Raw genomic sequence first — 247,118 nt, forward strand, 5'->3', positions numbered from 1 at the left:
TTGTCTCAGCCCTCTGTTTAAAAGAATCATCAGTGGCTCACCATTTACCATAAACCAGTAGTTTGGATGTCTTTCCTTAGGATTCAAGAGGCCCTCCAAAATCTACTACCACCACACCCTTTCTCATATTTCTCCCCTCCATACACTCTGTGCATCAGCCTATTAATCTCCATTCTTTCAATGATTCTTTACATTCTCCTATCCTTGTATTCCTTATATCTCTTCTTATTATTCCTTATATCAATTCTCTTCTCCTTTTTTCCAATTGTTGAAGTCCTACCGTTCCTTTAAAGCCCAACTTAAATGTCACTCCTTTAATCAATCATTCTCTCAAAACCCCATTGCCTTGAACCTGCTTTAGCACTTCTTTTTATACCCCTCTAATACACTTTCTGAAATAAAGTATGTACTTTCCTTGAATATATACTTGATTTGTATCTGTAGAAAACAAGGCATGTCTCTTATTCATTGACTAAACTATAACATTCATGAAAGCAAGGATTGTGAGGTATCCAAACCTTATATGTCCCCCAGCACCCCACAGAGATTACTGAACCTATGAGGTGCTTAAATGTTTGTTAAATGATGTATAAATAAATGAATGGTGACCAAATCAGATTGCAAAGATTTGTCCTTAGTGTGATTTACCTAGTGAATGTTGCTGTTGTTCAGTTGTTTTCCATCCTGTCTGACTCTTTGTGACCTCAAACCTTACTTCTTCTAAGATCAATTGGCAAGAGTGTTGAAAATACAATGTTCAGCTTTTTATTGTTTTTCAAAATCCACATTATTACGATGCTCTTCTCCAATCTTGTAGTTTCTTCTCTTTTTCCATAATCTTTCAAATATCTCTGCCCATGTGCCTCTATATCTTCAGTTTCTTGTCTAAGATGCCACAATCCCAATTTTTTAGCACTCTCCTTGCCAAGGGACAGGTATATTCAATCAATTTATACCTGTTTCATAGATTAATTGGTCCAAGCACCTATCTCTTATCTTTATTGTGTTTAAGGGAGGAAGAAAGATATGTGTCAATGTCTGGGATATTTGGGATGTGTGAGAATGACAAGTTGAGGACAACAATTTGAGAGCCTAGATGACTGGTACAAGTTGCATCACAACAAGTACCCTTTGCTAGTGAGCAGTTTATAGTTCTATATTTCTGATTGTCTGTCTTCTGTTCATGGAGATATTCTCCAGATACACACTTTATTGCTAGTTGGGTCTTCTGTAGATCTAATACATTATCCATAGGAAAAGAATCATCAAGCACATGAAGAATAAAGTAGAGGAAGCTCCTTCCAAAAGATGAAACCTGATGATAGATAACCACAGATCTGACCGGGCTTCATTTTTATTGAGCATTATTTCACCCCTAGTTATCATTCACATAAGCCACAGTCCCCAGCTTGAACATCATTGAGTAATATTGTTGGCATCCCCTCTGCTTCCCAGATCCATGTGCTCAGCATCAGAGGTTGAGACATTATTCACTAGGGTAGCATCACACAGGGAATATAAATGAAGGTGTTGAGAGGAAAATAATTATTTGTGGAGTTTTGGTCTGAAAGGGGGAAGGCAGTCCCCCATTTTGCTACGTGTCTCTAATGCATATGTTCAAGGAACTGCCAAGAAGATGGGCTCATTTCCCAGTTTGAGAAAGTCTATCTGTTGGCAAAAGCCTCCAATCATGAAACACGGAGGCCATGCTCTCTGTTTCTTTGCAGTAGCCTGTTGCCAGGAGAACCAATTTACTCTGATGAAAGATCTGGTATGACACTCCTTGATCTTAAGAAAACTCGATTAAATAGTTCCCAAAGAACACACAAATGGGGAGGACATGCCAGACATTTAGCAGGATGAACTAGAGCATATTTCAGAGGAAAATTTATATAAACTGGATAATTTGGGAGGCCATCTATTTTAGATATGGGTAGCCTTTAACAATACAGCACGCAGTCAAGCATTTGTAAAGTACATACTCTGTGCCAAGCTCTGGAGAGAAAAAGAAAGGAGGAAACACTTTCTTTCCTCAAGGGGCTCATGCTCTTATGGAAGAGACAATATGTAAAAAAGTTATCTAAACATAAGATATATGCACATGAGTGATAAATGGAATGTGATCTCAAGGGAGAAGATACTAGCAATAGAGAGGACTGGCAAAGACCTCCTGTAGAAGGTGGGATTCGAGCTGAGTTTTGAAGAAAGTCAGGAGGTGGTAGTGAGGTGGGGGAGCATTTCAGGCAAGGGGAACACCCAGTACAAATAGCTATGAGATGAGGTGCCAAGTGTGAGGACCAACAAGCAGACCAGTGTAACTGGATTTTGCAATGCATGAAAGGATGTCAAGTGCAAGAAGTGGAATATTCTGAATTGTCCTGATTGTGAAGGTCTTTAAATGACAACCGGGGGGGGTTTATATTTTATATTTGATCCTGGAGCAACTAGAGAGCTAATAGGGTTTATTGAATAGTGGGTGACATTATTATACTTGGTTTTAGGAAAATAACTTTGGTAGCTGAGTACAGGATAGAGTAGAAGTAGAAAATACTTAAGGGAGGGAGACCAATTAAAAAGCTATTTTAACAATCCAGGTGATGAGATGAAGGCCTATATTAGAATTGTGATTATGTGAGTAGAAAGAATGGGATATATAACAAAAGTACTGTGAAAGCATAAACAATATCTAGCAATAGATTAGCTATGTAGGTGAAGGAAAGTGAGAAGTTGAGAATGATACCAGCTTTGTGAATCTAGTATAGCTGGGAAGAAGGGAGGGTTTGGAGAGAAAGATGATGAGTCTTTTTAGACATGCATAATTTGAGATTCCTATGGGACATCTAGGTTAAGATTTCCAGAAAGGAGTTGCTGCTATGGGATTGGAGCTCTGGAGATTAAAGATACATAAACATGCATGTACACACATTTGCACATATGTATGTGTGCAAACATTTACACACATGTATATTGTACAGGTGTATATATGTTTATATATGTCTATATGGAAATCAACTAAATAAACATGATAGTTAAGCTCATGGGTGCTGATGAAATTACCAATCACTAATGGTATAAAAGGTAAAAAAGAGGGCCCATGGCAGAGCTTTGGTGGACTTGCATAATTAATTGACATGACCAAGTTGATAATTCAACAAAGGAGACTGAGAAGGAATGGTCATACAGGTAGAAAGAAAACCAGGAGAGTAGTGGTATGAAAACCTAAAGAAGGTAGAGAATTGACAAGAAAAGGGTTTTTCATGGTGCCAAAGATTACACAGAGGTTACAAAAGATAGGGATTGAGGAAAGGCTGTTAGATATAGTAATGAAAAGATCACCAGTAATTTTTAGAGAACAATTTCAGTTGAATGATGAGTTTGGATGCCATTTTGCAGGACATTTAGAATCAAGTGAGAGGAAAGGAAGTGGAGGCATAAAGTAAAGACTGGTTTCTTAAGAAAATGGGCAGAGAAGGGCAGAAGAGATAAAGGATGATGGCTGTCAAGAATGATGGACCGGGGGCAGCTAGGTGGAGCAGTGGATAAAGCACCGGCCCTGGATTCAGGAGGACCTGAGTTCAAATCTGGCCTCAAATACTTGACACTTACTAGCTGTGTGACCCTAGGCAAGTCATTTAACCCTCATTGCCCCTCAAAAAAAAGAATGATGGACTGAGTGAGGGTTTTATTTTTCTTTTAGCATGACAGAGATGTGAGCATGTTTGTAGGAGTCCAGGAAGGAGTCAATAGATAGGAAGAAATTGAAGGCAAGAGAGAGAATAGGGATGATAATGGCAGCATTTTGCTGGAGAATTCAGGAGGGGAGAGGATGAAGGAAGCATGTAGACAGGCTTGACTTGGCAAGAAGAAGAGCTACCGCCTCTGCATCTGTCTGGAGTCAAACAAGAGAGAGTGGAGGAAGATGTCTAAGTGATATTAGATGAGGAGGAAGGAAGAAGGAGGAAGTTTTGGCAAGCAGCCTTCACTTTAATGAAGGATAAATCTAAGTCCTCATATGAAAAATTGGGTGAGAAAGTGCCATGGAAGGATTGAGGAGAGATGGAAAAGTTTGGAGTAACTTGGTGAATCAGATAATCAGATAGCAAATCAGATAATAAACTGATCATAGTAAGGTGTAAAAAGGACTGCTTTGATGATGCAGTGAGAGCCCAGTTGAAATTATACAACATATATTTGTAATGTACTCAATCATCATGATTATGTCACATAAATTTGTAGTGGGCTCAATCTATAATGGTTTCTGAATTCCTTCAGTTCCATTCAGCAGCATGTAAATAAGAGCAAATTAGGTTGATGGCAGGAGTAGTCCAAGATTAGGGTTTGCCAAGGCATGATTGGCAAAAAGACAAGAGAGCAAAGTATTTGAGTGAAGAGTACAATGTAGAGTTGAAATGGATTACCAATGGGTAGAGACAAGTAAGGGGAGAAAATGTAGCCATTGCAGGAGTGATAGCCTGATAAAGAATGAAGGGATGGAGGAATAGATGTCATAGTGAGGTCAAAGTAGGTGTCATTAGGCATGGGGAAGGATAAATGATAAAAGGTTATGATAAGATAAAGGAATTAGGAGTGTGTGAACATGGACATAGAACACTGTTGGCAAATGACAAGACCAAGAGTATGATTATTCCTGTGTGTAGCTGAGGTAGAATGGAAGCATGAGTCTTTGAAACTGAGATTAAGGAAGTTAGTTAGGGAGCATCATTATGTGTGTTGAAGTTCTCTAATACTCAGGCAGCAATTTTAGTAGAAAGACTATAAACCAAGCACTAAATTAATTCATTGAGGAAGGAAAGAGGATGACTTGAAGTTGATAGATAAAGGACACCAGGGATCTGAAGTGTACATTAAATTTGAATAGCTTGAACCTCAAAGAGGGAGTTGTTGAGTGATTGTGGCAGAGTGGCAATGTGGACCAAAGAGTATTCCAACTCCCAGGGATTATTTCAGGATATAGCCAGTTAGGGAGAGGGGTGGAAAGTATGAGTTTGCAACCAGTACTGGAAAACTTGGCCTGGAAGATACATGCTATCAGGAGGAATTAATGTCTTAGTTAGTATCAGAAGTGGGAAGGAGTCAAAAAAGAAAAGGTTTAAGGTCAAAGAAAATGTGTTAATATAGAATAATAGTTCCAGAGAGCACAATGGAAGTTGTGGATAGATTTCACATGAAACAATGGGAAAGAAGGGATGGGATGGGGTTGAGAGACCAGCCAGTTGGGGATGGGGAAGAGTTTTTACAGAGGAAGCAAAGGATTTCAGAATCACTGGGATAGTCAGGAAGATTATGAAGGGGTTGGAATATGCTAAATAATGAGGAATACGTCTAGGCAGGATATCAGTGGTCAAAGTGTGGTCAGGTAAGGGAGGCAGGTGATTAGACTATTCAAGGTCCTTTCAAAATCCTTTGTGCCAGAAGCAGCCAGCATGGGTTAGCTTCAGTGCACTGTTTAGCCCACTGGCCACACTTTACCCTGGTGGTTATGATGTTTATAGTGGAAAGGAAATCTGGAAAATGCAGTCAAGTTAAGTTATGTGGACATAGGATCCGAGTACAGTATGAGACAAAATAATGGTGGAGGCAGAGTTGGAAAGTATCAGTGGTGATTTGGAAGATTTGGCCTACTCTGAAAATATCAGCATTCTATTAACTTGTACTTAATGTGAATAGGAAAGACCTCCTACCTCACTGGGTTGGCTTCAGAAGACCAGAAAATTTCACTTATTAACGTCAAGGGAAAATAGCTCCTCTACCATGGTATAGAAATAAAATTAGGGTCACTACATATTTTTGTTCTGTTCTATTACAACGTTTTTGCTTTTTTTGAACAACTGCAAACTCTTTCTGGATAGATCAATTATCTTACTTTTGAATGTGGCCATAAAACTTCTATATCCTCCAAATGTGAAAATGCTAATAGCTTCCTACATTTATTGCTACAGAGTAGCTTTTATTATTTAGGAGAGAGGAGATGAGACAAAAAATAAAACAAAATAGGAATGGATCTGATCATCTTGGTCTTCTTGAGACTGAATCAATAGAAGCCTAGTGAGGATTGTCATATAATGATGACTTTGAAAGTGATTATTTCAGGGAACACAGGCCATTTCCCATCACTCAGCATCTATTTCTGTATTTTTAAAAGAGGGACTCACCACACTAGTCCACAGCAGGGTTCTGGTAAACAGGCAAATATTCCTGGAGTAAGTGAATAAAATTTCACATTTGAACTATTTTTTTCCTTTTACTTTTACATCATTGGATTATCATAGAAATGAAATGGGCTAAAGATTCCATCCACTTGAATTGGGTCTTGTGGCATTAGGGAAGTCTCATTTTCCATATCAAAACGGGGGGGGGGAATGAGTAGAAGAGAGGAAAAAGTAATGGCTTTGATTCAGAGGAGTTAGGTTTGAGACTCTGGTTTGACCAGTCTGAACAGATCACAACCCTTCTGTGCCTATTTACTCATCTGTAAGATAAGGGGATTTGGACTAGCTGACCTAGAAAATCTCCTTTTGCTTCAAATCTATGACCCCATGACCCAAATCCCATTTCAGGTCAGTAAAGCTAGCCTTTTTATGCATCACTGGCCACAATAGAGGCAAAGCAAGAAAGGGTTAGGATTGGGGCAGGGAGGGGGAGGAGAGAGGGGAGGAACTTATCTTTTTTTTTGTTTGTTTGTGTGTGTGTGTGTGTGTGTGAGGCAATTGGGGTTAAGTGACTTGCCCAAGGTCACGCAGCTAGTAAGTGTCAAATGTCTGAGGCTGGATTTGAACTCAGGTCCTCCTGAATCAAGGGCCGGTGCTTTATCCACTGCGCCATCTAGCTGCCCCCTAGGGAGGAACTTATCTTAAGGGACAGAGAAACTTCAAGTGCCTGACTGTTCTCCTGGTCAAGTCATTTAACATTTGATTGCCTCAAATTCTTCCATTGTAAAAATGAGGTTAATAGCACCTACTTTTCAGGATTATTATGAAGATCAAATGAGATATTTGGAAAAGCATTTTGCAAACCTTAAAAGGATTATTTAAATGGTATCCTTTGTTATTATTCTTGATGAATCTGACTTTGAGGAAGTAACTTTCAAAATACTGGAGAAAACTGGACATGGCCCAAGAAAACATTGGAGAAGCAAGACCAAAAACTCAAGACAAAATAACAATAAAAACTGAAGAACTTCATCCTCTGACTGTAAGTATAGGATTCTTCCCATGACATTATGCTACCTCAAGATATATGGAACTTAACTCCAAAGCCTGGCTCTGCCACTTCTTTTTGTGTCACCTTGGGTGACACCCTTAACTTCTCTGAGTCCCATTTTCCTCCACTGTAAAATAAGGAGGAAATGGCTTAATGACTTCCAAAGTCCAACCTAGCTCTTTATGATCCCATTTTCTCTAATAAGTCAAAGTGGCAGAATGGATAAAGAGGTGGACTTGGAATTAGGAAAAAACTAGGTTCAAAGCCCTTCCCTGCTACATATAGACTAGTATCAATTCACCATGGGTAAGTCATTTAACAAGGAGGCATCTCTCTAAGTTTATAAGTTACAATTGATTTGCCAAGTGGCATCATTGGTGAAAGAACTTTCCATGCTGGGGGTTCCACATATTGATAAAATCACAGGTCCAGAATGCCAATCTCCTTTCCTGCTTCCCTACACCCCTCAAAAAAGATGAAAATAATTTAAAATTAAGTTTTTGGAAAAAAGAGAAGAGAATAATCATATTATCTAAGTAGAAAATGTGCTGACCAACCTATAGATTCAGGCATTGCAATTCATAGTTGTGGGCTAAAATTATTTAAGAACAAAATCTCATGAATAATAAATGCTTCCAGGAATTTTAAAATTAGAATGCTCTGTGGTCAGCCTGAGAAAACAATATCAATGGACCATGTTGATGGAGAATAAATAATTTTAGAAATAATTGACACTTTCTTTTAACCATGACAGTTATCATATTTCAGTTTATTTCCATGTAAATTGGGTGTTACACATTGCATTAGTACAAAGAATTACATAAAAATTAAATGTATTGTAAAAACATCCCCAAAAAGTGAAGAGTATTGGACTATATGATTTTAATTAAGAATCCTTTGGATTGTGAAAGCACCACTTAACTCCCTATTTGATATCTGGTACCACATTTGCTGCCCAGAAAGCATATTCTGTACACAATGAGATCATCACTCCACCTGAACACAGAATGCGCGTTTCCCAATAATATGCATGTTCACCAATTTGTTAATTTATTTTGGTAACCATTAAATGTCAAACATTATACATATAGGCTATTGACACATTAATGTTTTCATTAAACAAGGAAGATCCCTTTCCTCATTACATTACATATTTTTTAGATAGGAGATCTGTCAAATAAATTACTTCAAAGTAGCTCAAGCCAGACCTCACCACACTTGTATCATATAATCAAGGGGCAAATAACCTTTAAAACAGAAGACAAATGATGAAAATTAAAGACATTTAATTTGCATAAGTGTAATGTTAACAGTCTTCCCCTTATTACATATTTTATGCTTAATTTGTAAGTGTCACCACATTACATCCTTAATATTCTAATAGGTCAGTTTTAATTTTTATTTCTGATTTTGCTTCAATGTTTGATAAGAATGTAGTTTGTCATTAGGGGAAGGAAAGAGGAAGAAAAAGAACAGTAAGGTCATGTTAAAAGAAAAAAAAACGTGGATATACACCTGTTACAGAAGTAGGACAAAATTAGTTCAAATGATGTCGATGCAAGATGTATAGTCAACATTTAATAGGTCAGATCTGTGCCAAAAATGAAAGCAGAGCTGTAAGCCTGTCAGGACTCAATTCTGCTGAGGTGTTATTGCCCCCTTAAGGTCCTGTTCACTTCATGGAGACCCAGTGGTGTAGAGAAGAAGCAACATATCAGGAAGATGATTTATTTCTCTATTCCTAAAACTTGTTAAAAGGGCTCACTCATTTAGGCCTGATTTTACTTCAAATATAATTATTATGAGATTGTGGACATAGGTTAAATTTATTTTTAATACCTTCTACTTTCTTCCTCAAAGATGGAAGATACTTAAACATACTGTTGCTCTAGCAACACTTAATCATGTTTAATAAACAAAACAGAACAAACCCATCCAAATGCCAACTCTGATGATTTTAGTGGGCTCCATGATGTATAATATCTATTTCACCAAATCTTACTTTCCATATTATGCATTCATCAGAGGACATAATCAACTAAATTGCAAAACGTTAGCTTACAATTTAAAAAGACTCTCCTGTGACCTTTCTGAATTTTTCATTGATGAATCCCTTCCAGTACACACCTTCATCCTTCATTTCCATCACATTCCCTCAATTGGAATATTCAACTAATCAATAAACATATATCGAACAATTCAACAGGAAATGTGACAGTTAAGCTTTTCCCCTTAAGACACACTATATTTCCAAAGACTTCAGCTTTCAACGGAGCTTCATAGGATGGAGGATCTTGGTTGGCTTTACCCTTTTTGTCCCAAACTAAAGATTCAAGAGTTTAGGTCATTTGGCCTAAACTAAGTGATTTTTCATTTCTGGAAATATGTACAAATCTATGTTTCCATCTCATCCTTACATTATCCACAGGACTCCTTCCTGGATAATATAGCAAAATGCTCATGTATATTCTTCTCTTCATCTGGAATACATGGTTTGGTAAGAATAAAATATAGCACTCTCTGAATGGGCATCACACCATTCTGCAGATAAGTTCTGATGAATCAGATGGTGGGAGCTTGAATTTACTTTTGGAGAAACTCACAAAGCTTACTCTATGAAGTTGTTGTCTAAACATGCACTCTTTTATTCTTTTCCCCATGCTGCTCCTTAATTATCTTATTTAAAATTATTTGGAATTATACTAAACCACTAAGCTCCTTCTAAAATGGTTGGATCCCCAAAAGCTTTCAATTTTGACTGTTTCTATACCTGCTACCTTTCTAAATGAATATGCTTCTTACATAAACCAATATGCTAGATAGAAATGTGAGGCTCTATATACATACATATGTGTGAATATATATTCAAAATATGAATAATTTATGTTGCTCAGTTTAGCTTTGGTTAGCTATTTGCCCATTATCCATGTTTTTAGGTCTGTGGATTTGCAAGGCATCATAATACCAAGTTTTCTTTGAACAAAATAAAACAAAATACTGTGATGTTGATTGCCCTTGGGAAATAGAAAAATTCCCTAAAGGATCATTTGTCACAAACTCTCATATTTGTAGGACTTACAGATGTCCTTGAAATAAAAGAAGAAATAACTAATATGCAACTAACTAGTTATATGATCTCTGAAAAGTCACTTCAGTTCTGTGGGTTTCAATTTCTTTATCGATCAAACTCCACATAGATGATGTTTAAGGTCCTTCCAATGCACAAATATAATGTGAAGGTGGTATTCTTTCTTCCAGAGGTCTCATCAGTGCTAAAAGATTAGGTGTGGAATGTCCACATTCTTTGGTACTGACCAAGCTAAATCTAGGCAACAAAGCATAGTAGAAAGAAAGCTGGATTTTTAATCAGGAAGACCTGGGTTTGAATCCTACCCCTGACACATACAAGACATGCGATCATGGTCAAGCCACTTCACTCTTCTGAGCCTCAGTTTCCTCACCTGTAAAATGATGCTAATAATACCTATACCTCAGGATAAATGTGAGGCTCAAATGAGGTCATGTATACACAACACTGCAAACTTGAAAGCATTCTATAAAGTCAGAAATTATTACATTATACAATAATATGGCCCCAACCATAACTTTCAAGTTTGAAGATCCTGGGTATCACTTTAATGCCCACAATAAAATAAATGAAGTCACCTAGGCCATAAACTTGATTCCATAACTTTATATACCTTCACATGGTTACACAAACTTCCCAAGAGCTCAACATAGCCAAATTGTACTAAGTATGAGGTGAGGGTGGAGAGGTTGAAGGGGTGTTGGTCATTCATTCTTTGCTCTCATGAACTTTCAGTGGCTTTCACAGTTGGCGGGAGCACTCATGCTTCATACAAATCACAGGATCATAGATACAGAGCAAGAAGGAACCTCAGAGACCTTCCAGTCCAACCCCTTCATTTTACAGATGAGGAAACTGAGGCTCAAAGAGGTTACACGAGTTGTGCAAGGCCATACAGGGTTAGTAAACAGCAGAGGTGAGAATTGAACTCAAGTCCTCTGGTTCCTTCCAACACTTAGAATCTATGTTCTACATCAATAGGTACAAGCTTCAGCTAACCGTTGTTGTTGTTGAGTCATTTCAGTCATGCCAGACTTGTTGTGACCCTGTTTGGCTGTTTTTTTGGCAAAGATACTAGAGTGGTTTGCCATTTCTTTCTCCACTTCATTTTACAGATGAGGAAACTGAAGCAAGCAGGGTGAAGTGACTTGCACAGGGTCACACAGCTAACGTGTCTGAGGCCTGATTTGAACTCATAAAGATGAGTCTTCCTGATTCTAAGGCCAGTGCTTTATCTACTGCGCCACTTAGCTGTCCCCCTGGTTAACCATACGATAACTAAAGTTGTTTTTACATCTTTACTGCTGTAAGAAGGTTTGCTATTTGTTTGGAGAGGGAAAAGGCACTTATTTGAAACTGTTATATATGGCCTAAAGAGACAGTTTTACAGAAGATGAGGAAGGGTTCCTAATGCATTATTCCAAGAAATATGTACCTATACTTTGCAAATTAACTTTTAATGAAACAGAATTAAAACAATATACAAAATGATAGCGATAGTCCAGGATTTTAGGTTAGTCTTTCAAAATGTTGTATTTAAACATATATCAATTCTCTATGAAAATATAGCTATAGGCTAACCAACCCTATGGGTCTGCTTGACATTAGGAGAACAGAGATAAAAAAGAAACAACTTTTTGGTAAATACAGACCAGTAGCCACTCAGTTACTGAATCTATTTATTATATTTGGTATGTATAAAATGTGTTGCCTGTAGAAGTTCAACAACAGCAACGACAAAAGATCATGTAGAAACATCGTGACTCGGTTGATCTTGGGGAGTTGCTCAGAGAGAAGAGCTGAGCTGTAACACATTATACTCAGACTTCACTGTGGTCACTGAATTTGCTCAAATTCTGAAACAAATAGAATATCAGTGAACAATGATAGGTAACATTAAAAGGGAGAAAGTCACCAAAAAAGAAGTCCTGCCAGGAAAATGAATAAGAAATCCTTGCTCTCTAGGTAGGTCCACCCTCTTATGGGGTATGGAGACCATAGGGATGGGTTCCCAGGGCACCCAATGATATTGAAGCAATAGGGAAAGGGAGCCAAAGGTGAAATAGAGTGTCTCTGATGAGTCAGATTCCTAGCACATGTACAAACACAGCTAGAGAGCACGTTACAGGCCTTATCATCTGAATCCTTGGTTTTTCAGATGAGGAAACCAAGAACCAGATAAATTAAGTAGTATGCCCAAGATTACACAAGGAGTACATGACATGGGAGGGATCCAAACCAAGGCCCCAAACCAGGGTTCTTTCCTACTGCACCAAGATGAAATCAGGAAGTAGTAAGTTACCTAGGGTCTCAACCATCCCTCAAGGTGAGGCGGACGGGGTTTGGCAGTACATTTAAAGGTACAGTCCTGAGAGGTAGCCATGTTCTGTACATAGCAGTTGCCAAAGATAGAGATATTAGTTTGGAAGTAGAAGTGTAATTATAGGAAAATGGAAAGTCATATTTAGAGTTTAGCATTCATATATTGGCCAACCCAGAAAGAGGCATTTGATTTAAACAGCAGGTGTGGAGCTTTGCATCTTATAAGTACATAACAAATATTATGATTAGGTCTTATGGATCGGGGGAACTAATATTAAACACCAGTATCTAAACAGTCAGGAAAGGAATTGCGGGTCTTATAGAAAGGATACTGAAACATAGATCTTCAATATGTTTTTGAGATACAAATAATGCCTGTGGGAAAATCTCAAAATGTGACTAGCATATTGTACAAATATTCCTAAATTTCTTCCGCTTTGAACTCACCTTATTTAAATGGATGGCACCAATTGCAGCAGATACTGATTCAAAGAAAATGTGTTTATCTGACTCTAGGTGTCCGCAATATTGCACTGCCTTTTTCAAGGAAGCTGAAACAGAGGATGGATATTAAATGCCACATGATGAATGCTTCAGTATCACAGTAAATGCATTTACCAAGGATTACTTACTTACCTGTGCAATTTGCTAATAAGAAGTCGATATTTTGGCTTTTGCAATCTGTGTAAGCCTAGAGGGATTAAAGTAAGATATGTCAATCAACTCTGAGGAGGGAGATAGGTTGGAAAAGTTACTATTAGTGTGACTAAGGGAAAATCACTTAACTTCTCAATGTCCAGGTTTCCTCATTTACAAAAGAAGTATGAGTTGGACTAGATGTATCTAATCATATATATGTATTAATGAAATAACACCACCAGAGGGAGCCATTGTATATGCCATTACCACACACTGATTCATTTCACTGAAGAGACTTAAGCAGAAAAAATAGCTTTATTCAAACAAGACATTTATCATTTCTTTAACTATATTTTTCTTTAATATTTTCCCTTGGTTCAGTGTTAATAACATTAAAAGGTTGCCTATTGCCCAATCCAAGTTAAATATTTCCATCCCTATCTAATTCCTCTGGAAGTACCAAAGATACACAAAGAAAACTAAATTATATATATTGCAGATTTAAAATTTTACTAATCCTGAAAGATTTATTTGAGCACCAAGAGGGATACATAAAAAACTAAATAATTTAAATTATAGAGATCTAAAATTCAACTAATCCTGCCTGATTTATTTGACCATCTGAGGCTTTCAAGAAAATCCTGGATGACCACTAGTCAGTTATGTGGAATTCTTTTAATGGTATAGGTTGGATTAATAGCTGTGGGGTCCTTTTCAACTCTTTCACGCATTTGAACTCAGTAGGAAAGCCTCATTTCTATTTTTAAGTTTCACCACACATGGTTACAGGAGAACAAATGGTAAAAAGGAAATCTATAGACAGGTTTAAAAAGTGCTCAAAATTCCACTGGATTTGAAAATTCAAACTCCCAAAGGAAGTGTCTGCCTCACTTTCACATTTCTGTCCTGAGTGCAAGTATTTGTATTTATGCTTAGCACATACAAGACATTTAATAGATGCTTATTGCTTAATAGAGTTCCATCCAACTCAAAAGCAGAATAGGTTTGAATACTTTTCTTTTTTTTTTTTTTTTCAGGGCAATGGGGGTTAAGTGACTTGCCCAGGGTCACACAGCTAGTAAGTGTCAAGTGTCTGAGCCGGATTTGAACTCAGGTACTCCTGAATCCAGGGCCGGTGCTTTATCCACTGCGCCACCTAGCCGCCCCCGGTTTGAATACTTTTGAGTGAGGCAATGTGGCAGAAAGAACTCTAGACTTGAAGTGGGAGAGACTTAGGTTTTAATCCTGCTTCAGACACTAATTGTGGAACCATTGGCAAGTCTCTAAACCTCACTTACTTCCTCTGTAATACAAGCATATCAACTATAGTACCCAAGGAAAGCTGCAAGTATTAAATGAGAGGAAGTGTAGAAAAACCCCTGAATATCTTAAAGACCTGTATGGGAGGTGGTTTAATACAGTGAAAAGAAAATATTGGAAGTAGATTTAAATCCTGATTTTTTGTTTTCCTTCCTTCCTTCCTTCCTTCCTTCCTTCCTTCCTTCCTTCCTTCTTTCCTTCTGCCCTTCCTTCCGTCCTTCCTCCCTCCCTTCCTCTCTTCCTTCCTACCTTCCTTCTTCATTTCCTCCTTCCCTCCTTTCCTACCTCCCTCCTATTTTCCTCTCTTCCTTTTTTCCCTTCTCTCTCATGTACTTAACAGACACCATGCTGCCAAAGATGAGAAAAAAATTTAATTAAGATGATCACTGAAACAAAAAGATTTTTAAACCATCTTTACTAATTTAGAGAAACATTGCTTAGAAAGGAATAAAATAAATTCAATCTTGAGACCTGTTAATAAATATCTACTAGATTTTTAAGGTAAGAAGGATGAATTCAAGGTGACACTTGGATGTTTGGCTTTTCATAAAGCCCAATGAAGCATAAAAACAGTCATGGCTGGTTTACTGGTGTTGATAAACATAATCTCTACCTCAGTGACCTCCCTGATATCCCATATACTTGACTAAGTAGAGGTCACCTCACTTTCCCCAGCCAACAACTCCCAGATATAATGTTTCTGAACCTGTAAACTACTTAGGAAACAGTTGAGTGAATTAAAAAGTGGAGACTTAAGTGTGCCCCAAGAGAAACTTAACCCTTTCATTCTGAACACCATTATTTGACAGCCTGAGACTATGGGACATAAGGACTTATGTTTTCTTTAGAAGTCATTACTCAATACCTTCCTTCCTTAGGGTTATATTATCCCCATGCTCACAAACGAATCCAGCAGATAAATCATTATGTTTATAATGCCACAGAAAAAATCGATGTTAGCATTGGTGTGCAGTCACTGCCTCTTCTTTATTTTGGACTGAGACGGGGAAAAATGAGAGCAGAACAGACCACACTTTACCAAAGTGGTTTCTGGCCTCTTGACAAATGAATTTGATGATGAGAATGACTGGCTCAGTCAACTATACAGAGGTTCTCCATTAAGACAAAAGGTTGTTTTTTTTTTTTTTAAGATTTCATTGAAAATCACTGAAGCAGTAATCACACATAGAAGTACCTCTTCAACAGTTATATTCAGCAAACATATATTTATTAATAATATTCATATATCACAATATGCCCACATTTATTATTACATATTTATTCCACAATGCTTGAAGACCCCATCTTAGGTGCTTTGGGATATACAGTAGAGACAAGAGTTCTTGCTCTCATGAGGTTTACAAGCCAGAAGACAGATAAACCATTTTGAAAAGTGCGCATTACTCAAAATTGTTTATGGAAGTCTTGTAGGTTTTTTTAATCACAGACTATGTTCCGTGAGAGCAGGGTAACTTTTCTGCTTCTTAACAATTCCAATGGCTACTTTCCAATTCCTAGTACAGGTAGTGTAAGTCATGTTAGGGAGCAGTTTTCTAATTTTAATTTCCCATAATATTGAATACAGAAGGGACGTCAATGACCATCTAGTATCATTTTTTCATGACCAGTAATTATCTCTTTGGTAAACTTGACCAACTATAATACAGCTTCTGCTTAATGACTTTCTTGAGGTCTCCCTCAGAAGAAGAATCATTGCAATTTTGGATAGCTCAATGGCTGGGAGGTTTTCTTTCCTGACATTGAGCCTAACATTGATTTTCTGCAGTTTCTACTCATTGGTCCTAGTTATGCCTACAAAAGCTCAACAGAAAACAATCACATGAAAGGCCTCCAAACAGTTGGAGACAGCTATCATATTCAATTAAAGTCTTCTAATCAGGGCAGCTAGGTGGCGCAGCGGATAGAGCACCGGCCTTGGAGTCAGGAGTACCTGAGTTCAAATCTGGCCTAGACACTTAACACTTACTAGCTGTGTGACCCTGGGCAAGTCACTTAACCCCAATTGCCTCACTAAAAAAAAAAAAAAGTCTTCTAATAAAAATGGACAGTGCCTGGAAGCCAGGAATATCACATTTCAAATCCCACCTTTGACACATACCCTGTGACCCAGGATAAGTGACTCAACTTCTCAGTTTCCAACAATTCTCTTGGCCACAAGATACAGACTAGTTGCTAATCTGCATTAGTAGAGGGAACTTTCTTACTAAAAAAAAAAATCATAGCAATGAAAAACTTGTTGCTGTTGAGTTGTTTCAGTCATGTCTGATTCTTTGTGATCCCATTTGGGGTTTTCTTGACAAAGATGCTGGATTAGTTTGTCATTTCCTCCTCCAGCTCATTTTACAGATAAGGAAACTGAGGTGAATAGGGCTAAGTAACTTGCCCCTGGTCACACAGCTAAAAAGTGTCTGAGGACAGACTTGAACTCATTAAAATGAATCTTCCTGACTCCAGGCTTGGTGCCCTATCCACTGCACCACCTCACTGCCCCAGTGAAAGACTAAATAGTTGTTGTTGTTTTTAATCATATCTCAAGAGTCTACTGCTTGACAAAGCATAGTGCTAAATATAGGTGATACAAAGACAAAAGTGAAAAGTTCCCTAACCTCAAGGAGTTTATGTGCTCTTTGGTAGAAGAAGAAAACAATCTCTATACAGTTAGGTAAATGCAAAGTATAAACAAAGTGCATTGGGGGAATCAGAAAAGTCTTTGTATCCAAGCTATTCTTTTAAATAAGCTTGGGATTCTGGGTCTGAACATGTTATTCTCCTGCTTGGGGGTAAAAACCCTTTAGTAGTTCCCTCCTAATTTTTAAATAAAATACAAAAGATTCTGTTTGACATTTAAAGCCCTTCACAATCCAGGCCCAGAGACCATCTTTCCAAACTCATAACACATCACTAGCTCTCACACATTCTTTTCCCTAGCCAAGATGGCCTAGTTGCTGCTCCTATCCATGACCATCTAATTTCTGCCACTGTATCTCTGGATAGGCTGTCTCGCATTCCTGAAGTATTTTCCCTCCTCTTGAATCCCTGAGCTCCATCCAAAAGGCCATTCCCACTTATCTAAGTTTTTCATATTTCCCCACTTCCACCCCCATCACTTTGTATCAAGTTTGTGAATATTTCTTTTACAGCATTTCCTTGTATTTACTAATCTGTGAAAATGTTGCTTTCCCCTCAAAATGTAAATTCCTGGAGGGTGGAGTCTTTCCCATGTTTGTATTTATATCATCAGATGGCAATACAAGGTCTGAATAGGCACTTGCTAAATTTTTTTTTATTTATTCATTCTTTAAGGGGGAGATAAGGAAAGAATATCCTCCAGATTTGGAGGAACACCTCAGCAAAGGTAAAGAGGTGGGAAATAAAAAATTCAAGTCAAGAAAATGGATAGTAGGCCAGTTTGACTAGACTGGAGAGTAATATGAAAAAAGATCATCCAGGGGGCTTTAAATGAGGAATTTATATTTTATTCTTGAGATAATAGGTAGCCACTGAAGCTTTTTAAGCAGGGAAATGACATGGTAAGAATGGAATAATGAGGGATTTTAAACCATATTATATGATTGATTTGATTAAGATCACACAACTAATAAGGTCAGAATGGGAAACCAGATCTTGAGACTTCATCCAAGCCTAGTGATTTTTCTATTACATTGTCACCATGTTGTTGCTGTTCTTCAGTCATTTCAGTAGTATATGACTTCTCATACCCCTACACGTGGATGTTCTGTCCAAAGGAATATCAATTTTGATAACTTATACTTCTCCAGATATCTTGGGGTTTAGAGGCTAGATTTTTTTCTTCCCTATTTATTTATTCTATCATTGGTTTGGATTTTTTTTTACAATTAACTGTTTTGTTTCATGTAGTTTCAATTTATGATTTCTTAAAATATAGTTCTAAAAAACCAGGCTTTGATAAAATCCATTGGGATTCAAATGAAGATACTTGACTCTGCCTTTAAACCCAAATCACTGTGGCTCTCACTGATTGGCCAATAATAGGCCTGCCCAAGTCTCATTTTCCCACCATTTGGTTTTTTGATGGCACAGAGTAAGTGTAAATAGAAATTGTTTCAGTTCTGGCCAGAAACTCTGAGAGTCTTCTCCTGATCTTTTACCTCAATTCTTACCTAGCCTTTAATTACTAAATGGGAATTGCCTGAGACAAATTGAGACCTAGGACAGACCTTAGCTTAAAGAGGCCATGTTCTTCCACTGCATCCTGAGCCATTGTCAGTCTTCTTGACCTATGTCTTACCACTGGACTCTGGTGACTCTATAGGAGAGAGTAACTTAAATCCAATTCACTTGCAAGTCAAAACAGCACCCTCCCGATGTCATTGGTCCTCTTCAAAAACAAAGGATGAACAACAACAACAATAACAATTCATGACCTCATTTAGGATATTCTTGGCAAAGTTACTGGAGAGGTTTGCCATTTTCTTCACCATCTCATTTTACAAATGAGGAAACTGGTGCAAACAGGGTTAAGTGACTTGCCCAGGGTCACACAGCTAATAAGTATCTGAGGTCAGATTTGAACTCAGGTCTTCCTAACTCCAGGCCTGGTCCTCTCTGCACTGTGCTACCTAGCTGCCCACACTGTCACCATATATCACCACCATAGATGGTCCCTAAGGTCCATTGAGCTTAAGATTTTATTAAATTAGTAGCACAAACAGGGAGAATATTTAGCCTACATAGAAATTAAAGTCAACTGACTTTAAGCACTTATGACACCAAACTGAGCTCAATGAATGTATTCATTACAAACAGTAATCCTCCATGCCTACAATTGTAGTTTTTGCTACTCAGTAATAATAGTGGTGAGGTCTTCTTACCTGAACACTCACAAACAACCTGTGGCATGGCTAGTTCCAGTACTGTTACCCTCATTTTACAGTTATGGAAATGGAGGCTCAGAGACATTAACTGACTTGACTATGGTCACACAGCTAGGTCAGAGTTCTCATTTAGACAGGGCTTTAGAGTTTTTAAGGTACTTTAAATATATTATAAAATTCTATCTAAACAATAGGCTGTTAAGTAGGTAGCATAAACAATGTTATTTTCACTTTGCAGATAAGAACACTGGAGGACTTAGCTTTCTTACTTCCAGACAGTCAACCATGAGGTTCCCAAGGTCCTGATTGGTGAGTGTCTCATTCGTGACTCTCTGAAGCAGGTCAGATGCCCCAGAAATACTTTGCTTTTCTATTTTGCCATCTATACCCAAGAGAGGAAGCATGACATAGTGGAAAGCCTTGGGTTCAAGTCTCCTCTGATACATGCTGAGTACATGAACATGTACAAGTCATTTAAACTCTCATTACCCCGAGGTAATACTCTAAGACTGGATATAATAGGGGTGTTGCTGATCTGTACCAGTGGAGGAAATTCCTTTTCCAAGAGTTCTTGGTGTTTATGAAATCACAGAAACAGATACTGTTCCAAAAGAAACGTGTGTATATTTGCATATATGTAGGTATGTAGCACCATTATCTTGCTATCCCTATCAGGAAGGAAGATATGCATGAACACAAACTGGATAAAATACATAATGTTACAATGACTTCTAACTACTCTTGTTTTCATGGGAAGAGTATGTTACATAGGCACATTGGAAACAACCAATCCAACCCACCATTTTTCTACTCTTGAAGCAAAGGGTCCAGAGGTACAAACTCACTTTGCCTGTCAAGGGCAGACTTTAACTTCAGTTTAAGAGAAAGAGAATTACATCTAGGAGAATATTCAAGCTTAAGATAAATTATTTAAATACCTGAACAAGTATAGACACTCCAGTATAGTCAAAGAAAGTCAATCCAGTACAATCCAGAATCACAGAACATTTTTCATTAGGATATGGCTGTGGTGTTTCCCCTGGAAAAAGAACAGAGATACAATTTGATGAAAATTTCCAAAGGAAAAAGTTCCCAGCTTTCAAGAAACATAAGGAAATGATTAGAGACTAATGCATAATAATAATTTGCATTATTAAATTTCCAAGGTGCTTTCACGTGCTTTATATAATATGAATACCAAATAAATTAAAATACTATGAAAGATAAAGAGGTTCAAGGTTTCAGACATAACCTAATTTTTCTGTTCAATTATATAAATGGGATTATTCATTTTAGTTGATGTTTGTTGGGTTTATTAAGATAGAAACATCTACGTGGCCCAGTGAACAGAACACTGGAATCAGGGAGACCTGAGCTCAAATCCTGCCTCAGATATTTACTTACTCATTGTGTGACCCTGGACAAGTGGCTTAAGTTTTGCTTGCCTCATTTTCCTCATCTGTAAAACAAGGATCATGATCATACCTGATATTTGTTAAACCTTTTTGCGAGCCTTAAAGCTAGTAAGTGCCTGAGACCAGATTTGAGCTTGGCTTCCTAACCCCAGGATCTATTGTGCCACCTAAGTGAAATAATTATCAAAATATAATAATTATAGGATATTATAAATGTAGTGCAAGTTCTTACTAAGTCAAAAAGAAGACCTTCCCCAGTGACTAACATTTCTGTTGCCAACATTTGGTATCAACAATAGCTAGCATTCATATAACATCTACTGTGTATCTGGCACTGTGCTACATTCTTTACAAATATTATTTTATTTCATCCTCATAACAGCCACAGGAGACAGATGCTATTATCAGCCTCATTTTACAGATGAGGAAATGGAGGCAAAATTGCCCAATGTCCCACAAATAAGGAAATGTTTGAAGTGAAATTTAAACTCAGATCTTTCTGACTCTAGGCCTAGTGTTCCATCCATTACACCACCTACCTGCCTCATGTAATTACTGCCTACTGAGGCTAGAGGATCACATTTTGCTTCAGTATCCAGCAATGAACGAATCACAGAACTTTTGAAATACTTAAGAATCTGTAAATCACATAAGTATTGCAAAAATGCATACAGTTCTTTACCCCATAACTATAGGGTGTTTTTTAAAGGAAAAAAAATATATTAAATGCTATGCATGGATTATGGACCCACAGCTTCTCTTTTCAGATGTAAAAGCTCAAACATTTTGGTGTCTATAGGCAAAATCAGTTCAGGTGCTAAGACTCAAACCTCCCCAGCTCCATGGGAAGGGAGGCAAGGTAAACCAGTCAGGTAGTCCAAACAACTAAATGATGTTTGGGAAATTCTTAACTAGATTCCCCCTGGGAAACACTTCCCCTATGTGTTACCCCTCTTCACTCTCTAATTCTCTGAACTGATGGGGTCTGTGAGTCCTCTGTTCTCCCCTCAGCACCAGTGAATGGAAGAGAAGGAATAAGAAGCTGTGTGGTCTAAAGACTAAAGCCCAAGAAGACCTCAGTTTAAATCCCCCTTCAGACACCTACTGGGTATGTAACAGTGTGCAAGTTGATTTAAGTTCTGTGCCTGTTTCCCTTTTGTAAAATAAGGGGGTAGAGGAAGGGAACTAATAATCTCTAAGGTTCTTTCCAGATCTAAGTTAATTATGTTATGAGGTCTAAGAGGCAAGATCTGCCCAGGTCTTTCAGTTCCCTGGAAGTAGTCAGAAGGGAGAAAGACGCCCCTAACAGAAGTACCAATAACCTAATTTCCTCTACTCTGTCCTTTTTCCTTCTTGGGGGAAAAATTTACCAGTGACATCATATGTCACTTCTCACTTACCAGACCCTGCTGTTCACTGTTTTTGCAGCTGAAACTTTCCATTTAGGGTCTACAGCTCCTACCCTGGCTATAGCCTCCTTCTCCCCCCCCCACCTATTACTATCCCCCAACATTTTATAGGTCTGTTCCTACAAACACCTATTTCCACTCTGCCTTGGCTCCTCACTTCTTAACTTGTTGCTGTCCAACTGCTGATCTCATCACTCAGCTGAAACTGGTCTGTCTCTCCAAAGTTATCAGTGATCTCTTAATTGACAAATCAAATAGGCTTTCTTTGGTTTCTATCCTTCTTAATATCTCTTTAGTTTTAGACACTGGTGATCATCCTCTTTGTATACTCTTTCTTCACCTCATTTGGGGCTTGGCAACATAGATCTCTCTAGTTCTTTTCCCACCTGTATGATTGTTCCTTCTCCGTCTTTCCTTTGCTGGATCTTTTTTTGTTTTTTCTTTCGTTTTTTGCAGGGCAATGGGGGTTAAGTGACTTGCTCAGGGTCACACAGCTAGTAAGTGTCAAGTGTCTGAGACCAGATTTGAATTCAGGTACTCCTGAATCCAGGGCCAGTGCTTTATCCACTGCTTTATCACTATTTTTCATTTTTTATTGTGAACTTAACAACTATGAACAAAAAATTGTTATGAAACTGTTTTAAAGTGTATATTAAATCTAAAATGATAGTACAAAAATGCCCTGTTATTTGTCTCCTTTGGACCTACCTTCAACTCTCTTCTATGTATTTCAAATGCTTCATTGATTCTCTTCTATGTTCCTTTTTTAAAATCACCCTAATTACCCATTGCCCTTTCTTCACCACATCAATAGAAGCCCACCATTGTAACCAATACCTATAGTCAAGTAAATCAAATTAATGTACTGACTATGTCTGTACATGTCTCTGTCTGCACTTCTGATCTGTCACCCCTCTGCCAGGAGGTGGTAAACATGCTTCATCATCAGTTTTCAGAAATCATGATTGGTCACTGCATTGATCAGAACTTTTGGTCTTTCAAAGTTGTTTTCCTTTATATTCATTCATCCAAGATATTCTTCCATCCATCCATCTAGCTGTTAGTGTTCCCTCTGTGCTGACTCCTCATTTCTCTCTACATTCTCTCATTCAGTAACCTCATCAGCTCCTGTGGGTTCAATTATCAATATCCCTATGATTACTCTCTAGGCAGATGACTCTTATATCTGTATATTCAGTTCTAGTCACCCAATCTTCAGTCACATGTAACTACCCATATGGTCATTGCCAACTGGCTATCTTATAGGCATATCAAAATCAATATTTTGAAGATAGAACTCATTATCTTTCCCAAAAATCTTACCCCTCCCATGAACTTCACTATTTCTGTTGGGAAACACTATGCTCAGAGTCACCCAGGTTCTCAGTGTCATTCAAGACTCCTCACTTTCCCTCATTTCACATGTCCAATAATTTGCCAAATATTGTCATTTGTTTGCTTATATTCTAGAAGGAAGATACAATCTGTAAACAGACTAAGTCTGTACATGAAAATTTGAAGAGGAGGGAGGGAGTACTCTCACTTAAGGGAATCAGGAAGTGCAAGAACTAATATTTGAAAGAAGGTCTAGTTACAGGCTTGGGATAGGTTACTTCCTTTTATACATTCCAATGTCCAACTAAACTTGCCCCCCCCCCGATGTTCCACATAATGCAACCTTACAATTCTCATCTCTGCTATTATACTGGCTGTCCTCTCACCCTCACCCTATGACTACATTATGTTCTCTCCTCCCTTCAACCTCATGGAATCCATGCATTCCTTCAAAGCTCAGTCCAAGCATAGCATCCTATTATGATGCCATTCCTGCTTCCCTACCCTATAGTGCTTCCACAGCCCCAAATAACAACATATTTACTGTTTTTCTCTTTTATGTCTATTCTCATATGACTATATGTTGTTTTTCCTCATAGAATTCAAACTCTTTGGTGACAGGAATTCTTTTTTAAAAATTCACTGCCTCGTACACAGCAGCTGCTTAATAAATGCTTTATTGATAATGGTCACATGCATTGATTAAATGACTTCTCCTCTCTGGGGTTCAGATTCTTCATCTGTAAAATGAATGAAGTTGACTAAACTGTTTCTAAATTCCCTTCCAGATCTAAATATATGATGCTGAAGTGAAGTGGATGAGTAAATGGTGACAAAATAAAACTAAGAACCCCTGTTTTCCAGAGCTAAGGCCTAGCAAGCAAGTTGTGCCTTGACCTTGGCAAAACAACAATCCTCTGTAATCATCCTCTGGATGTTATCATTCTCTGGCAAAATCACATAATTCACCCCATGTTATCTGAACTAGACAAACACAGGACAAACTCAGAAAGTCTCCTGCAATGAATCAAACTTTTCACATGCTTGGTAACTGGACAGTTACTAGTACAAGTATGGAGATTTCCCCACACTGCTTTGGGTCTTCCCATGTGGGATGGGGGGTGCAGTACATGTGTCTATAGGTCCTCATTGGTTGAAGCCTTTTTCCTCACTCTGAAAATAAAACTCCTATTTGATTCCTGACTCATCTGTCTCTGCCCTGCTCTGTTTGGCTCTGGCTATTCACAGGTTAGAAGCCGGTTTTGCCCAGTTGACATGTCAGTGTCAGAAGTGGGAATGGATGTGGAATTGGGCCAAGTGGGGGCAGCTAGGTGGCGCAGTGGATAGAGCACTGGCCCTGGATTCAGGAGGTCCTGAGTTCAAATCCAGCCTCAGACACTTGACACTTACTAGTTGTGTGACCCTGGGCAAGTCACTTAACTCCAATTGCCCCACCAAAAAAAAAGGAATTGGGCCAAGTAGACTTTCCAGAACCAGCAGGAATGGACTAGATGTCACCAGAGAGTTCTCTGAGGACCACCTCCTCCTTATCTGGAGAGGCCATGAGGCCTCTTCCTGCTCTAATCCATTCTAAGCTCTCACCTTTGATCAAGTCTGGCTTTCTTTGTGAGGAAAAATCCCTGGGTCCCTCCTGTGATTCATCTCTGATAAGAAGGATATCCTTTCATAACCTGCATACCTCTATTTTTTCCCTCTTTTTGTGCACATCTCTGGGTAAAATTTGCAAATTGTGTGCCTCTGTTGTTGTTGTTGTTGTTGTTGTTGTTTTCCTGAACACTTCTGGTTAAAATTTGCAAACTCTATGCTCTGGTTTTTTTCTTCTTCTCTGCACACCTCTGGTAAAATTTTCAAACTGCATGCCTGCACATCTTTGGTAAAATTTGCAAACTGTGTGCCTCTGTTGAATCAGTTAAAGTTAAATTAAGATTGTAATTGAGCACTTTGTGAATTTTGGGTCTAATTTGTCTTTATGGAATACTGCTTTTGTTTGTTGTTTAAGTGTTATTTGTGTGAAACTTCTAGCTTTGTATCTGTTTGTATCTGGCCTGTCATTTTGTTTCTATGTCTTTGTAAAAATGTTTGTGTCCTGTTTGTGCTATTTGTAGATTCTGTTACCTTGAAAGATTTAAAATACAGCTAGCCAGAAAAAACAGGTAAGGGCTGTAGCTAAAGAATTTAGGACACTGGGAAAGATTAAGGAACTTTCATACTTGAAGCAATTGTCTCAGTAAGCAGGACTAACTCCCACTTTAGGCTTTCTGCAGTATATTAGGTTATAAGAAAAGAGGGAAAATCTGCAAAAAACTTTTTCTGTCATTTCAACATTGGCCAAGCTGGAATTACAGAAATAAACTCAGATAATCAAAGTTTATAGAGCTGCTAAAAACATCTCAGGATTTTGGAAATTTAGAGATTAATCAATAAGGAATTTGAAGATTAATTATTTTAAGATAGCAGGGGAGAACTCCTGGAGCTTGTGGTCATTTTAAGAACTCACCCCATTCTGAAATATCTGAGTAAGGTTGGGGTACGACTATAGAATTTAAGGAAAGATAAGGATTAAATTTTATAGAAGATAAAGGGAGATGACACTTCCCCCTGAAAATTGATAGCTTCATTGTTCTAGGGAAAACAGCTGGTTGGGAAGTAAGCCCACAGTGAAGAAAGAAAAGAAATAGGTAAAGGTTTGCACTTTACAGTAACAGTTTATTAACCCTTCCTTGACACTTCTGACCATGAAAAGAGAAACAATTATTTAAACCAAAAATCACTTTTATCAGAGACCCCCTCCCTCTCATTCTGTTAATCCCTCTCATCTCAGATCAGATTCCAAAATGCAGGTGCTGAAAAAAATGCTGGAAAAATGTAGGGGAACTTGAATTATGTTCTGGTTGCAGAAATCTATTAGCTATGTAATTATAGGCAAATTATCTTACTCTACCCCAGTTGCCTGATATGTAAAAAGGAAAATAATAATGGTACCCACCTCCCAAAGTTGTTGTGAGGTCAAAATGATATGATTGTAAAGTGTTTAACATGGTGACCAGAAGATGCTAAACATATTATTTCTTTAATATAATGTAATTGATCCATGTCTGATAACTTTAAAAGTAGGTTTTTTAAATGCCCAAAGTATTAAGATTAATGATTTTTAATTGGATAATTTGAAAATGCAATTGGTGTCACCTGAAGTTTTGTTTCATGTTTTAAATACATGATTTTTTTTGTATTATTGTGTTTCTAAAATCAATTATATTGTAACATTTGAGAGACCATTGTAATATAATTGCTGTTTGATCAAACAACTTTTTAATCTGGATACTCTTAGACATAAATTAGGCTTTTAAAAAGAGGTAATAAAATATAGATATTTGAAAACTTAAATATTTAATATATAATAGTAAATTTTCATTTGAAAATCTTCGCTATTATGAACATATATAAGATGGTTAGGGTACTTCCTCATACCTATTGGATTGGATAATAGGACAGCAGAGAAAAATGACAAATGTTGTGGGGGATATGGGGAAAATGAGATATTAATGTACTCTTGGTGAAGTTGTAAACTGATTCAAACATTCTGTAGAGCAATTTGGAACTATGGCCATAGGCTATAAGGCCATGCATACTCTTTGATCTAGTAATACCACTACTAGATTGGTATCCTAAAAGAGATAATAAACAAAAAGTTGAATTTAAAATGGAGGAGATGCCCATCAATTGTGAAATGGCTGAACAAATTGTGGGATGAGATTATGATGAAACACTATGGTGTTATAAGAAATGATGAACAGGATGCTATCAGAAAAACCTGGAAGAACTTACATGAGCCGATACAAAGTGAAATGTACTGTATACAAAGTAACAGAAATATTGTAAGATGATCAGCTATGAATGACTTAGCTATTTTCAGCAATAAAATGATCCAAGACAAGTCTGAAGGACTTAAGAAAAATGCAATCCCTCTCCAGAGAAAGAACTGATGGTGTCTGAATACAGATTGAAACATAATTTTTTTAGTTCCTTTTTCTTAAGTTTTTTGTCTGTTTTCTTTCACAACCTGACTAATGTGGAAATGTTTTGCATGACTACACATGTATAGCATATCTAATTGCTTGCATTCTTTTTTTTTTAGGGCAATGAGGATTAAGTGACTTGTCCAGGGTCACACAACTAGTAAGTGTCAAGTGTCTGAGGTCAGATTTGAACTCAGGTCCTCCTGATTCCAGGGCTGGTACTTTTTTCACTGTGCCACCAAGAATCCACTTGCATTCTTAAGGGGGAGGGGGGAGCGTAGGGAAGGAGGGAGGAAGGGAATTTGGAAGACAAAGTTTTAAAAATTGACATTCAAATTGTTTTTACATGTAATTTGGGAAAAATAAAATTCTAAAGAAATGGGGGAAAACGATGTAGCTTCAACATATTAATGATAAGTCAACTATCCACTATTTGCTGTATGTCGGGTAGTTTTAATTTATAAGTAAAGGATAAATTAAATGTTAACTGTTAGGGAAACATGAGGAAAAATATTCAAGTCTAAGTTGTGATTAGTGAAATTTTGCTATTTAAGGTAAAAATTCCTGGGACTGTAACTTACTATTATTTTGAGCTTTGATTACAGGGAGAGTTGTATTGTCATGCAGTTAATAGTAGAAAATGGCAAGTGCTTCAGTCTGAGAACTGCTAATAGTGAATATCTGTGCCTGGGAAAAGTTTTGGGGATGACTTTGGCCTGGTTCAAGGTAGGATCCTCATGACTCTATTTCCCCACTGTGGTATTTACTTTCTGTAAAGGAAAATTCCCATGTGATTAATCCTGAGCCATGTTTTTAACACCTTATGAATATATGACTGGTTGTGAGATATGACTCATGACTGGCATCAAACAGAGCTAAGGGAATATTCCCCCATTGTGATATATTACATTGTTCTAACTATGTCCCTCCTTTTCCTCTTATAGTAAATTTCTATAATCAAGAAGTTTTGTAAGTACAATGCTAAATTTATTAAATAATAGGTTGATAGTGAAATATCTCTGAGTTACTATTATAAGATCCAAGTATGAACATTTTACAATTTTAATCTGTATTTGTGGTCAAAGTACAATATATGTGTGATATACTCCTAAGGAGGAAATGATTAGACAAAGTAATAAGACAAAGATGTCATGTAAAAGTTTTCTAAATAAATGGAAGAGTAAATTTTAAGAAAGGCAACAGGATTACATTTTTTTTTTTGTCTAGGAACTATATACAGATGGATATGATTGGCTTCCAAATGTATGTATCTATCATGGAAACTCAGGCTTTGAGTATCTTGGAAATAAGTTCTCAAAACTGGATTAAGAATGTATTAATTGGGGGCAGCCAGGTGGCACAGTGGATAAGGCACCGGCCCTGGATTCAGGAGGACCTGAGTTCAAATCCAGCCTCAGATACTTGACACTTACTAGCTATGTGGCCCTGGGCAAGTCACTTCACCCTCATCACCCCACAAAAACAAACAAAAGGAAAAAAAGAAAATTAAAGATTAATTGAATTTTACACATAAATTGTATTGATAATATTAAAGAAAGAGACATTATTTTCCCATTTTTAAAGTTTCTGTCTGATAATATTAAAAGGCAGGGGCAGCTAGGTGGCGCAGTGGATAGAGCACTGGCCCTAGAGTCAGGAGTACCTGAGTTCAAATACGGCCTCAGACACTTAACACTTACTAGCTGTGTGACCCTGGGCAAGTCACTTAACCCCAATTGCCTCACTAAAATATATATATATATATATGTATATATATATATGTATGTATGTATGTATATATATATGTATGTATATATATATATATATATTAAAAGGCAGGAGGATTCATTTTACAGTTGGACCTTCATAAATTTTTAAAATATTTTTATATCAGGTACAGGATTTAGGTAAGGATAGAAATAACAAATGGAATACATAAACTGAAATTCTCTGAAATTTCAAAACTGGAGAACCAAATTTAATTGATTGTACCAAATTGTATTTCTTGTTACTTGCAGAATTTTCTAGGAACTTCTAGGTTTGGAACCAGAAAAGCAGAACCCCCTTCATAGCTGTTCTGAGAATAAAGCCTATTGTCCCAGAAACGATATCTAAGGAGCAGATAACTATATGAGACATCTAGGACTCACAATATGCTGGTTAAATGGATATTAAGAATGGGTTATTAGGATACAAGGAGACGTTAGTTAATATTGGTAACAATTATTGTATTGCTTTGGTCTTTTGTTTCAGAATGTTTTATGTCTGAGTTTTCTTGGTTACCTTGTTGATACATAAATCTTCCCTCTCAAAATTAGTCCATTGTGATTGATCTTTAATCTGACATTAATGTAACTATGATTATGAATTTATGAAAAACCTTATTGCATTGTTTGAACCTAGCCCCATGAGGCTAGGAAACTGGGCCATCTCTATGTGCAATCTGCCATTGTTTCTAAGGGCTCTTATCAGGTCTTTCTGACTATCCAACAGCTGCCAAACTTGTGGGTGTGTACTTCTGGATCATCTGAAGAAAGCCCCGGCTTCTGAGTGGATGGCAGAACCTTTCAAGGACCTAAAGTTTCGTCTAATACGGACCCAGAAGCAGCCAACACTCAGATGACAAAGCTGTCCCAAGATTCCAGATGAGAGCTAAATATGCTCTTCTAGTCCCCCCCCCTTCCCTTTTGTTATGTACCCGGCCACCAAGGTCCCTATTCGAGTGTGTGTTGGCATTTATGCCCTCTACATTCTCCCCTCCCCCCTTTTCAGCTTGCAAGCAAACAATGACTAGCAATAATACCTGGGACACACTTCCCCAATAGGTCCCCTGAAGGAACTAACCCCATGGGCAACATCTCATCCTGACTCAAGTGGCCTTTTGTGATTATTGGTCAGAAGGATAGGGGCTCTTTCAGACCCTCTCCCTTTGGCCAAAAGGGGGAAATCACAAAATAAGACCTTGGCAAAACAACAATCCTCTATGATGATCTTCTTCATGTTCTCACCCCCTGGCAAAATTACATAATTCACCACGTGTTCTCTGAGCTGGACAAGCACAGGACAAACTCAAAGAGGTCTGCAGTGAATCAAACTTGTCATATGCTTGCTACTCTCTCATTGTCAGGGCTTCAACTAACTGGATAGCCACTAGTGTAAGTATGGAGATCTCCCCACACTGCCTTGAGTCCCTCCACTAGGAGAGGGGCCCTAGCACATGTGTCTATAGCCCCTCCTTGGTTGCAAAACTTTTTTCTCACTCTTAAAATAAAACTTCTCTGATTCCTAACTCACCTGTCTCTGGACTGCTCTGTTTGGCTCTGGCCATTCACAGATTAGCGGTCAGTTCCAGCCAGTTGGTCCATGGGATATTGCCAACAATGATTCGTGCTTGGGAGGTGGCAGCATGTAGAGATTGTAATTCAAGACAGGTATGACCCAAAAAGGAGGTGAGTCAGTCATAAAGGACACTCCAAAGCTGCCTTGGTTTTCATAAAATATTAAAAGAACTGAAAGAAGTCATCCAAAACTCTGAGCCAGTTCTAACTGGTTTGTTCAAGGAAAGAAATGGGTAAGAATCATACAAGATGAAGTTACCCAAGAGTTGCAATTTCCAACAGTGGAGGAAACATAGAAAACAATGAAAACAGAGCAAATGACATGTCATTGTTGCATTTAGTTACTAGGCAAATATTAAGGGGCTGCTTGCTTAAAGTAGCAGTTGTCAACATGTGCTCTGAGAATCCTTGGCAGGTCCCTGAGACCCTTTCAGGGGATTCTTCACCTTAAAACTATTTTCATAATAATACTGACATGTCAATTTTTAATGAAGTAAATATAAATATAATTCACTTAAACACTCTTGAGGGGCAAGTAATTTTCAATATATTTTAGTAGTATGAGGGGGTTCTAAAACCAAAAAGTTTGAGAACTGTTGGCCTAAGGGAATGTGTTTATATAGGACTTTTTTCTATATTTGGGAAATTTATTTTGTCCCCTCCAACCCCCCAAATTAATAAAAATGTCACATGACTATTTCTCAATTTTACAAACTCTAAAGCCTTGATACTGGATTATTCTTCAGTCTATTTGCCTAAATTCTTATTCCAAAGAAAGATTTAATTGTGTTTTAGATAACCAATCGTTCAATATGAGGCAAAAGAATAAAGGATACCAGTTATTAATTAACTTAGACAAAGTCACAAGAAATGGTGCTTATTCCTCTTAAAACCCATTATGTGACTATTCTAGGCAAATCCTGCCTCTAAGCCCTAGTATGTATGTGACCCAAGGCAAATCATTTAACCCTCTAGCAAGTCTCAGTTTCTTCCTCTGCAAAAAAATAGTGATCATAAAAGCACTGATTTCAGAGTTATTGTGAGCATCAAAGGAGATAATGAATATAAAGTTCTTTGAAAACCTTAAAATCATATAAATTATAACATTATTGTCACTACAATGACAAGTATCCAAAATTCGTTATTGACCTTGGAATTTTATTAGACAACAATGAAATCAAGAAACTGTCAAATTCTTAAAAAAACCAGATTTTTTTTCCCTAGTTTTTTCTCCCTATAACTTATTTTAACTTACAAATTTTATCTTTTATAAGGGGGAGGTAACCAATGTTGGGATAATATCATGTTATTTTTGGTACTACAAATCCTCAATAACTTCATACAAGTGTTCAACAGGGATCATCAATACCCACGATGTTGCACAGGAAGCTAGTATTTGAGATGTGAATATTTTGGAAGAGTTCAGTGGGCACAATTGAAAGTAAAAGGGAAGAGAAGGAAAAGTGGCCATGGAGCCAAAGGCAGGCCTTTAAGATTTTGCCTCTTCTGGGCTGGAAAGTAGCAGCTGCAGAATCCTGAAGATTTCTTGATTCAATGAAAAAATAAATAAATAAGTGTCTCAGCAAATAAAGTCAGGGCCTTTATTGTGCATCTTACAGGAAAGTCACTAATATGCCTTTTATTGCCCAGTTTGAATGTCAACCTAACTTAATGACTTAGAACTGGGTTGAATAAGACTCAACATTTCATTTCTGCAGATAGAGACAAAGGTATCCTTTTTTTTAATTTTTGGTTGGGTAAAAGGCACACACAAAGATAATGGACATTTATGGCACAGGGTGGTATTAGGGGGGAAGACATTCAAAGGGAATCAAGACTATTGTTGCAGCCTTAAACAACGTCATTCAAAAGAAGCATTTATAATGAACTTTCCTGAATGCTTTCCAGAAATGAGGAAAGTTTCCATTCTGTACCCTTGTCCTCTCAATTCTCTTATTGTATTTGTCTATCTTTATGGCCATACTTTACTCTAAGTTTCTAAGTAACCAAAACAATTAGATATATAAACGCAGGATAAAAGTAAGATAAATACTGAGATAATAACACAGATCTGCTCTAACCAGAATGGCAGCAAGCTTGGACAATATTCAAATGAGTTAGCTAGACCCCATCACTGAAACCTCTCTCAGTGCAGGATAAATGCTGCTGATTCCAGATGACACACCAATAAACCTACATTTTGACAAAGCGTTTACCAGCAACTATAACCAGGGACATTAATTTCATGATGAGGGATCCATTTCTCCAGCAAAATAGTTGATTAAAGTCTTTCATTCAGGGCATTTTCCTTGTATTGAAAGCCTTCGTATGGTCCCTCAATGAGTCTGACAATAAGTCATTTTGGACCAACATTATATGGACAAAACCTTGCCTGGTTGTTGTCAATGGGCCACTCCTCATTAACTTTATGTAAAAAACAATTTAGGGGCTGGGAGTTTAGGTAAAAGCCACAATCATGGAAATCCTAACTGGTTCTAATAGCCATTTCAATGAAGGTCAAAATAAAAGGCATTATTATTGAGCCTCCCCACAAAAGAAAACTCTTGTCTTTATTTCATCATACACTATTATCATGAGCATTTTTGTCATCCCAGCTTATGCTCCCAGTGGCCTAGGCTCTAGGATTCTATACTGAAGAATAGTTGTGATGTACAGAGAAACATTGGGAGACTTTCCTCACCAGGCCCTACATCTGTGAAATCACAGGTAGGACAAAATATTTATCAAGCTCACTTCACTTACCTCTCCTTTCTTTTCTCCTTTTAAACTTAAAATAATACAGTTAAATGCTTTAATTTGCCACAGAATTTTTGAATATAACCACAGCTTCTGTCTTAAAGATGGCTGAGCACATGAAAAAATCCTATTTTGAAACAATGTAGAGAAATTCACATTTCTGTTATTATGTTTGATGAGAAAAAAATCACTGGGTACATTTCATAGATAAAACAATCAGAAAATGAAAAAGAAATGACATGGCCAACCTCCTCTTTCTTGACTCATTTTCATTGAAGTTAGACTGTTTTTAATTCATTCTATCAGTGGCTAACTTACCATTGCAGGTACCATTGGAAATGGAATTGAGCAACGTGTTTTGTTCATACTGAAAAGAAAATCATGTGTAAGAGAAACAGTATATTTCAAGTATTAATTCTTATCCCTCACGCAATACCATTCTCCTTTTTCCACAATCCCCCCCAAAAAGAATTGCTAACAGCATAATATATGCAAGATCCTGGACTATCACTAGCTATACAAAGACAAAAACCAAACAAACAAAACTATCCCTGTCCCCAAGAATATTACATTTGTTAATATGAATATATGGATCACCTGGATTTGATGGAGGTGATTTCTTATCCAAAAATATTTTTATGAAACCCTGGATTAATAGGAACAAAATGTCCTACAACTGAACTCCAAACTGAACCTAGATAGCTAGCAAATAAAAGACCCTACCTAGTGACTTCTTTTCTCTCAGGATAGTAAGTCCCTATCTCATGGTGACATCTGGACATCCTTATCCTTGCCAAACCCTTTTTTGCAATCCTGTAATCTTATCATGATGTCTCTGTTACATCCATTCTTGTTATATTATTTGCTTTGGGGTTGATCTATAACTGACAATGCCTTATAACCTATTGACAAAAAACAAGGAAATATGTGGTAAGAGGTATGTGACTTTTATTATTATCATGTCACAGACATGTTACCTCCCTTATCAAGTCACAAATAATGTAACTGATATATGAAGTATCAATAAAGCTGAATTTTCATTTTAGTTTGAATGAATCATCTTTCTTTACACCCAAAATGATTGAACCCTTAAGACCTAGCTTATATTCCATTTTAGCAGTGAAACCTTCCCTGAACAAACTGGACCACAGTGATTTCCCCTTCTCCTGCGTAGTTAGAGCACCACTTGTGTGGCACTGAGCATCTAATGCTTTTTATTGCTCATTGATTTTACTATGTATGTAATTTATCTCCCAGGTAGATTACAAACTCCAAGAGGACATGCCTTGACATTACCCATCACTGTTCTCCTTCATATCCATGAACTCCAAAATCCCTTGATCTTTTATATTTGTTTTATAGCATAAAACTTGATAAGGGGTAAAATATGTCTGTAGCATCATAATAATAAAAGTCACATACCTCTCTTACAACATTTTTCCTTGTTTTCCCTTATAGATTTTGGAGGGAAGGGATATCTGTACATGTCTTATGGTGCCTACTTGTTGGAAACTGCTTCAACACAGGGATGATTTATTTTTCACAGAACCACGAACTCACAAAGTCACTAGATTAGATGGGACTTCTAGTACAATACTCAGAGAAATCCCTACTATGACACACTTTGTTTTTTTTTTTCGAATGATAGGCTTAGACTAGATGACCTCTAAACTCCCTTAGAGATCTGATCTATAATACACTCTCTCTCTCTCTCTCTCTCTCTCTCTCTCTCTCTCTCTCTCTCTCTCTCTGTCTCTCTCTCTCTCTCTCTCTGTCTCTGTCTCTGTCTCTGTCTCTGTCTCTTTCTCTCTATCTAAATCTCTGAATCTCTGAATCTCTCTCTCTGAATCTGTCTCTGTGTCTGCTGTCAAACAGAAACCTGTCCCCCACAAAAGCAGAGTAAATCACAGTTATAAAGACAAGCACCCATTTTTTTCAAAATTTTCTCAGCAACCCAATTACATGCAATTTTAGGGGAAAATCTCTCAACAGAGATTTCCACCCAGTCTTGTGGAAGGAGAGTATCCAGACAGTTGAAAAAGTTGGGGTTGTACTGTCTCTGGATTAGTCAGATCCAGATTAATTAACTCTCTGCTTCCTAGTTTGCAACAGGATGACCTTAATTCTACATTCACAATTCAAATCAGCCTGATTTGCTCACTCCTTGAAAGCAAATAATGTGATTGGAATTCTCTGGGAATCATTTCAGATAAGGAAGGTCCATGTAATCCCAATTGGCTAAGGAATGTTGGGAAACTGAGACAGAAGGTCTCTAGAAGGACCTTTCCACATATCTCAGGAGAAACCTGCTTGGTTTGTGGTTTTATTGTTCTCAGGAATGACTAACTATTTGCATATCAGCCAGGTCCAGTCCCTGTTACCATAAGGGATCATTGATTTGTTAGGCTAGGTTTTCATACAGTTCCTCTGAAAAATAAGGGAATTTTAACAAATAATCATCAACATACACCCAGGATGTGGTCTTCACTTTTCAATGAAGCCTATTCCACTTTTGGATGACTCTAATTGTAAGATTTTTTCCCCCTTGCATCAAAACTAATTTTGCCTCCCTTGAAACTTTTATTTCTAGGTCTGCCCTCTGAACAGACAGGTGTATAATCTTTCAATCCTTTAAATATTGAAAGATAGTTGTCATGTCCCCTGAGTAAGTTCCTTTCATCAATCAATCAAAAAGCATTTATTAAGCACCTACTATATTCTAGGCACTGTACTAGGAACTGGGGCTATAAATACAAAGGCAGAAACAATCACTACTCTTGAAGAACTCAGATTCTATTCCCTCAAAGTATTTTGTAGAGGTTCTTGAATATGATAGTTGCTCAATAAATAATTAGTTGAATGAATGAACAAATTAATAAAAGTTAAAAAGCAAGGGATAATAGCATTTTAATTTTTATTGGAGATTTCTCTGAATATCTACTTTTTCATTTTGTTATAGTCACAATGCTCTAACAAGTAGTCTTTGATTTGAATTTTTATTGATGGAACAGCATGTCCTACCTTGTTGATGTCATCAAGTGGTTGGATGTTGGCATTATCCTTCTGGATTGCATTCATTAAATCAGCATGAAACTTCTTCGCATTCAGGAAAACAAGTGGATTATTTATTGAGATAATTTTCACCTGTTGTAAATTTTCCTTTTGGGGAAGAAAAGGCAAAGTTTCAGAGTTCTACATTCAATTACCTGAGGTAATAAATTATTTCTTCCTTTAATAAGACTAAATGGTATTGGTAATTAATCTTTAATATTAAGGAAAATACAAAGTTATGACAGAAGGCTTTGAGGTTATTTGTTTTTGTTCATAGTTCCCTATTTAAGAGATAACGTACCATAAAACATGTTGAGCAGAATATTTTAATTAATCTCCACTGGAGGTCTTCAATATCTAAGGTGTATGTTAACATTCTTTTGGAAATGGGATATCATGTTGTATAATCCTTTCCTTAAGGTATAGGCCTGGAGTGAGGGCCAAGAAATAGCAAGGGATACCAACAATTTCCCTCTACTCAAAAATATGTTCCCTTCTATTTCACTTATTTGGGTTTCCTCCTTTTAAAAGAAATCCTGAATATTAAACCTCTCAGTCATTCATACCTTTGAGTTAATTACCTTCATCTGATAATCAGTGTTCATTCCTTCTACCTGAGAGCTTTCACGCTAAGGGAATGAGAAATCATGATTGGTGGAGGATAGCACAGGGGAGAGCAGGTCAGTGTCTTACTTAGCTTGAACAGTCAGGAAGCAGCATGAGGGTATAGGGTACCTGGGAATCAGAAAACGGGGCTGCTAGGGGATAAGAGAGTGACATGTAGATAAGGAAGAGGGAGGGCCGCACAATTTTGCACAGGATTCTAGGGGCAGCAACTTGGAGCATGCCATTGAAAAGGAACTCCTGAACTACTTTTTAAATGAAAAGTTGACATCTTATTTAGGACACGTCGTTCAGTAGTTTTCCGGTTGTTAATTCACCATGACCACATTTAGGGTTTTCTTGGCAAAGATACTGGTTTGCCATTTCCTTCTCCAGCTCATTTTACAGATGAGGAAACAGGCAAACAGGGTGAGGTGACTTTCCTAGAGTCACCCAACTAGTAAGTGTCTGAGGGCAGATTTGAACTCAGGAAGATGAGTCTTCCTGACTCTAGCCTGGCACTCTATCCTCTGTACCACTTAGCTGCTCCATCTAGGGCATGAGGAGAAGGCAATGTGGGTAAAATGGAAAATCTTCATTGCTTTAAAAAATCAAAACCAAAACATGGTTTCCTACCTCAAAACAGGCTATGCAATGGATACATAAAGGAGACACAGATAAGTAAACAGAATAATGGAAAAAATGATTTATGCATGCTCTGTGGAAGCTAGTAAAGTCACTGCTTATGTGCCATTGGCCAAGTAACTTAAATTCTCCAGGACTCATTTTTCTCATTTGTAAAGCAAAGGAACATCATTAGAAAAATGTTTAGAGTCTCTTCCAACTCTTTCTCTCTGGTTCAGATTTTAAAAGTCTCCCTAAACTTCAGTAAATCATTAGATTGTCTAGGTATAGCAGGTCAAGATCAAGCTTTAAGCTACAAAAATAACTTCAACTGAAGTTGTCACAAGCAGACAACATAAGAATAACCCCTGGACATGCCACATTCAATCATAATAAAGTCCTGAACTAGCCAAGATTACTCTAAATTACCCATTATTAAGACCGTGTGAGCATGTTAACCTACTTTTTTAGGCTGAGCCTATGGGAAGAATGACACTAGCTTCCTTGTCAGTCAATAAATATTTATTTATTAAGTACCTACTATGTGCCAGGCACTGTGAACCACAACTACCCACATGTCTATCCTGCTTAAAGTTATGGGACCATAAGCTGATGGGAGCCTAGATTTGTTGCTATTGTTCATCTTTCATTTTTGTTTGTTTGTTTTAGTATTTATTTTTCCTCAGTTACATAGAAAAATAATTTTTAACATTTGTTTTTAAAACTTTGAGTTCTAAATTCTCTCCTTTCCTCTCTCCCTATCTCCCCTCACTGAGAAGGTAAGCAATAGTAACTCAATATGGGTCATACATGTGTAGTCATGCAAAAGATTTCTATATTAGTCATGTTGACACTAGCTTTCATTAGAACAGATCTTAAAAACAGTCTGGAAAAGTGTGGTTTCAGCTGGTGGAAACATAATTCCTAAGTTTGAAAAGGCTTTTTTAAGGAGCGTTTGCCTCTACTGGGCCTACTCCAATTCAGCTCAAAATCATTTATTGAGTTCCAGGCCCTGGGTAGACAGAGCCAAAAATTAAAATAGTAATCTACTGAGAGAAAATTACATTTATGAAGATACATTAATAGCAAATATAATATATACAAAGTATACACAAAGTAATAGGTCTTGTAGTGGGAGAAATGTTAACCATTTTGGAGGATCAGGAAAGATCTCATGTTGTGAGATAAGACTTCAGTTGAGTTTTGAGTGGAGGTACCAATTCCAAAAGGCAGAAGGGAGAGAAAGAATACATACCAATATAAGGACCCCAAAAGTGTGTGGGTGACCTGTTTCCATACCTTCATACTCAGACTAGACTATCTCCTTCTGACTCAGAAAAGTCCTTTTTCCCAAATGTCACTGAGCAATTAGCAGTTAGCAACATGCCCCCTGTCCTGTAGGAATCAATTAGGAGTTGTATGTCACCCCAACAAAGGACAGGACCCTCTGCAAAGGTCAAGTACAAGACTGCAGCTCATTGGCTGGTAATCCAGGCTAACAAAACAGGGATTCCTATGATTGTCCCTGCTATATTGGCATGAGGAAAAATCTCTACAAAAATTATGCCAAGGTGGGAGATGGTATTTTTTACATGGGAAAAAGCAAATAGTACATTTTAATAGAAAGAGTTTAGATATCTTAAAAATCCTATCCAGACTTATATCCATTTTCCTCACAAACTTTTTCTCTGATGGCCCCCTGTTCCTATGGGCTCTTCCCCATATTAATGCAAAGCTTAGTTCAAATAACTGATCTGCTTAACCCACTGCAGCTGGAGCTCAAACTCTGCTAGCCTCAGTTTCCCTGACTGCAGGTATTACCAGCATGTGCCACTATGGGCAGCTAGATGTTCATTTTCTGAGGAGCAAACTAGCTCAATTTGGATGTACTTGCTAGCAGGTGTTTCTGTCCCTCCAGATGAAGAATCTTTTCAGCCTCAGTAACATATAGGGATTATCAACCAAGACAACAGTTCTCAAAGTGTGGTCTGGGTATCCCTGGAGTTCCTGAGAACCTTTTAGGGGATCCCATGAGGCCAAAACTATTTTTATGATAAGGGAAGGAAATAAATATTTATATAGTACTTACTATGTGTCAGACATTATGCTAAGAGCTTTACAAATATGTATTTTTTTTCATTTTATCTCCGTAACAACCCTGAGAGGTAAGTGACATTATTATGCCCATTTTGAAGTCAAGGAAACTGAGACAGAGATGCAATGACTTGCCCAGGGTCACATATCTCCTAAGTCTATGAATCCAGATTTGAATTCAAGTTGACTTTAGGACCAAAACTTTGTCCACTGTGTCACTAGCTGCCTCATATACCTAATATACTAAGACATTCAAATTTTGAATATGATCAATGTAAATAGATATAGACAAAAGGCCTTTGGGGGAGGGTCCTTTCTCAATTTTTGAGAGTATAAAGAGGTCCTTAGACCAAAATGTTTGAGAACCACAGTTCTAAGGCATGGAAGGCTTGTGATCTGTGTCAATGGAAGCGATTCCTACATCACATGCATTCTGGTAGAGTGGATCCAAGCTAGACTTGGAGTCATGAAGACTTGGGTTCAAATCCTACCTCAAGTACTTAACTAGCTTTGTGACCCTGGGAAAGTTATTTAACCTCCCTAAGCCCTAGTTTCCTCAATTTTAGGGGTAAGATTTGATGATCTCCAAGATCTTTTCCAGCGTTGATGCTATGACAACATAGATCATTAAAAGTTTTGGGTAATTTTTTTTATTTTCCAGAAAACCAGTTGTGACTATTATCTTTTCCCATTCATAATAGACATAAAATTAGCTCCACATCACAGATTCATTAGGTAGCTAAGGAAAGAAGAGTGAAGAAATAGGAACTGAAAATGATAGAAGAAGAAAATTATTTTAATAGTTGAACCAATGATTCACATCTGAATTTTGGTTTGTTTCGTTTTCTTCTCACTACCAGCCCTGCGCTGGCCCTTCATCATTCCAGTTTCTGATGATAAATATTAACTTCCTCAAGGTCAGGAATATAAAAGCAATTGTATCAAGTGGCTTACTAAAACTCCTACTCTGAAGTTGTGAAACAGGGATAGTATGCCTGCCTCTCAGGGTTGGTATGAGCCTTGAATGTGGAAGACCTAGGAAACTCTCCAGGGCTACGTGAATGTGAATTGCTGGTATTGTTGGTGTTACTGCTATTGTTATATGGGTCTGAACTGGCTTATTTGGGAATAACCAATGTCTTTATAGGACACATGTTAGAAGTCATTATTTTGTTGACAGAGGAAGTCTAGCAGATTGGGAGGAAAAAGACGTTTGTCCTTCATATTCTGACAGATTTTCTTGATTCTTTACTGGTCCAGTGCTTAGTACAGTGCCTGGCACATAACATGTGTTTAATAAATGCTCATTTACTGAATGATTGTCTGACCTGCCTCTGACACATAAATCATCCTGTGGATAGTGATTGCTGAGCTGAGAATGGCACCTGTACCCAGTGTCTCATTTCACAGTAAGGGTAAAAATGCCAGCGGGGCTCTCAGGATTGTCCATGTAGTGAGGAAAACTTCAGGATCAAGAAAGTCAATCTGGGACATTTCATATGGTACTAAATTCACATTGGAAAAAGTAGAGAAAGAAAAGAATGCTATAGAAAAGCAAAGAAAGGCAGCCTTGGTGGCAAATTAGAGATTGGCCAACCATCAAAGGCTCAGAGCTCAAAGAGGGGTACTAATGAGCGGACAGATATTTTGATGTTATTCTTCTGCTCAATAAAATCCAACTACTCCATATTGCCTCTAGACTCAAAAATAAATTGCTCGGTGTGACATTTTAAACCCTTCATAACTCTGCTTTAACTTATCTTTCCTGTTTTGTTTTTTTTCCACATTACTCACCTGTGTTCCAAGCCAACTGGCTTTCTTTCTATCTGTCCTACACATCTCCTACCTCCATGCATTTGCACTGGCTGTCCCCTATGCCTAGAATGCACTTCCTATTCACCTCTGCTTTTCAGAATCCCTAGTTTCGTTCAAAGATCAGATCAAATACCATCTCCTTCATGAAATCTCTCCTGTTCCCTCTCCGACCCCACCCGCAGTTCTAGTGGCTCCCTCCCCTGGAATTACTTTGCATTTATTTTCTGCACATTTTGTGTATTCTTATACATGGACAGGTATTTCCCTAGATGCAATTTAACGTCCTTGAGCTTAGGAACAGCTTCATTTCTGTATCTCCAGAGTCTAGAAGAATGTCTAGCACCTACTAGAAGCTTAATAAATGCGTGTTGATTGATTGATTGAGGATTATTCAGAAATTATTGGGACCCCTTGAGTTTAATCATCCTTTCTCAAAAGTACAATATTTCTCAGGAGGATTCCTAAGACTTACTACTTCCAGTTTTTCAGGCAAGCTGGGGGTTCTTTCAGTTCCGACAGGAACTAGAAATGCAGAGACAAATGAATTTGAAAACTCACAAGGACAAGAGTTAAATAAATATTTGCAGGAGAGGTTAAAAATGAGGTCAGTTCGAAAAATTGGCAAATATCCAAATTAACCTTCCTACCCTTACCCTACCCCGTTAGTTTACTTATGCCTATGAACAAGAAGGTGAGCATTAAGAAGATGAATTTGAAACATATCTACAGGTGGGCAAGATTGAAGAATTATGGACTATTCTCTTATAAGAGATGCTAAACCTGTCAAAAGTCAATCACATGAGAAAGGTCCAAATAATGCCATGGCATTGTGATGAAAATACTTCATGATTAAAAAGTCTTAGGTTCAATTCTCACCTCAAAGATTTACTAGCTGTATGAGTCACTTAACTCCTCTGATTCTCAGTTTACTTATCTACACAATGAGGATAATGATAGCTTCAACCTCCTAGGTTTGTTGTGGGGGTTACATGAGATAATACATGTAAAACACTTTGCAGATCTTAAAATGCTATGTTAATGTTAGGGAGCATCATCATTGCCACCCATATCTCATTCACTGAGTAAAAACTGTAGGTAAACAACAGAGCCCTCTGAGGTTTCTACCTGCCTATTCCCAATCTTTTCCTTTCTCTCCCCAACCCATCTTTCTTCGTCTCCATTTCAGATCAGGGTTAGAGATTTGGTTGGAGAATTTGAGGCCATTTGGCAATGGAAAGAAATACACATATTGGTTCTGATCATGAACAGTAGCTCTTCTTTTCTCCAATATGGTCTTGTTTAATGAAACTTGGGATTGATCACAACATGAAAAGAAGGCTTTCTTTGTTCTATTGATTGGTTATGTTAAAACTATATACAAACTGCACATATGGTGATCATATGTACAATGCAGCTAGTACACAAACAAATAAAAATGGCAAAAACTTTCTTAAAAATCCTTTAACAGCTTCTTACAATCCTCCTTTAGTCCTAATAAAACTATTAAGACCTGACACAAAATACAAGGAAAATTGGGAACAAAAATTAGAAAGGCAAACTTACACCCTCAACTTCTGTCTTTGCTTTATATTCCAGTTCTTTCATATTTTCCAGGCTCAGTGTCTTGGCTCTGAAAGTAGAAAAAAATTTAAAGGTCAAAGTAAAAAAGCATTGGCTTTTTATGAATGTTTATATGTCTATGAATCTTTATATTAGATTAAAATGTTCAGCTCTTGGTTTTTAAGATTTTTTAAAAATGGAAACTATTTAAGATTAGCTGATTGTGTTTGATTTCATTCAAAGCTCCTCTTAATGAGGAAGATGAAAAATTTCCAGGTAGCTGACATTATCCTAGTCTTTCATCATTAAGGATAAAATACATTAATATTAAATCATAAATTAGTGCAACTGAGCTTATCTTCCTTTTGGTACAATTGTGATTTTAAGATTAAAAATAGGGGCAGCTATGTGGTTCAGTGGATAGAGCACCAGCCCTGGATTCAGGAGGACCTGAGTTCAAATCCGAACTCAGACACTTAACAATTACCAGCTGTGTGACCCTAGGCAAGTCACTTAACCCCAATTGCCTCACCAAAAAAAAAAAAAGAAAAGAAGATTAAAAATATTTAGGGGCATCTAGGTGGTGCAGTAGATAGAGCACCAGCCCTGGAATAAGGAGGACCTCAGTTCAAATTTAGCCTCAGACACTTGACACTTACTAGCTGTGTAACCCTGGGCAAGTCACTTAACCCCAATTGCCTCACACACAAAAAAATTTAAAGAATAAAAATATTCACACATTGCACATTAAACCCTGCAATTTTGAGGAAGCAAAGTCTACTTTGAGTCTAAGCAGGGTTTCATTTCAGTTCTTTGCTTAAAACATTGGCTCATAAGTAGTGAAACTTGTTTTTCAGTTGTGTCCAATTCTACATGGCCCCATTTAGGGTTTTACTGGAAAAGAGACTGGAGTGGTTTGTTATTTTTTTTTCTCCAGCTCATTTTACAGATAAGGAAACAAAGGCAAAGAAGGTTAAGTGACTTGCTTAGGGTCGCACAGCTAATAAGTGTCTGAGGCCAAATTTGAACTCGGGAAGAAGCTTTCTGCCTGACTACCGTGACACCTACTTGACTTAACATGATACTTAGTCAATAATTATTGAGTATTTTGTTAGATTCTACCAGCCCCAAAACAATAAGGCTAAATGAGATTAAAGAATAATAGTTTAATATCACTGAGGTAATGGCTAGTTTGTGATAACAATAACTTGTTCTTTATAAAATCATAAAATATTTTACCCTATTAGCTAGGCATGTCAGGCATTATGAGTATCTACTTAATAGATGAAGGAACTAATTTTCATAGATATCAAGTGATTTGACCAAGGTCATATAGCTAGTTAGAAGTAGAAATGGGAAATCAACCCATGTCTTCTGACTAGCCTTGCACAGTACTGAAATGGGAATAGAGACCCATAATTGAGGACCAATGACTATTACTACTTGCTTTTACTAATCACCAAATTTCCACAACACCACAGGAACCAGAATAAGAAATATTTACAACAGATATGGGTCTAAGAAATGATCGATTTAGGAAAGATAAGATCACTGAGAAAAATTGATAAGATATTAATGATAATAATAAGGGACAGCTAGTGGCACAGTGGATAAAGTACTGGCCCTGGAGTCAGGAGGACCTGAGTTCAAATCCAGCCTCAAACACTTGACACTTACTAGCTGTGTGACCCTGGGCAAGTCACTTAACCCCAATTGCCTCACCAAAAAAAAAAAGATAATAATAAATAGTAAGGAGAATATCACCTTAAATTTGTATTATATTTATTTGTATTTTTTACTTTTCCAATCCTTTCATTTGTTACCACATCATCCCGGAGAGGAACCTGAAGGGTCCAAGGGAAAGCAAGAGGAAAGTGGATCAGAATGCTAAAGGGGGGCAGGGAAGGCTAAGGAGGAAGGTCACAGCATCAGGGTTATAGAAGTGGAAGCAACCATATAGGTCACTGAGTCCAACCCACTCCCCTCATTTAACAGATAAGTAAACTGTCCCAGAGAGATGAATGATTCGATCAGGGTCACACAGCTAGTGTCTAAGGTCGAATTTGAACTTCTCTGACCTGAAGTCCAACACTGCATCCATTATAACCCATTGCCTAATGATGAGGGATAGGAGGAAGGATGGCCCCTGGGAGATTGGGTCGATCACAGAGGGAAGTGAAATGAGAGAACATTAAGAGAGAGAATGAGTCAGAGAGGAAGGTAAAAAGAGAGACTGTTGGTAGGGAAAATGGGTCATAAAAGCACAGATGCTTCAGTTGAAAAAAGGCTTCTGGTATAGTCTTTGGCAAATTGTATGATGCATTAACTAAAGCACTGCGTTGGTACATTAAGAGGCCTGGGTTCTAGCTGGGCCACCTTGGGTAAGTCACTGATTTCTCTCAACATTTCTGTTTTTTCTTCTATAAAATGAGGAAATTAGAGCAGATGATCTTTATCTAAGGTTTCTACTTTCCCTAATGAGCTGTAATTCTACAAAATTGTCTGATGCATTTAGATTTCATCTGGTTTCTAAGCATTCATAGTTTGGATGATAAGCAAACTTTGCCAGGAAATTACACAATTTACCATTAAATGTTGACCTGTGATCTATGTGTCATTGACATTTGATGACACTACCCCAAAATTGCACATTCTGAAATGACTTTAGAATCCAAAAATGCAGATGCTTTCTTGTTTTCCTGACCTTCACATCCTTTCATATATTCCATTTGATACAAGTAATAAGACATTCCTCAGAACCAGGGTTTTATTTCATATGTAGGCAGGGACATTTTCTATCTTCATGTACTTTCTTGGGTGGTATGTGTGTAAACAGACACACACATATACATATACATTATATAAATACATAATATACAGATGTAGACATATACATGTCTACATATACATAAATAAGTGTGTAGATATGTAGACATGCATATGAAGGTAGAAAGTATCCTTGCCTATATATGAAATAGAACTTTGGTTCCCAATTATAGGATAAGCTGAACTATCTATCTATGTAAAAAGAGAGAAAAACACAAAAAAAGACACACACACAAATAATTGTCTACATACACATACACACACTCAAAGCTTGAAGCCAGGCTACAGAGATTTCAGGAAGAAAAGAGAAGATAGAAACATATACTAGGCTTCTAACAAGATTTTGTAAAGATCATAAATAAACAAATAGAATTCCTTACCTTGGAAAACGCACAATCACAACAGCTATGGTGCAGACAACACCAAAGAGCAGCCCCACATTAGCCGCAAAACATATTGTAAATATGTAGGTGCTGACCCATATGCTCTGGAAAAGAGACAGAATTCAGGCATCCTTTTCTTTCCCCCTCAGGATTGCTGAGCATTATCTTTATAATACCCTTGTGACCAATTTTGGCCTCCCCTCTTCCCTCCCCCCACCCCGACTCCAGGAGGTATAATTTCATTTAACGGATGGAAAAACTGAAGCCCAGTGAGCAAATGATGTCATCTGACTCCACGGAAAAGTGGGTGGCAAAGCTATGAATAGAATTCCATCCTTTATGACCAGGCAATACAACCCCTTGCTTTAAGTCTCATTAAAGGCTATATATGGCCATTAAAAAATGTAATGTGTACTCCCTGAAGCATGCAGTAAGTTCCCAGAGTTTTCCCACTTAAAAAGAAGGATTAGCACAAGAGAGAGTCCCAGGTTCATGTTCTGCCTATGACATATATTCTTCATGTGATCAAGGGCAAGTCACCTAAGTGCCCCAGATCACTGGTCAATGATACAAGCTATAGATGAAACTGTAAATTTCAGATGAGTTTCAAATATATATTGGGGGAATTTACACATTGATGGTTCCCACAAAGATGAAATCACAGGTCTGGGTCTCCTGATACGCACATGCACACACAAATAAATGTACACATGTGCCTATCCTTATGTATCTATTATTCATGCATCAATATTATTATCCTGAGACATTATGTGAATATTCATGGAGTTGAAAGTTCTACAGAACAACGTTGTTAGTACCACTTTGTTGGAATGCTATGTAATTCATGAATGTCTCTTATGATGTACTCTATTACTTGTTAAAACTAAGTTTTAAATGGGTGACCTCATCAACACTGCAGTACCCTATTTTATCTTCAGAACAATGAACTTGATTATACATTCAATTTGCAGGAAACCATTTATTGTGAAAACGAGGGTCAGCATATTCCTTCAAAAGGAAGAATGCAAGAAACCTTATTTCTTTTTTACTTGGAATGTAAATTCCTACCCTAGAAACAACAGTATGTATCAATGTGTTTTATTACCATTTGCATTTCTGAGCTTAAAATACTGGGGAGAAGGGAGAAATAGGAAAGGGTGTGTGGGGAGGAAGGAGAGGAAAACCTTCTAGCTCCCTGGAAGGTTAATTATTTTGTTAAATCCAGGAATATCTAAGCACAAAATGAAGGCTTTAGAGCATTTGGTATTTACACAATGAAACTGATACATACCTAAATACTTTCCTGTCTTCTTAAGTGGCATGATTTTTGCTTAAAATATCTAAATAATGCCTTCCTCAAATCTTCGTTTAATTTACCCATGCAAACGGTTAAAAGCCTGTCCATTTCTTCTTGACTAAATAATCATAAAACATCTTCTATTCATAAAATTATCTTCAATGTTAGACTAGAAAATTCAATTGTTGACTAAGAAGTGTTTGAGGGTAGGGACTGATTCATTTCTGTATCCCCACAGCTAAGCACACTGTCAATAAGAAATGTTTGTTGATTGATGGGATGGGAAAATGATAACTGCAAGCCATCCATCACTCTCAACCTCTCCCAGCATAGATTAAAACACACACACACACACACACACACACAACATGCACACCCTTTTCTTTTGATAACTCTTCTTAGTACAGGATTGTGTCCTCTTAATGGGAGACTTCATTCTAACTTCTGCTGACTAACCGGGATATTTCTTAAATCTTCACCTCTGCAAGCTATGTCATAACTAGGTAATGGATATTTACCCAACAATCACCAAATAGCTCTGGAGTCCCCAGTTTTTTAAACACTGAGTCTTTTCTTTTGTTCTATGTATATGAAAGGCAGTTAGGTGGTGCAGTAGATAGAGTACTGGGCCTGCAATCAGGAAGACTCATCTTCCTGAATTCAAATCTGGCCTCAACTGCTTATTAGCTGTGTGAGTCTGGGCAAGTCACTTAACCCTGTTTCCTCATCTATAAAACAAGCTGTAGAAGGAAATGGCAAACCACTCTCCTATTGTGGTCAAGAAAACTCCAAATGGGGCCACAAAGCCTGTGACAGAACTGAAAATCACTGAAATGCAAATGATTGGGTGGGGAAAAGGTAGCTAGGCATTTGATTCCTTAGGGACAAATTTATTCTCTCTGCTTGCTGCTCAGCTGCCTTCTTGGTTTATGATATGCAAATGAGCCACTCAGAGTCTTATATCCTTTATAAGAGCAAACAAATCTACTCAAAATTGTATATCCTTTACAAAGTTCAAAATGATGCACTAATATCTAAAAGGGGTTTCCCCTTTACAAAGTGGAAATGCATTCTGGATAAGAAGAACACTTATACTTCCTCTAAAACTTGTCCCTTAGAGGCCTAAAATTTTCAGAAATCTTAAGTGTATGTATCATTCATTTAGTTATATATGAGCATATTATATCCCCCTAGAAGAATCTAAACTTCTTGAGAGTAAGAACTCTCTTTTTTTGTGTTATATTCCTAATACAAAGACTGAGACATGGGAGCAACTTAATAAATGCTTGTTAATGGCATGATTGATCTTTTATTTTTCCTAAGATAAATAGTAGGACTGATATTGTTTATCAGATAAAGTTCTCTTCCCTACCCTGGTACTTATCGATAACATTCAAGTCTAGGACTCCACAGAGAAAATGATGAAAACCTTCCCAAAATGGAATGGATTTCCTTGGAAAGGGGCTGGTTCCCCTCACTAGAAAACCCTATGTGAAATGAGCATTTGTTGGTCATGTAGCAGAGGGAATTCTTGTTCAGGTACAGGTTGGACTAGTTGACCTTTGGAGTGCCTTCCATTTCTTAAATTTCTTTGATTCTGTAATTTCCTGGAGTTAAAACTATGTGCATTTTAAGTGATATTAAAAAGCATTCTTTGTTGTGCCCCACTTCATGTTCTGCCCTATATGGCTTCCTATCTCCACATACCCTGACTTGACGCTACCCAAATGAACTGTATTTTCCATTTCTGAATGTTTTCTATTTTTCTGCATTTTTCATGGATGTCAAACTAGAGAAAGGCTTAATGACAGGGCAGCTTGGGAAGCAGATCCCTTGATACCAACTCAGGGGGGTTTGTAAAAATCCCCTTTAATTTGGAGGAAACAAACATTTTGAGACACAAAGTTGGAAATGGTTAAGACGTTGTTACCCACAGTTCTTAGTAGTAGATTATACCCTATTGGAAGAGTACTTATTACTGAATCACCAACTTCAGCCTTTATCCACTAGGAAGATTCAGCTGTTTTGTGCCAACCATGTATTTTAGCAGGTCCTCACAACTGTGTAATTTTGAAATTCAGCTGCACATGCTTAAGTAATGATCATGATTCACATTTATATAACCATTTATGATGACAAAGTAGTTCATTTTCATTTATTCTTTAGGCCAGTATTGAAATATAAGTAGTAGAAGTATTATTATCTTCCAAAAGGTATGACCCATCAATATCATTCTGCTAGTCTTTGAGCATTTGGGGCATGGGAGAAGTAGAAGAAATGGACTGTTGATTTCAATAGTTTAGGGAAGTCCTGATGAAGAAACTTTCTCTACCAGTGTATATCTGTATCAGTTCTGTTACTCTATCTAGGAATAGGGGTATTTGGAGCAAAGAGAGATTAAGTGGCTTGACCAGGGTCACATGACTAGCATCTGTCAGAGGTAGATCTTGAACCAAGGTCTTTCTGACCCTCCTCAGCTTTTTGTCTATTACTTTTTTGTTATTGTTGAGTCACTTCAGTTGTGTCCAACTCTTCATGACCCCATTTGGGGTTTTCTTAGAAAAGATATTGGAGTGGTTTGCCATTTCCTTCTCCAGCTCATTTTACATATGAGGAAACTGAGGCAAACAGGATTAAGTGACTTGCCCAGGGTCACACAGCTAGAAAATGTCTGAGGCCAGGTTTGAACTTAGTTCTCCTTGATTCCAGGCCCAGCACTCTATCAACTCTGCACATTGTTCTAAGACTCCTCAACCTTTTTTATGTGTGTGATGTCTGACATAGCATATGGATCCTTTCCCAGAATAATGTTTCTACAAGTTCAAAATAAAATACAGGATTATGAAAGAAACCAATTATATAGGAATACAGTTATAAAAATATTAAGGAAAACCAGTTCAAAGATCTCGAGTCAAGAACCTTTGCATTATACCATGCCAACCATTACTCTAAAATAGTTAAATGATCTTAGTCATTGTGACTTCTACCCATGTCCTATGCAGCAGTCCAAATCTATCTGAGTGTTGCAGGAAAATAAAAAGGACTGAGTGCACTGAACTACCCCATCCATTCTCTTGTGATTTAGCTGATGATAGGGAATTGAGTCTTTCTCCTAGTCACTAATGGAGTTACACAGACAGGGGGTAGTATCTAGGATCAATCAAGTGTTTCAGTCCAATCTAGTTATATTTTTAATGCTATTTTCAGACCTGCTTAGAAATTCATTCTTCCCCCTCAAAGCCTAACATAACCCCTACAGGCAAATTAATATCTTTGGAAGTGATATCAACTTTCAAATCTCTGGGAAATCACCACATATGATGGTAGACTATTTCAGAAAAGCATTCCAACTTTAATTTTAAGTAAAACTAAGCAATGCTATAGAGGGTAAAATATTGGTTTCAGTGTCAGAAGGTACAGGGTTGAATGATAGCTCTGCTACATAAGCACCAACTGATTTACTAATTCTCCTATTTTCTTTTCCAAGATAGAACTTTGAAATGCAGAGGATAGAATAAAAATGGCTGATAGGTAGTTGAAACCCAAGATAAATAGGGAGATATTAATATTTAGGATTTATATAGCTCCTACTATGTGGTAGGTCCTGTGTTAAGCACTACACAAATATCATTTCATCTGATCCTCCCAACCACCATGGGAAGTGGATACAGATCCCCATTTTATAGTTGAGGAAATTGAGGCACACAGAGGTTAAGCGAATTGCCCAAAGTCACACAACTAATAAGTATCTGAGGCCATACTTGAACTCAGGTCCTCCTGACTCCAGGTTCAGCACTGTATCCACTGCGCCACCTAGCTGCTATTAAAATAGCATTCAGGGGCAGCTAGATGGCACAGTGGATAGAGCACCGGCCCTGGATTCAGGAGGACCTGAGTTCAAATCTGACCTCAGACCCTTGACACGTTCTAGCTGTGTGACCCTGGGCAAGCCACTTAACCCTCATTGCCCCACCAAAAAAAAAAAAAAAGATAGCATTCAGCTCTCCTGGATGTGTTCAAGTTACATAAAGCAGAAGAATAACATACCGGGTTACTCTGAAAGAACTGGTAGATGTCATTGCTGGGCCACAATTAGTGATACCCAAAAGATGAAGAATGAGAGAAGTGCTAGAAGATTTGCATTAGGGAAATATTATCATATTTTTTTAAAAAGGGAAGAAAGTTGGGACTGTAAACTATAAATGGATGAACTTGATTCCAATTCTTGTCAAAACTCTTGAAATTATTACTAAACCAATGGTTAATAATAATCTAAAAGATGAAGCAGTAACCATATAAAATAAACACAATTTTATCAATACCAGATCAGGTGTTGTTTATGTGAATGGCAAGATGGTAGAAAAGATGTTTCAAATATGACTGTTTTCCAGCAATAAAAAGAGAGCCAAACACCCTAAAGTTCCTGGTCATCCCAAATCTCCCAGCTCTCATGTATTAGGGACAGCTGGCAACATATGCAACCCTGAATATATATAGGTATGTAAAATAGGTATACAAATCAAACATTTAGTGCCAAATTTTTCACGACCCCCACATTCAGTTACATGACCCACATCTGGGATCATGACCCACAGTTTAAGAAGCTTTGGTGTAGATGATAAGGGGCTTCCATGTCCTAGAAAAAGGGGCCTAGAAATATAGTGTTAATACTTCCCTGGTAAAATTTACACAGGTTAGTGATCTAGCTGAGACTCTACAACTCCCAATTAGACAAGGTTGGTAATAACCAACCTCTGGATTCTATGCTAAAGAAAATGTAAGTATCATAGCAATGGAAGGGGGAGAGTCAGACAGTGAAGAGAGAAGTCTGAGATCAACTATTGTTATGGGATTATTGTGGGCCCTGGTTAGCCCAGAAGTTGTCTGGGGAGGTTAAGGAACGTTTTCCTTGAAACCCCAGGAGTTTTCCCTAGAGATCAAGGAACCTTCTTCTTGAAACTAAGCCAAAGGACAGACAAGCCCAGAGAGATAAGCAGCACCAGATCAGACTGAGCTAGCTCCAGGACCACCACCCTTCATTCAAGTCTCCCTCACCCCCTCGATGAGGTAATCCTGTTAGGCATGGCTGTACCAGGAGGGGAACAGAGCAACTGGCCAACACCAGTCTACCTCCAACCCACCACCCAATAAGGGACATTTCACCCTTACTTGGGTGGCCACGCCATCTTGGCCCTATAAAAGGGTGTTCCCCAGTCTAGTTGGGGAGGAAAGAGTTTTAAACCTTCCTCCCAGCCCATTTCTCTTGTATCCAGTAAACCTGTTCTTTTATTCCTAACTAGGATGTGCAGGAGAGTATAATTCTTTACAGAGGAATCCTAAGGACCCACATGCTTTCCCAATAACACTATGAGCAACAGAAAAAATATAAGTACGAAAAAGTCAAAAGGAAAAGGACAAGTATAAGTATATCTCCTAAGCAGATACACCAACGTAAAATTCATGAAAACAGAAGGAAAATATAGCAAAAATTTTTAAGGTAGGCAAACACAGAATGAATAAGTAATGCTTTAAAGAAAACAAACCAAAAGAGAAAACAAGATAACACATTCTTTAGAATACCCAGTGCTAATATTACAATAATAAGAATTTCCAGAACAATTCAAAAGAAAACTAAAATTTTTAAAAGATGACATTAAGATGAAGATTAGGGGGCAGCTAGGTGGCACAGTGGATAAAGCATTGGCCCTGGATTCAGAAGGACCTGAGTTCAAATCCAGCCTCAGACACTTGACACTTACTAGCTGTGTGACCCTAAGTCACTTAATCCCCATTGCCCTGCCCCCCCAAAAAGACGAAGATTAGGTCAGAAATCAGAGTTTTCAAAGGTAAAATAAAGAAGATAAAGAATAGATGACTTAGAATGTATAATGGAGTATATGTCCAAGTAGAGGCATTGAGAAAGGGAATGAAAGATGTGGAATTCAAAAATATAGAAAGAGGAAAAAAATTAGCAGAAAAGAAGCAAAAAGCAACTTGAGGGGCAGCTAGGTGGTGCAGTGGATAGAGCACCAGCCCTGGAGTCAGGAGGACCTGAGTTCAAATCCGGCCTCAGATACTTAACACTTACTAGCTGTGTGACCCTGGGCAAGTCACTTAACCCCAATTGCCTCACTAAAAAAAAAAAAAAAGCAACTTAAAAAAACTGCAAATTCCATATGAGTCAAAATACAAGAAAACTGCCCAGAAATTTTGAAAACAAATGACAATGTAACATGATTGTTATGTAATATTGTAATGTATGTGATATTGGAAAGAGGAATAAATTTGGAATCACAGGACCGAAAATCAAATCCTCGCTCTACCACTTGGGAAAGTCACATATACTCTTTAGGTATACTTTATTAACTGTAATTTGAGAGGTGAGAGTGTGAACTAGATCACCTTTAATTATTTTTCATCTCTAGATCTACAACACTATGATTTATAGAATCTACAGATAACTGTAGACAAAGAAAACCTTAAACTTGAAGGTCCAAAGCACATAGAGACTCAATTTCACAATTTTGATATCAAATATATATATGTAAATATAAAATATGTATATCCCAAGTACCTTTGCTTTTTGCAAAATATTTCGGTATCTTCTCTGATATAGATATACACACATATGTGTGTATATATACACAAATATACATATATGTATATGTATGTTTATATGTATAATTGTTTTTTGTAATATATTCTAATATCTTCTCTGGTTGATGGGTATGTAAGCATATATAATATAAACATATACATGCATAACCTGAAAAACTAAAAGTAACAATTATTTTTTAAACAAACTAAACACAAGGAGCTTCAACAGAAAGGAAGCATCTGAATCATTCCAGTTTAAAAAAAAAAAACCTGAAGTGCATAGAGCATCCACATTGTGAACATTCCAAACATGAGAAACCCAAGAAAGAAAAATGAGTACAATTATTGAGAAAATAATAAGCAACAAAACTATTTTTCCTTTGTGTCAGTAGGCAAGACAAGGCTATTGTTTCTCTGACGAAAGAAAGAAAGAAAGAAAGAAAGAAAGAAAGAAAGAAAGAAAGAAAGAAAGAAAGAAAGAAAGAAAGAAAGAAAGAAAGAAAGAAAGGAAGGAAGGAAGGAAGGAAGAAAGAAAGAAAGAATCTGATCAAGGGTTAATAGAAAGAACAAAGTGGGAACTTCAAGGGACAAAAGGATCTAAGAAGTTTAAAGCTCAAGGGAACTTAAAAAGAGAGCCATATGTTTGGGGAGAATGAATTGTTAAACTGACAGTAAAAGTGGAAAGAACAGAATGGCATTTAAACCCATTCCAACAGCATGAATTTTATAATGGCTTTTGTTTGGAAAGAATGAACATCTTTGTTGACCATTTTCTCTGAGTAAGAATTTTGTTTTGGGGACTGGATTCCACAAGAGGTGAGGCATGTATGGGCTCCCTGGACTGTAAGCATCCAGGTGGTAGGTGTCACAAGTCCAGAGGTAGGATATGATGGGCTTAGGAGGGTTAAGTATTTATATTGATGTTAATAAGTGATTGCCTCATTCATGAATTGATATTTCTAGGAGGGAAGCACAGCAGACACAAGTCCCTCCAAAAAGAAATGATATAAAACAAAGAAAAGCAAAGATGAACTTGAATGTAGTAGTAGCTAACATAGGAATGTGTACTAACAAGGAATAAATAGGCTAGAGAAGTGAGCTCAACTTTTGTACTAGGGAATCCCTTTCATGGGGGAATCAAAAAGACAATGAACACACACACACACATATACACACATATATACATACACACCTACATACATGTGTGGGTATGTATTATATGTGTATATGCATAAGTATATATGTATATATATACACACACATATACATATTCTACTAATGGGAAAATAGATTTCAAAATAACACAGATAAGAATAGAATTAAGAACAAAGAATAACATAAATAAGCATAGAAACAAGAACAGAGTAAGGTGAATACGTCTTGTACAAGAATGCCACCAAATAATATTTCTTAAAAAGTGGGAGAGAGGATTCTAAACTACATGCTTATTTGGATGGGGAGGGCATTTAGGGTTAAAAGGATGAAAAATACATAAAGGAGAGAAAAACAGCAGTTTAAATAACTTCAAGAAACTTGAGATAGAACAGGTAAATGGGTATGTGAGACACAACCTGAGGGAATTGACAAAATTACCATTAGTGCAAGCAAAACTAATCACAAAAGCACTGACTTAAAAAGGGGCAAAGGATATATTAATAAAGGAAATATTAATAAAAACAAATAAATGGAGGAAAACAAAAACCATTTAGCTTTAAGTACAAGTTGATTGAATAACCCAGTAAAATGAAATAAAGTGATGTAAATGATTTTTTAAAAATCCAGCAGTTAGCTATATATGAGAAACATCTAAAAGATAAAGACATATTCAAATGGAAGGTGGGGTGGGTAACCAGGTTATTCCCAACGAACTAACCTTATTACCTTTTTTGTTTGACAGGGTTACTAGAATGGAAAATCAGAGGAATGAAATAAATAATAGTTCATTTAAATTTTGGCAAATCATTTGACAAAGTATTTCTTCCTGTGGTTAAGGGAACAAAGGAAAAATGTTTACTAAGTGATGGTACTTTAAGTGGAGTAAGAATTTGTGGAATAGCTAGACCCAATAGGCAGTTATCAATGGCTCAATGTCAACTTTGAAGGAGATCTCCAGTGGTATGCTTGGGGGATCATGGGTTGATTCTAACATTTTTATTACTGATTTGGAAAAAGACAGATGGCACACAGATAAATTTTGCAGATGACACAATGATGAGAGAGATAAATAAGATGCTAGATGACAGAGTTGGGATTCAGAACACTGACAAAAGAGGAAAAGAACCAATATGTACTAAAATGTTTACAGCAGCTTTTTGAGGTGGCAAAGAATTGGAAATTGAGGAAATATTAATCAACAAATGAAGAGATGAATAAATTATGATTCATAATCTATATATATATATATATGAATGTGAAAGAAGAAATTATGTGCTATAAGAAATTATGAAGGGGATGATTTCAGAAAAACCTGGGAAGATTTGTTGAACTGATGCAAAGTGAAGTGAGCAGAACCAGGAGAACAATTTATACAATAACAACACTATTGTAAAGATAGTCAACTTTGGGGGCAGCTAGGTTGCACAGTGGATAAAGCACTGACCCTGGATTCAAGAGGACCTGAGTTCAAATCCAGCCTCAGACACTTGACACTTACTAGCTGTGTGATCCTGGGCAAGTCACTTAAACCTCATTGCCCCACAAAAAACAAAAACAAAAACAAAAACAAATAACCCAACAACAACAACAAAAAGATAATCAAATTTGAAAGACTTAAGTACTCTTTCAACACAGTGACCAACCAGAATTCCGAAGATGAATGATGAAACAATTTATTTATCTCCAGATAGAGAACTAACTGATAAACTCTGAATACAGAGGGAAACATAATCTTTTCTTTCTCTTTCTTTTTTCAGGGAGTGGTAGGTGGGGACAGGACAAGGCTAATGAGGCAATTTCTTTAACATGACTATACATATGTATAATGCATCTTTTTGGTTTGGGGTTTTGTTTTTTTGGGGGGTTGCTTTATCAATTTTTTTGGACTGGGGAGAGGTAGAAAGAAGACAAATTTTAAACTGAAAATAAAATACAATTGAATTTTTAAAAATTGATAATTTCTTGGCCGAAATCTAATAAGCTATAAAATCTAACTGAATTAAATATAAAGTCATGCACTTAGGTTCAAAAATAAATTCCACAGGTTGAAGATGAGGGAGTTGTGCATAGGCAATGTCAGTCTGAAAAGGATGTAGGAATTTGAGGTAACTGTTAGCTGAATATGGGTCGGAATATAATATTGAACGCAAGAAAGCTAATGAAATCTTGGCTTAGGATGCATTTAGAGGCATGGCATCCACAAAAAGGGAAGTGGCAGTACCATGGTTCTCCAAATTTGTCAGTGTATGTGCGGAATGGGTGCTGCATTTTCAGAAAGGCATCATAATTGATAATCTGGAGAGCATTCAGCATAGGGCAAGCTGAATGATTAAAGACTTAGAGACAACAGAGTCATGGCATCAAACCATATAGACTGAACACTGGAAAAAGGCATCAGAGGTCATTTAATACCCCCCCATGTTTACAGATGAGGAAACTGAGGGCAAGAGGGGTCAAATCATTGCCCCAGATCACAATGGTTATAAATAGAAGCACCAAATTAAAGCTCAGATTCTCTGACTCCAGGTTCAATGTTATTCCCATGACAAGATGGTTGCCCTCAAGAACTGGGAGTGATTTACCTGAGGAAGGGATGGTTTAGGAGGAGAAATGGGAGGTTTCTTCGTGTATTCATTATGTCATCATAAGAAAGAGAGGTTAGACCTATCCCACTGAGCCCCACGGGGCAGAGCTTGGAGTAATGGGTGTCATCTGTAGAATGAGTGCAAGGAAGATAGGGGGTATCATGGAAGGTGGTGGGAGTGCATTCCAGACTTGGGCAACAGCCAGTACAAAGGTATAGACACACAAAATGGAAAATCATGTTTGTGGAACAATGTGTCTCAACCATAGAGGGTGGGGAGGGGAGTTATGTATAATAAGGCTAGAATGATAGTTTTGGGACACATTGTGAAGCGCTTCAAAGGCCAAACAGAAGATTTTTCTATTTGATCCTAGGGGCAGTAAGAAACCTAAATCTTCAAGGAAATTGGTTTACTGTCAACATCACTTTCATGTTACCCAATCTCTGTATACCTGAATTCTGAATTTACTTTACTAATTGCTCTGACACTACTGCCCTGGTCCTCCTTGTTAATGTTTCTTGATTTCACTAATATATACAATCTGCAGTAGATAAAAGGCAAAATCTTTGCCCCATGTCAGAAAATCCTAAGCAATCAAGTACACTGCCCCCTACAGAGCACAGCCAGTCCCATGGGCCAGACTGATATTTCATCAATTGATTCCTCCTCTAACAGTAATGTCTGGGCCCTCTGTGGCTGGCAGAACATGCTGTATTCATTGCAACCAAAGTGTCAGACTTATTAGCTGATGGGCAGCCAAGAAAATAACAACGTGCACGAATCCTGCCTGCCATTGACCATCTGACAAAAGTTGCTGATCTATCTCCAGCAAGAACATGACAGGGTGAGAAATAAAGAGAAACCTGGACATCGTTTGGTTTTTAGGAAAGCTGACAAGAGTATTGAGTTTTCTAACAGACTCAGACATTCTTGACCTCATTCATAATAACAAAAACAGAAGTGTGAGGGGTGTCGAGCCAAAGTACTCACTCTCTCACCTACCAGTCACCCTTCTGGATGCTTATCATGGCTTTCCCCCAGTACATTATTATTCAGCACCCAGATACAAAAGAAAGCAGATTTGTTGATTCTGAGTATTTGTTGATTCACAGACAATTGCAGAACTCAGATTGCCTTGGCAAGCAACTATGAGAAACTCAGATTATCCAACTGGAATGTTCTCCAAACATACATGGCATGTATGTCCAAGATTTATTTGAAAAGTGGGCTTCTTATCCATTTTTTTAATGGAGAGTTGCAGTAGTTACACAGATAACCCATAGTTATACAAACAGACTAGCCTATAAATATAACTTTTTCAAATAGCAGCATTCTAATTTAGTCATTACCTAAGATTTCCCAAATTTTCTAATAACTGTCTACATCAACAAGTTGCCTGAGTTGCAACACTGAGCTGATAACAACAGTTCCACTAGTATCAGCTCCTATTTAAATTGTTCTTTATGGATCATGAAGCATTTTCCTTGGAATGAATAATTGAAGTTCTAAAAGTAATAGGTCACATTTAAATAGAACTCAGTTTACAAAGGATTTTCCTTGGACCCATCCCTTGAGGAAGACTGTATAAATATTATCCCCATTTTACAAAGAAGGTATGAGAGGGGCAGCTAAGTGGCGCAGTGGATAAAGCACCAGCCCTAGATTCAGGAGGACCTGAGTTCAAATGTGGCCTCAGACACTTGACACTTACTAGCTGTGTGACCTTGGGCAAGTCACTTAACCCTCATTCCCTTGAGAGAGAGAGAGAGAGGGGGGGGAGGGAGGGAGGGAGGGAGAAGAAAAGCACTGTTTTTAAAAAAAGGGTATGAAAATCTAATGAAGGTTAACTGACTTGCCCAAAATTCTAGCTCCTGGTCAGGCTGAAATGTGAACCTTGAACTTCAAATCCCGAAATCTGTTGCTCTTTCTCCTCCTAATCATACTACATAGTTTCATTTTGTCTTCATATCCAAAGAACCTGGCATGGTGCTGGGCACAGTCGATGCTAAATAAATTCTTGTTGATTTCTAGATTCATTCTGGATTTACTCCCATTATACCTTCTATCAGTAAGATGTTTGCTTACCAACCCAGTCAGTCATATTGGTTTATTAAACATGTTCTCATATCCTTTTAAAATGTGGAGTTATTCAACATAAGTTTATTTATCTTTCTCTGATCAAACTTGTTAACAAATGTCAAAATAATCTCAATTGCATTTGCTGATTTTCCTTACAAGTAAACATTTGGTTACACTAATTAAAATGAACTCATTTTCTTTCTATTTCTATAACACTTTCATAATCCACAAATACATCAACTTTTTGCCAAGGGTAAGATTCAGCACACTGGTACATTTATTGTTTCAGTTCTCTGGTTATTTCAAAAGACAATGATTTGGTGACTGAAATGTCTCAATCATAAAACCACAGATTTAGTGCTAGAAGAGACCTTAGAGGTTATGGAATCCAACCTCCTTATTTCAGATGGAGACCCAGGGAAATTAAGTGATTTGCCCATTGTTTCACAGCTAGTAAATGTCTGAGGCAGGATTTGAACCTAGATCTTCCTGACTTCAAATTCAGCAGTCCATCCCCTACACAATACTGCCTCTCAAAATTCATAGTTCCTCAGGGAAATACAGTCCTTGAAGATCAAGGAGCATTTCCTCGACATAATTTTGTTCTAATGAGTGACAATGAGTTTCTTCGGGTCTTCTTTTATGCCATTAATATTGTCCTTTACACATCTTTTCCTATGTGATAGAGATTTTCTTCCACCTGGATCCCCACCACATCTCCTTCCTTGCTAAAAAGTCCCTTCCTCCATCTTAACCTAAACACTTAAAATTCAAAGGCTCAAATACTCCATGTTATTTTTCTCATGAAATGAGAAAGCTTCCAAGAATAGAGCTTGGCTTCCCCAACCTGTTCCTTTGCCTGGGGAGATGCCTAACATGCTACACAATTTCTTTGCTAAAATATACTGCAAGAAATTGTGAAGGTGGGGCATGTTGTTGTTGTTGTTTGTCCTTCGTTCTCAAAGAGGACCATGACATCGGGGTGATGTCATGACTTGCAATGAATTGGATTTAAGTGAGGGAGGGCCGTGCAAAGTCACCAACCTCACTCTCTCTCCTCCAGAGCCATCTGGGTACCGTGGCAAGATATACATCAGGACGACTGAAGATGGCTCCAGATGCAATGGGAGACCTCGGTCTTTAAGCTAAGACCTGTCACAGTTCAGGATTTAAGAGAAGGAAGGATCCTTTACAGCTGGATGTAGGAAGCCTATGTGACCCGCAAAGGACAAGTGGAGAGAAAACCAGGTGGGTGTTCCTGATGACATGGCATGCTTTCCTGAGACAAGAGCTATGAGGACTGTTACACATGGGAGAAGCCTAGACAGGGGTCCTTAGTTTGACATGCCATCGGCATCAAATAATACAGGGATAATGAAATATAAAGAAGTTCTGAGAGTATTTCTTGCCTCTGGGAGAAAACTTTGCTTCAAGAGAAAACTGATGGTGACACTGTCAGCTAAAAGCTGTGTAGAAGGACAACCTGCAATTTGGTTGAGAAAATGAGCATTGGCAACATCATAATGGATTAGAGAATCAGAAGCAGAGTATCAAGCTACACTCAATAGGCAGCCCAAGGATCCATCCATCAATCAATTAACAAGTATTTATTAACCATGGCGAAGTGCATTTGAGATTTGGCCGAAAGGTCCTCACCACATTTGCTGAGCCTCAGTCACATACTAAGAAGAACACTACACTAGACATGATCACTGGGAGCTCTGCCGAGTATCTATCTGTAAGTACCCAACTGTATACAGGCATCTGGCAAAAGGTTGTTCAGTGATGGGTGCCTGTGTGTGTGTGTGTGTGTGTTGGGGGGGGGGGGTTCTAGTATCAACTTTTACTTTATAGGTCATTTTCATTGACCTATAAATAAGTAACTTTATTCTTTGAGTCTTGGAATACATGGATTTGCAAGAGGAGTTTATGATTATTAAATGAGATATTTATAAAAGCACTTAGCACAGTACTTAGCAAATAGTAGGTCCTTAATAAATGCATTTTTATAAAGGGTTAGGGATAACAAACTATGCAGTCATATAGGAGAAAACTTCCAGATCATCTGGGAGCAGGAAATAAAACTGAGACATGCCATAGTATAACCCAGACCTTTGTGACAAGTGAGAACCACTGACCCAAAAGTCATACTTTTGTGGACATTTTGGTCCCTCTCCCTCTACAACCTGGTTAGTAATAATACCTCCTGCCTTTTCACACAGAGAATGTGAATAAAGGAAAGGGGTGAAACTGGACCTGTGATGTCATCATTAGAGAGAATTCCCCTTACTTATACAGGTGGGTACCTTCTCTGAGCTTAAGTGAGTTGTCTAGAAGAGAGGTGTCAAACACCAGACACATGAGTCCCACAATGCTCCTGAGGGTGGCCTGAACCAGATTAAAATGTAATTAGGAAATATATAATGAAATAAATAAAAATACAATACAAGATGGATAATGTCACTTTGTGATTTTCGAAGTCAATATGTGGCCTAGAAGGAACTTCATGTGTGGTTTGTTGTTGTCCACGGCTTTGTGACCCCATTTGTTTTTGTTTTGTTTTTTGACAAAGATTTGCCATTTCCTGCTCCAGTGAATTAAGGTAAATTGAGGTTTAAGTGAGTTGTCTAGCATCACATAGCTAGTGAGTATCTGAGGCTAGATTTGAATTCAGGTCTTTCTTACTCCATGCCCAGCTCTCTATCCACTAAGTCACCTAGCTGCCTCCTATTTATGTGGTTTAGTGACCCTCATTTCCACTGGAGTTTGTCATCACCACAGCATTGAGAGGTTATACAGGTTCACACAACAAGTATATGTCAGAGGAAAAACAAACCCAGGGCTTCTTAGATTTGAGGCAGATTTCTATCCATTAGGCATCATTCACTGCCTTGTATGTGAATAAGAGGTAGATAAAGTTAGTATTGTTTTGTTTTGTTTTCGAGTGGTACACACATTCTGTTGTTACCTGAATTCCTAATTCTGTAATCAAATTTATAACTTGACCATGAAACTGCCAAATAGGGTTTTGTATTCAGATTAACCTTAATAACAGACAGATTTTTAAAAAAATGTTTTCTTTGGCTATTGCCTGTGTAGCAACATTGTATAGTAGGCATTGGACATAGCATCAGAAAGTCCTGAGTTTGAATTCTGCCCCAGACATACTCACTTGTTGAATAACCCTGGGCGATTCATTTTCATTTAACCTCACTGGGCCTCAGGTTTCATTATTTACTTAATGTGGGGGGGGGGCGGGAACTTGACACCTGGAAGGGCTCTCCAAAATCTAAATTTATATCTTTTAATGCTCCATTCAAAAGACTTTCCATAAAAGTTTTTTTTTATTTGGTCTGTGTTAAACATATAAGTAGTTGACCCAGCATTAATAGAACACAACATTCTTTAGCAGTTAAAACAGAACTTTGTCATGTGCTATTGATGATATCACTTCTATTGGCATATACTTCCCTTATGCATTGATTTCAGAATCAGTTCACAAAGTGCAGTGGATAGTCCCTATCCCTTTGAATTAGCTAGCATTTTAAAAAGCTCTTAAACCACATATTACCCATTAACATTTGCCAGAATTCAATCTGTGTTTCTTATAAAGGCAATATAGATTTCTAGGCTATTATTGGGTGCTTGAAAAAAAAAAAACTAGTAGTTTATAAAAAACTTATGTCTTATTTCATTATTTCATCTATTTTCTAGAGAATGGGGTAGCAAATCTTCCTTAGTAAGGCATGTATAAGACCTGAGGGAAATAAAGGTGAATCAAATTTCACTTACCCAATCTATTTTATCCACATTCCAATATTTTTTTAAATCCCGGAACTGTATTAGCATCCCTTTAAGTCCCACAACAATGATACTTGCAAGAACACACTATAAATTTAAAAAATGATAATAAAAATGAGTAGTTCTTCCAAGCTATACACACATATTTACATATTTTACATGAATAGTACTTATTTTGGATAGATGAACGGATGCATGGATAAAGAGACAGAGAACCATTAGGTGATGGAACAGTTGATTAAAAGGCTAGATCGATAATGAACCTTTTCTTTCCATTCAGAAATAACATATTAACCTCTCATCCCAAATAATTCATGATCCGTGTCATTAAGTAAATAACAGAGGTACTAGATTACCAAGCTGGAAGGTAAACTGAGACATCCCTGACCTCTTTTTATGAAGAATTTTTCACTGGCTATATGAGCATAAAATTCAATAGAATATCTACTCAGTGTAAATGAAAAGAAGATAATAATGTCCACAAGTGTGTCAAAACACCCAGAATGTGTTTTGATAGACTGATGAGAAATAGTTAATATTTTCTACTCATATAACCTAGTATTTTCTATTGTTTTATTAAAATGCACTTAATAAATGCCCTCAAAGGAAATTGTGATGTTTTTATTTATATCTCACAAATGAGAAAAATATAGCAATTAATTAGGAGTCTACAGATCCCTGCACTATACCAGAATTGTCATTTGCATCATCGAAATGTATTAATCTATGCAGGGAAGATTGAAAATTTACCAACAAAGCTATAGGATGTTATGTATATTTCAAGGATAAAAAGAGATTATCCTGTTCCCTCCTTCCACCTCATTAGTAAAGATGATGAGGTTTTTCATAAAAAGACCTGCCAATACAGATTCTCATTTCAAAGCAAAAGTCATACTGTACCATGGGCAACCAGTAAAGCAATGGTCCTACTGCATAGATGACGATGAGGACCAAAACACAAGATATTAGGCAAGCCACCTGAAACACAACAAAAGCACAGAGGTTGGAAAGAATTTTTCAGGACATTTTTCAATGATTATAATTGGTTTTCAATAATTATATAATTATGCATACTAATTATACATATGCAAGCATGTATATATATGTGTGTATATACACATATACATACACACACACACATATATATATATATACATATACATATACATATATATATATAATCACTTTGTTTTACTAGGGGTTATCAGAGATTTTGGTAACTGTTAGGCTCCTAGTGACCTGCCAGAGAGGTAGTGTGGCGTAGTGGAAAGAGCACTAGACTTTGCATCTGAAGAGTCTTTGGTTCAGATTCTACTTCTGTAACTTCAAGAGCTATGGTACCATAAGCAAATCACTCAAAGTCCTATTTGAATTGGTTTTATTTTTGGAAGGAAGGGTTCTTTTGCTTCTCTCCTTTTTTCTTTTCTTTGCTTTTAATACAATGCCTGACACAGAATGTACTTAATAAATGCTTTTTTGACTAATTGAATGATACAGACTCAATTTCCTTCCTTTTAAAGTAGGGATGGTGGAAGCTACATGGGAGAATGAATAGAGTTCCTGATTTCAGGAAGACTCTTCTTCCTGAGTTCAAATCTGGACTCAGACACTTACTAGCTGTGTGACCCTTGGGCACGTCACTTAACCCAGTTTGCCTCAGTTTCCTCAACTGGAAAATGAGCTGGAGAAGGAAATGAAAAACCACTCCAGTTCTTTGCCAAGAAAACCCCAAATGGGGTCATGAAGTATCAGAAAAAACTAAAAACAACTGAACAAAACCAGCAAAAATAGGGATGATAATAATCTTAGCTCTGTCAACCTTGTGACCTTGTACAAATCATTTAACCTCGATGGGTTTCAGTCTCCTCGTGCATAAAAATGAGTTTGTTGGACATAAGATTACTTCTTTTTTTTTGATGGGGCAATGAGGGTTAAGTGAATTGCCCAGGGTCACACAACTAATAAGTGACAAGTGTCTGAGGCTGGATTTGAATTCAGGTCATCCTAAATTCAGGGCCAGTGCTTTATCTACTGCATTACCTAGCTGCCCCAAGATTACTTCTTAGGTCCCTTCTACCTCTTAATCTATGATTCTATGATCCTGAACAACTGTGAAGGAGTGACTGTAGTTATTATCATTCCTGTTTTTGCTGTTTGACTCTAAATCTATCATTCTTTCAAATGAGATATTTATTATGAAGTGCTTTGCAAACCTGAAATCACTCTATGAATGTCAACTATTATTATATATGAAGTGAAATAATTGGCAAACTGTAACACTCAGATGAAGTTGACCTTGACAAAATATAAGTTATATAGCATCTTTTTGAAAGAAAATGGGCAAAGATGACTCAGGATGAGAAGTGAGCTGTAGTAGTGGAAAGAATACCTCAATGAGGTCATAGATCCCTCTAAGTATATCTTATATATGAAGCTGACAAGATGATATATAAAGATGAGCGTGGATTTGGAGCAGGGACTTTCTACAGTGAAAGATATTTAAGTGGATTTTCTAGAATAAATAAAGTATTCCCCATCTGTCTAAGTTCCTGCCCTGAAAGCTAAACCAAGGGAGATCTCTTTATTTATGGGTCCACAAATACTACAGGAGATGTTAGGATAACAGTAGAAATTATGGATTTAAGTAATTTTTTACATGGGTATTAGAATAACACTAAACCATCTGTTCTCTTTCTTCCATCTTCCTTGTTACCAGTGGTATGAGTTTATTATGTGGTTATTTGGGATGATAGTCACTAATGGTTATGGAATAAAGAGAAACTAAATTACTTTGGGATATCAAACTAAGATTTTGACTTCTTTAGTAGTCCAATCTAATCCAACTCAGTGATCATTTATGAAGTACCCACTATGAAGAAGGCATTGTGCTAGATGTTGGGGAAACATCTAGAAAACAGAATCAGGGGCCAAGTAGAAACTGTCTCAGCAGAACAATCCAATTCAAGTCAATAAACACTTAATAAGCACCTGCTGCCTGCAGACACAGGTCTAAGTGCTGAGATGGATATAAAGTTGAGAAAAAACAGAGTTCCTGCCCTCAAGATGTTTACACTCTAGTAGTTCACTAAGTAACCTCTATAATTGATGGCACAAAGTTCCTTTGATAGTGAGGGTGGAAAGAATCTTATCTGTCCTCCAAATTCAGTCACTTTGTTGATACACATATATACATAATTACATATATATACACATATATGATATATTAGAGAAATGTGTGGAGAGAAAACACATGTATATTTGTACAAGATCTATGATAGCCTATTTTTGGAAAGTTTCTGGTATTGAAAACACCTCCACTCATGCAGAATGAATGTGTGAATTAATAAAGCATTTATTAAATGTTTTCTATATACAAAGCACTGTGTGGGGATACAAAGAGAAAAGTAAGCCAGTGGCTGCTTTCAAAGAGACAACATATTAGGAAATTTTCAACAGCAAATCAAATGGAAAAGTTCCACAGTGCTTAGAGTACAATGGCAAAGGAGATGTCAAGAACTCACTATGAATGTAAATTTTTCCTTTGCCATTGATCAGATAGTTAGTATGTGTAAGAAGCAGACTCATAAGCCAGGTCTTTTTGGCTCTAAGGCTGGCCCTCTATGTACCCTATCATGTTGCCTCTCACTCCCCTTGATATGAAGGGGAAGATCCACCTGGCTAGGAATTCTAAGGAATGTTAGGTGCCAAAGAAAAGGCACTACTAAATTATCTCTATATTAAAGTCACATGTGAAGAATTTATGTTTTTTGTGTTTTCATATAGTGTGAGGTTGTGCCTAGACCATAAATACAACAACTAATATATCATGAGAGTTCAGTGGTTGAGCATACAAGTAGGGCTTACGCATTCCATTGGAATGACATGATAAAAAATCTAGGCCCAGTCTACTGGGGGGAAATCAATGTTTCTATGCAAAATGAAGAACACAGATATAAGTGTATTAGAAGACAGGGGTCAGGAATGTGTGGAGCGCATATACATGCAACTTACATTCAGGAAACACATCAGATGCATTTAAAGCCCATAAAATAACCACCCAATATATGACAGCTAAAAGATTTTGGCATCCATCTGAGCCAGCTCCCTTAAATGACAGATGAGAAAACTGATGCTCAGAGTGGTTAAGTGACCTGTCCAAAATAGCACAGCTAGTAAATAGTCAAGTTCAAGTACTCTGCCTCCAAAATAATCCATCACTGATACCATTTTCATAAACTGAATGACATTAAAATGGAACCACATTTTATCAAAATAAAAAATAGCCTATCTCTAAATAACACAGTGCTTTGTTTGGAATATAAAGTCCAAGACATGTGGAGCTACAGTTAGTTTAATAGACTACAAATGAGAACTGAAAATTGTTTCTTTGGAAAAGATAACTGAACCTGGGTTCAAGTGATCACTTTACCATTAGTGACTCAGTCAATGCTGATATGATATAAGGGAATAAAGATTGGATTGGGCTTAAAAGACCCAAGTTGATGTCCCAGTTCTGCTGCAGAACTTGCTATGCATCCTTGGGTAAGTCATTGACCCCCCATGAGCCTGAATAAAATAGAAATAACAATCCTTAAACTGCTTCCTTTAGAGAGTCCTCTGTGATGAAATAAGACAAAAATAATTTTAAAACCACAAATGCACTATAAATGTTAGTTATACAAAACTTCAAATGAGCTAGACCATGGGAGCAAACAAATTTGAATTAGCAAGTTTAACCCTGCCACAAACCCACTAGCCTGACCTTCCTTTGCTCTTGGCCCTAACACTGTGACATCAGTATATATATATATATGTTGCCAAAACTTCTGAGAAGTCTTGCCCCATGCAACTACTTCCAAGTCATAGAAAACTCTTCATAATATCACGTCCTTGCCTCTTAAAACTTCATGCTTCTTTGTTCCAATTCCTCTCCTCTAAAGTTTGGGAACCTAATAGCTAAAAGGACTGCCCCCCTCCAAAGATCATAGAATTGGTGGATTTGAAGAAAGCTGGGTGATTATATATTTCAACATGATCATTTTACAAGTGTGATCCACCCAAAAATTGTAGGATGAGGCAAGATGAATTCAATAGACAGAATTTATTTATTAAGAACCTGCTATCTCCAAGCCACTACCCTAGGGGCTAGAAATACAAAGACAGAGGTGAAAACAATGTCAGTCCTCAAGTAGGTAAATTCAATGAAGATGGCAGATGTATGTAATGTCTATGTCAGCTCCATTTATAGAAATTATTCATTTACCAAAGAGGAAACTTGCTAGTCAACTTGTTGATTACTTTCTCCTATAGTTCTTGTCCATACAGGGAAAATGACAATGGCAGAGGAGATTGACATAAGAGTCAGGGCATGGGAAAGAAACCATGTAATCTGGATCCTTATTTTTTTTTCTTTAGAGAAATACCAGCCAAATTGTCTGCATTACAAAACAAATGGAGATTATATTATTTTGAAAACAATAAAGTGTAAGGGTCCTGCCTGAAATTTTCTTACAGAACCAAAATTCCCAGACATCCCACCATCTTTCACCACTTTAAAATGTCATATAACTATGATAATATAGAGAGCATTAAGGTTTGCCAAGTGCTTTACAAGAACCAAATGAGATCAGTATTATCATTATTCTTATTTTATAGATGAGGAAACCAAGGGTCACTGAAACTAAGTCTCTTGCTCAGGGTTGCACAATTAGTAGATGTCTGAAGAAAGTATGAACCAATGACTTTCTGACTCAAAGTCTAACACTCTGACCCTTTTACCAAGTTGTTTTAAAGACCAGCCAAGGGGATTTTTTTTTTCAAAATCAGGTTGTTTGGGGGCAAGTGACACAGTCTCTAGATGTCAGATTTCTTATCCATAAAACAATAGACTAGATGATCTTTGAAGTCACTTCCAGGTCTAGATTTATAATCCTAAATCAAAGATCTAACCTGCTCATTTCAAGGATTAGTTGCACAAAAATTATCACAAAATAGTTTATGCTTTCCTCTTGTTAAACACCGGGAAGTGTATTTATTATATACAGCTGTCCTTGGTTTTTCGATGAAGACAGAGGAGATATTATTACTGTCCAAATGCATAAAACCAATGTGTCTTATCCCAATTGGTCCCATTTAGGGAGCAGGGTTTGTCAAGTGGGGAGTTTAATTGATCTCTACAGAAAGGTTAGTCTCAGCGTGTGTGCAATAAGAGGCAAAAGTTTCATGACTACATAACAGGGGAATACCAGAATCCCAGAGTTGGGCTTGATTCAAAGGCCATCTTGTCTAATCACCTCATTTAGAGGTGAGGAATGGATGGTCCAGAAAATTGTAACACCTGATTAACCAAGAAGCCCTTTATCAATCAAGTGGTCATTATTACTACTTAACATAACTTATATAGAGTCAAAGAAAAATCAGTGGTCTTATACCTGTGAGAGAAGCTTTCCCATTTGGCCAATGTATAGTCCCTCCATAAGGCAATAACTAAATCCATGAAGGGCTTAAGCCAAACAGTGGTCCAGACATAAAGCTATGGGTCAACAACAGCAGAACAGAGAGAACAGAATGAAAAGTGGGGCTTCCTGAATTTGACACCCTGGGGCACTATGCTTAATTACCCCCTGGCCACCCAAGATTCCTATTAGTGTTGCCAGGTATGATAACAGCTACAGTTCATCATTTAGCTTGATGGGGAATTGACCCCTTTTTATTCCAGTGCTTTCCTGCTTTTAATGATTTCCAATTTGACTTGCATGTAGGTTGCTTTGTATATATTTGTTTGCAATTTGTTTCCCCCATTAGATAGTAAGTTCCTTGAAGGCAGGGATCATCTTCTGCCTCTTTTTGTATCCTCGGTGCTTAGCACGGTGCCTGGCACATAATGGCTGCTTCGTAAGTATTAATTTATTGATTGATTGAAGACTGTGGAAGGCACTGTGTTCACATCAAGGGACTTGGGTGAAGTGATCATTTTTGACACTTTTCTCTAGTAACCTTTAGGCTTACAATTAAATAGCTTCATATTTTTCTAGGGCTTTTTGGCTAGATACAACTTTTGACCTTAGGAAAGAGAATGCCTTTTTAGGGATTGTTATCCTATTTATGTCACATAGAAAAGTGTTTCCATCTGAAATAGCATCTCTTAAATGGGACCTTTAAGATTTGGCTTGTCTTTCCCAAACCATGTGAGCTATCAGGATACCCATATAATCTTAATAGCTATGTAATGTTAAAAGGTCTGAAATGACTACCATGGGAAAGCATGCTAGATCTGGGTATGGACACAGAGTTGGATTCTTTCTCTATGTGATGGGATGGGAACTGTCATAGATTGTAGGACATCTCAACAAGCTTCATAGGATATAAATGCAGCTTATTATAAGACATATATTTTCCAGGTTTTCTTAGTACTTCCAGAGCCTAATAGGCAAAATATAATGACAAAAGTTCTATTTTAAAATGCTTAGCAAAATGTTTATGTATTAACCATTAAAACTCAAGGGGCTCTTTTATCCCATATGTTCCTTCCCCTAGGAAGGGGGAAAGCTATTGCCTTTCACCTACCCCTTGCCATGTTTTATTATTTGCTCAATTGTATGCTGGGCCAAAAAGGAGAGGAACTTCTGAGAATGAGCCTAGACTAATAGTAGCTGGCATTTATATAACACTGTAAGCTTTTGCAAAGTACTTCATATATGTATCCTCTTATTAAAGGTCATTCAAGCTTTACAACCAATGGGTAGGGACTATATGCATTATTATTCCAATTTTCAGCTAATTGAGGTTCAGAAAAATGAAACGACTTACTAATGGTCTTCCAGATTCAAAAGCAGGATTTGAGTCCAGGTCTATTTACTATGACACAGTACCTTCCCCACGGGAATAGAGGAATTAGAGAAGTAAAGTCCCTTAGAGACTATTTGATTCAAAAACCTCATTTTACAGGTGAAGAAACTGCAACCCAAGAAAAGAAAATGTATTTGTCCAAGGTAAAATAAATAGTAAATGGCCACAATAGGATTTGAATCAAAGGCCTCTCAGTCCTGATGTTACACAAATGTCAGCAGATGAACCTAATTATGTCAGTTTCTTTGGGAAGCAAAATGGCAATAGAATCACACAAATTCAGGACTAGAACGGTCTTTAGGTATAATGTAATCTAGTTCTCTCATTCCAGTGGTGAAGGAATTAAGGCCATGAAAGATTTTGATGACTTGCCTCAAATACTAGGCTAGATAAAGGCAAAGCAGAGACTAGAAATCGGGTTTTCTGACTCCTAGTTAAGTGGTGTTTCTACTACCATCTCCTGAAGAATAGCATTTCCTCCCATACACTCAAGAGCACTGATCTTCATTGAAGATATATGCCATAACTGTGAATATACCACCCCAGAACTACAGAGTCTACACACAAGGGATGAAAGCTTCCCTGTTATGCAACACAATGTGAGTATCTCAGAAGATATATTTCTTGGCAAAATCCTTGAGTAGAATATTTGAGTGTATTAGGTACTGTAAGTTTGAGTTTGGGATACTGCAGTCATATATCCAGTCAAAAAGGTTTCAGTGAAATAAATGTTTGCTCTTTAGAATCATGTAAACAGAGTAACTGGTTGAATGACTGTTTTTCCACTTTTTATCATATTAGACACAGTCATAGGCCACCATTATTTGCCGATTTATACCACAGTAATTTCCCACTAATGTCCCACTTTGATGCCTTAGCGCAGGGAACTGACCCTCTTTTCCTCAAAATCTAAGCCAGGAGCAAATAAACTATGTCATGTTCTTCCAAGGTGGGCAGACTTTGAACAGAGGTTTTTTTTTGTTTTTTGTTTTTTGTTTTTTTTTGCAGGGCAATGGGGGTTAAGTGACTTGCCCAGGGTCACACAGCTAGTAAGTGTCAAGTGTCTGAGTCCGGATTTGAACCCGGGTACTCCTGAATCCAAGGCCGGTGCTTTATCCACTGTGCCACCTAGCTGCCCCTTGAACAGAGGTTTTTAATATAACTTATTTCAAGTTGGAAAATTATAACAATCCATTTAAATTTTGTTATAGGACAACTGTTTACTTTTTTATTATATGAAAAAATCCATTTCATGAAATAACAGGTAGACATGCTCAAGAAGTCATCAATTTACCAACCATTTATTGAACAAACTTACTAAATGCAAAGCATTGATTCAAGCTAGACCCCCAGTTAGAAATTATTGTTGTTGTTATTACTATCATTAATAACATTTATATCACCTATTTTATTTAAATATAATCTGTAAAAAATAAATTTTGTTTTTAAGGACTTGAAATTTTTTTTCATTTTACTTTTTTAAATTGAATAATTAGAATTAATACTTTTCACCTAACTGGCAGGATTATGACAGTTTTTACATCTCCTATGGACCACTAGAGGGAGCTTTGATAATAATAATTGTTAGAGTATCATTTTAGTCTAGAGGAGAGTTCATTTTTTCAGTGATTATCAGCTTATATGTTTTTGGTAAATGCTTGTAATAAAGAAAAGACATTCTCTTAGGGAAAAGAAAATTTATAAAAAGGATGAAGTTCAAGCATGTTCAGAACTTGCAAAGAGGATACTCATTAATAATCTCAACTGCGCAAATCTGGATTCTGACCCCACAACTTTTTGTTTTTTGTTTTTTTTGTGAGGGGCAATGGGGGTTAAATGACTTGCCCAGGGTCACACAGCTAGTAAGTGTTAAGTGTCTGAGGCCGAATTTGAACTCAGGTCCTCCTGAATCTAGGGCCAGTGCTTTATCCACTGTGCCACCTAGCTGCACCCCCCTGCCACGACTTTTTTGAAAGACGATTCTCCAAAGTCACCCATTGCCTTGTCCCATGAACACCTAAGAGAATAGGGAAGGCAGATGTGTCTCCAAAGAAAAAGTTATTGTTGGATTTTTGACATAGTTATCTACACCCAGTTCTTTGCCTTATTCTGTGGCTAAGATCTCAGGCAGTTTATAGGAGACACCAATGTATAAATGTTTCCCAGAGAAACAGCCAACATGGGCAGACACAAATATCATTACAAAGAGAAAACTACCAAAGTAACTAGACTCCCCAGAGCTGCTGTCACAAGAGGCTTCAGAATCTTTTGCTCTCTTTCTTTTTCTTTGTTTTTTTCTTTCTTTTTTTGGTGGGGCTATGGGGGGTTATGTGACTTGCCTAGGGTCACACAGCTAGTAAGTGTCAAGTGTCTGAGTCTGGATTTGAACTCAGGTCCTCCTGAATCCAGGGCCAGTGCTTTATCCACTGCACCACCTAGCTGCCCTTGCTCTCTTTCTTTTTCATGCACATAGCTCAACAGCCACAGTATGATGGGCAAGCCTAACACTAGATCAGATGTTTAGCATCCTTATTTCTACAGGCTTCCTACAAGTAGCCTCTGATGGGAGACAGGTAGATGTCCTTATTGTTAAGGGAATGGAAGCAGCTGATACCCAACATGATCCTAAGAACTTCCCCATTAGGCAAATAAAATTCAATGCTTCATCTCTTGCTAGTTGCAGTAGCTGATACTATCATCCACCTTCTCTTCCTGGATGATCTCTCTACTCCTGGATACTGTGATTCTGATTTCTCTGGTTTCTCTCCCCTGAGCCATCCTTTGTCTTCTTTCACTGGGTCCCCTTCTTTCTTCCACATTCTAGGTGGAGACATCAGCCAAAGCTCCGTCAATGGCCTGTCTTTTCTCTCCATGCCATTCCTCTGTCAATATTATCTACTTGGATGGCTTCAATTAACCTTCTATGCAGAGAATTTACAAGTCTGTATTCCCAATACTAAGCCCTTTCCTGCATTCTGGTTACACATTTCCAATACTTCAAACTCAAAATATCCCAAGCTGAATTCGTTGTCTTCCTTTCTAAACCTTCTGCTCCTTTTAACATCCTCCACGGGCATCTAAGGTCCTTTACAAACGAATCCTTTTACTTTTCCAATCTTATGTTTTACTAATCATCTCAAACTCTCTATTCTAATCAAATCAACCTACACGCAACATTTTATCTCCTCCCTCCCGAGTCTTTACACACACATGGTCTTTCTGGTATGGAATGCATTGCTTCCATACATCTCAGTTCTCATGACTTTAACCAGGCTGTCTATGAGATGCCCCTTTCCCACCTCACTGTCTTCCTCTTGAAATTACATTTAGTGATTTTTATGTAGTTTGTATTTACTTTTATGCACATGTACGATGCCTCCCCCCCCCAGAAGAATATAAGCCCCTTGAAGGCAGGAACGATTTCATTTTTATCTTCAGGGTTAGGTTTAGGGTTACCCAGTAGTTGGCACAGTGCCTCTTGTACATAGTGGGAGCTTAATAAATGCTTACTGGATTAAACTGACTAAATGTTTGTGGCACATTAAGTTGAACCCCGACATTAAAGCTCCTAACCCAAGACACTGTTCTCTCTCCTTTCCTCCTATGAGGTTACCTGTGTCTTGGATCCAGTGCTGTAGAGGCCTGCTGTTCTCCCCATTGCTGCAGCACTTGGTATACAAAAGAAAAAGGAAGGGATGACATTGCTGAGGCCATGAGCCAAAAACTCCTGCAAAGTTAAAAAGAAAATATGCAACTTAGGAGTCATAGGAAACCAGTTAAGGACACATTAACCACCTCTGTGAATAGCCCTGGGGGACCATTTTTCAAAGTGCACTGCTAATGTCAGAGCTTTCTGAATAGGGAATCTCTTAAGGTTTCAGCCTTCATCTGGAGTCAGAATTATCCCTCCTCAACAGCTTGCTGGGAAAATGTCGACTGGTTGTGACTGTCCTTACAGCTGGAAACAAGATACATTCAAGTCAACTGAATCAACACTGACCTAACAACAGCTTGCCGTGTGTAATGCCTTGGGCTAAGCCCACCTTAGGGCTTGGCTCCTGCCTCCAGGAGTTCACTTTCCAGTAGGGATTGTGTTACAAAGTGTACTTGTTCACTTTGGAGAGGTACAGAGAAGACAACACTAGATTCCAAAGGAAGAAAATGCTGAGAAAGAGGCAGGGGATGATTGGTGCCTTAAGGCCTGGGTGAGAATTCAACTGGTGAAGGGTTTGGGCGGGGGGGGGGGGGGCTTCCATGCTGAATCCCCAGAAGAATAAAGGGAGAACACTGTGAAGTATGGTTAGAATGGTTAGAATGGCATCACCTAGGGGCAGCTAGATGGCGCAGTGGATAGAGCACCGGCCCTGGAGTCAGGAGTACCTGAGTTCAAATCTGACCTCAGACACTTAACATTTACTAGCTGTGTGACCCTGGGCAAGTCACTTAACCCCAATTGCCTCACTAAAAAAAAAAAAAAAAATTTGGCATCACCTAGAATACTGTGAAGTATGGCTAAAATGGTTAGAATGGCATTACCTTTCTTTTTTGCAGGGCAATGGGGGTTAAGTGACTTGCCCAAGGTCACATAGCTAGTAAGTATCTAGTGTCTGAGGCTGGATTTGAACTCAGGTCCTCCTGAATCCAGGGCCAGTGCTTTATCCACTGTACTCCCTAGCTGCCCCGGTATCACCTTCTTGAGAGATGCCCTTCCTGTCAGAGGCTTATTGACTTAGACAACCTTTCAAGAGTTTCTGTAGGCCGCAAGTTTGACATTTCTGATGTAAGTCATTAATACCAATAAGACAATTAGGAGAAAGGGCAGGATTCTGGGGGAAAAGGATGGATTCTGGTTTGGAATATCTATGGGCTTGGGGAAGTACTTTACCTGGTTATCATCGACTGAATATTTGAATTTTTTGGCAGAACCTTGGGCAAGGGCTAATGAGGCTACATAGCCAACTAGTGCAACTCCAAATGCTTCAGTAACAACTTCTGAAAGTATATTCATTGGGGGTGCCCTGGGTGAAGGGATTCTGTGAAAAGAAAAAACATATTGTTACCATTAACCACAGTTTAGATTCAGCAATTCTTTCTAATCAAATCAACTTAGATAATGATCCTGTGGCTTATAGAAGGCAAGAAAAATATATTACCATGAGAAATTTAAGTAGTATGGTCCTCAAAAATTATTGTTTTAAAACACATTTCTGTGATAGAGAAGGGGCATGAAAAAACTATATTGTACCTCAAACTACAGATCAACATGCAGTCATGAAGTACACACTGAGTGCAAGACACTCTGTCAGGCACTAGAGATACGGAGACAAAAACTATAGTCCCTGATCTTAAAGAGTTTGTATTCTATGGGGAGGATAAAATATGTACACAGATAAGTAAATATAGGGCACTAACAATAGGGAGGAGGAGGGAAGGATTAGGAAAGATCTCTTGATGTAGATAGCACCTGAGCTATCTTTTTTTTTTCTTTCTTTTCTTTCCTTTTTTTTTTTTTTGTGGGGCAATGAGGGTTAAGTGTCACATAGCTAGTGTCAAGTGTCTGAGGTCGGATTTGAACTCAGGTCCTCCTGAATCCAGGGCTGGTGCTTTATCCCCTGCGCCACCTAGCTGCCCCAACTGAGCTGAGTCTTGACAAATCTCTAAGTGAGGAAGGGTGGAGAGGATCCAGCAGATGTGGGTTATAATTCTGTCTCTGCCACCTACCAGCTGGAAGATCTTGAGACGTTCTTTGAAACATTCTGGGCTTCAGTTTTCTCACCTATTGTTGTTTTCCAGCTGGATCCAACTTTCTGTGACCCCCACTTGGGAGTCCCCAGATGGGGAAACTGAAGCAAATGGGGTTAAGTGACTTGCCTAGGAACACATATCTAGTAAGTCTCTGAGGTTGAATTTGAAGTCAGGAGGATGAGTCTTTCTATGGTTCCAGGCCCAGTGCTCTAACGACTGTACCACCTCACTGCCCTATATTCTCACTTATAACATGGGTATAATGAGTTCTTTCGAGGATCAAATGAGATGAAGCATGTGAGACCATTTTGTATACCAAAACCTGCTATAAAAATATAAGGTCTTATTATTTAAAGGCATTCTTGCACTTTAGAAATGTACTAATTTGTTTTGTTTTTTATCTGAAAAGTAGCAATTCCATGCTGTTGTTACTTTCTATTGTAATTTGAACCTTACAAAATGTTTACTGAATTAAATTGAACTTCATTCCTTCCTTTGAACATGAAAGTGCTATATTTTATGGTGTATATCTCCTTAGTTAACTCATTGTTATTTTAAGTCTTAAATGAAATTGTGATTTTTTACTCAAAGCATTGTTGTTGTTCTGTTGTGACTTACTCTGTGATCCCATTTGGGGTTTTCCTGTCAAAAAAAAAATTGGAGTGGTTTTGACATTTTTTTTCTCCAGCTCATTTCACAGATGGGGAACTGAAGCCAACAAGGTTAAATGACTTGCCCAGGGTCACACAGGTAGCAAATGTCTGAGGACAGATTTGAACTTGAGAAGATGACTTCAGGTCTGGCACACTATCCAGTGTGCCACCTAGACGATGAATACTGAGTTAGGTATCTGTCAACCTGTCATGAAATATAGGGAGGTCTGCTAATTATATAAAGATTGTAAAAAAAAATTCCAGGGTTTTCTCAGACCTAATGATGGACACCTATAACTGGTGATTAAAATGGGGACAGATTATGCAACTAGAGGAAAGCTAGAAATCACTGGTAAAGAGTAGGTACTAAAAGGCAAGGAACTTAAGCTATTAGGGGCATAGGCAGTGTTGTCATCACTGCTGCAAATTGGGAGGAAGGAGATAGGTAAATTCTGAAAGCAAGAAGTTGGTTAAGAAGATGGTCTTAAAAAAATTAAAATTAAATAAAAAAAACAACAAAAAAAGAAGATGGTCTAGTTTCTACACCTAAAAAAGATGGGGATAAGACTCAATGATCTCTAATCTTCCTTCCAAGTTCAATTCTATGATTTTATAACCTTAAGATATCTTGGAGTGGCATTTGTATTTCAATGACATGGCTTAATATATAGAAATATCACAGTCAATCAACAAGCATCAGCTAAGAAGTCACCATATTCCAAGTATTTAGTAGGTTCTGGTATAAGCTCCAGGCCAATAACGGAGTACCTTTAAGAAGTAAAATTTGTAGCCATTCAAATTTTATCAAGAAGCCTTAAAACTGAAAATATAAGGGGAGAGAAAAAACGCTGTGTTTATGTAGATGTGCATCCCAGATGAGAAACCACAAAGAGTAGTATATATGACATAAGGAAAAATAAAGAATAAGACCAATAATTCATAAGAAGCAACATATAAGAAGAAAAGCAATAATAAAACCTGTAGCATCAGATATCTCTATGCTAATGAACATTCTTTGAGTAGTACATTAGGTGGATGAGAAATCTTAATGCAAAGCAGAGAATTTTACTTTAAAGGTGTCTTTGAGATTTGGTATCCACTGAGGTAAAATGTGACATAATTGGAATATGGTTACAGAAAGTTATACCTTATTTAATAGAGGTGGCAGAATGAGTTGTATATTAAGAATATATACTCATGGGGGCAGCTAGGTGGCACAGTGAATAAAGCACTGGCCCAAGATTCAGGAGGACATGAGTTCAAATCCAGCCTCAGACATTTGACACTTACGAGCTGTGTGACCTTGGGCAAGTCACTTAACCCTCATTGCCCCTCCAAAACACACACAAACACACACACACACACTCTCATAAGGAAATACATGATAGAAAGCAGCTGGGTGATTATCAGTGGAAGAAGCAACAGAAAGGAGAACATGGTGGGGATATATATGCTACAAAGTTCTGAGCCAAAATGGATCAATTTGGAAAACACAACAAAATTGGCCCAGATATACCATCTGGATATCTACTTTAGTTCTTTCTTTGCTAAAAGCAAAGATAACCCATATAATCTTGACTTGTCTTAATTACAATTTAATTTCTTAAAATGTAGAAAAAAATATATAATGAACTCTTTCTAAACAAAACAGAAAAACTGGTTCTTGAAGAATAAATAATGAGATCTTTAGGAAGAGGTGACCACTCCATTTTTTAATTCCATAATCGATTAAGAGGTGAAGGTTGAGCAAAATTTGGCATTCAGACTAGATTTTTAGGATGGGTTTCAAAGAATTCAGATAAAGAATAGATAAGATGTCATAGCTTAGATTTCTATAGGGGATATTAGCACTAAAAAGTTGAATTGCTCTTAAAATTATGATAACCCAAACACATATGATTCTGATGATAGAGAAAATACAAAAAAAGAATGACATAAATTCATAGAACTCATTGACCAATTTAGGTTTTTATAATATTTCTATAGGAGAGGGAAGCAAAGACTGCTAAGTAAGAATGAATATTAGCATCCTGTAAGTGGTACTTAAAGCTCAAAAAAGCCAATACTTGGGGGGCAGCTAGGTGGCGCAGTGGATAAAGCACCGACCCTGGATTCAAGAGGACCTGAGTTCAAATGTGGCCTCAGACACTTAACACTTACTAGCTGTGTGACCCTGGGCAAGTCACTTAACCCTCATTGCCCCACCAAAAAAAAAGCCAATGCTGGTAATTAGTGCCAGTAACAACAAAAAGCAATTTTAAGCTATGTTGGAGGCAAGAGTAAGTTTTTTTTCCTCTTAAAAGAGAAGGGGGAATGGATTGATGGATGATAGGAACAGATAACATGGAGAAAGCAGAGTTATTGATTTCTTATGTTTTCTCTACAAAGGTGAACAATTCTCAGAAAAGCAAAGATAGAATAAAAAGAGACAGCAGATTTGATATCCAAAATGAGATGTTAAAAGAGCACCAAACTGCACTCATTTAGATGAATTTACCAAATTTTGAGTAAATTTTAAATCAGTAATCTAGATTAGCTACATCTCAAGGAACTGAAAGAATCATTGGATTTGAATTGCAAAGCACCATTAATGATCTATGAAAAATAATGAAGAATAGTAGAGGTGCTATGAGACTAAATACAGAAAATGTCCTAATTTCCTCCCCAAAAGGGCAAAAGGTAGATTTTTTCAAAACTCTAGGCTGGCATAATTAATTTCCATTCATGGTAAAAATCAAAAGAATATTGTCAAAAAGATGTTTTGTGAGTTTTGGGAAAGGAAATCAATTATCATTAAAGAGTCAGCATGAGTTCAATAAGAAGAATTCATACTAGACTAACCTCATTTCCTTTTCTGACAAGATAAGTTGACATAATCAGGAGAATATTATAGACACTATATCTGGATTTCAGGAAAGCATTTGAAAAAAATATCCTTGTAGACAAGATGGAAAGATGTGGGCTAGACAATAGTACAATTAAATGGATGCAAAATTGCTTGATGACTGGATTCTAAGCAAAGCAAGAGGGTGGCTCTCTAAAACATGCTGTCCTTATGACTAAAGTTAAGTCATTTAACCTTTCAATGATTTCCCAAGACTAAATTATAGAAAAGTTGCCAATTTGAGTTGGTAGAGCTCTCCAGACTGATGAAAGTACAGGTCACAGAGCTGAAAGAAAGTAACACAGATTGGCAATCCCATACAGTATCTGATATATCAAAATACCAGCTATCACGTGAATAAATACAACAATAAGGCAGTACTAAAAAAGTGGTTTAAATCCCCATGTACAGTATTAGTTTTCTCATTGGACATCCTATAAATACATTTGAAGGAATTTGGGATGTTTTTCCAGAGAAAAGGAGTCTTAAGGTAAAGTAGAAGGAGCATGCTAACTCTCTTCAAGTATCTGAAGAGCTGTTCACTCAATCACAGAAGGAGAAGCAAAGTGCTAAAAGTGAAATGGACTGGTAGGTCCTAATAGGTAATGAGCATCCCATCGCTGTAGGTCTTCAAAGAGAGACTGGCTGATTTCTTTTTTTTTTCTTTTTCTTTTTTTGGCTGTCTGATTTCTAAGGAGGTCAGATATGGTATAGAAGAGATTCTTTTTTCACATATTGGTTGGACTAGATGGTTTCTGACGTCCCTTCCATCTTCAAGATTCCAGGATTTGAACATTCATTGTATTACTCCTGTTGAATGGGCATTATTTTCTTACATACATACAATTAAGCATTTATAAATGTTTTCTCCTGACTCCACAATTTCGAGTCAAAAATATGACACATTTACAGGTCTTCTTTAACTTTAGAAATTCTTTCCTTTTGAGCTATTGAAATCGCTTTTGAAATAAATGGCAAACATAAGCAAATAAAGACTACATTACCCGGCTGGAATATGTCCCACAACATTCAATCCGTAGGTGTATTCCATGTTGGCACAATAGCAAGCAAACGATGCAGCAATAATCTATTTGATTAAATAAAAAAGAAACATTAAAGGCTTCACAGACACTCAATAACCAGCTTAAAAAGCAAACATTTTTATGTTTCCTTGTAATTTTAAGAAGAACATAGTTGCCATGTAGATATTGAGATTTGTTGAGAAAAATTACATTTTAAATCAAGGAAAAATCAACACAATTGATTTCTAAGTACACTTACTAGTTAACTCTACTGTGCCTCAAAATAATATCACCATTTTTTTTTTACTAAATTCTGTGTATAGTGATTGTAACTCATTTCTATAGTACTTCAAATTTTAGAAATGTGACCCACTCCCCTCACCTCAACAATTCTGTGAGGTAGACAGTATAAGTGTTAGCATACTCATCTTCTGAATGATGAAACCAAGGATATGAAAAGTTGGGTATTTTGCCCCAAATCACGCAGGTAGTAAATGACACAGTGAGGATAAGTGGGGTTCTTAAGCTTGTTGTGTGTCATGGACTCCTTTGGCACACTGGTAAAAAGTATGGACCCCCATGTCAGAATAATTTTTTTAACATGATAGGATTATAAAAGAAGCCAAAGGTTAGTGAAAGTAACACTCACACTAGTTCACAGATCCCCTGAAATATATCCACAGAAGAGGTCTGCTAATCCCTGGTTTAAAATCCCTGTTTTATTGAAAGCATACCACAACCCATACTCTTTTTATAGTCAATACGTTCAAAAACTATTGGAAATGTGCATGGCATGGAAAGCCAAGACCATATTAGGACCTCAAAGGGACATTATGAGATCATCTAATCCAACCATCTCATTTTTACAAATGAGGAAACTGAGGCTAAGAGATTATGTGATTTGCCCAAGGTCATACAGGTTGGAAGAACAGAGTTTAAATTTTAATTCAGGTGTTTTCCCTCTGAATCCTGTTTTTAAGAATAAGTAACACCATTCAGATAAGTCCACTAGACCATTTAGGTCAGCATTATATCTGAAAGTGGCATATTTTGTGTTTTAAGACACTCAATAGTATAGCTACTTCATTAAATAAGAAAACTATTAACTTACAAAAATACTTTTCAATACAGGTATCATCTACAATCTGGGGCAGCTAGGTGGCACAGTAAATAGAACACTGGCCCTGAAATTGGGAGGATCTGAGTTCAAATTTGACTTCAAACACTTACTTGCTGTGTGACCCTGGGCAAGTTACTTATCCCCAATTGCCTTAAACATCTGGGGCCATCTCTAGTCATCCTGATAATATATCTTGCCACTGGAGCCAGAAGGCTCTGGAGGAGAAAGTAAGGCTGGTGGGTTTGCACAGCCATTCCTCAGTTAAATCAAATTCATTACAAGTCATGAATGTCATGTCATGGTCCTCTTTGAGAACAAAGGACAAACAACAACATCTAAAATCTACTGATAACTGGTGGGTTTTAGTTATTTAATGAAAAGTAGGAAAGATATCTAGAAATTTGTTCAACATAATTGGCTAATCTTTGAAAAAAGGATTATGAATTTTCCACATGTCACTTCAAGATTTGTCTTCCTTGTATTATCTTTAACTGCTTTATAAACTCCTATAGCATTGGGAGAGTGTTCTTTATTAACCACAAAACAAAAGAAAAAATAAAACAAAATTTACTATGTCACAAAGTAAGCATTCAATAATTCATGATAATAGTAGTTCCATTGTTTTTAAAAACTACTGAGAATGTGCCTTAAATATATATACTTACCTCAGATATAACTATAAGTAGATTGACACTGATGGAAACTCAACCAATTTTACTGAATTATAATTAAAATCATAAAAAGCTTGTCCCAAGTAAGACAAATTATATTATGCCTTACAAAAGGCAATGGTCCATGGATGTGAGACTCTGTCAACTCTTACATCTGTAATCCATGTAGCAGAAATCCTATAGTGAAGACACTGAGTTAACCTAACCTGAACTACTGAATTGGTCTCCCACAGATAGTGACTCACCCATATCACTTCAGTATCTTGTGATAAAATAATGGGACTTGGCAGACACCCAAGGGTCCCACCTGATTGATTTAGTATTGTTTGAATTGGGTGAGAATGAGAAACTGACTAAGTAACTACTTAAGGATGATTGGATGGGGACCACACCTAGCTGGCCCTGAGTGACCTGTTGGTGTACTACTAATGTCAACAAGAGACCACTCTCAAACAATCAGCTTGAAGGACCTCACCTTTGGGGGAGGGAGAGAGGAACGAGGAAGTGAACGTTCACTCATAGAAGAACTCTCTTTTTGGTGAGGAAGAGGCACATGGGGAGAGAGGGAGAACAGAAGTCCCCCTTGTCATTCAGTACATTGGTTTGGTGGTGAGAGATTCCACTTGGGCTGCTAGGAAAGGAAATTGATTTCTTTCTCTCTGGCTATACCGAATTAGATCTAAGATAGGATTTCCATGCTATAAGGAATCTGTTCTCAATCTCTCTCTTCACTAACTTATAATATATATTTTAATAAATCTTTACAAGCCTTAACTCTTGCAAAATTTATCAGTGATTTTAGCCAGGTTCCCCCCCAAGACTGGGGTGGGGGGGGGCAGATTAGAACCCACATTTAGATTTTTAAACAACACAATCTCATATTCTCATATGTGTGACAGCAAGTCAAAACTCTTGTAATCAGTATGACCTAAATATTCATTCTTCAATAATCTTTACATACAAAGATGGACAAGGTTACCTATAACTCCACAACAATAAATATCTTTATCATATTCAAAAGTGATGGGCATCTCTTTTGTTTGAAGTGAATTTGCTTTGGGAATTCCACAAGAAGTCATGTAATAAAATCATCCATCCCCCAAAAAGCAGAGAGGGGCCATCTAATTCAAACCCCTCATTCTACAGATAAGGAAACATAAGTCCAGGGAGATAAAATGGTTTGCCTAAGGTCATCCAGGTAGAAAGAAACAAAAGTAAGATTTGAACCCAGCTCCTCTCACTCCAGAGTAGATGCTCTTTCTACTCTACCCTATACCATTTTTTTAATTTGGAGGTACAGAGAGGAAAGGAATAAGAAGGAAGGGGGTTAGAGCAAGCTTGGTTGAAGAGGCAACGTCTGAATCTGCCATTTGGGGCTTGGAGGAAGGGATGGACATCATAATAATATACAGAAATTGGGGGAAGTAGTATCTTTTCTAAATGCTAGAAATTGAGTAAAGGCAAAAGATAAAAGAAAGGAAAGATAAGAGAAGGGAAGAGAATAAGCATTCACCAAGTGCCTACTATGCATCGGTCCTTTTTACAAATACTATCTAATTTGATCCTCACAACAACTCTTCAAGGTAGGAGCTAATATGATACCCATTTTACAGTTGAGGAAACTGAGGCAAACAGACATTAAGTAACTTGTCCAGGGTCACATAACTAGTAAGTATCCGAGACTAGATTTGGGGTCAGGTCCCCCTGACTGCAGGCCCAGCAGTTGAGAGCAAGAAAGAGTGAGTAGTATGATTTCCTGGCATGTAGAGTGGAAAGGAAAGGCCAGATGTGAAAGATTTCATTTTGCTAAAAAATTATTTAATTATTTTTTTGTGTGTGAGGCAATTGGGGTTAAGTGACTTGCCTAGTAAGTCACTTAAGTGTTAAGAGTCTGAGGCCAGATTTGAACTCAGGTCCTCCTGACTCCAGGGCCAGTGCTCTATCCACTGTGCCAACTAGCTGCCCCAGATGTGAAAGATTTCAGAAACAGAAATTATAGAACTTAGTAAATGAGTAAATGTGTGAAATGAAGGAGAGGGAAGAGTCAAAGATGTTCTGAGATTGTGAGTTTGAGTAAGTATATGGTGAATTCGTTATTGTTCTTCCTTCAAAGAGTACCAATAACATCACAGGTGATGTCTTGATCTATGCATGAATTGGATTTAAGTGAGAAAGAGTCGTACAGTCATCAGCTTCACTCTCTCTTTCAGAGTCATAGAAGTCCAACAGGAAGACAAAAATCAGGACAACTGGAAACAGCCAGGGGCCCAGTGGATGACCTTGACATCTTGGATATATGGCCAAGCTCTAAGTGCTTCACAGTACCTGTTTCAGCTACTTTCATGGTTGTTTGGAATAAATTATTATCATTCACCCATTACACTAGGGGAAGTCTTCGCATGCTTGGAGTAGCCATCCCCTTAATTAATTCATGGGTTTGAGACCCGTCAGTTTTCCTCAGTGTTAATGTTAATGGTGAATCCATTAACAGGGTAGGGGAAGGATAGATTTGGGAGAGGGGGGATAACAAGTTCAGTCTTAGATATGTTCAGTTTGAGATGCCAGTGGGTCATCGAAATAGGGTCTCAATAAATGATTGGACACATCAAATGAGATCTGAAGAGAGATTAAAGGGAGAGAGGTAGGAAGTGGAAATAGGTATTTTGGAGTGGTCTGAATAAGAGTGATCATGGAAGCCATGGGAGAAAATGAGATCAACAAAGAAAGAAGAGTGTAAAGAGAAAAGAGTCTATGATAGAACCTTGAGAAACACTCTTGTTTAAGGGTCGGTTAGAAGATGACAAGTTGACTAGAGACAGAGACATGAAAGGGGAATGAGAGTACAGGGTCGCAAAAACTAAGGTAAGAAGAGTATCAAGAAGATGGGAGTTGTTCACAGAGTAAAATGTTTCAGAAAACAAGGAGTAAGAGGCTGGTGATTAGAAGGTCTGCAAGTGGCTTTGGAAAGAGAAGTTTCATTAGAGTGGTAGGAGTGGTAGTCAGAAAAGAGGTGAAGATGGAAAGGGACTGGCAATTAATATACTAATCTCTAGTTTTACAAATTAATGAAATTTCTATAAAGTATTGACATTATGAAGGGATATCATAATGAAGCCAAAGATCATTTAAACATCACTCCCAATGCACGTGTTGAGAGTAAATGTCCATTAATTTGCTAATGTTAATTAGCAATCAATGAATTGGGAGACCTTGCTAGCATCGACACTTCTTGACCTAATTGTTTATTTAACTGTGGTCATTTAAGGCTTTTCGAATATCAGACTACTTTTTAAAAAAAGCAAATATTCTTAGAAGTAAATATTTTAAACATTAGAAAATCTGGACGCTTTTCCAGGTTTTACAAACATCACCTTACTATGCTAACAGCCCCTAGTTAACACAGCAGACACTAAAAATAAAAACACCATTATATAGATAGCATAAGTGCCAACATGGGCCCCATTGACAAAGTTTAATTTGATGATCATTTATATCTATTTGTCAGTTTCCTGGACATTAGCCATGACATCTATATACCAGCTCAGTAAACACTGGTCAGGGATTTTCAACACCATCTTCATATTGCTTTGCCAAGAATCATGCCGACAACCTTTCAAGTGTAGCCTTCAAAAGAGTCTCACAGTGCTACATCTTAGGTTATATGTTCTTGTACTTGTGTGAGAAATCACAACCATATGAGCAATGCTTTATAAATTGGAAACATATGTGACTTCTTTTTTTAATTATTTACTCAAACTGTTTCCTGTTCTTACATTAATGTATAGCCACGCAAATTAGTCCTGCCTTTAATGAGAGACAGGTGTAGCTGTGGGTAACCATAGACAACATAGTAAGCATTGGCAGATTCCTCAAACAACTGTGAGCTTTGTACTACAGAAATCCTAATAGTTGATTTCCTACTTACCAAAACTAAATCGACAGGAAGGACAACTTTAATTTTGCTTTTAAACTGTTCATTGAGCTCTTTAACAAGAACAAGCACCACGATGCTCAGCAAAGACAGCAGCAGAGCTTCTAATTGAACCGACTTGATGTTTTCAAAGACGTAGGCATAGATCTATAGGGACACAAGAAACACACAGGAACAAAGTTACTGGGGTTGTTCATCAACACATCTGCTGGATACCGAGTTCTGGATTCACAGATGTAGCAGGAGTTTGCTCAAGGACACTAATCACACTGAGGAAGTACAGTTGGTATCAATGGAGACTGCACCATTACTTTTGGCTCTCTGTACAGAACAGCCCCAGCTATTCCTTTGTGGCAGTTCTATACAAAGGCATTGTTGGAGTGGCTGATGTTTACATATATCCATCTATCATACCACCTACCAAATGGAGCATGAGTGATTTGTTGAATTTAAAAAGACTATAGACAAGAGAACTCCACCTCTTAATTTCTTCCTTCTTTTGCAGAACTGCAAAAATATCTTACCATATATCCTGCCACTTCATAGGTATAATCCTAGGAATGATAATTCAATCTACAATATCATTAGTTTTTGCAAATGGATCAACTTGCCACCCTTGTAACACTCCAAACAAAAACTGTCTTCCCTGGTCACCACTCCCCTAAATACATTTTTCTCTACAATTAGAATGCAAGATGCTTGATGTCAGAGACCATCTTAGTTTTGTATTTATTTCCTGAGTACCTAGAATATTGCCTGACGCATGCAGAGTGCCTAGCAAATGCTTATTCATTCATTCGACATCTTCTGATGTCTTGGATCTAGCATTTGTTAGCTGTTTGACCTTAAACAAACCATGTTAACTGGCCCAAGATGCATTTGCCTGGTCTATGAAATGGGTACCATAATATCTGAATTGTACAATTGTTCTGAACATGATAATGTATCTAAAAGTAGTTTGAAAACTATAAAACACTACAAAAATGGTATCACTTTTTCCTCTTAAACTTTTCCCTCTTTTTCTCCTCCTTTTATTCCCTCCTCTTCTTTTCTTTCATAACCACACATATATAAAATCATTTCTGCAGGTATCTGTAAACGTTTCCTAACATTAAGTTGTTAATTATTCATAAAATTCTGTCAATGATACCGGATTGTTATAATACCTTTTGGACTCTTTGCAAAAGCATGCCTCATTGAAAAGCAGGGTTTAGTCCTCCAAATTGGTAATAATTCATGTTATTTTAGATTAACAAAGCAACTAATTAATGATGATCCATAATTTTGTTGACATGATCATTTGGTGCCATATAAGCTAACCGTACAGCTATTTCTCATATTCAAAGATGATATCATTCATGCTTGATGTGATGGAAAAAGCCACTGTTGGACTAGAAGTTCTTTCCACATAGCATATTTGTACACACAAAACTCTAATGAAGAGGTGTCAAAATATAGACATCCTCTATATAAAACTAGATTAACAACTACAGCGAAATCATTAATAAATTATAACCACACTCTAATCTAAATTGTGAAGCTTTTATATAGTAGTTTGGCCAAACCCTATAAACTAGCATGGCTCAGGCCCAGTACCTATTTCAAATCAGCTAAATAATTCACGATTCTTTCAGGCCCAAGTGAACACTGGAAAGTTCATAGGCATTTCCCCTTGGTTTTTGTACAGTTTCTTGAAGGGAGTAAGGAAAGATTTGGTTCCTCTAACCAGTTTGTCTCTCCTTCAGTAAGATGCACTGGGACTCAGTACTTTTCGATTGCTTTGTTCCTATGAAAAAACAGATGATGCCTTTCTAAGGTGTGGAAGCTAGATTTAATTTTTTAAGACACAAAGTCCAAACTCATCTGAAATTCACCATCTCTAGGTACTAAAGTAAAAGAAGGAAATAGCCCCACTTCCCATTCCTTTTCCAGGATGTCACTGGATTGTGACCCCTTCCCTCAGTCTCAGCCAATGCTTTCTTCATCACTCCCTCAGGAGTCCAAATTCATCTGTGCTTCTCCTCCATCGGCTAGCCACCTCCTTTATCTGTCTCCCTCCCATATTACCTCTCTGTTACTTCTCTATCCGGGTTAAATTCTAAATTCTCCTCTACTTGCTGCCCATCAGCCATACTTTCCTCTGATGACTTGGGATGCAAGATCTTCATAGGTAGGGGGTATTTCAACAGGCCCCCAACAAGCAGAATATACCCCTCAATTTCCTAGGTTAGTCTCTGTTCCTTCTAAAACCCTTTTTGTAATAATAATAAATAATAATAACTAACATTTACATAATACTTTAGGGTTTCCAAAGCACTTTTCAAATATCTGATTTTATCTTCATGGCAGTCCTGGAAGGTAAGTTCCCTTTTTACAGATGAAGAAATGGAGGCACACAGAGGTTAAATGACTTGCCCAGAGTTATACATTGGTTAAGTGTCTAAGGCTAGATTTTTCCTGATTCTAATTTCTCTATCTACTATGCCACCAAGCTGTCCCATAGATACCCTTAGCAGTCTTGTGAATTCCACGGACCCTTTCTCAATATAATGTTTTTAAGTGTGAAAAACAAAATTCATAAGATTACAAAGGAAACCAATTGTACTGAAATATTGTTATCACAATATTCCTTTCTTTTTTCCAGTTCACTGACTCCAGGTTAAGAACTGCTGCTGTAAAAACTCATTTTAGGCTTTTTTTCTTGAATTTTGACTGATCAGGACCACAACTCTATCTCAAAACAGTGATCCAATGGAGGCAATTGTGCTCTGCAACAGGCTCCCATAAAAACACATTTTCAAAGATCCAATTAAGGGGGCTGCTAGGTGGTGCAGTGGATAAAGCACTGCCCCTGGATTCAGGAGGACCTGAGTTCAAATCTGGCCTCAGACACTTGACACTTGCTAGCTGTTTGACCCTGGGCAAGTCACTTAACCCTCATTGCCCGCCCCCCAAGAAAACAAAACAAAAACAAAAAACAAAGATCCAATTAACAATGTTTGGTGGTATATACACCTGCTGTATAAGATTCCATTAAATTAAATATTGGTAATATTGCTATCAAGTCCCATGTTATTGTCCTTTTATATCTGAAGGACATGATAGAATTTACTATAAGACTTAGAGATGCATAAGCTTCATTTTATTAGCCCTTGGTACTCTAGAAATTGTTTTTAATTCAAAGTAATTAATCCATAATTACAAAATCATTAGACTGCAAAGGATCTCAAGAAACAACCTATTTCATGCACTTTCCTCTGGGAAGGTTTTACTTTGAAAGAAAAGTGGGAAAGCCTTCATTTATAATAATCAAGATAAGCAGGCACTGGAGTATGAGAATCTTTTTAAGAAACTGCCTGAAGTTCCTTTCAAATTTGGAGACTAAAGGCAAAGCCTAAGCCTTAACAGGAAGCTAGGTGGTGCAGTAGATAGAGCACTGGGCCTGGAGTCAGGAAGACTCATCTTCCTGAGTTCAAATCTGGCCCCAGATACTTACTAGCTGTGTGACCCTGGACAAGCCACATAACACTGTTTGCCTCAGCTTCCTTATCTGTAGAATTAACTGGAGAATGAAATGGCAAACCACTCCAGTATCTTTGCCAAGAAAACCCCAGAAGGGGTCATGAAAAATTGGACAGAACTGAAAATGACAACAATAACAACAACAACAAAAACAAACCCTTCACACCTGAAATGAATTAAATAGCTCCAAATGTGACACCCATGTACCATCTCAGATATAGTGCTTCTACTGGAGTCAGGAAAACCTGGATTCAAATAACGTCTCAGATGCGTACTAGCCAAGTGCACAAACCTCAGTTTCCCCATCAGTTAAATGAGGTAATAATAGTATGTGTCTATTTCACAGACCTATTGTAAGGAACAAATGAGGTAACATCTGTAAAGAACTTTGCAAATATCAAACTAACATATAAATGCTAGCTGGTAAATGGGAAAACTAAATTCATCAAACAGACTAAGATCGGGACAGTTTCTCTGAGAGATGAGAGAAACAAACAGGAAAGAACAGCTTAAATAGAGTTAAAGCTAAATTCTACTGCATTACCTTGCCACTTGAAAATAAGAAAAATATTTTTAACTTGCTCCTTTGGAAACTCTGATTAATTATAGAACGGTAAACATAAAAGAATCCTTACAGTCTCATTCAAAGGATTTATTTTCATTTTTTTCATTCTTGCACATAGGACAAAAAAAAATCCATCCCTAAACGATGAAATCAAGAAGCAGGGAAATTTGCCCAATTTACTTTCAGTATCATAAGCTTTTAGAGTTGGGGGGAATTTAGAGGACATCTACTGCACCTACCCCTTCCACTTGACATATTAAGGAACTGAGACACAGAGAAGATAAATAGCTTTCATGGTCACAAAAGTGATAGGTAGCTTCAGATAGTTGATATGGGGAGAAAATTACTTTTACTTAAGGCAAATTTCCTCATAAGTATGTCCCAGTCTTCAGTTATTTCCAAGCCTTAGATCTTGAAAGATAAACTATGAAAAGTAAATGTGAGAGAGCACAGAAGGAATATAGCTTAATATAAGCTATACAATAAATAGACTTATTGTATAGAACAAGAACAAAAATTTCTGTCTCAAATCAACTCTGTCGATTCAAACAGAATTTTTAAAAAAATAAAAAACAAAATCATGTTAGAAGTCTACTGGTTTCATTATACTTAGTAGTAATACAGTAATTATCGATTGACCTTGCAGTTAAGAATGGGGAAAAGAAGGAGAGCTGGTAGAAGGTACAATAATATGCTGCTTTCTCACTCAACCCTGTCATAACAAGAGACTGCAGTTAAAGGGCCAGCAAGGACTCGTGTGAGGAAGTGACCTTCTGTTGTTAACAGGGTTCAATCTCCTGAATTCAAAACTGCTATGTCCATCATAAAGGGGACCCTCAAGACCTGGCCTAGAATAAAGAGTACAATACAAGGAATCATTACAATTTCAGTCTTCAGGAAGTAGGACAGCTCAAGACATTAAGACTCTCCTAAGAATAGAAATAATTACATGTGACCTGACTAGAGTGAAGGGATGGAAGATGGAAGGACGCACAGTGTTCTTGTTCCACCCCTCAGCTCCAGTGATCAGAATATCAGGTAATTTTCACTTTTTCCTTCTATTCTCTTGGGCAAGTAAAGGAGTAAACAGTAATGTTTCCCCTCACTTTCCCTCTGAGTCTATGGAGAAAGGAGATCTAAATGGATTCATCTGAAGACTCAACTTGATAGAAAAGTAAAGCTATATGAAGGAATATGTATGTCTTTGTGGTTACTCTTAAGCATTATGTCCCCAACTTAGTTATGGATGTTGTTGTCGAGTCATTTTCAGCCATATCCAGGCTGAATCCAGGTTAAGAACTGGTGCTGTCAAAACTCATTTTAAGCTTTTTTTTCCTTGAATTTTGACTGTCCAAGACCACAACTCTATCTCAAAACTGTGATCCTATGGAGGTAATTGTGCTCTGCAACAGTCTCCCATAAAAACACATTTTCAAAGATCCCATTAAGGTAGCAGCTAGGTGGCACAGTGGATAAAGCACCATCCCTGGATTCAGGAGGACTTGAGTTCAAATCTGGCCTCAGACACTTGACACTTACTAACTTTATGACCTCTTTTGGGGTTTTCTTGAGAAAGATACTAGAGTAGTTGGCCATTTTTCTCTAAATCGTTTTTAAAGATAAGGAAACTGAGGTAACCAGGGTTAAGTGACTTGCCCAGGGTCACACAGCTAGTGTCAAAGGCTAGAATTGAATTCAGGAAGTTGAGTCTTCCCAACTCCAGGCCCAGTGCTCTATCCACTGTGTCACCTAGTTACTGCTGCTATCAATTGATTTCTATATTTGTACTGAGCTAGAAAGTGCCCATATATAACTGTAAGTCATAATTAATTGTACCTCACTCTCTCTTAATCAAAATTGTTTCTTTTGTTACATAAAGGATAAGGAGGGGGAAGGGGAAAACCAGAAAGCATTTATCAAATACTTACTCTGTATTAGGTGCTGAGGATACAAAGACAAAAAAACCAAGCATTCCATGCCTTCAAGGTGCTTACATTTGATCAGGGAGACAGATTGTACAGAGATGCATACACATGTATATATATAAAGGGAAGGGGGATGGAATAGCATTCATTAAATGCCTACTAGGTGCCAGACACTATGCTAAACACGTTACAGATATTATTTCATCTTCACAATAGGTGAAGATAGGTGCTACCATGATCCCCATCTTACAGTTGTGGGACATAAGGAAGACACAGATAAAATGCCTTGCCCAGGGACATATGTCTAGGAAGTGTCTAAGAACACATTTGAACTCAGATCCTTCAGACTGCAAGCTGAGTGCTCTATCCACTATGCCACATACATGTGTGTGTTATATTTTTAGACATATTAATGAATGAGGAGCTTATATTGTGCTCTGAAAATTATGGAGGATGCAACTCAAGACACCCCCCACCCCATTTAAGAGAATTTAGCCTTTCTTGGTGGACAGCTAAGTGGGGCAGTGGATAGAACATTGGGTCTGTAGTCAGGAGGACCTAAGTTCAAATAAAGCTTCAGCCACTGACTAGCTGTGTGACCTTTGACCAGTCACTTTACCCTGTTTGCCTTAGTTTCTTCATCTGTAAAATGAGCTGGAGAAGATGCCAAATCATTCCAGTATCTTTGCCACAAAAATCCCAAATGGAGTGATTAAGTGTTGAACACGACTGAAAAAAACTGGACCAAAAAAAAAAAACCCTCATGAGAAAGGGAACTGATGGAAAATGTAGTTTTTCCCAGTTAGAAAGAGGGACTGAATAATCATGGAAGGCTAAAGGCTTGGGGGTGGAAGAAGCCCTGGAAATGCAGTCCTGGGCCAGCACTAGAGGCCAGCTCACTGCAAGTGAAGGGCTCTGCTATGCCAAACTACATATCTACGTATAATCATGAGCAGTCGGACCTTTAGTTAGGATTACTGATCCATGACCAGTGCTACTACTGAGACCTGATAAATTTAGCACCCCCCCCTTCTACTTCCTCACCCTCCCCTGACTAATTACTGCTTGGTAAATGACATTGGTTACCCTTAGGAGTTTCCTATTCTCTTTAAATTTTGTTCATTTGCCATACTTACTTTTACAATGGCTTTTGTCTTTGGATAAAGAAAAATAAGCTGTTTTTGTAACATTTTAAATAAGTGTTCACTATAAAGAAGTGTACCACACACAGGGAAAATATGAAAGGGAAAACATGGACTAATAGTCACAGGCTTAACAGTGAACCTATACAGAACAGTTCTCTCTCTCTCTCTCTCTCTCTCTCTCTCTCTCTCTCTCTCTCTCTCTCTCTCTCTCTCTCTCTCTCTCTCTCCTATTGCTCCTCTTTTCCTCCTTCCTCTCCTCTTCTCTCTCCAAAGAGGAGCTTCACAAACATAGGAAACTAAAAGGCAAAGGTGAGGAGGGACTACATGAGGTACAGCCAGCACAAGGGGACACAGAAGGGAGATGGCTTGTCTTGTTTAAATAGATAAATTTGGCTAAACTATACAAGAAGAGGAGAATCAATCTCAATATATTGGCAAGTTGGAAAGGTATTCTGAGTCTAGGTTGTGAAGGGTTTTTAAAGCACCCCCCCTAAAAACAAGAGTTGATATTTTTGACATGGTCAAACTTGCACTGAAGGAAAATTATATGCAGAGGATGGTTTGAAGAAGAGTCTTGAGGAAGGGAAACCATTTAGGAGGCTATTGTAATTATCCAGGCAACAGGTTTTAAGAACTTTAAGGACTAGATTGGTGGCCATGTATGGGAAGAAAAGGGGATGAATTAAAGATTTGTGGAGATAGATGTAACAAGAATTTATAACTGATTGGATATAAGGGGAAATGAGGTCAAGGGTAATGTTTGTGTTGCTGGGTAACTGAAAGGATGGTGGTACCCTCAACAGAAATAGAGAAGTTCAGAAGAAGAGTTTGGGGAAATGCATAATGAGTTCAATTTAGGACACTTTGAGTTGGAGATGTCTGTGGATTTCCAGTTTGAAATATCAAGTAACTAGAAAAAAAACAAATGTAAGAAAGACATTTAATGTAATATTGCTCACTTGGGACAGCCAGTATTAGTAGAAGAGTTATAAATTTAACAGCAGGGAAAAAAGGAAAGGACCACCCAAAGGAGAAGCGTGTGTGTGTGTGTGTGTGTGTGTGTGTGTGTGTGTGTGTTTTCCTTCACTTTATTTCAGAGTGATAGAAGCCCTAGTCACTTTTTTTTTTTACTAAACACTATAGTCTTTTTCTAAGTCTCCAGCCTACATTTTCTCAGTTGAGAATTGATGATGTTAGAAGAAACTGTTAGACTTTGACATTTCATAAGCCATAACATTATAAACATCTGGTCTATCAACATAAAAAATAGATAAAATGATGAGCCCCTCACTTAAAGAGCCCTAAATCAGAGTTATTAAGGGGAAGAGAAGTAATAACTGGCCCAGGCTTAAGTCCACGCTATTAAATATACATATAGTTAGGATAAGTCAATGAACACAAGTATTTAGAACTTTTTAAAGAGCCACTATGTCAGACCTACTACATTTTAAAATAAAATGTTTAATTTGTTCTAGCAGGTCCACCCAATTCCATTCAATTTAGCAAGCATTTATTCAGAATCTACTATAAGCCAGGTACTGTCCTCACTTCAAGGTTACAGGGAAGTTGGAAAACAGAATGGAAACAAAAACATGTACATATATTAATAAGCCACAAAAATGGGCCTTTCACTAAACTAATTTAGTGTCTTATCAACATAGCCAAAATGATGGATCAGGCACATACCTCCATGTGTATCTCATGATTCATCAATGACTTGAAGAGATTAAATGTAGCCAATTCAACCTTATTTTAGTAATTATAATCTGTATTGAGAGTAGTAATGTATGTGCGTGTGGGTATATACACATTTAACACACACATGTATATATTATACTCACAAACACATGTGTATTTATGTTTATATGTGTGTGTGTATATAAACATGTGTATATATGTGTATGTATAAATCTCCCCTGTAAATGCCTTTAATTTGTATCTATTTGCAATAACCATTGTTGATGTATGTCAGGAAAGTTTATTCAAGCCTTCACAGGTACCCTAAGGGTCTTAGGACGTACATTCCTCTATTTTGCCATTTCCCCCCCCTCACTCATGCTATGGAAGATAGGTTGGATGTGGAGGGGGTTATTATTATTGCTCTATCAAGAACATTCTACTAGAACACATTTTCTCCAATGTGTCTCAACTCCTTTCACCTAGTGAATTCTTTTTTTTTTCAGGGCAATGAGGGTTAAGTGACTTGCTCAGGGTCACACAGCTAGTAAGTGTCAAGTGTCTGGGACTGGATTTGAACTCAGGTCCTACTTGAATCCAGGGCTGGTGCTTTATCCACTGTGACACCTAGCTGCCCCAACTAGTGAATTCTTAATGTATGTTTTATATCCCTAAACTCCTTATGAAGAAATACGTTTCTAAAATTGAATCTCAGCCAAAAGAACTGTTTTCTACTATAGCTTCCTTTTATATGTACCACATATATATTTCCCTACTGCAGAGCCTTTAAAACATTATAAAATATAATATATAGAAATGAAGAAAGATTTAGAAAGATGTAGGACAAAGTAAAAGTGGAGAAAATGGAGAAAAATGTTAATAGCAATTTTAAAAGTCCAAATAAAGTTGTCTTATAAGTATTAAAGCTAAAAATTACTCTTTTTTAATATCTTGCCCCAAACCATTTTTAAGATCTCTTAAAGGTGTACTTGATAACTGACTTTAATATAGCAACTAAAGGTTAACAAAGTTCTTAACATGCATAATCTCCATCAATCTTTACAACTCTGAGGTCAGTGCAGTTAGAATACTTACATAGAAATGGCCTTATTTTCTAGATTCTTTTTCTAATTTCTATCTTTTGATTTACCTTATAGTCAATTCTGGAAATTACCCTTTCCCCATCCCATCCCATCCACCCAATTCCCAAATCCTTAAGAGTAACTACATCCGGCTATGCATACAACCTAGTGGCTCTCTACCTCTAAGATGGGTGCTTCCTTTCCAAATTTTAAGACCAAGATGAAAATAATTAAGTTAGGGGCAGCTAGGTGGCACAGTGGATAGAGCACTGGCCCTGGAGTCAGGAGTACCTGAGTTCAAATCTGGCCTCAGACACTTAACACTTACTAGCTGTGTGACCCTGGGCAAGTCACTTAACCTCAAATGCCTCACTAAAAAGAAAAAAAAATTAAGTTATATAAAGCTCATCTACTTAATTAGTGTGCAATTTTTGACCTGAGAGTCCAAACTCTTAAATTTTATTTTCAAAGAATAAATTTTAAAACTGACTTAAATGATAAGAATGTCAAATGTCTTTTAATCAAAATTGTTTATCTGGAGAAAAAAAGAATTTTATAATTCCCATTTTACAGAGGAGAAAAGTGAGACTGAGAAAGATCAAGTGATTTGCCAAGGATTAGGATCAAGCATCTGGAGTGGATTCCAATCTTGACTATATATCTCCCTGGTACTATACCATGCTGCCTCTCAAATAAGAGATATTCCAAGGCAGAAAAAGTGGTATGCCAATTCAGATTCACTGGGAAATAGTTTAGATACTCGATCCATAAACATTTAATAAGAACCTACACTGTGCTGAGCACTAGAGATGCAAAGAAAGTCAAAGGACAGCCCCTGCTCTCAAGAAGTTCCAAGTCTAATGGAGGCAACAACATGCAACATCTAGATACAGAAAAGATAGTAAAGATAAGCTTGTATTCTTCTCTCTTACTGTATCATTACATTCTGTGAATAGAAGGTTTGCCTATGTTTACATCATAGTAAACATTTGGATAAACAACAAAACAAAACAAAAATCAGTCAATATATAGATATTTCAAAGTGCCTAGTTGTTTGACCTTTGGACAAGCCATCTGGATCTGAGATACTGAATTTTTTCACTCAATCCATATGTTCTGGCATCATGAAGACATAACTACAGTTGACCACCCCACTCCTGCCCAAGAACAACAACAAAAGTAGGGCACGGTAAGGAATAGCTTTTGAACCAAATAGCTAGTGCTATTACATAGTTATTACCCTACTCTCCAGACCTTTTTTTTCTTTAACTGACACTTTTTGTATTCATACTACAGTCAATTCTGGAAATTGGATATGTGCCTAAAGAAATTTATATTGTGTGTGGGATGGATTGAGATTTGAGGCCAGAACATATAGTATGACAACAGTCCAGGTAACAGATGATGAGGCCTTGCACTAGGTTGGTAGTCATGTAAACAGAGAAAAGGGTATGGTTACAAGAGAAGTTTTGAAAGTAAAATTAATAAAACATGGCAACTATGGGACATAGTAGATGAAGGAGAGGGCGTATTTGGGGTCTTAAATTCCTTGGAGTTTGCAGCTGCAAGAGTCTGAACTTGGGTGACAGGAAGCATGAATGTACCTTCAATACAAATATGGAAATTTGGAAGTAAGGAGAGTTTGAAGGGAAAGAAAATAAATTCTATTCTATTTGGACATATTGAGTTTGAGATGCCTACAGGGCATCAATTCAGAAATGTCCAACAGACATTTGGTGATATGGAACTAGACTTTAGGAGAGAGACAAGAAATATAAATGTGTGTGTGTGTGTGTGTGTCCACATCATGATAGTAATAGTAAGAATTTAGAGTACTGAGGTTTACAAAATGCTTTAAATAGTACTGAACTTGATCTTCTAAATAACCCTATAAGGCAGGTGCCATTTTTACACCTGTTTTACTCATGAAGAAACAAAGGCCAGGAGAAGTTAAAACACTTGTCCAGGGTGAGGTCATAGCACTATTTAACTGTATGGGGCAGGTTAAGAATTTAGATTTTGCCAATTCTAAGTCTAGCATGCCACTTTGCTACACAAATGCCGATCCACATATAAGTGAGAGTTGAACCCAAGAGCACAAGATCATTGAGAATGTATAGAGAGAAGAGAGTTTTGGGACTAAGGACCATCTGAGATGGAATAGTTAGACTGGTAGGAGGGCAAACAGAGCAGAGAAGTGTCACAAAAACCTAGAGAACAGAGCATATCCAGAAGATGAGAGAACTTGAATGCTGTCAAAAAATCAAGAGGAATGAGGACTGAGAAGGGATAATCATACTTGGCAATTAAGATATTATTGGCAACCTTAGAGCAAGCAGTGTAGAGATCTGAAGCCAGATTGCAAAGGGCTGAGGAGGAGTGGGAGGAATGGGAGTGGATGGGGCAAGCTTAGCTGGCTTTTTCTACGAATTTGGTTGAGAAAGGGAAGTGAAACATGGTATTATAATTTGAAAGGATTATAGGGTTCCTTGAAGGTTTCTAAGAATTGGTAAACTTGGGTGTGTATATAGATAGCAGGGAGAGAGAATGAAAAATAGAGAGAGGAAGATGACTGGGAGTGGACAATCTACTGGAGGAGATGAGAAGTGAATGAAGGACACAAGGAGAGAGATTCACTTTAGAAAGAAACAGAACATTCTGTTATGTCATTGGAGACTGAACAAAGGAGGAGAGAATGAGAGATAATATTGATGGGTTCTGAGATGTAGAAAGGGGGTGAGGGGGAAAGGGATGCTACAATAAATATTCTAGAAAAGATGTATTTACCACATATAAAGAGATTTGGGACACTAAATTTCAGGTGAGGCCAAACTTTTTGACTCCCTTAATGGCCACAATTGCCTATGGATGCAGAGTGTGTAGCTAAGTGGTACGGTGAACTAAATATCAAACCTGGATTCAGAAAAAAAAAGTTCAGAATCTTGTCTTAGACATGAATCTATGTGACCCTGAGCAAGTCACTTAGCTTCTCCTCATCTGTAAAGTGAGGGGAATAGCCTTCAATTTTCCTTCCAGCTCTCAATCTAAGATTCTGTGAATCACTAAGTACTAGACTTCTCTGTTTCTTACAAATGAAGCAACAGAGAAGTTTTCTCTACACTTATTGATTAATGCACAATGGTTCCATGACTGCACACATACCACAAAGAGGGAGGAGAATGCAATGCCCCAGGGCCATACCAAAGTTGCTGGAATATGAATTTAAACTACATATGTTTGCAGTCATAAAAAAAATAAATAAATGACCACCCCAGAATCAAAGGAACAAGGGAAACCCCAGGGTATTGTCTGGATAAGACTACAACTTGCAGCACAAGGCTCCACTCCTAAGAAGATTGCTTGGAGGAGAGCATGGGGGATGGGTGGAGGCTCATCAAAAACAGCATTAGAATACAATAGAAAATCTGGCTGGTGGAGAATGCAGTTATAATGAGTGTCATGTGGGGAATCATCGATGTAGATGATTTATCATGAAAGACAAAATTCTCTTGCTTGGATTTCTATGATGCCGGTCAGAGGCATCTCATAACATGGACACACACATATCTATCACTTACCTATTACTGTATTCACTTTTTTTGTTTGTTTTTGGAAATGTTGAAAGTGAAATACTAGATTAATATGATAAGTTACAGATAGCATGAGCTACAGGAGTCAAATGTTTATATTGGGGTTCACTAACCATTCAAATTTGATTAGAAGAAGGAAATATGCAGCAAGCTGAGCCTGGATCTATCTATATGCACAACTGGTTCAATCATTTTGAAACCACCATAAGTTCAAACAAATGATTCATTTGACTATTTTTTGGGCTGAATTACTTGTTTATTTAGACTGACCACTCTCATAGTTTAAAAAGACAGAAAAATTGAACAATGATTGCTCTAGAAACATGAAAAAAGTGTCTTCTACATAGGAAGAGCTGAGGTTGAATTACTCAAAGGATTAAGTATATAACCATAAATACATTATTTTAAGGAATTATTCAGAATCACTGTTTCCAAATATATTACATTTGAAAAAATAGAACATGTCATATAATATACTTCCTTTAATATTGTTCCATTGGAATTGGTCATTCTGTACTATGAGTTGATGTCTTAGTGAGACTTGTAATTAGCAAATAAATCAATATGATACTAGCTATAATGATATGTAAAACAGACAGATTTCAACCTTGATAATTGTGGAGTTCTTTTCTGTTCAATGCTAAAGCCCCAAACCTAGCCCTCACCCCAAGAAGCAGCCTCTTTTCTTGCTTCTGTAAGGGGCTAAAAGTCTAGCTATACTATCTAAAATCTAATGAGTGGTTGCCAATTAATTATAAGCTTTAGCAAGAGTATTTAAGTGTTTAAGTATTTATTAAAAAGCATTAGGATCAGAGAGAAAGGTAAAAAATCTAACATTTCTAAGAGACCCAGCATCCAACCTGCCATAGCGAGATCAGGAACTAAAAGAGAAGAACCCCTCCGCTAGTGTCCACTTTCTACTTCATGTTTTCCTCCCAGAAATGGGAGGCTCCTCAAGTTGATTGGCTGGTAACTTTGATAGACAGTACCCACGAGCAAACATCACTTCCTGACGCCAAGGAACTAACCACATGGCTTGCCCTCAGACGCCTTCTCCTCATGGCAGAGCTTTCCTACAGCAGCTCCCCAGCAGGTGGTGTCATTCCAATCATTACACTACCATTCTTGGCTTTCATTACAAAAGCAAACCAGGAAGCATCTCAATCATTATTCCCCATACATCCTTCCTTACCCTCAGAGAAATATCATTGGATATCCCACTGCAGTAAGTTTTCAATTACTGTAAATAATTAAGCATACCACTAATTTCAATGAACCTGAATAATCAGACACTCAAGTAAATAATATAATTTCCCTTGAATTCCACTTTTAGTGGGAAAAGACACTCATAAGCACAGCCTTATAGTTAGGATTTAGGATTCAGTGTAAAAAATACCCTTCCGAAAGAACTTTCTGGGGTCATAGTTTAGTCTTCTATGTCTGCTTCATCTATTACCTGACATCATCATCACTGACATTTGGAATGAACCTCAATCAAATCAATCAACAAGCATTTTTTAAGGCACTCAGGATACAAATCCAAAAGTGAGTTCATTCCTGTCCTCAGGAAACTTACATTCTCTAGGACAGAAACAACAGGCACACAAATAAAGAAATAGAAAGTGGTATAGAAAGTAATTTCAAGAGGGAGAGAAAGCAACCAAGAACCAGAAAGGTGATATAATGTTTACTATATTTTGTTTGCTAAGAAAATGGCACTAATATAATTTTTTAAAAAACCTTTTCATCAAATCTTGAAACAGAAATGATTTTCTATTTAACTGCAGCTAAAAATTCATTCAGGAAACTCCTCTCCTGCTAAGCATTTAGATAGATTAGCGTTTTCTCATAGTGAGTTCCATGGGGGTGGGAAGGAAAAAAACATTAAAAATTCATAAGTTTAAGGTGTTTCCTAATGAAATAAGTAAAGCTGAAAGCATATCTCATATTCCATCATGACTAGAGTAACATAATTGAGTCTTCCCTCTGACACATACTGACTGTACCCCTAGGAAAATTATTTTGTCTAGGACAAATTTCCTTTATCAAGTCAAGTTTCCATTATCAAGATCCAATCTCTATTGACTATTTTATTAATCATTATTTACCTGGTACTATTGTAGTGAGGGTATTATCTCCTTCAGGACCAGGTGTAAATCTCATCAGAAAAAAAAAAGAAGCATAATAGTCAGCAAACATTAAAAAATACAAAGGCATGTCTCTTTGTAGGATGTATTATAATAGTTAATCCCATATGACATCTAGTCCACAGCCTACACCTAAAATTCTTAACTCTCAACATATGATGCCAAACCAACAATCTACCACACAAAGATCCTTTCCAGAAAGGGAGGAACATTTTTTTTCAGATGTTTTTGGCATTACCTGCATTCAAGCTTTTGAATAAAAAGACTTGGTCAGACCACTTTCCTGCTTTTTTCTCTATCCTTTAAAAAAACGGGTTACTGTGTTTCTGTGTCTTGAGAATCATATCTTTAAAAAGAAGATATATGTTGAAGAATGTGTTTAGCTGATTCAAATTAGCAAAGCTTGGGGAACAGTTCAGAAACATATGCGTTTTGCCAAGGATAAATCTATTATTTGTAAGGTTTTTGAGTATAAAAATATTTAGTGGAAATCAAGTAAGTCAAAGAAGTGCATCTAAGTCTCAGGATTTTTTTTTTAGTTAGAAGGGACATTAGATTGTCATCTGGTCCAATGCCTACCTGAATCATTATCCCACCTATATCATCTCTAATACATGGCTGGTCATCCAGACTCTATGAAAAAAACTAAAAGTCCAAAAAGGGTGGCTCACTGTCCCCAAAAGCCATCCTGTTCCACTTCTGAATAGTTCAAGTGCCTAGAAATCATTTTTTCCCCCTTATATTGTCCTTTTAACTCCAACCTTAAAATCTGCTTTCAGTAACTTTCATCCATTGCTGTTACATTCTGGGTTTCTAGGCCCAAAGAGAACAAGTCTAATCTCATGACTACATGATAGCATATCAAATATTTGAAGAAATCAATCAAATCCCCTACCCTGAAATTCTCTACTCTAAGATAAACAGATGTGGTTCTTTTAAAATATCCTCATGTGGCAACACAATTTTATTTTTTTTAAATAGTTAATTGTGTTTAATATGCCAAATGGTTAAACCAATTGATCACTGCCAATCAGCCTACATCAATTTAAAAATTATCAATTTGGCACAACATGTTTTTCTAGATAAAATATATCCTTAAGAACAAGAGGAGAAAAATCAATATTTTGGATCACTTGATTGCTTGTTTCAGGGATGTTATAAATGAGCAAAGTCGATATAAACTAAAAGCAATCTTTGAAAGAAGCAAAGATGATAACAAAGAAATCAGGTTATTAGAGACTCATACACAATGCACAATGTCCAACCCCTTGAACCAGCAGCTGCTAGAATCACCTTGAAGTAGTATATGTACTGGCCATATATGGAAAATGGGAAAAAAAGCATGAATTTGAGTAAAAAAAACTGTTTCTGAATTGTACTATTTGTATGATCTGGAGTAGAGCTTCTTAAACTTTTTTCACTCATGAGACCACTTCATGCATAAGAAAATTTTACATGACCCCAGGTATATAGGTATATAAAATAGGTATATATAACCTTTTACTGGTGCCAAATTGTTCATGACCCCCCAAATTCAGTTATGTGACTTCATATGGGGTTGTGACCCACAGTTTAAGCAGCTTTGCTCTAGAGTAATCCACTGAACCCCTTTGAGGCTCATCAATTCTAGTGCTACAGCTATGGTTATGAATGATCTATAAGATGGAAATAATCACATGCTTAAGTTAAAAACTCCCAGTGCTACTGTGACTACCAACTGAAATAATGCAATTAAAGTACTTTACAAACCACAATGCATCATATGAATATTAACTATTATTGCTTTACTATCATATCATAGGATCCAAACCCTTCATTTTATAGATGAGGAAACTAAAGCCCTCCACATAGAGTACATGCTTAATAAATAGTTCTTTTTTATTTTTTTTGGAGGCAATCAGGGTTAAGTGACTTGCTCCAGGGTCACACAACTAGTAAGTGTCTAAATCCAGATTTGAACTCAAGTCCTCCTAACTTCAGGCCCTGTGCCACCTAGCTGCCCCTATAAATATTTCTTGTTATGTTAATTTACTTCTTTTTCTTCTTCATAGGCTAATTGTTTTTCTATACCCTTCCTTATTCCTTTCTATTATCACAGGAGAGTGTGGGAAATGCTACTCTAATGGAATAAAGAACATGAAAGTACACACTTTTTCTGGCTTTTGTTTAGTTATTTTAAAGAAAGAACTTTTTTCCCCATCCACTCCTACTAGGTCACATCCCTTACCTTGCACCTGATTTGTCATTGCTACTTCAGCCAAACCAATAGCAGGAATTGGACAATAGCAAGAAAAATAATTATAGTAATCAGAAATTAGAATCGTATGAGGCTGAGGAAAAGGGAGAAACGTTCTACAGAGATGGCAAGGAAACGCGGTTGCCTGTGCTTTATTTATTTATACACACACACACACACACACACACACATATATATATATATATATATTTCTCACTCCCTTCCTCCTCCCTAAGACAGCAAGAAATCTAATATAGGTCATACATGTACAATCATGTCAAACATATTTCCACATTAGTCATGTTGTGAAAGGAGACTCAGAACAAAAGGGGAAAAAAAGTAACGCATTGTAATGTGGTCGAAGAACTCCCTAAGACATTACTTTCAACACTATTTCCTAAACAAAAAAAAAAAAACTTTCAATGGCTCCCCAATGCCTACAGAATCAAGTGTAAACTCCTTAACCTGGCAAACTGCAAACTCCTTAACCTACCTACTCTTCCTTTCTAACATAAGCTCTAAGTGGTAGCCAGACAGGTCTACTTTCTGCCCAAAACATAACACCTATATACATTCCTCTATACTTTGCTCACACTGTTATCTCTCCTGCCTCTGCTTATGCAAGTATTTCAAAATAAAACCACCTCTAACATGAAATCTACATGGAGATTTCTCCAGCTCACTTATCTCTACTGCTCCAAACTATACTGATTATCTGAACTATCCATTAATTTGAAAAATATTTTAGAGGACATATAGTTCAGAGGTCCTTAATATGAACCCATGAACTTTTAAAAACAAATGTTTTGGGGGGGTGGTTAGGTGGCGCAGTGGATAAAGCACCGACCCTGGATTCAGGAGTACTTGAGTTCAAATCCGGCCTCAGACACTTGACACTTATTAGCTGTGTGACCCTGGGCAAGTCACTTAACCCCCATTGCCCCACAAAAAAAAAAATGTTTTGGTAATTATACTTCAATATAATTGACTTCCTTTGTAATTCTATCCTATGCATTTAAAACGTCATTCTGAAAAGAGGCCCATAGTTTTCACCAGATGGTCCAAAGGGTCCATGACATAAAAAAAAAAAAAAAGCTTAGGAAGATCTGATGCCCATCCCATACCTAAACAAGCATCCCCTCCACAATATTTTTATAGCCTTTTCTTGAGGACCTCTCCTGAGAGGGTACCCATCACCTCTTGAGAAGGCCCAATTACTTCTTGCATTTCTCATATATTTTTCACAGTAAGTCCAACTTTACCTATTTGCATGTTCTAATAACTGTTTTTAGTTCTCCCCTCTGGGCAAAAGAAGAATGTGTCCACTCTTTCTTCTATGTGATGGTCCTTCAGACACTTGAAGAGAGCTAATTAGGTCCTCCCAAGTCATTCTTCTCCAGAATAAATACATGAAATCTCTCTAAATGCTCCTCATGTGGCACCATCTTAAAGTCCACCAGCAAGGCCCTCATGTCATAGATTCTAGCATGACCACTCTTGTATGTTTGCCTTCAATTTAATCCAACAACCACTGATGAAACACTTATTAAGTTCAAAGAACTGTGAATACAAAGAGAAAACCTTCTACTTGCCTTGTATTATTATTTAACTTTTGTTCTGTTTTTATCTTTTCAACATCTTGACATTGCCATGGAAGTTCGAATGCTAGAGCTTTGCTTATTTTAGGCGTTCAAAGCCCTTCAAAAGTGGACTTCTCCCTACCTTTACAATCATCTTACATTTACCCCTAGTGACACTAGCCTCCGTGTCATGTCATTCCTCAAACAAGACTCAAATGGTATATCCCAACTCTGGAGATTTTTACTGGTTATCCCCCATATCTGAAACTCTGCCTTCTTCCTTTATACCTCTTGGCTTCCCCAACTTCCTTCAAATACCAACTAAAATACCACCTTCTCCCACGAAAAATCTTTCCCGGTCCCCATTAATGGTACCACCTTCCCCTTGGTTGTTTATCTCATGTCTACTGTATATATCTGGTGTGTAAGTAGTCATTTACATTGTGTCTCCCTAATTTATCTTTTTTTTTTAAGTGGCGCACTGAGGATTAAGTGACTTGCCCAGGGTCACACAGCTAGTACGTGTCAAGTATTTGAGGTTAGATTTGAACTCAGGTCCTCCTGAATCCAGGGCCAGTGCTTTATCCACTGTGCCACCTAGCTGCCTTCTCCCTAATTTATCTTTGAGTTCCTTGAGAGCCGCGACTGATTTTGCCTTTCTTTGTACACCCAGTGCTCAGCACAGAACAATGTCTGGCACATTGTAGCTGCTTACTAAATGCTTGTTGAATAAGTGCCCGACCCTGTGATTGGCCTGATCTTGATTGACAATCTAGATCCTATCCTTCAAATGGATTGTGAGAAGTCTCAAGAGCATGCAGAGCTTAAAGAGGAAAAATTCCATTTAGAACTAGAGATGGGGAGCTAAGAGTAGAAACTCTAGGGAGAAAAAGTGCCATTAGATTGTCAGTGTTCATCTCCAGACCTGAGACTGTGTGGCTAGGCTTACAGGAGGCATGGTGGGATAGATGTTATGTCACTGAAACCCCTCTGAAGTGCAGACCCCAAGGCACCGTTCCTTCCTTCCCCTTCTTCCTTTAGGATCCCTGGCTCTCCTCTCCAGACCCAGGGGGAAATCTGTTTTGTACATGTTTATTGTTCTTTGCTTAAATGTTTATTTTGTCTCTTAATTCAGTAATTGTGATAAATTGTTAACCACAGGCATTGCTAATCTGGATTTATTTATTGGGAATTCAGTGGGAGGAGGCAATTGTTAGACTGTGTCCTAGGAGAAAAAGATTCTGAAGCTGATATATATTTGCCAGTAATCTGCTGGCTGGGGGTTCAGAGTTGAAAAAACACAATTATTGATTCATTTTTACAACATCCCAGGAGAGAGAACATACTTATGCAGGCATACCTCTAGGCAGTGAATGAGTCAGCAGGGGCTAGAGGGGTGGGAAGAATGGGGTGGGTTGGAGGCTGTGACTAGCTGGACTAGTACTCAGAATGTGGGTCATTTTTTGACCCAGAATAAGTTTGAGGGAGACCCAGAGGAGGAACTCCAAAAGGAGTATCTGGAGAGACATTGTCACCCAAGGGAAGGCATAGTAATTCAAATCCTCAGAAGATGAGAAGTGAATATGTGGGACTGACCAACATAGTAGCACATAATAATATCCCTTATGGAGACATCTCTCTTCCAAACTAGGTTATAATCTCCTTTAGGCCAGGTACTTCATCCTTTTAACTTTTCCAGTGCCTAGCACAGTTCTAATGTTTACTGGTTAGGAGAATTATTATTACCACCTTCTTACTGCTAGAGAAAATTTAATTGACAAATGATTATTAAGTGTTTCTTTTGTACCAGGTGCTGTGACATAAGTAGCAATGGAATGAAGACTCCTATGACTCCAACTTTACCAAACAACAACCAAAAGGGTGAAATGAGTTGTGCTGATATAGCTTTGTCAAATGTTGACACAGATGATGGTATCACTATGTGCTGTCTCCTCCCCTACTGGCAAAACCATTCCACCCATAACTTTCTGTCTAAGTGATAATTTGATAGCTGTACAAGGTAATACAATCAGCAATACACTGATATTTCTGTGACTTTATTGAATAAATCAGTGATAACTAGACTACAGTTGATTGGTTCAACTAAAGTCATAGCCAACTTTTGGGTAGTTCTAAAACAGTTCTATAGACACACAGATGTACAATTTCGTTAGGATCAGTTACAGGAAAATAAATTCACCCAGAACCATGTAGGCTCTGTGAAAGGGAGTAAGGGGAAGACTTATTAAAAGGTCTTATAGCTCCCCAAAGCTATGACACTTAAAAGGGATTGGGGAAGAAAGTGTGTGTGTGTGTGTGTGTGTGTGTGTGTGTGTGTGTGTGTGTGAGAGAGAGAGAGAGAGAGAGAGAGAGAGAGAAAGGAAGATGGATGAATGTTTGGATGGATGGATGGATAGATGGATGGATGGATGAAGAAAATCCTCTTGAAGGAGTTGGCCCCAGAAAAGGATTTTAATGCAGCTAAGAATTCTAAAAGGAAGAGGGGAAGAAGGAATACTTTCCACACATAAGGAAAGTATGTGCAAAGTCAGTCAGTTAATTAGCATTTATTAAGCACTAACAGTGCAAGGCATTATGTTAAGCACTGGATATGAAAAGGAAAACAAAAAGCAGTCTCTCCTCTCAAGGAGCTCCTAATCTAATGGGGGAGACAACATGCAAATAACTATATGCAGATAAGATATATATGGGATAAAATGAAAATAATCAACAGAGGGAAAACACTAGCATTAAGAAACATTGGGGGGCAGCTAGATGGCACAGTGGATAGAGCACTGGCCCTGGAGTCAGGAGTACCTGAGTTCAAATCCGGCCTCAGACACTTAACACTTACTAGCTGTGTGACCCTGGGCAAGTCACTTAACCCCAGTTGCCTCACCAAAAAAAAAAAAAAGAAAGAAAGAAACATTGGGAAAGGCTTTTTGAAGAAGGTGAGACTTTAATTGACACTTGAAGAAAACCAGGGAATACAAGAAGTAGAGATGAGGAGGAAGGCCTGGAGATGGGAGAAGGAATCCTAAGAACAAAGAAGAGCAAATAGAACAGAGTATTAATAGGAATAATGTCTAATAGGCATAAAAAGGGAGGCTGGGGTCAGATCAAATAGGTCTTCAAATACCAGAGGATATTGTTATCTATCTGCATTTCAGAAGGATAAGGGGGTGGAGGTGGAGGGGAAGTCAAGTTGGTGGATTAGAGGCAACCAGGCTGAATTCTCTCAACATTGCTCTCCAGACAATTTTAAAATAACTCCTCAAATCAAATTTTTGGGAAGAAGAGCCAACAAAAAGTCAGGGTGAAACATATTTCCAGTAGAAATCAGCAGATAAAGTCTATGACACCGGAGCAGCCTGTCTGGAGCCCACACAGGCAGTGGCAGCAACAGTGGTGGTCGCAACAGCTTCAGGAGCACACAGCCCAGAGATGCTATGGGAGTCAGACAAATGGTTAAAAAGAGGTTGAAAGGAACCCTTTGCCTCACACTGGGTACAGCTGGCATTGATCAGCAACTCTATTGTCCATACAGAATTCTCAGCCAAATTTCCAAGGTGGAGAGAACTTTTGGTCAGTCACAGCAGAACAGGGGCCCTGGTCACAGTTAAAAGGCAAAGAGAGCATTAGCACTTGTGACTACAAGGAACCAGGGCTTTTGTTCTAGCCCCAGGCCCAAGAGGAGCACTAGAATTTGTGACTAGGAAAACAGGGGTCAGTGACCATACTTCTCTCCAGAATATATCACCTTGGAAGCACTAAAAACTTGCAGACCCCTGAAACTAGCTCTGAAAACAGAGGCACAGAAAAGCCTGAAGCTTGGAATAGTGCCTTCCTATACCCAAATGAGCAGAATATCCATATCCATAAGGGATATTATTAACATGAAGTTTAAAGTCAAGATATAGGCAGAAAATGAGCAAACAACAAAAAATGACCATAAAAAGTTACTACAGGTGGTAGGGAAGACCAAGACACAAACTCCAAAGGAGAAAATGTAACAGCTAAAAAACCCAAAGCCTAAAGAAAAATGATAATTGAACCTGAGACTGACAAGAATTTTTGGAAGAATTAAAGAGTTAAAGAAATACATAAGAATGGCAGGGGATATTTTGGGGGAAGAAATGAGAGTGATTCAAGAAAATTATGAAGGAGAATTAACAGTTTGATAAAAGAGGCACAAAAAATACTAAAGAGAATAATACCTTAAATTTAAAAAAAAAATTGGCCTAATGGTAAAAGAGGAACAAAAATTAACTGAAGAAAAGAATTCCCTAAAAAACAGAATTAGCCAAATAGAATAAGAGATACAAAATTTCACTGAAAAAAAATAGAAATCCTTAAAATTTTAAATTGAACAAACAGAAGGTAAAGACTATGAGACATCATGAAACAATAAAACAAAGTAAAAAGAATGAAAAAAATAGAAGAAAATATAAAATAGTTCATCAGAAAGACAACTGACTTGGAAAATAGAGCCAGGGAAGATAATTTAAGAGTTATGGGGGGGGGGGGGAGTGGAGTCAAGATGGCAGAGGAAAGACATTAAACACACAGAGCTCCTGACACAATTACTCCCAAAACGGCAATAAAACGAGCCCTAGAGTGGCAAAACTCACAAAAATATGGGCTAAGATTATTTTCCAGATTAAAGGTGGCTGCACTGGCCTGTGAGCAGAGTCCAACCCCACTGACACAGACCCCACACACACTATTCAAGAAGAACTTACCCCCAAGCCTCCAAATCAGTGTCTTCTGGAACTAAGCTTATGGTCTGGTGAGAGGGCTGAACAGCTGACAGGGGGAAGTACAGGGGTGTCTGTGGAACCTAAGGAGGAATTCAGCTATCCCACCCCAGCAGGGAACCAGGAAGAAATCCTGAGCAGATGGAGGCCCAGTGGGGGAGGGACACAGGCACGTCAGAGCTAAGAACCACCACAGCACTCTGCTGGCTGGTTAACTAGCAAGTTGGCTTGAGGTTATCTTTGGACCAGAGAACAGGCCAGGTGAGAGAAAAACTTGCCCTCCCTCAAACTGAAACACCTAGGACCCTCTGAAGCTTTGGACAGTGTAGCTTGGAAGTAGGGCCCTACTGTAAGAGGGAGTTGAAACAAGACTAGCAAGCAAAGAAAGTTGAGAACAATAGAAAGTTTCTTTAGTAACAAGGAAGATCAAGGTGCACCCCCAGAAGAGGATAACAACCTCAGGGCCCCTACGTCCAAAGGTTCCAAGAAAAATATGAATTGCTCTCAGGCCATGGAAGCACTCAAAAGGGACTTTGAAGACAAAGTAGGAGAGATAGAAGGAAGGTTTAGAGAGAGGGAGGAAAGAATAGAAAGAGAAATGGGAGCAATGCAGGAGAGTCATAAGAAAAAAAGTCAACAGCTTGAAAAGCCAAATGGAAAAGGAGATAAAAAAGCTCTCTGAAGAAAATTATTTGCTAAGAACTAGGATTGAACAAATGGAAACTAGTGACTTTATGAGAAACCAAGACACAGTAAAACAAATCCAAATGAATAAAAAAATTAAAGGGTAATATGAAATATCTCCTTGGAAAAACAACTGACTTAGAAAATAGATCCAGGAGAGATAATTTGAAAATCATTGGACTACCTGAAAACCATAACCAAAATAAGAGTTTAGACAGCATATTCCAAGAATTTGTCAGGTAAAATTGCCCTGATATTCTAGAAGCAGAAGGCAAAATAGAAATTTTTAAAAATCCACCAATCACCTCCTGAAAGAGATCCCAAAAGGAAAGCCTTCAGGAATATTAAAGCCAAATTCCAGAGCTCCCAGGTCAAAGAGAAAATATTGCAAGCAGCTAGAAAAAAAGGAATTCAAATACTGTAAGGATAAAACAAGATCTAGCAGCATCTACATTAAAGGACTGGGGGCATGGAATATGATGTTCCAGCAAAGAAACTGGGACTACAGCCAAGAATCACGTACCCAGAAAAACTGATTATAATCTTTCAGAGGAAAAAAATTGGACTTCAATGAAAAAGAGGACTTTCAGGCATTTGTGATGAAAAGACCTGAACTGAATAGAAAATTTGACTTTCAAATGCAAGACCCTGGAGAAGCATAAAAAGGTAAACAGGAAAAAGGCTTCATGAGGGATATTAAAAGATCAAACTGTTAACATTCCTATATGGGAAGATAATACTATGAAATCATAAGAACTATCTCAGTAAGCAATTCACAGAATACAGGGCTGAAGGGATTATATCTGTAAAGCATTTATGTTTTGTTCTTTGTAGGGCATACAGGGTAGGATATCTTATGTCTGGGGCTGGATTTGGGCTCAGGGCATCCTGGATCCAGGACTGGTGCTTTGTCCATTGTGCCACCTAGCTAACCCATGATGACATCTTTAAAATAGGGTTGAGGGGTAGGAGGAATAGACTGGGGGAGGGGGAAGGGGAAAGGTAGACTGGGGAGAGGTAGTTCACATGAAGGAAACAAGAAAAAAGCTTATGGAGTAAGGGAGTGAATGAACCTTACTATTATTAGAATTGGCTCAAAGAGGGAATAACATACATACTCAAGTCGGTATAGTAATATATTTTTGCCCTGAGGGAAAGTGGGAGGGGACAGAGATAAGGGAGAGGGGAGATGAGGGGAAGGAGGTAAGGGTAGATTAGGGGAGAAAGCAAAAAAAGCAAAACACTTTTGAGAAAGCTGAAGATGTTCTGCATAACTACACAAGTATGACATATTGAATTGCTTGATTTCATAGGGAGGGTTGAGGAGGGAGGGAGGAAGAAAAATTTAGAACACAGAATTAGCTCAAAGACCTTAATCTCATCAGTGTGGGCTCAAGGAGGGAATAACATTCCTACCTAATTGGGAGGAGTAATCTATTTAACCCTACAGGAAAGTAGGAGGGGAAGAGGCTAAGGAGGGAAGGATTAATAAAGGGATGGTAGAGCAGGGGAGGGGGCAGTCAGAAGCAAAACACTTTTGAGGAGGAATAGGGTAAAAGGAGATCAAATATAGAGTTAATATCATGGGAAAGGAATAGGATGGAGGGAAATAGTTATGATGATGGACTATAATGGCAAAATGTATGGGACCTACTTTGCTGGGCTATTGTGAAGAAAATTCTTTGTCAAGTTTAAGGTACTGTATAAAAGTTATGAACAGCATGCTATCAGAAAAGCCTAGAAAGACCTACATGAACTGAAGCAGAGTGAAATGTACTATATACAAAATAACAGCAATAGTGTAAGATGATCTTCTGGGAAGCATGTGGTTATTTTCAGCAAGGCAATGATCCAATATAACCCTGAAGCACTTATGAAAATTGTAATCCATCTACAGAGAAAGAACTGATGGTTTCTGAAAACACATTTTTTTCTTTGACTATTCCTTAATCTGAAGTTTTGTTTGTTTTTTAACTGTTTTCTCTCACAACCTAGATAATGTGGGGAAGTTTTCCATGACTACTCATGTATAACTTATATTGAATTGCTTGAGTTCTTAGGGGTAGGGGGATGGGAAGAGAAGGAAGAAGAGAAGTTGGAAAACAATTTTTTTTAATTGATGTCAAAATTTGTTTTTACATATATTTTGAAAAATAAAATTCTAAACAGAAAAAAAGAGTTATTGGACTACCTGAAAGCCACAATTAAAGACAAAGCCTAAACATCATATTCAAGGAAACTACCCCAATATCTTAGATTCAAAGGGTAAAATAGAAATTGAAAGAATCCACTGATCACCTCTTGAAAGAGAAATAAAAATTCCCTCAAACATTATAGCCAAATTCCAGAGCTCCCAGATCAAAGAAAAAATACTTTAAGGAACCAGAAAGAAACCATTCAATTAACAAAGAGCCACAGGCAAGATCACAAAAGATTTAGCAGCTTCCACATTAAATGAGCAGGGTGATTTGAATATGATATTCTACAAGGCGAAAGAAAGAAAGAAAGAAAGAAAGAAAGAAAGAAAGAAAGAAAGAAAGAAAGAAAGAAAGAAAGAAAGAAAGAAAGAAAGAAAGAAAGAAAGAAAGAAAGAAAGAAAGAAAGAAAGAAAGAAAGAAAGAAAGAAAGAAAGAAAGAAAGAAAGAAAGAAAGAAAGAAAGAAAGAAAAGAAAAGAACCCCCAAAACCTAGGATTACAATCAATAATAACCTACCTAGGAAAAGTGAATATAAAATTTGGGAGTGTTGGGGGGATGGACATTTAATGAAATATGGAACTTTCAAGCATTCCTAATGAAAAGAGCAGAGCTATATAGAAATGTTGACATTCAAACACAAGACTCAAGAGAAACATAAAAAGGTAAATATGGAAGAGAAATCATAAGAGTCTCAGTAAAGTTAAACTATTTACATTCCTATATGCAGGTAACTCTTAAGAATTTTATCATTATTAGGATAGTTAAAAGGAATTTGTATTTACATATGGCATGGATGTGAGGCAATTATCTTAGAGAGTGATCTCTCCCCAAAAAAATGGAATGAGAAAGAGGGATGCACTAGAAGAATAAAATGTTTTTCTCACATAAAAGAGGCAGGCAAGGAAGAGCTTTCACAATGGAAGGGAAAATGGGAGAGGGGGCAATTCTTGAACTTCATTCTCATCAGAATTGATCAAAGAGGGAATAATATACATACACACTCAGTTGTGTATAGAAATGTAATTCACCAAATAGGGAAATAGGAAGGAAAGGGTATAAGAGAAAGCTGGGGGGGGGGGGGAGGGTAATACATGTTAAGGGAGGCACTGGTTAGAAGCAAAATATACTTTTGATGAAGGACAATATTAAAAGGGAGAAAAAGAAGAAGAAACAGAAGAAAATGGGATAGAGAGAAATATAGTCATTATAACAGTGAATGAGAATAGGATAAGCACACCCATAAAACAGAAGCAGATAGCAGAATGGATTGGAAACCAGAATCCAATAATATATTGTTTATAAGAGACACACTTGAAACAGACACACAGAGAGTTAAAATAAATGGAGCAGAGTCTAATATACTTCAGTTGAAGTAAAACAGACAGGGGTAGTAATCAGGATCTCAGACAAAGCAAAATCAAAAATAGACCTAATTAAAAGGCATAATTAGAGAATTTCTATAACAGATGATACGAGAGAGAGAGAGAAAGAGAGAGAGAGAGAGAGAGAGAGAGATGTTCATCCTTCATTTTTGAATAGGATCAGTGACATCTTGGGTGACGTCTTAACTTGTATGGGAATTGGATTTAAGGGAGGCAGGGTTGCACAAAATCATCCACCTCACTTTCTCTTCCAGAGTTATCAAAGTTTAATGGCAAGACAAAAGTCAAGATGACCTGGTGATGGCCTGGAATGCAATGGATGACCTTGGCATCTTTGATATCTAACCATGTTTTAAGTGTTCCACAATACCTACTTCCATTGTCTTCATGGACATTGGAACAAATTATTCTCATATGTTCATTATACCAGGAAGAGTCCTCACATGTTTGGGGTAGACATACCCCTAATCACCAATGAGTTTGAGGCCCCTCAACTTTTAGTCTGTCTGCCAAGATTGTTTGCCAGGGTTTAGCCATGTGCATTCTAAAATTTCTTGGAGCCCCAGGGAAACTGCATTTTGCTAAAAGGTACCATAGACAATGAAGTAATATAAAAATAATTTACAACAAGTTTCTCTTATAAAGGCCTCATTTCTCAGATATATACTGAGGATAGAACTGAATCAAATTTATAAAAAATAAGATCCATTCCCCAATTGATAAATGGCCAAACAGGAAGTTTTCAAAAGAAGAAATCAAAGCTATCTATTGTCATAAGGAGAAATGCTCTAAATCACTATTCATCAGAAAAAGACAAATTAAAATAATTCTGAGCTGCCACCCCATACCTATTGGAAATGATGAATATTGGAGGGGATGAGGAAAAAATAGGTGCACTAATAAACTTTTGGTGGAATAGTGAACTAGTCTGATTATTCTGGAGAACAATTTGGAATTAGTCCAAAGGGATATAAAACTGCGCATATTCTTTGATCCAGCAATACCACTACTAGATCTGTATCCCAAAGAGATCATAAAAAATGGAAAAGGACCCACATGTACAAAAATATTTATAGCAGCTCTTTTTGGTGGCAAAGAATTGGAAATTCAGGAGATGCTCCTCAATTGGGTGGCAGTTGAAACAAGTTGTGGCATATAAATGTGAAGGAACAATACTGTACTGTGGAAAATGAAGTAGTTTCAGAAAAACATGACAATACCTATATGAATTGATGCAAAGTGAAGCAAGAAGAACCAGGTGAGCATCATGGACAATAATAGCAACATTGTACTGATGATCAGCTGTGAAAGACTTGGATACTCTGATCAATATAATGATCCAAAACAATTGCAAAGACTCATGCTGGAAAAAAAGTGCTATCCACCTCTCAAGAGAGAACAAAATTCTCTCACTTTATTTTTCTTGCTTTTAAAAAATATGACTAATATGGATATATGTTTGCATGATTTTGCATGTATAATTAATATCATATTGCTTGCCTTTTCAATGAGTAGGAGAGGGGGTGGGAGGGAGAGAGAGAATTTGGAACTCAAAGTCTCCCATGCCATTCTTCTTGAAAAAATGAGAGAAACACAAGCTAGATGATAGTACAGTTAGGTGAACTGGGATTGGTAGAATGGTAGAACTCGAAGCATATTCATTTCCACGTCAACTTGGAAGGAGATCTTTCCCCACTAATCTCTCAACACTAAGCTATGTTTGTAAGCAAAATGTGGATGATCGCTTATTAGCCATCTTGTAGAGGGAATTCTTGTTCTGGTAAAGAATGGACCAGACAGCCAGTGAAGTCTCTTCTACCTCTGAGATTAAGCATCTCTCCTCTTAATGAGGCTAATAAGATAAATAATCATATCTAACATAGATACCATTTTGGGTCTGCTATAGTTGACTTGCTATATTTCTCGTTATGCCTAATATATAATTATTGAGATCAGAACTTTGCTAGCTGAAAGAACATTTTCATAAGAAATGAAACAGATTTGTTGTTGTTGTTTTTTTAACTTACATGAGTCTCAGTTTTCTTATCTGAACAATAAGGGAAATGGACCGTAACATCCCCTCCCAGTTCTAAAATTCTGTGCCTTTCTGCCTGGAATGAAATGTTATGTGCTACTCATGGGCTTATTTGCTTTACATATTTCACTGGTTTAAAGCAAAGACTATAATGACCAAACCTGACCCTGAATCAGATGTATGAAAATACACTCCCATCCTTTCTTTAAAGAAGTAGAAGTAGAAGACAAAGACTGCAGAACACTAATTGACTCGATTGATGTGCTGATTAAGTTTGCTGAACTGCTTTTTTGCCTTTTTTACTCTTTATTATAAGGAATAATGGTTCTCCTAGTGGGTGAGGGGGAGAGATACTTTGGGGATAAAGCTATAAAGGCAAGAAATATCAATAATATTTTGAAAAGCAAAGATTAAATTGTATTCTGCCTTAAATAAAATAAAAGGAAAAAATAGATGTAAACACAAGCCATCAAGATTACCTCCCCAAAAGAGTTAACACAAATAAGATGTAAAGAAAACATTCAAATAAGTCTCATCCCCAGAGTCTCTCTTTCTATCAGCACAAGCAAAGCCCAAAGGGGAAAAAAGACAACATTCCATCTATTAAGAAAGCTTCCATCCCAACATTCTGATCAGTAAATGCAACCCACATTGGGAATAAATCCATTGGCTGCCCCTGCAGGGGACAATTTTAGCCTGAGACCCAAATCTTAGCTGGGGGAAGCATGGTACAAGTTAGAAAGCCAGAGGCAGAATGGGTATATGAAACCTTTTTGGAGCAAACTTGCAACTCAGCATTCCAAGGCCCAGGTGGCATCCAGCCATCCCTTGTTTAGAAAAATGAGTTTAAGTTGAATTACTTGAATACTGGATTTTGTGGTGATGCATTTTTTCAGTGACTTGTGGGGGTTGGAAGGAGAATAGCCCAAGATGGTTGAGTTGCAAAAATATTTGCTCTCTGATCTAGAATACTAGGGTAACCTTTGTTACAAATTCCCATATAATTGTTCCATGTCCGAATTGGACCTGCCACATTGTCTGTTCCCCACATCACTGATTGAATCAAGCTGGACCTCAGCAATTCCTCTTCCCCACCCCCATCATTTACTCCAGCCATTTTTCAGGATATACTGTGATGCACAAGAAAAATGTCACAATATCTACACAGAAAATTCAGGACTTAATAAATCACTAAAGTACGTTCTTTATTCCAAAATCCCAAAGGTCTTATGTTTTCAAAGGAGATTTGTTCTCCACATAGAAATCTCATTTGTACATATTTAATTGTGATCTCATTCTCTATAAAAGAAAATGTTTCATTGGCTCAGCTTCTCTTTTGACGTTTCTATCCCACTTTATTAACATTCTTGGTTCCTGCTTTTCAGCCCTAAGGGGTGTCCAAACCAGAAAAGTGCTTGTAGTTAAGTGTGTATATATTAGGGGTGGAGGAGGGGATGGGGGGGGACACATAGTGGGGGGAAATGAAATTGTTTTCCAGTACTGAAAGGCTACATTTTTAAGGGGAAAATAAAACTTCCAAGAAGGGTAGTTCAAATGTATTGCCAAACTTGTCTTTTGCTCTTTGGTCCAATGTATAGAACTGTACACAATTATGCAGTACAGTATGCATATAAAACTGATGTCATGGCAACCAGCTTTGCCAAATTCATTGTATGCTGCTGCTGATTGAGATACTGGCGCCATCTCAAAGAAATCCACATGTGCTAATATGCACTAGGAATTTTTGAAATTTTTATAGTGCCTTTTGGGGAAAACATCCTTTCCAGTAAAAATGATACTTCATCATTTCTCGATGATATTTTGAAAAAAATTATTTTAAAACATGATAATTTTCACCTATTTTAGGGGGTGAATAAAAGTATTAGGGTAAATGTTTTAAGGAAGTCAAGGACATGTAAATTTGACAAAAAAAGCAGAATCCTCAAGAAGAAAGTATTTTCTTTGTGCCTCTAAGACAGCCGTTCTTTTTTTTTTTTCATGTATTTATCACAGTATAAATTTTATGAGACTGGTTTGTACTGAGGTTTCTCTTATGCCCAATAGATGGCAATATTCCTTTAAACTGAAATCCTATACAAAATATCTAGGATATTCCAGTTCAACCTAGAGATCAAGATTACACAAATTGACTCTCCAATGTTCTGGCTCTCTCTCTCTCTCTCTCTCTCTCTCTCTCTCTCTCTCTCTCTCTCTCTCTCTCTCTCTCTTCATTTTGTCCTTTGGCACCAAACAAAACAGGTCTATCTCTCTTCCACACAATACTGCTTCAAAAACTTAACAATAATGTCTCTTCTCCAGAATAAACATCTTCAGTTCCTTCAACTGATCTGGATACGACATAGACTCAATATCTTTGCCATTCTGGTTGCCTTCCTCTGGATGTTTTCCAGTCTTTTCTAAACTATAATTCTTGTTCTTGTTCTTGTTTGTCCTTCATTCTCAAAGAGGACCATACCAAATGTCATGACTTGCAGTGAATTGGATTTAAGTGAGGCAGGGCTGGGCAGAATCACCCAGTTCGCTCTCTCCTCTAGAGCCATCAGGGTTCAGTGGAACAATATACATCAGAATGACTGGAGGTGGCCCTGGATGTTTGAGGGAATCAGCATTAAGTGACTTACCCAGGGTCACATACCTAGTCAGTGTCAAATGTCTGAGTCCAGATTTGAACTTGGGTCTCCTTGACTCCAGGGCCAGTGCTCTATATGCAGGTGATTTGACAAGAGCGAAACTATACCATCTGCTTTCTCCTATAAACTATGACTTCCAAGGAAAATGGAGACTAAGATAGTTATTTAGCATTTTGGGATGCTGTGAGAAAATGGGTAGTTGTCTAACAGTCAATCATACTCCTCCTGACCTGTTTTTAGGACAAAGATCTCAGCTCCCCTCTTCCCCCTCTGGCTAACAAAATCACATGGTTCAAGGAGCCCTGGTCTCAATAAGGTCTGCTCCTGAGTTGTGTCCACATAAGGAAGAATAAGGTCCACTCCTGGGTTATGCCCATATAAGGAAGAGGGATGGGAATACTGCATTCCAATTTTTGCGCGTAGATTGTAACCCTTGAGTTACAATCTTGAGACCAATGATGAAGAAGAGGAGTGTCCATTCACATTAGGGACTAGGGTTTAAAACAGGGCCTGCAAGCCCCCTTTTTTTGCACCCACTAGCTGCACACTAGGGTGCCTCCTTCTCACAAGAAGGAAATAAAAGAGCCTTTGTCACATAGCTGCTGAGTTCTCGAGAATTATTGAGAAAAGGATTGTTTTCCCTCACAGATGCTAAATTACACTGTTGACTCATATTGAATTTGCAGTCCACTAAAACCTTGAGATCTTTTTCAAGCAAAATGCTTCTAACCATGACTCACCCATCTTGAACTTGTTGAGCTGAAGAAGCTATAGGTACACAGTTTCCCTAAACTATCAGTTTAAATAGCCCTGCCAAAGAAAGGAAATACTATTTATCCTATAAGGTCCAATTAAAAAAACAACCTCCGTATAAGGTCTCCCTTTATCCTCTAGTTGAAAGCAGTTGTTTCTCTTTGGAACTCATAGCATTTTGTATCTTTTCTAATCACTTACATTCTAATTTTTTAATAGTTATTTGTGCACACATTTTATCTCCCCTACTAGATAGAGTCATTATGGCTTCAGTAGGGGGCAGATCATGTAAAATAAATCCCCCTTAGTTCCCAACATGGACTCTTTGATCCAGTGACGCTGGCCTCCTGACTGTTCCACAAACGTATCACTCTATCTCTTGGCTCTAGGTATTTTCTCTGGCTGTCTACTTTGCCTGGAACACTTTTCTTTCCTCTGCTCCACCTGCTGACTTCTCTGGCTTCCTTTAAGGCCTAACTAAAATCTCATCTTTTATTAGACACCTTTCCCAACTCCTCTTAATTTCTTGTCTCTTCCCTTTGTTAATTATTTCCCATTTATCCTATATATAGCTTGATATATGTATGTGTATTTATTTGTCTCCCCTGTTTGATTTTAAGCTCCCTGAGGGGAGGGACTGTCTTTTGCCTCTTTTTGTACCCCTAGTGCTTACAGTGTCTGGCCCATAGTGGGTGCTTAATAAACATTTATTGATTGACTATTTTTAAAAAGGTAAAGATGAAGGAAAATGAATCTTAGAGATTGATAAGATAGTGCAGGTGGAATAAATTTAAAGCTGGGCAAATAGTTCGATTTTTCTGAAATGCTGTGATATATGTTAGAAAAGATAGATTGAACATGAATTGTGGAGAGCCTAGAATGCCATAAATAATATTTGCATTTAATTCTATATACAATCAGGAAACTTTGAAGGTTTTTGAAAAAAGGGTTGGTATGATTTAATTTGTGCATTGAGAAGATTGCTCTAGTAGCTTTGGATGGAGGAGACAATGGTGATAGAAAACCATTTGAGATATCTTTACCATAGTCTAGATGAAAGCTAATAAGGATTTATTTGGGCACCTTAATACCATATCTCTGTTCTGGGATGGGTTCTATTCTCACCTCCCCAAGGTAAGTGATCCAGAGGCAACTTTAAGGCTTTCATTTCTTGCACTGATTACTCCAAAACTGATTATACTAACTACATACCAATGACCCCATAGTAAACCATGCACAGTTTGGTATTCCATGGGTAAGTATAACTCTTAGCAAAGCACATGTTTTTGACTAAGCAATGACCTCATCCACCAACATGCCAGAAAACAACATTTTACTGTATTAACCTCAAAACAGACAGGAGCTGGGTATGTGTATAAATGGGCCAAAGTGTTATACTCTCATAAACAAAGAACTTCCCTTCTCAATATCTTATCATCACAATGCATAGTGAAAACCACCCTAATTAAAAGTAATATGAGGGGGCGGCTAGGTGGCGCAGTGGATAAAGCACTGGCCCTGGATTCAGGAGTACCTGAGTTCAAATCCGGCCTCAGACACTTGACACTTACTAGCTGTGTGACCCTGGGCAAGTCACTTACCCCCCATTGCCCCGCAAAAAAAAAAAAATTGAAAAAAAAAAAGTAATATGAATTCAGCTTGGAGCCAATTGTCCACAGCCCCCAAATCTCTAATTCTGCTACCATTTTATTACAAGACCTTGGTTGCCAAATTAAGCTAAGAGGTGGAATGGGAAAATTTAGCCTAAAGAAAATAAGACCAGAATGGGAGGAAGGAGGCTATTAGTACTTTTCAAGTATTTAAAGGGGTTTCATAGGAAAGATAGATTAGAGTTGTTCTATTTGGCCCCAGGGATCATGGGCAGGCATACTAGTTAGAAGTCAGGCAGATTTAAATTCAAGGAAAGGACAAATTTTCTTGATTATTATGGACCACCTTCATGAGCAGATGGGAAAAATAGGGAGTCATCAATCTCTGAAGGCTTAAGGGCAAATTCTAGAATTTGTGTCTAAGATATTGCAGAGGGGATTCCCACTTCACCTAGAAGGTTGGACAAAATGACTCTCAAGCTTCTTTGAAACTCAGATTCTGTGGTTCTGTCAAAAATTGCTTTCACATCTCTGGCACTGTGTTCATCAAAGAACAAAATAGAATCTTATTTACCACCTACATAACAAGGGTATAAAATGACAATTTTACATGTCAGGAAAACATTTTGAGCTCATTACCTAAAAGGAAAATGTGAAAATACTGAGTATGTAAGCCTCCAGTTATATACATATATATTTAAATGTCACACACAGAGATAGACACAGCAGGGTGGGGGAGGAGAGATAATGAAAGAGAGACAGAGACAAAGAGAAAACAGAGAAAGAGGAGAGAGGGGGACAGAAAGAAGAGAGAGAAAAAGAGAAACAAGAGGACAGAGAGACAGAAGAGGGGGGAGGGAGAAAAAGATAGACGGAAAGGGAGAGAAGAGAGGAGGGAGGGAGAGAGAGAACAGTGAAAGGAGAGAGGGACAGAAAGAAGAGAGAGAAAAAAGAGAGGCAAGAAGGGAAAGACACATAGGATGGAGGGAGGAAGGGGGAAGAGAGACAGAGAGAGAGAGAGAGAGAGAGAGAAAACAGAGAAAGAGGCAAAAGGGGGACAAATAGAAGAGAGAGAAAGACAAGAGGGGAGACAGAGACAGAGGAGGGAGATAATCCTATGATCCTATTGCAGATATATAATTTCCATTTAGAAATTATTATGGTATTTTGAACAGGACCCTAATTACTTACTTGATATCCAGGAAGTCACTTAAATTCTCTGCGCTACAGTTTCCTCATCTGTCATGTGATGATATGTAATCTCCTGTTTTAACTCAGGGCCTATGCCAATAGACTAATCCCACCCTTTTACACCTCTTGCTCTTGCTCTTTGAATAATCATCAAATCATTATTACCACTGCTACTGGAAAGAACTGACGCCAACCCTCTGTGGCTCTACTCACAATCTCTGCCAGTGTCCTAGACCAGAGCTACCTTTCTCAGCCATCACTCCCCTGATAATGTTGTATCCATCCATTGGAATATAGGCTTCTTGAGGGCAGGTACTATCTCACTTTTACATTTGCATCCGCAGGACCTAACTCTGTGCCTGGTACATATTTTTTTAGTCATTCAGTCATGTCGGACTTTCTGTGACCCCACGGACCATGGCACATCAATACTGTCCATAGGGCTTTCTTGGCAAAGATACTGGAGTGGCTTGCCATTTCCTTCTCCAGTGGATTAAAGCAAATAGAGATTAACTGACTTGCAAGGGTCACACAGCTAGTAAGTACCTGAGGCCAAATTTGAACTCAGGTCTTCCTGACTCCAAGCCCAGTATTCTATCTGCTGAGTCCCCTTGCTGCCTGCCATATAGCAGGTACTTAATTGATACTTCTTGATTGATTTTAAAGATATGGCAAGATATCAAAGGCCTTTGATTCTGTCAAGAGAAAAAGCAGAAGAGGGTCCTGAGACATTTTCTTCTCAAATCACAGAATTCCGAACTGGAAGAAACCTCAGAGATTATGTAGTCCAAGCCCCCCTTTTGTGGTTGGGGAAAGGGAAACCCAAGGAAATTGTTACTTGTTAAAATAATACAGGTGGTTAAGGAGCAGAGCAAGGATTAAAATTGAGTCTTGGGTTAAAAATCCAGTGCTTTTTCCACCATGTGATGCTATGTCTTAATTTAGTCTTATGAGACTAAGTATCCATAATATATTATATCCCTACTTACTGTCTACCTTCTAGAATAAGTGACATTGTTTAAAAATCATTTTTTTCTGTTGGTCTAAGAAAACCAGTTCTTTCTGGGGGCGTGTTCCATGTGAAAAAAGAAATTACTTTTGTTTCCTGGGCATCAGTGTCCTCATTTGTCAGTTAGTTAATTAGCATTTATTAAGTGCCTCCTTAAGTGCTAGGCACTTCACTGAGCACAAAACAAAGAAGGGGGGGGTTGCAAAAACCAGTCCTTGCTCTAAAGGAGCTCAAAGTCTAATGGGGAAGTCAACATTCAAACAACAACCAAGGTATATACAAGATTAATTGGAAATAATCAAAAAAAGAAGGGTACTGAAATTAAGGAAGACCAAGAAAGGTTTCTTGCAGAAGGGGAGACTTGAGGGAAGTCAGGAGGCAAAGATGAGGAGAAAGAACTCTAGTCATGGGGAACAGCCAATGAAAAAGTTAGGATTTGGGAGATTTGCAAGAAACATTAAGAGAGCCAGTGTCCTGTCACTGAATGGCTGAATATATGAAGAAAAGTATAAGTATAAGAAGAATGGAAGGTAGAAAGGGACCAATTTATCAAGGGCTTTGAAAACTTAACAGAGGAATTAACAATTGATCCTGGAGGGAATAGAGGGCTACAGTAGTTTATTGATCTATTGACTAGTTCAATATGATCATGGATATGGCCTAACCTGTACTTTAGGAAGATCAAATTTGATGGCCACATGGAGAATGGATTACAGTAGGGAGGGCCTTGAGGAAAGTAAACCACCCAGTAGGCTAATACAAAAGTTTATTTGTAAAACCAATATGGTTGGATAGAAAGATCTCTGCAATCCCTTCTATCTATAATATTCTGTGGTTATTAACCAAATTATAAATGCTTTATGGGAAAGGGCCCTATTTCATTTGTATGCATGTGTATGGCCACTGGCATCTATCGGGGTTCTAAGAATATAGTAGATGTTCACTAAACACTTGGTCATCATCATATTGTGTTTTTTATATCAAGCCAATCCTAGGCCATGCTTCACCTCCCATCTAGAAATCTACCCAGACACCAAAGGCCTACCAACCAGGGGCAATTTGCTATATCTTCTGCTGTTGCCTTATTTCTTCCCTTCAGAGACTGGATTTCCAGAGTCTAAGACTCACTTCACATCAGAGATTTCATCCACTGAGATGCCCTGACTGTCATGTGAGTGAAAATGTACTCGCCTCAACCCATTATATCTAGACAGCCCCAGACCATGCTACATATGTAATTTAGCCGCCTCCCAGGACAATGAGATCTACCCACTCCCCAACACAATACCCTATATAAACATCTTCCATTTCTTGCTCTTGGAACAAAAACCAAAGCAATATTATCATGCCTGTAGCAAAGGATATGAGAAACTATTGCCCTCTGGCTCTCTACCATTCCATTGATTTTTCAAGCTGCCTAATGCTTAAATGAAGGGTTTGAACCAGATGGTTTCTGCGTTCCCTTCCAGATCTCAGTCTATAATCTTATGATGAAGCCTTCTCCCCTCCTCAGCCAATAGCCATGGATAGATGACCACATAGAATATAACATGGTCCTGTCTAGGGATGGCTAGATGTAGTGGAGTAGGTGAATTTGTACTCACACTAACCCAGTAAAACAACTCAGCTCTCTACATGTTATGTCTGCCCATTAGACAATAAGTTTGTTGAGGGCAAGAATTGTTTGGCTTGAATCTTTTTATATCCCATGCCTAGCATAGTGCTTGGCACTAGTGGGTACTTAATTAATCTTTGAATCATAAGTTCTAAAGATACATCAAGATATCAAAGTTGTAAGATTGTTTATGCTGGCCTGTCACTGCAGAAGCTCTGTCTGCTGACAAAGATGGCAAATGTTTATAACTAAGAGTAATAAAAAGGTGACTGAATCTCAGAGAAGTTAAGTGATTCATTTAGTCATACAGTTGACAAGTGTCAAAAGTAGGATTTGAACCCTGATCTTCCTGGGGCCCCACATTCAATCCACTATACCCTTAATTCTAAAACTAGTGCCCCCAAGGCTAATATAGAAATATGTTTTGCATGCTTTCCCATGTCTGATTGATGTCATATTGCTTGTCTTCTCACTGGTATGAGAGTGTGTAGGAAGGAGAGAATTTGGAAGTCAAAATTTTAAAAGAAAACAATAATAATTAATTAACTAATTAAAAATTTTAAAAAGATACTACCTACAAAATACAGACAACAAATCAATAATTTGTTGTCTTAGAAAACTTTGTTAAGTTCTTATACCTGTTAACTAGGATTTGTTTGAAAAGGAACTTTTCAAATGTTTAAACATTCTTTTGGCCTGCCAAATGCATGTCAGAGATATGACAAAACTGTAACACATCCAGTGTGCTTTTCTGAAGTGTCTGCCTGGCAGAACTAATCCATCACATGGCACTAACAATGGGGCTTCACAGGAAACAAAAGGCAATTCTACCTCAGCAGGGTTTCAGCAGCATGGCACAGACACAACATGGAGAATGAGGGGGACAAGTGACCCATCACCCAGAATTATTAGAAGTCCTTATAGATAATAGGGTCTCTCAGGTGAAAATGTCCAGAAGATCACAGGGACACTTGGTGAAGCTGATCACTGTGTGGCAGGTTCTGTCTCTGCTTTGCCTCTGCCCAAATGTTAATGCAAAGAATTAATAAAGATGAATGAAAAAGCATTATAAAGTATTTCCCTGATGCTAGGTATTGTGCTAAGCACTGGGAATACAAATACAAAAGTGAGGTAGTCCTTGTACTTGAGAAGTATTTACATTCTAATAGAAGGGGAAATAAAAAAATATGTATCTGTATCTGTATCTATACCTATACCTATATCTATATGATGTATATGTAGTATATACATATATATTTGTGTATGTGCATGTATATGTATACATACCTATGTGTATATGGGTACATATACATATGGATATAGATATATAATTACAAGTCTGGTCAAAAAAAGAAATAAATCCACTAGTATGAGTAAATTTCCATAACCTTACTACTGGTAATCAAATTGGCTATTTGCTACTCAATATATTCCATAAGTTAACTTGAACTATCCAAAAGTGAAATGGGCTTCCCTAGGACGTAGTGGGTTTCTTATCCTTAGAGGTCTTCAAGCAAAGGTTAGATTATAAATAAATGAATGTCTGTATTGGGAATCTTTGGGGCATGGAAAAGACTAGATGGGTGCTGAAGTCTATTCCAACTAAAATTCTATGATTTTGCAATTCTGACGAAAATTCTGAAGTCATATGTAACATCTGACCTAAGCAATTTAGCATAAAAACTAAATAAAACCTTTGCTTTTGTTTAATCTGCAGTCTAGTTAAGTTTATACTGATTTCTGGTGTTCAACTTCCTAGATAAGTTGACCATCTTGATTGGTTTTCCAATCTCTCCATCAAACAAAGGCATTCCTGGTCAGGATATTGCCCATGAATTAGACTTTGAGGACAGTTATCAGTTATGAATTCTTAAATAAATTCCTGGGCTATGAGGTTTTCCTGATTGAGCCTGTTGTTCAGTCAGTCCAAAGCATACTGTCAACCCCACAAAGTAGTATGAGGTCGAATCATTGTCATGTGTTCAGACATAGCTATGTCTTCTTCCCACTTGACTGAAAGCTCTTTGAAAGTAAGGATATGATATCCCCAGCACTTGGCCCGGTGCCAGGTACATCAGGCACTCTATGAATACTTGTTGATGACTCATTGGCACTTTGAAAGCATAATCCTCTATATATGGAATGTCCCAGATGATGATGAATTAAAGTCTTGCAGATGATTAAGATTATATTCTGGCATTAATTTCCAGAGTCTGTGATATTCATCCATAAGAATGAATTTAAAGAACAGACTGATCAGTGATGGGCTTACTGCTCAAACCTGCTTTATCCATTATAAATACTTATAAGATCAATCTACAGCTATGCACAAAAATTAATTATTAATAAGTATATCTAACCTGGACAAATTATAAAATTGTGACTTATGAAAAATTATAACTATGTGAAAAATTATAAGTTTAGAGAAATTATAATTGGGCCATAAGTCGCCATTCAAATGTAAGAATATTTTAAATGACTCAGTCTGATTTCGGGGGCTAATCTGACTGGAGGACTAATCTGGGGACTTTTGACTACTTTGCTATCTGACTTCGTTAATTTAATATGGGCCGTTTATAAAGTTCCACCACACTGCTCCACTCCCAAATTGATAAGCACAGGATTAAGAAGCCTCTTAACTAAATAATCAAAGCAGAGTTTATTTATGAGATACTATTTAAAATTAGGGATACAGGGAAATAAAATGTACAGCCTGACTGCTTTCCTGCGGTCTCTTTCCACTGAGTCTCTTTGGAACTTCTTGAATACAATAAGGGCCTTAGCCACCTCTCGCCTCAGGGCACGTTACACTTTATTCTAACTCCAAGCCCCTTTCACTTTGTAAATCCCCCTGCTTCTAACTTTCCTCTCCTTACTACCACCGCTGAACCCCTGTGTTTCTCTCTCACTGACCTTCTGTCTGTCTGCTCTGTCAGCCAGCCCTTCGGCCTCTCATTTCCCTGCTCCTTGTCCTTCATTACTGTTCGTCTTGTCCCCGTCTTTGGAGCCCAGTCTCTAGTCTGCCGCACTCCAACCTTTCTAATCTTGTCAGCAGCCTCCAGTTCTTTTCTCAGTCCCCAGTCTCTCGTCTGCCAAATGATCCTCTTTTCAGCCTCTCTCGTCCGCCCCGGTCCAACCAACCCCCCTGCTGTCTAACTCCCAGGTCTATATATACCTTTCTTATCTCCACTCAAATCTTGGGGCTTCCTGTGCCCCCATAGACCAAGCTAATCTGCTAGCCAGGGCTGCAGCTGGTTGTGGGGAGGGGGTGTGCTCGAGCAGCTCCTGTCTCAGCACAGGCTATCCGGGATCTTTCAGATAGCTCCGCTCAGGTCGGAGGGAGCTGGGGGCTTTTTTCCCCTAGCTGTCTAACCTGGCGTCTTTTACAGCCCATGGGGCTTTTGGGCTCAGCTGAAGCAGAGGGGGAGGGGAAGAGACCCTGAGGGCCTAAGGCTTTCTAATCTCAGCCTAAAGGTAGGGTCCCCAAATCAAAATAAATTTCCACAGCTAGAAGGGACCTCCAAGGCTGAGTAGCCCAACCCCTACCACTTTGTAGTAGAAGAAACTGAGGCCCAGGGGATAAAGTGATTTGTCTAAGGTCACAATGTAGTAAGCAACTCAGGCAGAATTTGCAAGTTCTCAGGCTTCAGATCTAGGTTTCATTGCACAACCACTGATGAACCCAAGTATGCCATCATGAAATAATCTTTAATATCACTAGAAGACCTGAGCTTGGGCAGATACCAGGCAAGTTTGGCTGACCCCCAAAATTTGCTGATTATACTTTAACTTATTCAGCAGGTGTCACAGTAAGGGAAAATTATGAACTCCAGGGGAGTCATGGTTCTTTAAGTCAAATTCCATGACAGTCTACTGCAGGGCAAGAAAATTAGACCAATGCACAAAACCCAACAACCCTTTTGCCCCCAGGGCCAGGTGGCTTGCTGCCGAATTGGCCATCTGAAGACGGGGTTCCTTCTGCCAATGTTTTACTGGGGTTCTGGCCGAAAGTCATGGGAAGAATTTTATATGGCATATGGTTTTGTTAGGAAACTGGGTCAGTCTTGGGTTAGATGGTTAAAGAGTGAATTTAATAGCATGTTTGATTCTACAAAAGAAAAATAAAATAGACATTTGCTCTTATCCTTATCCAATTACAACATGGTTATAGTTTGCCTTGTAAGTGATTAATTTTAAATTAATCATTTCTCATTCTAAATTGTATTTCAAAAATCCTAGAATACCTTATTTGAACAAAGGATAGCTAGAGAGACAGTATAGCATGGTAAATAGATTGCTGGACCAGTAGTTTGGGAAACCTGAATTTGAATCTTGCCTCTGGTACTTAAAGACTATGTGACTTTGAATGAAGCTACTTAAACTCTTTGAATCTGTTTCCTCATCTATAAAATGAGAATAATAATTGTGACACCTACCTTAAAGGGTTGTGTAAAACTCCAATGAGATTATGCATGGGAAGCCCTTTGCAAAACTTAAAAGTGCCATAGAAATGTTACCTGTTAATGATTATTGTTATTAGTATTAGTATTAGTATTTCACAGTGGAAAAAGTACTGAAACTGAAAATAATGGGATCTTGGTTTGAATTCTGGTTCTGTCACTTTCTGTGTGACCTTGGACAATCCACTTAACTTCCCTGGGCCTCAGTTTCCTCACCTGTAAAATGAGGGGGTGGAGCTAGATAACCTCTGAGGTCCCTTCCATTTCTAGATTTGTGATCCTACTATAGATATAAACCACATTCTTCACATTGAATTGAAGGTGAAAAAGCAAACAAAAAGGAAAAGGACACAACAAACTCACATAAAAGAATCCCAGTGGTCCTGAGATATAGGGCATTTTCATTCCAAGGAGATACTTGACTTGTGAGGTCACAACATGGGTGGCAGCTCCAGTTGTCATTGCACTGATCACAGGCTCGGTTAGCAAGAAAGTGGCACTGCCCAGATGTAGCACAAACATGGCGATCTAGGGAACCAAAGACAGGCAGGCATCATCTATAAGTCCATTTGAAGGCAATGCTCTTGAGCTCCTAAAATTATCATTTGATTAGAAAGCACCAGACGATCTGTAAGGAATAGGAAGATCCATTCACAGACCAAAAGCTCCCTTTGTCAGAAACTGACATCAGTACTGATGTGACATGAAACATATTGTACCAATTTGTTTTATGTTTGCTCCTAATCAAAGTTCCCCAAACTTTTAAATAAAATTAGGTGCAAAAGAAAAGTTCAGTTAAAGCTGTTAAATTTCCTGATTTTGAAATGATTTTCAAAAAAAAAAAATTAAGCAATGTCTATATACATAACAATAGCAATAAAGTATATAAAAACCACATATTATTCAAGAAAGGAAAAGGAAATTGACAGCAACCCATTGGTAATGATGAGCCTAATTCACTCCTTCACATCTGGTGGGCTTGAGTCTTCCCACACACAAAGAAAGGAAAGGGATTTTTTGAGACACCTCTAAAATTGTGAGACATAAGCCCCAGCTATTTTGGCTTTGTTCTCTCTGACAGCAGCTGAAGAAAGAAGGCTCCTTCATGGAGTTGATATTCTGCAAGTAGAAATGCAAAAAAGGAGAGAGGAGGAAATAGCCATCTAGAACCAACAAAGATTATGGAAGAATCCTTATAGAAACAATGGATCTTTCCCCTGACACTCCCAGCATTACTCCTCAGTCAAAGCTACGTGAATTTATTAACACACAGGTGAAGCAGTAGTGCATCAAATCCCATAAGATCTAGTAAGAATGGGAAGAACAAGGAATTCTTCTCCCATACCTTTATTCCTTCCTTTGAATTGTTCAGCCACTGTGGGAAAATGCAGGCTGTGCCTCACTGTGTCATAATACCTATTTTTGTTGTTCAGTCATTTTAGTCATGTTCGACTCTTTATGACCCCTTTGGGGGTTTTCTTAGTAAAGACATTGGAGTGGTTTGCCATTTCCTTCTCCAGCTCATTTTATAGATGAGGAAACTGAGGCAAACAGGGTGAAGTCACTTGCCAAGGCTTACATAGCCAGTGTCTGAGGGCAAATTTCATCTCAGGAAGCTAAGGCTTCCTAACTTAAGGCCAGGCACTCTACCCACTGTGCCACCTAGCTGCCCCATCTTAACAAAGATAGAGCATTCCATTTTCTAAGAATTTTATCCACATTAGCATATGATGATGATACATTTGTTGAATTATAGAGTATGAATATTTCTCCAAACACTTGTGAATAGCAAATTGTTTCATTTTTAGAATTTGTGTCCTTAGCACCTAGCACAGTGCCTGACCAATATTTATTGATTTATTGATTGACACCATGTCCAATAACCCTATGTATTGTCTTCAGAAGACAAAGAGAAGACAGGTAAGCCATTCAGATAACTAATCCAGAATCTTTGAATTGGTGGCTACATTTTAACTCATCTTTCCAATTTTCAACTTGAGACAGAAATACTATTCTGCATCAATACCCTCTACCTCCTGACAAATAGGCATTCTTTGGATACTTTTAGTTATTAAAATTTATTACCTCATAAGGCAGTCCACTTATTTTTGTACAGCTCTAATTATTAGAAATCGGAAATAACTTTGTCCATTGGCCTTAGCTTTGCTTTCTGGAGCTACATAAAATAAAGCTAATCCCTATTCCATATAAAACCTTTTCATCTATTTGAAGGCAGTTCTACTATGGTTCTTTGTTCCCTTTTCCAGACTTCACATTTCCAGTCCCTTCTCCCATTCCTTGAAAAAAAAAAAAAGGTTAAAAGTCCTTTACAATGTTGTGTTACCTGTAAATTTGATAGGAATATAATTTATCTTTTCCCATATTGTTGATGGATATATGTAAAAAAGAGAGAGAGAAAAAGAGGAAAGGAGGAGAGAACAGAAAGACAAGAAAGAAAAAAAGACGAAGGAAAGAGTCCTGACACTTGACATTTGAGACAACTCTCTAGGATCACATGAAACCATAAATTAAAATTATTTGGGAATGGCTGTACTAGCAGTTATGAATTCATGTTACCATATCATTGATCTCGTGTCTTTCATCTTGTTTGAAAAGATAATATTGGGAATTTGACCAAATATCTTACTAAAATTAAGATGCACTAGTTTCAGCATTCCTCTGTTCTACCAATGAAAAAAGAAAATAAAAACATTTTTAAAAAAGAAGTGAGGGGGCAGCTAGGTGGTACAGAGAATAATGCAATGGCCCTGGATTCAGGAGAACCTAAGTTCAGATCCAGACTCAGACACTTGACACTTACTAACTGTGTGACCCTGGGCAAGTCACTTAACCCTCATTGCCCTGCCAGAAAGGAAGGAAGGAAGGAAGGAAGGAAGGAAGGAAGGAAGGAAGGAAGGAAGGAAGGAAGGAAGGAAGGAAGGAAGGAAGGAAGGAAGGAAGGAAGGAAGGAAGGAAGGAAGGTAGTATGATGGTTTCTTAGTGAACCCACTTTGGCTTCTATTGGTCACCATATCATCTTCTAAATGGTCAAAAACCAAATGCTAAATAATCTACTCTACAGTTTTACTAGTAATCATCATCAAGTCTGATAGCCCACAGTTTTGGGGATCTACCTTTTCCCTCAGTAATAATTGCTCAGTTCTATTCTTCCAGCCCTTCTATTTGCTATGATTCTTCAAAGATTATTGAAAACAGAATTACACAATCTCAGGGTTGGAAGAAATCTCAAAGGTTTTCCAATAAACTCACAGTTCAACAAAAATGCATAGCCAGACATTGTTTGAAACCTCCATTGGGAGTAAACCCATTATTTCTTGAGGAAGCCCAATTTCATTTTTGAATAGCTTTAATTATTAGGAAATCTCTTTTCCTAAAAGTAAGCTTTAACTTACTTTCCTCCTTGAAATTTTCACCTATTCCTTCTATTCCTGTCTTCTGAAACCAAAAGCCCTTCAAACATATGAAGACAGCTATTATGCTCCATACCTAAATTCTCTCTAAATTCTCTCTAGGATAAACATCCTGAGTTCCCTCAACTAATCTTCATATGGCATGATCTTGAGGCTCTTACGCATTCCAGTCATCCTTTTCTGGGAAGTTGCCAGTTGATAAATGTTATTCCTAAAATATGGCACCCAGAATTGAACACAATAATCAAAAAGTAGTCTGATTTGGGAAGGCTACATTGGGACTGTCATATCCCCAGTTCCAAACACAAAGTTCCCTGAGATCATGTACCTTTTATTAGCTGCTATATCAATCAACCAATCAATAAATAAATACTTATTAATCACCTACTATGTGTCAGGCACTAAACACTGGGAATACAAAGAGAGGCAAAAGGCAGTCCCTGCTCTCAAGAAGCTTACAATCTAATGCAGTGGAAAGCAATTCAGCAACTACATTTCTTTCATTCTTCCATTAGTGTTTTATATGAATGGGTAAATTGAAATTGAGACCAGAAACAATGAAATAAGGTGCAAGTAGTTCAGATTTGAACTCATTTAAAGGATTCTATTACTATTTATTTATTTTGGGTTTTAGTTCCCATTTTACTATATTTGTTCTATATTTACACTGACTATCAACTTCCTTGACATACATAGAATATGATAGCAAAATCAGAGTTCATTTTAAAAATTTTGTTAAAATCATACCAGTAGAAGAAGCAGTAAACCTATCCTTCCCTTGTTCTTTTTGCCCTGAACATACCTAACAAATTCCTTTTTATTGTGTTTATTATAAGCTCATTCAGGACTTTTGCCTTCCTAATATACCTAATAATGTGTTATAGCATCTAATAATGTGTTATAATAATATAACACCTAATAATGTGTATGTCACATCATATATTTGTCCTCGTATTTTTATATTCCTCTTCTTTTCATTATTTAGGATAATAAGATGACAGCTTTAGATCTGGAAGGGACCTTAGAGGCCACCTGTGTAATCCCTTCGTTTTAGGGATGAGGAATAGGATCAATAGAGGTAAAGTGGTTTGCCTGATATCACAAAGGTTGACAGGAACAGGAGCAAGATTCAAACTCAAGTCCTTTGATTCCAAATCTAGCACTCCACACTGTATTCACACACTGAAAGGACTTTTTAGTCATGTGGCCTCTCCTTTGCTTTGACTGTTCTTCCCAGAATTTCCATTAAAGTAAGAGACCCAGGCCAGCCCTCTCTTCATTCTTCTCCAGGCTGCCCTTCTGACGCTCTCCCAGACTTTTTTCCCCATGTTTCCGCACTGGGTACCTTCCTTCTCTCCCCCAACCACTTTTCCCCCCAGGGCAATAAAGGTTAAGTGACTTGCCCAGGGTCACACAGGTAGTAAGTGTCAAGTGTCTGAGGTAGGATTTGAACTCAGGTCCTCCTGAATCCAGGGCCGGTCCTTTATCCACTGAGCCACCTAGCTGCCCCTCCCCATTTTTCATCTTCCTATTATATGCTGTCTTCCCCCATTAGAATCAGGGACTGTCCCTTGAGGGCAAAAACTGTCTTGCTTTCTTCTTGTATTAGTATCCCCAATGCTTAGCCCATAATAAGTGCTTAATAAATGTTCGCTAACTGCTTTTGTTGATAATATCTGAGCACATTAGAGAGCTTCCTATGCAGCCACATTGGTTTCTAAATCTTCATTAAAATCATTTGAGCTTTTCTCATCACATTGTTTTTGAGATCTTCCCATAATTCTAACACTCTAGTCATAGCATCATTTTTCTGAATGCCCATTTTCAAAGTCTAGAATATCTTTCTATTAGCTATGTTCCCTTATTTGGTCATCATGATATCTGGGATAAAATGGTCACTTTCTCCTAAGGGTCCTATTTACTTCCACTTTACCAAGTAGCTCTTTTTGTCCTTTTGTAACTTCCTTTAACTTTTGGAGAAATGAAATTGGTAGCAAAGCAACTCAACTTCTTAAGCCCTCAGTGTTTTAACAGAATGTCAATACGTGTCTGGATAGTTGAAAGGCTCAATCATTAATATAACTTCCTTCTTTGCTAGCTTTATCAGTTGGATCTGGATGAGAAAGGCATTAACAATATGTGTATACTGTCAAAAAATAACATTCCTGTTTCTCCTTTCTTTTTATCTTCACCTTAATGTCTTACTCAGATGTTTGCTTTTGAAATATACAATGCAGCTTACTCATTTCTCCTTTATTTCCTTTCAAGTTTATCTTATGTAAAGAATCTGAGATTTCTTCAATATAAGAACTGCTGGTTTGGAAGCTTCTTCCACAAAGACATATTGCAATGTATCTAAGGTCTGGGGCACATAGCCTCATACATGTGTCCTTAGTTGAAAAGGTTTAAGAGGGTAGTTGGGTTCATAGAACTAATAATTGTTAGAGGCAAATTTTAGCCTAGACTTTCCTGATTCCAAGTGTAACATTCTATAAACTACATCATTTTACCTCTTAAAGCATCCCATACCTTATCATTATCGTATTCCATTCAGGAGGTAGCTAGGTAGAACAGTAGACAGAGCTCTGGGACTAGAGTCAGGAAGACCTAAATTCAAATCTGATCTCAAATGCAAACTATGTAACCCTGGACAAGTAACAATCTAAGGCTCAGTATCCTCATTTGTAAAATGGGTATAAAAATATATCCTACCTGCCATGGTTGTTGTGACTATCAATTGAGATAATAACTATAAAGCACCTAACACAATGTGAAGAACAAGGAGGAAAATGCGAAGATAAATCTATAAAACCAGATACCATAAAGGACAACCAATATGACATGAAAAACAGAATAGTGGAGGAGAAGGATGTTAGAAGAAAAAGGAACTGGAATGATACATCTGGTTTTCAAATGCCTAGCACCAGTGGAGAGAGTTTTGAATAATAAACATAATGAACTTGTTTTATTTTTTATAATTAAAACTTGATTTATCAATAACTTTGGGTTTTATACCTTCATTCCTGAAGATATTCCTTTTCCTTTCCTACCTAGTGGACTATCATTTGTAACAAAGAATTTTTTTAAAAGGGGGCAGGGGGAGCAGTTCAGAGAAACTAACCAACACTTCAACTGAGTCAGACAATATGTGTAATGTACCTCAACCATAATCCCCACATCTTCCATAAAAGGAGGGAAATACATAATGATTTTCACAATGGGTGATATAATAAATGCTATATAAATGCTAGCTATCGTCATCATTATTATTAGGAGGCCCATCATCTCAAGGATTGCTGAGAGTTATCAATGTTGGGTTTGTTGCTGTTGTTGTTCAGTAGTTTCAGTCATGTTGACTTTTTGTGACCCCATTTGGGGTTAGCTTGGCAAAGACACTAGAGTGATTTGCCATTTTTTTTCTCCAGATCATTTTACAGATAAGGAAACTGAGGCAAATAGGGTTAAGTAATTTGCCCAGGGTCACACAGCTAGTAAGTATCTGAGGACAGATTTGAATTCAAGAAGATTAGCCTTCCTTACTCAGGGCTTGGCACTCTATCCACTGAGCCACATAGCTGCCTGCAATATTGCATTTACCTTTTGTTAAAACAAAACAAAACAAAAAAAAATTACATTCCTCAGTAAATAAGTAGCTAAAGGAGGTGAACAAATGGTTTACAAAAGAAGAGCTGGAAACTATTAACAACCATATGGGGCGGCTAGGTGGCACAGTGGATAAAGCACCGGCCCTGGATTCAGGAGTTCCTGAGTTCAAATCTGGCCTCAGACACTTGACACTTACTAGCTGTGTGACCCTGGGCAAGTCACTTAACCCCCATTGCCCTGCAAAAACAAACAAACAAAAAAACAACCATATAAGAGACTTCTCCAAATAGTTAATAATAAAAAAGAATCAAATCAAAATAATTTAGGTTGTACCTCACACAAAGAAAATTAGGAATGATGACAAAAAGATGGGATTAGTCAGTGTGGAAAGGCAGACATCCTCAAAAATACATTGTTGGTAGAGTTGGGAATTGAGCCAACTATTCTGGAAAGCAATTTGAATTACTCTTATATAAAGTGACTAAAATGTCCATACATTTTGACCCAGAGATTTAAATGTTAGGCATGTTACCATAAGAACTCAAGGACAAAAATCAAGATTCCATAAATAATTTTTATAGCCGCAAAGTATTGAAATAAAGTGGAAGGGCATGGGGAAATGGCCCCACAAATAGTGGTATGTAACTGTAATGGGACATTGCTACTCTGCAAGAAATTATTAATATGGAGAAGTCAGAGGAGCATAAGAAAACTTATCCAAACTTTGCAAACAGCAATAAGCAGAACTAGGAAAGCAGAGGTGGGAGAGTATGATTGAGGTGCATTTATCTGACTCAGTTGATGTGTTAGTTTCTCTGAACTGCTGTTTTTCTTTCTCTTTTTAAAAATATTCACTTGTTCACTGGGTAGAAAAGGAATATCTTCAGGAATGAAGGCATAAGACCCAAAGTAACTGATAAAATTAATTTTAATTATAAAAAATTAAAACAAGTTCATTATTGTGTTGGTTGAAAATCTAAATTGTGGGTTCTAATTTGCCCCCCCCAGTCTTGGGGGGAAGCTGGCTAAAATCACTGACAAATTCAGCAAGAGTTTAGGCTTTTAAAGATTAAAATATATATTATAAGTTAGTGAAGAGAGAGAAATTGAGAATAGATTCCTCATAGCATGGAAATCCTAGCTCAGATCTAATTCGGTATAGCCAGAGAGAAAGAAATCAATATCCTTTCCTAGCAGCCCATGTGAAATCTCTCACCACCATGCCAGTGTCCTAATGACTAAGAGAGCCCCACCCCCACCCCCACCCTGTTCTCCATCTGCCACCATGCTCCTTTCCCGGATGAAAAGAGGCTGATCCTCAACGGCTTCTCCCAGAAGCCATCTTTGAAAAAAGCAGTAGGGCTGCCCACACACACAAAGCTCCAAGCTAATTGGCTGGTAGCTCTGACTGACAAGTCCCAGAGGTGTTCTATAGATGTAATTTCCAGATGCTAAAGTCACATGGTCTCTAAATCACATGCTTTCTCCTCATGGCATAGCTTCCCTACAGTATCTCTCCAGCAGGGGTGCCATTCCAATTCTCACATTATGTTTATTATTCGTACTTTCTCTACTGGATCAGGTAGGCATTTTTTTTGTGGGTCAATGAGGGTTACATGACTCACCCAGGTTCACACTGCTATTAAGTGTCTGTGGGAAGAAAGAAAGAAAGAAAGAAAGAAAGAAAGAAAGAAAGAAAGAAAGAAAGAAAGAAAGAAAGAAAGAAAGAAAGAAAGAAAGAAAGAAAGAAAGAAAGAAAGAAAGAAAGAAAGAAAGAAAGAAAGAAAGAAAGAAAGAAAGAAAGAAAGAAAGAAAGAAAGAAAGAAAGAAAGAAAGAAAGAAAGAAAGAAAGAAAGAAAGAAAGAAAGAAAGAAAGAAAGAAAGAAAGAAAGAAAGAAAGAAAGAAAGAAAGAAAGAAAGAAAGAAAGAAAGAAAGAAAGAAAGAAAGAAAGAAAGAAAGAAAGAAAGAAAGAAAGAAAGAAAGAAAGAAGCAGCTAGGTAGCACAGTGGATAAAGCACTGGCCCTGGGTTCAGGAGGACCTGAGTTCAAATTTGTCTTTGGACACTTGACACCTACTAGCTGTGTGACCCTGGGCAAGTCACTTAACCCTCATTGCCCTGCAAAAAAAAAGTGTCTGCAGGCATATTTGAATTAAGGAAGATGAGTCTTTCTGACTCCAGGCCCAGTTCTCTATCCACTCTATCCACATAGCTGTGTTATGACCATTAGTCCCAGTTATATAGCTAGTAATTAATGAGACCAGGATGCACATAAATCCGGGTCTTTTGACTCAATGATTATTTAGTATTTTGAAGTCCTAGAAAGGAAAGCAAAGACCTTCCAGAGATGAAAGGGACCACATGCATACACATGTGTGTGCATATGTAAACATGTCTGTGCATGTGGACACACACATATAATTCTAAATACATGTGTGCATATATTGCTATTATTATCAGGAAAGTGGTGGTTTTTATTCCTATATGAATAAAAGATTCCAAATTAAACACCGTGACCAAAATATTCTAATTTGGTTCACTAGATGATTGAGTGTAGAAACCTTCCCAGAGAAACTACAAAAATGACCTTTCCACTTAAAATTAAATAACATTCAATTCATGAGCATCACTACTGGAAGTAGGAAACAAAACAGGTTAAGTTGACATTTTACTTGGGTTAGGCAACTTATGCCATCTGTAAGAAAAAAAAATTAGAAATAAATTTTGAAATACTTATTGGATATGTTAGATACTAAGTACTAGAAGATGCTAAGTGTTGGAAGATGCTAAGTGCTGGAAGATGCTAAGTGCTGGAAGATGCTAAGTGTTGGATATAGATGCAATTTTACATAAGAAGGTACTCATCCATTAGGAATACTGATTTCATAATAATGTGATATATCTAGTTACCAATGTTGCTTTATATCTTCACTGGCACCACTGAATTTTCATTTGCAAGATATATCATTTTGACCTTCCATTAGTTTTATGGTGCAATGGCCTTTAGCCAAAAGCCATAAAGCGTGGAGATGATACTGACACAGTTTAAGCCGACAAAAGCATGATACAGTGGAAAAGAGCATTGAATGTAGAGTTATAGGACCTGGTTTTGAATCCCAATTCTGATATTCGCTGCCTGTGTAGTCATGGGCAAGACACTTGGTGTTCTTGTGCTTCAGTTTCCTCAGTGAACAAAAGAACGTCCAAGGTCCTATCCAGCTATGATTCTATGATCCCATCTGTCACACCTCCTCACAGTGGAACCAGTTGCCAATTTTGTCAGGGATATTTCAAGTCAATAAACATTAAGCACCTACTATGTGCTAGGCACTGTGCTAAGTACTGAGGATACAAAAAGATGTAAAAGACAGTCCCTACCCCCAAGGAGGTCACAATCTGATGGATTTGTCAGTGGTAGGAAAGCTGCCACCAGTTTTGGCAAGGTAAGAAAAATCACACCATATTTTTCCATTTCAGGCAAACTTACTAGAGAACGGAGCAGTAAAGAAATGACTTTGTGTGAATTGTTTGCAGCTTAACACCCCCCCCTTCAAGTACTTATGTAGCAATGCAAACACCATCACTTGCCAATATAGAAATTGGCAATCTATTACTTTCAACAAATAATGCCAAAACAAAAGGGTTGAGTTTTTTGTTTTTGTTTTTTGCAACTAATGTTTTTTAAAGTACAAGTCATTTAATTAAAGTAAAAACACTTTGAGGGAAGTAAGTAGGTAGCCATGAAGTAGGCACAAGAAAAATATGGTTGTTTGGGGTAACTATGAACTAACAGTTCATTCTTCTTCAACATGAGAGAATCTTAAGATTGAGATATACAAGGGAACCTTAGAAACCACCTAATCAAACCACTTCATTTTACAGATGATGAAATTCATGCTCAGAGAGATGACTTCCACAAGGCCACCTAGCTAGTAAATAGAAATGCTGCAAAATGAATCCCCCCAAAATGCTGAGCTCCATCTTCCAAAGTATCCAAATCTTTTCCTGAGTGCAAGTTGAGTGCAATGGGAGGTAATGAATCCATAGGATTCTAGATTTAGAGCAATTAGGGGCCTTAGGGATCATTATGTCCAACTCCATCATTTTATAAATGAGGAAACTGAGGCCCAGAGAGATCACATGCCTTACCCAAGGTCAAAAAGGAGGAAAATGTAAGCAGAGGCAAGACATAAATCCTATTTCCATTTCCAGCACTCCTTCCCTCAAACTGTTTGTCAGTAGTTTTTCACATTAATTATTTTTAGGTCCTTAGGGTACTATTTGGATCACGACTACTTCAGTAGTTAGAAAAACAGAGTGAGGTTTGTCCAATTTGATTAGGTTCATTGTACAATCAATTCTATGTTAGTCTAGAATTAGAAAATTTGAGAAATATTTTAATTTGTATTCATTCAAAAGGACTAATGCATGCAATATAAAGAGTTCTCCTCTGAGGTTTTCTTTTTTTTTTCTCTTTTTGATAGCTCACCCCTTTCCATGACCAAAAATAATGACTGCAAGACATTTTTCATTTACCTTGTGGTTTTATTCTAAACTCCAGCTCTCTTCTCAAGAGGTGCATTATTTGCCAAGAGTGAGAAACAAAGTTTACTCAAATCAAAATGATTTGCCATTTCCAGCCAAATTCCTATGTTCCTACCTCTGCTTCTGGGTCATTTCCACTAACTTGATAGAGTTCTACCCATGAAAGACATGGATGGAAAAATCAACCATTTCAGATAGTAAAAAGACTACAATCTAGCAGTCAAGAAAAATTAGAGTGACAGAGTATCCTCCTTTTCAATTTCTCCAAGCAGCCAAAACTTTTTTTTTTGGTAATCTTGTACTTGATCTTTTTTTGTACTTTAAAAAAAATGCTCCCAGCTTGGGATAAATCCTTAAAATTAAGAGTTCTTGAGCTGGAGAGGTCAACACATCTCCCAGGATTTTTCTGCTAATATAACCCATTGGGCATATAAAAGAATAGTATAAATACATGAGTTTCTTCTAGATGGCATCATACCCCACATCCAAAGAAAAAAGAAAAGGAAAAGAAAAGAAAAGAAAAATGTAATAATGTTTCAAAAAACATTGTGAACATTACGGTTAATGAGGTTGTGCTGTTGATGGAGATATATATTCTTTGAGGGTCATAAAATGCCCAAGCCATCCCTGAATTGTAGGGGATTCCCCAATAAAGAATGGGTATGCATTTGTAACTTTAAAAATTTCTGGTCAGGGCAGTTAGGTAGCACAGTGGACAAAGCACCAGCCCTGAATTCAGGAGGCCCTGAGTTCAAATGCAGACTCAGACACTTGACACTTCCTAACTGTGTGACCCTGGGCAAGTCACTTAATCCTCATTTTCCCACCAAAAAAAAAATTGCTGGGGTGTACTTTTTGGAGTTTAACAAAAATGCCACTGTTCCTGCCACTTTAGCATGATGACACCACTATCGATTTTCATAAAGAACAAATAGCAATGAACTAGGCAGTCATCTTCTCTTTTACAAAGAAAGAAGGGAGCAATCAGCCCCCAATATTTGGCAATAAGGAATTTTATAGAAAGCTGCATTTAAATATATGTATATATAAACATATATATATATATGTGTGTGTATATATATATACTTGTGATTTTATTTGGCAGTGAAGAATTTTATAGAAAATCTAATTTTTTAAAAAATTCATACATGTAATTTTATTGGTATAAGGAGCTCCCAGTGAGCAAACTTCCTCTAGCAAGGGATATGATAATTGCTCTGTAACTAACAGTCTGAGCTGCAGAACTCAATTACCAGTTCATAAAATACACTTTAGTTGTTTTTGGTCACATGGGCACCCTGTAAAAGCAGTCAAAATGTCTGGTACATGCTATGAAGATTCACCAAGATAAAATTTGGTACACTGTATTTTCTTTAATCGTCATGTGTTCTATATAAAATAAATGTTTCTCAGATTTTATTTTGTATTCTGAAACTGTCCTTGAGATACTGGAGAACATGCAGGGTTCATTTCCTTGCTTTAAATTGAAAAAGAGTAAAGCATGTGGCTCTGGGGAACCCTAGTACCATATAATGCATGCTATCCACAAAACATCATTTTCTTTCACTAATAGGGCTTATCCAGTTAGGCCAGACCAATCTGAAACTAGCTGGGAGGAAAAAAAGTTATAACAGAATATTCTTTTAATAATAGTAGTACTAGGGGCAGCTAGGTGGTGCAGTGGATAGAGCACCGGCCCTGGATTCAGGAGGACCTGAGTTCAAATATAGTCTCAGACCCTTAACACTTACTAGCTGTGTGACCCTGGGCAAGTCACTTAACCCCAATTGCCTCACCAAAACCATAAAAAACAAACACACAAACAAATAATAATAGTAATAACTATCATTTCTATAGTACCTGTTATGTGCCAGAAACTGGGCTAATCGTTTTATGCTATTATCTCATTTAATTCTCATAATACTCATAACATCCCTGTGAGGTAGGTCCTATTATTATCCCCATTTTAAAGATAGGGAAACTGAAGCAAACAGAGGTTAAGGGGTTTTCCCAAGGGTCCACAGATAGTATGTCTCTGAAGCTAGATTTTTGCCATTTTAGATTTTACTCAGGTCTTTCTGACTCCCAGATTAGCATTCTATCCATTTCACAACCTAACTCCCATCTTAAGAAGCAATTATAAGTTTATCAACAGGGGAAGCTAGGTGGATAAAGCACCAGCCCTGGATTCAGGAGGACCCGAGTTCAAATCCGGCCTCAGACAATTGACACTTACTAGCTGTGTAACCCTGGCAAGTCACTTAACCCTCATTGTCATGCCCCAAAACAAAACAAAACAAAGCTTGTTAACAGTTTAAAGTGTTACCTGGCAGGCATTCTGCCCCTGGGTGGAAAGGATTTCAATATAAAATGGCAAAAATGTTTCATGTTGACAGTTTTCAGTAGATCCCTAAGTGTTTCATGTTGACATACTTAAGGGATGATTTTCTGTGTCATTTACTTAGAGGTGAAGACAATGCTCTAGTCATAAAAATTCTAGTTGTTTTGGGTTTCCTTGGGCTCAAATTGCAGCTGGAAAGATTTAGGTTAAACATTAGTAATAACTTCCTGACTAAAATAGTTGTGAGATATCAACACATACCACCAAGAAGGATATGACTTTCTATCTCTGGCAATTTTAACGAAATGGTTAGATGGTCTTTTTTTGGAAAGGATTATCAAAGTTTCCTAAACTGTTTTGTGTTACAAGCCCTTTGACAGTATGTTGAAGCCTGTGGACCCCTTCCATGAATAATATTTTAAAATGCATAAAATAAAACTTGTACGATCACAAAAGAAACTACTTCTATTGAACTACAGTCATGAAAAGAAAAAGAAATCTGTTCTTGAGCCCCACATTAAAAAACCCTGGATATGCTCTCCTCCTACCAAGGGGCAGAATGGAGTAGCTGGCTTCAGTAGATTCCTTCTAGACCTGGCATCCTAAAAGTTACTGTTAAATCAGGTCAAAAAGGGAGAGTCCCTTGACAAGGGCTGAGTTCATTTGTCCACTTGCACAAGGGGAGGCTGTGTCACTCTAGGCCTCCCTGTTGTCATCCTCTGCTTATGCAACTCTCAGACAAAGGAACTGTGTCTCTCCATGAACTCCAGGAGAGAAACCCTGTGCTGTGGTTGCTTCAGAGCAGGGGAACTTGGGAAGATTTCCAGAAGTAAATGGGCAAAGGACAATCCCCAACTCCTCTCCAGTTCTTGGAAGACGCTAACAGCAGGCAAAAATCCCATCTTGGTGGAACAACAAAAAAAGCCACAGGGAGGACAGAAGGAGGAGGATGCTTTTAAAAGTGACTTGCCTCCAGTTGAGGGCTTGTTTCTAGGGCAAGGATGCATATTAATGCTGCCATTTTAAAGGGTCCCAATTTGGCTTTGAAGTTAGTACCTCATTGTGGTGAGTGGGCATAGGGTTTATATCTTGGCTGCTACTGTTATTTGTCAGGAACATTTTTTTTCTTTTTCTTTTTTTCTCTTTCTTTCTCTCTCTTGTTCTCTCTCTCCTTTCTTCCTCCCTTCTTCTCTCCCTTCCTTCTCCTTTCCCTTTCTTCCTCTCTTATATTAATAGTTGGTTTTCTGTATCATTTACTTAGAGGTAAAGATGGTGCTTTAGTCATAAAAGTTCTAGTTTTGGGTTTCCTCAGGTTCAAATTACAGCTGGGAATGATTTACATTAAACACTAATGGGGAAGCTAGGTGGCACAGTGGAAAAAGCACTGGCCCTGGATCCAGGAGGACCTCAGTTCAAATGTGACCTTTGACACTTAATAGCTGTGTGACCCTGGGCAAGTCACTTAACCCTCATTGCCAAGAAAAAAGAATTTATAAACACTAGTAATAACTTCTTGACTAAAATGGTTGTGAGACATCAACACTCATAACCAAGGAAGAACTACCTTCTTTCTTTTCTTCCTACATTACATTCTCTTCTTTCTTTCTCCTCCCTCCCTCTTTTACCTTCTTTTTTCTTTTCTTTTTTCATTTATTCTTTCCTTTTTTTCAGACAGCAGGACTAATAACAAAAACAATCAGTTCCATTCCAAAGGTTTTCTTTACAAAATGAATTACTTAATTTGCTTTAGAAACAGACTAAAGGAATGGTAAAAGAAATCCCCAAACTGCTCAATCCAACCACTGTCATATCAAAAGAACTGCCCATGATCGGACCATTGATTTTCCTGTGATATTAGAAACCCATGAGGAAGCACTTAGGAAATAGTTTAAAGATCAATTTTTAAAAATGTTTTCTTGAGTTCCAAATAAAACTTCAATCCAGATTCTGCTTCTTTTTTCAAATATATTATAGGATGGTTGTTATTTCTTGAGAATGTTTCAGCCCCAAAGGCCAACAGAAATAAATTGAAGGAAAAGAAAACCTTTTGGTATTCAACTATAATTGGTAGTATTCATAATCATAATTATCAATGAAGTCCAGCAGGATGTATGCTCCTTGAAGGCATAGACTGTTTAATTTTTGACTTTGTATCTCCAGTGCTTGGCTCAGTACCTTGCAAACACTTAGAGTTTAATAAAGGCTTGTTGAACACTTTTATTAAATACTGACCAAAATATATACACTAATATCATAGGGAAAACCTTTAGTCATATAAGACCAAATGCCATTTCCCAACAGAGTAGTCAAAGGATACAACAAAACAAAAACAGTTCTCAAGTAAAGAATTAGAAATGCTTTTCAATCATTTGAGTGATCAAAATTACTACCAATAAGAGAAATACAAATGAAGACAGTCCTGAGGTTTCAGCTCATATTCAGAGATTGGCAAAAAATGACAAGTAATGGGAATAGTTGATGTTGGAAGGGCTGTGGAAAGACAAGAAACTAAGGTATTGTAGGTGGGGTTATGTATTGGTACAATTATTGCATAAAGAAATTTGGAATTATGCAGTTAGAGGGCCTAAAACGTCCATATTCTTTGACTCAGAAATTTTGCTGCTAAGCCTATCTCCCAAAGAGGTCATTGATAAGAAGCGACCTTATATATCAAAATATTAATAGCAGTATTTTTTTGTGTGTTAACAAGAACAAGAAACAAAGTAGATGCCCTTTAATTGAGGAATGGCTAAATATATCATGGTACCAGATCAGAAAGGGATATTATTATTCTTATCTAAGAGATGACAAAGATGATGAATACAGAGCAAGATAGTAAGATTTACATTAACTGATGCAAAGTGAAGTAAGCAGAGCCAGGAAAACATTACATACAATGTCTACAACAATGAGAATGGAAAATGCAACCACAATTTCATAATGTTCTATTTTGATTAATTCTCAAAACTGAATGTTATAAAATTATTAAGAATAAGCTTGTTCCCCAAAAAAGCAATAAGAAAAGAAACTTCCCCCCAACCTTTTCCTGTACAGAAGCCAGGGATTACAGGTGTGGCATATTGAATGTAATGCCCATTTTTTCTGTGTTAATCAGTTTTGCTGAATGGTTTTTCTCTTCCTTTTTTTATAAAGAGTCTTTGTTATAAGGAATGGTTCTTAGGGAGTGGGAGGAGGAAGGAGAAAGGGGACACATGGTTATGTAAAAACGAAATAAAAACTAATTTTTAAAAACATATCAGTGGGGCAGCTAGGTGGCGCAATGGATAGAGCACCAACCCTAGAATCAAGAGAACCTGAGTTCAAATCTGACCTCAGACACATAATACTTACTAGCTGTGTGACCCTGGGCAAGTCACTTAACCCCAATTGCCTCGTCAAAAAAAAAAAAAAAACCCACCACCACCAACAACAAAAAAACACATCAGTGAGCTGGGCATGGTGGTGCATACATGCCTAAAATTCCTTCTTGTAGGAAGACTGATGTTGATAGATAACTTGAACTTGGAATTCCTGAGGAGTAATAGGGCTAAAGTGAATTGTGTATCCACAGTAAGTCCAGCACCAGTATGGTGAGCCCCTGAGAGTAAAGAAGCAGGGAGAAGACTGCTTAAGAAGGGATGAACCCGGGGGCAGGTAGGTGGCACAGTGGATAAAGCACTGGTCCTGGATTCAAGAGGACCCAAGTTCAAATACAGCCTCAGACACTTGACACTAGCTGTGTAACCTTAGGCAAATCACTTAACCCTCATTACAGCCCTCCCCCAAAAAAGAAGTGATGAACCCACCCAGGTCAGAACCTGGTTAGAACTTCTGTACTGATTGATAAACATTGGGATGGGGCCATGAGTGAACACTGCATTTCCAGCTTGGGTAAGACAGGGAAAGCCAGTTTCTAAAAATCAACAAATAAACAAAGTTCACCAGATATCAGAATTGAAACAAAAACTTTTCATTTCTTGATCAGTTCTTGAAAAAGAAAATAACCAAAAAACAAATGATAATTAATGTCTAAGTAAAGGGCAAAATATAACTGGTAGATTTCTCTGAACGAGGAACCACAACTCGCACTAACATATTAGCCATAAAAAAATTTCCTCTGCTCAGCAAGACTCTTTAGTTAAACTCCTGGGCAACCACTCAAGTACCTCAAAAGCACTCATTTAAGGAGTGCTAATTTATGTGCTCATTGTAAAACATTTGCATATTCATTTAAGCAGGTTCCCATAATACTTATTAGATGTGTTAGACCAGTTCCAATTTTCTCTCTATTATAAATCACAATAATAAATGCTAGCATTTATCTACTGCTTTAAAGTTTGCGAAGTGGCTTATATACCTTATCTCATTTTATACTCACAACCCTCTTGACCTTTCCTGTAAAGTGGGTATTACTATCATCCTCATTTATATATGAGGAAACTGAGGTTAAGTGACTTACCTAGGGTCAATCAATAAACATTTATTAGGCACCTATTATATGCCAGGCAGTATGCTAAGTGTGAGGGATACAATAAGAGGCAAAAGACAGTCTCTGCCCTGAAGGAGCTTACAATCTAATCAGAGACAACATGCAAACACATCTACACAAAAGCTAAACATAGGATAAATAAGAAATAATTAACAGATGTTAGGCACTAGGATCAAGATGGGTTGGGAAAGGCTTCCTCTAGGGATTTTAGTGCATACTTACAGAAAGCGAGGGAAGTCAGAAGTCAAACAAAAGAGGGAGATTGTTTCAGGCACAGAGGAGACCAGAGAGAATAACTGGAGCAAAGAGAGGATCTTATTCATGGAACAACCAGGACCTGAGTGTCCTAAGGCAAGAGGCAGCTAAGGCCCTTATTGTATTAAAGAAGGTCCTGGTGCAGCAGGTGGGAAAGAGATGCAGTGGAAAGAGACGCACCGCAATGCAGTCAGGTTGTACATTTTATTTCCCTGTATTCTTAATTTTAAATAGTATCTCATAAATAAACTCTGCTTTGATTATTTAGTTAAGAGGCTTCTTAATCTTTTGCTTATCAATTTTGGAAGTGGAGCAGTGTGGTGGAACTTTATAAATGGCCCACATTAAATTTAATAGCAGTCAGATAGCTAAACAGTCAAAAATCCCCAGATTAGTCCTCCAGTCAGATTAGCCCCAAATTAGCCCCACATTTCCACATTTGTAAGATGAGAGAGTTTGACTAGATAATGCTGGAGTGCTTTCTAGCTCTAGAACTATGAACCTAAGATACTATGACCCTATGAGGTAGGTACAACAATTGACTAATTTAAAAGAAATTTATTAAGAGCTTACTATGTGCTCAGCATCTACTAGGCTCTGATCTACCAGCTTTCAGCTGAATTAGATATGACATCTCCAACCTCCATATACAAAAAGTGGAACAGGCTCTGTCCTCAAAGAATTTAGATCCTATCAGGGCAGACAACATGTATGTTTGGATAAACATACACAAAATAATCACAGGATCATTTGGTTGGTGGCATATATTAGTAGCTAGGGAAGGCCAAAAGATGTCTTATATAGGAGATGACTCCTGAGCTAAGTTTTGAAGGAAATTGAGTTGGGCCCATGGTTGGACAAACAGCTGTCACCACCTTGACTATCACCTCTTCCTAAACCCAGATAAAGATAATCTTTGTCCAAGGGCTCCAGGAATAGATCCCCTCAGCCACCCTCCCTATGTCTAATTTAGTCTCTGCAGTCATTGCCTTAGAGGAGTATCCCCTGTGGAGAAGAGGTCCTTCATCTCCACCACCACTAACACCAACAGCTACTTATGGGAATGTGAGCCCAAGAACCTGAAGAAGAGAGGAACACTACAAAACCCACTCCACACTGAAGTTTCCCACCTACCCATTGGAGCAAATCTTGTAGAGATGTGAACAGGCCACTACCTCTCTCTACAAGCAGAGCAGTTCAGCTTCCCATACCCCTCAGCAACTGCAGCTACTGAAGACCCTGAAAAAAAAGTTTGCACCACCAACCACCTTGGAACTGTCAAATGGTTCAACATCAGAACTAGATATATTTTTATCACTAGAAATTACACCAAAGAGGATACAGTGCTATCTACTTTGTTGCTGTGTCCTAGGCACCACCGGTTCTTTCCATGTGACTCAGAGCTTAAGCTTCCTATATGCCGCACTATCTCATATTATTAGAATGTGACCTCCCTGAGAGCAGGGACTGTCCTGTTTTTCTGTTTTATTCTGCAGTACTCAAAACATACTGTGTAAATTTTAAGTGCTTAATAAATGCTTTTTCATTCATTCAATCATCCATATTATGTGTAAACATTAATCTAGGCAGTGGGAAATTCTCCAATATTCAATACAAACAGGAATATCTCAAAGAATTCACCAGCCACAGAGTATCCTTTTTAGACTGGTATTGTATACTAGATTTCCCCCATCACAATAGCAAAGTCTTTGGTGAGCATCCATCTCCCTGTTTTATTCCCCAATTAATGTTTATTATCAGAAAGATGTTGAACAATTATTATTTCTGTTGTATTTTCCAAGGAATCTTGAATGGTTTTGCTATTCTCTATTTTGCCAACAAGGTAGGCACCTTGTTGTAAAAAGAGCTTATAAAGCAACATGTTTTTCTACTGAAGTCAACAAGCATTTATTTCGTGTTTGCTATATGCTAGACGCTATGCTAAGTTCAGGGGTTTGTTTTGGGGTTTTTTTGGGGGGGAAGGGAGTTGATAATTAATAAACAATAAGCATTGAGAAAAATAATTATTTTCTTATTAGATTAATAACCAATTTTATATACAGAACCCAACCAACAATCCTCTTTTTGCTTGCACATTCAAAGTCTAGCCCCCAAGAACATTTCTGACCTTGCCCAAAAATTCACTCCACCCAGACCATCCTCTCTAGGTAGAATTCCTACTGTACTGACCCCACCATTGTTCAACTCAAGTAGGACTAGGAATAGATTCTTTTGTATAGATTTCTGGAGGCAGAATGATCTGGGAGTACTGAGCAAGGTCATGTCCCCCTGCCCCTCAATAGAAAAATCTCACCTCTTATAATATTCATTCTCTCATTAATTGTTCACCAATTAGAGTTGATTTTCACCCCTTAAGGGTACCCCTTTTTCCAAAGGTATTTAAACCTTTAGCGACCTCCATCCTGGGTCTTTAATTATACCTAGAGACAGCTGAGCATCCATTTATTGATTATTTACTAGCCTAATTAATAAATTCATTATTAATTATACAGAAACTCTGTCTCTTAGGCATTTATATTGGGAGTTTATATTGACTACATCTTTTTTTCTTTAATTATGAAATTCTAAAGATGTGATCCCATTGTTTCATAGGACTCAAAAGTATGCTTATTTCCTACAAATGACCACCTGGAGGATTTCTTCAGAGATTTTGCATAGAGGGGAGGATATACATATATAGTAAAAAGAACGGAAGGAAATAAGCACTTACTAAGCATCATGTGCCAGGTATTGTACTAAGCACTTTGCAAATATTATCTCATATGATGCACATAACAATCCTACAAGGTATGTGCTATAATCATCCCCATTTTACAGTTGAGGAAACTGTGACAGAGGGTAGATAATTTGCCTATGGTCACACAACAGAGGTCAGATTTGAATTCAGGTCTTCCTGACTCCATGGCCAGTGTTATCCACTTTGCCACCCAACTCCCAACATATACTCTAGAAAGGTGGTTGTTTGTGTTCTAAGATTTTCCACATTTTTTGTTTCTTCTGCTCTTTTAGATACCTTGTGTCTTGATCCGTCAGTGCCTTCACTATTATGCAGTCACCAAATCTTGTTGGATCCCTTCTCTTCTCTCTACTTCTGTGGCTGCCATGTTAGTTCAAGCACATATCACTTCCCAACTGTGCAACCACAACAACCTCTTAGTTGATCTGCCTGTCTTAAATCTCTTATTTCTCCAATCCATCCTCAACAGAGCTGCTAAAGTGATTTTCCTAAAGCATAAATCTGACCCTATCACTCCCTATTCAAGAAATCCTAATGGCTCCTGTTGTCTCTAGGATCTGGGATTCTCCATTAAATATTTTTTTTGGAGAGGCAACTGGGGTTACTAAACAAGTAATGCACTTTGTTATATGGTCTATGAGCAAGTAAATATATCCATCTACAAAGATGGCCATTAAAGATCCATCATCAGCAGGCAAACACTTTGAATTCTATTTCTACTTAATGAATAAAAGTAATTTTCAAAAGTTATTTAATTTAAAACTAAAAAGGAACAGAGTCATTGAGAATGTCACCCAGATTATGCCTAGAATAAAGAAAGTATGGCATTTTGGAGCTGTAAGTCCAACCCTTTCACTTTATGAATAAAGAAACCACAAGGGATCCATGACATGCAGCGGTCACCCATGCAGTTAGGAGTAAAGCCTTGTTCCCCTCATTCCCAGCTCAGTATTCTTGTCTTCTCACCACCCTGTGTTCCAGTTATAAAATGGATATAGTAGAAACTGAATGGGACCTACCATATGGGAATAATGAAAAAGTTAAATTCTTAATGTTTAGTAGGTTTCTGCAACTCCTCAATTAGTAGTATTTGGACCCTACAAGTATACCTGGCCTAGGAAGTTGTACATGGTCATTTCAAGAAAGAGTTAATTAAGCCCTACATTGTTTCATTTTGGTTTAGTTTTTAATTTATACCATATAACCTGTATGGCTAGTAATTATTAGGAGTTGGCTCAATACATAAAGCACTGGACTTGGAGTCAGAAAGATGAGTTCTAATCCTGTCTATATCACTTTCTAGCTGTGTGACCCTGGGTAACTCAATTGCCCTCTTCCTGCTTGTTTCCTCATATATAAAATGAAAATAATATCATCTATCTCCCAGGGTTGTTGTAAGTCATAAATGAGATAACACACACACACATACATATACACATACCTATATACAAACATATACATATTTAAGTTAGTTATAACACACTGAGGTTTATCAAATGTTTTACATGACTATCATTTATCACAAGAAATTTATAACATAGGTGTTATTATGACCCCCATTTTAAAGATGAGAAAACTGAGACTCAGTCATTAAGCTACTTGAGCAAGGTTACAAAGGTAGTGAGAGTTAAACCCAGATCTTCCTGAATTACTTTCAACTTCATGAGCCAGTAATTGGGGGGAGGAGGGAGGAAGCTCTTTTGAAAGGAAAATATATTCTCACATCCACACCATTCATTAGGGCACATTCCAAGATCCAGAAGGAATGTTATGAAGATGTCTTTTTTTTCTTCTTCTTCACTAAATGATAAGGACTAAAGTTATTTGCAAGTTACATAATTCATACTAGATACCCATTTTCAAAACAGTTTGAAAATGGGGGGAGGGGTTAAGAATCCTGAATATTTCTTCTACTCCAAGGAATTCTCAGACCTTGTCATCCAGAAAATGGGTACCTCATTTTATCACCATCCCAAAGAAACAACATTTTCCAACCTGACTCTTGTACCAATATATTCTTCTTCCAAAAGATTTATAGACATGGGCCAATGTCTCTCCTCAGACTCTCATATCAAATTCACACTGGCTCCAGGCTCTGGCCTTCCACACCATGTTCACAAAAAAGCAAGGTCATAAATGTAAGAGGTTGTAAGTCCCAGGGCCTTTTGTTGTTCAATGTGATATAGCAGGGAACAGGGCTGGATTTGTTGTGCAAAGATCCGGGTTGGAGGCATAAATCTGCCACTGACTTACTTCGGGACACTGAGCAATTCGTTTTACTTCTCTGAGACTCACTGTCTTCATCTGTAAAGTCGAGGCAACTGGGCTAAATGATTTCTAAAGTCTGATGCTCTAGTACGGCATAGAGCCATGTATTTAGTAACCTTAATTTGGAAAAGGTGTTGACCCCAATCAGTTAATTCAAAGAATAGCACATAGAATGCTGTACTGCAGAATCTAGTGTTGATAGGTTTCCAAACTCTTGGATAAAACAATTCAGCGACTAGGAACTTTTTATTTGTTTTAAATTGCCTCCACTAAAACGCTGCTCTGATGCCAACTCTGGTTAATGAATACTGTTTACAGTTTCATCTCAGCCCCATCCCAAATGCTAGAGAATTTTACGAGTTAGGAAATAAGGAGGGAAGAAAATGGGAACATGAAAAAGAAAATCAAAATTATAAAAAATAAATAAAGTAAAATGAGAGTAACTAATCATCACTAGTAGACTGTAGCTCCTTGATAGCAATGGTTCTTTTGGCCTTTCTTTGTGTCCCTAGCACTTAGCAGTACCTGGCACACAGTAAATGTTTAATAAATACTTGTTGACTTTGTTTGTGTACAGATGGCTATTGAATTGACTGTTTTCAGGCCAATATGTTTTGCTTGGGGGTGTTGAGGAACATCATCATTTTTCTGTCTTATTTCACGTTGTCCCACTTTGTCAATCAACCACCCAATCAGTGAGCTTTTTTTTTTTTAATTTTGTGGGGCAATGGGGGTTAAGTGACTTGCCCAAGGTCACACAGCTAGTAAGTGTCAAGTGTCTGAGGCCGGATTTGAACTCAGGTACTCCTGAATCCAGGGCCAGTGCTTTATCCACTGTGCCATCTAGCTGCCCCAGTGAGCATTTTTTAAGTGCCTACTATGTGACAGGCACTATGCGAAGCACTAGAGGCAAAAAAAAAGAGGCAAAAGGCAGCGTCTTCCCTATATATATATAGCTTACTATATATATATATATATATATATATATATATATATATATATATATATATATAGTAAGCTATATACAGAGTAAATAGGAGATAGTAAATAGGAAGGCACTGGAATTAAGAGGGGTTGAAGAAAGCTTCCTATAGAAGGTGGAATTTTAGTTGAGACCTAAAAGAAGTCAGGAAGGTCATGGTACTCTATGCTCCTGCCAAATGGTACCATTAATTTGTCACCACCCACTCTTATTGCCTTCATGCATTTTGCTCATACCATCCCCTTGTGCCTCAGGTGCCAGCACATTCTCTCCTGCTCCCACAATACACCCTTGCATTTTAACTTGTTGAATTTCTACCTGTCCTTTTTATCTAATATCACACATCAATTCCTCCACAAAGCTTCCTCTGATCCTCATACGTATAGTCAGGAGTAATTTCTTCTTCCTCCAACCTCTTTGCCCTTATCACATCCTATTTTATATTATAGTTCATATTATGTTATATTATATATAATAACTATATTATGTTTGTAGTATAGATTTAGCAGTGGAAGGTATGTTAGCAACCCAGAAGCCACCTCATTTTACATATAAAACTTACCCAAGTATTCTTTCTGAATGCTGTACTTCTCTTCATTCTGCATAAGATTATATTAATCTTTTTCTTAATAGCTATTGCTATTAGGTGAGACATGATGCTTCCATATCTTGTAGCACCTATTAGGCTGTGCATCATATGTCCTATGTATCCCAGAAACTAATATAATATCATCATCTAATGTCTACTGAATATATGTTGATTATAATAAGTGGGTTGCCTGGTATTTAACTGTATTATTAAATAAACTGAATGTTTTCATTTGTCACTGAGCCAGTCAAAAGTTGGATTCTTGACCACTCCAAAAATCACTATCACATCAGATGAAGGGCTTTCTGGTGTCTTAACTACCCACTTAAAAACTCCACATAATACGATGATTTTGAAACAATCCAAATGAACCGGTTTGAAAATGGCAGACTTAGAGCCACAATTAAGTACATCCACTGCTAGATAACACTTATATAATGCTTACTTACGTGCCAGGTACTGTCCTATGCACTTTACATTTATTACTTCATTTAATTCTCATAACAACCCTGGATTGTTGTTGTTCAGTCATTTCAGTCATGTTGGACTTAGGATTTTCTTGGCCAAGATACTGGAGTAATTTGCCATTTCCTGCTCCAGATCTTTTTACAGATAAGGAAACCAAGGCAAACAGGGTTAAGTGATTTACCCAGCATCACCTCACTAGTAAGTGTCTGAGGCCAGATTTTTAGCTCAGGTCTTCCTAAATTCAGGCCCACTGTTCTATCTACCACATGACCTAGCTACCCCAATTATTATCCTCATCTTACAGATGAGCAAACTGATACACATAGAAGGTGACTTGCCCAGGATCACACAGCTAGTTCATATTTGAACTCAGGTCTTCAAATACTATAAATATGGAATGCTATAGGTAAGAGAGCTGGATTTGGAGTCAGAAAAGTCTCAATTTATATCCCAGTCAGACATTTACTATGTGATTCCAGGCAAATCACTTAATCTCCACTAGCCTCAGTTTCTTCATCTCTAAAGTGGGGACAATAGTAGTGCCTACCTCAAAGGGTTTTGGTGAGGATTAAATGAAATAACATATGGACTGCACTTTGCAAACTTTAAAGCACTACATAAATACTAACTTTTATTATTATTGCTGTTATTATTATTGTTGTCATCACTCGTGTTGTAAGTTTTCTAAGTTTGGCATTGCCATAATCTCCATCCAAACTGTCAGACATGAAAGGAGAATTACAATGAGAGAAATAGCTCACAAGACTTAGAGGGTCCCAGTTGTCCATGGAGAGATGAGCTTGAGGGTCAGAGAGAGTCCAGCCATCTGTTCAGAAATTGGCTGCAAACTCCTCCATGTATAATTGAATATCCCGAGGTGGAGCTAAGTGCTAAGGAAAGCAGCTGTGTGATAAAACTATGAGACAGGATGTATAAGTCTTGGGATCATATTTTTCTCATAATTAAAAGCTCTGGAAACTGAATTATATTTTTGAAATATTATATTTAATCAATCCCTCTCTTTATCTGGTGATCCCAGTACCTTTAACTCTTGGAATTTGAGATATGTTTGGTTTTTTTCCAGAAGTCATTATTAGCATTTTAAATTCCCCTTTTTTATTTCTCATCATCAGTATTTTAATTCCAAATCTATGGAAAGTAATAGATAGTAGGATTAAATCTTGATGATTTTACACCATTTCCAGCTACAGATTCTTTCATTCATGGGAATGAGACTGGCTGAGAAGAACATCACTAATAAGTGTTCCTGGTAATGTCTTCCTTCTCTAAGATCTTTCAGAATAAGGTCCTACATCTTGAAACTCCTGGTCTGTTTTAGAGAAGGGGGAAAAGGTCCAGACTTTGCAGAATTATAAATTCAGAAAGAAATTACAGATGGAAAAGACGTATTAGGTCATCTAACCCACCCCCTGCCAATGCTGGATTTCTTCCCACGGCATATTCTCTAGTGTTCTGCCCAGTCCAGTTGGTGGGGAACATTTCAAAAATATAAACCTTATGTGGTGGAAAAGTATACACATATTTAGGTAAACTCTATCTTGGTATATGTAATTTTGGTTTTTTAACAATGTTTTGTTGGTGTGTTTTTAAAAAAAAAACACCATTATCATTTCCCAACAATACCCTCTCCCCCACCAAATTAGAACCCTCTTTAAAACAACAAAAAAGCAGTTAGCCAAAACCAACCGTAACAGGAACCACACTTGGCAGTGTCTACATAATTCTTTACCAGGTGTTCACCACCTTTCAACTGAAAGTATAGGAGTATATTTCATCACTATTCCTCTGGAGCTAAGATTAGTCATTGCATTTAATCTAAAGTATGATGCTATTCAGTAACATTTTCATTTGGGCCATATTTTTTTTAAAAAGCATATATCGAGAGGATTTTTCCCCTTACTTTTCCTTCCAATATAAGTAAGCTTTTCTTTGAGCAATGTGTATTTGATAAATTTTATTGGGCAATTCACATCAAGTAGGGCATTGAGTCCAGATAGTATCTTTCAATTCATCTTTCTGGCTTGTCATTTTGTACCATCTTAGTGAAAAATATCAAAGCTTAATGACGAACCTTTAATATTCTGGACTTATTAGAGATAGGAGTAATGTTATTTCTATGTCAATCAAAAGAGTTTTAGAACTGAATAGAAACTGAAGCAGACCAGGTCCAAATCTGAGGCAACCTAACCATGTCTGACCCACTAAATTCACATGGCACATTAATTCACAAATGGAGGCAAATGCCAGATCTCTTGGAGAGACTCAAATTATATCATACTGTCCAAGTAAAGAGGAAAGTTTTGCCAAGACTGCCTACATAAATCCCAGAATATTCTTACATCATCTGTGCCGGAAAAAAAAGAAAAAGAAATAAAAGATGAAGGCTAGCAGGCTACCCAGGCAACAGACAATTGTTTCGGGGAAGCACATATATCAGCCATGGAAAATACCTGTTACGCCTTCTGGTCTGGTCAGTCACCTAAGCAGGGAAGTCACATGACCTTTTTGCGAGTGAGTTGTCTAGTCTTGAGTTCCTCTAGTCTCACTTCAGAATATCTTTCCATTCAATCCAACAAATATTTATTAAGTGTTTATAATATCTGTATTTCATCAGCCCCTTTATCCTTATTTCACAGTCAATTGGAATCACTGTGTGAATCATGATTTTCCTTTCTTTGCAAGAATTCCCTTGTTCCCATCCATCTCCATCTTGAAGGGTCCTCAACTATTTTCCTCCTTCTTCAGAGTTTACATTCTTTTAAACCTTATAAATAATTTTATGTTGCTCAGTAATGTCTTGGCTATCTGAGACTCAGATGATTGCCAATATCTGCCATACAGAATATATCTGAGGACCAGGAAGGAAGCAAAAGAGAGTCGTCCTAAGCATCAGAAATAAGTGGCCCAGAGTACAGATACTAATGCTTATGCACTTGACCTATATGAGTCCCTCAAATCTCATATAAAGCCTATTTACCTTTACTTTATTAACCAAAAGAAAAAAAAGAATAAACTCATTTATCTGGTTTTCATGGCCACAGCTACTCATATCAAAACATTGAAGGAAGAAATCCAAAGATAGTTTAGGCAATCAAATACCTCTACAACAAACGTAGTTCATCTGTCATGAGAGCAATGCTCACTCATATGCTGTGCTGTCTTCATGATAAATGTATTATATGTTTTTTCCCAAACCAAATTTTTATATTTGCTTGTATACAAAGATTTTCTACTCAATTCAATTCCACTTGAATGTTTATCAAGGACCCTAACTGCACAATGGAGAGAACTCTGGGCCTGAAGTCAGAAAAACCTGAGTTCATAGCCAGTCTCAGACATTTACTACCCGGATGACTCTGGGCAAGTCACTTAACCTCTGTCTGCCTTGGTTTTCTCAACTGTAAAATGCAGATTATACTTCACAGGGTTGTTGTAAGGATCAAATGAGATAATATTTATAAAGTACTTAGGAACAGTGTCTGTACATAGTAGGAACTTTCACAAATGTTTATTCCCTCCTTATTATATCCAAGGCCATGTTACAGGCATCAGGAATAAAAAGATGAAAAACAATATGATTCCTTTCCCTCAGGGAACTTACATCAAACAACTAATAGATCTTTTTCTTAAACTAAAAAAAAAGAAAAATAATGAAAAACCTCTCAAGATACCTTTCAGTTGTAAGTGTTCTCTCACTCCTCAAACTGCCTGTTATTTACTGTATTGAATTTCTTGTGTTTATGTTGTATGCTCCCAATAGAATGTAAGATCCTTGAGGGAAGGTGTCCTTTTGGTTTTGCTTGTTTCACTTTTATGTTCACGGCACCTAGCGTGGTGGTCTGGAATTTAGGAGGTGCTTAAGAAATATTTTGGGGGAGGATTAGATGGATGATTTCAGGAGGCATAGAGAGCTCCCATGGATGAACTATCTCTGCAAAGGCAGCTCCTTTCCTTCTCCCTCATGTCTAGTGGTCAGAAAATTGCCTAGAATACTGAGCAGGTTAAGTGTATTTCCCAGGGCCATACCACCAGTAGGTATCATGTGGGTTGCAACCCCCATGGGGTCACATAACTGAATGTGGGGAAAAATTTGGCAGTAACTGTTTGAGTTGTATACCTATTTTATATACCTATATACTGGAGTCATGTAAAAATTTCTAAGGCAAAAAGGGGGTCATGAGTGGAAAAAGTTTAAGAAGCCCTGCTGTAGAGGTATGGAATAGTAACAACAGAGCTACACACTTGGATTCCCAAAGACCTAGTTTCAAATCCCACCAGAGACACTCAGTAGCTGTTTGATCCAGAGCAAGTCACTCAATCTGTTTCCTCAGACTCCTCTCTGTAACATCAGATTCAATGACCAATAAGGTCCCTTTCAGCTCTAAATCTCTGATCCTGTGATTCTAACTTCAAGGCCTGCCTCTATTCACTAGGCCAGAGTGGGCCTCTAAGAAATGTTTAACTGAATTAATGCGGGGGGGGGAGGGGGGAGGGGGGAGGCAGGGGGATTGACATGTACATGATATAAGGTAAAGCGTGATAAGGTCCAAGCAAAGTACCAAAAGACATTCAAGGAGGTGGCCATCACCTCCTGGGGGAAGGGAAATGGAAGTAGTAGAAATGAGGAAAAGTTTTGTAAAGGAAGTGGCATCTTGCCTGGGCTTGAAAGATAGAAAGATTTCCATAGGCAGAAAATGAAGTCTCTCCTTAAGGCCAGGGAATATTTTTTCTCTTTCTCTTTATTTTCCCAGTGACAAACACCCTTGCACAGAGTAGCTACTTAAATGCTCACTGAGTTGAGTACACAGAGGAAGGGGAAGGTAGGACAAAATTTGAGTGTAGCTGTGATCAGACTCCTTGGGTGAGCTCTTTAAGGACAGGGACTATTTTTTGTCCTTTTGGTTGATTCTGATTGTTGTTTGCCTTTCTTTGTATCCTAAGAGCATAGCACGGTGCCTAGTACATCATAAATACTTAATAACGGGGCAGCTAGGTGGCGCAGTGGATAAAGCACTGGCCCTGAAGTCAGGAGGACCTAAGTTCAAATCCAGCCTCAGACACTTAACAATTACTAGCTGTGTGACCCTGGGCAAGTCACTTAACCCCCAATTGCCTCACATAGATAGATAGATAGATAGATAGATAGATAGATAGATAGATAGATAGATAGATAGATAGATAGATAAATAAATAAGTAGGGTTCCAAGGATGGCACCCAAAAAGTCATCGCTCTTTTCCACCCAAAGGATCTGAGCTGCCTTCCTACTCATCATCCTACCCTGTGCCATCTCCATCCTTTTGTAGCTGCTCCTGAGGCATGGCCCCACTAAGACCCTTCTCTATTAGCATGTCCCAGATGCTCCTTTCACTCTCTGGGTCTTTCTCCTTTCTCTTTGTACCCACCCCACATATCCTTTCTTCCATTCTTTTGGAACCGCATCTATAGCCCACTTGCTCTCAGAGCTAATAATAACCTGCCTCCCATGCTCAAAGATTCTCCTTTCTCCAGATGTAGAGGTCACTTTTACTCTCCTGGTTCTTTACCCAGGCTGAATTCCCTCCGAGCCACAGAACAGGAAGGAGGAAGGAAATAAGCATTTACTAAGTACCTTAATGCACCATGCTTTACAAATATGCTTATTTGAGGAAGTGATAAGCACTTTATAAATATCATCTTATTTGATCCTTACAACAATCCTGCAAGGTTGGTACTGTTATTATCCCCATTTTACAGTTGAGGAAACTGAGTCAAGCAGAGGTTGAAGTGACTTCCCCAGCATCACACAGCTACTAAATGTCTGAAGCCAGATTTGAACTCAGGTCTATCTAACTCCAGGCCCAGCATTCTATCCGCTGTTCCACCCAGATGCCTCTTGAATGGAATATGACCATGGTAAGTTATAGTCTACTTTAAGAGACAAAATGATGTAGTGTTAAAGAATGTTATCCTTGCAGACCAACACTGGGTCTGGAGCCAAGAGGACCTGAGTTCCAATCTAGCTTCAGAACCTTCCTACCTGTGTGACCCTGAGCAAGTCACTTAGCCTTTGATTACATGACAAAATGGATCCACTAGATCCACCGGAGAAGGAAATGGCAAACCACTACAGTATCTTGGTCAAGAAAACCCCAAATGGGGTCTCAAGGTGCAGGACAAGACTGAAACAACTGAATAATAGAAACAAAAAAGCCAAACCACCATAATATTGCTATCGCTCCATAAAATCTGGCATGGAGTTAATAAATTATATAAATTATTAATAAAAACAAAACTACCTACTTGAATGATTCCTCCCAAGAAAGAAACAGCTGCAGCCACTCCGATCCTTTGCATCTCAAAGTCAGACAAGCCCAGCACACCTGAGTTGCTGTATGTGGTGAAGTTCTGGCTGGTCTGAGGAACCAGACGCTCGACAGCATTGGCAGATATTAATGATGTCAGAGCAAAGGTCCCTAGAAGAGAGCACCATGCATCTGTTAATTACCAGTGAATGGAGACATCTTAGTTCACATAAATAAAGCTGAACCCATGGTGGGAAAGCAAAGTAGAGCTGATAGAAAACTGGTCCATCCTGGGGTTTAAAGCTCTTAGGTACAGGGCAGCTGGGTGGTGCAGTGAATAAAGCACTGGCCCTGAATTCAGGAGTACCTGAGTTCAAATCCGGCCTCAGACACTTGACACTTACTAGCTGTGTGACCTTTGGCAAGTCACTTAAACCCCATTGCCCCACACAAAACAAAAAAAAAACAAAAAATAAAGCTCTTAGGTGCTTACCAAATATATAAATAAATAAATAAAATAAGGTGGGGTGGAAGAAAAAAGTCTCAGATGAATGGTCTTGACAGGGCTGAATAGTACACAAGGACTTGGTGGAGAAGGATGGCTACAGCAAAAAGAAGGTGCATTTTCTGAGAAGTATGGAGGCTTTGGTGAGGTAAGAGGGAAAAACACGAGTCTCTCTTACCAACATTCTAATTTCCTCAAACTGTTCAACTCTTAAATGAGAATAATGCTTCTCGGGCCTGAGCTGCACATCTAATGACAGTCTGATCATAGACACGGCCCTCTTGTGATTACCTGGAAAATTAGTCCCTTTGTACATCCAAAGTTGTACCAGATCCAGCATGCATTTCTTCTGTATAATGATGATAGTGAAAATTTCTATAGCATTTGCAAAGTACTATATATGTATGTGTATGTATATATATATGTATGTGTATGTATATATATATGTGTGTATATTTTTGTAACACTTATGTATATATGTATACATATACATATATAGCCCTATTTGATATTTGATCAGGTGTAGCCATTCTTTGTTAAAAAAAAATTTATTTATATATTTTGTTTTTATACAAAAGACACTTCTCCATCAATACTCAAATAAACATCAGTACCCTCTCTAATCACTAGTCAGCCTATTATTACTTGAAAAGAGGAGTATATCCTTTAACTTGGGCTTAATACTAAATACTTAATACTAAAATTGATCCTGGCACTGGACCAGAGATTTACAGTCTTTCAGTGTTGACTTTATTTATATTCTTACATTACTTTGTCTACATTCTGCTCAACAGAATATAAGGTTCTTGAGGACAGTGGCTTTTTTTGTTTGTTTTGCTCAGTGTGTAGCACATTGGATGTGCTTTGTAATTACTCTTTGAATTGAATTGTAGTGAACTGAATTCCAAAAGAGAAAAGAACTGATAGGAACAAATCTGCTCATAATTCTACATTTCTGTACCTAATCCTCAGCTGTTACAGTTTTCAAAGTACCTATGGACAATCTGTAGTGGACCCTAAGACAATTCTTAGAGAAGCTGCTAGGTGGCACAATGGAGAGAACACTGGCTGTGGAAACAAGAAGACTTGAGTTCAAATCCCACCTTAGTCACTTACTAGCTGTGAGACCCTGCCTAAGTCATTTAACCTCAGTATGCTTCGGTTTCCTCATTTATAAGATGGGAATAAGAATAGCACCTTCTTCCCAAAGTTCTTGTGAGGATCAAATGAAATAACTTATGTAAAGCATTTTGCAAAAAGGCCATATAAATGCTAGCTATTGTTATTTTTAATGGTACTTCACCTGTCTCCACCAGATAAACTTCTCTTTCCTCTTTTTCCTTTTCCTTTTCTAACTTTTGCATACCTTGAGTCGACACCTCACAATATGACACTCACTTAGCCCTGAAACATGATGCAATAAAGGAAAACTTGACTTGGAGTCAGAAGACCTAAGCTAGATTTAAGGCCTTATCACTTATTGGAGAGGTGGGCTGGGAATCGTCATCTCACCTCTCTGGGCCTCCATTTCTTCATCTATAAAATGACAAGAGCACAATGGAGATAAAATTCTGGCCTTGGAGTCACGGTGTCCTCAGTTCTAGTTTCTGGCAAATATTGGCTATTAGAACATAGACAGGACCAAGAAGCTCTCAGTGCCCCAGGGAAACTCCTTAATACCATGAGTTATAAGAGAATTGCTGATCAGGATCTGTTTGGGAAGTTTCAATACTGAGAGTTCCCTAGACCAATCAAATAATAGGTTTAGGTTTTTCCTCCACCCAAAGCCTAATGGGAATAATAATATTTAAATAATGTGCTTCAGTGACTTATGATGAGGAAAGCTTTTCATAAAGACCTAAATAAATGCAAGCCATTATTTTATATGTGGTAAAATATGAAAGTTTTTAACAGTCGGTTAGGATAACTGAAAGATGTTTGATCATTGACAATGCTATGCTAAGGTTTTAAAAATACAGCAATTCAAACAGTTAAAGAAGATAATCCAGCTTTCCAGACCAGAGTCCAGAGTCCAGAATCCAGACCAGAGTCCAGAATCCAGACCAGAGTCCAGAATCCAGTTTTCCAGACCAGAATCCAGTTTCCTCCTGATGACATCTTACCACTTCAAGAAGACAAGAGAACTCAGAGACTTTATATGAACTGTTTTGCTTTATTAGCTTTTACTATCTCCTTTCTGTTATAATATATACTATCTGTAACATGTACTCTCTGCAGAGGCTCTCCCTTTGCAAGACTAATGTCAAAGCGTCGGTTCATGAGGAAAAAAAAAAATCGCCCCTCTGGACAAAACTTTCCTCTCTTCCTTTTCTGTATTGTTGTTCGCATATTATTAGTCAGCAAAAGTTATTATATTCTTTTTACTGTTCCATCAAGGAAACATTCCGTTTCTTGAGGAAGCAAAGGGGGGAAATGTGGTAAAATATGAAAGTTTTTAACAGTCGGTTAGGATAACTGAAAGACGCCAGTTTTTCAAGGACCACCCTTTTGGGGAGGAGATGAACAGTCCGCCTGCTGCACATGTCAGACTGGCTGCCGGGTTTTTGACTTCCGGGGTGGAGAGAACGAGAGTAGGCTTTTTGCCTGCTTGGCGGGACTCCTGACGGCGCGGCACAGATGGTCTCTCTCTCTCTCCAAAGGTGGCCTTTTCGGTTTGGTGAGTTTTTATAAGGAATATAGACTAAGCCTAGATTTAAGACGATTTGTATTGTATTTCTATTTTCCTATCCTTCTAATCAACAACACCTTATATACAATAAAGGCTTTATCTAGAAAACCAGAAGCTTCTTCCATTTACTAGTCTGGGAGATAAATTAGGGAAAAGTTAAGTAGGGGAGATTTATGATCTAATATCCAATTTTAAATCTCACATATATACGTATGCATACCTGTGTGTTTATATACATTAAGAAAGAAAGAAGTAAAAGCGCAGAGAGTGGGGAGAGGGTGAGGGAGAAGAGGAAAGAGAGAGGAAGAGGGAAAGAGGGAAGGAGAGAGACAAAGAGAGAAAGATGGGGAGGGAGAGAGAGAGGAAGAGGAGAAAGGGAAGAAGAGGAGGAGGGAAAAGGGAAAGGGGAGGCAGAGGGGAAGGGAGAGAGTTTTCTATTGTATTCTAATATGTATAGCTTAGTATTTATTTTAAGGCCACATGGAGTGTTAATATGAATATATGGATCACCTGGATTTGGTGGAGGTACCTTATTATCCAAAAGTATTTTTTATGGAAGCCTGGGTTAATAGGAGCAAAATGTCTTTCAACTGAACTCCAAACTGAACCCAGATAACTAGCAGATACAAGACCCTACCTAGTGACTTCTTTTCCCTTAGGATAGTAAGTCCCTATATTATGGTGACATCTGGGCATCTTCATCCTTGCCAAACCCTTTTTTGGAATCCTATAATCTTATCATGATGCTTCAGTTATAACTGAAATTGTTAAACTGCCTTTGCTTCTGTATCATACTATTGAAACTGACAGCACCCTGTAACCCATGGGCAAAGAAACCTTAAAAAACCTTTAGGAGAGGGTCTCTGAGCTCTCTTCTTAGGAGGGGAGTCATGAGCACATGTTATATTTTTTCTTGGGACAAACGATTAAATTGATATAATGTTTTTTCTGTCTGTCTCTGATCTGGTTTGTCTTGTAGGAGATATGTTCTCATAGGAGATATCATAAGATATTATAATTTCTCTGATCTGTTTATTAATTTTGTAGGAGAGATTAAAGATTAATTAATCTGATCTGGGTTTTAGTAGGAGACAGGCAGATAAAAAAAAATTAAAACTATATTTAATATTCAATAGGGATAATGAATAGAAAGTTGGCCTCAGAGTCAGGAAAACCTAGTTCTACCTCTCATCACTTCACCTCTTAGGCAGCTCCTTAAGACACAGAACAAGTTGACATCAAGAGTTTCCCCATTCAGGAATTCCCTATGTCAATTAAATCAGAGGTCTGGCACCTATTCTTTCTCTCTATTATCACTAGTGGAATAGAGAGATTAAAAGGGGCAGATGAGTCCAGTCCAGTCCAGTCCCACCCTGCCCCACCCACTTTTATAGATCAAGACACTGAGCCATAGAGAAGTTGTGACCTAGCTGGTTATAAAGTGAAAGAGTCAGGATTTCAACTCTGTTCTAACTACAAATCCAGCAAGTGTTCCCTTGTACCACAAAGAGCTGACTCATGCTAATTAGCATTTCTCAGAGTCATCAACTATTGCACCCCTCCTCAAAATATTAAATGGACCCAATAGCTTCAGTGAATACCCCGCCACCAATCATCATTGTCAGGTTGTCTTTCTGTCTTCTACAACAACTAACGCACCTCCGCAATTCCTAAATTTCTTAAATCCAGGTCTCCCTTCCCCTTTTTTCATGTGACATTGAAATCAGGATCAAATTTCCTGTGTGCCATGAAGAATAATCAATCCATTTCGACCTCCTCATAAATGAGGTCATTTTAAATCAAAATCAGAAAGGAAAATAAAAACACATCTTGGGGTAAGATAATTAGAGCAAATTAGGCTTTCTGTATTTCTGCTAAAGAGTTGTTTTTTGTATAAAACAGATCATTTATTTGTCAAAGCTTTACCACCATCAGGCAGAATCTCACTCAGGGAATTACATGCGATATCTGCCCTTAAAATGGGGGCAAAACGACAGCTACAGTGACCTCTTCTTTCACAAAAACAGTATTTATTTGTTAAGAGGAAAGTGGAGGGGCACAGGGGATAGTGTTGTTGCTGACCAAAAAAATATTATATGGAAATAAAATGCTTTATAAACAAAAAGTTTGACAGTCTTTACCCCAAGGACTCTAGTTGTTTCTCTAAATAAAGATCACATGTAGGTCAAAAAACAATTAAACCATATCAGTTTGTGTAATTACTCTGATATATACATAAATACTGATAAAATGCATAGTACCATGAGGAGAAAGCTGCTGATGTAACTAATTTACTCCAAATAACCTTAAAAGTTTGCATCAGAGCAAGCCAAGAAATAAGAAGGTCCAGCTGACTCGTTGTTCTTTGGTGGAGTACACATGATGAAATAAAATGCCTTCAGCTAAGGATTGAGAAAGTGTAGCAGAATGAGTGTTTTTCTTTCAGTATGCAAATGATATGTATTTTGGAATGCATAGTACTTACATAGTACCCTACAAGGTATCTATGGAGTGCTTAAAGATAATTGCTAACTACAGATATACATGTTATTTTAAAATCTTATAGCCAGTCAAAAGTCTGACATGGAGCTTTAGGAAATAGACTGTAAATATGTACTTAGTCCCTTATCAAAATACACATTTTTGACCTCCTAAAGCAAATCCATTATTGCCTCTTGTGTGAATTCATTCTTCCTTTTCCATCAAAAGTTTGACAGAGAAAAAGTTTGGTGGTTAATCTTTGGATCAAATCTGATTCTTTTTTTCCTCCTTTCTCTCAAAATTTGAAGAGGAGATGCTAGTAGGCAATGGGGGAAAGGACTGTGAAATGTTTAATGGTTAAGAGTTTGAGAACACTCAGCATCCTATTCATTAGTAGAGTTTTGTTCCATTTGTTTAACATAAAAGAAAATGCCATGATCTCAAGCTTCTATCACCTTTGGCCTTTATGGGGCAAGAGCAGCTAGGAGAATGTATACCCTAAATATTTTTGTGAGATTATTTCATGTCAACTTCAGCCTGAAGTAAATTTATATATCCCAGTCACAGAATAATCTCTGCAGAAATATAATTACGAAAGATGAGATGATGTAATCCACACATACCAATGGAGCAATTGAGGAAATTATCTGGGTATTTGAAAAATAAAATGCTTTTCCTTAATAGTCTGGCTATTTCAAGAAATAATGGTGTTTTTTTAAGTTCTCCACTTCTCTTCAATATTCAGATAGGCAAAAGCAGGAATTGCTTTAGAAATGTCATTATACAATACCTATTTAAAAGAAGAAAGGATTTATTAATAGTAGCTAGAATTATATACCTCTTTCATTTTTCAAAGTTCTTATTCTCTCCTTTCTCATTTTATCCTCTTATCTCTTTAGATGGATGGATGGATAAATATATACCCATTTTACAGCTGGGTAGAAAAATAATAGTAATAGTATTTACCTAGTACTTAGGGTTTTGCAAAGTGCTTTACAAAAATTATCTCATTTTTCCCCTCACAATTCTAGAAAGTACTATTATTATCCAAAGTTTAGAGGAAACTGAGGCAAAGAGAGGTTAAGTGACTTGCTTAGGATCAAATAGCTAGTAAGTGTCTGAGGCTGATTTGAACTTAGGTCTTCTTGACTCCAGGTCCTATGCTCTATACACTGGATCACAATGATTGTCTACCATTAACACAAGTATTGGTATTTAAGTTACAACTAGTTTAGAAACCTGACTTATTTATTAAATAATAAAATCTCTTTCATGACTAAACTACAAAATACAAAAAAAAAGCACATATAAATCTTTACCTGTTGCAACATGGCGCCCCATTCCAAAGATGGCATAAATAATGGCTGGAAACAGAGAGCCATATAAACCAAACACCGGGTGGACAGAAGAGAGAATAGCAAAGGACAACCCTATAAATAAGATCAATGGAAATTAGTTATAAACAAATTATTCCCAAGACATGGTCCATGACAACAATGGAAAAAGCTTTAGTTTTATTTAACTTAAATTTCAACACATCACCATAATCAACTATCTTACTTGCTAATTTAAAGTATAAGAGATATACTGTGTTTATTATGCACCTTCTAGATTGAGCTATATAAACCTCTTCAGGGAGAAACAATTTTTAAAATCTATAGAGTATCCACCTTTAATACTTCAATCCTAAAAACCTACTGTGTGCCAGGTACTGTGATTACTTAAGGAGAGAAAGGAAGGAAGGAAGGAAGGGAGGGAGGGAGGAGAGAGACAGACAGATAGACAGACTCCATAAAGGAGTTTACATTCTATTGGGGAAAACAACATATATGGGTATAATTAAATACACGATATATACAAAATAATCTCAGTTATGGAATTAGTTTCTGGGAATGTCAGGAAAGACTTCATATAGGAGTTGGCTCTTGAGCTGAGCACTGGAGAAAACCAGAGCTTCCAAGAAGTAAAGATGAAGTGCCTTCCAAACATGAGAGATAGCCTGTACAAATATAAACTGGTGTGAATGGCCTACTTGTCAGTCAACTGTCAATAAGCATTCATTAATTGCTTACTAAAAGTCAGACCTATGTGCTAGGGAAGGATACAAAGAGAGACAAAACATAAGCACAATTGTGAAACATAGACATAATTTGACTTAGAAATATCACTTTGTATTTACATAAACTATATACCTTTTCCAATTACCTTCATATGCATTGTTATGCAACCCATAACAAAAATCCAGATATCCTGATTGGAAGTCATGCCATCTTCTATTATAGTAAGCTGCTTCTAGTGTTCTATGATCAAGGTTTAATTTATAAGCTAAAGAACTAATTATCTTGCTGGAAGAATTAGCACAAGCTAAGTCACGAATCTGTTAACTCTTCTTCCAAGTGGAAGACGTTGTCACATGACCACTTACAGTACAATGTTAGCTTCTGGAGGGCAAAGAGTACTTGTCATTGTGTTTGTAGCTCCAGTATAAATTATAGTCCCTTGTATATAGTAGGCACTTAATAACTATTGAATCCATTTGAGATATTGAATATACATGAGAAAACTAGCATTCAGACACTTGATGGCCAGATCTACATGGTTGTAGCTAGAATAAGTATGATCAAAAACATTTGTACTATAATTCATTAATATCATCCCCAGGACAATAAGTATAACTACTCGCAAAATTGTTGTATAAACAGAGCACAGACAATCTTTTGATTAAATCTAATGAAGCCAATTTTCTGACAGTCATTTTACACATCTTAAAGAACTTGTCCAAAGTAATATATAGTTATTGAAAAGCCTGCATTTAAAACAAGAAATCATTTGTTTTAAATGCAGGCTTTGTCAATAATTTTGTATATTACTTTGGACAAGTTCTTTAAGACATAAAATGACTCCAGATCTTTTTTTCATCCATGATAAGGTAACCCTGGATCTTCAAAGATGGTGCCAAGAGAGTCTTCAAAAGCTGAAAAGGCTTTGAAATTGGCCTAGGAATGAACTGTGAAGCTCATCACCAAAAAAGTTGGCAATCAGGTGATGAACTGGGTCTTTTCAGGTTCAGAAACTCATAAAGACAGAGCATGAATTAAAGGAGAAGTTATGAACTACATTAGCGAATGGAGGCTCTCCAATGATAAAACTACAGTTTTTTTGAAGTAGTAATTTGGTAGGTTTTTAAATTATTATTATTGTAGGCAGTGATGTGTGTATGTGTAGCTAAAAGGAGCAATAGATAAAAGATCCTGATTTATTCCATCAATATCATCATTCCCTACTCTTGAAACAAGAACTGGAAAAGGTTTTGTTAGTTTTTTTCTGAAATATATATTTCTCAATCCTAAATTCTCAGTTCTAGTCCTACCTCCTAGATAACTCAGCATTTTAAACTGCAGAAAATAATGTTTGTCACGAAAAGACCACCCATCTACCTAGGAAAATAGGCCAAAAAATTAGTTAATGCATGAATGAGGGCAGAGTCCTGTCTATCAGACTGAAACTAGAAGTACCCTAATACCTCTGCCTTAAGATCTCCAAAGAGACGTTTAGAGTGAAGAAAGACTATGATCTCCTGAGACAACACATTCTACTTTTGAATAGATCAGCTAGCAAGTTCTTCTGCCATCAAGGAAAACTCTTGTTGTTTGTCCTTCATTTTCTTTTTTTTTTCTTTCTTTCTTTTTTTTTTTTTTTTTTTTTTAGTGAGGCAATTGGGGTTAAGTGACTTTCCCAGGGTCACACAGCTAGAAAGTGTTAAGTGTCTGAGGCCGGATTTGAACTCAGGTACTCCTGACTCCAGGGCAGGTGCTCTATCCACTGCGCCACCTAGCTGCCCCTTGTCCTTCATTTTCAAAGAGGACCATGACATCGGGGTGATGTCATGACTTGTACTGAATTGGATATAAGTGAGGCGGGACTGTGCAAAGTCACCAGCCTCACTCTCTCCTCCAGAGCCCTCTGGGTCCAGGGGCAAGATATACATCAGGATGACTAGAGATGGCCCAATATGTTTTTTTCCCCTTAAGGCAACTGGGATAAAGTGACTTGCCCAGGTTCACACAGCTAGTCTGAGGTGAAATTTGAACTCAGGTTCTCCTGACTCCAGGGCCACTGCTCTATCCACTGCGCCACTTAGCTGCCCGTTCTCTGAAATGTTAACAGAAATGAGAGCTATGATTTGTGTGGGTGGTGATTCTATGAAGACTTTAAAGGCTATGAAGTCCAACCCCAGCTTCATTTTATTGATGAAGAAGCTGAGGCAGAGATAAGTTAGGTGATTTCTACAGGATCATATAGCTGGCAAATGTTTGGGGTATGATTGGAAACCCAGACCTCCTGACTCCAAGTCCATTGCTCTATCCACCATACCATGCTGCCTCTGTCAAGACCATCTTTTCCCCAGAGGACTGAACCCTAAACTATAATATCAAAAGCTTGATGATGCTCTGCTAAGCTGTCTTAGCAACTTTTTCTTTATTCTACACCAAGCTCAAATTACTTACAAAGCTATACCTTGATTAGTATGAATAATGAGTCTTGTGAAGTGATCTCATTATTCAGATTTACACAGCATATTTCCATTGGGCTGGAATCAATTACCATATTTTGCATAATTATAACTTTAAATTATATGAATTTGAACATGTGACCATGTGACAAGATTCATTATTTGCACAAATCGGGACTTAGCTGTTTAATACTTTACAATTTACAAAGTGTTTTTTTCCTAATTATGCCATAAAATAGATAATACAACCACACCATCATCACCACCACCACCACCACCACCACTGTAACTGACATCTATCTATATGATATTTTCAGGTTTTCAAAGCTCTTGACATATGTTATTTCATTTGTTCCTCACTAAAGTCCTATAAATTAATTACAATGGGGTTTTATCTTCTTTTTATAAATTAGGAAACTGAGTCTGAGATTCAGCATTGTATGGTAAAAAGAGTGTGGAACTTAGAATCATTTGATCTGAATTTGAATCTCAGCTTTGCTACTTGCTAACCATGTGACCTGAGGCAAGTCAGTTAATATCTCAGGGCCTGAAGTCATCAACTATAAAATGAAGGAGTTGGAAGAGATGACCTCTTATGTTCCTTCTAGATCTGGTAGTATGATTTTATGTTGCCCCAGATTATACAACTAGAAAGTGTAAGAGATGTATTATTGCTTCCATTTTTACCAATGAAGATTTAAAATTGTAAAAAGTTTCTGCTACCTCCCCAATGCTAAATATTAAGAAAATGGCAGAAGTGTGACTTTTGAATTTAGGTCTTATGATTTCAAGACCAGTGTTCTTTTTACTATCATTCAATCAGTAAGCATTTATTAAGCAACTACTATGAACGAAATGTAGTTCTATGTAGTTGTTCAGTCATTTCAGTCATACCTGAATCTTTGTGACACCATTTGGGATTTTGGAGTTCTTTTGTTGGTTTTTGTTGTTGTTGTTGTTGTTTAAATTAATTTTTTTTTTTGGTGAGGCAATTGGGGTTAAGTGACTTGCCCAGGGACACACAGCTAGTAAGTGTCAAGTGTCTGAGGCCAGGTTTGAACTCAGGTCCTCCTGAATCCAGGGCCGGTGCTCTATCTGCTGCACCATCTAGCTGCCCCCTGGAGTTTTTTCTTGACAAAGATGCTGCAGTGGTTTGCCATTTCCTTCTCTGGTTCATTTTACAGGTGAGGAAACTGAGGCAAACAGGGTTAAGTGACTTACCCACAGTCACACAACTAGTAAGTGTCTGAAGTCAGATTTGAACTCAGGAAGACTAGTCTTCCTTACTCCGGGCCCAGCATTCTATCCACTGAGCCACCTAGCTGCAAAACTGTTCTATACCACATTTAAATTCTAAGGTCCATAGATAATCAAGTGGCTTTTCTAGATTCTGTACCTCTTTCCAGTGAAAAGAAATGCTGGTAAAACAGGCATTGAAGATTAGGAAATCTTTAAATAAAATGCAAAATGTTATCTCTTAAATAAATTCCATGAGATTAAATCAGGGACTTGGGACCACAATACCTTTTCCTTGACCTCACATTAAATGGATACAGAGGTTTCATTCTCAGCAGTGGTATTATTCACACCCCATGGAAATCCTGGCTCTGGGCTACAGTAGGTTTGAACAATGAACAAGGGAAGTATTGTCCCAGACTGATAGCTTACATTAAAAACTGACAATCTCCTGCAAGAAGTTAGGCATGCAAAATTACCTCCCTGAAAAGAAAAGCCTCATCTCTCTGCTCATTTCATACTTCTATTCATACTATAAACTCTGCAACTCTTTTTCTTAGAGAAGGAAAAAACACTTGAGTGGAAATACCAATTACTTAGATTCAGTCAAATAGATTTCCTTATCATTTATGGATTAGAAGTAAATGCACTGCTTGTTTAATGATAACCATAGTATGCATTCCATATAAAAGAAATTACAATTACAACTCTGTGATGGAGATCTGAAATGCAGATCAGTATAATCAATTATGAATATATATTACAGAATTCTATTCAGGAATCTGTGGGGAGAGCAAAGACAATACCCCAAACATATAGTATGAGGTCAAAATTCATATGAGGCCAAATTAAATGAGTAATTTTTCACAGGAGAAGAGAGAAAAGGAGGAGAAAGACAAAGAGGAGAAAGAAGAGGTGGAGGAAGAGGAGGAGTGGATAGGGGAGGAGGAGGAAAAAGAGGAGAAGGAGAGGGTGGAAGAGCAGGAGGGGGAAGAAGAAGAAAAGAAAGAGAAGAAGGAGAAGGGCAAGGACGAAGAGGAGGAGAAATAAGGGGGAACAAAACCGAGGATTATTTATATATCTGATTATCTTGATACCAAGACCAGAAAAAAGTTGATAACACTGCTTATGTCATTCTGTTAAGACTGACACTTCTCTAAAAGAATAATGCCTGGGAAACTAGTTCTGAAAAAGTCAATTCTTGAATGAATACATGGATGAATATTAATAGCTACCATTTATATGGCAACTTAAGGTTTGCGAAATGCTTAGAGTAACAAATCTGATGAAGGGAGGGAGGGAGGGAGGGAGGGAGGGAGGGAGGGAGGGAGGAAGGAAGGAAGGAAGGAAGGAAGGAAGGAAGGAAGGAAGGAAGGAAGGAAGGAAGGAAGGAAGGAAGGAAGGAAGGAAGGAAGGAAGGAAGGAAGGAAGGAAGGAAGGAAGGAAGGAAGGAAGGAAGGAAGGAAGGAAAGAAAAATAAATGAATGAAAAACCTCTTAATATATGCCAAGCACTATGCTAGGCACTAGTTATACAAATAGAAAAATCTTTATGATCTCTATGCTCAAGGAGCTCATTCTAATTGGGGAAGATAAGACATAAAGGAAGTTCATCTATAGGCAGGGGGAAAGACCCAGGAGTCCCAAGGGTTCAACAGTGTGGCATTCAACAAGACCCAAAGGTCCTTAAGTTATTTAAGTAGGTCAGATGACAATGTCAGTGAACATAAGATATGGAGACAGGGCAGAGGTAGAGGTGGAACAGATAGAAAGGTGATGTAATTGACAGTGGTATTGGACCTGGAATCAGGAAGACTTGAGTTCAAATCTTGCCTCAGATACAGAATAGTCTGTGATCCTGGGCAAGTTACCTAACTTTCTCCATCTGTATAACTGTGATAATAATGATAATTTTAGTACTGTTGTGAGAATCAAATGAGATAAGAAATATAAAGTGTTTTGCAAAAATAAATGCTAGCAGGGGCAGCTAGATGGCACAGTGGTAAAGCACTGGCCTTGGATTCAGGAGTACCTGGGTTCAAATCCGGCTTCAGAGACTTGACACTTACTAGCTGTGTGACCCTGGGCAAGTCACTTAACCCTCATTACCCTGCAAATAAATAAATGAATGAATGAATAAATAAATAAATGAATAAATAAATGAATGAATGAATAAATGAATAAATAAATAAATGAATAAATAAACAAATGAATGAATGAATAAATAAATAAATAAATGAATGAATGAATGAATGAATGAATGAATGAATAAATAAATGAATAAATAAATAAATAAATAAATAAATAAATAAATAAATAAATGCTAGCTATCTAAGTCCTGGAGAACGTTAGGAGACAGTGGAAGGGGCAGACAGTAAAGACTAGTATCCCTACATATTACTCCATTATCTCTGCCAAGAAAACTCCAAATGGGGTAAAAAAGAGTCAGACACAACTGAAACGGCTGAACAAAATACTATTACAAAGTAATACTGCCTGGCAGGCCTCATATTGCTTACCTACAAAATGAGAAGGTTGGACTAGATGACCTCTAAAGTGCTCCCAGCTCTAACCCTATCATCCTATCATCCCATGGCCCCTTTTGAAGGGGATGAACTTGGCATTGCTAGAGACATAAAACGGTTGCCAAAAGGGTGAATGCAAAAGACATTCGTTGAATGACCATTTTATAACCTGTCATATAGCTACTAAGAAAATGTGTTTAAGTGATTCCAGAAAAAGGCCAGAATTCTTAGAACGCCACTGCTCTAATGTCTAGGAAATGGTGCCTAGAGAAACTATAAAAGGCCAAATGAGAATAAGGAAGAGCCAGCCACATTTGGAACTGTGGCACTGTGAGTTATGAATAATGGAGTTTCCACAAGAAATGATATAATTCAATTTTCCTATTATATTCATTAATTTCTGGTATAAATGAAAACAACACCTTTGTAAAAATGTTGAGGAGGCTAAACCCAGATTGGTATGCAGAAATTTTAAGAGATACCCTCTTCCCCAAATCCTTCTACACATACTATTAGTCCAGGCTCTCCAGTTGCTCCTAACATATTCTATCAGACAGCCAAGTAGTAATGGAGAATTACCAGTTTGTTAAGTTTTTATCCTTCCAATAAATGGAAGACTCTATTCCCTGCAGTTGGCTGACTGGCAAATTCCACACGTTAAGTTTACTTGCTTGTTTTCTTAATAGCTGCCTTCATTGAGTTGGTGGTTGGTTGGTTGGTTTGTGGGGATTTTTTGAAGTAGCCAAGCTAAAACAAAATTATGTTTTTCAGTTCTGTGTTTCAGTCCCATGTATGGATTGCTTAGGTGTTATAAGATGACTCCTAGATTTGGGATCTACATCTTCAAACCAAATATGCTATACTTTTTCTTACAGGTCATGTTGCCACCCTTTCCAGAAAACAAACTGAAAAGTTATTTCATGTAAAGAAAAATTACCCAGGAGTGAAAGCTTAGTGATTACTTCTAAAGGTCTCAAGGGAGGCTAGGTAGGGTCAGAGTTGTTACAGGTAGACTAAGTCCCATGGGGCATCTTTAATTAGGTATGAGACTTTCTCATAAGCTCTCCTTTGCTAAAACAAAAATATTGTAAATAACATGCTATAGTAGCAATAACACTAGATTTGGAGTTATAGATACTGCGTCCCAGTCCTACCTCTGCCAAACTTTACCTCTGTGAGCCTGGGAAAGCCATTTTGGCCTCAGTTTCCACACCTGTAAATGAGGGTTATAAAGTTCCTCGCAATTTTAAATCTACCTATGACTCTACCTATAAAATTCTCTAGATTAGGGAAAGAGGGGTAAATATTGAATTCCATGATAGGACAGAGAGGAGGGAAAAAGAAAAGGGTTCAAAAGAAACTAGGGGAAAAGGGAGGATAAGGCATTCTATAAGAATAAGCTTTATCAGAAACCAGGTCTCCACAAATGATAGTCCTTATTTTTTTTTTATCTCCAAGAGTAAGGAAATGCTAAATCCCAACAACAAAGGGTGTAACATTCATACATCTTATTTCCACTACTAAAAAGGAGTCATTTGGGGCAGCTAGGTGGCACAGTGGATAAAGCACTGGCCCTGGAGTCAGGAGGACCTGAGTTCAAATCCAGCCTCAGACACTTGACACTTACTAGCTGTGTGACCCTGAGCAAGTCACTTAATCCCGATTGCTTCACCAAAAAAAAAAAAAAAAAAAAAAAAGGAGTCATTTGCCACAAGAATGAAATCAGAGAAAAGGGCACTTAGAAAACCTTAATGAAAGCCAAAATAGCCTAAGAATATAAGAAGAGGCTCATGTCCAATTCCCTCAATGGCATGTGTCTGAAGAGGTCACCATCAGGCTTAGACAAAGGGCATTCATTAATCCATGGAGCCATGAACTTTGAACTCTTCAAGAGAGGACTGGGTTCATAGGAGAGAAAACAGGATGGGGAATGGACTAGAAATCAGTTCAGTTTGGTGAACATTTAAGTACCTGTTACATACAGGGCACACACAGCACTAAGCACCAGAGACAGAGAAATAAAAATGGCCTGATCCCCTCCAAAAGGAACTCATATCTTACTACAAGGGCAGAGATGGAATTCAACATGTATCCATATACATATAACACAAGGTCAGGTATGATCGGGTCATGAGAAAGAATTAGGCCAAATTGCGGTCCAAAAATTTAAAGAGAAGAACATATTCAGCTGGGGAAACAAGGAAGACTACCTGTAAGAGATGTCAACCGAGCTGAGCCCAGAAAGAAAATATGGATACTGAAAGGAGGCGGGAGGGGAGAGTAAAAGGAAGGGAATAAGCTTTTATATAGCACCTACTATGTACCAGGCACTATGCAAAGCACTTTTACAAATACTACCTCATTTTATCTTCACAACAACCCTGCAAGGTGTTATTATTATCCTTGTTTTACAGTTGAGAAAACTGAGACAGAGGTTAAATGACTGGCTCAGGGTCACACAGCTAGGAAGTGTCAAAGGTCAGATTTGAATTTAGGTCTTCCTGATTCCAGGGCCAGCACTCTATCCACTATATTACTAGATGTCTCTGAAAAGTAAAAGGTAAGAAGGAAGTGCATTCCAGGCATGGGGGATGATCTACATAAATACACAGAATGTGAAATCTCTGAAGGGGAATAATGTGATTGTAGGGAGGCTTCCACCTGTGGCCCAGGCCCTGACACCCTACATGTCACATGGGAGTGTTGTTGTATGGTTCAGAAGAAGGCAGAATATACTTCTCTAGCCTCTTCTCCCCTCCCTCTTCTCTAAAGGAGACTTAAATCCCACAGGAGGGGAAGCAGGAAGTTAGGGCCCACAGAAGCTTGGTCACTGAGACAGACAGACAAACAGGCACAGAGAGACTAAGAGACAGAGAAACAGAAGAGAGGGAGGGAGAGAACCAGACTAAAATTATATTAATCTGTTCCCTTAAATATTATTAGTCCTAGGGATATGATCGGATCTCATCTAACTTCTGATCACTGTGTCATTATTTATATACAAGGCTTTGCCCTTTCCCCACCAAATGTCAGTTCCACAATTAATGCACGTGGCAAATAGCAAAGAAACCCATTTATCCAAATTGCAGGAAAATAGAAATCAGGGAAGGTATACATATGAGAATATATACCAGGCAATACAGAGTGAAAGAGCTCTCCCATTGAGAGCAAGAAAACTCAGCTCAACCAAGAGAATGACATTTCTAGGTGTAACCCAAGAAGAAGTGCTGCTCTTCAGTCTCTAGTGGAGCAATCTGGGGATAGGGACTTGCTAGAGACAGTGACTTCCTCTTATGTCTTCCCAGAGTTTTTTTCCTTCAGCAACTTTATGTAGGGTTGGTCTCTTCCATCTTCCATTTCGAAGGTAGAGGCCAAAAGCGCCCAAAGCAACTCAACACTTGAAGAAGGTCTTCTGAAGAACTGAAGTGAACAACTTTCACCAACTCCACCCTGACCCTCACACACCAGTGAGGAGAGAATCAATGGGCTTTGGAATTGAGATTACATAAAACAAGACTGAAGCCAGATTTTGAAAAGCCTTAAATGTTAGGCTAAACATTTCATATTTATCTTGTCTGAGGCAATATGAAGCCACTTGGAAGGTTTTTAAGCAGGAGAATAATGTAGTCAGGTGTCAGAAAGACAGTCAATAAGCATATATTAAGCGCCTATTATTGGCCAGGCATTGTGCTAAGTGTTAAGGATACAAAGAAAGACAAAAGATAGTTCCTGCTCTCAAGGAGTTCAGTCTAATGGAGGAATGTAAAGAGTGGAAAAACTGGGAATATTTGAGGGAAAAAAAAGGGATAAATTTGGACAAAGAAGAGATTACTTCTGATCCCTTCCAACACTAAGATCCTGCATTCTGCAGATCTGTGGTTGTGACCCTCAACATACATTTGCTTACCACAGTGTCTGGCATATAGTAGTTGCTTAATAAATGCCTATTTACTGACTGTCTTTAAACACTGATTTCATTCAGTGGAGCTCTTGACTGTTTAGTGTGACCTACAGCCCAGGTTACCCAAACTCTTGCTTTATATTGGAAGATGCCCTGAAAAATCATAATGACTTTTTGGCTCGTTTTGCTCCCACTGAGAATTTCTTCTAAAAACCTCAGAAGACAGTTCATGTCTAAGTTTCTACAGATGTGGGCCAAAGGGCACTATTTTGCCCACTGGAAAGTGGAAGTACTCAGTATCCCATAAATAGGGGGAGCAAATTTCCTTTCCTTCACATTCACCCCAGGGACCTATACACACCTCCATTATCCTGGCTCTACCATAAAATTGTGTTCTCCCCACAGAAGGAAAATAAACTTTGTGTTGGAACTCCCTCTCGACATTCCAGAGGGTCTCTCCTTTATGCTAGCAACCCATTGAGGCTTCCAGTATTATGATACCACCCTGAGGATGTAGGCCTCAGTCTCAGCTGTGACCTTGGGCCAATCATTGAAGTGCTCTGGATTTCATATTTCTTGTCTGTAAAATAGAGGAGCACATTAGTTAACCTTTGGGCTCTAAAACTATGATGCTATAATAATTGTTGTTCAATCATTTCGGTTATGCCTGATTTTATGTTACCCCGTTTGGGGTTTCCTTGGCAAAGATCCTAGAGTGATTTGCCATTTCTTTCTCCAATTCATTTGATAGATGAGGAAATTGAAACAAACAGGGTTAAGTGATGTGCCCAGGGTCACACAGCTGATATGTGTCTGAGGTCAAATTTGAACTCAGGTCTTATTGACTCTTTGCCTTGTGCTCTATCCACTGCAGAACCTAGCTGTCCACTATGATAACAATTAACAAGCTCTGATTTATCTTGGAAGATGCCCCCCAAAAGCATAATGAATATGAAAATAATTAACAATAACAGCTAGCATTTATATAGTACTTTAAGTATTGCAAAGTATTATACATTTGGGGGCAGCTAGGTGGCACAGTAGATAAAGCACCGGCCCTGGATTCAGGAGGACCTGAGTTGAAATCTGACCTCAGACACTTGATACTTACTAGCTGTGTGACCCTGGGCAAGTCACTAAACCCTCATTGCCCTGCAAAAAAATAAAAAGTATTATTCATATGCTATCTCATTTGTTACTTATAACAACTTATTATCCTCATTTCTTAAATGAGAAAACTGAGGCAGAGAGAGGTTAAGTGATATTCCTATGTGCACTCAGCTAATAAGTGTCTGCAGGAGAATTTGAACTCATGTCTTCCTAACTGCAAGTCCAGTACTTTGACCCACTCCACAACCTCCTTGCAAGGGAACTAAATTGGGGTTTCTAGAGAGACAACTTCCTTTCCCATCAGAATATGGGAATCTCCCTTGCATCTGCTTCCTTTGACTAGTTTCAACTATAGGGACCAAAATGCCCCACCCAGGATAAGCTCATCTCTTTTAAACTCACCACCATGATGCTAACTCAAGCCTTGACTGACTCTATTTTCCTCAGCCCCCTCTTCCCTCTGTTTGGAGAGCTATACCAAACAGCTTCCAATGCCTTCCTTTATAAAGGGTGGAAACCTCAGGCCACTCCACTTGGCATCTGCTGCCCTTCCTTGTTTCAACTCTGTGGAACAACATGCTTCCGGGTCGAGAACCCCCTATTATCCCATACCCTCCTTTCCTGCCTCTTTTTGCCTATTGTCACCCCGTTTAGATTGTAAGCTTGTTGAAGTCAAAGGCATTTTTTCCTTTTCATTAAATTATATACCCGGTCCTTGGCACAGTGCCTGACACTTCATAGGCACTTAATAAACGTTTATTGGATTTGGAATATCTAAATAACTCAAAACTGCAGTGGAGGTCAAAGCTCAGTCACTTTGATTTTCTGTATCACGTCTAGGTCCTCAATACAGGACCCTTAAGACTCTCCCAGAAAGCTGGGTTTCAGGAACTCTCAGCAGTCTGAAATTCAGAAACTGCCGTCTTTGAGTCACACAGTACCCTCTCCAGAGTCTCCACCTCTCCAGAGTACATTGAGGAAATAAAGATCTAGGAACTCTCCTAGGTTTGATTGGCTCCTTCACTGCCTCTTGTTGCCACATCTGGACTTAAATAACAATAAAAATAATAATTATGTATGTACATATATAATATACAAATATACACATACTAACAGCTAGCACTTATATAGCATTTCAGGTTTACAAGTTACTTTACATGCTATCTCCTTTGATCTTCACAACAACCCTGGGAAGTAGGTGCTAGCATCATTCCCATTTTACAAATAAGTAAACTAAAGCTGAGAGAGGTTAAATGACTTCTCTAGTGTGACAAAGCTAGTTAAACATCTGAGGCACAATTTGAACTTAGGTATTCCTGACCACAAGTCCAGTGCTTTCTCTACTATACCAGGGCTTCTTAAACTTTTTCCACTTGTGAGTCCTTTTTGCTTGAGATATTTTTATGTGACCTCCCTGGTATATAGGTATATAAAATCGGCATACAAAACATTTTACTGTTGTCAAATTTCTCACAATCCCCACATGCAATTTAAGAAACTAGGTACTATACCACCTTGGATGAGCACCCAATTAGCCTAAAAATGCACCTAAAATGGGCTTCTTTTCCAAGGCTTCCATCAACAACTCCTGGGCCAAGTATTGGGAGCACAGGTTGCGCAGCTACACAGGTATTCCCCACCCTACCTCCCTCTAGGATCTAGGTTAGTTCTCAGATTCTGATTTCTGGCACGTGCTCAGATCTCTCTTTGGATCCCTCTGAAAAGGCCAACTCAATAATTATAAATCCATTTTAAAGGCTCAGCACAAAGTGAGGAAAGGGGGAGGTCTACAGCTGGCCAAGCCAACTGATTTATTTTTGGTAATATAAGACTGAGTCATACAACCTCAGTGAGATGTTCCTCTCAATGACTTGCCAGTGGACATATCTATACCCCCATTGAGAGATGGACTTCACAATAACTTATTCAAATTGACTAAGGAATTTTTTATTCATTAAATAAACATTTATTAAGTACCTACTACATGCCAGGCAATAAAGCATAAAGTGACTTTAAAGGAAATCTAGTCCACTCCCTTCTTTTACAAATAAATTGCCCAAGGTCACACAGCAACCAAATTGAAGAGCTGGGATTCAAACTTGGATCCTGTAACTCCAAGTCCAACATGATTTTCACTATGCTATACAGATCCATCCTTCATATCTATATATTGATTTGTCTTATTGTTAGTTACTTTCTTATGTATACATACATATACACTATATAGAGTGTATATATATATATACACTATATAGTATACACACAAATATAATTCAATTAAACAAGTGCTAATTAAATTAACCACCTACTCTATACAGAGAGCACAATATTAAGTGCTAGGGGAAATTACGGAAAAATATTAATAAGATGCATTCCCTGCCTTTAAGAATACAATCTAACAGGATAAGTACCCAATGTACATACAAATAGCTATAGTACAAAATACAACTGCAAACTCACAAGGTAGGTACAAACCAGTGATACATAAAGTCCAAGAAAGGAAACGTCATTTGTAACTAGAGAAAACAAAGGTGATTTCATGGAGGTCATAGACCTCTAGCTAGTAAATAGGCGGCATGGCATTGTGGGCAGAGAACTGTCCTTGAAGCAGCCACAAAGACTTGGGGTTGAAGTCCAGCCTCTGACACATACTCTTGGTGTGACGCAGAGCAAATCATTAAATTTCTTAGTGCTCTAAGCAACTTTCTAAGATTCTGTTTCAGAGAAGACAACCTACACTGGTAGGGAGAATTTCCTTATTTGGTAGTTCACTATGCTAATGAAATCCTAAATCCAAAAAAAAAAAAAAAAAAAAGAAAGGAGGAGAACGAGAACTTTAGCTGGGGACTTGAAGAATGGGGCCAGGTTTTCAACAATAGAGACATTAATGGAAAAGATAATTACATATGTAGGAAAAGAGAATGGTATAGAGGACAGTCTGAGCACAAAGAGGTAGGAATGTGTAGTAAGTTAAATCCTCAAGGGACAATAGTCCAAATTGGATGGAGCATAGAGGACATACTGTATAGTCTGTGAGAACAGGCTAGGAAAAAACAAAGTTTCACCAGAATGTGGAAAGCTTAGAATGACAAAGAAAAGAGTTTTAACTTTATTTAGAAGGCAATGTTACTTGTCAGGAAGATGACTTTCCAGTGGCACTTATGGAGAAAATGGCAGCCAACTATCCCTTCCCTTTCAGGCACATAACTTTAAGTTTAACAATATTCCATTTAAGCCTGAGGGTATTTTCAGAACTTTCCCCGAAGGGAGAGCTAGCAGAATTCTTATTCTCATTGACAAGAGGACACACCCTGTAAAGAGTTAGAATGTCAAGAAAACTCCCATCTCTTCCTAATCTTCATTTGAGGGTCAGTCTCTTCCAAAGGAAACACACACACACACATCCTTTATATGTATATATACATATACATATATATGTGTGTGTGTATATACATATATGTGTATATATACATATATATATACACACACACATATATATACACATATACACACATATATATATACACATATACACACACACATATATATACACATATACATCCACATACATCCACACATATATAAATATATGTACTATTTATATTTATTTTACATCCATTTATATATATATATATATATATATATATACATTCCCCATTCCAACACAAAGAATTATCCCTTAAAGAACAAAAAAGAAAGAAAAAATAGTTCAGCAAACCTAATGAATGCATCAATCAAGTCAGATGGTATATGTTGTGTTCCACCTCCGTAGTTCCCCCACCTCCGAGTATAAGGGAAAGAAGAACATTCTCATATTTCTCCATTAGAAGCAGGTTTGATCATTACAATTATACAACATTGTTTAGATTCTGGTCATTCTTATTCACAGTGTGGGAATAGCAATACCCAAAATGACTCACTGGAATATTTTGAAGGTATTAATTAACCCCAAAGTGATAAATGCATAGCTATTAGTTATTGTCCTCCAAGTCAAGGAAACTCTTAGAAAATACAAAACAGTTATAAACAAGTGTAAATAAGGAAACAGCTGGTCACATGGTAAGATTTCCCCCACAGACCAGATTAAATCTTGCTAGTATCTGGGGAGACCCTAGACATGAGTTACACAAAGCCCTAGGAAACAAAAAAATAGCTTTTGTTGAGAGTCCTTTACTCTTCCATATATTCTCTTGGAGATTTTTTCAGGGCTGAATATAGAAGTAGCAAATGAGGATTCCTAACTATGATCTAAGGTTGTGGTTGCTATATGTGGGATTTCTATTTTGAAAAGTAAACAGTGCTATGACATGCCAAGTGGCACTAGGGGGAGTATTAATGCAACTGGGTCAGGTAGGTGGTACTTAGAATGGGGAAGACCTCAGTTCAAATTCTATCTCTGATACTAATTAGATGTGTGATCCTGGGCAAGTCACTTAACCCCTCTCAGTCTCAATTTCTTCATCTGGGAATTAAGGATAATAGCACCTATTTCACAGAGTTGTGAGACTCAAAGGAAATAACAAATATAAAATGATATATAAATGTTATCATTATTCAAAGGCAAGACATTTGTAAACTTAATTGAAATCTTTGAATAATAATAACAGATGACATTTATGTAGTACTTAATTTTTTTTAAGAATAAACAATTTTATTTAAAGTTTTGAATTCCAATTTTATCCCTCCTTCCCTTCCTCCCTCTCCTCCCCCAGGTGGTAAACAATCAGATATAGGTTATACATGTGAAATTCTGTAAAATATTACCATATTAGCAATTTTGTACAAGAAAACTTGAATAAAAAATGAAATAAAGTGAAAAATAGCATTTTTCAGTCTGTGTTCAACCAATATCATTACTTTCTTTGGATGAGATGCTCCATCATTAGTCCTTTGGGATTGTCTTAGTATTGCTGAGAATAGTTGCCATTCACAGTTCTTCATCAAACAATATTGTTGTCATTGTGCACAACATCCTTCTGGTTTTTCTCACTTCATTATACATCAGTTCAAACAAGTTTTTCCAGGCCTTTCTGAAATCATCTTGCTTGTCATTTCTTTCTTATAGCACAATAATATTCCATCACAATCATATACCACAGCTTGTTTAGCCATTCCCCAGTTCACGGGCACTCCTTTTATTTCCAATTCTTAGCCACCACAAAAAGAGCTGCTTTAAATATTTTTGTGTAACACTTACAATTTGCAAAAGCACTTTACACGTAAGATTTCACTTGAGCCTTACAATAACACTGTGAATTAGGTATTGTAGGTTTTATTATCCTCATTTTACAGATGAGGAAACTGAGGATCAGTGTCTTGAAATGAATTGTTCATGGTCACACAGCTAGTAAGGATCAGCAGTAGGATTTGAACTCACTTCTTCTTTCTGACTCCAAGTCCAATATTCTATCCATGGTATCACAGTATGCCAATATGGATGATAGCTCTGGGAATGCAGACCCAAGGACAGGACTTTTTAGATGTCTCTTCCATAGCAAGACCTCAATTCTTGCTTCCTAGCTATACTTAATAAAAAGAGGTTATTCAATTATGCTCACAGTTGGGATTTTTAATTAGGAAATAAGAGTGTTAATTACTTATGGTTAGAGAAAGGATATGAATGAAATACTCTATTAGACCCACATTCCAAAGATGAAATCACTTGGAGGCTATAGTGTGGTAAATTATTTCTATGAGTGTACTAAATACTTCCCTGTGCTTTTGAAAAAGTTAATTTACCTCTTCTGGAAAATCCAGTTACTTCTGGAGAGGAATAGATTGCCCATCATGGCTAGCTTCCAGTAAGTATAAAATAACAAACAATACCAACTAGAAGACTGCAAAATAGTTACCCAGGGAAAAAAAGGTTTGCATCTCCAGTTGAGGACAATCAACCAGACTGAAGAGTTATTGTTTATTTGACAAGCTTCAGCCAAGGTTGGAACTCCCTTCGAAGATAATGGAACCTCAGAGAAGGAAACTATTCTGCTACATACTATCATATTAAAGAAAATGATGATTTCAACTTTGTACATTCCCACTTTTACTGGGACAATCAAATTATTTTATGCGTAACACATTAAACAGAGTTGCTAGCCATAGAAATCTAGGAGGCAATTGGCCAGTTAACGTTCTTTAGTCTAGTCCTGAAAATAAGCATTGGTTTTTGTTCCTAGGGTAGAACTGCACATCAACCATGATAGGCCCAGCAAGAATGATAGTGTTAGATGAAAACATTTAACATTGTCTATCTATCCCTTCAGTTTTTTCTTGTATTTCTTTCATGATCTATGCGTCTTATAAATACTGAGTATGGGGCAGGTAGGTGGCACAATGGGTAGAGCACCGGCCCTGGATTCAGGAGGATCTGAGTTCAAATCCGGCCTCAGACACTTGACATTTACTAGCTGTGTGACCCTGGGCAAGTCACTTAACTTCAATTGCCCTGCAAAAACAAACAAACAAACAAAAAAGAAAACAAACAAACAAAAACCCCCAATACTGAGTATATTTGTAAAGCAAATGATTGTGTTAGCCTAGTGATACAAGAATTATGAGAATGAGGGAAAGATGGAAACAAGGAATGGGAATGTCATTGTTAAAGTAGCTTTTGTTGAGGCTGTTTTTGCCAGACCTGTGATTTCATCAAGATGGGGAGCTCCTGTTGGGGGATAGGGGGAGGGTTGACACATTGGCACCTGCTTATCAGCTTAAAGTCTTAAAGAGTTCTCTGAGGCAGTGGGAGATTAATTGAGTTGCCCAACATCAGAGCCTGTACTTGAACCCTGGTCTCCAAGGACAATTTTCTATCCACTAAGACACACTACTTCCCAACTCATATAAGTTTACAAGGGTGAATATGTTTTTCAGAGAGAGTAGAATTTCTTCAAAGTAGACATGCTCTACTCCTTTGTTTTAAGAATAACTAGATCCAAGACATTCTAGATAAGCAACTACCTTTTATGTCCTACCTCCATGAAAATATCATGACATATGTGTATCTTGGACAGACTCTATAGATGGTTAATGATCTCTCCTATCCTCTATTTAATAACCTTTCACATACTTGAAGATCATTATTTGTCATCCCTGAATCTTCTCCCCAAACTATTCCCAGTTTACATAACCTTCCCACTCTGACACATTTTTGTGACTGTCCATGAAATGATCTCCAAGTTCCCTGACTCCCTTTTAAAACTATGGAACTGTCAGTTAAATAAAGGCCCCATGGAGTATTTGTAAAGCTCGTTTTTATGCTGCTCTCTTCTACTTCCACATCTACAGGAATGAAAAATGAAAAGAGAGGTTACTAAAATCACCAAGTCCTTATTTCATCTGCAAACATTAACTTGATTGTCAGTAATCTGAATGTTCAATCTTTGCCCAATAACCAATAAGTTGTAGCCAAATGAAATTATAGTCTTCAGGTTCTCCTTGGAAAAGTGAGTAAAGGATGATTTCATCGTATTCCCAAAGATAATAACAACACTTATTGGGACACTTGTTCAGATCATCTAGCAGTATTCATGAACATAAGCAAATAGACTACAATAAAAATCAATCAATCAATCAACCAATAAATAAATAAATGAATAAATAAATAAATAAATAAATAGAAAGATAAATAAATAAATGTCTCATGTGCTGAAATCTATTTTAGACAGAGGATGTAGTAGAGGAATTCCATGAAGAACTTATGAAGAATCTCCAAACTAAATAAACATGTAACATCATAATCAATTATTTCAGTGCAGAGGAGTATAAAATGGATGATGGTGAAAATATGTGGGAAAATGTGGTTCAAGCAATAAAAGAACAAAGATTTGATCACTTTCTTGAAGTTTACTAGACTATAATCTCCCCAGACAGATTACTAAATTCCTTGAAGGCAAGATGTGTGTCTAATCTAAAAGTGAATTCTACTTTTAGATAGACAAACATTAGCATGGTGTTCTTTGCATACAGTCAGCACTAAATAAATGTTTGCTTTATTCTGTTCTTATAATAAGGCAAGAAAGTGTTAGGTATGGCAAGTGCTGAAAATAATTGCCCCTCCCCCCCCCAAATGACAATGACTATATTTTAACTGAAAGGAAACCCTTGGTTCCCATATGGGAATCATTTCTGAATCAACTGTTTGTATTCAGCTAGGTCATCAACCAGGGAGAATAAAGATCAAAAGCAATGCCTAATATGGTATTGATTTATCCTTGAAAATTGAATAAAAGATAAAAATGAGAAGACACTGCAGATAGTTGCAGCAGCTACACTGCTACCTGCTTAAATAAGCTGCAAACACCAAAAAAAAAAAGAAAAAAAGAAAGAAATAGAAGTAAAGACAATGATTCTATCACTGTTTCATCGAGAATCTGAGCTGATTCAAAAGTCAACACAATGAGGAGGCTTCACCAGGACAACTACTTGCTTTCCTTGCCAAGTGGAGAAATATAGCAGCCAAGGGCAACATTTAAAGAACAAGACCATTTGCAAAGCATTAGGGAGGAGAATGACAGAAAATTATAAGCAGAATTGCCTTACAAAATAGCCAAAAGCAGTTGAGAGGAAAATAAGCCTGCAGAGAATTTGGTGAGAGAACTGGATAAGCCAGATAACCACTTAGAGTTTTTGTGGGCAGAGGAAGAGGAAAACAAATAGACATAAAATGGAACAGATCTGACAGTATTTCTCTGGCAATCTATTTTCGTAAATAACTATGATCATCTACATTTGGATTCCCCTATTATATAAAGTAGCTACAGTACTTAAGAAGATGAAGTTGGGAATTCATCAAATACATGAAGAAATATGAGCTGAAGGCATCATTATTAAAGGATTTGGAGTTAAATTTTCAAAACATCTTAGAGAGGGAAAGATTCTAAAACAATGGAAATCGTAGTCAGTGCTATTATAATAAAATTTACTGATAAGGTACTACCAATTACTGAACCATATACCTACTTTCTCATTAGAACAATGGATTTACAGTACAATGCTGTTTTCAAATGTAAAAATCCCACTTTTGTCAATTAGCTTTTTTACCTTGAACAAATATTTCAGTTCTCTTTGTCCTAACTTCCTCATCTATAAAAAGAATAAGTTGGACTAGATCTCTAGGGTGAGATGGTAACTGATTTATACTAGTGAAGTTTGAAAGAAAAAAAGTAGTATCAAGTTGTCTCTCATGTTTAAAAATGTATGGTTATATTAGACTCTTACCTCTCTTTAACTTCTCTTTAACCTCTCTCTCTCTCTCTCTCTCTCTCTCTCTCTCTTTCACACACACACACACACACACACACACACACACACACACACACACACACACACCCCTCTCTTTCTGTCTCTATATCATTATCTCTCTGTGTCTTTCTGTTTCTCTGTCTCTGTTTATGTCTGTTTCTCTCTGTCACCAGATCTGTGACTTGATTCATATAAGGAACTCCTAGAGAGGAAACTCCTTCGACCAAGGCAGATTGGCATCTATCCTTCAAATTAAGAATCTTAGAGAGTTGCTTCAGATGCAGAGAGGTTACATGATTTAGCCAGTAATATGCAGACAATATACATCTGTGTATCGGGGGCAGTCCTTTGTTTTCAAAGAGGACCAAGGACATCAGAGGTTGATGTCTTGACTCTTGCATGGATTGGGTTTAAGTGAAACAGGGTTGCATGAAGTCATCAGTCTCACTCTCTCCTGCAGAGTCACTGATGCCAAACGGTGACAAAAGGCACGCTGACTCACTATGGCCTGCAATGCAGTGGATGACACTGGCATATCTTCTATGTCTGAACAAGTTGTAAGCAGTCCACAGTGCTTGCCTCAGCCCCCTTCATGGCCACTGGGACAAGTTGTTCTCATCTACCCATTCCACCAGGGGAGGTCTTCACATGCTCAGGTAGACATCCCCCTAACTCAGCCTGTCAATTATCCTCAATCTAGTCTAGCCCCTGTGCAGAAACAGTTTACTAGGGCAGCAGCTTCTTAGAGCCACTGGTGAGAGTTGAGTGATAGGTGGACACCAAAGGTGGATAAACAACCCCAAAAAAGGCATGGCAAGCCCTCCCTAAACACCCCAGCAATCTATCCACTAACCCATGCTCTCTTTCTTATACCCAGTCAATTACCATCTTGTTGACTCAGACTCCCTTGCATTGTATCCATCAACTCTTGAATAGTTCTACTGTTATCACCCTAATATATTATCTAATTACAATCTGACTGGAATTTTCCCACTTTAACTCAGTCCCTAACCTCCAATCCAGCCTTCATATTACTTCTAATGAATCAATCAAGCAGTCAATACACGTTTATTAATCTTTTTTTATAAGCCAGCATTATGCTAAGTGCTAGGAATACAAAGGCAAAGGAATACTAGCCTCCAAGAAGCTTATATTCTCATGAGCAAGATGATACACACACATATGCATGCATGTATATTTATTTGTATGTGTATATGTGTATGTATGTATGCATGTATGTATACAAAACAAAAAATGAATACAAGGTACTTTGGGGGGGGGATGCCCTAGATCAGGAAAGGATTCATGTAGAATACAGAAGTGGAGATGAGTCTTAAATGAATCCATGAACACCAAGAAGCAAGTATGGGAGACTGTCAGTTGAAGAGAGGGAGATGGGAGATGGAGAGTCATTGATGCGGAACCACAAGTGGACCAGGCCTGCATTCAAAGAAAACCACTTTGGTAGCTACATGGAGAATAGATTAGATTGAGGAGAGACAAGTTGGAGAAACCAAACAGAAGGCTGTTAGAATAGCTCAAGCAAGAGGCGACAAGAGCCTGCTTCAGATAACTCATGTTGTCGTTTGTCCTTCATTCTAGAAGGAGACCAATGGCATAACAAGAGCATCGTTTTGACTTGCACATGAACTGTACTTGAGTGAGGCAGAGCTGCTCAAAGTCATTAGCCTTGCTCTCTCCTCCAGAGTCGCCTTAAGTCCAATAGCAAGACAAAAATCAAGATGACTGGTGATCGCCCAGGAAGCAAAGGGTGGCCCTGGCTTTTCTAAATTAAGGTCTTTTCCATTTCTCAGTTTGTCTGAGGTCAAGCCCATTCAATGACTTAGGGCTAGGTAAGAACTAAGATAAAAGATGGCTCAATTTGCCATCCCAAAAATATCAATCAGTCTGGGAAGGGAAGACTCTTAGAAACCTTGTGAATCAATACCTCAACATCCTCACAAGTTTATAACCTAAGCATAAACATTCTCTATGTCCACTTGACCCAAGCCAGCTGCTTTTCATAGCTTTAGTATTTCTACCACCTGAGACTACGGCATTGAGTTCATATGTGATGGCTTTCATGTCCTTAATGATGAAATCCTTTTATTATTTAAAAACATTTGTAGATCTTTTGCACTTGTACTTGTTGTCCTTCCACTTTTATCCTTAAATATTTTCAGGGAAGTGAGGAGGGAAATGAGCTGGAGAAGGAAATGGCAAACCACTCTAGTATCTTTGCCAAGAAAACCCCAAATGGGGTCACAAAGAGTCAGACACAGATGAAATGACTCAACAATAACAAAATGCCAACTATGTGCTAGGCATTGTGCTAAGTTAAGCACTTTTACAAATATTACCTCATGTGGTCCTTGCAGCAACCCTGGGAGATAGATGTTATTGTTATCACCATTTTACCAATGACAAAACTGAATCAGAGGTCAAATTTGAACTCAGGTCTCCCTGATTCCAGAACCTACACTCTGTATACTATGGCACCACCTAGAAGCTTGTGACTGACTCTACTTTCTTGATTTTAGTGTCTGCTATTCTCTGTTCTAAGAGGGGATAATCATTCATCATCCTTCTTTGTAAAATTTTACAAATGAGTTTACATTTTAAATGAGTACTGCTTCCAGATGCCATCTCTTTCTACTTGGGAACCAAGTCATGTGTCTGCTCACAGAAATGCTTTTTCAGCTCTTTTAGACTCCTTTTCAATTTATATAATTTAGAAGAATTGTATAAAATATTATAATCATCACTGGAATAATTTTTGGGATGTATATTAGCCATTTTCCATGATCAATTCTTTTTAGCTCAAGATTGTGTTGTTTTAATTATGTGCTATAACTTTTTCTCATTATTAGTGTTTGTTTTGGCTTTATATTAATTCTGATCTTTAACAAATCTGTGGCCTGACTATACACAAACAAATGATTCAGGGATCACTCACATCAAAAGGAGTCTTTTTTGTCTGTTATGATGAAATCAATTTTATTTTTTTATTTCATTCAGTGTATGCCACATCTAGTGCCTAGCAATTTTTTTTCTCCAAAGATTAATGAGGTAAAGTCACAAGCCTTCAGTGTAATATGTAAGTACTTTTTTTTTTTAGTGAGGCAATTGGGGTTAAGTGACTTCCCCAGGATCACACAGCTAGTAAGTGTCAAGCGTCTGAGGCCGGATTTGAACTCAGGTACTCCTGACTCCAGAGCTGGTGCTCTATCCACTGTGCCACTTAGCTTCCCCAGAAGTACTTTTTGTTGTTGTTGTTGTTGTTTTTGACCCCCCCACACCTTTCCTCCTTGCCTGACCGGTGTTTCCTCATATTTCACACCATTCTCCCTCATTCCCATCTTTGCTCTGATTATCAAAGTGTATGCTGATTAAATTTGGAGGGTCCTCTCTATTTTGTTTTTGTAGTTTCTTAGCCTCTCCAAATTCTGCAACTAATATTGGAGGATAAGTTGCAATTGTTCACATAATTTTTTGCAAATATTTACCATGAGGATTGTAATATGAGATGGTCAAATGCCCTGCGAAATAATGTCTGCTATTGCTTTTGATCATACAAAAAAAAAAAAAAAGTTCCATCAGTTCCTTTCTTTGCTTCTCCAAAGAGTACCTGACTCTTGCTTCCACTTGACCACAATTTCCTTCTCTCTTCTGATTTCATTTATAGGCAGAATTAAAATGATTTGACTCTACCAGTGGTCAGCCCACTTACTATTCACTGCCCAAGGATCTCAAATTTGTAGTAGCAAAAGCTAAACTAAAATGTCTAGATGGTCTAAAAACTGATTCCCAGCACCTGCTGCCACGGTCCCTGCATAAGTGGAAGGAAGCCATGAAGGACAAAAGTTTCTTTTGTTTAATGAGTTCTTTTGGCGAGGGAATTCATTACCAAGTGGTGGTTCTACTGATGGCTCTCCTCCTCCATATTTAGCTGGGCTGGTCCTCAGGCAGGACCATGTATCATAAAACCTAAGTCAGCTCTACGTCAGGAATGTCCTCAAAGCCTTTCTTTCCATCATGATATAGTCTGTAAGAATATCCTCTGAGGGCAGCTAGGTGGCACAGTGGATAGAGCACCGGCCCTGGAGTCAGGAGGACCTGAGTTCAAATTCGGCCGCAGACACTTAACACTAGCTGTGTGACCCCGGGCAAGTCACTTAACCCCAACTGCCTCACCAAAAAAAAAAAAAAAAGAATATCCTCTGAGAGAGCTTTCAAGAACCAAGAGTTATGTTCACACCCCAATCAGGCACTGGAATAGGATTTTGTGGGAAGAACAAAAAAACATATAAAGTAATTACAGGGTGGAGGAGGCATCAACAATTGGCAAGAGAAGGATCAGGAAAGAAAAAGCTTGAATGGGACTTGATCTGGATTGGGAAGAGTGTTCTAGATCTAAGCTTCAAAGGAAGCTAGAAAAATTAAAGAGATGGAGGCAGGAGGAAACTATTGCAGGCATGGGGGACAGCCTAGTAAAGCCTGTGCTAACAAGATACTGAGAGACAAGATACTGTATACAAGGCACATCAAGCAGTCCAGTTTGAATATAAAATACACAAGTGGGAGTGAGATTAAATCAGTCTGGAAAGGGAGGTTATACAAGTACCTGAAATGCATTGTGGAGTAGGTGGGAGGGGTGAGGGGGAGGGGTATCATGAAGCTCAGGTGCAATCAAAAGTTTTGGAACCAAGAATGGCAAATCCTTTATGTTATTGCAGAGACTCTCTATTCTTCCTCTTTATCTCAAAGAAACTCGCCTTAGATCTAGGATCAGACTTCAAAGAGCCACACACAGTAGCTTAAAGTCAGGACTACAGAAGAAGGGAAGGAAACAAGCATCATTGAAGCACCTACTATGTGCTAGTCACTATACAGAGCAAGGATTTGGGCTTTTTACTATATTTCTGAGAAGATGGATTTAAAACAGACTTTGCCCAGATTCCCCTCAGCTCCACTGAGGCAAGTTTCTCTGGTTCCTTCTATGGGTACTTTTTAAGGGCTTGGATTTGGCTTAGAGCATCTATTTCTCCAAGGAGCAACCTGTTCTAGCAGCGAATGTACAGACTGCATATCTGGAGACATTGGTTGCTTTAATATCAATAGGCAGCTGTGTTTTGTTTTTGTTTTTGTTTTTGTTTTTTTTAGTGAGGCAATTGGGGTTAAGTGACTTGCCCAGGGTCACACAGCTAGTAAGTGTTAAGTGTCTGAGGCCGGATTTGAACTCAGGTACTCCTGACTCCAGGGCCGGTGCTCTATCCACTGCGCCACCTAGCTGCCCAATAGGCAGCTGTGTAGTACAGTGGATAGAGTGCTAGGCTTGGAGTCAGGAAAACCTGAACTCAAATCCCAACTCATCCATTTACAGACTGTAGACCCTGAGCAAGTAACTTAACCTGTCTGCTTCAGTTTCCTGCTCTGTAAATTTAGTTTGATAATTCTATTTGTCTCCCCAGGTGGTCATGAGGATCAAATGAGATTATATTTGCAAAGTACTTTATAAGCCTTGCAATGCTATACATAAATGTTGGCTATTATCATTGAGGTGGTTGAATTGTTTGACCACAGCTATTCTAGAAGATCATCTACAGCATTAAATTATATATAACTTGAGGTCTGTGTCAGGGAAGGAGGTACCCAAACTGATGAAATCACAAATCCTTGAAGTATCGAAATGTTCTGAGCAAAGCTAGCCACCGGAGGAAATACAAAGATTTATACAGTACAAAATAAGACACATCTGTCCCCGTGGAGCCTCCATACACTGATAGCTATAATGCAAAATGATGCATCAAAAATATGTGAGAGTGGGGCAGCTAGGTGGCACAGTGAATAGAGTACTGGCCCTGGATTCAGGAGGACCTGAGTTCAAATCCAGCCTCAGACACTTGACACTTACTAGCTGTGTGACCCTGGGCAAGTCACTTAATCCCCATTGCCCAGCAAAAAAAAAAAAAAAAAATATGTGAGACATGCAAATCAGTTCTAGAAGAGGTCCCAAGAAGGACAATCCTCACTGGGGGAGGGGGACAGAATTGATCATGGAAGTTTTTATGGAAGAGATGGAAACTGATTTGGTTAAAACCAATCCAAACTTAGCTAGGTATTTAATATTCTTGATTAGTCATTTTCCTTAAGTACAGATCAGACAATGTAACTCCCCTGAAATCTCAGTAGCTCCCTATTGCCTCTAAGATAAAATATAAGTACTCTGTCTGGGCTTTTAAAAACCTTCATAACCTGGAACCAACCTTTGATTCTAATCTTATTTTTCATTATTCCCCTTCTCATATTTTTGAATCTAGACAAATTGGCCTTCTCCCTGTTCTTCATACATAGTTCCCATTTCCCATCTCTGTGCATTTTCATCGGCCATCTCTCATACCTAGAGTGCCCTCCTTCCTCTCCTCTGATTCGCAGAATTTCTCACTTCCACTAAGATGGAGCTCAAACACCTCCTATATGAGGCCTTTCCTGAGATTCTCCCCAATCACTAGTGCTTTCCCTCCCTAACTACATTGTGCTTAACCATCTGATATTTATCTTGTATTTATTCTTTTCCTCTAATGTGCTGTAAGCCCCTTGAGAAGAATTTGTTTCTTTTCTTTAATTTTCTTTTCTTTCTTTCCTATTTATTTTACTTTCCTATTTATTTTCTTCCTTCCTTTATTGTTTTTGTCTTTCTATGTCCAATGCCTTAAACAGTTACTGGCTCTTAATAAATGTATGTTGATCGCTTGATTGATTGACCAATGGGGTTATTGGCCATGTGACCTCATGGAATCAAAACTATTCTCTGCTTGTCTGTTCTATTGTATGAATGCATGTTGTGATAGGAACTACTACTGCTAGCTGGCTTGTGGAAAGATTGATGGGCTAAAGTGTAGAAAAACAGGGGCAGCTAGGTGGCACAGTGGATAGAGCACCGGCCCTGGAATCAGGAGTACCTGAGTTCAAATCCGGCCTCAGACACTTAACACTTACTAGCTGTGTGACCCTGGGCAAGTCACTTAACCCCAATTGCCTCACTAAAAAAAAAAGAAAAGAAAAACAGCTCTTTTCATCAAGGTGTCAACAAATGACAGCAATTATCATTTGATTCTATGGCAGGGAAAGCAATCAAATTCTCAAAGCACAAAATATGCAAAAAAGCAATATTTGAGGAGCATTTATACACAGCTAGGAGTTCTTTTTCATGGCCTCTCAAAACATGACTTCTCCTTAGCTTGTAAAACAGGAGAGTTTTCAAAGGATCATAACTTTTAGGTCAATTCTGGAGAAACACTAAGAAATTTCTATTTGGAAGATTCAAGGGAAGAATTGGGGTAAGATTTAAGGTTCTCTCTCTCTCTCTGAATAGCTTTGGATATATACATATATAGTTTTTAATTACATTCCTGTAGAAAGAATCATGAGAAATAGTGTTTCACATCACATAATTACAAAGTTGCTAAGAATTTTTTAAGTGATCTGTGATGGGTACTCCCTCCATTGATGCAAATAGCAACCCCTCCTAATCTATTACGGATAGCCATGGCCAAAAACATTATCACCTGGGGACCAATGTTCTGGTGAAGAGCCTCTCTGTACTTAACAAGGCTGGGCCTCTGTTGACAGATGCACAATCCATTACCACAATGATACTGGAAGTTTTTCAAGCTTGTTAGGAACTACCAGAGCTTGCAGTCCATTGGCATGACCTCAAGAATGTAGGGTCACCTCCACACCGCAATGAAGCATTGGAGGAGGAGGACTTTAGTGATGCATGAATTTCAGTGAGTAGAAGGATGACTTTTTATCCATTGTCATAGTTAGGATTCCTACCCCAACTCCCCTCCTTACTTTTTTTTTTTCATTCTACTTTCCTGAAAAAATAGAACAGGCATTGATTGCCAATACTTGATTCACATAATGAGAAGCTCATGAGATCTGGGCTCTTTGCTTGCATTATTCCCAGATGGATTTGTTTTTTTTTTCCTCCTCTTCACTTTGTCTTTAATTCTTAAAACTGCAGCTGTAATGCCTGGAAAAGACTGAATGCAAAGGAGTTTGAAAGAAGACACATTTTGTGACTTGACAAAGAAGGAGAGACAAATATCCCTCATTAATTGTCACTTCTCAATTTTGAAAAACCTATATAGTGTTGTTATTTTTGTCTCCTAACTCTAACAGGTTAGGAAGAACATGACTTCTTTTCAAATTAAATTGGCATTTAGTTAAGGAAGAGAACAAGACTGAGGAATACAGTGCAAAGAGAGACTTAGGGGAAAGAGAAGCTAGTAATGGTATTGGTTTCAGTCACTTTACATCTTGGAAAGCCAAGTCCTGTAAGCACTGATGCTTCACATCAAACTCAAAGAGGCTGGTTTCAGAATAGGGAAATCACCCCCACAAAACCATAAAATGACATTCATAAGAACTGGATTTAGAGCTAGAAGTGACCTAAGAGGTCATCTAATCCAACCCTTTCAATTTACAGAAGAGGAAAATGAAGCTCAGAGAATTTGCACCACAGCCAAGACTTGGTCTCTAGTCCTCTAACTCCAATTATTGACCTCTTTCTACTGCACACTGTTTTTTGTTTTGTTCCTTAAGGAAATGAAAATGCCCAGATTTGAACTGAGGACTTCCTGATCTATAGTTAACCACTTCATCACTAAAGTATCTCACTTCCCTCCCCATCCCTTCTTCCTATTAGATGTCTCCTCCTCTCCAGTTATTTACATTTTTATGTTTCCTGAAATTTGGGGGGGCACCAGTACCAGATTCCTCTTAAGGGTTAGGGGGGCTTTTTTCAGTCATTCTCTTTTGTAAGACCTTAGTTTTTGTCTGATGTAGCACTTGGATATTTTTTCCCCAAACCCCAATGAATATCTTCAATCCTGTCTCATTCATTCATGCCAATCATATCATTATTCTTCTCTGGGCTACACTCCAGATGCTACAGACTTTCTCTACCAAAGATTTTCTCTACCATTCCTCCCTCACCAGGTACCTTCAGACCTCCCCCCAAACCTCTCTTCAACTCCCTTTTATGTGTTGTCTTTTGCTATTAAAATGTAAGCTTCTTGAAGACAGGGAGACTGTATTTATTCATATTCCCAATGCTTAGCATAGCTCCTAGCATATACTAAGTGCTTAATAAATGGTTATTGATTTGATTTGACTTAAATGGATGGGCTCTCCAATAACCAGTTGAGTTCCTTAAAGAATTGTTCCCCTAAACAGATTAAATTGCTGTGAACTTTTTGAAAGAATGATCTCCTTGCTAATTGGATCAGCAAAAGATCTTTGACTATGCCTTCCCCTTCCTCACTTGGTCTTCTCTTTCCACTGCCCACATCATGTTCTAGAATCTTCCCATACCTCACTGACTTTGGATCTCCCTCAGATGAGAAAGAACCACTCTAGGTCAGGTTCAACTGAGTCTGTTTTAGTTTGGTTGTTTTGCTGAATTGTTTCCTCAAAACAAGCAAACAAAAACAAACAAACAAAACCAGAAACCAATTCTATACCATTAAAAAAACAGAGAAGAAAGGATGTTCCTCAGTACAGGTGAGTGTGGCATCTCTTAAGCTTCTTTGCTGGTCTTTTCTTTTCACAGAATTACACCATCTTTAAAAAATAAAAACAAACTCCACTCCACTCCTTTCCCATCAAATTGAAACAGAATACTATAAATACATGGGCTGGGATCAGCTGGGAAAGGAAGATTTTGAATTTGATCACCTCTCTTTTCAAAATATATAAACCAATCAGGATCACCAATCTAGATGCAATTTAGTGCAGCACCCTCATTTTACAGTGAAGAAAACTAAGACATAGGGAGGTTAAGGGACTTGATGAAAGACACAAAGGCAGAAAATATCAGACATGGGATTTGAAAGTGTTCTTTCTACTGGACCATGATTGGCTGGACTCAATTGCTTTTTGAAGAACAGTTTAACTAAACCTATGGATAACTGACTGCTCCCACTAGCATTTTATATTATTACCCATGACAGAATATATTTTATTTGTCTATTCTGAAAAATCAATAGAGATAATTATTAACCCAATAGTAATTAAAATTATTATGTTATAGGACCAACTAGTCCAAAAAAAAAGGATTCTCTAGAGCACGACAGTATTACAGTTCTTAGAGTTGAAGCATGCCAGTGCAGATGTTCCTAATTACCCTAAAAACACAAATACTTACACAAACCAGTTGGTTCCAGCTACAGAATAATTCAATTAAAGGAGTGCTTATAATTTAGCAGTATGAATAATAGTTAGGACCAGCTAGTCTGTGAAACTATAAAGAACTACAGACATACAGAATCTGAGCCAGACAAACAGCTCTGTATGTTTTTAGAGTAAGGAAGCCTTTAGATTTCCCAGTTTTTCAACAGCTGGCAGAACCCTGTTACCTGAGCTAGTCAATATCCATAGTCCACTTGGATGTATTAAAAATCATTCATTCCATTTCACCTTGAGAGCTACCAAGATAAATCCAAATAGTGATTCTGGAACAACTAGGACAAGACTGCTCCCTTGGTTTAAATTACTTCTTGAGAAATGGATGGTTTAGGTAATGTGATACAGAATTAAATCAACATACACAATGAAACCCAAGCTCTGGTGACGCATAGGATTCTCTTTGCAAATAATAATCTTGGCAGTGAGCCTCCTTTATGTGCTGAAAGCCCTGCTGCTCACTCACAGCAAATCTCAGGGCTGCCACAGGTAATTGAGTGCTACTAATAATGTTTGCAAATAACATCTCAAGGCAGGAAGTGTATACAGCTTCACCTAGCAGGATGAGACAACCTTATCTGAAGGCTCAAGCTCTAACACTGATAGCTAACTGACTTACTGGGGTTTTTAAAATATATTTATAAACAGTTAATTTACATAATCACTATATATTACACATATACCCACATGTATATATACATATCATTAAAAACTATTAAAATTTAGATTCAAAAATGAGAAAGTAAAAATTAAGTTTAATGTATTGAAATAACAGTCAAATTATTACCAAAAGGTGCACATTTCCCAAAGACACATTAAATGTCCACTTGCTATCTCTTAATTGTATTGTTTAGGTTACATTTTTTAAAAGCTGGTTTCATCACAATACTCAGGAGGTAAAAGAGAAAGCTAGTTTGCAGAAGATGGGAAAAAAATAAAATAAGGTTACTTTACCTTGTGTCACCTGCTGCACTGCCAGCATTATCCCTGACACTGTATCCGGAATCAAATTTTCCTTCAGATTGTAGCATGGTGCCCATTCCAGAATTGGCAGCCGTCTTCGACACCACTGTTTAATGTCTGCACAGTGGAAGGAGTTTATCTTCCTCCATACCACACTATTCTTTTTTCTCTTTACTCCTGTCATTTTCCAGGTCCCCTCCTCCCAAAAGTTTCTTCTTCAGAAAAGGAAAGTCGTTTCAAGCACACCTCCTTTCAGTGCCAGCCTCCAGTTTTTTCAGTGCTTAATAATGTCAAAGCAAGAGGGGGAAAAAAGAAAGAGAGAGAGAGATTAAGAGAAACACTTAAATATCTGGAGCTGAGTTCTGGTTGGCTTTGGGTTTGCTAATTAATTTAACTCCAAATATGCATTTAAGCCTTGCATCCTCATCTGAAGGAAATGGAGAAATGGCCCCTGTTAGTATAACATGTTTCTGTTCTTTTAAAAGTATTAGGTCTAACCTTAAGTTAGTCTATGGCTCCCTATCCAGTAATTTCTCCCTTATATTCACTGTAGTGCCTTATACTTTTGGCTCCAATCCCAATAGTTAATGAGGTAGTGCTGGGCGTGTGTTGGAAGTGGGCTGGGCTATGCTAATACAAGCAGGAAGCTCTCAGCTAGTCCAATCTCTCCCTCCAAGCTATGCATAAGCATAAAGCTGCTGGAGGCTCTGGAGTTCAAAATTAACTCACAGAACCAAGCCTCTCTTTGAGACCGATACGTTTGTTTGCAGCCTATTAAGCATTAGCGATTCTTACCATGTTAAAGCAAGCTACGGAAATCTGTTAAATGTTTCTCATCATTTTATCCCCTGTGAAATGAGGTTTTCATTCATAGAGAAATGTTCAGGTAGCCGGCTGCCCAGTTTGGGGAAAGGAATTTCCAGTTCTCATAAATAAGCTGAAACTTCAACCCACAGACTAACAAAACAGGCATGACAATGGATGGAATATTTGTGGCTACAGGAACTCTCTGAAATTGCTCCTTGGGTTTTCTCCGATTTTTTCTCTTCGTCATTTACTTCTCTCACACACTCTATTGTGACTGGTGTTTATTGAGAAATGACAGTATGGTACAAATCATTGTGTAAAGTGCCCCCCAAAGGTTTTTGGTGCCTATTCCATTTTTATAGTTTCATTAAATACATATCCCCTTTGTTTTTATATTTTATAGTAGTTCGGAGAGGCCGTCTTTTTTTTTTTTTTAAAGAAAGAAAGCCGGCATTTATGAGCTGTACGATTGGAATTATACCAAAGAAACAGTTTATTAAATAAAACTCTGACAGCCAAGAAAGAGAATACTATGTATATAGTTCACTGAGGCCCCTTTTAATGCCCTTTCGTCCAGAGAATACAAAGCTGATTTCTGGAAGCCTTTAGAATAACAAAACTCTTGGATCCCTTGGACACTTCTCTGGTCCCCTGCTGTACCTTTTTTCCATTTGTTTTTAAATTAAGGTGAATGGCTACTTTCTCAGCTTTCCAAGGATGATCTCACTGGTTTCCTACACAGGGGTCCAATCCATACCTGCTTCAACCTTACAAGCTATCAGTACCTTCCATATATGAAATTGATATTTTTGTCCACAGGTCAGAAATTTACTTGCTTTCTTCCCTTTTGTAGTCATTGAGCCAAATTTCCAAACTGTCCAAACTATTTGATACCTATAATTATCACCTCCTTTAGAGACTCTGGCTTGCAGTGTTTCCAGATCCCTTTTCTTATGTTCTCATGTCTAAGTGAAACCACCTGATATTTGCTATCATCATCACTGTGTCAACAACAAAGCAGCATCAACCTCAGGAGATTGAAAGAGATATTGCATCATTTTAACTGTCTTCTGCTTTTTTTTTTCTTTCCTTCACAAATAAACAATCATTATTAATTCTATTTTGTAATCATCTAAAATCCTTTAATATACCCTCCCTGACACACAAAAACCCCCCAAAACTCAAAACATATCTAGATCATGAATTTGTAATCTACTCTGAAGAAGGGTGATCACCTGTTATGGATGATGCAGAAGGGTTTTCTGGGTTGGGTGGGAGGTTAGACCAGATGACTATCAAGTCTGCTTTCCAAGGTGCTTTCCATAAGTCTATGAAAGTTAAGTTGAAATCTATCAACAGAAAGCTTTATCAGTTTGCTCAATTTAAACCATTTTGGATAACCCATTTTGATTACAAATGAGGAACTATTTTGGTTTTTGTCTCTGTAACCCCAGAGCCTGGCACAGAACAGAGAATTAATAAATGCTTGTTGAATGAATGAATGAATGAATGAATGAATGAATGAATGAATGAATGAATGAATGAATGGATGGATGAACAAAGTGTTACATAAGAATCCAACTAACATACACAAACATACCATATTTGAGAATTAAAGAGGGATTTTCACAATTTTAAAACTAAAATTGTTTCACAATGTTCTAGGACCAATGGGAGGAAGAGACCAGTTCAAATAAAAACTAATTCAGTATCCTTTCATCCTTTTGGGGAAAAAATGTTCCAATGATCTAAATCAGGGGTTCTTAACTTTTCTTATGTGATGAAATTATTTGGCAATCTGGTGAAGCCTATGGATACTTTCTTGAAATAATATTATTAAATGTATAAGATTACAAAGGAAATCAATGATATTGATTTGCAATTATCAAAATATTTTTAAAATGAGTTTGTAGAACCAAGTGAAGAAATCCTTATCTAGACAAATCTTTCTCAAGGAGCTATATAAATTCACTTATTTTCTTATTCTTTTTTTTATCTCTATGTTTTGACTGGTTCCTATACTTACGTGTTCTGTTTAGGATCCCAAAGTGCCAAAACCTTACAATACAAGCTTGATTCATGGAAGATCCACTTCAGATCATAAATAGATATGCCAAAAAACTTTATGAAGAAGTCTATTGACCCACATGAGATTCCCAGGGCAATTTGACAGGCTCATAAAGTTCAAGAAAATTAGATAAGCTTTTACATAACTTTCAGTAGCTGACGTCAATTCATTCTTCAGTTCCATATGTCTTTCACTCTCCTCCATATGCCAAATGGAGGCAAGCTCCACTTTGATTTCTAGACAACATATTTAAAAAATGGATTTTCCTTATCATTTCCCTGCTCCCCTGTAACCACCCCAGTTTCTAATTTCAATTTTGTTGTCAAGACTGATTCACAGTGTTAGCATCATCACTGTCTCCCTCCCTTGTTCACCAGATCTAATTCATCACCAAGTCTTACTGTTTCCTCTTCCATTAGGTTTCTGTAATTCATTCCTTCCTTTTCATCCCCATGGACCCCTTCTTGTTAACAGGCCCAGATCACCTGGACCACTGAAAATGTGTCCTGGACAGCTTCTCTGTATAAGCCTTTTTCCCTTCCAAGTCATCTCACATATAGAGCAACAACAGGAAACACTTTCTAAAAACATAATTTTAGAGTTGGAAGGAAACTGGGAGGCATTTAGTCCAACCTCCTTCATTTTACAGATGAGAAAACAGTTGTCACTTTTGCTAGGGTTATATGGGTAGTAACCAAGGTGGGACTTGAACTCAGGTCCACTTTATAATCAGTGCTTATCCCACAGTGCCATACTTTGTCTTCCAAATGTTCTCTCTAAAACTCTCAGTAACAATGGCTTTGAACTCTAAACTCCCAGGTAAGTACTTCAAGACTTACCAATAGACCCCCATAGAATGACCTCCAAAGACATGGTACCCCACAGCCTTCAAAATGAAGGAACCCTGAGTGCCTCATGTTACCCTTCAAACTCTCTGCTTCATTCCATGGAACCTATATACCACCCACACATACTGTTTATTCTCTTTAACCTATTTTGGGGTATGGAGGGCCTTTTTTGCGGGGGAGGATATCAACCATAATTTCATCTACATATTGGTAATTTATCTATAATTAACAGTCTTATAGAGCTGTTGACTTTCTAACACCAAGTTCAATCCTTTATCCACAATACCATTCAAAACCTATATACTGCCAATCACTCTACCAGAACTGTTCCACCCTCCTTTAAAAGCCTGCCAATAATTCAAGAGGCATTTATTAATCACTTACTATATTCCAGGTGTTATGCTAGGATAAAGATTCTCTTTCTTCGTGAAGCCTCCCAAGCTTAATTGTAACCACATCTACTTGCTCCATGAATTCAATGTTCTGCCAACATGTACCTTATTTGTATATATGTACATAAATAATTCTCTGCAACCACATTCATAATTTTCCTTGGTTTTTGTTGCTTTGCCTTCTTTGTATGTATTTAGCTGGTATCCTTCATTACTCGGTAAGATAATCTAAGGGCATGAACCTGGTCTTCTGTTTCTTTTGTCTCTCTCCAGGGGACTTAGCATGGTACCCCCTGCACTTAGAAGATAGTCAAAAATGGTGGGTAGCCAATAACAATCTTCCTGAACTACACACAACATTGGCTCCTTCATTAGCTCTTAGTTCTAGCAATCCTTAAAAACCTTCTTACCATTTATTCTTTACATCGTGGGGGGCAGGGAGGGAAATGGCAGGATGCCAGTCCTCCCTCCACCTCCAGGTAAATCTAAGAGCCATTTGTGATACTGGTCTTTTAGTGGTAGACTTTTCTCCACACTGTAAATAGGAACTTTTTTAGGTATTCCCACAAGTGGTCAGTCCTATTAAATTAGCTAGCTCTCTTGGGTGCTTTTATATAACTGATCCGACGGGAAGTCCAGTTGGAAAGCTTGTCATCCAGGCTTTGATATGACTCCTTCCAAACTACTTTGTCTTGTTTAAACCAATTAGTTTCCCAATCAGAGGTAAATCTTAATGTTCTATTAATTCAGTGTCCTCTTATCTAGCTTAGTTATTATGGTCTGAGCTGTATTTTTCCATTTATTAGTAAAAGAGAATCATGAACCTTATGGATCCTTGATATTCGGGGTTTTAAGTCAGTTTCTATTTGTTTGTTCCAAACTGACCAGTAACAATGTAATTTACATTTAGCTTACCATGGATGTCTTGAACAAAGAAACATTCAAAAACTCTTGGTGGCCAAATCTATTTTGCAAGTTCATGTAGCTGGGTCAGTGTAACAAAGAACAAAATCACAGGAGAGGACGAGAGACCAAGAGAAGCAAATTAAAAGGGAAATGATGTTCAATAGCTGCTGTCAATGGCATTCTCACATTGTGAAATTCAAACACCTTCAAGGGCTTTGGACACACATAGTACAATGGAAAGAATGTGGGATTTGAACTCAAAGGACCTGGACTGAACCCCAGCTTTGCTACCTCTCGTCACTTATATATATGGCCATGAAAAAGTCACATCATCTCAACCTGAGACCTATGAAATTGTTTTTTAAATATTTTGATAATTATATTTCAATATAGTTGATTTCCTTTCTAATCCTATGTATTTTGTTTTATGCACTTAAAAACAGTCTGAGAAGGGGTCAGTGGGCTTCACCAGACTGAAAATGGGATCCAAGATGCAACAAAAAAGATTAAGAACCCCTTGCCTGGATGATAATAAAAGTTCCTTAAAGCTCTAAATCTAGAATCTGAATCTCTTGACTCACCATCTCTTTTAGATAAATGGGATGTTCATTGTATATAATGACTTAAAGGCCCCACTCCCTCTCTTTACTTGTATCTTAAGTTTAATTTTACATTAGAACTTGTTGGATTTATATTAGGCATGGATTATCAAACACATGCTTGGCATTTATGACTTGAACATGCACATGCATGCACACACAGAGATACACATGACTACAAGTATTATAAGAGGTGAACTTTCTTATTATAAAGATATAGATATATTGAAATATATTTAATAAAGCATATGTAAAATATTGAACTTTGAAGACAGATAATCAACTGGCATACTCAGGGCTAAATATCAAAAGTATTGGGAGTCGAGAGAACTAGACTAACCCTCAGCCTAGCACTAAGCTATGTGATTTGGGGCAAATTAATCTCTCCTACACCAAATTTTTTCATCTTTTAAATTGAGGGATTAACTTAAAGGGATTGACTAAAGCCCCTTCAAATAATTCTAAGATTCCAAAACATTCTGGGTGTAAAAATGTGACCCACTGTTTCCTTTCTCCACTCTAGTACTATGCCACTGTCTCTTCCTGGCATAAAACTGATACTGGGTTCTCAAGGGCTATTTCAGTGGTATACATGCCCTGGCAAGGGTCTTGGATTACCCTCTAAGTACTAGCCTGTCCAAATGTAGAAAGCTTTATGACCAGAGTTAGCTCTTAAGTGATCATTGGTTTGGGTCGTGGTCATTCCTAAATTTATCCACTATGAGGCATGAGAGACTGTTTTGTTTGGATGGATGGAGACCCCACCCTAGTGGGTGTTGAAGGAAATATTCTTTCCTTAGGACTCAGGTATTTAAAGTACTTGTGAGTACACATCTGAAACAAGGGATGGGGAACAGAATACACGGTTATTAAGTGCTTACTATGTATCATGAATTTTATAAATATAATATCGTTTGACCCTCAAAACAACCCTAGGATATAGGTGTTATCATTACTCGCATTTTACAGTTGAGGAAACCAAGGCAGACAAATGAAGGACCCAATTTCATAAAACCACTCTTTTTTGGTTTTTTTTTTTTTGTTGTTATTTTTTTTTAGTGAGGCAATTGGGGTTAAGTGACTTGCCCAGAGTCACACAGCTAGTAAGTATTAAGTGTCTGATGCCGGATTTGAACTCAGGTACTCCCGACTCCAGGGCCAGTGCTCTATACACTGTGCCACCTAGCTGCCCCTACAAATATCAGTTTTATAAGTAAATTTATAAGGAACCTTCATGTACATTTAAAATCCAATTTGGTCAACTAGGTGAAAAGAGATAGTCAGTCCTCACAATTTGGACATTTAATGGCTTCAGACATTCCTGTGATTTTATTAGTAACTTCATTTTCACTTGCATTGTCAACAATGCACACTTAAGGTTAGGCACAGTAGAGAAAGGCATGATGCATGCAAATTTGTGGAGCAGCTGGTATCTTATCTGGGTCTTGTTCACCCCACCATTGTAAATTAAGGAGCCCCTCAATGGTTCACTATGTATTTCCATTGTCCACCTTTAAAATTCAAGTTTTGTGTTGCAACTATTCCCCCAAAGTGTAGTGCAAGTACGGAGGATAAAGCACCAGCCTTGGATTCAGGAGGACCTGAGTTCAAATCTGGCCTCAGACACTTGACACTTACTAGCTGTGTGACCCTGAGCAAGTCACTTAACCCTCATTGCCCCACGAAAAAAAAAAGCTTAGTGCAAGTCCTTTGGGCTCTAAGCCCAAGCACGCAAAGTCAGTGATGCAGCTTAGTGAGAAAATAATGGTCTTAAAAAAACATGCCAGAATGTCTGCAGCCACATTGTCTGTCCCAAGTTTGGTGTTAATGAATAGACAATTAATTTTTATAGCATAATACCCTCAAGAACAACCATCAACACAGTGGAAGATAAAATTCAGGTTAAAAAATTTAGTTTTAAGAATTTTATTTGCTGTACAGTATTTATGGTACTATAGATTTCATGTATTATGAAAAGAGAAGATCCTCTGAAATCAATGCAATTTTTTGAGCGGTTAGCACAAAAGGTCACATAATTCTAAGGAATTACTAGTGAGAAAAATGTTTTGCATGTTACCAGTTTTGTTTTGTGTACTGCATTTTTTGGATTATTTCATAACCCTAACTCCCAGCGTTCTTTCCACTGCACTCAGAATATTAGCTCTAGAGTTGCTTTGATCTTAATGATTTTGGTAAAACTCTTCGTGCATCTTCCTTCTTTTCCTTTCCTTTTATTTTTTATTTTTTTTAATTTTCCAGTCTTTCTGTTCCTAGTACTTTGCATATGAGGTGTCTGATAAGTCATAGCTGAATTGAATTCTGGAATACTATTTGGAAATGCATGTAACATTATCTAGTGTCTCAGGCCCATTATTTATTGCTGAAAGCAAAAACTAGTTTATTAAAGTAACACTTCAGGATTCACAATATTTATATCCAAAGTCAAGGCCATCTCATTGAAGGCAAGACAAATTTTCACCTTACCAGACCACTGAGGGAGCCTGGAATGTTAATGGGACTCAAGGGTTTGACTGACAATCTCTAAATGAGACAGAAAAGGAATGTCAGGAAATAGGAAGTTGGCAGAGGTAATTATGTCCTTTGTACAAGCTATACCTAGGAAAAGACAAGTGACCCCTATGAGGGACCAAACATTTACTCTGAGCCCTACTGTAATAATTTGGGGAGAGGGTGATGTCTGTAGAAGAACAGCAAAAGTCTCGAGTGCAATAGAGAGAACCAAAATAGTCAAAATGCATGAATGAAGTATCACCCTATACTCTTGTAGCCTACTTGTCCAAACCTTGTGATTCTAAACACCATAAGGAACATTGTTTTAGAGACAAAGGGAACTTCAGAAGTCATCTAGTCCATTTCTCCTAGGGAGCCAGGTGGAGCAATGGAGAGAATGTGCTGAACTTGTATTAAGGAAGACCCAAATTGAAATCCTGCCTCAGATTATTAATAGCTATTGGACTTGGGTAAATCACTCAACTTCTCAGCCTCAGTTTTCTCATTTGTAAAATGAAGATCACAATAGTATCTACCTTAAGAGATATTACAAGAATTAAATAAAATCTTATTTGTAAAGTATGTTGGAACCTTAAAGTACTACATAAATGCTAGCTATGATTACTATCATTATTGTTATATTGTTTTTATTATTGTAAAGACTAAGACCCAGAGAAGTGAAGTGATTTACATTTCTATAGTGCCTACTACATGTCAGGCATTGTGCTTACACATTTACAAGAAAGAAAAATCCATTGCATTCTTTAAATTTCTGCTCCTGCTTTCTTTTAGGCACCATTTATGGTTTTTAGACCTGAGGCAGTGGGTAGTGGTGGAAATAATGTTGTATTCTAATTAAAAGACCTGGGTCTGAATTCTGATTCTGACACTTACTGATTATGGAATCATGGTCAAGTCACTTAAAGAATCTGAGCCTTTGCTTCTTCCCTTTTTTTCTATATAAATATTTTATTATTTTCCAGTTACATTTTCCATCATGAGTCCTTTGGAACTATCTTGTACCATTGTATTGCTGAGAAGAATCAAGTTTATCACAGCTGATCAACACACAATGTTGTTGATACTGTGTACAATGTTCTCATGGTTCTGCTCATCTCACTCATGATTAGTTCATGCAAGTCCTTCCAGGTTTCTCTGAAATTCGCCTGCTCATTGTTTCTTACAACACAATAGAATTCCATTACATTCATATACCACAACTTATTCAGCCATTCCCCAATTGATGGGCAACCCTTCAATTTCCAATTCCTCGCCACCACATCCATGACCAATTGATATTTTTCCAATTATTTAGATCTGGTTTGATTTGTGTGAAAAGTGTTTTGTAATTGTGTTCATAGAGTTCCTGGGTTTGTCTTGGCAAGTAGATTCTCAAGTATTTTATATTGTCTACTGTTACTTTAAATGGAATTTCTCTTTCTATCTCTTGCTGCTGGACTTCGTTGGTCATGTATAGAAATGCTGATGATTTATGTGGATTTATTCTATATCCTGTTACTTTGCTAACATTTTTTTTTTTGGTGAGGCAATTGGGGTTAAGTGACTTGCCCAGGGTCACACAGCTAGTAAGTGTTAAGTGTCTGAGGTCGGATTTGAACTCAGGTACTCCTGACTCCAGGGCCGGTGCTCTATCCACTGCGCCACCTAGCCGCCCCACTTTGCTAACATTTTTAATTGTTTCAAGTAAATTTTTAGTGGATTCTCTAAGTATACCATCATATCTGCAAAGAGTGATAGTTTTGTTTCCTCCTTGCCTATTCTAATTCCTTTAATTCCTTTTTCTTCTCTGATTGCTAAAGCTAACATTTCTAGTACAATATTAAACAATAGAGGTGATAATGGGCATCCCTGTTTCACCCCTGTTCTTATTGGGAAGGCCTCTAACTTATCTCCATTACATATAATGCTTGCTGATGGTATTATGTAGATACTGCTTATTATTTTAAGGAAAGCACCATCTATTACTAAGCTCTCTGTTTTTATTAGGAATAGGTGCTGTATTTTGTCAAAAGCTTTCTCTGCATCTATTGAGATAATCATATGGTTTTGGTTAGTTTTCTTATTGATGTGGTTTATTAATAGTTTTCCTAATGCTTCTTCCCTTTCAAAATGGGAAAAATAACATTGGCAGCATCTGTTTCATAAGGTTGTTGTGAGGACTTAAAGACCTCTGCAAATGCACTTATTTGTCTACACTTGCGTTCTAGTCTGAGAAATGTGTCCATATTTTGTACCTTGAAATCAATGCACGAATCGTTACTGCTGCATTATTAATAATGTCACTAGTGATACTAAATCAGCCATTTATGTTAAACTATCCAAAGAAATGCTTCAGGTTTTGAAGTTTTACTGGCTTAAAAGGACCCACAACTGTGTGAATAGTGCCACCTAGTGGTGCAAAGGTTGTTCACTAGCAGTTATTACTAGGACAATCAATCCCTGGAATTCAAACTTCTAAGGCCTTTTTCTTAGTGGGGGGAACTCATAAATTATGGACAGTTAATTGTTGACCAATCTTGTTTCTGTCAAGTAATCCTTTGCCTGATCTAGCCTACCAACATATTCCTTCCCAATTCATTTAAGTGATGGGAGCCTTGCCCAAGGCTATCCACTAGTTGTGGCCCTCAAGAAGGGCCTAAACTATGAGGTGACTCAAATGGATGGTATGACTGGTAAAAGTCCTGTCTAACACAAATATCCTTGAAAAATTCTTCACGGGGTTCAAGCCTAGTGGAAAAGGGAGTTTCATTCTTATCTTTGTATAGTCTCTGTGCCTTCAGCATTAAGAAGATAGAGACTAAATGCTTATTGGATGAAGAGATGAAAGGATAATCACTCAGTCCTTGTTCTGCTTATTCATTTCATCAGATTAGGGAACTCTAAATGTGCTACTCCTTCTAAGGTCTCATGGCTTCCCTGACTTCCTTCAAGTCCCAGCTAAAATGCTACCTTTTACAAGATGCTTTGCCCAAATGCCCTTTAATGGTAGTGACTTCCCTTAGTGGTTATTTCCAATTTATGCTGTATATAACTTTTTCATATATAGTTTGCTAGGGGGAAGCTAGGTGGCATAGTGGATAAAGCACTGACTCTGGATTCAAGAGGACCTGTGTTCAAATTCAGCCTCAGACACTTGACACTTACTAGCTGTGTGACCCTGGGAAAGTCACTTAACCCTCATTGCCCCACAAAAACAGAAACAAAAAACACAAACAACAACAACAAAATAAACATATATAGTTTGCCATTTGTATGCTGTTTCCCTGGACCCCAGTAGATAGGCAGGGTCAGTTTTTGCCTTTCTGTGTGACCTTAAAGTAGTTAGAATGGTGCCAGTAACATAGTAGGCACTTAATAAATATTTGTTAACTTGTTGACTACCAGATCAGCCTCTTGTCAGTAAATTACAGTCTTACAGAACTGCCAGTAATGAAGTATTTTAGTTTTTATTAAATTTTTAGTTCTGATTAAATTTAGTTTTTATTAAATTGTTTTAGCTTTTATTAAATTCTAGTTTTTATTAAATTTTGCTCTTTACCTCTGGGCCTGTTCTAATCTGTTTGTGTATCATTCTCCATTATATACCATAGTCATTATATTTTTAATTATAGTAAATATGCTTCTTTTATCATTCTAAGAAATAAAGAATGTGTTCCTGTTTTTACTCAAAAAAAAAATAGGGGCAGGTAGGTGGTTTAGTGGATAGAGCACAGTCCTGGAGTCAGAAGGACCTGAGTTCAAATTGAACCTCATATGCTTACTAGCTATGTGATCCTGGGCAAGTCACATAAACCTGATTACGAGAGAGAGAGAGACAGAGAGACAGAGAGAGACAGAGAGAGACAGAGACAGAGAGACAGAGACAGAGACAGAGAGACAGAGAGACAGAGAGACAGAGAGAGACAGAGACAGAGAGACAGAGAGAGACAGAGACAGAGAGAGAACTGTTTCTTGGGGCATTAAGGGGTTCAATGACTTCCTTTGAGTCACACAACTAGTATGTGTCAGAAGTAGTATTTGAAGCCAGATCATCCTGACCCCAAGCTCAGCTCTCTACTCCACAATTGGCCTTTATTATTATTACCAGAACAAAAAAATAATAATCACCATTATTTTCCCTTTCTTTAGGTGCCAAAAGGCTCTATACAAGAAACATATTTCCCCCAAAGTCTAAATTAAAGATGTAAGTAATACTTTTTATCACAAATTCTTTGCTATTAGTTTGCTCCTAGACTCTCTCCAGAAATACTGCATAACTTCTGTCTCCAGGGTTTCTCCGAGATGAGATGTTTATCTCACAAAGTTATCCCAATAAGTGAAATTTTCAAAAAAAGAGATAAATGCAGCAGAATACATTCATTTATAAGAAAGCAAAATTAACTGAAGAATCCAGAGTGATAATAAATTGGCCACTGGAAGGAATTTCACTTTGACCTTATTTAATCTTTCTTTCTCATAGGAGAGTGCTCATTCACATCACCAAGACCATGGTCCAAGTGTCAAAATATTGTCCAAAATGGAGGAAACAGGATGGAAGTCCAAATATGTATGTGTATAGTTGAAATGGATTTTCCAGAAGAGTCTAGAATGTTTTCAGTATACTTTTTTTTAACAACCTTTGCAAAAAGAATAAGGAATAAACTTTTCTAGACTATGTCAGATCCAATTTTGGGTTCATAAAACATATGATCACTGTAATATAAATTACCTTTGAAATAGCTAAAGAGTTATTACCCTTACTAGAACTAGTACCTGGATTTGTCCAAAGGAAAATTATCTTTTTAATTTTATTAATGAGTAATTCCTTTCAAAGTACCAATCTTTTTCATGAATTGCCCAGATTCTGGCCTCACCAGTTCTCAGTCCCCAAGCCTGTGGATTACTTCAAGACATTTCATAGTTATTCCTCCCCCAGGACCACTGTCACCCAAAAGCTTTCACAAATGTTTCAATACTGACCCTGTTTCACAATGTTTCAAGACTTGTGGGAATTCTGAGTTTCTGAGTTTCTCCTTAAAGGAATGAGTCAGGAAGGGAACATGGATAATTTATTAGAAACTACATGCCCAAATCTTTGGAGTCAGCCCTAAATATGGGTGTGAATATATGTCCCATAATATTTCTTTCCAGAGACATCATTATACATCAGATTCTTTCTAGTTGGTCCTTTCCTTCTAAATGTTTGCTTTTGCTATGTTGGGATTAATTTCCCAAAGATAGACTGAACAGAAAAACCAAAAATAATTCTACCCTATAGAAACCACAGGAATTCCAGCTAAGCCATGCTTTAGAATAAAGAGATCCAACTTCCTGTGGGTCTCCGTTCCAAGCTCACCTAGGAAGCCTTTCTCTTTAATTTTGGTATTTCTGTTTACATGGTCACTAATGATAGCCCTTAGGAGACAAATTAAACCCTATTTTTATAGGAGAAATCGTACTCTTCCCCTTGTGCATACTTATTTCAATTGGGTAGGGAGAGGAAAACTTTCTTTTCATGTTTTCTGACTGTACTGTTCTGGGTGTGTCCAATTCAACATATATTTACTACATACAAATGGTGCATAGAGTCTTGTTCTCACTTCTGGGGGAGATTCAAAGATACATATTTTTAAATAGCGTTTGTACAGTGTTTTACAAATATTATCTCATTTTATCTTCACAACAACCCCGGTAAAGACTATCATTATCCTCATTTTACAAAGGAAGAAACTGAGGCACAGGGTCACACAGCTAGCATGTGAATCAAGATTTGAATTCCAGTCTTACTGACTCAAAACTCATGCCCTATCCATTGTGCCTCATAATCTTTCTTTCCCTGGAAATTTCTACCTAATATAGTAGAAGAGGATTAGTTTTATTGATAACATCTTGCTAATTCCTCAATGGAGGAATAAAAATGGACATTTATATGATATTTTAATTTTGAAAAACATTTTAATTGATTAACTCTTTTGACTTTCACAGTAGTCCTTTGACATAGGTATTATAGGCATTATTACTCTCCCAATTTTACAGATAAGGAAACTGAAGCTTCATGAAGTGATTTTATATCATTTATCCCATAGCTAGGAGAGGTGGGTTTTGAAGCTTGCCTTCCTGACTTATTCCACTCTTGTGGAATTTGAACACAAATTTAACTGCTTTTGTAAAAACATTAAGTACTATATCAATCAACCAATTCATCGAGTATTGATTAAGCACATACTATGTAGCAGGCACTGTGCTAAGGCTTAGGGGAGCAAATCCAATGAATGAAACAAATCCCTACTTTCAAGAAGCTTACATGCTAATAGGAGAGACAAGAAGAACATACATAGGTATATACAGAATTATGGTGTCCCAAAAGTCATAGTGCAGTTTTAACCTACTGAACTAAGACTTTAGCGACACCCTATAGAAAGAGAATAAATACAAATCAACACAGAGTAGTTAAGTACCAAGTAGTTTGAGAGGGAGATGACTAGCAATTGAGGAGATAAGAAAAGGCTTTATGAAGAAGGTGGTGCTGAGCTGAATCCTGAAAGAAGAAGGGGACTCAGAGGTGAAGGTGAAGAGCAAACACATATCAGACAAGAGGGACAGCCAATGCAGAGGCACTAGGACAGAAGACAGAGTGTTGTGTGCGAACAGTAGAGAGAAGCCAGTTTAGCCAGACCACGGAATACAGGAGTAGGCACAATGTATGATGAGTCTAAATCACTAGGTCAGGACAAGGTTGTGAAGAGCTTCAGAAGGTAATATGTTTGATTTTAAGGATAACAGGAAGCCACTGAAGGTGACTGAGTAGGGGGAGCAATGTGGTCAGATATACACTTAAGGAAAATAACTTTGGCAGAATGGACTGAAGTAGGTAGAGGTTTGAGGAAAGGGGATCACCGATAGACCTTAGCTTTTTAAACTGTGAGTCATGACCCCATATGAGGTCGTGTAACCGAATGTGGGGGTCGTGAAAAATATGGCAACAGTAAAAGGGTATGTATACCTATTTTATATGCCTATATACCTGGGGTTGTGTAAAAATTAATCGGGCAAAAAGGGGTCACAAGTGGAAAAAGTTAAAGAAGCCCTTATCAAGGCCTGAACCATGGGGTTCGCAATCTAAATGGAGAATGTGAGAGACAATGCAGAGATAGAAAAGGGAAGGTCTGGCAAATGGTTGGATATGGCATTGAGGGGGGTTGAGGGGGAGTTGAAGATAATACCAAGGAGACTAGAAGAATAGTAGAAATACTACTGTAGAAATAAAATGATATGGAAGATGTATGAATTTAAAAGCAAAGATGATGAATTCTACTTGGGATACATTGAGTTTGACTTAATTTCCCTAAATTCATGTGAGAATTACTAGGTATTTAAGCTATTCAGAAAAACCAGATTGTTTTTTAAACCAAAAGAGAAGAAAAAACAAATGACTTTCACTGTTGTCATGCTACACTATTTATACACATACATACACACACACACACACACACACACACACACACTATATCTCCATTTCTCCATTGATATTCTCCATCATTTTCAGGGCATTGTCATGAAACATATAGTGGTTAATAATGACTTTTGCTCAAATAATTCATAAAAAATAACACTTTTAAAATTCAGTTTTTTTAAAATCCAGCTTCAGGGCTGGATTTGTGGTAAATTCTATATACCTCTTTATAAGAAACAGGCTTAGGGCAGCTAGGTGGCGCAGTGGAGAGAGCACCGCCCCTGGAATCAGGAGTACCTGAGTTCAAATCCAGCCTCAGACACTTAACACTTACTAGCTGTGTGACCTTGGGCAAGTCACTTAACACCAATTGCCTCACTAAAAAAAAAAACAAACAAACAAACAAAAAAACCAAAGAAACAGGCTCTTAGGTCATCCAGGAATATCATTTATTTAACTTCCCTGACAAAGCAGGGAAACAAAGGAAGCCACCCAAGAGTAATACCTAAAGCTGATTAAGTAGCAGTTGAAAAATGGCATCCTGATCAGTATTTCTCACTCAGAGTGATGGTGGCTATGTTTTGAAGAACCAGGGTGGTGGGGAGGAAGGACAAAAGAATTTATGGAGGTCTGGGCATTGGTAAACTTGAAAGAGGAGTGAGGTTTGGTCCAACAATAAAATGAGTTCCAGATTCAGAACAAATAAGTACTAAAGTTGGTTTTTTCTTCTCCTGGCTTACAACATTCCCCATCTGAACCCCTTGGGATAACTATGTTTCTTTCCAAAGTCCCAAACTTGGAATAAAACTGTAAAGACTAGAGAATGAAAGGTAAAAAGGGAAACTGAAAGAAATAGAAGGAGAAACAGGCCAAAAGGTGCAAGTCAAACAATAGAATTTAGGTATACATTTGTTTAAATAGAAAATAGCAAACATTCCAGATCATCTGGGGAGGGATTGAGTTCATCCATGAGTCAAATTCTCTTATTTGACATTCAGGAACAAAGAAGTTGTTCAAAAAGATAGATAGATTTGTCCAAAAAGATAGATAGATAGATAGATAGATAGATAGATAGATAGATAGATAGATAGATAGATAGATAGATAGATAGATGAGAGAGAGAGGGATGGATGGATGGATGGATGGATAGATAGATAGATAGATAGATAGATAGATAGATAGATAGATAGACAGACAGAAAGATGTTGATGTTGTTGTTCAATTGTTTTTCAGTTCTGTTTGACTTTTTGTGACCCCATTTGGGGATTTCTTGGTGAAGATACTAGAGTGGTTTGCCATTTCCTTCTCCAGCTCATTTTATAGGTTAGGAAACTGAGGCAAACAGAGTTAAGTGACTTGCCTAGGGTCATACAGCTAGTGTCTGAGGCCAGATGAGTCTTCCTAATTCCAAGCCCAGTGCTTTATCTACTCTGCCACCTAGCTGCACATGTATATGTGTATGTGTATGTGAATGTGAATGTGAATATATGTATTTGCATATATACATATGTATATACATTTATACATATATAATGAAATAATTCTATACAGATATATATGTAAATCTATATAGACATGGATGTAGACATAGCTATAACTAAATGGCAGAGCTGGGGTTCAACTTGAGCTCTCTGATTCCAAAGCAGATCTCTTTTATTAGAGGTACTAATCATAACAGAAGGAGTGGTGGTATTTGCCCTATCAGTAAAATCTTTTCCACCTAGTCCGATCCCTCTTTATTTGTTCTGCCTTCCCAGTCCAGTTCCTCCTAACCTTTCATTACTGCTGAGATGTAATCTAGACGGGTTCAAGCTGGGCTCAAATATACCCACCTGTCTGCTTGGTGGCCTTCTCCTTAAAGACTGAATATACTAGATTTGGAAACCGAGGAACAGAGTTTAAATATCAGCTCTGCCAATTATTTCTTGTATAATTTGAGTAAATTATTCAACCTATCGAAACCTCAATTTTCTCATCCATAAAATGAGAGGGTTGGCCTAGACCAGTGATGTCAAATTCAAATATAAATGGGAGCAGGGGTAGTTACCAAACTGTCCATAAGGATCCCTATAAGCTGCACACTGATGTTATTTTAACATGTTAACTATTTCTTGTTATAGATAATATATTTGATTATAGAGAATAAATATTTTATGAATATAATTTGAAATGTTATTTTAAAAATATTTCCAGGTATTTTAAACTGGTTCAGAAAGCACTCAGGAGTGTTGTTGTAATACAACCCATGAGCTATGTGTCAGACAGCCCTGGATCCATTAGATGACTTCTGAAGTCCCTTCTCGTTCTACACCTATGATCCTCTGAAACCTCTCACTTTCCAGGTGATAGAACAGTATAGTACAATTGAAAGAGCACTGAGTCTGAAGTCAGAGGGTCTGAGTTTGAACACTTGCTCTGTTTATTCTAGCTTGAGTGACCTTGGGAAAGTTAACTTCTGGGTATCAGTTTCCCTTATAGGTAAAATGAAGGGGACCGAGTCCTCTCTAACTCTAAACCTCTGACTCTAACGTCCAATAAAACTGAGGTCTACAGAAGGTCACTTGGGCTGTAATAAGGCATTCTTGGTCCTCTGACTCCATGCCTAGCATTCCTTTCCCTGCATAAGGTTGTGTCTTGATACTTCAGAGATGTATCAGGCTAGGATGCCTAGGTGCATCTTATCCAAAACCAGAGCATTCTCCATGAAATGTTAGAACTTCCCAACCTTCCCCAGCCTTTTCAAAGAATAACAGGCAGCTCTCTTGGCTGAAATGGCCTCGCCTTTCATTTATGAGCAATCACACTAACTTCCTGAAATACCTGTACTTTTATGTAATCACAGGACCAGAACAGAGTCCACAAGAGGTCATCTAGTTCAGTAATCTATTCTCTTTAACTTTTTCCCCTGAAGAAAAAAATAATCATTCTTTTAGGATTTGGAGGCTTTATGGAAAATATGATGGACCTGCCAGATATTAACTATATCTAATTCAGTATTTTCACATAATGCTACGGTATCATCAGAATTCTTAATCCATACATAACTACCAAATGAGATCAATTTTGTATGCCAAAAGCTGACCTCTATTATCTTCTCCTTGGACTTGCCAAGCATTTTAGCTTTCTGGTTTCCCCCCAAAGTGCAGCTATTGGTATTGTCTCAGCCTCTTCTGAAATTCAGTCACCTCCTCTGATGCAGAAATTATTATGGGATGTGTGCCCTGGAAAATCTATTGGTACTGAGTAGCTGAGAACAACTTGAGCCCTGAGTGTTCTGAGAGATCCAACAATGCAACAGGGGAAAAGTCACTTTTTCTAACAATAAATAAGGCCTCTCATGAGGAGAGAAGTTTGGAAGTGGAGAAAGGTGAATCAGCAGCACACAGACCAGTGTCCTCCCTTTTATAATGTTCTCCCTCTGTTCTTCCAAATATCTTGTTAAACCCATCCAGTTTCAGAATCCTGGTACAAAAATTGATCAAGAATACATACATAATACAAGGTGTTCCAGAAGTCTTAGTGTAGCTTTAAGGTATAATTTAAGGTATTAAGGTTTTATGGCAGAGCTTTAAGAACAAAAGAGATAACCTATGTAGACAAAGACAAAAGGAGGCAGCCTAGAATAGTGGATAAAATGATGTGCTTGCAGTCAGTAAGTACTGGGTTCAAATCCTACCTCTGACATTTCCTGGCTGTGCAACCATGGACAAGGAAGCTGTGAGATAGTGTATAGAGAGCTGACCTCAAATCTGAGAGACCTCAGTTAGTATTCCCTTTCACCTTTGGCTGTGTAATCATGGGCCAGTCCCATAAATTCTCTAAGAAGGAACCAACCTGCAGTAGTAAAAGGAATTCCCAATATTAATGAAATCACAATTCCAGTCCCTAACTCCATTGCCTATAAAGAGCCACATGAATATATACCATCTGTGGATATTTGTGAATCTTTTGTGGTACCAAACCACAGCCACTCATTCCAGTTCTTAAAACAGACCCACCAAGTCAAAAATAAATTTTAGATACTTTTTGTTTCTCAATAAACAGTGCTCTTACTAGAAGCAATTGTCATCTTGGAAGCCTTGGGTAACCAACTGGGGCTCTGACATCTATTTATCCAATACACCTCTAAAAGCAACAATACAGTATAACAGAGAGCAGAGTTTTGATACAGCTTCTAACATTCAAATAGAAGATAAAAAGCCATAACATGGTGATGGAGAGGTTTTTATTAGATCAGAAGGAAGCCATCCATAATTGTAAACTGATTGCTTCTCTGATCTCCAGTTCTTTCCCAGCTGTGGGAAAGAGTGAGTAGGGATGGAGAGGGCTGGGAAGGGAAAGATGAAGGGGAGAGGGACAAAAAAATACTTAACTAAAACCTACAGTACTTGCCTATTGCCTTGAAATCAGAAATCTTGTTGCTACAGGCTTGCTCTTTTCCCTCATGGCATCAGGAGCTAAGACAATCCATTGTAAACCATAAGTCAGGACACAGTTCAATGTGCCAGAGCCTTATTCCTTTGTGAAAATGAAATTTTAAAAAATTTAAAGGTCTGTGTGTAAAGAAACTGAGCTCAAGCTGTTCCCTGCATTAAATGATCTGAATGCCCATTGAAACAATATTTCATCTGCCTTTTGTGGACACTGGAGTTTGAATGGGGCCACCAGTGTGTACACTAGGCCCTTGCTCCACTAGCAGATTTTCCTGCAGATATTTTGGTTCCTTGATATCTAAATTAACCCAGTTTGCCAAATAGTGCAACATCACATATGGATCTGGTTCTTGCACAGGGCAATGCCATTTTTTTATAAGAATCCCACCTCCAGTGCTAGAGTAGATAGGGACATTACAAGAAAATACCTAAGAAGGATAAAAATGAAACAATTCTGGGTTGTTATAATGACTGATCTTGGTCCTAGAGAATAATTGAGAAAAGGAAGTTCCCTCTGTTATGGGGTTGGGAATTTGGGACTAGTAAAGTTGAAAGTGGCCAGCTAAACTAAAGGAGCAGGTCTGGAGGAACTCTCCTTGAGAAGCTACCCTGAAGGATGAACACACCTTGAGAAGCAAGAGAGCTAAGCCCATTAGGCATGGCTGCTGCCTAAGTGGCACCAAGGGGACAGAAATAGCTCCAGAAATCAGAACAACTGCTCCTCACCTGACTTCTCCCAACCCACCCCCAATAAGGGTTCAGGTGATCTACCATCTATAAAGCTATGGCCTTTCTCATGTTCAAGGAGATAGGTATTTCAGAGGACCACGTCTCTGAAACTAACTCCCCTCAAGAGGTTTGGCTTCTCTCTTGGTATCCTTTCTCTAGCACCTTAATAAAAGATTATTTTATTTTAATTGGACTCGTGAGCAAGAGGGTGTAATTTTTTCAAGAGGAATACACAAGGACCCCTAATACCACCAATTCCCCCCATGACACCTCCTTTCATTGCCAAACTGGGGTACTATGAATATGCATAATAACATACATCCTCAGAATGTATGGATATATAGGTTGATTTTGATGAACTGGTTTTTGTCTTCTTTTAAAATGTTTATTACAAAGGAAAAAATACTGGATAGAGGATAAGGGATGGACATATTTCAAAATGAAGGTGACCTAAAAACAAAGAAATAAATACATTTTTTTATTTTAAAACCTATTTACGGGGCAGCTAGGTGGCACAGTGGATAAAGCACTGGCCTTGGATTCAGAAGGACCTGAGTTCAAATCCAGCCTCAGACACTTGACACTTAACTAGCTATGTGACCCTAGGCAAGTCACTTAACCCTCATTGCCCTGAAAAAAAAAACCTATTTACATAAGTAAAGGTATTCAATTCAACATGAATTTATTCAAGGCCTATTATGTGTGAGGCTGGGGATACAGAGAAAATGAAAAGGACCATGACCACATCAAAGGTACCATCTATTTGAATATCAGTGGTGGTAGAGTGGTCCTACACTTGGATTTGGAAACTGTTTCTATCAATGAGAATCAGCAACTAGTCTATAAATTACAATCTGCACTAGCAGGTTAAGTGGCTTGCCCTAAGTCAGAGGAAGATGTTGGACTCCAGAGGGCTTCCTGAATCTAAGCTATCTTTCCTATCTTCTGCCACATTGCTCCTCCTGGAAAATTATAAACGTTTTCTGCTAACTAGGGAATCATTCACTATTTTACTTCCCCTCCTGTAAAACAATCTCCTTTTCCAATTGCTTGTAGGAAGACCATCTCTACCTGGATATCCAGCTAGCACCTAAACCCAAAATGTATAAAACCTAATTTGTCATTTTATCCCTCCCTCCCAAATGGCTCTTTTCACTGATTTCCCCATATATTTTCACTTTTTTCCAGTTGCCTAGCCTCAAAACCTCCAAGCCACCTGCCCTTAACTTTCCCTAAATATGTCCCTCCTCCACCCTCAAAGATACCTAATCAATCACCAAATTATATCGTCTTTGGCAATATAACCTCTCCCTCTTTTTTCAAATCCCACTGACACCTCTCTGATTCATGCCATGATTACTTCGCGGACTATTACAATGGTGTCCTAACTTCTAGAGGCCTCACCAGGCCCAAATTAGATGCTTCAGTATACAATCTCTAATCCATCTTCTCCTCAGTTCCCATTCAAATCAACAAACACTTAATAAGCACATATTATGTACAAAATGTTTCGTAGGCACAGTTTTTATCTAAAGATAGAAACAGACAAGACACATAAAATGTCCCTGTCCTCAAGGCTCTAACATTCTGCTCTGAGAATAAAGATGGAGATACATCACACAAAAGCTAAGTAACTATGAGGGAGAAGATGCTAATAACTGGAGGGATCAGGAAAAGCTTCCTGTAGAAGGTGGCACCTGAACTGAGCCTGGAAGAAAAGAAAGTTTTTCAAGAGGCAAAAATGAGGAGGGAGTGATTCCAGGCACAGGACACCATTAATGTAAATGCCCAGAGCTAAGAGATGGAATGTTCAGTTCAAAAAAACAGTTAGTAGGCCAGTTAAATTGAAATGGAGCATGATTAAAGGAGAGAAATGTGGTTTTTAAGTTGAAAAAAGAGGTTGATTGTCAAGGAGCTCAAAGGTCAGGCTGAGGAATTCGATACTTTTGCCCCAAAATAATAGGAGCCCCTAAGATTTTTAGAGGACTGATCTAACACTGGCACTTAGAAAGATTATCTTGGAAGACTGTGTGAAGGATGAATTGATGCTATAGAGGGACTGGTAGTTTGGAAACCTTTAAGGTCAATTAGTTGGGAAATTAAACTCATCCTATTTTACACTGCATTGCATTGCATATGTAATATATAGTTGAAACTAATATTAAGGAAGAATTATTATTTTGTAAACCTACTCATGACCATGGCACATCAAAAAGTTATTTAAGATCATTGATCTATTTTTTATCAAAAAATGATATAATGTAAAAGAACCATGTTAAATTCTACCCTGCTACACCTTAAAAAATGTCAGTATAAAATTTAGGTCTACAAGTAGTGGCAGTGATGTCCTAGAGTCAAACCAGCTTGAGAGAGGTGATTGTTAGATTTTCAGTGTGAGCATTCACACCTCTGAAATTGGCAAACCCTACAAATCAGGGCTGTATTTATTGTTTGGTTAATAGTCTAGACTTAGGAAAGTGATGGAGGAAGAAAACATTAATAATGCAGATAAAACTCATAAACTTTTCATGCCCCCCCACTGAGAGCTGGTTGTTAAACATTTACCAATGCATCCTTGAAAGCACTGACTAAAAATGCAACTCCTCTAGAAATCTGGACACACTACACCCTTCATAGACAAGCAATTGTATTGAAAAATAAAAATGAGATGTGACCTAGTTTTTCAAGTGTTTTAAAGAATCATTTAAATAATCCATTTAAAGGAGGGTTCACTGATGAAACATGTGACAGCATAGGAGTATGCCACAGGGTATAATATTGTGAAACAGAGTGTATTTCTCTTTCCAAGGTGCTTTGAAATTATTTATATGAAATAAATTACAAAATGCTATTTTTAATATTTCTCAATTTTTAAAATCTTGCAAACTAAATAGAAGATCTGCATATTAATCATTTAACTAGTCTTCAGAAGCAAGTCTCATTTTAAAGACCTAAATATTTCTAAATATGAATGGATATGGAACCCATTTGATATAAAGAAGTATGATACTTTGGGTCTTATTACATTTCAACAACAATCATTAAAAATCTTATTCTGTGTTAGTATGATGAAACAAGTCTTTGAACCTGGAAATCTAATTATGTTTTGGTATAAATGAATAAAGACCTCTCTGATTCATCAAGTAAATCAATAGAAATTTTGATGCCATTTGTAACATCTTATTTGTGTGAAACTGGGATTTCCACTATAGGTTTTTATAGGAACAAGAAATCATGCTTTAAAAGTGAATGAAAAGAATTACAAGTAGCAATGTCATCAATGGTACTGCATCATGAGAAACTGTGCTGAAAGATAAGCTGACCCTTCATATCAATAATGTTGTTCAGTGGTTTCAGTTGTTTCCAGCTCTTCATGACCCTTCTTGGGATTTTTTGGGTGAAGGTGGCTGGAGTGGTTTGGCATTTCCTTCACCAGCTCATTTTACATATGAGAAAACTGAAAAAGAATGTTAAGTGACTTGCCCAGGGTCACACAACTAGTAAGTGTCTGAGGCCAGATTTAAACTCAGATCTTCATGACTCCAGGCCTGGTGCTCTATCTATTGTACCACCTAGCTGCCCACATATCAATAATATATTGTGGGGGCAGGTAGGTGGTACAGTGGATAAAGCACCAGCCCTGGATTCAGAAGGACCTGAGTTCAAATCCATCCTCAGACACTTAACAATTACTAGCTGTGTGATCCTAGGCAAGTCGCTTATCCCTAATTGCCTCACACACACACACACACACACACACACAAATATATATATATAGGTTATTTTTATGTTATATATATGAAAATAGTGAGGAAATTTATCAATAAATCATTGTTCATTTAATATTTATATGTTACAAAAATCTTAAGATGCAGACAGGAAAGAGGCTAAACTATAGATTCATTCACATATAGGCCTCCCAGATGAATAAATTCCTTCTGTCAGTGTTATTTGGCAACCTCTCAGTAATTAGTCTTAGTTGGCTTGGGCACTGAGAAATTAAATGAGTACCAGGATGACATAGCCAGTGTGCCTCAGAGACATGGCTTGAATGAAGGCTTTCTTGGGTCTGAGGACAGCTCTCTATCCACTAAAACATACTGACTCTATTAAACAGTAATAAATTCTAAATTTAAATAAACAGTTTTTAAAAGTATGTGTTTAGATTATTTTATGGGAGAGTCCAACAATTATTTTCTTAAAAAAAAAAAAGAAGGGCATTGCTACAAAAAGTTTGGAAATGATTGGTATATTGCACTTTTTGGGGGGAGTCATTAGGATGGATTCAATCAAAGGGCAGAAGTGAGCAAGGTTGAAATGACAGTAATATAAAGATAACAGACTTCAATAATAAAGTGTATTTCTTTAAAATAGTGACATAAAAGTCATATGGACTACAGAGCTAAAAAGAAAAGTAATTCTTGATTAACCTCATGTTCTTCCCCTCTCATGGGGTTATTAGGATGATAGATAAAGTTACCACTGTATCTATAGGTTTTCCAAAGGATTTGACAAAATCTCTTGTGCTTTTCTTGTAGAAAAGATGTAGAAATATGGTTTAGACAATATTGCCATTCAGAGCTGGGTGACTGGCCTAACCTCAAGGAAGTTTGAGTCTGGTCAGTGTGTAGTCATTGATAGTTTTATGTCTGCTAAGGAGGAGGGCTCTAGTGGGATGACCCAGAGATCTGTGTTGTATAATTTTTTTTATCAGTGACATGGAAAATGACAAAGATATTTTAGATGCTATGTATCATTGAGGAATGAGTGAACATGATTCGTGAGAGAGTTAGGATCCAAAGACATTTTTTTAAATGGGTAAACCTAGTAAGATAAAATTGAATAGGGATAAAAGTCTTAAACTGGGGATTGAAAAACCAGCTTCACAAGGACAAGATGACAGAGGCATAGCTAGATTTACATTCACTTGACAAAGTTCAGGGAATGAGAGGCTAGTCAACTGTAAGTTCAATATGAGCCAACAGTAATGTGGCAGTCCCAAAACTAGCTTAATCCAAAACTTTCTTACAAGATTCCTAGTGTTTAAGACTAGAGATGTGATAGTATTACTGTGCTGTCTGTACCTCAGTACTAGGTGGTAAAATATAGATAGAGCATTGGGCCTGGAGTCAAGAAGACCTGAGTTCAAATCCACCTTCAGGCACTTACTGGCTATGTGACACTGGACAAATAACGTCTGTTTACTTCAGTTTCCTCAACTGTAAAATGAGGATAATAACAGCACCTAACTCACGAGGGTTGTTGTGAGGATCAAGTGAGACAATATTTGTAAAGTACTTAGCACAGTGCCTGCCACATAGTAGGCACTATATAAATGATTAATCCCTTTTCTTTTCCTGACTTACTCTCCCAACTGGAGGGCTAGTTTTCTGTGATTTGTGCTGTATTTTAAGGACACTGAGAAGCTGAAAACCATCCAGGGGAAGATATGTTGGGATCAAAGAAGGTCTTTTGAGATAATGCCATAGAAAGTTCAGTTGAAAGAATTAGGGATACTTAGCCTAGAGAAGAGAATATTCAGGCAGGGATCTCTTAACAATATCTTCAAGTATTTAAAGGGTTATTTTGTGGAGAAGATGAAATGTCATTAAATCACAGAATCTCAGAACTGAAGGGAAACACTGAGACTAGTTAGCCCAATCACAGAAGGACAGGAATCCCCTTTCTACACCACATCTGGGAAATGGTCATTCAGCCTTTTCAGGAAGACCTTGAAAGAAGAGAAAACCACCAGCTGCCAAAGCATCACACGTTACTTTTGGATGACTTAAGGACTTAAGGCAGCAGTCAAGACTACATTTGGCAACTCACACCCCTAGTTCCTGGTTCTGCCCTTTGAATCCAAGCAAATCAAATTTAATTCCTCTTCAAATAATTTTATGATGGGTAAATGTGCCCCTTAAGACTTCTCTTCTGCAGACTACAAATAGCATTTTGCTTCAACCAATGCCCATATGCCATGATCCTGGAGCCTTTCACCATCCTGGTTTCTCCCCTCTGTTTGCTCTACAACATATCGGTAGAATTATTCAACTTGTCCTCAGAGTACAATGAAGAAAAGCTCAAAAATGTCAGATCTGTTTAAGCTTGATGCTGGGGAAAATGTCATAACATTCAGAACTATTCAAAAGAGAAATGGGCTGCTTCTAGAGGTTGTAGGTGGCCTCTCTCTAGAGGTCTTCAAAGGCTAGACAGCCATTGTGTTAGACTATAGGGGGGCATTATTCTTCAAGATCAGGTTTGATTGGACCAGGGGTCCTTAATCTGGAAACCATTCACTTGGTGGTTTTTCAAAATATTTTGATAACTGCATTTTAATATATTTCAATGGCTTCTTTTGTTATCCTATGTATTTTATTTTATGCATTTAAAAACATTTTCCTGATAAATGGGCCATAGACTTCACCAGACTGCCAAAAGCTAAGGTTAAGAATCCCTGGACTTGGAGCAGCTAGGTGGCACAGTGAATAGAGCACTGGCCCTGGATTCAGGAGGACCTAAATTCAAATCCAGCCTCAGACACTTGACACTTACTAGCTATGTGACCCTGGGCAAGTCACTCAACCCTCATTGACCCGCCCCGCCCCCCCCAAAAAAGAATCCCTGGACTAGGTGGTTTCTGAGGTCCTTTACAACTTTAAGATTCTGAGATCCTTAGCTCGGCATTTAGGTCCCCAACAATTGGGGCCCAATTTACCTTCCCTGCCTTATCTCTTACTGTTTATTCTCCAATGTATTTCTTGTTGATCTGTAGCACATTCCACATTTTCTAACACCCATGCTTTTGTATTCCCCTCTACGGGTGGTACCCTCTCTCATTTCTACTTGTTATCCTACAATGTTGATTCACAATCAAATGCATACCCCAGGTCAACATAGTCAGAAAGGCATGCATCTTACATCCCCTGCTAGCTTGTTACTTCCCAGAGGGCAGGGGCCTCATTTTATACATCTCTACATCCCTATAGCACCTAGCATAGTGCCTTGCACACACTTCTCATCTTTGACTCCCTGATTCTCTGACTTCAAATCTCAGCGAAAATCCTACCTCTGCACAAAGCCTTTCCTGATCTCCCATAATGCTAGTGCCTTCTCTCTGAGATCGTCTTCAAAATTTATCCAATTACTTATTTGTACAGAATTGTTTGCGTGGTGTCTCAACCAATACACTATGAAGTCCTCAAGGACAGTTTTTGTTTTGCTTTGTAGCCCCAGCATTTAACACAGTTCCTGACATATGGTAGGTGCTTCATAAATGCTCCTTGACCGGCTTGGCTTGATGCTAAGTGCTCAATGAATGTTTCTTGAATGAAATGACTGAATTAAATTATGTTTATTAGAAAGTTGTAATACTAAAAATGGGAATAATGAGATGACAAATAAAAAAATTTGTTTTTCAAAGAAGCTACCTCACATTGCACTTAACTGTGGTGCTTTCATTCAGCCACTAATGCCTGCTGGTCCCTAGGCTGAGGGCATACCATGCCTTATGGCTCAAGAACCATTTGGGAAGGTCTCAAACCATATCCCAAGCACCTGTACCATAAAGGACCAGGAACTGGTGCCTTATGATCAGAGAACCAGATCAAAGAATGACCATCTTGTACCACATTCAGAACACCAACGTGGAGGAGGTTATGCTCTCAAAGCAGAACAATGTTAAAACAATGTTTAAATATTGTCTTGGGTATGTGGCAAAAGGCACAAGATGTACTCAACCTAGTTTCTCCTGTTTATTATTTCCCCCTGCTCACACACACATATACAATTACCCTGATATGTAAGTTTACTTCTCTGTAGCAAACTTCTCATATTACAAGAGAGATTTAATGGTCCCTCAGATCTAATTGCCATCCTCTAGGCTGAGTTGGGAATGCTGAGACCTATGGTGACAACATGGCTGACACTGCCAATGTGTCTGTCCTCTATCCTTTTGCTTCCCTTAATAAATCATTATGTAGGGGCAGCTAGGTGGCACAGTGGATAGAGCACCGGTCCTGGAGTCAGGAGTACCTGAGTTCAAATCTGGCTTCAGACACTTAACACTTACTAGGTGTGTGACCCTGGGCAAGTCACTTAACCCCAATTGCCTCACTAAAAAAAAAAATCATTATGTTAGATTTCCTGTACCTAGTGTTGAATTTACTCCAATCACTTATCTCCTGAGTTTAAATGCCAACTATGGTAAAAAAAAATTCTTGTGAGCAAGTAGTCAGGTCTTCAATGAGAGGGACAACAAATAAAATGCATGAAAGCAAAGATAACCTTAATAATAGTGTTATTCATTGTCTCATAACTATACAAAAACTAAGGCACAGTGTAGGGGCAAATAGAGTACTGAAAATAAGTACTGAAGTAACAATGCTGCTACAAACAACATTTTAGATATTTTGAAAGCCTTTGCTTTTAGAAGATTGAGATATTTCTCTAGTACCTTCTTGCCAACTCTTTATTGCAAAAAAAGAGAGGGGAGGAAGGAAAAAAACAATATCCCAAATACACCCTCTAAAATATCATACATTTAATAGCTAACATTTATATATTCCTTTAAATTTTGCTAAATTTGACAAGATATTGCTTCATTTGATTCTCACACTGACTCTGTGAGATAGTTGTTATTATCCACATTTTATAAATGAGAAAAGTGGGACAAAGAAGTTGTGAATTGTCCAGATTAGACTGTTTACACAAATACAGAAACAAATGAACATAGCAACATAGTGTTCCATAAAACCAAAGTCTCCAATTTCTGATGTAAAGACTCTCTAGTTAACAAAAGCTTCAGTGAAAACTAAAAAACATTATGGTAGAAAATAGGTTTAGACCAACATTTCACACTATATACCAAGATAAGCTCCAAATAGATATAACTTAGACATACAAGGTTACATCACAAACAAATTAGAAGAACAAAGAAGAAAATACCTTTCATAACTTTGGATAGGGGAAGGGCTCATGAGCACCTTCTTCACAGGGCTCCCACTCTAAATTCTCACTGCTCATACCAATGGCTATGCCCAAAGAACTTCTCTCTGGGTCTCTGTTTTCCAATTTAATGACTGTTTCTCCTGGACTTCTCTTTAAAGACAGTCCAACCACCATTATGTTATTTCACTCCTTCCTCTTTAGCCACCTTTTCCACTGACTTGCCAATTATCTCCCAGGTTTTCTACCTTGTACCTTTGTATCCTTGTTAATTTTATACCCTTTCTCTCTACTTCCCAGGACCACCAATCCCAGTCTTCAGTTCTGAACAATGATCAAATCACCTCTTCGTTCCTAGGTAGAATACATTAATTATTCCAGTCTGACCCCACAAACAATTACTATAAATTTTCAGACCAAGGGACATTGGCCACCTTTCTCCTCTGTGTATTGTTTCCCCCATTAAAATGCAATCTCTTTAGATAATATGGCAGAAATTAGGCATAGACCAACATCTTACACCTTATACTAAAATAAGGTCAAAATGGGTACATGATGTAGACATAAGAGGTGATACCATAGGTAAATTAGGAGAAGAAGGAATCGTCTACCTTTCAGATCTTTTTTTTTTTAGATCTTTTCAAAGGAGAACAGTTTATGACCAAAAAAGAGATAGAGAATGTTATGAAATGCAAAATGGATGATTTAAATTACATTAAATTAAAAAGGTTTTGTACAAACAGAAGCAATGCATCCAAAATTAGAAGGGATGCAGAAAGCTAGGAAACAATTTTTATGGCCAGCACTTCTGATAAAGGCCTCATTTCTAAAATATATTGAGAACTAAATCAAATTTATAAGAATCCAAGTCATTCTCCAATTGAGAAATGGTCAAAGGATATGAACAGGCAGTTTTCTGATGAAGACTTCAAAGCTATCTATTGCCATATGAAAAAATGCTCTAAATCACTATTGATTAGAGAGATGCAAATTAAAACAACTCTGAGGTACCACCTGACACCTATCAGATTGGCTAATATGACAAAAAAGGAAAATAATAAATGTTGGAGAAACTGTGGAAAAATTGGAACACTAATGCATTGTTGGTGGAGCTGTGAACTGATCCAACCATTCTGGAGAGCAGTTTGGAACTATGCCCAAAGGGCTATAAAGTTGTGCACACCCTTTGACCCAGCAATACCACTCTTGGGTCTTTTCCCCAAAGAGATCATAAAAAAGGGGAAAGGACCCACATGTACAAAAATATTTATAGCTGCTCTTTTTGTGGTGGCAAGGAATTGGAAATTGAGGGGTTGCCCATCAATTGGGGAATAGCTGAACAAGCTGTGGTATATGAATGTAATGGAATTCTATTGTGCTGTAAGAAACAATGAGCAGGAGAAGTTCAGAGAAACCCGGAAGGACTTGCATGAACTGATGATGAGTGAGATGAGCAGAACCAGAAGAACATTATGCACAGTATCATCAACATTATGAGTTGATCAACTGTGATAGACTAGATTCTTTTCACCAATCCAATGGTACAAGAAACTTCCAAAGGACTCATAATGGAAAAGGCTCTCCAAATCCAGATAAAAAAAGGAACTGTGGAATATGGATGCTTATTAGACCATACTATTTCTTTTGTTTTTGGCACTGTTGTTTTTCTTTTTTGAGGTTATTCCTTTTTGCTCTGATTCTTCTCTTATAACCTGACTAATGCAGAAATGTTTAATGTTATATTATATATATATATATGTATATATATATATATATAACCTATATCAGATCAGATTACTTGCTGTCTTGGAGAGGAGGGGAGGGAGGGGAGGGAGGGAGAAAAATTTGAAATTGGAAATCTTATATAAACAAATGTTGAAAACTATCTCTATATGTAACTGGAAAATAATAAAATACTTTTATTTAAAAAATTAAAAAAAATGTAAAATGCAAGCTCCTTAAGAGCAGGTGCTATTTTTAATTTTTTATTCCTAGTGTTAGGATCAAGTTTGGTCAATAAACCCTATCAGTAAATGTGGTTTTTTTTATTCATTCCTTCAAGAGAGAGAGGATCACAGAAGATAAAGTGGTCAATTTTTAAATATATAAAATTGAAAGGATTTTTGCACAAACAAAATCAATGCAGTTAAAACTAGAAGGGAAACAGGTAATGGAAAAAACTTTACAGTAATTTTCTCTGGCAAAAGCTTCATATCCAAGTTATATAAAGAACTAATTCAAATCTACAACAAGATCCATACCCCAATAGGTAATTGGCCAATGGATATAAATAGGCTGTTATCAAAGGAAGAGAAAAATCAAAGCTATCAACGGGCATAGAAAAAGTTCGAAAAATTCAAATTCAAACAACCATAAGGTTCTATTTTATGCCCATCAGACTGATAAGTATGACATGAAAGGAAAATAATAATTGCTCTAATAGTTTTAGAAAAACATGGTCCACTACCACCTTTGTTCCTGACTTCCAGACTTCAAACCATTCTTCTTCTACTATCTCATCCTGGAGCTTCCCTCAGTATCTAAGGCCTCCTCTCACTATAGAACATCCAACTATCCTCATAGCCTTCTCACCCTGCAATACCCCTCCACAAAGCCTGCTCCCCTTCTGCCATTGAGGGGTTCTTCCTGGGGTCTCCATTTTGTGGAGAGGCCCAGACCAGGCAGCCCTCTTGCCCTCCCAGCCTGCTTTCTGACTTCTGGACTTCTAGCCATATTCTAGGGGTCAGGTACCTTTATTTCCTATCCTTCTCCATTTCCCTGCTTTTCAACTCCCTTTTCATTTTCCTTTATTATCTTCCCCCATTAGAATATAAACTCCTCTAGGGTAAAGTATATCTTTCTTTTCCCTTATATTTATATTCTCAGCACTTAACACAAGGCCTAGAGCATACTAAGCTCTTAATAAATGCTTATTTCCTTCTTTTCCTTTGTTTTGTTTTGTTTTGGTGAGGCAGTTGGGGTTAAGTGACTTGCCCAAGGTCACACAGCTAGTAAGTGTCAAGTGTCTGAGGCCAGATTTGAACTCAGGTCCTCCTGACTCCAGGGCTGGTGCTCTATCCACTGCGCCACCTAGCTGCCCCCTTCTATTCCTTCTTCTAATAACTGCACATGAGCTCTCATGTCTGGGCAGCAAATCTTTTATTCATCTGAAGAACTCCCTTTCACATTCCCACCAGTGGCTATACCAAACTTTCTCCTCTTTCCTCAAGCTCCAAAGTCCACCCCTCTTTCTGTTTCTGTCTTTCATCAGATGATCTACTGCCTACTTTTACTGAGAACATTGGATTGTTTGTTGTGAACTCCCTCATCTCCTAATTCTCCACATCTCAAAACCTCCCTATACTTTTTTTTTGTGGGGCAATGAGGGTTAAGTGACTTTCCCTGGGCCACACAGCTAGTAAGTGCCAAGTTTCTGAGGCCAGATTTGAACTCAGGTCCTTCTGAATCCAGGTCCAGTGCTTTATCCACTGCGCCACCTAGCTACTCCCCAAACCTCCCCATACTTTTTCCCGTCCTTGCCTCTTTTATTCCAGTCTCTGACATTTAGATGACTCTTCTTGCCAAGGTTAACCCCTTTACTTGGTACCTTTGATTCTATCTCATCCAAGAACTTGATGTATATGTTATTTCCCGTCTCTTATGGTCTTTGTCTCCTCTTCTCTGTTGCTGTCTCTGTCTACCCACATTTCTGCCTCTGGGACTGTTTCTGACTATCTCCCTCACTTACTCTTTCCTCTTCTAGCTTCTTCCCAGCAGCCCCTAAACAGGCTCACAATTTTGCTATCCTACAAACAAAATAAAACTTTCTTTTATTCTGCCATCCCCTCAAGCTATTGTCCCATATCATCTTCTCCCTTTCACTGCTAAATTCTAAAAAGAGCCATCTTTTTTTTTTTTTCCACTGCCCCAATAATTACCACTCAATCACTCCACATCCCCTGGAGATGTGATTTCTGATACACCATTGTAGTGCACTTGTATTCTCTGAGGGCACCAGTCACCTCCTAATTATTAAATCCTCTCCTTATTCCTAATTTTCCTTGACTTGCTTGAAACTTTTGAGGACTCTATCCTCCTAGATACTCTTTGCTCTCTTTGCTTCTGTGGCACTGACTCACTCCTGATTCCTCCTCCCTCCTCAACTGCTCCTTCTCCATCTCCTTCATTAGCCCATTGTCCTCCTTCTGCCCTCTAAGTGTGGGTTTCTTCCCAAAGATCTTTACTCTCTCCTTTGCTTTTTCTGTTCCCTCCCTTCATTGTCTCATTAACTTCCATGGTTTCAATTATTCTCCAGTCTATATATTCAACCCCATGTTGTGCCCATACCCTAGTCCCGCATCTCTAGATATAAAATGCACCCCTAATGGATGTCCAAACAGGACCACAAACTCTATCTGTCCAAAACTGTAATCATCTCAATGCTCTGCCCCAAATCTGCCCTCTTTGTAATTTCCATCTCTATGCTAGTACCACCATTCTGTAAAACACCCAGGCTTCTATCATCTCGGTTACCTTTGCCTTTTTCTTCTTTATCATTCTGAAGAAGTGTTTGATTTTTTAGGGATTTTATAATCAGCTTAAATTCTTAGGGGTGACTCACCTGGAAGCTTGGATATATGGAAGATACGGGCCTCTGGTTTTGCCTTTTATACCCTCTTTTTTCCCTCCTCTTACCAAAAATCAGTAGTACAAATTCTAATTTTCCAAATACAGAACTCTTGAACTTTAGACCAGAGGAAATTTGTCAGTCAAGTAGCAGTTAGCATTTGCTAAACATCGACCATATTTATAATAGTGTATTCTATAATTAATCTTCAAACCAAGCTCTAGCTGAACCCAAAGCAGAAGTCACATGTGGTTTCAGAAAAGTCACTGGATTCAAAGTCAGGGCTCCAAATCCTGCCTTTGGACACTTATTAGCTGGATGACCATTGGCAAGTGACTTTCTAAGGCCTAGTTTCCTCATCAGTTGAGTGGACTAACAATATACAGTACCTCTCCTACAGGCTTGGTGTGAGACTTCAATAATATAATAAAAATAAAAATTCTTTGTAAACCTTAAACTGCTATATACTCATTTTTATTGCTATTTCTGCCCAAGAGATCATGTTTTCTTGTTTTGGGGGTTTATTATACCCCATTCTAATTCCTTTTATTATGTGTGCCCTTTATGCCACGTGATATGCTCCAGGACAGTGTTCTTTGGGATTTTTCTCATCTGTCGCTTTTTCAAATAAGATAACCAGAAGTTGGCCTACCATTATCTATACTCAGAACAGCTGTCTTCTCATGTTGCTGAAGTTTTCTGAAACTATATATTGTACCATATACTCCCCCAACCCTCAGAATTGGCATCGTGTTTAAATTATGCTAAAGTTTGGTGGTATTTAAAAGATAAATTATTTCCTTTCATTTTTATACACTGTAAAGGCATCTTACCATCTGCTTTGCTCAGAAAGAATAGCAATCCTGATCCATTACATCTAGAGACCATGCCCTATGACCTTATAGGAGTTAATCAACTCATCTTTGGGATTCAACCCTGAGACTGAATTGTACAAATTGACGGGTAACTGAAAATTCACCTATTCCATCATATCTAACCTGAGCTAGGCTTAGACCAGAATTCACATCCCATCCACCATCTCAACAAGGATACACCCAGAAGGAGTACCTTGCCATCTACCCTGTTGCTTCACATATCAATCTCATGAAGGTGGTCATCATTGAGCTAAGCCATGATGGATGGATAGAATTCAAAAATGTAAAAAATGGAGACATGACATATCCAGAACAGATAATTATGGAGTCTGGAAAAACATATTTTGGTTTTATGAACTGGCAAGTAGTATAATTTGGCTGATTCATTTGGTGCATTAAGGATTGGACCTTGAGAGAAAGCAAGTATAACTGGAACCAGGCTAAGTTGCTTAGAATTTCTTCCAAAGACAAAAGAGTATAAAGAGGAGCCATTGTTGAAAGGGGCAATAGAATCTTCCTGTACACTAATATTTTACTCAAGAACATGGGTCATAGGAGTTATCACAATGAGCAAATAAATGCTGCTCCCTATCTATCCCCACTTCTGATATGTATTTTAATTTCTTGTTATGCAGATTTGAATGAACTTTGACCCTTTTTTTTGCAATCTTTACTATTATGTTAGAAATTCATTCTTAGGGGCAGCTAGGTGGCACAGTGGATAGAGCACTGGCCCTGGAGTCAGGAGTACCTGAGTTCAAATCCGGCTTCAGACGCTTGACACTTACTAGCTGTGTGACCCTGGGCAAGTCACTTAACCCCAATTGCCTAAAAAAAAAAAATTCATTCTTAGCTAATAGTGTCTTTAGAAGTTTGGCTTAGGGTGTCCCCTATATCTCAGACATGTCTGAACTTCAGTGTACACTGGAATTTGAAATATCTCAGCTTTGCTCCACTGGTTTAATTGCCAAGGTATGCCTGAGGAACTTCTTTGGCAGGAATGACTGTGTCCTAAAGTGACCTCTTAAAAGGCATAGATTTGGAAGCCAACTTGATAATGAAGTAATTACATTGGTTTCTTTGTTTTAGTAAGGTCTGCAAGGGGGTGATGATGGAGGACAAGAATTCCCAGTGCCATCCACAAGAAGTGCTACCAAAAGAATATGTGAAGAAACAGCATATTCCTGGTGGGGTTTATATATGAAAATACTGGCAATTCCCCTTCCAAGCCCACAGAAATTTTGCTTGACTTAGCCTATGCCGTACATGCCACTGAGTTTTTACAAAATGTTTCCCTGTTATTCTGTTGTCTTTCAGAGATAATGGGCTAAATATTCATTTGCTGTTATTTCCCAAGTTCCTATGAGCTTGACTTTTGTGCAAAATCTTTCTGACTTGTCAGTAAAAGTAGCAAGGAGACATCAACAGCAAACAAGCTTGAGTTTGCGGGTCTATCGCCCATTTTCTATTCCTAAGCATAATTAGGATTATTTTCCCAAATCCTTGAGATACTGCCCCATCTTCAAAACAAAGGCCATTTGGAATTAGACACAATACAGATTTTTGGCTAGTTAATAAATCCCTTTTCATTAATGAAAAATTCATCAAGGAAATATTTTTCCCATGTTGAAACTTTCTATATTACTATAAAATATCCACAAAATGAGGGTTGTAGCCAATTTAGCACAGAAGTCATTAAAAACCCCTTGCCAAATTATTTTTTTTAATTTTTAACTTTGAACACAAGAAATATTTACATTTCAAGATAATTTAAAAAGAGATTCTCAAACAAAAATTACTTGAGTCAAAAAGTTTACAATGTAATTATCTATCCTACTTGAACAACACAAATTGGTTAACAATGGTTTTCAGAAAACTAAAAATGCAACAAAAGGAAGACAGGAAAAACATCAAAGATATGGCTTCATATATATAAATACAATGGAACTATTATTTTTTTCTTCAATTTATTGACCTTCTCTAAATTAAGAGGAGAAATTCAGCACCAAATCTTAAGAAGTGCATCATCTGGGGATGTAAACCAAACTTATAGATGGCAAGTTGATGGATGTCCTTTATAATCTGCTAGCCTGTTTTATAATTTCTGAAGTCGGAAAAGATCAGGAGCTCGTTTTTTAAAGCAAGTTTGGGAGCACATGACAGTTTCTAGGGGTATTTCCTTTATATCAGCACTCGTCCTCCAATTCTAAAAGAAAAATAAAGTGCTCAGTAAGCATTTAATGAATGAATAAAAAGGCAAATTTCCTCCAAATATTGAATGAATGAATGAATGAAAAATTAAATTCCTTTAGAGATTTCATGAAATTGATATGTAAATTACCCATACCATTTATATTTAACTTTCTTCCTTACCACAAGAGAGAAAGCAAATACTAATAAGAAAAATATACATATCATTGACCACAAAGTACAAAGACTTTACTATTATTCAAACATCTTAAGGTGGACATTCATCATTTCTCCTAATTCACCTCGCATACATGGAATGCCCATTGATACTGTAATGATTGGAATGTCGCCACCTACTGGAGACTTACTATAGGAAAGCTCCACCTTGAGGAAAATGCCTCAGAGGTCAAGGCCATGTGGCTTTTCCTTGGAGTCAGGAAGTGACTGTCTATCAAGGCTACCAGCCAATCAACTTGAGGAGCCTCCTATTTTCTGGGAGGGGACAGGAAGGAAGAAGGAGGGCTACACGGAGAGCTCTGTGTCTTTATGGGTTCCTGACTTCATGGTGGTGGTGGTGGTGGCAAAGGACTTCACAGGAAAATTGAGGAAAGATAGGAATGCCAGGCTGTTGGAATTCTGTTCTCAATCTTTCTCTTTCTATCTTTCAATAAACCCTTAAAAACCTAAACTCATTTTATCAGTGATTTTAGTAAGTTTCCCCCAAAATTGGGGGAACAGATTAGAACCCACATTTAGAATCTTAAATTACACAATACCAACTTCAATATAATCTTATATCCTTTTAAAAACTCTAATAATTTATGTGCACTGGAAAAATCTTGCACAAGGTGCCTAAGGACAAAGTATCATCTCCTTTGCCAACCATCTAGTCCTACTGTCTCTGCTTACCCAGGGCACATAATGGGCAAAGATTGGTTTATATATTGGTCATTGCTATCATAAGCTAGCAACTAAAAACACACAAATGAAAAGGAGCTGTAAAAGCATAAGATAAAAATTTGTTCATTTCATGATGTATTAAAGAAATCACTAAGAATTCTTTAACACTGATCCAAGATAATTCCAAAGGACCCATGATGGAAAATGTTCTCTATATCCAGAAAAAAAAAAATGAAAAACAAAACCAAAAAACCTGTGGAATCTGAATGCAGATTGAACCATGATTTCTACTCTAGTTTTTTTTTTCTTTTGTGAGGTTTTTCCCTTTTGTTCTGATTCTTCTTTCACAACATGACTAATACAGAAATATGTTTAATGTGATTGTACATATGTATATATGATGGACACAGATAAAAATATTACTTTCCATCAGGGAGGAAAATTGAAGAAATGATATATTAAAAGTTAATTTTAACAAAATCTTTTTTAAAAATTCTTTATAAGAAACATACCTCAAATTGTCCCCAAATTTACACTGCAGAAACTGTGCCTACTAGAAAAGCAGATTCAATTATTCTGTGATTTAAAAAATCTGTATATTCTTCAATACTGCAAGGGTCTAATTTTTTCCTTCTATCAATACAGGCTGCAAGCTGCCCCTCCATTACTTAAAACATAGTATTTAAGAGTTTGTGTGGCCAAAAAAATGTATCATCTTGCAAGAAGCAAGGGAGGCAACTTTCTATACATTTAATGGAGTCCAAGTGGTCTAAACTGATCATCCCCCTGGAATAACCTTCAGTGTAGGTAGGTAATCTGGTAACAAGATAAGGGAACCTGACTAAGCTTGTCCTTGGACAACAGACACAATCACAAGGCCCATACTCAAAGCCTTTCTAGCATGGTAGGACCTGGAAGAGCTGGTGCCCTCCTAGCATAGTCTTCCACATTTAAAATTTCATGTCTTGATTAGGAGAACTTTAGTAGAGGCACTGTATGTCTATGAAAAAGTGAAAACTTTAGCTACCGACTCACCCCCACTATAAAAATATAACCAAGTACACAAGTTAAAATTCTGGAGGCCATATTAGAGAGCTGAATTTGGAAAGGAGGAGGTGTGGGTTCAAATCTTGGCCCTGCTATTTTTTACCTGCATTACTTTAGGCAAGTTATTTAACTTCTTTGGCCTTCAGTTTCCTCATCTGTAAAGTAAAGGGTTGGTTGAGATCACTGGTTCTTAATCTGTTTTGTGACATGAATCCCTTTGCCAGTCTGTTGACAGCTATAGACCCCTTCTCAGAATAATGTTTTTGAGACATACAATAAAATGTATAGTATTACAAAGGAAACCAAAAATATTAAAACACAGTTGTGAAAATATTTAAGAAACAAATTCCCAGAATCCAGTTTAATCCAGACTAGAGGATCTTTAATGATGTTTTCAATTCTAAATCTGTGATCCTCTGAACTCTGCCCTAGGAAGTATCAAGTGAGTAATGTGGATAATAGTTTCTAATGGGGAACCCCCAACGCCTCACTTTTTTGGTAATATCCTAATTAGTTGATACCTTTTGTCTGTATCCCCAGCTTCACAGTCTATCATAACTACATAGTTAACAGCTGACATTGTTTAAAAGTGGATGAGGGTGGCAAAGGAGTCCATCTTCTCCCACAGAGTTAACCAGCATGGGAAGCATTTCCAGCAAGTCATGAGATGGAACATGGGGAGATTGAGGGATATCATTTCATGATCTAATGGACTATGATCCTCCTAATTTCATGTAGAATTGGACCAAGACTCCAGGTGACCCAAACTTACCATTCCATTGAAATAACTTTCAATGTAGGTAAATATTAATGTCATCACCACCAAGAAGGTGGAACTGAGGGACTACACATGGCCTGGCTTGATCAGAAGTAGGCAAGGCCTCTTGGAGTTTTCTTCTGGTGCATTTCAGGGGGAAGACGGGGTCGAGTTTAGTGAGATGAGAAGTTCTGCAACTCTCCTTCTATTTCTCCTCTTCCCTCTAAAGACTGGCCACAAGAGAGCATCCCCTGGACTGCACTTGGGATCTTTCCCTTTCAGACAGTCATGGCAGGGTATCAGTTGGCTCAACTGCTGGTAAAAATGGAGGGGGGTTAATAGTTATATTAATAACCCAGTGATGTTAATAAAGTACAACCAGATAATGAAGGGATCACTATGGATAATGCTTCACAGTAAATATGGGATATCAGCTGGGTTTTAAGGGAGGAATAATATTTTGTAAGTATGTCCTCCTTGCAGGGTCTGGATCTGACACAATGGATAACTCAGGGTCCAAGGGTTTAAACCAACAATCCATTTAATAATATATTCAAAGGCCCCCAGGTGAAAACAGTTCCCAAGGCAGTTAAAAAGCAGCTCAGGAATATCTAAGTAAATAAAAGCTGGCAAGTAAGGAGATTTGAAAGCAGTTGGCAAAGAGGTCCCCTGGGGTCTAAGGAGCTTGGGCCAAAGACCTAATAACCACTTTTATGTTCTTCTTGTCCAGAGGGCCCACAGCTGGGTCCAAGATCAGTCTAACTTGGGACAAAGTTAACCTAAACTCCCCCAGGTCTTCATCACAACTAACTTGTTCACAGGAGTTCCAAGTAGTGCCCTGAGTATAATGAGGGGAGTGGAGAAATGGGGAGATTAATTCATCCAGTACCCTGGCCCACAACAAAGTGGAGAAGAAAGGAACAGACATTCCAAACATGGGGAAGACGATAAAATAAGGTAGAAAATAAGGAAAGTACCTGAAGCATTTGGGGGACAACAGATGGTTAGAAAAATCATTATTAAGTGCCAAACTCAAATATCATAGGCAACTAGGGGATTCTGGGGATAAAGATCTGGATTTCAAGTCAAGAAGAAAGGTCTGAGTTCAAATCTAGCCTTAGACAATTACCAGCTATGTGACTCTAGGCAATTCACTTAAGTTCTCCTAGCTTCAGTTTCCCCATCCACAAAGTGAAAATAACAATAGTACTTAACTCCAGGACTGTTATAAGGATAAAATAAGGTACTATTTTTCTAGTACTTTGCACACTCTAAAGCATTATATAAATGCTAACTTCTGGGGGCGGCTAGGTGGCGCAGTGGATAAAGCACCGGCCCTGGATTCAGGAGTACCTGAGTTCAAATCTGGCCTCAGACACTTGACACTTACCAGCTGTGTGACCCTGGGCAAGTCACTTAACCCCCATTGCCCCGCAAAAAAACAAAAAAAAATGCTAACTTCTATTGTCAATATTAGCTATAAGTGCAATAGCACTGTACATCAGTGTTTCCACTCAAACCAAGTTGAATTTAAATATATATGATGGGTTGTGCCATATGTACTGAGAAAGATGCAAAGATAAACTTGGTTTCTCTGTTTAAGTAGTGTATAGTCCCACTGGAAAGAGATCTCATACACACAAATAACTACGATACAAAAGAGACTAGGATAGTGTCACATAACAAATGTGCCAACTATATACAAAGCATAATATTTAGTACTGGGGCAAAAGATGAAAAACTCTCTGCCCTCAAATGGCTTATAATCTAATGATATCTGTCTATCATAACTTTCCATGAGATAATATAAAGTAACATAATGTAGAAGAGTTGAAATTTTGGTTGAAGAATGGCAGTGAAAAGTCGAAAGCTTTTCTCTACCAGCTTCCCATGAATGGTAGTATAGTGCTCTCCTATTCTCTACAAGGGTTAATGAGCTAGCAGGAGAGAAAGGACATCCCCATATCTGCTTGGGTTGGGGGTCTCACTCAAGAAACTACAGCAAAACAGCTGTAATAGCAAGAACAGAGAAAATAGGTAAGCATAGAAAAGGGGAGGAAAATGAAAATGGCAGCCAGATACAGTAAAGAAAAGAGACAAATGGTGGAGTCACATGAGGATCAGGACAAGAGTCAAGACAAAAACAGGAAGAGGAAGGAGATGAGATGCTACCCCATGTCTCTCTAATAATCAAATATTTAAACTATACCTAAAGCTTTTGTTAAAAAATTGAAATTTCCCTTCACAAAAAAAGAAGTGAGGAGGAAAGGAGAGTCATGGAGACCAACTTCTCTTTGAGCACATTCTTAAATGTGAATAGAAGGAAAGCACTCTTCATTGGGAGACTAGTACTATACCACCCATCCATTTCATGAGTCTGCTGCTCTGTAGAAAATTCTTGATGTATTCATTGCCACTTATAATTCAGTTATCAAAAACAGTTTGCTAATTTCCTGCTGCCTATTTCACATATTTTAGAGCTATCTGGTTTTCTTTGCCCAGTGTCTCCATGAGGTGAAAAGTTTATTATAGAAACTATTAAAGACATTTTCTATTTCCAGTGTGGTTTAAGCCATTTCCCTTGTGTCATTAAGAATTGCATAGACAGAGTTTGGGTTGGCTCTTGCTGGGATTAGGAATGCAAGGCGTCTATGTCTCTCATTCCCCTTCTTGGGGGTACAATTGTTTAGTTAAAATAAAAATAATGTTTTGTTTAGCATTTTAGGGGCATATTTACTTTACCAAAGGCTATTATCAATTTGCTGTGGCAGTTTTGCTGGTGATTTTTTTTCTTCAACTTATTAATCTCTATTCCTAAGGTTATATTTTCTGAACACCCTGTATAATTTCCTGGAACTTTCTATGGAGATAAATTTACAGACCCCCTTCCCCCAGAATTGTCTTGCAAAACATTTTCCCACTGATAGTCATTATTATCTTAGGAATGTGTACATGGAAATAGGAAAGCTACAAAACTGTACTAACTCTCAGTACCCAACTGAAGTCCTCTTGCCTTTGAAGGCATCATATTATCACAGAAGATGTTATCTACAAAGCTGTTTTAAGTAGAGAGGAAATTAAGAGGAACAATGATAGGTTTTTCTTTAAAAGCTACCTCTTTTTACAAACAAATTAAATTTCATAATACTAGCAAAAATAAAGTAATTATTAATACTCTCCTTATTTAAAGGGAGAAACTGAAGCAGAGAGCAAATAATTCTTTCTTCATAGTATAATCAAGTCAGATTCAGGGAAGGAGGAAAAGAAATCTATTTACCTATCCATGTCTGGAATTAATTTTTCTTTCTGAGTATATTGTCTTAGCAAAACTTCAATAAAATGAAAACATATCCCAAATGACCAAACTTTAGATTATTTGTTCAAAACTGTTTTCAACAAGTGGAATAGAATAAGAGTAATAGAGTCATAACTAACATTGGGAACCCCAAGCTTTGGCCCAGGATGTTGACATGGGACTTTCACTGACCCTACACCCCACCCTCTAGTCCTTCACCATCCTCACTACACAAACTCAGTGGTATGATCACCTCTGAGCCCCTAACCTGAAAGTCCTCCTGCCTCAGTGCTCCTCTTTCAGAGGGTTGTTTCCCCTAAAAACAATCTATCTTTTACATCAGAATTACTAATTACTGCTCTGACCTCTGAG

The 247,118-nt window shown here is 37.7% G+C and overlaps 1 protein-coding gene across 1 annotated transcript; it reads right to left on the reverse strand.

Annotated features, from left to right (window-relative positions):
• Nucleotides 1-12,096: 12,096 nt before the first annotated feature.
• SLC26A7 (solute carrier family 26 member 7) lies at nucleotides 12,097-203,572 on the reverse strand. Its single transcript, XM_043976873.1, has 18 exons — nucleotides 203,355-203,572; nucleotides 170,945-171,055; nucleotides 163,949-164,121; nucleotides 132,279-132,443; nucleotides 88,097-88,249; nucleotides 82,363-82,445; nucleotides 76,962-77,109; nucleotides 75,690-75,803; nucleotides 65,129-65,206; nucleotides 64,220-64,315; nucleotides 46,712-46,818; nucleotides 43,509-43,575; nucleotides 36,780-36,917; nucleotides 34,077-34,125; nucleotides 20,406-20,506; nucleotides 13,268-13,322; nucleotides 13,079-13,182; nucleotides 12,097-12,165 (listed from the first exon to the last, which is right to left on the reverse strand). The coding sequence occupies exons 1-18, from the start codon at nucleotides 203,545-203,547 to the stop codon at nucleotides 12,130-12,132; spliced, it is 1,971 nt and encodes a 656-aa protein (XP_043832808.1). The 5' UTR covers nucleotides 203,548-203,572; the 3' UTR covers nucleotides 12,097-12,129.
• Nucleotides 203,573-247,118: the final 43,546 nt, after the last annotated feature.

This window comes from Dromiciops gliroides, chromosome 1, assembly GCF_019393635.1.
Source record: "Dromiciops gliroides isolate mDroGli1 chromosome 1, mDroGli1.pri, whole genome shotgun sequence".
Classification (NCBI taxonomy): domain Eukaryota; kingdom Metazoa; phylum Chordata; class Mammalia; order Microbiotheria; family Microbiotheriidae; genus Dromiciops; species Dromiciops gliroides.

Coding starts and splice junctions, on each gene's coding strand:
- SLC26A7 (XM_043976873.1), bottom strand. CDS start 203,547: ATGACAGGAGTAAAGAGAAAAAAGAATAGTGTGGTATGGAGGAAGATA. Junction 171,056..203,354: donor AGTGCAGCAGGTGACACAAG/GTAAAGTAACCT, acceptor TCTTATTTATAG/GGTTGTCCTTTGCTATTCTC. Junction 82,446..88,096: donor TTCCTGTCGATTTAGTTTTG/GTAAGTAGGAAA, acceptor TTAATCAAATAG/ATTATTGCTGCATCGTTTGC.